At 46.4% G+C, this 236568-nt stretch overlaps 1 protein-coding gene across 1 annotated transcript; it reads left to right on the top strand.

The window, feature by feature from the left end:
• Positions 1 to 54576: 54576 nt before the first annotated feature.
• On the top strand, positions 54577 to 211600 carry LOC142572509 (uncharacterized). Its single transcript, XM_075682064.1, has 9 exons — positions 54577 to 54783; positions 140551 to 141003; positions 197868 to 197978; positions 198553 to 198759; positions 199680 to 200135; positions 200473 to 200766; positions 202846 to 203166; positions 205863 to 206162; positions 211204 to 211600. Exons 1-9 carry the CDS (start codon positions 54678 to 54680, stop codon positions 211449 to 211451), a joined length of 2496 nt encoding a protein of 831 aa, XP_075538179.1. The 5' UTR covers positions 54577 to 54677; the 3' UTR covers positions 211452 to 211600.
• Positions 211601 to 236568: the final 24968 nt, after the last annotated feature.

The following is a 236568-nucleotide window of genomic DNA, read 5'->3' as shown; positions in this document are numbered from 1 at the left end:
CTCGCGGCTAAAGCAGTGGATGAAAGTCCAGTGGTGAAAGAAACCGGTTTGACAGCTGATTGGTCAACCAGTATGAACAGGATAGCCCTATAGGGCTATCCACTTGAGGATAGCCCTATATGATGAGGGGATGAGGCGGAAGGTACGCCAGCTAATGAAAAAACCAGGAAGGCAGTGGAGCCTGAAATGTCGCGAGAAGCAGAATGCAGCAAGTTATTGAACGTAAGCCCTACCACAATGATTGCCGAGCAGGAAATGCGTTAAGCACAAAACAATGCTGAGCATTACTATGACAGGACGGCCCGCACGCGACGCTTTGAAGTTGGGCAAAAGCGAATGATCGTGAAACCCTCTTTGAATAACCAATCTGAGGAAATGCCTGTAGACTTTCCAGAGTTAACAGCCGTGACGGAGACAAAAGACATTCACGAGACCATTGATAAGTTAGTGGAACAGGCGGAGTTGAATCCCAATCAAAGAGCCGAACTGAGGGAACTCGTGTTTGAATTTAAAGACGTATTTTCAGACACACCGGGCAGGACGACTGCGATCGTTCACGATATCGAGTTAACCTCGTCGGACCCTGTTCGTTCGGAAGCTTATCGCGTTTCGCCTCGTCAACGTGAAGTCATGACCGCTGAAATAAACAAGATGTTAGAGCTAGGTGTAATCGAGCCAGGAGAGAGTGATTATACCTCGCCTCTTATCTTGGTTGAGGTCCCAGGGAAAGAGTCGCGGCCATGTGTCGACTACCGCAGGCTCCATTTAATCACGAAGGACCAGACTTATCCAATACCGCATATAGAGGAAAGGCTTGAGAAAGTGAGCAGTGCTAATTTAATTTCTATGCTCGATTTAGTCAGAGGGTATTGGCAGGTTCCGTTGACCGAGAGGGCAAGCAGGCTTGCAGCGTTTATTTCCCCGATGGGAACCTTTCGTCCGAAAGTCCTGAGTTTTGGATTGAAGAATGTGCCATATTGCTTCTCTAGCCTTATGGACCAGGTGCTACGAGGAATGGAGGACTTTGCACTTCCCTATCTCGATGACATAGCTATCTTTTCTTCATCATGGGCGGACCATATGCAACACCTGCGAACCGGGTTGTGTCGGCCACGAGAGGCCAACTTAACTGTTAAGGCTCCCAAATGCCAATTAGTGCGCGCGGAGGTAGCTTATCTAGGTCATGTAATAGGGCAAGGCCATCGTCGGCCTTCCGAGGTTAAACTGACCGCGATAGACAACTTCCCGCAACCACGCACCAAGCGGGACATGAGATCATTCCTTGGCTTGGCGGGTTATTACCAAAGATATATTCCGCGGTATTCCGAGATTGCGAGTCCTTTAACGGATGCTCTCAGAAAAACAGAACCACAAACGGTAAAGTGGGATGACGCGAAAGAAAAGGCTTTTAGTATGCTGAAGAATGCACTAACGAGTCAGCCAGTGTTGAACGCGCCCGACTACTCTAAGCCATTCATTCTTCAGTGTGATGCCAGTGACAGGGGTATGGGGGTGGTGCTCTGTCAAAATAAAGATGACGAGAACGAACAAACTGTACTGTACGCCAGTAGAAGGCTTTCAGTTCGTGAGGAAGCATACAGTGCATCAGAAAAGGAATGCGCCTGCGTAGTTTGGGCGGTACAGAAGCTAGCTTGCTATATCGCTGGCTCAAGATTCACCATAGAGACTGACCACTGTCCCCTCACAAGGCTGCAGTCCATGTCTACGAAAAACGGTCGTCTTTTGCGCTGGAGCTTGGCTCTTCAACAGTACACCTTCGATATTCGCTACAAGAAGGGTAAGCTTAACGGCAATGCCGACGGTTTAAGTCGTTGCCCCTAGACTATCGAAAGCCTCATGCTCATCCGGGTTTCCCTGGCATATTTTTCGTGCATTCATATGTTTTTCCGAAGTGAAGCCGATTGTTAGCTGATTTTAATAACCACGTCTTAACGCTTTCAAGAAATGGCTGTTTTTAGTGGTAAGGGGGGAAGGACGCGCGTAGGAAATGGGAAAGGTGTAGCGCGTTTTCTTTTTTTGTTAAAAGCCGGGTGTGTCTTGGGGGACGGTGGCCGTGTGTTCGCTGCTTTCTGGTTGTGGGTCCGGCACTGTTCTGGGGTGATTGCTTGCCCTCGCAGGAGACGAAAAGTTGCGAGACCTGCTGGCAAAACCAATTTCACCGGACCGGACCAAGGAGAAAAGTCAAGAGCGCCACGAGGACGGAAGACCACTCCACGGAATCTACCTGCTAGGAACGAAGGGTTCGTGACTCTACGGGGAATCCTGATACCGAAACGCCGATCCCTCGTACAGCGGCTGCTGGCCCCTACACGTCGGGATCTTCCTCCCCCGCCAGAGATGCTGTTAGGTTTGGCGTCTGACACCACGTGGCGAGCGGTCATTCACCCTATACCTGAGCCGGAGCCCACGAGCGCCGGAGTGGTCATTCGCCCTACCTCCTGAGCCGGAGCCCACGGGCGACCTCTTCCACTCCTCTCATGGTCGTGGCATCGTGTGTGCTTACCTCATCCCCCTCACCTTCTCTTGGCCGGACCCAACGACGCCGGAGAGGTCATTCACCCGACCTTCTCCCCGGATTCGTCGATGAGAGGATCGACCTCTGCTCCCCGTGCTTGGTATTGCAGGAGGAGGGGCCTTCTCTCCGTACCTGTCACGTGTCCTTCGACGGAAGCAAGATCCCGCCCACACTTGTAGAGAGCCTATTTAAGGGGCTCCGAAATGTACTTTTGGGGGACTTCATACTTCTTACTTGAGACTTCATGCTTTCCTTATTTTCTTTGAACTACCTTTGAATAAACCGTGCGAGTTTTGCACTAGCAAATCGTCTCGCCCCTGCTTGGTCGCCATGATCTACCGGATGCCTGCAGCCCGCCGACAACGCCACGCTACCCAATAAGTCGGTCGAGCTTCGTTAGGCTGGCGCCGCTTCTTCTCGGCAGCAGTACGGTACGCTACCCTGGAGTACGCAACACTGTGTTGTGGCCACCCCTGTGTATTCGTAGCGTACTAGCGCTTCGGTTGTCGCCAAGTTCGCGAAACGCGCCGTAGCCCGTGCATTCGTGCTATTAAAGTGCAGGAAATAAGGTCCTGGAAGAGGGGAATGCTTGGAATGAGAATGTTCTTGTGGTATGCACAGTATTGTTTCAAATGAGTCGGGTATTTTCTGCGCCGTGTTTCTAAATGCGAACAGCTTTTGTTTGTAATTCCGCCCTTTCAGCATTTCTACACGCATTATTCCTACATGTTAATACTAAAAGAACACTTGCTTCTAATTTAATTTTTTCAGCTGACGTGATCTGGTGGAGCTTCCTACGGAAACTACTGCTGCTTATCTGGTGCCACAACGTTGGATGAATGCACAAGAAGCCCACAAAGAGCATTTATAAAGAATAAAATAAACATTTCTCATTTGACAAGGCGTCTTGCGTCTTTAGGAATTTTCACGTGGCACATATTCGATGGGGGCTTGTGAAGATCGTTCGCAATCAATTTCTTATTAATAAAACGATTTCGCGCGAAGACCGCGCCTGGTTGACCTGTAGAAAAAAAAACCAAACGGAGCCGGCGTGACACGCACCAGCTAGTATTCAAAATGCGCGCGCACAAAACCGAAACCGGAAGTGTGGTTCAGGTATTAACGCCGACGGCTTGGTGCGCTGCAGCCAATTGGGCCGCTGGACTCAATGGGAGTGTCCGCTCTTGTTGCATTCCTTTCTTGATGGTTGGGCCTTCAGCGTCGCGGCGCTGCCCTGTCACCTCGGGCAATACACGGCGCGCTAACCGGGCAGCAGGTGTTCCGCTTCGCCCGCTCAGCTCTGTCGAGGCGCGCTCGTGACGGGCCGTCGTAGCCAATGGGAATTTAGGGGCCGTTGATTCCCAGCTGCAGCGATGGCGTAGAGGTAGAGCATCCGGCACGCCTGTAAAAGGACCGTGATCCAAATCCAGGTGTCGCGCAATTTTCCACCGGATTAAAAAAAAAAAAAAGGAAATCCGCGTGTTGATGAAACTGTATAAACAGGCCGGGAGTGTGGCCTCAACCCGGTGTTACGTTTCGCCTACAACGCGCGGTATAGCCGGCGCGGATGCAGCGGACGCCGGGGCTTCGTTCAAAGCGGCGGACATTTGGCCCGTTCGGCGCCGCCGCTACGCCTCCCCGCCAAGCGCGTCCAGGCATGTTCCAATGCCACGTGTCTTCGTGTGCGTGTGTGTGTGTGTGTGTGTGTGTGTGTGCATGTTGGTGCCCACGCTTGTCGAAGCGCGGCAGCCGGGGAGAGGAGCTACCCCAACTGTGAAGCGAGGAGGTCTGACCGGCGCCGGCCCGGCGGATGCGTCACCTACTCGTCTCAACGTGCCCGAGCGGCGCCGTCACGTGCGCGTCTATAGAGGCGTTCCTTCTTGCCCTCAACTGCGAGAGTATAAAAGCAGCTGCCCCCGGACGCCGAGAGAGGCTCCGATTTCTTCTGTTGAGTATTTCTTCTGCTTCCAGTTGTGCCCCAGGCCGCCAGGCCAACGCTACCCTTGGGGCTTGCGACCCATTTGCAATAACGGGCGTCAGCGCTGAGATTCCAACAACTGGTGGCAGCGGTGGGATCGCGACAACGGAGGCCAGCAGCGAAGATATGCAGTTGACTGTATGCTGAGCAGCACAACGACCATCCGAGAGCAGTGCAACGAGCCCTGTGTGATGACTGGTTGCCTGCAGCGGAACGACTGCGCTGAATTCTTGGCTGCGAGGTTTGGTGAGTGCGGGACTTTCTTCTTCTGAGTTTTGCCAGGCTTTTGTTAGTGTCAGAAACAGAGCTGGTAATTGTGGTTGTCGTTGCTGCCGGGTTAGTTTGCGGCAAGACAATAGTAGGCAGTAGAGAAAGCAGCATTCAGAGCAGCCATGGATCTGAAGTCGTTGCGCAAACCGAAATTGCTGGAGCTTGCAAGAGAGTTGGGTCTGGATGTCTCAGACAAACTCAGAAAACCAGAACTGTTAAGGGCTATTTTTGAGTTAGAGGCTGAGGATGACGAGCTGTCGGAATGCCTTGAGACTATTGAGGAGAGGGCAAAAAGACAGGAGCGCGAACTTAAAGAGCAAAAAGAGAAACAGGAGCGCGAACTTAAAGAACAGAAACAGGAGCGCGAACTTAAAGAACAGAAAGAGCGAGAGCAACAAGAGAAAGAAAAAGAGCGCGACCGTCAACACGCTTTGGAAATAAAGCGTCTCGAGTTAGAGATGGAACGCGCTCGTAATGGAAGTCAGGCACGCGGTGCAGGAGAACGAGTATTGTTCAAAATGACTGACCTGATGCGGCCGTTTAAGCTTGGAGAGGACATTGGTTTGTTCCTGGTTAACTTTGAGCGAACGTGCGAGAAGCAGGGGTTCTCTCGGGAAACGTGGCCACAGCGCTTGCCCACTTTGTTACCCGGCGAGGCGGCCGACGTAGTCCCTCGCTTGAAGAGAGAGGAGGCAGAGGATTTCGACCAAGTGAAATCGAGTCTGCTAAAAAAGTACAGGCTGTCAGCGGAGGCGTTCCGTCGGAAGTTTCGGGAAAATGAGAAAGGCAAAAGTGAGTCATATACAGAGTTTGCCTACAGGCTTATGTCAAACATGCAGGAGTGGCTCAAAGAAGAGAAAGCGTTTGGTGACCACGAGAAAGTTCTGCAGTGTTTCGGGCTGGAACAGTTTTATAGTCGGTTACCTGAGAACGTGCGGTACTGGGTCTTGGATAGGCCAGACGTTTGTACGGTGGCTAAAGCCGCCGAGCTAGCCGAGGAGTTTGTGACGCGTCGGGCTCGCGGAGCTTAGGACGGTCAAAAGGGTGAATTTAGCTCCAAGTTCACACCCATGAGAGCAAGGGGCGACACACGTAGTGCGGATGCGAGTGAAAGCAGTCCGACCGAACGTAAGGAGACGGCGGCAGCCGAAGCCGAACGCAGAAAGCGGTTCGAGACGAGGCAAGCGCGCGTTTGTTATACGTGCCAGAAGCCGGGTCACTTTTCGGCGCAGTGTCCGGAAACGAAAACAAAAGTCGTGTTTTTGTCATTATGCAGCACTGACGAGAACATGAAGCTTCTCGAGCCCTACATGCGAGACCTCCTCGTGAACGGGAAAGAGTGCCGAGTGCTTCGCGATTCCGCAGCTACGATGGATGTAGTTCACCCCTCTTACGTAGAACCCGATATGTTCACGGGCGAGTGCGTATGGATCAAGCAAGCCGTGGAAGCTCATAGCGTGTGTCTGCCCGTAGCAAAAGTGCTTATTGAAGGACCTTTCGGAGCACTTGAGACGGAGGCCGCAGTGTCATCTATGCTGCCCCCCCAGTACCCGTACCTATTTTCGAACAGGTCCGATCACCTCCTGCGCGAGAAGGGGCTTTTGTTTGGTGAGGCTAGCGTTCAGGCCTTAACCAGATCGAAGGTTCGGGAGCTCGCTGCAAAGGCGGTAGTTGCGGGGCCGACGTTGTCGAACAATGAGAAAGGGTCAGAGGCGCAGCAAGCTGATATTCAGAGCACGCCCGAACTGAATAAAATTGAGCCTGTTGCGTTAAAGGCACCAGATACTGGAGACGAAATTCCCGATGCGGGAAAGTTAGAAGAGCTATCTGCAGATTTGCTCATCACGCCTACGTCAGACGGACTTAATAGGTTGCTAAAAGTCAGCCGGTCGGCTTTGATAGCCGAGCAAAAGAAGGATGGCAGCCTAGAAAACATACGCTGCATTGTCAAGGAAGGTATCGCCAAGAAAAATGCTCGCTTTGTGGAAAGAGGTGGGGTCCTGTACCGGAAGTATATAGACCGCAGGGGAGTGGAGTTCGATCAGCTGATCGTTCCTCAGTGCTACCGTCAGGATCTGTTGCGCTTGTCGCATGGGGGTTCGTGGTCCGGACACCTAGGAGTTAAGAAAACTAAGGACCGTCTCTTGCAAGAGTACTATTGGCCAGGGTGTTTTCGGGACGCAGACCACTTCGTGAGGACATGTGACACCTGTCAGCGGGTGGGCAAACCAGGGGACAAATCGAGGGCGCCGTTGAAGTTGGTACCTATCATTACGGAGCCTTTTAGACGGCTCGTTATTGATACAGTGGGACCTCTGCCGGTAACAGCCACGGGGTACAGACACATTTTGACTGTGATCTGCCCAGCGACAAAGTTCCCTGAAGCAGTGCCGCTTAAAGAACTCAGCTCAGTTGAGATAGTCAATGCACTACTGTCCATATTTGCGCGAGTTGGTTTTCCTGCGGAAATCCAGTCAGATCAGGGCACAGTGTTTACTAGCGCTTTGACGACAACTTTTCTCGAAAGGTGTGCGGTAAAGCTGTTACACAGCTCGGTGTACCACCCACAGTCGAATTTCGTTGAGAAGCTCCACTCCGTCATGAAGCGTGTGTTGAGAGCTTTGTGGTTTGAACAACAAACTGACTGGGAGCTGTGTCTGCCTGGGGTGATGTTTGCATTGAGGACCGCGCCGCATGCGGCTACGGGGTTTTCGCCAGCTGAGCTAGTGTATGGTCGCTCGCTGCGATCTCCGCTTCGCATGCTTCGAGACGGATCACTGCCCTCTCCAATGGCTGCAGAACATCTCTTTCACAAATGGCCGCCTCCTGCGCTGGAGCCTCGCTTTGCAACAAAATTCCTTTGAGGTGCGTTACAAAAAGGGGAGTCTCAACGGTAACGCCGATGGCTTAAGTCGCAGCCCCTAACGTAAGAATCAGCCTCAAAGTTATCTGTTACTGATGTTTTTCTTCCTGAGGCAGGATTTTTAACATATTGCTTTTGTTTAGTGTTTCAAAGTGATGATGTGCTTTCCAGTGCAATTTTCCAATTTATGGACGCGTTCTGAGTGCTGCTAGACTACTGTAAGGAACTAGGCAGTGGTATAAAAGGGGAAAGAGCCTGGCAGGACTTAGTGAGGGTTGTTTCGTGCTTGCTGACTGAGCGGTTGAGTTTCGGCGTAGTTCTAACACTTGCCGAGAACGAGAACAAAAATGTCAACTCTGCCGAAGTCACTTTGCAGTGTCCTGTGTGAACCTGAACGAGAGAACGAGGCCTTCTCTGTGCGCTGCGCTCAAGAAACGCCGAAGGACGCCCGACTTCGGTTATGAGCATCATCGAGCGACATCCCTCCGGACAGCGGATGCAGTCCCCTGACCATCGGGATCTCCTTCCCCCGGCGGGGCGGTCTGTTACGTTTCGCCTACAACGTGCGGTATAGCCGGCGCGGATGCAGCGGACGCCGGGGCTTCGTTCAAAGCGGCGGACATTTTGGCCCGTTCGGCGCCGCCGCTACGCCTCCCCGCCAAGCGCGTCCAGGCATGTTCCAATGCCACGTGCCTTCGTGTGCGTGTGTGTGTGTGCATGTTGGTGCCCACGCTTGTCGAAGCGCGGCAGCCGGGGAGAGGAGCTACCCCAACTGTGAAGCGAGGAGGTCTGACCGGCGCCGGCCCGGCGGATGCGTCACCTACTCGTCTCAACGTGCCCGAGCGGCGCCGTCACGTGCGCGTCTATAGAGGCGTTCCTTCTTGCCCTCAACTGCGAGAGTATAAAAGCAGCTGCCCCCGGACGCCGAGAGAGGCTCCGATTTCTTCTGTTGAGTAACGTGCTCTCCCGTCTCTCCACTTCGGTCGACCTGACCGCCCGCTCTTATGCGATGATAGAATAAACAAGTTGTTCTGTTAGCAGTCGACTCATGCTTTGCTCGGACCTTCGGATGCTTCCAGTTGTGCCCCAGGCCGCCAGGCCAACGCTACCCTTGGGGCTTGCGACCCATTTGCAATAACGGGCGTCAGCGCTGAGATTCCAACACCGGTGAGCAGAACCGGTAACGCACCCCCTCAGCAGAGCAGGATTGGCACACTCTGGTGCCGTACCTGGCCACAACCTCCTGTATGAATACAACAATCAAACCCCGGCCTTCAGCAGTCTCCAGCAGCTGCGCAGCAACTGACCACGGCGGCGGTCAGACCTCTGATGCAGCAGAGGGTGCTAAGAATGTCTGGATCCGGAAAGGCCGCCATTGGTATCGGAACCTGGCAGCGTTTAATGCTACAACGTTATCTAGTGAGGCGAGTCTAGCAGTGCTATTGGAAGAATTAGCGGGCATTAAATGGGATATAATAGGACTCCTTGAGGTTAGGGGGATAAATCAAGCATATACAGTGGTAAAAAGCGGGCACGTCCTGTGCTACCGGGGCTTAGCGGAAAGACGAGAACTAGGAGTCGGATTCTGATTAATAAGTATATAGCTGGTAACATACAGGAACTCCATAGCATTACCGAGAGGGTGGCAGGTCTTGTCGTGAAACTTAATAGCAACTACAAATTGAAGGTCGTACACGTATACGCGCCTACATCCAGTGATGATGACCAGCAAGTCGAAAGCTTCTATGAAGACGTGGAATCGGCGATGGGTAAAATAAAAAAAAATACGCTATACTGATCGGCGACTTCAATGCCAGGATAGGCAAGAAGCAGGCTGGAGACAAGTCAATGGGGGAATACGGCATATGCTCTAGGACTAGCAGGGGAAAGTTATTAGTAGAGTTTGCTGAACGGAATAATTTGCGGATAATAAATACCTTCCGCAAGCGGGATAACCGAAAGTGGACGTGGAGGAGCCCGAATGGCGAGATTGGAAATGAAATAGACCTCATACTCTACGCCAACCCTGGCATCATACAAGATGTGGACGTGCTCTGCAAGGTGCGCTTCAGCGACCATCGGATGGTGAAATCTCGAATTAGCCTAGACTTGATGAAACAGGTCAGTGAGCATGCATTGTAATTGGTCCCCTGAGTTACTAAGCAAGGCAATATCATCAGCAAATCGCAAGTTACTAAGGTATTCTCCATTAACTCTCATTCCCAATTCTTCCCAAGCCAGGTCTCTGAATACCTCTTGTAAACACGCTGTGAATAGCATTGGAGCGATCGTATCTCCCTGCCTGAAGCCTTTCTTTATCGGAAGTTTATTGCTTCCTTTACGGTGGACTACGGTGGCTGTGGAGCCGCTATAGATATCTTTCAGTATTTTTACATATGACTCACCTACACCCTGATTCCTTAATGCCTCCATGACTGCTGAGGTTTCGACTGAATCAAACACTTTCTCGTAATCGATGAAAGCTATATATGAGGGTTGGTTATATTCCGCACATTTCTCTATCACCTGATTGATAGTGTGAATATGGTCTATTGTTTAGTAGCCTTTACGGAATCCTGCCTGGTCCTTTGTTTGATGGAACCCTAAGGTGTTCCTAATTCTATTTGCGATTACCTTAGTAAATACTTTGTAGACAACGGACAGTAAGCTGGCCGGTCTATAATTTTTCAAGTCTTTGGCGTCCGCTTTCTTGTGGATTAGGATTATGTTAGCGTTCTTCAAAGATTCGGGTACGCTCGAAGTCATGAGGCTTGGCAGCACTCCGACAATGCGGTTCACTGACGCCGGACGCCTTTTCGCATTACAGGTGCTCACAGGCTTCTGCTTCACCGTTGGCACCTGCTGTTCTCCTGGTGCCGCCACGGGGTCTGCGGGCACGCCCGGCTTACGGTGTGTTGGCTTGCGGGATACACTTACCTGGCGGAGCATCCTCTATCGTCTGCCCGGGAATGCCAATGCCGACCGACGCTCAGCGCCGCCTCACGTCTACAGTCAGCTGTATGCCTTCGTGCGTGGTGTAGGCTCGCCCTACCCTCAGCGCGCTGGTGTTACAGACGGGCCAACCTCGTCTACCCTCCAGTGCTCCGAAAACGATGCAAGCGCCGTTGACTACTGCGCCGCACCGCCCCTGAACGGAAATTCATCGCATCTATCGTCTTCATACAACTTTGCCTCAGCCGACGCATCGAAGCAGACATCAACCTTCACGCATAAAACACGTCACCCCCTCGCTCTCATCAGTGGGCTTGGCAGCACTCCGACAATGCGGTTCACTGACGCCGGACGCCTTTTCACATTACAGGTAACAACCAATTACGCTATTTATGCGCGTCGTTCCCGCTATGCCGCTTTGCTAGTGCTGCCAGGCCCAGGCTGCTGCATTACCATTGTTCGCGACTGCACGTCTGTCATCTTACAACTTCTTGCTCTCTCTGGCGACATAGAATTAAATCCCGGCCCTAACACCCGTTCCACTTCAACGCAGGCATCCTGTGACATAATGGCTGCATTGGAGGAAATAAACTCAGGTCAGGCATCTCTTCTAAGTGAAATGAAATCAATTCGAAATAAACTATCTGAGAACGACAAAATTTTTGACGACATTAAAAGGCGACTAACAAAAATTGAAGGTGATGTTTCCGCCATAACTGCACTAAAAACCGAAGTTAATTGCATCAGGACAGTGGTCGATACAAACACTAAAGCCATTTCCGACATTTCATCAAGACTAAACGATTCACAAGATAGAGCTCGTCGTTCTAACCTTGTGTTTTTTGGGGTATCTGATACTGAGCGTGAAACGTGGCAAGAATCGGAGAAGAAGATTGTGGAACTTTGTGCTTCTAACCTTAATATCAAGTTCGATCCCTTCGATATTGAGCGCGCTCATAGAATTGGCAGATACAGCTCTAATAGAAACAGACCCATAATTATCAAATTAGCTCATTTCAAAGTAAAACAACACATTCTTTCAAATGCTAAACAACTTAGAGGGTCCAGCTACAGCATATCGGAAGACTACTCAGCTAACACTCGGCATGCACGTAAACAACTAATCGAGTTCGGCAAGTCGCAACAGAAACCTTTCAAACTCCGGTACGACAAACTAATCGTGGTTAACAGAAGTTACAAGTATGATAACACTACAAACAGAGTTATATCAACTTCATAGCTACCATCACGCACTATCGCAAAACCATATAGCATCCCTGTATCATTCGTTTATACTAACATTAGAAGCTTATTGCCCAAACGCGAAGCACTCTGTAGCCTTATCGATTCTGCTGATTGTAAGCTTCTTGTACTAACAGAAACGTGGCTGAATTCTACCGTCGATAACACAGAGCTTAATTCTTTCCTTCCTGATTTTGACATATTTAGGCGGGATCGTGTAGGCAAACGCGGAGGAGGTGTTCTGATAGCTGCCCATCGCAGCCTTTGTTGCTCCATTATCAATATCACTTCACCTCTAGAAATCTTATTCGTATTGTGCAGTTCTTCATACCTACAAACAATTATCGGTGTATGCTATCGACCCCCCGATGCAGATGCTTCCTTCACTATTCACTTCCACGAGGCACTGCAAACTGTTACGAAGTCATTTAATCATGCGCAACTACTCCTCTTAGGTGACTTTAACTTCCCTGATATAACATGGTCCGAACCAGCCATAACACTGTCTAAAAATAACCTTGAATGTAATTTTCTTAACACATGCCTCACCTTTGGTTTGACGCAGCTAGTGTCTACCCCAACGCGGAAAAACGAACAGTGCTCTAACATACTCGACCTTATCTTAACATCCCATCCCGACAGTGTTTCTTCTATAACACATCTACCAGAACTAAGTGATCACTCGGTACTACATGCAGAATTATCCTGGCAGCTACCTCATTGCAAAAAATCAAAAAAGAAAATAACACTCTACGATTAAGGTGATTACATCAGCATCAACAATGCACTAACCGAGTTTTACAACTGGTTCATTATAGATTTCCCGAAGCGCACAGTAGACGCCAACTGGACGCTTTTTAAAAATAAAATGATCGAACTCACTACGACTTACATACCAACCATCATTTTAACAGAGCGACCTTCGTCCCCATGGTTCAACAACAGATTAAAACGACTAAACAATAAAAAGAAAAGATTGTTTCGTAAAGCCAAGCGTTCCAATACCGCTCCGGCCTGGGAAAAATATTACGTCACTGAAAAGGAGTTTGATTCCTTAGCCGCAACAGCTAAACGAACCTTCTAATCAACTACACTCCCTAACATGCTGCAAAACAATCCCAAACAATTCTGGAAATACATTAACCCAAATAACCGTAAACCAGTACTGTTATATGATAACGATAATAACCGTGTTCCAGACCATAAAGTATCTGAAGTACTAAACTCTGTCTTCTCTTCCGTGTTCACTTCTGAACCTAACACTGACCTCCCAGACTGTCCTTACCTCAACAACCCAACGATGCCTGACATAACAATCGATGCACATGGTATCACCAAGCTAATTGAGTCCCTCAAATTAACATCCTCAGCCGGCATCGACGGCATCAATTCCAAAATGCTTAAGAACACCCCGCACATCTCTAGTGTATTTTTGTGTCATATCTTTCAGCAATCATTATCATCTGGAGTGGTGCCGCAAGACTGGAAAATAGGTAAGATAATTCCAGTACCAAAAAAAGGATCATCATCATCGTGCCACAATTACCGTCCAATTTCCCTCATCAGTGTTTGTTCTAAACTAATGGAGCATATAATTTATTCTCATATTGTAAACTTCCTAACATCCGCTAATTTCTTTAATCCAAATCAACACGGTTTTCAGAAAGGCATGTCCTGCGAGACTCAACTAGCCCTATTCGTTAATGACATCAGCTCGCATCTTGATCAAAACATACCCATAGACGCCCTCTTCCTAGATTTCCAAAAAGCTTTCGACAAGGTTCCTCATGAACGGCTCTTTCTAAAACTATCATGTCTTAATCTTAACCCTCGTGTTCTCCAATGGATACGCAACTTTCTCACTAACCGTCAACAGTTCGTTTACGCTAACCAATGCTCGTCTACCTTATCACCCGTTATCTCTGGCGTGCCACAAGGCACAGTCCTGGGACCACTACTCTTCTTAATATACATTAACGACTTACCTATAGGCTGTTCTTCCAAAATTCGTTTATTTGCCGATGACTGTGTAATCTATCGTCCTATTACTAACGACGCTGATTCTCGCGCCCTCCAGTCCGACCTTAACGTCATTGAAACTTGGTGTAACAATTGGCTAATGTCCCTCAACGTCAAAAAAACATCACTACTTACTTTCCATCGTCGCCAATCATTTATGTCAGCTAATTACACTATCGCCGGTTCGGAAATATGTGCTGTGACTTCATATAAATACCTAGGCGTTAACTTGTCGAATAACCTCAGTTGGTCCTCACACATTTGCAACATTAGCAATGATGCCAATCGTGTACTAAGCTACCTGCGCCGTAATCTACGTCTTGTCCCGCACTCAGTAAAACTACTCGCATACTTAACAATCGTTCGACCCAAACTAGAATACGCATGCTCAGTATGGGACCCACACCAATCTAACCTGGCAACAGCACTAGAATCCATACAGAATCGTGCAGCAAGGTTCATTCATTCTGACTACTCTTACCACACTAGCGTTACTAAACTTAAATCATCTCTAAAACTTCCAACCCTCGAGCAGCGCCGCAAAACAGCAAGACTGTGCCTCTTTTACAAATTTTATCACTCACTACTTCATCAGACCGACATCACGCCTGCGCATCGCACTTCATCCCGTCATGGCCATTCAAAGGCTGTTTATCCCCCTCCAGCTCGCACCTCAGCTCATCTTAACTCTTTCTTCATTCAAACAGCGAAAGACTGGAATCATCTACCTTCTGAAGCGGTACACCGCTCCAGTCATTCATCGTTCAAGGCATTTATTGAAAATATTATGTAAATATGCCCACCCCTCATGTAAAACCCCAAATGGGGGTATTTGAGGTACCAATAAATAAATAAATAAATAAATAAATAAATAAATAAATAAATAAATAAAACCCGCCGTGGTTGCTCAGTGGCTATGGTGTTGGGCTGCTGAGCACGAGGTCGCGGGATCGAATCCCGGCCACGGCGGCCGCATTTCGATGGGGGCGAAATGCGAAAACACCCGTGTGCTTAGATTTAGGTGCACGTTAAAGAACCCCAGGTGGTCAAAATTTCCGGAGTCCTCCACTACGGCGTGCCTCATAATCAGAAAGTGGTTTTGGCACGTAAAACCCCAAATATTATTATTATTATTATTATTATTATTGCATATAAAGGGTGGCCAGTTTTTCTAGAACAATCTGCCCACCATCCTTCAACAAATCCGCTGTTACCTGATCCTCCCAGCTGCCTTCCCCCTTTGCATAGCTCCCAAGGCTTTCCTTACTTTACTCAATTCGACACGCTAACACATTTTCCCTCGTGTCCTCATCCTCCCGCCTCACACCTCTCCCCTTTAGAAGAACACCGCCTATATATATTGTGGCGAGGAAAGCATACGTCGCCTTGAAGAAGACAAGTCCACTTGTCGAAACGTTGGCTCCTGCATTCACCTTGTTCACGTTTTGCTCATCGTCACCAATTGACGTAAGTAGGGCAAGTTATCCGACTGGCTGCCCAGGGCGCGTCATCTATAATTTTTCCACCTTTATGGTGAACCAATGATGTTCGTAATAGTTGGAATGTTAGTTCATTTGTTTCTATAAAAAGAAATGTACATAAAGACAATGCACACGAACAATTCCTCACTACACTTAAGCCCTTCCGGCACGCAGCAAGCGTCGTCTGCTTGTGGTACAACCTGCTCCATTTTGACGAAAGATCCGCGGTCAGAGTCGATCTCAGTCTTTTCGCGAGCACTATGATTCGACTTTGTTGCGTTGCGGAGTCCAAACGTAGCGACTGGCAATATGTCAAGCTGCAACATCGTGTGCCTCTGCAAGGCAGCAACAAGCGGGCTGGCTGCAGCGCATCGGGCTGCCGCTATTCTATCGGCGCCAGGTTTTGCGCGTTTGCGGCCGTCACTTTACACTGGAAGATTACTGACGCAATGGCGTTTCGCGAGTTCGGTAATTAGCGTGAAGGCAAGCGCAAGTGGACATGGCCTGGCCATGTCCCCTTGCGTGTCATTTCACTGGATGAGCAGAGGCGCAAATGTGAATGGTCTGCACGGTCCAGCAACCTGGTGGCACAGAGCTCAACCACACACAGTAGCAGTAACAAAATGTATTCTTTGCTGCTGGTGTAAACTTTTCGCAGGAGTGTAATCGCTAACACGTTGTTTTTGTAAATGTTTAAACGCCAAGCTAGCCTATGGTTACCGCAATACCAGACGCGTTCGGCGCTGCGACAGAATGCTCGCAATGCACACTGCTTCGATAGCTCTCGCTTGGGGTCGACTGCCAAGCAGCTGGCGGAGAGTTTGGAGTGGCTTCGCACGCTCGCTCCTAGAGAACCGGCAGTCGACGACGCGACGTGGCATCATGACGCAAAGCCAGTGAAGGCGGAGCTTAGCCTCGATCACTCGGCGAACAAGTTGAGGAGGAAATGCATGACTATGGAGGAGGGTAACTTGCAATGATCCGTAGCTCTCTTAATATGAGACGTTTAATCATTAACTTTAGCTGTACTCGGCGCGTGTACAAAATATGTCCGAACCGTTTCAGGGACCCTTTAAGCTTGATATGTTCACAAGAGAAAACTGTAGCCAATTCTGATTCTGGACTTACTATTACCAAAGGTGCACGACCACTGGCAAAAAGCACTGGCGAATGAAAGCTTTGTAATTACCGGCCTAGTTCCATAAGATTGCCAGGCCCATATTCACAAACGACCTCTTACGCTATAACTATTCGCTAAGAAAACTACAATCCAGCCACTTCTTAGGTCGGAGATATTTAATGAGGGCCTCCTGCTAATCGCAAAGAGCGTTTTCTAACGAAAGGCTTTGTGAATTCCGCCCCAGAACGCTTCAAGAAAAGTTTTAGCCACTCGCCTTCTCGGCTGAATTCCATGGGTTGTGAAAGAATGTTTTATCGTGCGTTAGAGTAAAATAAAGAGAAAAAAACTACGCAGAAACTCCTCTGTATAGAAGTTGTCTGAGTGTGCATAAGCATTGTGATTCTTGCTCATCTCCATGGAGCCCTGTTTCAATATCAGTGTTGTGAAACTTGATCCTACCAGTACGATTGACAGCGCTGCGGCAACACTAGCTGCTGCCGACGGCGGCGCAATGTGAATTTACGATGCAAGCAGACTTCTGCAGGTGGCTGCGCAGTGCGCTCAGGACGTTCCGTTCATTAACAGCCGGGATCACTCTTTAGCGCCATTTCCATTAGCTTCGAACCATGAGGAACCGCGATCAACCGCACTCCTGCGCCGTCTGCGTCTGGAGGGGCCGCTTCAAAGTGATCCGCGACGTCGACAGAGAGCGCCGACTGCGGACAGCCTCGTGTGCTCTGGGTTCTCGCCGCTGAGTTGGAGTTAAAACGCGCGGGCGACAATCTTGAAAGCGGGCTGCGATGGGCGCTAAGTGCAGCGAGTGCTGACAGCGTCGTATACTGCCCCGTGTTATCGCTGCGTAGCTGGCGTTGAAGCGAGAGGCAGTACGAATGTGAACATCTTAGAAGCCACCTTATGGAACGGGCGGACGGTGTGCCTCGTTGGGTAAGCATAGCAACGCTTACGTATTTAAAAAGAAAACAATTATTGGCCACGTACCGCGTTGGTCTAATGCTTCTTTTTTTCTTGAATTTCGTATTTACTTCGTTCTTGCTTTCTTTCTCTTCTTGCTCGTTAATTCCCAGCAAATGAATGTATCAATAATTCATACACTCATTCATCAGTCGCTTAATGCACTCCGCGACGTCACTTGAAAACCAAACTCCCTCCATTTCCACGGCGCACAAAACTCATCATTCCTACTGAGGTGCGCCTATGACTGGCGTTGCGTTTCATTATGAGCCGAAAATAGTTTAGTAAACTTAGACAGACGGGACTTGCGAGAAATTTTGCTGCGATTAGACATGACTCCAGACAGCAAATTATACGTCGGTGAGTCTCTACTCGCCCCTCAGCAATGCGGTCCGATCTTTGCGAAATGACTTGAGTTTTGAGAATCGTACTTTTCCAATTTCCTAACCACCTTTGCATGGTGCCCTTAGAATGGTGTTCAAAAGACCTTAGGCAATGCAGTAAAGTTCCTTTCTCTACTGTTCTTTTCTTTCTATTTTCACTTCTCTTCTTTTTAGCTAACTTTAAGGAACTGCTATTATTTTGTTTTATCCTTTGCGAGGTTTCCTAATTTGTTTCTCTTTTTTGTTAAGCAAGCAAAATATGCAGTACCGAAATACAGAATGACTTTCAGTGGTTGCCGGATGCAGCCATTATATATGCGCAGAAGAAGCCCGCCTTTCAAATGGGGGCCGGCATAATGTAACAATTTCTTTTCCTCGATTCCGTTCCTTTCTTGTCACACAGCGCTCACGACCGGAAGATGCAAGTGAAAACGTAGGCGGAGCACCGCTTCGACCCCGCAAGAAGTGCGAAAAGGAAACGAACTGAAATATATTCATTACATTTGCATATATGCTTTACATTATATTCACTGGACGCCGCTCACAGTGCGCTCCGCTCAAGTTTGACGCACTCAGCAGTTCCCTGCATAGAACTGCGTTGATTTTGCATTTTTCACGAGCGCATCTTCCAGAGGCACAAATGGTGAGCAGTTGGCGCACTCAGTTTGACGTTATGACAGCAAAGCGGCTAAGAGATCAAGTGTCAAACTGTGCTCAATCGACTGCCGTCGGATGCCGTCATTGGCGTTCCCGCCGGACGTCTGTGTCCATATTTTAAGGCTAAACCAGCCTCAGCCGCGGGGAACCCAAACACCAATTTATGAAGGTCTCAAATGTAAGCGTCTTCTCTCCTCGATTGCATTCCTATCTTGGAACAGACCACACACGAAGGGCTGATACTGGTATAGTAACGTATAGGCGGGGCACTGCTCCTACCACCGACGTAGCGGGAAACAAACTAAATAAATGGAAGATAATTATTATAGTATCTTGAATCTAGTCAGTGTAACAAGGAGACTAAGAAAAAGAATGCTTTGCAGTTAACCAAGCGTGATTTCGGTATGCTACTCAGGAAACATTAGCTGAATACACTCAATACACCCCGTATTTCTGTCGCGCGCTTGTGTAATAATTTCCTCTGTTGTACCAGAACATATTGAATTATGACAGTGTGGAAGATCCGCGCTTTTGTGGACGTGAGAGGAGGAAAAGCAGTTAAGGCTGTGTGTGGTAGAAAAGAAATAAATGTTATAGAGCTTCGCGGAATCATTCAACTGTTTGATACGACATAATATGTGAATTCCCGTCGATACATTCTTTGGCGCATTTTATTATTCGATTCATATGTCCGATTCTCGATCGGTTGTATTTTAAACGATTAAGGTCGCTGTTTGCGGCAACGCATTCCTTGCAAGTTAGGAAAAAAACCGGCATCTACCCAAACGTATTTCGGGACTACAACAGAAACCAATACGGATCTCTCGCAGTGAAAGCTACCCTCTGTGGTTGCTTAGTGGATTTGGCGTTGCGCTGCTAAGCACGAGATCGCGTTATCAAATGTCGGCTGCGGCGCCCGCATTTCGATGGAAGCGAATTGCGAGAACCTCGTGTACCGTGCATTTGGTGCACGTTAAAGAACCCCAGGTGGATGAAATTAATTCGGAGTCCTCCACTAACGGCGTGCCTCATAATCATGTCATGGTTTTGGCAGGTAAAACCCCAGAATTTATAATTGTTTAGAATGAAAGCTTCAAAGTTCTAGAAATATGGATGTTGGTTCCCGAGATTGAACTGAGAAGCAATATCTAGGCGCTGCTAAACCCCTGGTTAGTTCAGATTATAGAGCTACCACCCCAGAAAATTGTTGGTCCAACGAACCTTTCTACGTTTTCGAACCTTTGGATGTACTACACTCAATTGTAGTACATCGAACCTTTTGATTCGCTGTACTGCACTTGGGCGGACGACAATTTTTTTCATGCATAGAACTGTCTACGCCTTGGGGATTACCGCAGAATAATTTCCCGCATACAATGTTTGCAGAGTGGCTTTCTCGTCATGTTTTTTATTCTTTTTATTAGATCGATTGATTTTGTTCATTTAATGTCGAAGAAAGAACGGGGATGCGCGAGTTGATGTTCTACATTAATTTTTACCGCATGCGCGTCTTGAACGGGCACCTAAATCAAATTACACGAATGTTTTTGCATTCCTTGGTCGATCGGACTTCGGATCCCACCACGCCAGTTTCAAGGAGGCACGCAGGCGGTGTATCCTACCTGCCCAAGAAAACCTTTGCCGATGTGGCGCGTCAGGGGGCAGAGCCACAACGGTCTCCGGCGGCTGTCCGACCCACACCCAGTGAGGCGGCAGTGACGCCATCCGCGCCCCCCCCCCCCAGGCGGCTGCAGCTAGCGCTGCTACGCCAACCCAGCAAACGGGACCATCGACCCCGAAGGTGGGCGCAGCCGAGGCTGCCCCAACCTCCCCGGCCCCTTCCAGCGCTGGCAACAGCTGGCGCAGCCAAATCCCTCAGGGAGCCCCATCGACCTCCGGGCTGGTGGGCGCAGGGGTCTTGCCCTCCAAGGCGGGACTCTCCCTGGTAAATTCTCGCTCACAAGAGCACGTGTCCGGTGCCTCACAAGAGGCAATGGACACTACACCTATCCCCACGGCGCGCCAAGCGCCTAAGGAGCGGCGAGGCTCCCTCGAACGCTTCAAAAAGGGCAAAACCCCGATTACAGGGCCTCGAAAGAGCTCTGTAATCTTATCTCTGAAATTCCTGTAATTAATACTTCTGTTTCTGTACACACAGCACCTATTTACTACCAACATGGATACACAGATAATTCAATGGAACGTCAGAGGTCTCCATAGAAACCTTGATGATGTGCGAGAACTCATCCACAAACACAATACAAAAGTGCTGTGTTTACAGGAAACACACTTAAAATCAAAGCACACAAACTTTCTCCCACAGTATATAACTTTTCGCAAAGATCACGATGATGCTGTGGCATCATCTGGCGGTGTCGCCATTGTTATCCATAAGAGCATTGCGTGTCAACTTTTACAGCTACAAACGCCTCTTGAAGCAGTGGCTGTTCGAGCTGTTCTCACATCTCATCAACAAACTCATCACCATTAGCTCTCTTTACATACCCCCACATTATAACTTAACGAAACATGAATTTCAATCCTTTATAGATCAATTGCAAGAACTTTATGTTGTTCTTGGCGATTTAAATGCGCACAGCTCCCTGTGGGCCGGGCGACTCTCGTATAGATGCGCGAGGTCGTCTTCTTGAACAGTTCCTTTTTTCTTCTGGTGCGTGCCTTCTGAATAAGAAGGAACCCACACAATACTGTCTTGCAAACAGAACCTTTTCCTCAATTGATCTAAGCATAGTCTCCCCGTCTATACTGCCCGAACTCGAATGGGAAATTATGAACAATCCTTACGGGAGCGACCACTTCCCCATACTGCTGAGAACATATAAAGAAAACGAATATCTACCACAGGCTCCTAGGTGGAAGATCCATACAATGTTAGGGTTGGCGTCTGACTCCACGTAGCGACAGGTCATTCACCCTACCCCTGAGCCGGAGCCCACGGGCGACCTCATCCCCTTCACCTTCTCTTGGCCGGACCCCACGGCGCCGGAGAGGTCATTCACCCTACCCCCTGAGCCGAAGCCCTCGGGCGACCTCATCCCCTTCACCTTCTCTTGGCCGGACCCCACGGCGCCGGAGAGGTCATTCACCCTACCCCCTGAGCCGGAGCCCACGAGCGACCTCTTCCCCTCCTCTCATGGTCGTGGCATCGTATGTGCTTACCTCATTCCCTTCACCTTCTCTAGGCCGGACCCCACGGCGCCGGAGAGGTCATTCACCCGACCTTCTCCCCGGATTCGTCGAAAAGAGGATAGACTTCTCCTACCCGTGCTCGGTATGGCAGGAGGAGGGGCCCTCTCTCCGTGCCTGTCACGTGTCATCGTCGGAAGCAAGATCCCGCCCACACTTGTAGAGAGCCTATTTAAGGGGCTCCGAAATGTACTTTTGAGAGACTTCATACTTCAGACTTCATACTTCATGCTTTTCTTATTTTCTTTCAATTACATGTGAATAAACAGTGCAAGTTTCGCACTAGTAAATCGTCTCGCCCCTGCTTGGTCGCCATGATCTACCGGATGCCTGCAGCCCGCCGACAACGCCACGCTACCCAATAAGTAATGTCGGTCGAGCTTCGATAGGCAGGCGCCGCTACTTCTCGGCAGCAGTACGGTACGCTACCCTGGAGTACGCAACAAACTGGTGGCAGCGGTGGGATACGGAATCCTGGAGACCCCAACTTGGACGACAACTACGAGATCGTAGCCTCTTCTTCCTGGCGACAACGTTCGGAAGGAAGGTGTCCGGATCATGACTGCATATGGTGAGTGCACGGCTTTTCTTCACTGAGATATCGCTTGGCTTTTACGTATGTTTTGGAAAGTACATTGCAGTGATTTTTCTTTAAACCGTTGACGGAAGTTTGAGTACGTCAAGGTTGTATAGAGTGAAAGTTTAGCAGCACTAAGGGCAGCCATGAACTTGAAGGCACTAAAGAAGCCGGAATCGTTGAGCTTGGCCAAAGAGTTGGGCCTCCAAATTGCCGAATCAAAGAGAAAGCCGGAGATCATTGAGGCAATCGTAGCGACTGGGGCAGGCGATGAGGAACTGACGGAATGCCTAGAGGGCATTAAAGAAAGAGAGGAAGAGCGTAAGCGCCTAGAGGAAGAAGAAGAGCGTAAGCGCCTAGAGGAAAAAGAGGAGCGCGAGCGGGCTGCACGTGAGGCAAAAGAAGAGCGCGAGCGGGCTGCACGTGAGTCAAAAGAAGAGCGCGAGCGGGCAGCACATGAGGCCAAAGAAGAGTGAGCCGCACGTGAGGCCAAAGAAGAGCGCGAACTCGAAATGAAGCGCCTAGAGATTGAGCTTCTGAAAGCTCAATATAGCGAAAGCCCTAGCACAGAGGCACGTGAAAGCGAGCGCAGAATGACAGACATGATGGCACCCTACGCAGTAGGAGGGGACATAGGTCTTTTTCTGGTGCAGTTTGAGCGCACGTGTGCGAAGGCAAAATTTGCGAGAAACACGTGGCCGCAACGCTTGCTTACGTTGCTGCCACGTGAGGTAGCTGATATTATCGCCCGCATGGGGAAAGAAGAAGCAGAGGACTTCGATGAAGTCAAAGCAAATCTGCTTAAAAAGTATAGATTATCAGCTGAAGCATTCAGGCGAAAGTTCAGGGAAGTCGAGAAGACCAAAAGTGAGTCATATTCAGATTTTGCATACACCTTGGAGGTAAATCTGAAAGGATGGCTCAGGGAAGAGGGTGCACTCGGCGATGCCGAAAAGACAATGCAGTGCGTTGCCTTAGAACAGTTCTACCGCCGGCTACCAGTAAACATGGAGTATTGGGTTCAGGATAGGCCAGGCGTAGACACTGTTTCGAGAGCGGCCGATCTCGCTGAGGAGTACGTAACTCGCCGTGCGGACGAAGGCAGCGAAGCTCCTAAGGAGGAGATGAATAAATGCAGACCCGTCAAGCCAAAACGATGGTCAAAGTCGAGTCGGTATAAAACAAAGGAAAGATCAGATTCGGGGAAAAGTAGTGACGAGGACAGCGAAGGAGAAAAGGAGCCACCTGAACAGAGGGCAGAAAGGCAAAAGAAAACGGCTTTCAAGGCGAAGAAACCAATAGTTTGCTACAACTGCCAGCAAACGGGGCATATCTCCCAAGTTAGTGTTGATGTCACTAACTAGTAACGAGGAAAACCTGAAATTGCTAGAACCATACATTCGAGACCTCGTGGTAAACGGCAAACCGTGTAGGGTCCTTCGCGACTCAGCAGCCACAATGGATGTAGTGCACCCGTCGTACGTTGAGAAAGGCCTGTTCACGGGAGAATGTGCTTGGATAAGGCAAGCCGTGGAAACCACCAGTGTTTGTCTCCCTGTGGCCAAGATTCGTATCGAAGGACCTTTTGGAGTACTAGACACTAAAGCTGCCGTATCGGCAAATCTCCCGCCTCAGTATGCCTATTTGTTTTCTAACAAATCTCAGCATTTGCTACGACGCAGGGGAATTATGTTTAGTGAAGGGATAGTGCAAGCCTTAACTCGTTCCAAGGCACGGGAGCTGGCGGCCAAGGCAGTGTATGAGGGTCCAGTAGTGGAGAAAACAGGTTTGAAGGAGGATTCGGCCACCAGTACCGAACAGGACAGCCCCATAGGGGATGATGCGGAAGGTACACCAGCTAATGAAGAGGCAAGGAAAGCAGCGAAGCCTGAAATGTCGCGAGAAGCAGAATGCAGCAAGTTATTGAACGTAAACCCTGCCACAATGGTCGCTGAGCAGGAAATGCGTAAGGCACAAAGCCATGCTGAGTATTACTATGACAGGACGGCTCGCACGCGACACTTTGAAGTTGGGGAAAAGGTAATGAACCTGAAAACCTCGTTGAATAACCAATCTGAGGAAATGCCTGTCGACTTTCCAGAGTTAACAGCAGTGACGGAGACAAAAGACATTCACGAGACCATTGATAAGTTAGTGGAACAGGCGGAGTTGAATCCCATTCAGAGGGCCGAACTGAGGGAACTCGTGTTTGAATTTAAAGACGTATTTTAAAGACGATCGCAGGACGACTGCGATCGTTCACGATATCGAGTTAATCTCGTCGGACCCAGTTCGTTCGAAAGCTTATCGCGTTTCGCCTCGTCAACGTGAAGTCATGACCGCTGAAATAAACAAGATGTTAGAGCTAGGTGTAATCGAGCCAGGAGAGAGTGATTATATGTCACCTCTTACCTTGGTTGAGGTCCCAGGGAAAGAGCCGCGGCCATGTATCGACTACCGCAGGCTCAATTTAATCACGAAGGACCAGACTTATCCAATACCGCATATAGAGGAAAGGCTTGAGAAAGTGAGCAGTGCTAATTTAATTTCTATGCTCGATTTAGTCAGAGGGTATTGGCAGGTTCCGTTGACCGAGAGGGCAAGCAGGCTTGCAGCGTTTATTTCCCCGATGGGAACCTTTCGTCCGAAAGTCCTGAGTTTTGGATTGAAGAATGTGCCATATTGCTTCTCTAGCCTTATGGACCAGGTGCTACGAGGAATGGAGGACTTTGCACTTCCCTATCTCGATGACATAGCTATCTATTCTTCATCTTGGGCGGACCATATACAACACCTGCGAACCGTGTTGTGTCAGCTACGAGAGGCCAACTTAACTGTTAAGGCTCCCAAATGCCAATTAGGGCGCGCGGAGGTAGCTTATCTAGGTCATGTAATAGGGCAAGGCCATCGTCGGCCTTCCGAGGTTAAACTGACCGCGATAGACAACTTCCCGCAACGACGCACCAAGCGGGACATCAGATCATTCCTTGGCTTGGCGGGTTATTACCAAAGATATATTCCGCGGTATTCCGAGATTGCGAGTCCTTTAACGGATGCTCTCAGAAAAACAGAACCACAAACGGTAAAGTGGGATGACGCAAAAGAAAAGGCTTTTAATACGCTGAAGAACGCACTAACGAGTCAGCCAGTGTTGAACGCGCCCGACTACTCTAAGCCATTCATTGTTCAGTGGGATTCCAGCGACAGGGTTATGGGGGTGGTGCTCTCTCAAAGGAGAGATGACCAGAACGAACACCCTCCACTGTACGCCAGTAGAAAGCTTTCAGTTCGTGAGGAAGCATACAGTGCATCAGAAAAGGAATGCGCCTGCGTAGTATGGGCGGTGCAGTAGCTAGCTTGCTATATCCCTGGTTTAAGATTCACCATAGAGACTGACCACTGTCCCCTCACATGGCTGCAGTCCATGTCTACGAAAAACGGTCGTCTTTTGCGCGGGAGCTTGGCTCTTCAACAGCACACCTTCGATATTCGCTACAAGAAGGGTAAGCTTAACGGCAATGCCGACGGTTTAAGTCGTTGCCCCTAGACTATCGAAAGCCTCATGCTCATCCGGGTTTCCGTGGCATTTTTTTCGTGCATTCATATGTTTTTCCGAAGTGAAACCGATTGTTAGCTGATTTTACTAACCACGTCTTAACGCTTTCAAGAAATGGCTGTTTTTAGTTTAAGGGGGGGGGGAGGCGCGTAGGAAATGGGAAAGGTGTAGCGGGTTTTCTTTTTTTTGTTAAAAGCCGGGTGTGTCTTGGGGGACGGTGGCCTTGTGCTCGCTGTTTTGTGATTGTCGGTCCGGCACTGTTCTGGGGTGATTGCTTGCCCACGCAGGAGACGAAAATTTGCGAGACCTGCTTGCAAAGACCAATTTCACCGGACCGGTCCAAGGAGAAAAGTAACAAGAGCGCCACGAGGACGGATGACCATTCCCCGGAATCTACCTGCTACGAACGAAGGGTTCGTGACCTCTACGTGGAATCCTGATACCGAAACGCCGATCCCTCGTACAGCGGCTGCTGGCCCCTACACGTCGGGATCTTCCTCCCCCGACGGAGATGCTGTTAGGGTTGGCGTCTGACTCCACGTGGCGACAGGTCATTCACCCTACCGCCTGAGCCGGAGCCCACGGGCGACCTCATCCCCTTCACCTTCTCTTGGCCGGACCCCACGGCGGAGAGGTCATTCACCCTACCACCTGAGCCGGGGCCCACGAGCGAACTCTTCCCCTCCTCTCATGGTCGTGGCATCGTGTGTGCTTACCTCATCCCCTTCACCTTCTCTTGGCCGGACCCCACGGCGCCGGAGAGGTCATTCACCCGACCTTATCCCCGGATTCGTCGAAAAGAGGATCGACTTCTCCTACCCGTGCTCGGTATGGCAGGAGGAGGGGCCCTCTCTCCGTGCCTGTCACGTGTCATCGTCGGAAGCAAAATCCCGCCCACACTTGTAGAGAGCCTACTTAAGGGGCTCCGAAATGTACTTTTGAGAGACTTCATACTTCAGACTTCATACTGCATGCTTTTCTTATTTTCTTTCAACTACCTGTGAATAAACAGTGCAAGTTTCGCACTAGCAAATCGTCTCGCCCCTGCTTGGTCGCCATGATCTAGCGGATGCCTGCAGCCCGCCGACAACGCCACGCTACCCAATAAGTAATATCGGTCGAGCTTCGATAGGCAGGCGCCGCTACTTCTCGGCAGCAGTACGGTACGGTACCCTGGAGTACGCAACAACAGCCGACTGGGAGAAATTCCGAACCGTCACTAGTATCTCATGGAATGACATGTCTTCTTTAGAAATTGATGCTGCCGTGGAGTATTTTACAGTGTTCATAATAGATGCCGCATCAAAATGCATATTCGAAGTAAGTGGTTTGGCATGCAAACGACGTGTACCGTGGTGGAACAAGGAATGTACGATCGCCCGTAGGAAACAGAACAAAGCGTGGGGATCGTTACGCGCCTCTCCCACTGCAGAGAATCTTATTAACTTCAAAAAAGTAAAATCTCAAGCCAGGACAACGCGCTGACAGGCGAGAAGAGAGAGTTGGCAGAAGTTTTTATCGGGTATTAACTCTTATACAGATGAGGCGAAAGTCTGGAACAGGGTTAACCGGATAAAAGGACGACAAACATATTCACTCCCCCTGGTAAACACAGAAGGCGATACCCTGCTTGAACAGGCAGACTCACTTGGGGAGCACTTTCAGGGCCTGTCAAGTTCCACCAATTATTTAAAACCCTTTCTCGAATATAAACAAATAGAACGATGCAAGCCACTCATAAGAAAGTGTCGGCAGAATGAACCGTTCAACCGTCCTTTAAGTATTGCAGAGTTGAGAGCTGCCTTGAGCGCATACAAGAGCTCTGCACCGGGATCTGATAGAATCATGCATGAAATGCTGAAAAACTTACACAATGACACGCAAGTTACACTACTTACACTTTTCAACACTATCTCGGACGCAGGGTACCTTCCGACCGCACGGAAAGAAGCCATTGTGGTCCCTGTTTTAAAACAAGGGAAAGACCCTTCTTCAGTGGCAACTTCCCGCCCGATAGCTCTCCCGCCCGATGCATTTGTAAGGTATTTCAAAAATTATAAATCGGCGACTCATCCATTTCCTTGAACAGAACAAAATGCTTGATCCCTATCAGTGTGGCTTCCGAGAAGGGTGCTCCACAACAGACCATCTTGTACGTATTGAAGGACATATCCCTGACGCATTTGTACACAAACAGTTTTTCTTATCGATATTCCTCGATATGGAGAAGGCGTTTGATACAACATGGCGCTACGGAATCTTGAGAGATTTGTCAGAAATGGGCATTCATGGTAATATGCTAAACGTAATAAAAAGCTACTTGGCCAATCGTACCTTCCGGGTAAAAGTCGGCAATGTGCTGTCACGTCCTTTTACACAAGAAACTGGTGTACCTCTGGGAGGAGTGCTCAGTTGCACACTCTTTATTGTTAAGATTGCAGCACTTCGTGCTTCCTTACCACCGGCCATTTTGTATTCCGTCTATGTGGACGACATTCAAATAGGTTTCAAATCCTGTAACCTCGCAATGTGCGAGAGACAGGTACAGCATGGTTTGAACAAGGTGTCAGGGTGGGCAGAGAAAAATGGATTTAAAATCAATCCTCATAAGAGTTCTTGTGTTTTGTTTACAAGAAAGAGAGGCCGGGTTCCGGATCCTTGTTTAGAACTGTGTGGACAACAGATACCTGTAAACAAAGAGCACAAATTTCTGTGTGTTATACTTGACAATAGACTCACTTTCGTCCCACACATTAAACCTCTTAAAGAAAAATGTCTGAAAACGATGAACCTAATGAAGCTTCTGTCCCAGACTACGTGGGGTAGTGACAGGAAGTGCCTAATTAATCTCTATAAGAGCCTGATCCGGTCACGATTATATTATGGTGCCGTGGTATATAACTCTGTCGCCCCGAGCGCGCTAAAGATGCTAGACCATGTTCACCATCTAGGTATCCGCTTAGCTACGGGCGCTTTCAGATCAAGCCCGATTGAAAGCTTATATGCCAAATCGAATGAATGGTCACTCCACCTGCAGAGATCATACATCAGCTTTACATATTTCCTTCAAGTGCGCTCTAATCTTGAACATCCATGTTTTGGTACCGTTACCGATATGACATGCGCTACACTTTCCAGAAATCGCCCCTCCATAAGACAGCCTTTCTCGCTGCGTGCGAAGGAGCTTAGCGATGAAATGCATATCCCACTCCTCAAGCATCGCTTAACGCACCTAACCAACCTCTTACCTCCTTGGGAGTGGCAGGTGATAGAATGTGACATATCCTTTATAAAAGTTACAAAGCACGCTCCAGAGGCCGAAATCCGAATGCATTTCCTAGAACTTCAGTACAAACACTCCGGCGCAGAGTTCTACACAGACGCTTCGAAGTCAAATGCCGGGGTATCCTATGCAGCCATCGGCCCATCGTTTCGGAATCCGATGTACTGCATCCGGAAACAAGCATCTTTACGGCCGAGGCCTACGCATTACTCTCTGCTGTGAAGCATATAAGAAGATCAAAACTTTCAAAAGCAGTGATCTATACAGACTCTCTAAGCGTCGTGAAGGCCTTAATGTCACTCAGCAAACATAAAAATCCCGTATTTAATGAACTATATTCGGTCTTGTGTAAAGCGTACTCATCTAACCAGAATATCATATCATAATATGCTGGGTCCCTGGCCATAGGGGAATCGAAGGTAACGTTCTGGCGGACGAGATGGCCACGTCAGTCACATCGCAAGCTGTTAACCCTACCGCTGATGTGCCTGTCACAGATCTGAGGCCTTTCTTACGAATAAACTGCGAAACCACTGGCAGTGCACGTGGGACGTGCAAACAAATAACAAACTGCACGTTATAAAGCCACAGTTAGGTTTTTGGCCCTCCCCAACAAGATCTCGGCGAACAGATGTCCTATTCTGTCGCCTCAGAATAGGACACACATTTGGCACCCATAATTATATCTGCTTAGTGGAAGTGAACCTCCAACCTGTGGTAGATGCGGCGAGAGGTTGACCGTCCTCCATGTGCACCTGGAGTGTCGGGAAGCCGAAACGGAGAGAAAAAAACATTTTCCGCTTGCATACCATTAATACATTCCTCTACACCCGGCTATGTTTCTTGGTAAGGAACCACTTTTTAGCACCAAGGCAGTCCTCAACTTTTTAAATGATGTTGTCCTACATGTAATAAGCCCATTAAACTCGTTGCGCATCCTCTTTCCAGAGGATGCCGCTGTGACAGATGTTTTGTATAGCACATGCCTCTAGGCCCTTGTGTCTCTAGGGCTCTAACGAGGCCGTGGTGCTCTGGTGAATTTTAGAATCTTATATATTTTTATAGGGTATCATTATTTCGCAATGCACCTTAATGCTCATAGTACTCGTCTTTTTTCATTGCCATAGTCTTATTAGACATAGACTTTATGCACATTAAAGCGACCATTTTTTTAAGGCCCCTTTACATCCACGTCACATCAACTTCATAGAAAACATAACTCCACTGCAAACTCATCAACACTGGCTTGGCGCTCTTTGGCCATACCTGGCCCTTGCGCCAATAGACACCATACATTCATTCATTCATTTATAATGCTCCTGAATCAGCTACACTCTCATATGTTGCATAAACTGAAATAAAATGAAGCAATTCCACTAGTGCTGAATCAAGCAGTGCAAAAAAGAAAAGAAGTGCACCGATATTGAATTAACTCTTTTTATTGCGCGATATATGACTTTTCTTAAAATGCAGGTCTTGCGCTATCATCGAAAGACGCTATTTACAGATTTGCAGAATACTTCCCCTCGGCTAGCAAGGTCGCCAGGCCGGCCTTGACCTTTGCGCCATTCCAAAGGTGCTGCAAGTGTATGCGGCAAATATGTAGATGCAACAATGTGAGACAAAAAGAAAAACAATCCTGTATTCTTTGTATATTCATTAAGCAGCTTAATATATTTGCTCAATCCACTTAAGTCAACACTCAATGCGGTTTAACTATGAATAATGGCTGCTTTTGAATACAGATCAGTACTATTATGCAATGTTTCATTTTATGGCATGATGAACAATTAAACAGTCACAGCTGCTGCTGGTGCTGCAGAAACAGGATGTTGCTTTTATCACAAGTTCATATATGACATATATTGTAATTATTTCAAACGATCTCTACATGAATTGCTGAAACAAGGTTACCTAGTTGTACTGTCTGTAAATTCTTTGACTGGTAATTAAGTATGCCTGCGCCGAGGCATATGCTCAGAAGAGTGACTAGAGTATTGGCAATATGATGCCAAAGATTGTAATTTATTTTTCATAATACACATTTAAAAATATTTGCCATACTCTTAAATGAATGGGTCATTGGCCATAACTTCAACAAAAGGCAGATAGATTGTATTGATATGGTCACTTAGTTTCTTACAGATAATGAGGCCTCTTGAGCATGCTGACACGGTTGAAAGTTACGTATACCACATGAGCAGCAAAAATACCACGCGAGCACTTTCTGTGTCATGGTACGACATACATGCATCTTCTCAGAAACAAAACTGAAGCTGAACTTCGAAGGAACGCTATCACGGGAAATTATTTAAGGTGCTCTCAAACATGAGTAATTTTTGTCGGGTTTCGAGCTTAAGGGCTTTAGTTAACGCAAAAAATTGACTAAGATGCCATGTCAGTTTGCTTCACTTTCCCTTTTTTTTCAATAAATAGTACCAATTTATCTCAACTTTTCGTAAGGTGGATTGTGTTAAAAATATATTTAAAAGAGAGGTTCTCTGGAAACCTTGTATGACATATAAGAAGACAGCATGCCTGTTTTGACATATTCAAGTTCCCCGACCTTTTTCCAAGTCTTCCCTGGCTGTTCTTATGAAAATTTTCTGGCAGCATATGACACCGGAACCATAAGTGCAATAAAAAAATATTGTGGTTTATTGCTTGCGAAGTTACTGCCAGTCCATTATTTTTAGATAAAACGAATAACAGATCAGCCACTTGACATTGTTACGTTTGACCGGCGGGGGCTGGCGATCTTCGGGGAAGCGACCGACGGAAAGGCGCCACCAGGTCTGCTGCAACGACTCGCTTTGAAAGGACAGCAATACGTCACTCTCCGGCCCATCAGTGCCACCATGGCTGCGGCGGCGAATCGTTTTGTAAGGAGGCCAATGCGCCGCGTCCCTAACATAAGGGCGCCGAGACGGCTAGATGCAGTCGGTGGAGCAAGTATTCTTAGTGCGTGCGCAGTCACCGTCAAGGTCTGTTTGGAGCAGGGGAGCTCCTGGAAGATATATTGCGGTGCCTTCTCACGCAGCTTAAAAGTCGTCAGTCAATGGACAGACGCGGCGGCCATTCTTTGCGGAGTCGACTATGGGATAAAGAGGCGCCTGCTCGGCGCAGCACCGTGTCTGCGAGAACCCACTCACCTCGGCGTGGTCAGTGAAACCTGTGCGGAAGTGTGTGCAAACCCTCCCCCTCAGAGGCGGGTGGGTTACGATGACTTTGGACGCTCCGTTTGGTCGAACAGCCGTTTCCTCTGACCTAGGGATCTAGGGAGGACAGTGTACTTAAGGAGCCGTTGGCGGCTCCGCAGTGTGCATTCTCTTTCAGTCATGCTAGACTGATGAACTGCAACGTTCGCATATAGATACTGTAAATAAATCCCATATTCCTCATTCTCGATGAGAACAAGCATCTCCTGTCAACGTCTTCAGCGTGCATAAGTTGGACGACGGCATGGGCCAGCTACCATCTATTTCATGCCCGACCCCAACCATAACAACATGCAGCTTTAGATTCAACTGAATTAAATGCCTTGTTTAATAAAACTGAGAAGAGCTTCGGCAAGTTCGTAATTTATGGGAACACGAGCACAGCATGGCAGACAAGACACAGAAGGACACACACGTAAAGCAGATGCAACAATGTGAGGGAAAACTATTCAATGACTTATTTTTACGGTTCATTAGTAGCTTTATGTATAATTTGCTCTGATCACTTATGTCTCTAGTTAGCTTGATTTACCTTTGACTAAAGAGTACATGTCAATACCGAATCAGTACCATTATAATGTTTCATCACGTTACAGTATGATCAGCAGTTAGGCAGTCATAATGGTCGCTGGTGCCAGCAACGGTACGTTTCGTTTCAAGACAGCTTTATATGCACATACTTATCAAAATAAGAAATAAATGCGATAATCCCTAACGATGCCCATAATAATTACTGAAACAAAGATACCCGGCGGATCTGTTCACATTTTTCGGGCGCTAATACAGTATGCATGTGCCGAACGAAAGTGCTCAGAAAAGTGACTGCAGTTTTCAACAGTCACGCGAAGAATTCCAATTTATTGCAGCTTAGAAATGTCTGCAATGCTTCTTTTCTCATACTCTGAGATGAATATATTTGCCCCACTTTCATTAGAATCCACAGGAATGGGGTGTATTGATAAGGTTACTTATCAGCTAAAACACTTTACGATCTCTTAAGTCTGTTGATAAGTGTAAAAGAAGTGCACTGTCCACTAAATTATTTGAATAATCTAAGCGTTATCCATTAAGAAAAGACCACCAAATGGATAATCTGGCTCTTTTTTCTTTCGTACAGCGCGTGTAGCATACAGTGTGACCAAGACGACGGCACTAAATGCAACAGTAATGAAAACCGGTACACTTATTACGCCCGACAAAGGCTTCATACCATACACGATTGGCAAAATGCGAATCTGCGCCAGCAGCTGCTTAGTGAATAACAGCACGTAAACTGCTTAACGCCGAAGCATCGAAAGGCGCTTAACGCTTTTCAAGTAACCCGGAAAATAACTCCTGCTGCTAAACCGTTCATAAAAGAGACCGAAAAAAAAAAAAAGACTCTCTTCCAGCTATCGTCCAACCCAATGCCTTCAGTTTGAAACGTGTAAAGATGCTTCCCCGAGCGACTAATTTATTCTTTTCTGATTTTTTCGGCTAAGCTGCGAAGCTGTGGGTGGTGACTAAGCTTATCGCATGTTTCGTGCTCCGAAAGCTTTTGCGTTTGCAGATATTTAGATTGGTTGCCAGGAGCCTTAAAAATACTGCTACTTTTACCCTATACGAAAACGGCAGAACACGCACTGCTGATGCGTGCCCCGCAAACACGGCCTTTCATCCGAGTACGCTAGCATTTATACAAGTATACGTCTCTGAAAATTCCTCGCGTTAACCGAATTTGGAGGTATATACGTATAGCGTGTCACGAGAATTTCATTACACATGCGACGCAGCATTCATGGCGGCCCGATCGAGCCACACGAAATGCGATCTACCCACACTGGCTGCTCAACACACAAAATTGTCTTAGTGGCTGCTTAGTATCAAGGTAAAGCGTGGCGTATTTTTTTACGCACATCAACTATGACGTTAAAATCAACAAGCGTGAGCAATCGCTTGCCGTAAAATATTCCGCACAGTAGAAGCCAGAACAAGAGCGCGTTATCAAATCATGTAAACGACAAATTGACACTAAACACGAGTCACCTACACTACATGCAGCCGGTTCGCGCTACGAAATGCGCTCACCTGATGATGAACGGCTGAGGGAAAGTATCTTTGCTAAAACTTACCGATCAGTGTAGTCGACGTGTGATACCACAAAGAAGACACGAATACACACACACCAAGGTTCAGGCAGACACCGCACACCGCGCCAAGAAGCGGTTACGTGCCTGGCGCCCTCGTTGAGAATTCAAATTGACGCGGACACATGTCGCGCCGCCGTTCCTGCCATTGCGCATGCGCAGGAGCTTAGGGGGTGGAGGGTGCGCGCGCCGAGAAGTCCGAGCGCCTTTGCCCTTTTCATTTTCGATCTCTTTCTCTCTCTCTGCGTGCCATTTTCGCGAATCGCATTTTCGCTTTTCTTTTCCATTTTTAGTTTTTTCATGGATGAAGGAAATGCGTTGACGCGTTGTACTACAAACGCTGTGGGCTACCGTATGGAACCGGAACGTGCACTTGGATTAATGCGCTGTGTGTAAAAGCCGTTACAAGGCCCATCAGGCGCTTGCATTATCGCCAACGATGATGGGTAATACAGTGCTTTGCTGGCATATCTTCGGTTTACCGCCAAATGGGATATCCGCACACATGTCAGTGCAAATTTTCTGTTACGATGACAGGTCAAATCAAGCAATACAGTAATTACGTACGCATATGCTCGGCCGCGCAGGCATACCGCTTGCGAAGGATGGGGTGAGCTCAAAGAATTTGGCACCTATTTTAAGTGAATGAGAATTCTTGATAAGTTTATAGTGCAGAAGATCAGCCAACGAAAAATCACTCGATGTTATTGATGCAGCCTAGACGTGAGGACAACGTGAAAAGTATCTGAGAATCGGAAGTCACACAATGCGCACACCATATGCGTCACATCTGTTCATCGCAGATTCACAAAGTCTGCATTGTAAGCTACAAACATTACGAGCCTCTGTGCTGTTAGCTTGATGCCTGTTTGGAATCCGCTTGTAGCTAAAGTTGGCGTTCATAACATCTATGTTCATGGTTGGATCGGCGTTTTGTTTGCTTTATTCTGCTGCCGTAAAAGTCATGCAATGGCAACTGCGAAGACTGACTACGTAAATCATATCACGTGGTCAACAAATCCGGAGGTATATACTATGTGAATACTAAAGTCTACAAATAAGCTCTAAAGCAATCTCAGCAGCATACAACTTCAGTGGCTTATATCTAACCTAGCTCCATATTATCCGCCGGTACCTGCGCTTGGTTACAGCGTACAGAGGTTGGGCCGGTATAATGACTTTTGTCTATCGTAAATCTATAGACGGCATGTAAACCTGAAGCAATAAGACTTTTACAGTATCGGCTGTTTTTTAGTTCCTCTCACGCCTTAACACAATCGGTATACGGGCAGCTCGCTCAAGTTAACATGACCTTTCGTGACGTCCTACCCTGTGGCCTTCATCGGCGGTGATATAGGAAACCATGGAGAATGATTCGACTTACAAAGGAGTATACAGCGTGTTTCAATTATATTTGGGCCAAACTTTGAAATATGAAATGCTACGCAGCTAGAAAGAACCAAGGTAATGTTGTCTGACGTCGCTTGGAGATACTTGGTGCGCAAAAGAAGCTCGCGAATACACGCAAGGTGCCTCGAGTGGCCAGTCGCGCAGCAATATATATATATATATATATATATATATATATATATATATATATATATATATATATATATATATATATATATATATATATATATATATATATATATATATATATATACATATATATATATGCGTGCGTGTAAAGAAATTGGTAGACTGGGAATTCGACAGAAAGAAATGTACAGCTTACCAACTTTTGTCTATAGACAATCTATAAACTTGGTGTAGACAAAAATAGTCAACGCCTTATTGACTCGCATTTATAGACAGTCTATAAACCCAAAATGAACAACAATATAGAGACTGTATCGACTTTTGTCTATAGGTAGCCTATAGAGCGGAAGCAGACAAAAAGAAACAGCTTATCAACTTTTGTCTATAGCCAACCTACAAACCGGGAGTAGACAAAAAGAAATAGAAACCTTATCGGCTCTCGTCTACAGACAGTCTATAGAGAAATAATGGACGAAATAAATAGAGACTGTATCCACTTTCGTCTATAGGTAGTCTATAGAGGGGAAGTAGACAAAAAGAACCAAACACCTTATCGACTTTTTTCTCTGTAGACCGTCTATAGAATGCGGAGTAGACAAACTGAATTAGAAACCTTATCGACTCTCGTCTACAGACAGTCTGTAGACTTTGTATAAACAAAATACTAAATCTATATAAAGGCAAAGTCGTCTATAAGAAGTCTATAGACATTCTGTAGAGAGCCTAAACTCATTTTTGTAAACGCAGGAGGAGAGCACACGGGCTGCCATGCAACTCTGCGACGGTGTGAATGTCTTTGTTCGGTCGGCGGTAGAAATCTGTCGTGTGTTGTGTTCTGTTACACTCCTCGCGGTACACACCGTGGCTAGCATGAGTAGCCTTGCGCTGTGTGACAATATAGCGAGTACTCACGGTTTGTACAAAGTAGCATGGCATGCAAAGCTGGAACAGTGTTTTGATATCCGCCGAGCAGATGACACCGCAGCATTGGCGGGGATGATGCCTGGGCAATGCGGAGCGCTCTAAAAGCCTAATTATTCACTTTATCATGAATCTGATAATCGATGATGGTATGCTAAAATGTTTCTCACTCGGCGTGCATGTCTACCACACTTCAGTGGAGGAGACACATGTATAGAGGGCCTACAGTATCATATATGTATCATGATAACGTAGAATGTATCGCGCAGTGCTAAAACTCTCTAATGTGAGTGGTCGATCGATATAAGCTAACAGTGACGCAGCACGGGAAGCTGATTTAGCCAAAATACGAAGTTCAAATATCCGCTTATATTTTGGGAATACTCTTCCATGGCTTCTGTCCTATATTTTTCAATGGTAGAAACCTATTGAAACAAAAAAAAAAGCATTGAACGCAGTCGAGGAAAAGTTATTTTATATGCGTCTTGTCGTCTCACAGATGCTGCGACACTGTATTCTGGCACTTTTATTTCCCACTTTTTCTTTTGGTGCCATACATAGGCAAGTTCGTACTATAGTGGTCGCAATCGCCGGACCCGTCGCAAAGCGAGAAACAAGTCTACAACAAAACAGTGCTTGCATTGGAGTGTAGAAGCCGGCAGGCAAGGTGATATTGAAAAACGTCAAAAGTGAAACATGAATCTTTTTAGACATCGCGAACAATATACTGTTCGAATTTAACTTTTCATCAACCTTTTAAAAATCCGCCGTGGTGACCAAGTGCCTGTGGCTTTGCGCTGCTAAGCACGAGGTCATGGGTTCGATTGCCGGCCGGGCCGGCCGTACTTCAGTGCGGGCGCAATGCAACAGCACTTGTGTACCATGCATTGGGTACACATTAAAGAACTTAAGGCGGTCAAAATTATTCTGGAGTCCAACCTCCCCCGCCCCCCCCCCCCCCCCCCCACGCTACAGCGTGCCTCATAACTTGGTTTGGTACGCAAGATCCCGTAATTATTTTTCGTTTGTTTTGTTTTAAACGCACGAGCAGACTTCTTGAGCTGCAGAGTTGGAGTACATATCCAGTAAGGTTGCAAACTTTACGCATTTATTTTAAATGACTATGCTTTGAGCAACCTTTTGAATAGCGCAGTTAAACCGTCGCAGCGTCTGGATGACTAGCACATACTGGTACAAATCTCGATGTCACGAGCTCAGTTATTGCATTACAGCAGCTCATTCGATTTCACTGAGAACCTTGTTTTTTTCGCCACCTCGCTGAATGAATTCGCCACGGTAAAGAACTGAAGGCACTTTCTGCGTACGGTCAGACAATCACAGACATACAGCTTTTAGCCGCGCAACATGTACGGTCATGGTATTCAGACTTACGCTGATCTTCGTCAACGTACTGATATACTACAAACGCCGCAATTGCATTTTCAGTTGCACTTGTAACTAGCCTCATTGACCGTAGTATATGAGAGGAGAAGTATGAACTGCTGTGTGGCTAAATTGTCGCGTTAATGTTTGGATCCTGTGGTAGCTAACTCAAAAACAGCTGAAGGGAGGTTTACGAAGTTCAACAGTGAGGAAATAATGTTGTGAAAATAGTGCAGAAAGCACAAAGGTGCGCTCGCTCTCTTGTGGCACTCCCACCTGCATGAAGGCCGTTGTGCGCACCGAGCTGCCAACATTGCAGTAATGTTTGGCTCTCGACAGAACGAACTGACTCTTCAGCTTTGAGGAGATGGCTTGGTGCGGGCTGCCTTCAATCCGCCATTACATTTGCATATTGTCTCAAAGAGGTCTTGCAGGTTAGTTGTCCTCTACACTTGCACCCGCTGCGCCGCGTTATCAAGGATTCCTTTAGTAATGACATCACTGCCGCATGAAGGAACATATTATAAGTTCTTTCAAGGCGCGGAGAACGTGCGCGTCGTCTACGCCTGGATTATTTCAATGCTGCATGGTGATAGAGACGTGTTCTGTCTCTACTATACTTGCTGCAATGGGACGAAAGCTTACAGTGGCCTCAACTAGACAAGGAACATGACAGTACCGACAATGAGCAATTACCACCCTTCCCTTCAGCGCTCTCCTTCGCAAGGTTCTTTGTTCGTTGACTTCCTAGGAGATAATTTACCGACTGACTTTCAGGTTAAGGACGTGTCTTATTTAAGCAGCCATTCGGTCATTTACTCACTCACTCCCTCCACTCGCCTCAGCCTACTCATTCAACTGAAAGCGCATTTCCACAAAAAGCTGGCTCTTTTGCTCGCTGACTTTCTCGCAATCTGATTAGCTCGCCCATTCTGCCGCACACAACCTGACCTACTCGCCTTATTGCTATTTCACCGTTTCGTCCGTTTACTCATCGGCGTAATAAATTATGAGTCACTGGGACCAGGTCTTATGTTCTTGTGTATTATAATGAAACTTCGGTGCCGATGGCTTTTACTTCGCGTGCGCACAATAAACTGGAATGTGGTAGTCAGTCGGATCGTTTAATGTGACAATCTCTCCCAGTATTCGTCGATTTACTTTTCATGTATGATTCATCGAGCTTAACGATGGTAATAATTTTTGTGCCGAATCGTTCTGCCACTATTATCCATATAGGTATTGATGGATGAGGTTATATTAAAGCATGCTACAGTGAAAAGAGTCTGAAAGGAAACTGAATAGCAAGTAATGAACGTCTACATGCAGTTGTTCTTCTTTTTTTTCAGCCTGTTTAGCGCTCGTCTTCTAGAGAGTGAAATCTTAGCCGTTTAAAATGCATGTTGGTGCCATTGAGATCCACGATGCAAGTACCCGCAATATCTGGCGCGAGAAAGGAAGGCTCTTTAACTAGTCGAGGTTTAGCAACTCCCTTTGAAAACCCGAACAAACCTCGCCTCGTAATTTACTCTTATCAGGGACGATGTCTGTTGCAATACCCACGGCGGTGGTTTGAAGGCAATGGGACTCACCGAACCTCCGATCGAAGCGCTTTGGCGGCAATCTCTGCTCTCGCGGACTCTGTTGCACATGATTTGCATAGCGCGGTAGCGGTGGTGGCCGCCTGTTTGCTTTGCCCGTTCATTCCAGCGATAGTCGATTTACGCTTTTCTTTTATGATGCAGCCGACCTTGAGCAGATGATAGCGCCCACCCTCTGCGTCACGTTGTGACCATAATTCACTCGGTAGAGCACAACAGCTTTTTTCACGTCGTGATCAAACGTCAGACGTCGTGGCCGAAAACGGGTGCGCGCCGTTTTGACGACGCGGCGTTCTTTCATTTTCCCGTGTGAAGAGTGTTTCCCGCAGACAAGACTAATGAGCGAAAAAAATTAAATTATAGAGTTTTACATGCCAAAACCACTTTCTGATTATGAGGCACGATGTAGCGGAGGACTTCGGAAATTTCGACCACCTGGGGTTCTTTGATGTGCACCTAAATCTAAGTACACGGGTGCTTTCGTATTTCGCCCCCATCGAAATGCGGCCGCCGTGGCCAGGATTCGATCCCGCGACCTCGTGCTCAGCAGCCCAACACCATAGCCACTGAGCAACCACGGCGGGTGACTAATAAAAGAAGCCCAGTAAACGCTCCTCTCGTTGCGTAGGTCCAGAAATCCTGCAGCCATGCCAAGAGCTTCGCTTGTCTGTGTTTGCGCCTCAATTATCGCATTTTAGCGAGTATAGCACGGTGGACGGAACCTTCAATAGATCAAAGAAGAAAGAAAGAAAGAAAAAATTGAGGGAGAACTCATTCGATGATATCATAACATTACCCGGCGCCTAGTGCAACAGCCGTAGCCACTCCCTTAAGATACGGAAATCGGCTTACAGAAATACTTTTTAAACACGAATATTTGGAGAAACAAACGAGTCCTGCTGTGTGTACATAGACCCACTCGTTTACTCCGTGACATGGGATGTGACTGCCTCACCGACATCTCTATCTATAGCTTTGCGCTGCACGCCACCGCTTTTTTTTTATTATGTGGCGCTTAGGAGATGTTGTCACCTTTAATTGGCGCCAGCTACTCCTTTTTACATTGAGATGTAAAAAAAAATTAACTTACACACAAAAAAACTAGAAATCAAATCCAAATCACAATAACACAAAGTCCAGTCACATAAGTACGCTAATGTCACACTAAAACTGAAAGTCAACTCAGAAACACAGCTACACAAAGTCCAGTCACATAGGTGCCCTAATGCAAACACAAAGTCCGGTCAAATAACAAGGCTAAAATCAAGTCAATCAAGGCTAAAATCAATAAGCTTGGATTAGATTCAAATGAAGGTGCATGAATGCAGGCACTGAATTGGCCAAAGTCTGGTAAAAAGAAAATACCATAGAATGAGCTTATGACATTTAAGCACTCTACTCAATATAGTTTCCGAGAATATTGCTCGCTTCTAGAAGTCGTTAAAGGTCATGCAGCGCCCGTCTTTGCAATTAATATGTTTGCCGAGGACCAAAGATCTTCCTGAGGCTGAATGACGTGCGGTCTAATGCCTCTAAATCACGTGCTAAGTGTTGTCTGCACGTGTCTTGTCGCGGACATTCCACCAGAAGATGCTGTACATCCTCATCCACGTGGCCACAAGTGCGTTCCGGACTAGCAGCTCTTGAAATTTTATGTAGAAACTGTTTTGCGTACGCGGTACCGAGCCGCAGCGGTGAATGAGCGTTTCAAAGGCTCTGGTTGTATTTAATGTGTAATAAATCTGAAGATTTCGAGGATAATCTCTTTATGCTCTCATTCCTATAGCTCTCAAATGTTCACATTCTCCTCCAACTGATGTGTACTCGTCAGGAATGGGCACTTGTTTCGCACACATTTTCATTGTTTATTGTATCACGGATGTGAGTTTCTCTACGTCAGCTTCACAATCCGCTCCACTGGACAAATGTTGACGAAAGAGTTGCCAGTTTGTAATATACACGTATCTTCCTTTTGTCGGTAACAAGATCATTAAATCGCAGTATTACGTCTATGAAACTGACATAGCGATGTCCCCGCATAAGTGTTACAGATCCATCATTCAATACTGATAGATTGCATCTTTCCGCGGCGCATTGAATGATGTTCCCACGGGCCCCACATTGTTACTTCCCCATATTACGCCGTGTGCGTTAAAGTCCCCACGTATAATAATGTTTGATCTTGTGGTGCTAAAGACATTTACCAAATTACCAATCGTAATAGGTCTCAATGCTTGCAGATATATGCCTGCGACTATTACGCATATTTTAGCAAGATATACTTTACAGGCTACATATTCAGAAAATTCTGAATTGCTTGGTTGAATAAGGTGAGAGGGCAAACCTTTTGAAAGGCAGATCATTCCTCTACTGTTTCCAGCTGGACGAGAGGATTTATATATTATGTAATTAGCAACAAGGGGTCACGAGTTCAAATCCCCTTTTGTCTTCCTTTTTTTGTTTTCCTTCTTTCCCCCCACCCCCTTTTAATATTTCTTTTCTTTTAGTTTATCACTGTACGGGAACCCTCAAAAAAACCTCCTCTATTATGTATGGCCACACATACAGGTCATAAATACCAGGTTTCTCCAGTTCAGTGCCACCTGTGCGGTTTAACCGACCTCAGATTGGTCCAACTTGACTGATCAAAGAAGGCACCACTGTAGGTTATATGAGGCGTACAAGTCCTGCGGTGCCGGTAGAGTATCCGCCTCACGTACAAGAGGACCGTGGTTCGAATCCCGGTGCCGCGCAATTTGAGAAAATTGCATAAACAGGCCTGGAGTGCAGCCTGACCCCGGTGACCAGAACCGGTAACGCTCTCTCTCACCAGAGCACGATTGGCCACCCTGGTGCAGTACTTGGCCACAACCTCCTAGATGAATACAACAATCAAACCCCGGCACTCAGTCCCCAGCAGCCGCGAAGCAACTGTAGCAACTTAGCAACTTAGCACCCTCTGCTGCATCCGTGATGCAGCAGAGGGTGCTAAGAATCCCTGCCTCCGGGCAGGCCGCTATTGGAATTTGAACTGGCAACGTTTAACCTTACAACGTTATCTAGTGAGGCGAGTCTAGCAGTGTTATTGGAGGAATTCATCATCATCATCATCATCAGCCTAGTTACGCCCACTGCAGGGCAAAGGCCTCTCCCATACTTCTCCAACTACCCCGGTCATGTACTAATTGTGGCCATGTTGTCCCTGCAAACGTCTTAATGTCATCCGCCCACCTAACTTTCTGCCGCCCCCTGCTACGCATCCCTTCCCTTGGAATCCAGTCCGTAACCCTTAGTGACCATCGGTTATCTTCCCTCCTCATTACATGTCCGGCCCATGCCCATTTCTTTTTCTTGATTTCAACTAAGATGTCGTTTACCCGCGTTTGTTGCCTCACCCAATCTGCTCTTTTCTTATCCCTTAATGTCACACCCATCATTCTTCTTTCCATAGCTCCTTGCGTCGTCCTCAATTTCAGCAGAACCCTTTTCGTAAGTCTCCAGGTTTCTGCCCCATATGTGAGTACTGGTAACACACAGCTGTTATACACTTTCCTTTTGAGGGATAGTGGCATCCTGCTGTTCATGATTTGAGAATGCCTGCCAAACGCACCCCAGCCCATTCTTATTCTTCTGGTTATTTCAGTCTCATGATCCGGATCCGTGGTCACTACCTGCCCTAAGTAGATGTAGTCCCTTACCCCTTCCAGTGCTTCGCTACCTATCGTAAACTGCTGTTCTCTTCCGAGCCTGTTAAACATTACTTTAGTTTTCTGCAGATTAATTTTCAGACCCACCCTTCTGCTTTGCCTCTCCAGGTCAGTGAGCATGCATTGCAATTGGTCTCCTGAGTTACTAAGCAAGGCAATATCATCAGCGAATCGCAAGTTGCTAAGGTATTCTCTATCAACTTTTATCCCCAATTCTTCCCACTCCAGGCCTCTGAATACCTCCTGTAAACATGCTGTGAATAGCATTGGAGATATCGTATCTCCCTGTCTGACGCCTTTCTTTATAGGGATTTTGTTGCTTTCTTTGTGGAGGACTACGGTGGCTGTGGAGCCGCTATAGATATCTTCCAGTATCTTTACATATGGCTCATCTACACCCTGATTCCGTAATGCCTCCATGACTGCTGAGGTTTCGACTGAATCAAACGCTTTCTCGTAATCAATGAAAGCTATATATAACGGTTGGTTATATTCTGCACATTTCTCTATCACTTGATTGATAGTGTGAATATGGTCTATTGTTGAGTAGCCTTTACGGAATCCTGCCTGGTCCTTTGGTTGACAGAAGTCTAAGGTGTTCCTGATTCTATTTGCGATTACCTTAGTAAATACTTTGTAGGCAACGGACAGTAAGCTGATCGGTCTATAATTTTTCAAGTCTTTGGCGTCCCCTTTCTTATGGATTAGGATTATGTTAGCGTTCTTCCAAGATTCCGGTACGCTCGAGGTTATGAGGCATTGCGTATACAGGGTGGCCAGTTTCTCTAGAACAATCTGACCACCATCCTTCAACAAATCTGCTGTTACCTGATCCTCCCCAGCTGCCTTCCCCCTTTGCATAGCTCCTAAGGCTTTCTTTACTTCTTCTGGCGTTACCTGTGGGATTTCGAATTCCTCTAAGCTATTCTCTCTTCCACTATCGTCGTGGGTGCCACTGGTACTGTATAAATCTCTATAGAACTCCTCAGCCACTTGAACTATCTCATCCATATTAGTAACGATATTGCCGGCTTTGTCTCTTAACGCACACATCTGATTCTTGCCTATTCCTAGTTTCTTCTTCACTGTTTTTAGGCTTCCTCCGTTCCTGAGAGCCTGTTCAATTCTATCCATATTATAGTTCCTGATGTCCGCTGTCTTACGCTTGTTGATTAACTTAGAAAGTTCTGCCAGTTCTATTCTAGCTGTAGGGTTAGAGGCTTTCATACATTGGCGTTTCTTGATCAGATCTTTCGTCTCCTGCGATAGCTTACTGGTTTCCTGTCTAACGGAGTTACCACCGACTTCTATTGCGCACTCCTTAATGGTTCCCATGAGATAGTCGTTCATTGCTTCAACACTAAGGTCCTCTTCCTGAGTTAAAGCCGAATACCTGTTCTGTAGCTTGATCCGGAATTCCTCTAGTTTCCCTCTTACCGCTAACTCATTGATTGGCTTCTTGTGTACCAGTTTCTTCCGTTCCCTCCTCAAGTCTAGGCTAATTCGAGTTCTTACCATCCTATGGTCACTGCAGCGTACCTTGCCGAGTACGTCTACATCTTGTATGATGCCAGGGTTCGCGCAGAGTATGAAGTCGATTTCATTTCTAGTCTCACCATTCGGGCTCCTCCACGTCACTTTCGACTAACCCGCTTGCGGAAAAAGGTGTTCATTATCCGCATATTATTCTGTTCTGCAAACTCTACTAATAATTCTCCTCTGCTATTCCTAGAGCCTATGCCATATTCCCCCACTGACTTGTCTCCAGCCTGCTTCTTGCCTACCCTGGCATTGAAGTCGCCCATCAGTATAGTGTATTTTGTTTTGACTTTACCCATCGCCGATTCCACGTCTTCATAAAAGCTTTCGACTTCCTGGTCATCATGACTGCATGTAGGGGCATAGACTTGTACCACCTTCAATTTGTACCTCTTATTAAGTTTCACAACAAGACCTGCCACCCTCTCGTTAATGCTATAGAATTCCTGTATGTTCCCAGCTATTTCCTTATTAATCAGGAATCCGACTCCTAGTTCTCGTCTCTCCGCTAAGCCCCTGTAACACAGTACATGCCCGCTTTTTAGCACTGTATATGCTTCTTTTGTCCTCCTAACCTCACTGAGCCCTATTATATCCCATTTACTACCCTCTAATTCCTCCAATAACACTGCTAGACTCGCCTCACTAGATAGCGTTCTAACGTTAAACGTTGCCAGGTTCAGATTCCAATGGCGGCAGAGGGTAGTAAATGGGATATAATAGGGCTGAGTGAGGTAAGGAGGACAAAAGAAGCATATACAGTGCTAAAAAGTGGGCACGTACTGTGCTACCGGGGCTTATCGGAGAGACGAGAACTAGGAGTCGGATTCCTGATTAATAAGAATATAGCTGGTAACATACAGGCATTCTATCGCATTAACGAGAGGGTGGCAGGTCTTGTTGTGAAGCTTAATAAGAGGTACAAATTGAAGGTAGTACAGGTCTGCGCCCCTACATGCAGTCATGATGACCAGGAAGTCGAAAGCTTTTATGAAGGCGTGGAATCGGCGATGGGTAAAGTCAAAACAAAATACACTATACTGATGGACGACTTCAATGCCAAGGTAGGCAAGAAGCAGGCTGGAGACAAGTCAGTGGGGGAATATGGCATAGGCTCTAGGAATAGCAGGGGAGAGTTATTAGTAGAATTTGCAGAACAGAATGATATGCGGATAATGAATACCTTCTTCCGCAAGCGGGTTAGCCGAAAGTGGACGTGGAGGAGCCCGAATGGCGAGACTAGCAGTGAAATAGACCTTATACTCTGCGCTAACCCTGGCATCTTACAAGATCTGGACGTGCTCGGCAAGGTGCGCTGCAGTGACCATAGGATGGTAAGAACTCGAATTAGCCTAGACTTGAGGAGGGAACGGAAGAAACTGGTAGATCAGAAGCCAATCAATGAGTTAGCGGTAAGAGGGAAACTAGAGGAATTCCGGATCAAGCTACAGAACAGGTATTCGGTTTTAACTCAGGAAGAGGACCTTAGTGTTGAAGCAACGAACGACAATCTTATGGGCATCATGAAGGAGTGAGGAATAGAAGCCGGTGGTAACTCCGTTAGACAGGATACCAGTAAGCTATCGCAGGAGACGAAAGATCTGATCAAGAAACGCCAATGTATGAAAGCTTCTAACCCTACAGCTAGAATAGAACTGGCAGAAATTTCTAAGTTAATCAACAAGCGTAAGACAGCTGACATAAGGAAGTATAATATGGATAGAATTGAACATGCTCTCAGGAACGGAGGAAGCTTAAAAGCAGTGAAGAAGAAACTAGGAATAGGCAAGAATCAGATGTATGCGTTAAGAGACAAAGTCGGCAATATCGTTACTAATATGAATGAGATAGTTTGAGTGGCTGAGGAGTTCTATAGAGATTTATACAGTACCAGTAGCACCCACGACAATAATGTGAGAGAGAATAGTCTAGAGGAATTTGAAATCACACAGGTAACGCTTGAAGAAGTAAAGAACACCTGGGGAGCTATGCAAAAGGGGAAGGCAGCTGGGGAGGATCAGGTAACAGCAGATTTGTTGAAGGATGGTGGGCTGATTGTTCTAGAAAAACTGGCCACCCTGTATACGCAATGCCTCATGACCTCAAGAGTACCGGAATCTTGGAAGAACGCTAACATAATCCTAATCCATAAGAAAGGGGACGCCAAAGACTTGAAAATTTTAGACCGATCAGCTTACTGTCCGTTGCCTACAAATTATTTACTAAGGTAATCCCACATAGAATCAGGAATACCTTAAACTTCTGTCAACCAGGCACGATTCCGTAAAGGCTACTGAACAATATACTATAATCACACTATCAATCAGGTGATAGGGAAATGTGCCGAATATAACCAACCCTTATATATAGTTTTCATTGATTACGATAAAGCGTTTGATTCAGTCGAAACCTCAGCAATCATGGATGCATTACGGAATCAGGGTGTAGACGAGCCGTATCTAAAAATACTGAAAGATATCTATAGCGGCTCCACAGCCACCGTAGTCCTCCATAAAGAAAGCAACAAAATCCCAATAAAGAAAGGCGTCAGTCTGGGAGATACGATCTCTCCAATGCTATTCACAGCGTGTTTACAGGAGGTATGCAGAGACTTGGAGTTGGGAATAATTGGGAATAAAAGTTAATGAAGAATACCTTAGCAACGTGAGATTCGCTGATGATATTGCCTCGCTTGGTAACTCAGGAGACCAATTGCAATGCATGCTCACTTGACCTGGAGAGGCAAAGCAGAAGGGTGGGTCTGAAAATTAATCTGCAGAAAACTAAAGTAATGTTTAACAGTCTCGGAAGAGAACAGCAATTTACAATAGGTATCGAGGCACTGGAAGTTGTAAGGGAATACATCTACTTAGGGCAGGTAGTGACCACGGATCCGTATCATGAGACTGAAATAACCAGAAGAATAAGAATGGGCTGGGGTGCGTTTGACATCATGAATCATGAACAGCAGGTTGCCACTATCCCTCAAGAGAAAAGTGTATAACAGCTGTGTCTTACCAGTACTCACATATGGGGCAGAAACCTGGAGGCTGACGAAAAGAGTTCTGCTTAAATTGAGGACGACGCAACGAGCTATGGAAAGAAGAATGATGGGTGTAACGTTAAGGGATAAGAAAAGAGCAGATTGGGTGAGGGAACAAACGCTGGTTAATGACATCTTAGTTGAAATCAAGAAAGAGAAATGGGCATGGGCAGGACATGTGATGAAGAGGGAAGATAACCGATGATCATTGATGGTTACGGACTGGATTCCAAGGGAAGGGAACCGTAGCAGGGGGCGGCAGAAAGTTAGGTGGGCGAATGACATTAAGAAGTTTGCAGGGACAACATGGCCACAATTAGTACATGACCGGGGTAGTTGGAGAAGTATGGGAGAGGCCTTTGCTCTGCAGTGGGCGTAACCAGGCTGACGATTATGATGATGATGATGATGAATTAGCAAGACGAAAGTCATCACATGCTCTAGTGCCTTGAATACATAGCACACGGAAGCGGCTTTGTGCTACTAACTTGCCAAAATCACCACATTTCGATCGAAGGCAATTAGCGGTCGCTGAAATATTGAGACATTTTCGTAACGACTATGCAGGATTGCCATCCGGTAGCGCTGATGTGGACAGCTGACTCAATAGTGACGTCATAGACAACAGTTCCTTTACCTCTGGAAGCTTGTTCGCCTGAAGTAGAGCTGCGACAATTGCTCGAACTGCAACAAAGAGCATGGGTAGAATCATCTGTGCAACACTAAGTGCCGCGGTGTTATCCTGGAATGCTGATGTTCCGGTCGCTATCTGCGGTGTGCGCTGAGGGGTGTCCTGAGAAGATCGCTGAGGTTGTCCTAGTACGTCAGGTTGCTCATACTGTTGTGATGTGTGGCCTTCAGTGGCCGTAGCAGAACGATGACTCCGCTGTCTCTGAGGCACTTGCACCGCTTGCTGATTTAATGCCGACGAATACGATGGTTCTTTTGATCTTTGTTCATTTGTTGAAAACTGGCGCTTTTTCTCTGGGCTTACTGCCTGAAGATTCTGAAGGGGCTCCTTGTACCGTGGTTGCTCCCCATGAATAATTCATGTTTGCATAAAGCATTGATGCGGCTTTGCTCTGTGGACATCCCGATAAGGAAACCGTACGATTACCCCCAAAATTTGCACTTTAAGCTGTCACGCAGACTTGTATTCAGCATGCTCATGGTTCTCGGAGCAGATTTTACATCGACGTGATACACAATAGTTTTTTGTCAGGAGTCCAAACCTCTGGCGGTTATAACACTTCAAGGTAGGACCAAGGTATTCTTCCACAGGGTGGCTGGTGATGCGCAAGTGAATTATCTGAGGCATTGGTTTGTCATTCTGAAGTGAAGGATTACACTGTGCAAAGAGCGGGATTCAACTGTACCATCCTCCAGACAGTATCTTGCTTGTTAGCGGACTGATATTGCTCCAAAATCTTTCAGAAATGCGAGCAGCTCTTCTTTAGTGGACTGAAGCGGCACGTAAGGAATCTTTCCGACATTACGAATGTACGAAGCCGGTAAGTAGGGTTTAACTCTTAGTCCTGCTACTTCATGCAGTAAAAACAGGTTTTTCTCGCGTATGTCATTGATCTAACATTCACTGAAAAATTTCCGTCTTTGTTTATTCGGAACATCTGAACATTTTCCTTTTCCGCCGAGTCAATTTCTGAGGCAGCATGATTTGGATTCATTTGCCAAAATTTCTTTCCTGCTTCTGATGGTCACAACGCCACCGGGATTCCTTCACTTCTTTTATTTTTGTAGGTCACGAATGTGAAAGGTGCTTCATCCCACTCAGCGGCTTTATAATGGCTTAGGTCATAGTTTGAAGTACTTTCGTTCTCCTGATTGGTTGTTTCATCAAGAGGAGGTGTATTGCTCTCACCTTCGCTGGGTTCCACCACGGTCACCGGAGGCGGGCAGTCAGCGCCTTAATGTTCAAGGACTAGCCGTGCCGGCTTGATGATGTCATGCCCATGGTGTGGGTTGACAGAATATTGGACGCGCTCCTGCGTTGCACTCACGTGCCTCAAAAAACGCTGAAGGTCATAGGGCTCGTATCGCCGCTCTCGGCTGCCTACCACCGTACCGGTTGGAGACACTCCGAGTAAAAAAGCAAAGAAGGCTCGTGGGTCGCTACACTTCTCACTCAATTCCTGAGCAACGAAGTACAGGAACAATGGAAAAAAATTGTTCAAACGGAAGTAAAAGGCAAGCTTCAAGGAACAGGGCCACCGCCTTGGAGAACTTAGAATACTTTTTTCATGCCAACGCCTCTTTAGCGTCATGTTCCCCCACACTGTGGTCTCGATGTGTGAGAGATTCGAAATGAGGAATATCGAATAAGTTATCTGGTCCCTTTTCTTCTCTACCGGCTGAGTGCTTGAGTTGCTGCGGTATCGAGCTCAAAGAAAAATGTCGCGTTGTACCACTGTCATGCTTTCACACTATACGGCGGGGTGCAGAACGCGACAGTGAAACTAGAAAGAAAAGGGAACTTATCTTGTTGCATTCGTGCTATTACCAGTTCCAGTTACTCTCGTGCTTCAATGCATAAAACAGCGTTTTCTTTAAAAAATAGCTGCAACGCCAACGCATTTCGTCAGAAACTTTGAAAATTAATATTTCGGAAAGGGTGCCGTCCAGAGAATTCGTTATAAGTGGATACGCCGTGAGAACTCAGCGGCTATAATTGGTAGATTTAAATATGCGGCGCAATGTCCGTAATTATAACGTTAATTAGCGTAATTACCGTAACTGTTCAATTGAACATCTTATTTTCTCGCAGAAGTAATGGCCGCATCATCGAGTAATTTAGATCAAGGTTTACAATTATGCTGTCTGCCATAGGCAACTTTTAAAAAATTTTGTGAAGCTAAAAAAAAAAGCACCCTGTATATGCACTGCAGTGGAAATGCCTAATTCTCTGTGCGTACAGCTAATTTCCTCATGTAATCAGTAAAGTACTTATGAGAGAAAATTTATTCAGTGAACAGTTTCTGAACAACACAATATGGTGTCAACACATTCTAAACGACGCATAGGGGTTCTCAAGTGCTCTTCTACATCGGACGAAACGTCGCTTTCCCTCGGCTGTCACCATTACATCTCGTTAGCTCTCAATTTTAAAAGTCTCGCAGTCTGTTGTCGCTTTTTCCTGCTTTTTCTCATCATATTTCGCAGACAATGAAACATTGTTTAGCTCAGTGCGCTCGTTAGCACTTTTTTATTGGACGGCAATCTTTCTGATTAATGAATACAAAGCTATCGTTTTAATCCCTTCTGAAGCGCACCGATTTTTTGTTCTTGTATTTTTTCTGTACACCCGAGGTCGTAAAGTGCTGAGTGTTTCCCTGTCCTCGCATAAAGGTGAGCTCTGAGAATCGAGAGAGTAAAAAATAAATTGTCAATAATAATAATAATAATAATAATAATAATAATAATAATAATAATAATAATAATAATAATAATAATAATAATAATAATAATAATAATAATGTTATCATCACCATTATTACTATATATGTAAAGCTACATACAATGAACAAAGAGGGAGGTAGGGAGGGAGCAGGTTGGCAAGTGCCACTGATAGGGGCACAACGCATGGCTACTCTTAAGGGGAAGCTTTAGCTGAGATGCTCCTATCTAAGTATTTTTTGTCTTTTGTGTTATTCGCGCAATGACCGCCTGACCGGCTCTTCTAATGCCAGAAAAACATGCCGCCAACGACACCGCTGAATGCTCCCTAACCTCTCGCCTCCCCAACGCCCTCCCATGCCCCTGTCTTTCTTTCTTCTTTCTTGTTCTTTTTCTCTTAATTTTCTTTCGCCTTGGTGTGGTCCCGGTTTTTTTTTTTGTGTGTGTGCTTATGTTTCCTTTCCTTTCTCCCCGCGTTCCCACTCTCCCGCTCTTGTCTCGTCGTCTTGGGAACGAAGCTCACAGACGTCGGACGACAGCGCTCATTACCTTTAAAACCAGCCGCCAGCAACAACACCCGCACGTGACGTCACTGCTCTAACCCTTTAAAACTAACATGACGAGGATGACGAGGCCGCCTTTGACGAAGATAGGTCCTCCTATAGAAACGTTGGCCAGCCTTTCTGAGGCACCTTATCCGTGTTTACAAACTTCATACCACTGTATAAGTAAAAGGAGAATTCATTTTTCTCGACAACAAAAGAACCAAACTTGACTGCGTGTATTGCATTTAAAAGGAAAACTTGAAATCAAGTGACTGTTGGTATTAAATTTTTTATTTTAGTCGTCAAGCTTTTATTAAAAATTGGCAAAACTCGCAAATTTTCAGAAAACGAAACTATCAAGTTTACAATACTGTAACTCAGCAACGAAAAATTATATCACAATTCTGTGAATTGCATCTGATAGTACATTTAAAGCGGACAAAATCGATATGTTCTATATGAATCTCAACATGGAAATACAGGTTTTGCAGAACGCAAGTACACACCGTAACAAATTCACGTATTATATAAATTGATATATAGAATTTGTTCGCTCTGTACGATCTAGTGGATGCTGTTTACAGAACCGCGATATCTGTTTTGATGCAGAGATATTAATTTTTAAACTGAGTGGCTCTACTTTTTTCGAACTTTCGAGCTTTTGAGTAATATTTTTACAATATTCATGCCATAAATCGAAATTCCGCTTCGAAGGGACACTATAATTTACCTTTATCTCTGAAATGCAAGAAATTTCATTTAAATCGGTTCGGGGGTTACCTCAGAAAAGCGTTTTTGCGTTTTGCATGTATTTGAATAAGTCGCGTCGGAGTTGGGCCAGAGCTAAAACTTCCTCTTAAAGAAGGAGAGGATCGAAACAAATTGAAGTGAATTAAGGAGTAAAGAATGAGAGCGGCGACGCTTCGCAAAGACTATTCTAAAGCAACTTTCTGTTCCCTTTAAAAACAACATATAGTAAATGAAGCGCACGTTTAATTGGCATATCTTTGTAGACAATTTTTTTACTCTCGTTTTTTTTTTTACCAGTACCTGCAGCTAACGCTATTAACAAGTGTTTTTTTTTTTGCCTGTCCCAGCAGATTCGGTTCCATTAAATATTGCCAGCGGCAGACTAACTCTGTTCTGCCCCTACCGTTGGATTAATGGAACGGTCTGACATTTCATGACATTAAAAAACACAACGGCGAGTTAGCTATATTCTTTCTATAGTTACCTTTTTATTCAAGGCCCTTAATAGTTATGCACGAATTGGACAAGTGAAGCAGGCTAATAAAGAGACAATGTGCGCTTAACATAAACGCTGGGATGAGCACAACTTTGCAGTTAGTTTCATATTACAGTGCACGTGGAAGGCTGTTGCGAAATTTGTCTTGAATAATCTTATCATGCCAGCATTTCCGAACTTAAAAGCCATGCCGGTCTTACTAATCTGCAATGGCGACGTCAAACTTCTAGAGTGCATTTTTGCCAAATTTTGTGACGCGCTCATTCGAATTTCAAATATACAAGGCCAGCTCATCCCGTGTCCAACCACACAAACCATAGTAAAGCCGTGTATCCTACCACGGCAGGTAAAAGTTCACTTTTTCGTGTGCGTCTGCGTCTGTCTGTGTGCCTGTCAAAGGAACGGAACGTCAAAGGAATGGAGCGATCTGCCTGCAAACGGCGTGCGCCACTCCACCCTGCATCATTTCCTAGCTGTCCTCGAGTGACTGTTTCACTAGGGTCAGCTAATACCACATATGGGACATTGGAGGCCCTTTTAGGTACAATAAGTAAATAAACGAATAAAGGAGCTCCAGTGCACTTCGTAACAAATTCGGCGGATCGAGATCGTTATCCTCGTGCTAGTCTCAGGCTTTCTGCTAAGCAGATATAACGGCGATACAACCCGAACTTGATCCCGCAGTTGCGACATGCTCTCTGCAGTGAATCATAAAGAAATTAACTGGAAAAGCTCCGCACATCGCAATTTAAGGGAGCAGTGTCTGGCTCTTTGAGTAATCCATCAGGGCCCGCGATATTTCGGTACCTGCATTTCCTTCAGACGCAGCCGTTACAAGGCAATGGAAAGGAAAGATGACAACAAAGAAAGAAAGAAAGAAAGAAAGAAAGAAAGAAAGAAAGAAAGAATAGAACACAGTTTTGTTGACTACCGGTGGGGAGCGACAAAACATCAGCCATCCACCGCTGTTTTCACAGGGTTCCTAAAGATGGCTCTAGGTTAGCATCGCGCGCGCGCGCGCGCTTTTCCCCCTCCCTAGCTCCACCGTACCGGCCCTCACTCACACCCTGTGCCTCACAGAAACGCGCCCTACTTGGCGCAGCCGTTCGCTACCACATTCGCTGTCCTGCAGCTCCGTCGGAAGCGCGAGCTAACCCCTGGACTCCTGACTCTAAGTTCGGACCTTAAGTTTCCTCGAGCATTTCGCGGGTCGTTCGTCGGCCTGTCCCCCCCGCGTTGGTTCCCCGGACACTCTCATTCGTTCTCGCTCGGTTGACTGAGGCTGCCCAAGCGGACCTACGGATGATGGTGAGCCGAGGGAGGAAGCAAGTTCTGCTTCTTCTTACGCGACTCGTCATCACGCTCTCTGCGATTCTGTTTTCGACAGCTCCGGGAAGCAGAGCTGATGGTAAGTACATTGGTGACTGACTTGAAGCTTAAGCGTTTTTGAATCTGTCGTAACATTTTTTTTCGGTGAGTTGTTGTTTTCGTGGCGTTCTGTTAGCGCATAAGAGGGTGGCTATTTGCATCTTTCAGCGCAATCTGTCACTGCATAGACTAGCCGGACTTCAGCCATTTTTTGGTCAACCTAAACAATAGGAATTATTTCGCTGCCAGATCTAAGTGATGGGTTAATCATCTGTGTTATCTCATTCTCTTATGTGGATAAATGCCGGTAGAAACAAAACTTATGGCTACATATAAACAAGTATTAAAGGTATTTAAAAAAAAAATGAACTGCCCATGCCCATACCCCAAAAGTTTCTCGAGATATGGAACTTATGCTTGCGGACATACAGCACAAAATAATTCATACTTGAACATGAGTAAATTGTTCGTATAGAGGTGTAAATACCTTGCCTTCAATGAACAGTGTGCAATGAGCTTGCAAGTCGTACGAAACCTCGAAAGTTTTGTACCGCTAGTAAACTCGCTATTCAATCGTGTACCATTCAAGTCGCGGTAAATTAGCCTTTTGCTCGGGTGACACTGAGGCTATGTCACACGTGTAGCCGAATTAGAGAGAAAAAAGTGACACCCTTCTTCTCGCTATTGTTTAGATGATTTTAGAGCGAATAGGATTATTCTCAGAGTACGTAATGAGACGCGCATTTGCTGAAAAAGTTCATAGAATTAGGCAAACATAGTTTCGGTGTTTCCACTCACATTTTTCTTCTATTCACCTCATCTTCACGCCGCTACTGCGTCCTGTCACACCCGCCGTGGTTGCTCAGTGGCTATGGTGTTGGGCTGCTGAGCACGAGGTCGCGGGATCGAATCCCGGCCACGGCGGCCGCATTTCGATGGGGGCGAAATGCGAAAACACCCGTGTGCTTAGATTTAGGTGCACGTTAAAGAACCCCAGGTGGTCAAAATTTCCGGAGTCCTCCACTACGGCGTGCCTCATAATCAGAAAGTGGTTTTGGCACGTAAAACCCCAAATATTATTATTATTATTGCGTCCTGTCACGGCGTGTTGGCACTCGATATTTTATGTGGTCTTTGCACTTCTCTTAAGGGATTATCTTTTATAAGACCGCATCCCGCACTACTTGATAGGACGTGGTTTGCGGGAAACCGCAGTGTAAAATAGAAATGAGGCGTGCAGACAGGACACAAGAGTAGAGAAGTGGACAACACGAACAGACAACAGACAACATGCGCAGGTGAGTTTTGTGTCTTCTTTCTTTTTTCGCCTCAGTGCTCCCTTCAATTGACCTCACTTCTATTTTGCATAATGAATCCTTACCAACTAGCTCAGCTTTCTGTCGTTCTAACCGCAGTGTGACTGGTCCTGACAACCAGAATCTGTGATCTTTAATGTGTGTTCTCGCTCGAAGCTACGGGGCGCGAGGTGCTCACTTGTGTGTTCAATTTTATTGCGATATCAATTATAGGAACACTTAAGACGCATTCTCGCCTTCGCTGTCACCGTCGCCGTCATGTTCCGTGTAAAGTTCAATGCGTTAGGATTTTCTCGCGCTCTGCACGCCGTATGGTGGAAGAGGGAAAGTGTGTGAGGATGTGCCGAGAGGGATGGTGGCTTGGTGCTCGCCGTCTCCAGGCGTGTCCACTGCCGGAAGCCACGTGATAAACGGCGCGCAAGAGAAGGGGGGAGACCCTTCCTGCGTGCCCAGGTGTTTCTTTCTGACACTAAATCAACGTACCACCATATCAACGTTATGACCTGAGTAAATCATATAGGATTTTAACATCGGAGGTATAAAGGCACAGCTGTATTCAGTGGCGTAGCTAGGTCTTCTGGCACCCGGGGCCCATAGGTCTTCTGTCACAACCCCCCGCCCCTACCCCGGTTGTAGTCGAGGAAGGCGAGGATATCAACAAGTTCCGGGTGTCTTCAGACGTATATGACACCTCCCCCCCCCCACTGGCCCCTTGCACCTGGGGCCCACGCCCCCCCCCCCCCCCCCCTGTTGCTACGCCACTCACTGTATTCCTTTCAGAAATTTAGTATAATGCTAGGTATTCGGAGAAAACCAGTACAATCCTATTTCTTGGCTTACTCTTGTTTCGCGTGAGAAATAACGCACGGTGTTTGGAAGAGGCCGTAATCACCTACATATAAACATGCTCTACATCCGAAAAGCAAACGAGGAACTCCTTGACAAAAATTAAAAAGAAAGAAATGAAAAATAGGACGGAGAAGTTTATTACAGCAGCAGTAAGTTCAATGATGGGTTGCAGCAGAGATATGTGAAAGGTCTTTAGATGCACGTCACAGAACCCCAAGTGCTCAGAATTAATCCTGAGTCCTCCTCTAGGGATAGCCTCATAATCAGATCATGTTTTCGGCAAGTAAAACCCCATAATTTAGGTTTTTAAAAGTTATGTGCAATGTGCACGTGATGAGAAAATTTGTGACATAAAGAATGCGAGCACCTGTGGTGTCGTGTCCTCTTTCTTGTACGTGTTTCTTTGCGCTACAATGGATTCAATGCGTATCAATCAACTCGCCCAAAAATAAGTTTTAATGCGAGCATGAACGAGGCATTTTTTGCCTATAGAAACATTCGGAACAAGGTTTATTTACATTATGTACAAAAGAAATCATTCCTCAATTCAATACCCTCCATGTGGGAAACAACGCTGACTTACGACAGTGTTGTTATTTTTTTTTTTCTAGCTCGGATGACGCATCTGAGAAACTAAACACTCATACTTGACGTCGTTGACTGCCTCCCGCGAAGCTTGTTTTTCACCACATTATTAGGCAATCGATGCGAAAACAGGGGCCCCGTATAACGTAAAACTATTCCAATCTCCTGAGGTCAAATTTGCGTAACCGCCGACGCAAGCATCGGGCGGTCACCCGCATGGTTGTCTGAACAAACCAATCAAATGCTTCCCTCGCTCTTAGGAGGTCCCCTCTTTCTTCCACCACTCTTTTCTATCCCTTGCCCCCTGTGCAGCGCGGTTGAGGTGTCCTCTCACGAGAGACGGTTACTGCGCTGCACTTCGCCCCAATTTTTTCCTCTTTTCCAAACAAGAATCTCTATCTCTCATAGGAGGTCCCTTTTGTTTGCTTGAAAAACGAATAACATTGCCTGCACTGAGCGGCTTGTCTTATCTAATTGGCTCACAAGAGGCGAGGAGCATGCTCAAGTGGAGAGGGATTCGATGGGGCCGAGCCACTGCACTGAATATCGATAACCGGATAAGAAGGGTGGTGCCGGCGTCTGCGATTGGCCCGCTTTCTCTTATATAGGTTGCGCTGGCTCGTCGACAATCACGGCGGCATGCAACAGAAGCTTAAGAATGACGCTAAAACAGATCCTCGGCAAAGAAGAGTTGGCAGAACGAGGTCGTAAACGTGCCGAAAGTTCTCGAAAACGTTACACGGCGACGCAAAAAGTTTTATTAGACGCAAATAAACTCATGATCTCCGGCAGGGGCGAGTCGCCAGAGGCGGAGCGATCGACGGCAGCCATCTTTTATTCCTTTCGGAACGGGGCAGCCTGCGGCTATTCAGAAGAAAATTCACTTTTGTTCAGCATGTTAATGCATCTTAACGCGTACGCGTCACTTTGACGCGGTAAGTTCTTGCGGTTTTGTGACGTCGCATGAGAGGCAGGTGAAGTGGGTGCAGCCCGAAAACTTTTGACAAATAGCCGAGGGCTAATGGCAAACGGCGTCGAATCAGAAATAACCATTTTTGGTTTTTTTTTGGTCAAATTATGCATAATCAGTGTGTAAACGTCATATGAGATGGGGAGCTATCGCGGTTTTCGTGACGTCGCCTGACAGACAGGTTCAGTGAGGGTGGTCCAAAAAAGTTTTTTGACCAATCGCGGTGGGCTGATTGCAGAATTGGAATAGAAAAGTTTGGAATAGTTTTACGTTATAGCGCCCGAGCTTTCCGAAGGCTTCCTCCTGGAAATAAGGGCAGTTGTGCGTCATCGACATAAATCTTGGGGATTTGCTTTCTCACTGATCTTTCCACTTGTACGAATCAGCCGAATGTGTTTCTTTTATTCACAAATGTAATGCAGGCGGTAAACAAACAGCGCAGGCAACGCCGCCTCATCATCGATTCTATTTTACATATCTGCTGACAGGAGCTCGAACTTGCGCTCCTGCTTCCGATATCTCGTCAGTTGCGTACCGGCGATCGCCTTTAATTTTTTAAAGATGTTTTCGACATTCTCGTAGGTGCGACAGATTCAAGGGCCTGTTTAGAAGTAAAGTGACTTTCAACGCTTACTTTGCCTGCTTGAGCCACCTGATACACTTGGAAACTTGCATATATGCAAGGCAGGGCGCTGAATGGTATACCGTTCAGCGCCCTGCTCCCTAAAACAAGGTTAAAGAACTGCACATTCCTCAGTGACGATATTTTCAGACATAAACAAGAGATATATCAACTATACGTATGATATGTCTGATAAAATAATTACGCGACGAGGGCATAGCAACACTGGGAAAATTGACAACACGGTCCCGTACAATCTATGGCGAGTCCATCTGCAGATGGACTGCAGATGGCTACTAGCTACTATAGGGAGTGACTGCACTCACTCTCCTGGTTACACGGGTGGCCTTAACTGTGGTAAATGTACCGCGGTTATCGCCAAACGCGATTAGCACATTTTCACAGCAGGCAAAGCGGCGGTTAGGGAGCTAACCGCGGTTGACTGCAAACCGAGCATGGCGACCTCGGTTCAGAGTAACCGACGTCTCTCAAACGGTCAAGATGGTGGACGGTACGTGAAAAGAGTGTAGTTTCTGTCTGTCGCAAGTCTTTTAAAAGTCTGTCAACTAACTTAACGCGATTACGGAGGGGATGATAATCATTTGGGAAGATGATATGGCCGCTCCGCGCTGAAATGCTTGGAATGCGCGCCTCTTTACACCTAGATGATGCAACGCTCGACAGCAATCTTCCCACGGACGAAGGACCCTACAAAACGGAAGTGCCGCTGAATCTCAACAATATGAGCGAGTGATGTCGGTAATTGCCTTCATCAATTCAATTATGTAGGTGACACTGTTTAGAAAACCTGCCAGACAAATTAAGTGCACGAAAACTTGCAGTGTATATGTGACGATGCGTCTGCTCGAGCATTCTGCGCATAGGCTGCAGCGGCGCCGATAGCTTCGATAGCAAAGACGGCGAAACACCTGAGGAGTTGTCGGACGTGCCGGGGCTGCGGGCCGTGCTATCTACATGCTGTTCACGCTGTACTGATCGGGTGTAACAACTAGAGTTGATTTGGACTTTGGTTTATTGATTTTGCGTCGCAATTTGTTGGCAGTCCAGTAGAAATGGAAACTATCAGCGTGCCGTATTCATCGCTACCGTAAATCTTGAATATGAATGCCCATGTAACACTGACGTACAGTGGTTGGAGTTAACCTTGGTTAAGTGAGATATTGCTGGTCACATTACCGTGGTTAAAATTGTCCGTGTAACAAGGGTGACCGCAATTAAGAAGAGCTCCCTGACACCACGGCGTTCTACTTATTCATTTATTTATTTATTTGCTCCTTTACTTAGTTTACCTTTCATACATTTTTGCAGTTCGCTCTGTTCTGAGGGGAGGGTAAAGAGTGTCCTTGTGCACGCGCACCTCTAGTATCGACAATCATCATCATCATGTCTTTATATTTACTGCAAGACGAAGCCCTCTCCCTGTGATTTCTAATTACCCCTGCATTGGGCTAGCTGATTGGAACTTGCGCCTGCAAATTTAGTAATTTCATCACCCCACCTAGTCTTCTGCCGTCATCGACTGCGTTTCATTTCCCTTGGCACCTATTCTGTTACTATGATGATCCACCGGTCATCTACACTACGCATTACATGGCCTGCCCAGATCCATTTTCTTTGTCTCTTAATGTCAAATAGAATATCGGCCATCCCTGTTTGCTCCCCTGATCCACATCGCTCCATATCTGCCTCTTAACGTCATGCATAACATTTTCCGTTCCGTCGCTTCTTGTGCGGTCCCCTAACTTGTTCTCTATCTTTTTCGTTAACCTCGAAGTTTCTACCCCATATGTTAGCAGAATGCAATGATTGTACAGTTTTCTTTTCAATGGCAGTGTTAAGCTCCAAATCATGATTTGGTAATGCCTGCCTTATGTACTGTAAGCCGTTTTTATTCTGCTGTAAGTTTCGTTCTCATGATCAGGATCCCCTGCGAGTAATTTACCTAGATAAATGTACTATTGTGCAGACTCTAGAGGCTGACTGGCGATCTTTCATTCTTGTTCCCTTGCCAGGCTATTGAACATTACCTTTCTCTTCTGCCTCACTCTTACACTTTCTTGGTTAGGGTCCTCAGTCATTTGTTGTAATTCGTCCCCAGTGTTGCTGAACAGGACAATGTGATCTGCAGACCGAAACTTGCTGAGATATTTGGCGTTCATTCTCAGTCCTAAGCCTATTCAGTCTAATAGCTTGAATACTTCAAGCATGCAGTCAATAGCATTGGAGAGATTGTGTCTTCTTGCGTGACCCCTTTATTAATAGGTAACTTTCTAGTTGTCTTGTGGAGAACCAAGGTAGGGGAGGAATCTTTGTAGATATTTCCCGAGACATTCATGTATGCCTCCTGTACTCCTTGATTATGCAATGCTTCTATGACTGCTGGTACCTCAACTCAATGAAACGGCATCAGCGACTTTGATACATACTTGCTAATACGAGTGGAGTCGGAACTGTGGTTCACACTTCTTGCAGTATAGGCATTGTTTCCGTGGCGAATGTTCTGCTCCTCGGTTACACGCAGTGCAAGTTGCGCAATGTTGCGACAGATGCGCACCTCCTTCTTTCAGCGACCGCACATGTTCAGCTGCACGGTCATTCACGCATCTACCCGTTTGGCCCACATAGATGTTCCCGCAGGTCAAACGTATTTCATATACCACACCGGTGTAGCACTTTACAAACTGCTTTCCATGTTTTTTTTTTGGTGCAGCTGCTCCTCGTACCCTCGCTCGCGACGCGGGCGCAGAGCTGTGCTTGTTTCCGAGGAGCCGAAAACACGACTGGGACGCTGTGTCTGTTTGCCACCTTTTTCATATTGTGGGCTATCATATGCACATACCGAACCACTTCCGGCTTCGCAGCTTGTTTTTTTTCTGTGCGCACGGTTTCTTGACAATGGCACCTTCAATTTTCTGCAAGATCGCTTCAGCCACTGCTGTGATAACCGTGCTTGGGAACCCCGCCGAAATCAACCTATCAACTTGCTTGTCAAAGCTCGCACGCATTGCATGGTGATACGATTTCACGAGAACAGTCTCTAGACAAAGTTTAGCAATGGAACGTTTTTACAGTTTTTGAATGCGCTGACGCATAAGGAAGAAGCTCCTTTTATTCTTGAGGGGCGTATTGCCAACATACATGCTCTTCACCCAAGGTAATGTTAATGTCTAAAAACTGTAATTGCCCCTGCAAGGGTAGTTCATGCGTGAATGCCAACCTCCCCCCCCCCCCCCCCTTCTCTTTAAGACTGTCTAGGACAGTGCTTACACCATCTGTGTAAGTCAAAACGTTCAGTTTGTTAAAAAGTATTAAAAAATCGTCAACATACCTGAACACTTTTTGTACACCCTTTCCTCTTAAAATTGGCTCCAAGGCGCTATCAATACAGGTTAAGAAAATATTAGTAAGCCCCGGGGCTACTCAGGATCCAATACAAATCCTTTGTCTTTGTCGATAAAACTTGTTCTCAAAAGAGAAACATCACACCAAGTCCGGGACTACGCAGGATCCAATACAAATCCCTTGTCTTTGTCGATAAAATTTGTTCTCAAAAGAGAGAAACGTCACACGATCTAGCAACATCTAGCCCAAATGAATGTTGTCCTGATGCGTGTGATTCGTTGTCAGGGAACCATTGCACGTTTCTTTCAAAACACCGAGAGACCAGGGTCAAATTAGGTAGCTGCTGTAAGTAAGCCCTCGCAAATATGTCGAACTACCCTCGTTGAGGTAATAAAAGTCGTGCTGTGTGGCAAATGATGCTAGTATCCTTCCCTTTGAATCCATCTTCAAACTCCCCCAAAGGGGATGGTTATCTCCAGTGAGAATCGTAGGGCCGGGTGTCGCTGATAAGACACCGTGCAGTCGTTTAGAGTCGAAGCGACTTGAAGGAGCAATGTAGACAGCTATGACAGTGAAGGTAAGCTCCTTCGCTTTTACAATTAAACAAACGTACTGGTTGTCGTCATGAGGCGGGACTGGGTGAAACACGTATGTCAGATCATATCTAATATATGCAATGACCTTGCTCACGTCACAGGTAGGGGACATGAATTCCTCATAGCCAGAAATGCGGATGATATTTTGAACGTTCGGTGCGCAAATTACGATGATGGGAAAACGGTTTTCGATAACAAAGTGTCTAAAAGCTGAAATTCGTAATTTGAGGCGGCGGGTATTCCACTGCAATAGAGACGCTTTCTTGACTTTTTTGTGGAAGGGTAGCGAGGGGTGTACCAAGGTGCTGTGCAAACCATTCAAGCACTGGGCTCAGTGTGTCTGGTACTTGCAGTGTGCTACGAGCAGCTTGAGTGTACATACTTGTCAGCAATAGACGCATGACATTCGTGAGTGACTTTAGCATAGCAATCACTCATCAATCCTTCTCTCGCATATGGACAGCTGCAGCGACATTGGACTTTAAGTGGCGAATCATGTCCTGTGGCTCTTTTGCGTGGCATGTTTTCGGCAGCGCTGGCCACACCTCACTTGACGAAGCATGAATAGCATGGCCGCATTCTTTGCTGACATTCGTGCTCTTATTGGAGACAGATGGAACCGGAGGCGGAGTTGAAGGGCGAGGCATCTTCCTTGAACCATAAGAGGATTTCGTAGGCTTTCGTTTGCCGGAGTGATGTCGCCTTATTGCAGCAGAAGCATCTTGTGATGATCTATCTCTGGCCATTTTCGTCAAGATTTTCTGCTCTTTCTTTAGGCGTGGGCCATCTTTTGAGGATACAGCGTGCGAGCCTTGACAATCTGGGCATTTGAGCGCCGTGGTACGGCAAGTGTCAGCGTCGGGTTGCTCGGAATATCGTGGGCACATTTTTGAATTTCAGCAGACAGCACTCACGTGCCCAATTCCTTTAGACCTTCTCCACTGAAGTGGTTTGGGTATGAAAGGCCGTATCACAGCCGAAAGTGGCCGACCTTTACGTGGGATTGTAGGCAGTCACCTTTAAAGGCGAGCCTTACACAGGTGGAACTTCCAAGGCGCTGAATTTGCGGTAAGGCAACACCATCTGTCGCAGGTTTGATTAAAACTGGCAGGTCGCTGTCACTAATTGATATGCCAATGTCATAAACACCACCAACCGTGGTTTCGTTGTCCTGCGAAATGAGGTAGTGGACATCGTTGTTGCCCAGGAGCTTTATTGCGCCAAAGCATCGATTGCGCTTCGGTTGTGGACATCAATAGCCAGGACGCTCTTTCGAATAATAATTCTGATGTCCTTGATTTCTCCTGGGACAAGAGCTTCCATAGAAGCCAAAATCCCTTCTCGATTAAGACGGTTGAGGTTGTCGGCAGGTGTGTCCGGCACAAAAAGAATTGTGTGCGCCGATGGCTTTCGCTGTGGCATGACGGTTGACCTATTTGAGCAAGCCCGTTCACAGATGTTTCGTCTCTTGGCCTTTCGGTGTACGACTACCTCGAAGCCTTCTTCATCTGAGGCATCATCGCTTGAGCAGGAGTAAAACGCGGTGGTCGCTGTCAGCTTAACTTGGAGGCAGTTTCTGTTCCTCGGGCCAGTTACTGCCGAAGCAGTCACGTCGCGTCGGCGTTCTGCCGACTACACTTCCATTGCCGTGGCAATGGAAGAGGCGGCTCTCAGTAAATCCCGGGGAAAAAAAACCAGAATACTGCAGCGCGAAGGAACAATGGTCTCTACAAACAATCACTGCAAGACATCAGGAGCTAGTTAAGAAAAAAAAAACGAATGACTCAATTCATTGCTGTAAAGATTTTTAATCTCAATGAAACCGCATGAAAATAAAATGCACTTTCGCTCTTTACGTTCGCTCAAGCTATCAAATTTTCCACATACCGACGCTACACCGAGAGTGACTATCATATCGCTGGACCTTGAGGAAGGCTGATGTACATCCAAACTTCCGTTTTGCTGAGCGCGGGTTCACGAACTGAATGTTTCATTATTTTAAGCGAATCAAGTTGCGTGGGCGTCAACTACGCGTAATGCCAGTACTGAAAAACAACAACAAACATGCGTTTCATTCCAATTACGTTCGCTGTACTTTCAGATAATAATTAAAATCCACTAAAAGCCCGCTAGAAATAATTTTAAACGAGAAAGACCATTCTGCATATCACATAGCTCCCGCATATATTGAGTGGTGCAGCCACTTCATTGTGTTGCTTTAATAATTGCAGTAAAACCTCGCCAAAGCTTCACTGCAGTGTGTTGTCCTAAATAATTGCTAAGAAAAAATGCAACCATCTCCAAGGTTATAAATAGTATGCAGGAAGTTTTGTGCAACGTTAGTGGCAAATAGTTTGCTGAGGCACTCCCAATTCCAGGAAGAAAGATCTCTGTACTTGCGGGTGTAGCCTCGATAAAACTTGCTACATGTGCTTCTTAACGTGTTCTCGGAATTTCCTCGCCCAGTCGCCGCTTCGCGCTGCATTTCCGCAGAACGCCAGCTTGCTGATTCAGCAGAGAGAGCGGCATTTCTCATTTGCCCTACAAAACCCCCCGCACTTCAAGAACTGCAGTTTAAGTATTGTTACGTTACTCCTGTTCTGCTCTTCTACATACGTTAAAGTGGGGCAAATATAAAGGAAGAAAAAGAAGAAAAAAAAATAATAATATAAAGCTGCTCTTCTACAGTGAACACGAGAGGGACGGTGCTTTTTCATATTCAGTGGACGCCAAGTTCGACTGACGATGCGGAACAGATGGGCAGAACGCGCCGCCGTTCCCCTTTGCATTCGCGTCTAAGACAAGATAATAAACATAAATATTGTGGCGGTTACGGAGTGCTGATGTGTTCCTTTAAGAATAAATGTGCACTTGCGCATATTTTATTTCAATCATTCTTGTTAATGTAGACAGCATGAAAGCCTCGAAGCAGAGCAGTCGCGATACTGCATGCAGACATCACTGTGTGTACGCAGGGGCCAGCTGACTTGCAATGATAGTTATCACCAGCTTGTAGTGATCATTGGGCATATTGCGATATATCAATCGGCCTTCTAAACTCCAGTTATATCCCCGAAGTCCAAGGTATATACGAGGGCAAATGAGAAATGCTTTGCCCCTATATTTTATTAGCCTAAGTGACGTACGTACAGGTAATTACAAATATACGTACTCTTCTACGTATCTTACGCTGTTTTCCACATAGTGCCCACACCGGTTCAGACATTTGTCCCATTGCAGCAGGAAATTTGAGATGCCCCTGTGGCAGAATTCATCCGGCTGACTGTGGAACCACTGTAGCACTGCTGTCTTGGCTTCACGGCCCTTTTGCGAATTGACAACACCACCACCTCACACTACTCAAAGCGAGACAACTTTCCCCATGCGTGGGCTACACTCCCTTGTGAATTTCTATTTGTGTTCATCCCTTTCTCCATACAAAACGAGTCACACTTCGTTGCTCGTACGCCGTGGACGTCTGAAGCGCAACCACCATCTTCAACAACTGGCAGCAGCGCCGTGCCGCGCAGCTACCGGCAGACAAGGCCGGGCACGTCCAAGAAAGGTCCACCGCTGGGAATCGATAGCTTCGCATTTACAGCCGTAATTTGGCTTTAGAATAATAGACGCAAAGACTTATAGCGAAGCTGTATATGGCAAGGGAATTTCCATCTTCCGTTGTCCGCGAACAACCCGCGAAGTGGTTCACTGGCGCCCCTCAGCACAATAGCAAGAACGGTCGTGCCACTGCTCACACGTTCGTCGTCGTCGTCTCCTCCCACAGCTGGCTCCGTCGCCTCTCATAGCTTAGGGGGGTATGAGCCATCCATTGGCAAAATGAGACTATCGTCGTAGTCGTCGTCGTCATCATCATCGTCATTATCAATTATCACCGTCAGCAGTGGCTCGAGCATCGTCGTCTTCTTCCACAGCTGGCACCGTTGCCGTTCATCATTCTGGTGATGGTGGTGGTGGTAAACTTTATTAAACGCGGGAAGGGGAAAGGGGGAGGTGGCTGAGGAATCGCGTAGAATCTCATCTCTCTTGTGTCGTCGTAATGGATAGGCAGCGTTAATTTTTTTCTATTTACTGTGGTACGAACCATTACTTAAGGGGGTATGAACCATTCATTGTCTTACGTGACGGGCGCATTTATTAACGGAGGCAATACTAGTAGAATGTGTGTGCATACAATTGTCACGATGACCACCGATCAGGACAATAAATATCTTCCTACCTTTGTTCAAAATGCTACGTCCCCTCTGTGTCGTGTGCTAAACAGCTTCGCCGGTCATCCACCTACACAGAGGGGAATAGGTCATGATTTTCTGATTCGCCCTCTATTACTGAAGTAGGTTAAAATGAACATGTGCTCATTTTATGGTTTTATTGCGATAGCAGTTAAGCCCAATCCCATGAGAGCAATTTCTTGCACGATCGACATCGATGAGCGGCAGCTTCGAGTGACTAAATGGGCAGTCGCGCAAGCAGATTGCTCGTTCCTGTCGCTCGGTCTCTTTATTCTGGAAATATGCATAGCTTGGGACGCCCGGGAGTGCTGTGAGCAACTAGCCAGACCGTGAAGCTTGAACAGCATGTACATCGGTAAAGCACTGCCGGTAGTCGCACGGAACGAGCAAACGACCAAATTTTCATAGGTTCATGGTATAAAAACCTAGTAGTGCAAGACCTTCGTAAATATTTTGTGTTGTCCTCTGCAGCAAAATCAATCAAGTTTAAATAATAAAACATGCGTCGCGCCATTCTCAGTGCGCATTCACTGCCTTCATACCGGCTACACCCTGCAAAGACTTCCTTCAAGGTCGTCGCTCGCGTGGGGTTCGACTTACAGGCGGCGAATGAACGCGACAGATATCTCCGTCACGTCGCTTCTCGCAGTCGCGCTAAAGATCGCTTACTTGCATGATGTTTATAGATTATATGGTCACTCGAGGCGAATTTTCGCCATGGCCATTAAGTTCCCTTGATAGTCGAAGCGTGATAAGACCTCGCATAGCTATAGATGCGAGGGAAAGCGTGCAATGGTGAACCGAGAAGGATGGTGGCTTGACGCGAGCTTTCCTCCCGCGTGCCCAACGTTAAAAACCACGAGAACAAACGCGCGCTCGCGCGAGCAGCAGGTGACGTGCGTCTCTTGCTGTACCCCAACTGTGACTGCGTATGGGTGTCCGTGCGGCTGAGCGCATACGCGGGCCGTGCGCCGTTTATTGGACGTTGTCTGCGGCGAGTGCATAGTCTCACGAGTCGAGATGGCCGGTCGCTTCACGCGCGTTGTGTTCCCGCACGCCTTGTGACGGGGGTCGCGTAATCTCAGGAGTCGGATACGTGTTGAAGCGAGACGCACCCCGAGGCCCTCGCTCCACGAGGCCGACGCTCTTCATCACGACAGCGTTGTGGCAGTTAGTGTTCGCTGTCATCGAGTGAGATGCTGTCCTGTGCGCGCTGACACCGAGTTTGATAATTTAATTACTAAGCGGATGTTTGCTGCAGTGTATACGGTGGATAAAGCCACAAACCTTACTTTGTGTAGTTGTCTAACACTTTGCTATCGCTATCAAGGCTTCAGCTTTAGGGCATAACTGGGACACTCTTTTTCGATATTCCTTTTACTGTAGATGGCATGAAAGCTTCGATACTCTGAGCAGTGGCGTCATGACGTGCTGAGATGACAATGTCAATGCAGGTCCTGGCCAACTCGCGATGACAGTTATCGCCAGCAAGTAGTGATCATTCTTAGTAGCGACTGACAAGCTATTTCGTGATCCAAAGTTTTTTGTGAAGAGCCTGTGTATGTCTTTATCATTCAAATTTGTATAATAATGTTTATTATTCAAGTGCGCTTGCTTCACAAAAAAATCATAATTTGGAATTCAGTTATACCTCCGAACTTCAATGTATTTATTACAGGTTACGCTGAAGGCTATCCGCACGGACTTGAAGTTCTTCAAATACGAGTACTGTAGTCCGAGCACGGGTCACCTGCCGAAATATATAATTGACTGTGCACAGCTTTGTTTGCGATGCCGATGGCTTTTGCAACGTAAGATGATCTATGGTCCACTTAACCTGCCGTTATCAGTTATGATTCCAAGTCGGCTGAATAATATACAAAATCCTCGAAATACTCTATATCCGCTGAAATCACAATTTTATGGCTTAACGAGCCTAAATTCGCGAGATTTACAAGGGGCAAATTTACTTAAACTGCAACACACTTTGCGTGTCACTATGTGCAATATTTCACTATGGTTTCATTCACATTTCATTATTCATAGTATTTATTTTCCATTTATAGAAAAGTGCGGGAGACTGAGGTTAAAAGCCGACATTTCCGGCTTGAGAGTCCCTGATTTCCTTACAGTGAGGACAGGGCACAAGCAAATGTACTGTACCTAATATACTTTAAACTGAGAGTTTACAAAATCATGAAGTGTTTTTTTTTTCTCTTAAATAAGTTGAAGATGGAAAACAGAAAATACACAGTCACATCGATGTATATCTTGAAATATCGCATAAACAATGCTAATATGGTTTAGGCAATCAGTAAAAACATTTTTCCTGTAAGAGACTACATTCTGAGGATGTGAGGTCTGTTACGTTGATACTGTGGCTGTGATAATTGTTGAGTAGTTTTACAAGTGTTGTCAATAATCGGAAGACCGTTATTCGTACGAGACCGAGGGACGTTGTACTAATTAGGAATCCATTCAGTGGGAAATGAAACATTTCTGTGCGTCGTTGCGATTTCAAACACGTCTTTAAGGGAATAAAGCGGAAGCTTGGGCGAGTTGGTGATTCAATATCGACGTGTCTGCACAGCGCAAAATACGAGGACAGAATTTAGTAAAGCAATGAATGGGGCTAGTTGGTGGACGTTCGTGATTATATTGCGCATAGTGTTACACTGGCGAGCATAAGGAACAAGACGCAGACGTACATAGCGCAAGCTACCAACTGTTTAGTACTGTTAAAGAACACGCCTATATACAAGGAGATGTGGCGAGGAGGATGGGGCAGATATAATGTACTTGCGCTACGTACGTTCGCGTATTGTTCCTTATGTTCGTCAGTGTAACACTAAGCGCAATATAATCATGAACAAGGACAGAACGAACGACACGAGACGCAGCGCTTGTCTCGTGTCCTTTATTCTGTCCTCGTCTTTCGCTCTGTGCAGACATGTCGACATCTTTAAGATTCTTAAGATCTTTAAGATTATAGTCAAGCTGTCTTTGTAACCTCGGTACATATACATTATTTTCCTTGACAGCGTTAAATTTCTTGAATAAAAGTCCTGCGCGTTCCGTGTACGACACACTCTGAATTCTACTTCGAAGCTCTGCTGCCTTACGAATATTTTGTTCAAGTTGGTTTCAGTGGTCATTCCCCATACTAAAAAAAAAAAAAACAGTAATTTAAACCCGCTGCGGTGGCTTAGCCACAGTGGTGCTGCCCTGCTAAGCATGTGGTCCTAGGATGAAATCCCGGCCGCGGCGGCTGCATTTTCACAGAGCCCAAATGTAAAAACGGCCGTATCCCGTGGGTTGGGGGAATGTTAACGAACCCCAGGTGTTCAAAGTTAATCTTAAGTCCCCCCGCTATGACGTCCCTCATAATGAAACCATGGTTTTGGCATAGTAAAACCCCAAAACTAAATTAAATTGAGACTATAACTTATATGAGAGTGGAATAAGGAGTTATACAACAATAATTTAACGGACGTCGAAAAAAATAGAACTATTATGGTTTAGTAAATCTGCCACATAAGTAAGCTTGCAAATAATAGAGCTCATAGGTTCGTCCCATGCAGTGCTGGGCAGTGTCAGAGTTATATGTATCTTAGATGGCAGCTTACATACTGTTTGGATATCGTGTATCTGTGTCAAGGTAAGTCTGGCAAGATGCGTATCAGTATCTGTATTACCGATACATGAAAGAATGTATCGTGTATGTTCAGATAGAAGATACTGGCTATCGCCACATCACCGTGCAAAACTATAAACGTTGGCTAAACTCCCCTTCTTAAGCGGATACTGCTGTCACTAAAGCACCTGAATAAAACTAAAAGCAGTGACATTCTCTTATCTTTCCACCTCAGCCCTCCAGCGAGGATAGGCGATGAGGTCTGCACATCCCTATTGGTGGAACAGAGTCACGTGGGGGCACTACACATTGGTATTTCTCTAAAACTCCTCGTGAAACTTTGCGCGAACAGACGGGGACAAAGATAGAAAAACAACGATGCGCGCGTTGCAACAACTGGTTTTAGATTTCGGAAACACCAGACTTAAATACCATAGAAATCTGTCAAACACATCTCAGGATTCCACCTACGGCGCACACATGTATCACGTGATTTGTCTGGAAATTTATAGATACGTGGAAAGTAGCAACATTTCTTTATCGTTAATTAGTCGGAATATAAAAAAATACTCGATGGAGCCCCACATGACGGCAAACCATACGCCGTCGGTTTCATTCAGCTGCGGATAACCTCTTCTTTAAATCCTTGGTTTAAAGTCATAAAACACGCTGTATATTGTGGCGACTGTGGCTCTACCGTTGCAGTGGCTAGCTGTGGCAGATGTTTCTTTGCAACTTGGGTCAGCTGCGAGTTTGGTTAGCATTTAGGGTGACACAGGTAAAAGTTATCGGTGACTTCGAAAGTGGTCGTGTTATAAAAACCGCTATCTTTTTTTCTCAATAAGTGACTATTTTTGTGTTAATTTTTGTGCAGGTAGCTCTGGTCAACGGCTCTGTGCAGTTGAATTCGGGGGTGTTACGTGCCAAAACCATGATTTTATTGCGAGGCACTCCGTAGTGGGGGACTCCGTATTATTTTTGACCATCAGAGGATCTTGAACGTGCCCCCACTGCGCGGGACTCGGGCGTTTTTGCATTTCGCCCCCATCGAAATGCGGCCGTCGCGGTCGGGATTTGATCACGGGCTCTGTGCAAGTATAAACGTTATAATAGCTTCGCAGTCAAATCTGCTGCATCTATTATCTAGAATCTTGTGTGCCCTTGAGCTAAATCTCTCGGTAAATAGAGCTGCTGATAAACGAAATTTATTTGTATGGTCCGTCAAGGTCCCGGTAATTATTGAATGAATAAATAAATAATTTATTTATTTATTAATTTCAATACCTTCAACGCCCGAAGACGTCAGAGAAGAAACTATATACATTTATCTGCAACTGCAGTTTAAATACGGAAACATTGAGAATGGTGGCATTGGAGGCGGGCAGGTGATTCCATTCGTTGGCTGTCATTGGGTTGAATGAATCAGAATACAAATTAGTGCGACGAAAAGGGATGTAAACTTTATGGGGGTGGTTAGTAAGACATAACAGGTAAGTTGGCTCACTCACAAGATCACTTTTCAAGGGTGCATTATTAAATATCATGTGAAGAACTGATAAATGCGACATTTTCCTGCCCAATAAAAGGTAGGGAAGCTTGAAAATCAGTTTATAAGCAAGAATAATTTGACGAAATGAAACGTGCGATGCGTTTTTTTTCCAATACTAGTTGATTAATAAGAAATGCTTGACTAGGATTCCAGAAGGCTCATGCATCTTCAAGCTTAGACCTTAGAAAGAGAGTCCACTGTATATTGAAAATGAATCTTTCATGGATACTAGCTTGGGGCTCAGTGGATATTATTTCTTTCTGATTTGAGGCTATGACATTAAGCTACGCAAATTAAGGTATATTTCGAAGGATTGTTAGGCAAACAGTTGCCCGAGGTACATCTGGGTTCTTGCGTTTTTCATTGCGTTCCTCACTATGTAGTTGCGTGACATCCCGAGCCCACCGAAAATCAATTCCCAATGATATCAGGAATGATTGGCAGGCTGCGCTGAGAAACATAGCCAACGTTTGTTAATTAACGTCCCTCGAACTTTCTCTACGTCGTTTGCCACACGTAAAGTTTCTTTGATCCTAATTAGCGCACATGATGCACCTCGTGGACAACCTTGTTGCTTAAATACTAGCGCCGGGTTACTTTGCGGCTCGAATAGCCCAAATTGTCGCCCCTTTTTGTGTGCTATAAGTATTTGGGGAAGCTTACCCCCGTCTTGGAACGTACGCCACGTACATCAGACGTGGCGGCCGCACGCGATTAACCTGCAGTTTGAAGAATGCGTAAGTTCCTGTTTACGTAGTCACATAATCGTCATGGTATTAACGACGATAGGAAGTAGAGACAAAGTAAGGGCGCCGTTTTCCAACTGAGATTTATTGCCAGCTTCCTCCCGCTCCGTAAGACGCGCCGACGCGTTGTCACGTGACCTTTGCCGGAAACTGCGTGCCGACGGCAGTGCATGCCCTTCCAGTAGAAGAGCATAAGGCTAATAATGTTCTACAAAACCGCGTAGCCTTGAAAAATCACTGACTTGAAGTCGCATTAGTCGCATATTTAGTAATTGCTATGTTGGTTAGTCGAATATCGTTATTGTTAGTGTGATTGTTGTGACTTGCTGTGAAATTTTTCGTCTACTTATTAATAGCAAAGCTGATAATGTGGGATACGTTCATTTACGATAGGCGTATGAAATGAAATGCCATTTCAATTAAAAATAAGAAATGAGCATCGTGCGCAAGTGCCAAAGAAAGAAAAGAAAAGACATATATTGACAGGTCTACTTATCTTTATCGGGAGACCACGTTGCGCCGCCTAACAAATGTTATCGCACAGCGCGGGACGCGCCTGCATGTATCCGAAGTTTCTGGAAAGTTATCGATGCTTCTATCCACTGTCCGTTGTCGCCGAACCTTGTGTTATCCACGTGACAATATGGATAGCAATAATGTTTGTAGCAAATTAGCGTTCTCATTTTGCCTAATATTGTATTCACAGCGAAGTTGTCTATGGCTACCCTCCGGAAAAACCCCGGAGGCACACAGAAAACGCCTTGCGGAGAAGCCAACTTTCTCGCGAATGCTCTAATCTAATGCAGGAATCTTGGAAAAGTCGTACTGAAAAGTCTTACTGGCCGCGAAAACGACTTTATCATTAGGCCGAGTTTCATTTACTTGTCCTAATTAGTTTACAAAGAAGTTGCAAACGTTACAGAATCCCGTCTGCTGTCAATAGTTTTATAACTGCGCAAACGAATGGCCACAGAGAGAGAGCACACAAGGACAGTGGCAGTCTCTGTCTCTGTGGTCGTTTGTTTGCGCAGTTATAAAACTCTTTCCTTATACGAACCAACTCGCTCATCAAGAAGTACTTCTATGCTGCCAATACATGGGCATCTACGGAGGGAGTATGGTTACAGAAAATGGCTCTAAATTTTGTTTTATCGGAACCACCACGAAACAAATTATATGAAATTTATACGACTCTAACCTTACGCGAAATTTCATTTACTTTTCGTAATTACGTATTTCACAGTGAAGTTGTAAATATTCTGGAATTCCCGTCTGCTGTCAATACATGGGCTTCTACGGGAGGGAAACTAATCGCCCCATGTTTGGCCGCTAGAATAAAACTCTAGTCCTTGCAAGTTTCATTCAGCTAATCAACTGGGAAGTGTGCTCAATCGGAAATTACAAACGAACGTGTTTTACGGCGAAGCTGCATATGGCTCAGATCCGGGGTTTCGTGGCGTCTGCGAGCGGAAATTATCATCATCAGCAAGGGCTCGAGGGTCGTCGTCTTCTGCGTTCGCGCCCCCCGGCGCCACCGCTCGAACGCGCTCGTGCCCCTCCTCCCGCGGTCGTCGTCGTCGTCTCCTTCCACAGCTGGCTCCGTCGTGCAAAAAACTGTCGTCATCACGACCAATGGCTCTTTTGAGTGCGGCCGACATCACGGCTCCATAGGCGAACGACGTAATTGATCACAGTGTCGTTGCACCGGTGCAATGCGTTGGCCGCGCGTATGAAGAGCGACGGAGGGAGCAGCGACGCGAGTCGGGTCGTCGGCGGCATGCGGACACCAATGTGGCGGTCGACGAGCGTACTCGTGAGGTGGCACGTAAACGACTAGTGAGAACCGACGAAGTATACCGTGAGTCAGAGAATGGCGCGAAGTGCCTTCGGCGTCAAGGGGTCAACGTGGATAAGTTCAAGGGTGCGAACGCGACGTTCCAAAGAGACTTCCTTGATCGTCGTTTCGGCTGTACCTGCAACGTCTCTAACAGACTGTGGTTCAATAATGACCGTCGTCGTCATTGCTTAAGAGGGTATGGGTATGTGCCCGTCACTGTCTTACGTGACGGGCACATTAAGTAACGGATGTGATACACGAGTGTGCGTGCGTCCCTATATCGTCACGATGACCACAGATCACGGGTGGCTTGCACGAACATTCAATAACGAAAATATTAACGAATTTAAGAACGAGCTCTTGTGCGGACTAGGCGTTGTCTATGGAACATTTAAGAACGCGTTCTTGAATTTTTTATTATTTTCGTTATTAAATGTCCGTGCAAGCCGCTCCAGGACAACAAATACGTTCGTACCTTTGTTCAAAATTCTGTGTTACCTCAGTGTCGTGCGCTGAACAGCTTCGCCGGTCATCCACCTTCACTGAGTGCAATGGCTCATGAATTTTTTTTTTGTGTTACATCATAGCCACACGCATTAAAACAGTGGTAGGAAAATATGATTAAATCGTAATGGACTGGTTTTAAGCTGTCGTAACCGTTAGTTAAATCGTTTTGTAGCTGAACCCGTACTAAAACAGAACGTCCAAACTGAAACATGAGTCAAACTGAAATGACTTTGGGCTTCACACACTGCTTCTGCAAGCTAAAGGTGCCATATAAATCAGTACGCTCACACCACGTCCAGAAACAAATTGTGTTGGGTGGCAGAGTGACAGGCGAGCGAAATGGCTACCCACACAGTGTTATTCCATCGCCATCCAAGTGGATGTCAGAAAAGGCGTTGAGTTCTGCTTCCTATTGCCTTTAAATGCGGATACTGAGACAAACTTAGTTTTTTCTTATTTTTATTTTATTGCTACTCCAGAAGTTCCTGGTATTCTGCCATGGAAAGTTTTTCACCTAGCCGGAAAAGCCTGCTACACTATATAAACAAGTCTTGTGGGTTAACGGTGACGGTTGTTGTTGTTGCTGCTGGTAAGCAAAGTGCTGCGCATTTGTTGTCGGAAGCGTATCCGCAGTACCACTTGTTCAATATTACAATACCGGACATGCATTGGATAATAAGCTATATGTCAAGTGACAGCGCCAGGGCCCGACGGTAATCTGCGGAACAGGGCAGCCCCCGTCAGGACTGAATTTCTAAACGCAACAACGGTTGCGAAATGTCAGATTAAAGTTATTGATTTTGCGTAAAGTGTCACCTCGGTTGCGCGTTTTGACGCTGTTCTGACGCCGGCCCGTTTTTGCTGGCACCTGTTTCCAACCTTTCCAGAAAAAAAGAAAAAAAAACGCGATACGCCCGCCAGTCGATAATTACTCGCTGATCAGCTTTGAATTCTTGCTCTCGTCATCGGCACTCACAAAGCTGAATGCGGCGTATACAGCGCACTGGCTAATATATATATATATATATATATATATATATATATATATATATATATATATATATATATATATATATATATATATATATATATATATATATATATATATATATATATATATATATTCTTGCGTAAAGGGTGTTTCCTCGTTCGTCGGGTTTGGGCGCTGTGGGCGACGTTAATGATTTGCGGGGTAGCGGGGTACCGAGATGTTCTGTATGAGACATGTTGTTAATGAGGGTGCTTGACTGCTTTTACCACGCCGTTCACATTCCTGAGTGGCATGTTCCACTGACACGTTCCACTGGCACGGATCACTGGGTAAAGGCTTTTGCTGGGGGGTGGGGGGTCTATTGTGTACAACTGTGGAACGTTGTACAGCATTAAAGGAAAATTGCTGCACAAAAATCCCTTGCCACACCCGTATTTTTTCGCTGTTTAATATTTAAAAAAAAAAGCGTAACACTGACGAAAACACACAAACGGCAGCATTAAGCACTATAAACGCAGCTGCATGCTTTAACCGCTATGGTTGCTTAGTGGCTGTGTTGTTGGGCTGCTGAACACGAAGTCGCGGGATCGAATCCCGGCCACGGCGGCCGCATTTTGATGTGCGCGAAATGCGAAAACACCCGTGGTACATAGATTTAGCTACACGTTGAACAACCGCAGTTGCGCGTTTTTGGGGGCATTTTTTTTTCACAGATTAATAAACGTCACTTATCTTGCGTCTCTTTAATTTCCTGAACGCCGCGCGCCCTGTAATTCCTGAATACGAACGTCATAGCGCGTTATCAGCGTGACATAGCATTCTTACAAGAAGGTAACGAGTGTAGCAAAGTTTTTAAGAAAGCAAGATAGATGACGATTATTTTTCTGTGACAAAAAGACGCCCCGAAGTGTGCAACAATCTTTTTTCGAGTCAGACAGTGAAGGGTGTAAGAAACCAATATTGTGCAGGTTACGCCATAAAAGGGTATAATGTATACATTATACACTTTTATGGCGTAACAACATTGCTGAAATGAGAACTGCTAGATATAGCAGTTGGCATTTCAGCAATGTTGTGACGCTGATAACGAAGTACAGAATATTTTTTGCCCAATCTATCTCTGTCTTTATATGTAAGCTCTCTGTCTCTCTCTCTGTCTCTCTCTCTCTCTCTCTCTCTCTCTCTCTCTATATATATATATATATATATATATATATAACCACCGAGAGAAAGCAGATTAACCGAGGCGCCCGATTTTTATTAGTCATATGATAAGAAGCCAACACACAGTGACCCAAGCACAACATAGGAGAAATTACTTGTGCTAAATAAATGAAATAAAGAAACGATAAATTAATGGCAATGAAAGTGGATCAAAAAAGAACTTGACGCAGGTGGGGAACGGTCCCACAACCTTCGCATTTCGCGTGCGATGCTCTACCAATTCAGCTACAGCGGCGCCGTTTCCCGATACAGGAAATTTATGTTTCCTCGCAAAACCTTGGGAGTGTTAGCCAGCGCCACCACCCTAAGCCTTGCCGGCATAGGTGGAACATCTTTTCTGCCGCAGGCGTCACGAGAACGTGATCTTTTTGGGTGAAGGCAACCGGTCAATAAACCCACACATGCTACCTGAAGGCATCAATGCTGTCGGATTAGAGACCCTCGTTATCTAATAAACGAGAACAAAGGGCGTTAACCGAGGGGGCCCTACGAAGGTTCTGGATTCGTTCCCCACTTCCGACAAGTTGTTTTATCATCCTCTTTAACGGTTCGTGTGCATTTCCATTAATTTATCGTTTCTTTATTTCATTTATTTGGCACAAGTAATTTCCCCTGTGTTGTCCTTGGTGTCAGTGCTTGTTGGCTTTTTATTATGTATATATATATATATATATATATATATATATATATATATATATATATATATATAAGGTTGCCTCGCAAGCTCTTCCTCAACAGGGTAAATCTGCTTCATCTGCCCTTGCCTCCGTGATAAGTCCTTTCCTTACTGCTGCTCAGAGTGAAGCGTTGCTACAATTGCTCACGAAGTATCAGGCCTCCTTTGATAAGAATGCTTCGTCACTCGGACAGACCTCCGTTGCCTCCCATCGTATCGACACCGATGGCCAGACTATTGTACGCCGTCGTCCCTACCGAGTCTCTTTGATCGAAAGCGAAATCGTCGAGGAGAACGTCGCCGATATGCTGAAAACAAACGTCATACGTCCCGCCGCTAGTTCTTGGTCATCACCCGTCGTTTTAGTGCAGAGGAAGGATGGATCGGTACGATTTTGTGTTGAATACCGCGCCCTAAACAAGATCACCCATAAGGATGTATATCCGATGCTCCATATCGATGACGCCCTTTATTCTTTGCAAGGCGCGCAATACTTTTCCAGCCTTGATCTTCGCTCCGGATATTGGCGAATTCCAATGCACGAAGCGGACAAAGAAAAGACCGCCTTTTCTACTCCGGACGGTCTTTACGCGTTTAACGTAATGCCTTTCGGCCTATGCAATGTTCCCGCCACATTTGAAAGAATGATGGACACTGTTCTTCACGGCTTCAAGTTGAAAACTTGTCTACGTTACCTCGACGACATCATCATGTTTTTCTTGACTCTCACTGGCCATCTGCAACACTTAGATGAAGTGCTCGCATGCCTTTCTAATGCCGGACTTAAACTAAACACGAGGAAGTGCCGTTTCGCTAGCACAACAATTAAAGTCCTGGGTCATCTCGTTAGCAAAGGCGGCATCCAGCCCGATCCGGACAAAATTTCCGCAGTGCTCAACTTTCCACGCCCACTTCGTGCAAAAGAACTGCGTAGCTTCCTTGGAATCGCCTCATAGTTTCGACGTTTTATCCGAAACTTCGCCAGCATTGCCTCGCCCCTCCACAAGCTTCTTGCTAGTGCCAGTTCGTTCGATTGGAACGATCAGTGTGAAGCCACGTTCCAGGAACTCAAGCGCGCACTAACATCCCCACCTGTTCTTTGTCATTTTGATGACAAGGCGCCCACATTACTGCATACTGACGCCAGTGGTAAAGGAATTGGTGCCGTACTGCCGCAGCGCGACCACGAATATTGCGATAAGGTTGTTGCACATGCAAGCCGCGTTCTGACTTCCGCGGAAAAAAAGTACTCGATAACCGAACAAGAGTGTTTGGCTGTTGTATGGCCCATTCAGAAATTTCGTCAAAAAATGCACGGTCGATATTTCATGGTTGTGACCAACCAACATGCCCTATGTTGGTTGTAGACAATCAAAAACTTGTCTGGACGCCTTGGCCACTGGATACTCCGATTACAAGCTTATGATTTCGATGTCATATACAAGTCCGGAAGGAAGCACCAAGATGCCGATGCTCTTTCACGATGCCCATTACCACCATCATCGGAGCACATCACATCACCTTGTCAAATTGGCCGCACGGAGGGCCCATCGTCTATTACATCGATTTCCTCGTTGACTCCATCAAACCGCCCTTCAGTGCTTTCCACTCACCAGCGCGCTGAATATTATCGTCATGGTATCATCAATCGCCTTTGTGGTGTTTCATCTACACCCAATGCCAGGCTACGGAAACAGCTCAAACTGTTCATGTTAGAAGACGACGCGCTCTAATGTTACATTTTTCACCCGGAAGGCCTTCGATGGGTCCCCGTTCTACCGCGCTCTTTTCGCGCTGCAGGCCTCACACGATGACCCTACGTCAGGCCATTTGGGCTACCACAAAACACATGAGCGCATATGCAGCCGATTCTTTTGGCCAGGTCTTTCCACGAGCATAGCTAGATATGTTGCCCCGTGCAGGCTGCCAGCACCGTAAGCGACCTACTACTGCTCCGGCCGGGACCCTACAACCACTTCCTTGCCCAACAGAACCCTTCTCTGTCGTCGGCATTGACCTTTTCGGGCCACTTCTAACTACTCCAGACGGCAACAGAGGGATCGTCAGTGCTGTTGACCTCTTGACCCGGTACGCTGAAACAGCCTAAGTACGTTCAGGAGCTGCCTCAGAAGTAGCGGCCTTCTTCTTGCAGGCTATCTACTTTTGTCACGGGGCGCCTCACGTTCTTTTGAGCGACCGAGGCAACGAATTTTTTTCAAGCACTCTTCATCAAGTTCTGCAAGCGTCCAACACCGTGCACAAGAGAATGTCTAGCTACCACCCTCAAACTAATGGCCTAACAGAGCGATTTCATCGCACGCTGTGCGGCATGCTATCCATGTATATTGAGCCTGACCGTCGTAACTGGGATGCGATTCTCCCATTTGTAATCTTTGCATACTATACGTCTGTTCAGCGTACCACTGGATGCTCTCCGTTTTTCTTTGTATACGGCCACCACCAAACCTCATCACTCGACGTTCCTTTCTTCTCTGGCCCCGTCAACGTTTCACCATTCATTTGCGACCAGTTTCTGCCTCGTCTTGCCCAATGTCGTCGGCGCGTCCGTATGAACACCGAAGCAAGCCAAGACGATCGCAAACAACGGTACGATGCCTCTCACCGCGTCGTTTCCTAACGCCCTGGTGACCATGTGCTCCTATGGACATCTGCACGAACACCCGGTTTATGTGAGAAGCTTGAGTCTCGATATATTGGCGCCTACAAAGTCACAGAGCAGACCTCGCCGGTGAACTATCGCGTTACGCCTGTTGATGGCCCAACTGACCGACGCTGCCGCGGAACAGAGATCGTATACGTTTACCGCCTGAAACCCTTTCATCTCCGTTCCACTGTGTAATGTGCGGCCAGGCTGGCCGCTTCCGTCCACGGGGGAAATTAGTGTAAGCATTTATTTGGACTTCATCTTCATCTGGTACAAAGTCATCATCAATCATCGGCTCGTGTTCGTTTCTGCGTCGGCACCATTTTGCCTTCTTGGAATAAAACGTCGTCTAGATCGTGGTCTTTCAATATATATATATATATATATATATATATATATATATATATATATATATGAGTGATGGACATTCCTCAAAAAGTTTCAGTGCCTGTCCACTCTGTGAAGAAGGATGACCAGCAAAGCTGTGTACGTGGGCCCCTTAATGGCAAACTTCGCCTGCGCCGCGGGTCGGCCTGGCATTTGACTATCGCCGGAATCGGCGCATGTATGCGGAGTGCATAACGTCAGCTTCAGCTCCACTGCGGATCGGCCCGGCATTTAAATATCTTCGGAATCAACCCACGTATGGGGACTGCTTAACGCCGGCTTCCCCTCCGTCGCGAGTCGGCCCGGTATTGCACCCTCTTCGGGATCGGCCCTCGTATGGGGATTGCTTAACGCCTGCTTCACCTCCGCCGCGGGTCCGCCCGGCATTTCACTACCTTGGGGTCTCATAGCCATAGCTGAACAGAGGAATAACGCACATTTCGGCACGTGGGTGGGCCAGTCTAGCCCTCTGTCTGCCAAGTTCTCGTATTTTCCAGTGTGGCTGGGAACCCATTGAAATACGATAACACGTCAACGCGGTGTCGCGTTGCCCAAATATTCCGCAATTAAACCACTAATTTATTACTGTGTGCTGCAGGCTGCACTCTCGTGGATGTTCCTCAAAACTCTAGCACCGAGCGAATCACACATTTCTTAAGTGCGTCAATTACGGTCACAAATTTAGTTGCTTCTAACTATATATGGACACATACTGGTGTAGTGGCTGTAGTTAAGCGAGAGTTGTCAAGCAGACACCGTTCACCTGAGGTTGAAAGGACAATGTCGCATGCTGAGCTGTAGGCGCCATCTGTATATATTTGTTGTTTTCCTACAAGCTTCTCGCGAAGTGGAAGCAATGCTAGCAGAGGGGGGGGGGGGATACCAACTTTGCATTTTGTCTTTATACCTCGGTTATAAAAATACACTGGTGGTTGCGGGAGAGAAATAGAGAAAGCTCGTTATTTAAAGATATATAATTCTGCCCGCGTAAAAGTAGACCCCTTCATGCAACTCTACAAGGGGAAGGCGAGCGGGGAAAGGAAGGCCCTATGAGGAGGAGGATGAAAAAAGGGGGAAAATATGATCATGCTATTTACAGGTGAGACAAAGGTCATGAGTGTTCTTGCAAGCATGCTAGAGCTTGTCGATTATTCCGATTTCTTCAAGAAATAATAAAAAAGAAATTTTAATGCTTGGCGTTGCTTTGTTGGGGATGGCATAGCACATATATAGTGTTCCTCCTAAATCTAGTGGTTTTTGGGAAACAGCTCATTCTAACTAAATAAATGCCTGATTTCATGGCAGCGGATGATGTTTACAACGTTTATGTCTGAGAGCACTTGTCAAGTATTTACGCAACTAAGCGTGCAAATGAGACCCACTTAAAGATAGCGTGTATGGTCGAGAGTGGTTGGCATTTAGGCTGCTTAAAACTGCAGAAGTGGCGATATGCTTATCATTTTCGTAGAAGATGGCCCTCGTATCTCTGCCACAACCAGTGTACTGCACTCCAGTCTTCCTTTACTTAAACATTTATTTTACTAGAAACCCATTGCCATTTTGACAAATGTTTGCTGGCTTAGATGCGGTGCATAATTCACCGGCGCTTCTCTCATTACGACATCATCCGCTATCATAGAGCTCTTGGCTCACGATCAATCATAAAGCAGTTTTACGTCGGTAGAAATTCGTGACCGAAAATCCGCGGGTTCTGGGCACGGCTTCTTATTAGGCTCTTCCTTTTATGTCCCTGACTCCCTGTTCCCATGGCTAGTGATTGCACAGTCTTGTACCGCGGCCGTCATGGTTATAGCAGTTTTCGCCGAGGAGCCAAGTAGTGTGTCCTTAGGCTCGTTATTTCCCAAAGGGTGCGTTCCACATCGCAGGAGCACTTCAAATGTAGGACGTGTTGCGACACCACTCATTAATTGCAGTTAAGCTACTGAGAAAACACACGTACGTTTCGCAACCCACCGCGTGAGGGAAGAGAATAAAGGGATGAAAGGGAAAAAAGACGAAAAAGCAAATCAGTGGTTACACATCACCTCCACCAGATCTGTTCCAAAAGTTAATGCAGTGAATTAGCAAAAAAGTGGTAGAGCGCGTAGTGCCACCGCACTGTCGATTTCTCCAGTCGAAAAGACACGGTCGACCTCTAGTACAAGTAGGACTGCTATATGACAATGCAGAAATTTATGATCGTACGTTCTGTGTAAATAATTTTTAGTCTTTGTCGATATAGAGATCGACGAACTGACGGAAGAAATTATCAATATCAAATTTCTTGTAAAGCCGAGCAAGAATGTCGCCGAAATGCATGAAATGTTGTAAGATGTCTATGGAAAGGATGCCGTAAGGCTAGAAACTGTGTTCAAGTGGGTTAAGGGTTTTTGGGAAGTTCGCGAAGACGCGCGACGACGATCAAGGTCAGGACGTTCATCGACCTGTTGCGAAAATGAAAACATCAATCGTGTGCGTTATCTTTTGCTCGGTCGCCATCGAATGGCTGTTATAATGGTAACAGAAATACTTTCTTTCGGAAAGTCGTCCATACATCTGACTTTTACTCAACATTTATAAATAAATAAATAAAAAAAGCTTTGCCCCATGATGACGCCAAAACTTCTGACTCCCGAGGGAAAGAGAGGCCGAAAACTATGTTGCATTGATTGGAAAACTTCAGAGAACAGCGATGAATTCTTGCGAAGGCTCGTCAGTGGCGAAAAAAACTTGTATTTAAGAATACGATATCGAACTAATGTCGCAGAGCCAAGGAGTGGAAAAAGAAAGATGACCCACAGCAACAACAACAACAACAAAACGTGCGAAAGAATCAATAGAAATTCAGTCATATTGATCGTGTTGATCATACTGATTGACTGCCATAGATTGTGCAGCAACAATTTGTGCCTGAAGGTCGCATCATTAATTCAGCGTCCTACGAGGAGGTCCTGACGCGGCTGAATGATTGTGAACAGAGCGAGGGGCGAAAATCCAGGGGCGCTGAATTATGCGCTATGATAATGCCCCTGCGCACTCCGCATTTGCAGTGTGTGACTTACTGAACCATGATTTCATCACTGTGCAGAAACACCATCCATACTTTCTAGATTCATCCTTAGATCGACATTATTTTCCTCTCCAAATTCAAACTGGTTCTCCGGCTACGGAATTTCGGGGTTGTGGCACAATTCAAAAGGAAACGGCATCGCTGTTGAAGCACTTAACAGAAGAGGACTTCCATGGGCGCTTTCAGCCATGGAAGTCGTGGAACCTGCGCATGTGTCTAGTGGGGAGTATTTCGATGATTACCACATTGATGTATCTGACAGCTTGTGAAATAAATGGTTCCAGCATACTGCACGAACGTTTCGTACAGATCACATATTCAGAGAGTCATTATGGCGAGCAGATGGTAGCGAAGAATGATGTCAGCTTAGAGGACAGCCTACACTGCAGCAGTGCATGTTAGCATCGTTGCAAAAGAGAACCAAAGTATTGCGAACGGAGTTGCCTTCAGAGCCTATCATTAGTATGTCAGCGTTCGCCACCAGTTTCCTGAGAGTGTTCACACACTCACACTCGCACGCGCACGCGCACACAAAATGCCATGAAGTACTTAAATCTGAGAAGACAGCGCAGACAAAAAAAAACATTTTATTTGCTATTCGTTCATTTGGCGCCATTGAGCAATGCGCGAAAAATTTCCGACATTTGGATGGTTATAAAGAACCTTGTGTGTTCCTCACGGAGGACTGAGATATGTACCGAAAGTTAATCTCTGAGAGTGCTCTTATACGCCCTCCCTACATCCTTCCCTCATGCCTGACCCACCACAGTTGAGGCAGCTAGATGCGCCACTGGGACAACACTTTGATTTAGGCGAGTTGGTTTATCTTGAACGTACACTGAAACAGCGCGATGGTAGGAGGCCAACAAAACAATCAAGTTGTCTGACCGCGTTAGCCCTTTGGTGGTTGTTTTCTTGTCCACGTCCCATCGCACTGCTTCAGGATACCATCACTGAAGCGTTTAGTGAATGTGCTGCCACGTTACAGACAGTCAAGGAATCAGAAAAATGAGCGCTTTTCGTCGCCTCAGTGCCGGTGCCATTTGGAGCTTGGAGTGAGCGCCCGAAGTGGTGCAGGTAAGAAACCGATCGAGAAACGGAATACGATGGCAAGACAAGAATGGAATGACGTTTCCCAAAGGATGGCGGGGGTAGGACGACAGCAGAATGACAATGGGATAACGACGACTGTATGTCTGCGATGGCGTGACGACGACAGTATGACGATAGTCGAATGACGAAGCCAGAATGACGAAGACAAAACCGCCACGACGGCATCACGACAACGGTATGTCAATGAATGCGAGAAGATGACTTTATGATGGCGATGGCATGACAACGGTGGTGGTGCCTCACTCGGCGCCCAGCTGCGCTATACTGTATGCTGAGGCAGCCGCCGAGAACTCGAGCATTGAAGAGGAGCGTAGTAGTATAAATGAGTATGCTATAAAATATCCTTTACACTGAAGTGTCATGAAGAAAGTAGGATCTTCAGACCCTCAAGCGATTCGGAGAGCGCGAGATCGCGAGAGAAAACGCTTAACTGGCACCACAGTTTTACGCATAAACATTCGCTCTACACACTCGTAACCGTTCTGCGAATTTTTTTTCTTTTATTCAATTTACTAAATGCAACTTTTATGTTGCCCCTCTCTGGACTTAAATCTCCCTGTTTTCCTTATGTTCCAACCGACTCTCTCTTTCAAGCAGAGCTTCTCAGAGGCCGCACGGCCGAAAACTCTGCGGCATAGTGCTAGTTTCCATGCAGGACTACATGCAGCTAAGTGCTGGCTGTGACGTCCATGCCGAAGGCACGCGCGATATACCTACCCATCCCTTTCCTTGCATCTCGCGTAGTCAGCGTCGTTGCGCCGAGTCGTTACGCCGAGTTGTTACGCACATGCAATAGGTGCATTTGTTGTGGACGGTGCTTGTTCTGAGACGCATCGTTTCGCATCTTTCTTTCGGCATGTAACTCTGCGCGGAGCGAACGTGCACTCTCAGCCAGCCTTGCAATGCGAACGGCGGAAATTGCTGTTGGTGCAGCAGGTGCGTTAGGGAATGGAGGTGTTCCACCTTTCGAAAATATACGCACCCCCACCCCCAACGCGCACGCACAAATATTCGCAGGGGTTGTTTCATTTGTATCTCCCGAATTCTTCCGGTGACGGGAAGAAATAGATGGATACAATGGTGGTTGCTACGGAGCTGTGTCTTCAATTTGCACTGTCTCTTTGACGCCCTGGGCCGCTGCGCGAGCTATAACGTGCTGTAAAGCTCATCTATACCCGAATCCCGCTATTGGCTGGCATGTAGCAAGAACTTGCGAGTGAGCTACACGTTGCCTGTATTTCTGCAACTATGGCCATACTTACTAAAACGCGGTCAGCCACTTCAAGAAGTATCGAGTGTTTCTCGTGTTCGCCTTGCTTTATTAATGTGCAATGCTTAAAAAATTGAATTAGCTTTACGGCCAGCATGTTAATGACAGGTTGTTAGCGCATGCTTGAAAACATCTGTTTCAACTGATTAGGAAGCGCTACACCAGCTCTTCATTCCCTTTCTTTTTCATTTTTTTTTTTTGTGAAGCTCGCGAAATGATTAGTGATCGGCAACTTATCGCTTGTACGCCATGGCTGTGATGCCATCAACACATCGTCAGCGAACTAATTCCGTCCATGTAATTCGCAAGCTCGCTCATAGGCCGTCTTCTAGGTCGCCGTTACACTGGGGCAACTATTTTGGTTGGCCTGACGCGGTAGATCGATAGCATGTGCCGAGATTCTCGATGCAGATTGCTGACCACGGACAAACTTTCCCCTTGCCATAGCTATAGACGCGAGGCTTTGCCGCGTCGTAAAATCGACCAAACCACCTGTTTACGCGCACTCAGCCCAGTTTGCTCGCATGCAGCGCGTTCGAGATCAGCAGCGCTGTGGCGCGCAAGCGAAACGACACGTGATAATTTTTGAAATTTCACAGCCTTTGTTTGAGAAACAAAAGGAAAGAAAAAAGAATGGAAATTCCAGCAGAACCATTGTGAGCATCACGGACGACGCTAATGCTATCAGCGCCAATGCCGACCGATTAGCAGGCAAATTAGCACGCAGATTTGATTTAATGGGCGTAGATTAACGAACAATGACCTGTTGCCACCAATATATATATATATATATATATATATATATATATATATATATATATATATACACACATATCATTTTATCATACCCATTTGAAACTACCCAGAGGTTGGTTCCGTAAAGCGGGCCTTTCTGAAATGTGATGTAAATAGCCTTTTTCATTGTCTCGCCCTATTGGCGGCGAGGAGTTACGGAGTCGCCATCTATCGGAAGCGGCTCGCTGGCGTAGTATGAGGGATCACGTGGCGCGCTCCTCATAGGTTTTGCTGTCAGCGCTCACTGAAAACACCACGCGCGAGCTCTTCCGGACATTTCTGTAAGTACTTTCGAAACGAGAGAAGCTTTTTACTGTCTAAATAATAATCTTGGGCAAACTGAAAGAGCACAATCGTTTACAGACGCTATCTCTTTACCGAATACGTACAGTGAACGCCACTGCGCGCGGTCGCCGCGATGGAGTCTCCTGAACCGGCTTCTTGCGTGAAAGGTAGGTAAACGCTGAGCGCAAACTACGTGAAATAAGTTCTTATAGTGTTTGTATAACTAAATGGAGCGTAATAGGATGAAGCCTCAATGCAGCGATCGCACAGGTTCGCAGCGACCGACTGCGCATCTGCATGCTTGTCCGCGCACTGTTTCGCTTTCGCCGCGTGCCCGTTTTCGCACTGTGCCATGAGCTTTAGGCCGCAGAATATGAGCGTTTGACAGTATACATGCAACCATTGTTGTGTGGGCGCTATCAGAGCTGTTCAAAAAATAATTTCATTGTAGAGACTTCGACGCCTACGGGAACTGTGATGTACGTGCCGTCGCGACGATTCAATCTTTTTTTTTTAATTCTAAATTCTTTTACCTTTCAATATTATTTCTAGAGTTGCGTCACACTGTATGTTTATCGGTGTTCTCAGCGTGTGATTTCCCGCTGCTCCTTTTTTGTAATCCGGTGCACTAATTCATAACACAAACATGACCATATGCCATGCTTTCTTTTTAATGTGCTTCTTACCGCTCCCTTTCCACTCCACTGAACTTGCCAGTATCTATAGCATCAACAAGTTCATATACCAAACCGTCGTGACATTACTCGGGCAACGGACTCGGGCGAGCGTCGACCTCAGTGCGCGTTTTCCGAACATCACAGACACGGCGCCGTAGCAGAAATCTTCCTCGCGTCTGTGCTTGCTGGATACTTGAGTTGTAGCCGATGACTTTTTGCCGGTTTTATGGTTCGCGAGCCAAGCTTCACGCGGCTTCTTGTCCTGCGCCTACGTGTGAAGAAGGCTGACATCGGCCTCCGTTACGTACGTCCGGCACTGCGCCACCGAGCAGTAGCCTACCATGTTGTGCGCTTTCGAAGGCAGCCACTACCTATTGTAGTGCTTTCAAGCGTTGTAAAGGAGACACTCGAAGCGGGGAAATCTCGCCACTAAATGAGGACCGCAGCGTACGAGGGAATTTAAACTCTCGTTTTCAGCTCGCTTCGGCGCTCCTGAAGCAGCCGACGCGGCCGCTATGTCCACGTGATCCCTCCTAGCACGTCACGCCGACGGTGGCGCCAGCTTTTCCAGTGGTGGAGCTCGAGGTCAATATAGCGCTGACAATGTTTCAGCGCTAGTTGGATTTTTATAACGCGTACTTTAAACAACTTCTAAACTTCTATAATAACACATTTGGAAGAATATAGTAATTATGAAGTTAGCGTTCCAGTATATATTGATTCTGAAGAAGAAAAGTATACTTGAGGCTCCGTAATCTCGTGGCTGCTGACAACGTATAGTTTTATCAGCGTATAGGAGGCTTCGCTTGTAACTGGTGCATGTTAGCTGAGACACTCCCTGTATAGGCTAGTTAGCATATTCCAGGATGGATATAAAAAATCGCCGCCCCTTCCAGTCCGCGAAGATGGTGGACCAGCGAAGCTGTGTTAGTTACACTGAGTGTTACACCATGCAAGTTAAGCTGCGCAAGCAGTCTGTATTGTAAATCTTTTCTTTCACTATCTTTCACCTCACTTTCACTTTTGCGTGTTTCGTGTGGTGAGCATGCTTTAGGAGCGGTTCTTTTTTTGCAGTTTTCCCAGTGTTTTTTCGTTTTTATTTCTTCTTTTTACGCATGAGGTTTGTGTCTGTGTTTTCCCGCGCTTTTCTTTCGCTTGCCAGTTGCTACGCCCCGTAGTCTTCCCATAGTTGTAATTAGAATGGAATATGCAGAACCACTAATCCAAAACTCCGTATATTAGGCGCAACGTCCACCACTGGTAATGGGGGCGCTTCAATCGTTTTTACGATTGCTTGGATTGGTTTGACGATTAACGTCTATGTGTTTCTTAATGAGGTTACACACACACGTTCGGCTGCAACTGAGAAAACGACGTCAGTGACGGTATGTCCGCAGTCTGCCGTTGTCGCTTGCGCTCGATGTCTCGAGTTTTCTCGGTGGCGTGGTTAGCAGCATCCGCCTGTCATTGCCGGTAACGATTCGTCAAAATTAAATTGCTTCAATATTAAATCTCTCCGTCACGCAAGACTATGAATGACTCGTACCCTCGTAAACGCGTCCTCCCCATTACGACCACCAAAAAGAAGTGGAATTCTACGCTGAAATGACGAGCGACAACGGAGCCAGCTGTGGAAGACGACGACGACGCTCCAGCCATTGCTGATGATGATAGGTTTAGTGAATTCTTTTTTCGTGTCGACGCGACGCGCAGTTTGACGGGCATCGACCACCGCCAGAGGGTGGCTATATACAGCTTCGCTGTAAAAGAATCACCGACGATTACAATATCTCTTGATGCGACATTTTAGTGAGGCTCTATAGGTGTTTTTCTTTCACGATATATTTGCTGGTGTGGCCGATCTGTCTCGAGCGGCACGTTGCAAAGCAAGTGATTGCGACACCACGGCCTCGCATAATCTGGAGATCGCAAGAGGCAGCGCGTGGGTGACACATTGGCGCGATTCATAGCAGCCGCTGCAGACAGACCTCCCAGACGACGTGCGCTACTCTGGCGCCATGTCGTAGCCATCGTGGCCGCACTACGCTTTTAAACCGAAGCTTACTTTGCCTCTTCCATAGACATTCCCACTGCTGCTGCTGCTGCTGCTGCTGCTGTGGTGGCTGCTGCTGTCTGGCACACCGCGTCGGGGGGGGGGGAGGGTTCTGAACGTGTGTATGCAGAAGATTAGCGAGTCATCGAGGAAAGGCGACGCGAGAAACTCGTTTGCACCCCACCGTGTCGAATTTGCACAATGGCCTCTGGAGCTCCCTGGGCGTCGTCAGATTAGCGTCTTGACAGCTGTAATTATCCGTGACCCCCTCAAAAGCATTGAAGAAACTGCAGCGCTTCCCTTTCTGATAACTTACGAGTCCAGAGGGAAGGTATATAGAACTGTACAGAGGAGAGAGGAAAAGAGCCTGTTTCCATACAAGGGGGAGGGGGGAAAGGCGACGCGAGAAGGCAAGGAAGCCGTAATAGTATACGGCAGCGGTTGCAGAGAAACTGCATCAGCTTAAGTTCAAGGTACGGTACAGTGCGTTCCTGCTATTTCTGAAACATAAACACCATGCAAATATGTCAAGCATCATATTAAGCGTACAAATTACGCAGGGCGTGTAAAAGCAGAATCGCATTAATTAAAGCGCACCGCAGGGTCCAGGCGACCCTACGGAAGCGGTAGACCATCAAATAAACACTTCTGGACCCGCCGCGGTAGCGTTGCGGCTATGTCATTGCTAGAGGTCGCGGATTTGGTCGCGACCGCCGCAGCCACATTGCAACGGGGGCAAAATAGAAAACGCACGCGCACTTAGATTTTGGGACAAGTTAAAGAATATCACGGTGTCAAAATTAATCCGGAGTGCGCCACTACGGCGTGCCTCATGTAGTTTTTGCACGTACAGACCCATAATCCAATTCAAGTTTCAATCAATCAATCAATCAATCAATCAATCAATCAATCAATCAATCAATCAATCAATCAATCAATCAATCAATCAATCAAAAAGTGAGCTTTATTTAAACAAGTCAAGTCATACTTTTAATACTTCTGCTACGATGCGATGTCTCATGTGAGGCAGTGACAATGCTCAACCCTCTCAGAGGTTATAATATGGCGCAGAACAAGGCCTCAAGGCAACACCTCTTCCTGTGTATTCTGTGCACTACACAGACAAACCGCAGCAGTGCACGCAAGGTAACGTTTAACATCAACTCACCACTCTCGTGTTAGACTAAACGTTGAAGAAATTAAGCTTTCACCGTCGACATCGCCGCTAATTATCGTCAATCGAAGCAACCAGCACAGAAAGCTTCGCTTACATCGATTCTCACAGTGCGTGGGATCTGCATAATTTTTCTTCTCACGCTTTCCTCCTCGCGTCTTTCATCCCCCGCTGCGCTCCGCATTCGGTGTTTGATGCTCCGTTGTGTTCGTTGGCTTGGTTACACCGACGCTCGCCGCAGGAACAGGCGTCTGAGAGCTGCGCTCTAAAAACTATGGGGCCATCTAAGAAATTCTTATGTCTTAGTGCGAGAGCATAACTTGTAGCTGAGTGTGTCGCTGAGTTATATCGCTGAGTTTAGTGTAGCGGCGAAATTTTGCTGAGTTTACGTTAGTGCTGCCGCGTTATCTTGCCGAGTGTAATGTTGCTGCTTGTGAGGTCGAAACAACGAGAGACGCCAAACCGGCCACATTGCGATCTCTCAGCCGAGTTTTATTTGCGGAGTTCTCGTTAAAGTAGAGTTTCAAAACCATTGCGTTGAGGATCGTTTCTCTATGGCACCACTTTTCAGCACGATATGGCTCCACTTTGCCGAGTGATGACAGTACTTTTTCGAGTGGCACCATGGTGTTTACACTACGTTTCTTCATCGGGTCCGTAGGCGAACTCCACCTCCTACTATGAGGGGATGTCGTGGTCTTCGACTGACGAGTATCTGAGGCGCGTTGCATCTTATTCGTCGTCGTCGGTCGTGGGCTCCGGGCGACGGCGTCTGCTCGACAACGACTACGCGAAAGGCAGAGCAGCCGTCTGCAGTTCACCGTGCTCGCGCCGCAGCCCCTCGCTCTGGCATCTAGTGAATCGCCTGCCAGGCAGAGCCCAACCACATGCACAGCCTCGAAGATATTCATCACTGTCGCGTGTTGCAAGGGCGGCGCAATGCAAGCATGACGGATTGGTTAGCGCGCCCGGCTAGGGAGCGGTAGCAGTGGATGTGGGGCATAGGATCCCATCCTCGCCGTGGCAATTTGAAGCTGACGAAATTTATGTGTGTTTTTCTGATGACGGCAGGGTCGCACAATGAGCGAAGTAATGCTCTAGCATTAAAGCTGCAAGAAATTGGTTAGAAAATTTGGCTGAACTGCAGTTAACATCCATGAGTAATGCGAAAGTAGTTTTCTTAATTAGATAAAAATAAACATAGAAGTATTTGTTGCCGTTTTCTGGCGGCGGCTATCAATTTTCGCTTGATCGATAAGATAGGACAGAAACTTAAGTAAGCACAAATGCTTGCGTTCGGTAGTACCTAAACAAACAATGAAAAACGTCATACACACTGAGAGTGAAAGTATTTTTCGATAAGTTCTTGTTTAAAACGAAGACAGCGGAGGCCTGGAGTGGACATATGTTAAATGTATGAACGAGACAATTACTCACGACGGAGTACAGTCAAGAATGGTCACAAATGCCGGCGTCTTCAAAGAAGCGTTGAAGTGCTTATTGCGCGAATGGTTGCAGCATGACGCAGACCTGCGTCAAGCTTGGTTCTCTCAGCCCATTTACTTTCTTCCATATTCCTCAGTCGTTCTTCACAATCAATTTTACGCTGAGCTTCCCTCGCTTCAAAACTTGTCCAGCCCATATCACCCTGCACAGCGTCATATGTAGTCTTCCGTGAGCGCCTAATGCAAGGCGTCCCACTGACCTTTAGTTGCCATCGAGTCCTGATTGTGCCACTGATTTAAAGCAAACACCCGCATTTCCAAAAGTAAGTCCTGAAACCATCGCACCTTTCCACATACCCCGGAGCACCTCGTACCTATTGTATCACCATAGCGCTCTGTGTTTCATTATGGCTGCATTTCTCTTCCCCTTTGCTGTTATTGCTACGCTCCTGTAATGTCCAAAAAGGCCACATAACGGTAGGCTTTCTACTTTTGATATCTCACTACGCTGAGCAAGAACAAATAAGTTATCATCGAAAGGCCTACCTATTCTGAAGCCACTCCGCAGTTCTCCCAAAATACCATTATTGTCTGCCCATGCTTTAATTTGATTGCCTGCATTGCTAGCCTGTATATTACCGATGTAATGCTCGACGGTCTATATGAGTGAATTATATCTTGCTCTCCCTTACCTTTATAGATTAATTTCATTCTACTTTGTCGCCAACTGTCTGGTATTCGTCTATCTTTTAAAGTTTTTTTCCACTGCTTTCACCAGACCTTCCTTATTTTTTGGTCCTAGTACATTAATCAACCTGACGCGAACCGCGTCTAGCCCTGTGGCTGTGCACTTAGGAATTTTCGGCTTTCTTCCAGCTGAAATTTGTCAGCACCAGCTCCTTTTCCACTTGCGTCTCTTTCATGCTCTTTTTTTCTTGAAGTACAACCTCGTCATTGCGTTGCGAAGATTCAGCTATTATTTTTCGGATGTAATTTAATGTCCTGTCGCCTTCCACTTTATTTCCATCTTCGTCAAGGATATATTATTGTGCTGTTCCAGACTTCCTGCCTAATAAGTTTACGTGCTTCCAAAATATTCTAGGTGCATTCTTCTTTTTCTCACGTATTTCTGACAACCAACGTTAACTTTCACGTTTTATCTTTGCTGGAAGCCGTATTTTTTTTTGACCGGTATATATCCCATTTTTTTCTCGCTACTTCATCCTGCGACAATTGTGATTTTTTTTCCTGCCTGTGCTCTTGTGATCCTTTCCATCTTTCGGCGATTCCTTCTCGTATCTCTCTGTTCCGCAAGAGTTTCGATTCCTTTTTTGCTTTCCAACGAGCATGTTACTTCTCTTTCCGTATCCCTTTCGTAATTACCTCATGAAGGTCAACATATTCCCACTCTATGGTTGGCCATTTGGCTTCTTCCACACTTGTAATAATATGTTATTTGTTAAGCGTCCAAATTTGAACTGGCCATTCTTGGCTCCTTGCTCTCTTTAGCGATTACATATCCCGTTTGCAAGATGACACATTTGTTGTCACTCTCTATGCATCTATACCCTTCCTCTCCAATGACCATTTTCTCAACTTATCGTAAATTCCTTCTGTCATCAGACAGCAACCAGTGGTTGATTGCCAGCTTCCCACTTGCCATGTGGTCTGTCCACCATAATTAGTCCCTGCACTGACGATAACAAGGTTATGCTGTTCACAAGGATCTAGCGTTGACTTCACGTTGTTGTCCGTATAGCCACCTAGATCTTCTTTGTGGGCATTCATGTCGCTTAATAGGATAATTTCGGCACCATTCCCGAAGCCCTTAATATCGTCACTTAGACATTCCACTAACTCTTAATTCTTCTCTCTGCAATTATTTCCGGTCCACAAATACGTTACGCCCAGCCTAGTTTTCTATCCACTCATTATGCATGAGAAAGAAAGATGCCCTTGACATTTTTAATTTACGCTTTCCCGTTTGGCTCCCTGCTGTATGACCTTTCCAACTCCCCCTGCCTTTCTTTCCGATTTTGTCCAGCTGCACCCTTCCCAAACGTAATTCGCAATCACTGGCGGCTCTTCCGAGTCTCTAAGGTGTGTTTCCGTAACCACATACACCCGTATCTTTTCTCTATTTAACTTCTCCTCAATTTCTACCCACTTTTAAATTAAAATAAATTAGGGGGTTTTACGTGCCAAAACCACGATGTCATAATGAGGCACGCCGTAGCGTAGGACTCCAGGATAATTGAGACCACCTGAAATTCCTTAAAATGGACCTAAATGTAAGTACACGGGCACTTTCGCATTTCGTCCCCATTGAAATTCGACCGCCGTGAACGAGATTCGATCCCGCGACCTCGTGCGTAGCAGCCCCACACCATAGCCACTACCCACTTTTCCTTTCTTCTGTCGGCGGGCATGTTTATTTAGCCTATTGCATGACGAGCTCTCTTGTTTCTTGTTTTCCTCCCTTTTCTATTATTGACGGCGATGCTAGACTGAGGTACCACCAGGGGAGCTTCTTCATTACTACCTACCCTAGCCTCCTGAGCACCCATGGGCCCCTAAAAAGAAGCAACTGCGCGACAAGCAAGTCACGAGTACAAGCCTGTGATTGAAGTGGATGGCGTCGCATTGAAAACCACCATACCGTCTCACTTCCCTGTTTACTTCCAGAGCCCCGAAACTTTTCTCTTGGCTCAATCACCATATAGCCTCATTTGCAGTCACAACATTTCTTTGTACGTTACTGCAACGTAAATGCACCTGAAGCACCGTGCACACCAAAATATGCACCAGAGGGGTCATATAGCGCAAGTCCTCTACCCCCTTCGCCAAGCGCTGAGCTAGTCCTGCCCCTTTTCTGTTGAGGACGTTATTTAGCCTACCTGCAACTACTACTAGATTGCGTTCGTGGGCACTTTCTGCGAGATTTGCTTTTCCTCGCTCCATGATAGCGCGCAATGTCTGCAATCAGAATGTCCCTACTGCTGCTCTTTCGTCGCCTTTCACCCTCTCCACAATTGTCTTTGAGCATCTAGCCAGGTTTCAGTCGACGGCGATAACCACCCTTTCACTGTCTCCTACTGCCGAGGCCTCTCCCTACTTCCCTCTTTCATCTTTTTTCGCGTGATTCGGATTTGACAAGGGGCGTTGACCGCTGAGTTCCTGTTATTCCTTTGCGATCGCTTCAAGGTAGGTGAGGTTCTTTCCAGCTGACGGACGGATGGTATGAGCGTCCCCTTTGGAACGGGGTGGTGGGTTGCGCCAACGAGCTCTTGGTATTATATTGCCTAATTTCCTACCTATGTTAAAAAAGGAAAGGAAAGAAAAACCCAGGATGAATTCCCATAACCAAATTGTGAACTTTGTTTTTTGTACGCCTCCGTTGTTTGTCGTTTCCCTACTTTTCACCTGCCTATCTTCCAATCGCCGCTTACTAGTCTCTACTGCGGACATGTTTACTTTCCCCCTGCTCTCGCTGATCCCAAGGGCTTCAAGGAGTCCAGTGGTGCCTTAATGGACCGCTGGGCAGATATCTTCACATTCTAATAAAACATGCTGCATCGTTTCCCTAGCTTTACCGCAGCAACCACACGTTTCTTCCTTCTTATATCTCGTTTTATAAGTGCGTGTTCTAAGGCATCGTGATCTCGCTTCGAAAAGTAATAAGCTTCCCTTTGAGTTATCATAAATTGTTTTTTTTCCTGATTTCGTTTTTTCCTTTTTAATAATTACTCATAGCAGGTTTCTTTTCCATTGCCACCACCCATAAGATTATGCCAGCCTCTCTGACATTCCGCTTGACGTTCTTTGTTGCTGCGTAGCTCCCCATACAGGCCGCATACTTGCTGGTTAGCGTCCTAGTTCTTTTCCTCGACTGTGAATCATTGTTTTGCCTGTACAGATATCTGAACACTTCCTAGCCCGTTTACTTACTTCGGTATTTGTCAGTCGTTCTTCAAAATCAATTTTGATGTGAGCTTCCCTGACTTCAAAACTTGTCCAGCCCATATCAGCCGGCACAGCTTCATTTGTAGTCTTTCCGTGAGCGCCTAATGCGAGGCGTCCCACTGACCTTTGGTCACCATGGAGTCCTGATTGCACCCCTGACTTCAAGCAAACAACCGAATTTCCAAATGTAAGTCCTGGAACCATTACACCTTTCCACATACCGCGGAGCACCTCGTATCTATTCCAATTTCTATTGACAAGGCTGGCGTGACGAAAGCAGTGTCGTCAAAATCACTGTCGCCTACTCGGGAACATCCCCATTAGATTCTATGGCAGTCGGGCCAGGTAAAACATGACGTCATGAATCGTAGTGAATAGGCCGTGTGCTATCTTGGTGGTGTTGGATTAGCTGTGCCAGTATTGACGTCGTTGCTCTCCGTCGCAGTCGAGCGCTCGCGCTTCACTTTCGCTCCGGCTCCGAAATGGTTAGGCCACACGTCATACGTTCTTCTGGGGAGCCGGCAGCTTTCGATCAGCAGCGCCGCGAGCAGAACCGGGAACCAGCTCCTCTACGCCATGCTGATGCCGCAGCCCAGACACAAGAACAGGCTCGTGCAGCCGAGCGCAAGCAGAAACTGCGTACCAAGGATCCGGCAGCCTATAGGAATCCGTCGTTAAATTAACCGTCGTGATTAACCCTGTGATAAACACCGGGGCGGCACGTTTTCGCTTAGCTGGTTTATTTATTCTTTACTTATTTTTATTTATTTATTACATAGTGCAGACCACAATGTGGCCGTTGCAGGATGGGCGTACACGTTTATACAGGCTGCTTCCGCGAACACTTTCAAAAATTTTTAAAGGGACCTATGACAGATAGCAGAATTCTAGTCCGTGAGCTGGTCTACTCGAAGAGGGGGACATTACTCGCAAAAAAAAAAAGGAAAGCATAAGTGCTTGGGAGGTGATTTTTTAAAGTGAATATTAGTAGTAATATCTCCCCCTCTCTCTGTCAGTACTTTTCTTCTTTATCTTTCTGTCACCCCCTGCGCTTTCTCTAGTGCAGGCAGCAAACTGGATATCTATCTTCCTGTTAACATCCCTGCCTTTCTCAGCTCATTGATCTCTATTTCTCTCTCTATTGATCCGTGGCGTCCATGGACCGTTTCGCGTGAGCGCCAGTTGAATCTTCGCGGTCGTCCTACCTGAGTCTCGCTTTTATAAATAAATTAGAGCTCTACACCGTGGCAGAACGCTGTTGGAACGAAACCTACAACGTACCCTTAAAATTCAAGTTAACTTTGGTGTCCCCTAAGGCCGAATATCCTGAAATTGTGATGCGGTATCTTGCCTTTACAGGTCGTAAAAGGTGCGGTGCGCCCAGAACCTCTGAGTTTGCGAATCAAACGCTTTAGTGTCCCACACATAGGTGCTTATCGAAAATGTTGCTCATACGCCGTGCCACACGCTCTTTCAGTTTGAGCTTTACTCAGGTCTTTCTGCACGAAATTCGTGCAGCATTTGTCGACTTTGATAAGGATTAGGCGCTTTATTCAGTCATCTCTTATTCGATATACCTTCGCGGTATGCTTTAGAGAGTGAACGCATTGTGATTTAATTTTGTTATTGCACGAAACTTTATTATTTATATTTATGTATTTAGTACCTAGTGCAGATCACAATGTGGCCCTAGCAGGAGGGGCATACACGTTTATGCAGGGTGTTTCCGCGAACACTTTCAAAACATTTTTAAAGAGACCTATGGCAGATAGAACAATTCTAGTCCATGCGCTTGTCTACGCGAAGAGGCGGACATTACTTGCAAAGAAGAATGAAAACCATAACTGTATATTTAAAACGTTTCCATAATTATTTTGACTAATTATCTTATGGCACAAATAACAACTTACAAATTCTAACGGGTCGGTCTGCAAGGCATATCCACTTGAAAGGAATTGTGTGATGACACCGTTGACGAGATATGCGCCGTCAAACTTGCGGTAATAATGTACTATCGTCCTGCCTACTTTCTTAAGAAAACGTCGTTTTATGCATTGCAGCACGAAACTAACGGCAACACCAATGCATTTATCCGCAAAGTTAGGAAATTAATATCTAGAAACTGGCGTCATCCTGAGAATTCGTTCCAAGTGTATCCGCCTTGCGAACACTCCGGATAGAATTTGTAAATTGCAATTTCTGCCATAAGGTAATTAGTTAATACCTAATTAGTAAATTTTTGTTGATTAGTTGATTCTGCATTTCAATTTTTCGTGCAACTGATGTCCTCCTCTTTAAGTATACCAGCTTACGGACTGGAAAGGTGCTATCTGCTACAGGAAATTAAAAAAAAAAAGTTTTGAAAGCGTTCGCTGAAACGCCCTGTATGCAAAAGAAGTTGATGTACAAAAGAAGCAAAAGCAAAAGAAAAGTATACATCAGAAAACTACATCTGTATACCTACACATGCACGTAATCGGAAATGCCGTCACAAGTTATGCGGTACGTGTGGTGCGGAAAGAACACACAAGCACACACGCGCGCGCGCGCAGACATGTGCACGAAAGAACTTTTCAGACAAAAAAAATTGTCTTCGAGGGCGTCTCATCCATTGCCAATCTTTTTTTCAAAGGATGGCGCACTAACTACAGCCTAGCAGCAACTTCAGTCCGAAGAATAAGCAATATAATTTTTTTTCCTGTCTTGATGTGCATGGCCTTGCTACAAATTAAAAATTACTTTGCCTTTCAGTCATTTTTATGGCGTACCTCATCTATACGTGTTTTGTACCTCATATTTATGTATGACCAAGAGCTTCTTCATGCGGAAGCGTACGTCGGAATCAGCCCTTGGCAAAATTCAAAGTTCGGCGATGCATACAGCTATAGAATTCCATCCTTTCGACCGTTTTATTTTCCATTGCGTAGCGAGTAAAGTATGCATAGTAAAACACGTTGTTGGGTTAGTACGGGCCTTGTATTTAAGAATAAAAAACAAAATAATGCGCGCACAGGAAACATACAAGTCCTTCCAGCCTCGTTCCAGCCTTTTTCATGGCTTCATGTATGTTTCCTGTGTGCGTCTTTCTTTGGCCGTTTTTTTTTTTTTGCTTAAATAATGTATGCCTCTTGCTTCAAATCGTTATGTTTGTTCTGCTTGCGGCTTGTCGCTAAACTTTCAAGACAAAGACGTGTTCCAGCGAGTAAAAGAAAGAAGAAAAAAGAAAGAGGTGCAGAGACATAAGGACGACAGAACAGGTACAGCGCTGGACTTCTTTTTTCTTAATCACTGGAACGCATCTTCTACGTCTAAATTCCAACTAGCACAACGATCTTCCTTAAAAAAAAGAAGAAAGAAAAACATTCAGGAATCCGTTAGTTTTAATCTCTAAGAACCTCCGTCGTTCCTGGTGGGGGCTTTATTTGTTATCATTTACTACAATTTATTGCACCTTATGTAATAAATAAAAGACGTATGTTACTTCCGTTTCCTCTTTTAATACCAGGCTCATTTTTGACAAGACGACCTTATAGGACTAGGACTGAAATAGGACTGCAGGCACTAAGCGAACTATTCAAAGAATAAGGCTTCTCATAAGCGACAAACGAAATTAAGCACACCAGCCACGGTGGCTGGCGACTACGCTGTTCCGTTGCTAAAAACGAGGTCGCGGGATCAAATCCCGGCGCGGTGGCCGCATTTCGATGGGGGAAAAATACAAAAACGCCCATCTCCCGTGCATTGGGGTCACTTTAAAGATCCCCTTGTGGTCAAAATTAATCCGGAGTCCCCCACTACGGCGTGTCTCATAATCAAAGCTTGGTTTTGGCACGTAAAACCCCAGTATTCAATTTAGATCAATTCAACGTAAGCACACCTCGCGGAAACAACAAAGCGCGCAGAAATTTAGGGCGCTGGTGCTTTCAGTCGCTGTATGTATCGAGCACTGTACGCAAGCGTGTACTGTCGCAGTAAACTCGCCTGATTTTGTGGGTTAATTAGGAATAAAAAAAGAACCAAATCTCTTGATCATAAAGTGTATTGAAGTGAAATGGTAATTCGTAACTGCTGCCCTAAGCACGCGTGGCAATACTTGAAGCGCGCACTCTTGAATGCTGTGAGTAATGTGCGCTTTATTGCCACTGATGATCAGGCTACTTACCAACACAATCCAGCTTATTGGCGTAGACACTTACAGTAACCTCCCTGATAAAGATTGCCTCTGAAAATGAAGGAGCAAACGTTTGGTTGCATTTAGCTTCAACAGATCTCGTGATGCAGCAGAGTCAAGCCTTAAGGTGCGATATCCCTGTACCCAAATCCACTTTCACACATCAGTTTACCTCCAGCTTACGCAGGCTTGTTTTCCTTAAACATTGTGAAACTATAACCCAAGGACCAGAAAAAGAGCGCTCTTGAGAACCACAACGCCGCTGCAATTAAAAGGAGATAATAATGAGTAGTTCCAATGAGAAAACTTGCTCACTTTAGCTGCATTTGTTTCAGTACGAAATATATAGAATTTGGTGGAGAACGACGGAGAGTGTATACACCTCGTGCACCGCCTATAGAGGCGCCACTGAAAGCCACCTAGCGGACGCTTCCAACAGTACACGCGGGAGCAGTAGCAGACGACAACCCTTTGCAGCAAGGATGGCTGAAGTTCGCGGCTGCGATTTCTCTTTTGTTCGGGTGCCAGGCTGCTTCTTCTGCGGTGACAGCTGTAGGGAAGATGCGGACCTCTGTGCGAGCGGGTATGAACACGATGTTACCAGTGTTTGGGACAACATGGTCCACATACGTGCAAGGTGTGTCTCGCAGACAAACGCCATGAACCTCATTTATATGACGTAGAGCTCATATTCACTAGCCGATAAATTTTGTTGAGTGATGCGATCTCTCGATGGTTTTTTTTTATTCTACCCGTGCCGCAATGCTGCTTCTGTACCTGAATAATAAGCACCCGTGGTTAGTGCAGACTTATATCAAACAAATCCGCACGGTGCAATCTCTGCCTATGCCGTTGTGATTTTTCTGCCGATGAATACATGTGACATCGCCGAATAAGTGCAGTGGAAGTCGCCTCAAGAAGAGTAATTGCCAATTTATTGATGGAAATGCGTATACTAGCCAACGAAGTCACCAAACAGACGGGTTAATAAAAGCGCGTCTTATTGCTGTACCGCCGATGCAATTCTGCTGCATACGCCGATGAACTACCGTTCCCGCTGCAGTTTGTGCAATGTTAAATTCCCCAAGGGAGCTGCTTGGAAACGTACAAAGCTAAAGACTGACTAACTTTTCAGTACTTTTTTGTATTACTAGAGAGAGGTGCCACATGATATATTTAAAGGCAGAGCAGCGCCAGTCAAAGTAGATGAGCGCTGGCGGCAAGGCCCGGTTTAGTCGTCTGCAGCGTAAGTATAAGAAAGAATTCAGTTGAGTACAAAACTCACATGCAAGAAGGGACTACGTTGTGAAACAAACAAATCACTCGGCGTGTTAAGTTTGCTCAGGCAGCATCGAGGTGTGATGACTTCCCAAATGGGACGCGAACTTTTCAGAGGGAAATGGAACAAAAATACCATATGCAGCAGCTATTAGCAATTCTCGCCCCGAACTACCTATTTTCTAAACACATTTCCAAAAACGCAAACAATATCTAAGATGCCCTCGGGCGAAAAGAATAAAGCTGTTAAAGAAGCACTTCCTTGGTATCATTCCGATAAGACACAGCGTGATTTATACCCTTTACAAACAAGGCAGTGTGAAAACTTCGCAGCTCAAAAGAATCCACAAGAGTTATGCATGGAGCAACTAGCAACAGTTAAACATGTGCAAAGCCACGCATATAATAGATGTAAAAACATGAAGTGCGCGACAGCTGGTGCGAGGCTTTACCGCGCCACATGAAACCAACAATTTCAGTTCTTGCAAACTTCAGTAGCTTTAACATACCACGCAATGCGCTCATGCAGTCGTGCTGCCTAGCTAGCGCAACGTGGTAAAGAAGCGGAAAACAATATAAGCGGCAAACAGTATTCCGAACTTTAGCGAAATGCCTTTAAACCTCATGCTGCACTGCAGACGAACTTCGTTGCTCACGCGTCTAACTATGATCGAGTGGAAAAAAACACCGACGAGACAAAGGAAAGGATGAGAACAAGAAATTTCCTTTCGAAGCGACGATCCATTCTTGCTCACGTTGCTCCCGCTGATGAGGCTTTGTCGGGAATGATTAGAACCGCATCGCCGGCACCTTTTCACCGGTATTTGAGCCCCCCACCTACAACAATTCTTCTTCGACATTCCCTGAAGCTTTCGCCACCCCACACGTGCAAATGGTGTTGCCTATCTTGCTCTGAAAATGTGAATAGAGAGTTTTAGAATAGGGGCCCCAAACCTTTTGGGGCCCCAAAGAAATAGCGTCGAAGCCACTGCGCATGCGCAAGACGCAAACTGCGTTTGGGTTTTGCGTTGGGAACGCTATTTCACCGATTTAGCGGGAGCCCAAATAGCGGCCCCAAAAGTTTTGCGTCGGCAAACATGGAGGCACCCATCGAAGCGACGGCTCACCCTAGCACAATAGTAGGTTCGATTCGCGGTAACGCGTGAAGTTCGCAAGCTAGGAGAAGTGACTGCGGTTATCGCTTTCTCTCAACTAGCGTGTGTTATGAAGATTGACTCATTAGACGCCGCTGATATTGAATTCGATTGTGGATTTTATGGCTCGTAGGCCTAACACGGCTAAGCTTGGCTGGTGAAGGCTAGTAAATTTCGTTTGCTCAAAACTAAGCGCAACTAACTGTTTGCTGCTTACAGAATAACCTCTAAATTGTAATTAAACGCGAATACACGCAAGTCAAAATTATTATTCCTATCATAAAATGGTATATTTTATTTAATTATTTCTAATAGCTTTTCTTTGACGCCGTAGTGGCGCTGTCAGCGCAAGACGCTATCCGCAAACGTAAAACCCTATTCTAAAACTCTTCACTCCTACGTGTCCCAACGCTAACACCCGCAAAGCTCTTTGGGGCCCCAAACTATTGGGGCCCCTATTCTAAAACTCCCTAATAACACAGAGAAGCACGATCAACGACACAACAAACTACGGCGCGCGCCAGGCTCCTCCCCCGCGTGTTCTGCGCAAGGCCGCCACCAGTGGCGCGTCCGTCGGCGAGCACGCCGCGTATAGCGGCACAAGGACAAGACGAGAACAGCGCTAGACATTTATATTGTTTTGTTTCTTTTCAGGCAGCGTAATATGATTAAAAAATTCAAGCTAAACTCCAGAGTAGAAGCTCGAAATATTTTGTTCAGTTTACCCGTGTTCAATTGAGAGACAGATTGTAGGCGGCACGGCCAGCCACACATACGCACATTGTGCACGGAATAGGCCAACGCTTATGTGTGTGGGTTTGCATAGGTTCGTGAAGTGAGTGAGTGAGAGAGGTTTAAGGCAGGGATGTTAAGCAGTCAAGAGACCGGTTGGCTACCCTACGCTGTGGCTAAGAAAAATGGGAGTACAAAGAATGGGGAGAGAGATAGGGAGGGGAAGGAATGCGGCCAATGTGAGAGCGTGAACGAACAGGCACTACGCCGTCGAGGGCGCTCGCACAAGCCAGTCACTATCGGAAAGCAAGGCTGTACCGTGTCTCACGTGAGCTTTCGGGATGCGCAATTAATGGCGAAAATGTTACTAGCGATAGCAAGTTATACACAATGTTTCGACTCGTTATTGTTATAAAGCTCGTTGTGTGACATATGTCTGATCATCGATAAAGATTAGAACGAATGCAGGAGCGATGTAAAGTTGTGTACAGTGTAGGAGTTGGCGGTCGTAGTTGTAGGGAGGACCTTGACTCTTCGTCGAGACTTAGGCGTGCAGGGTTTATTTACAGTATTTACATTTTAAACAAGAGATACATCGACAGTCTAGCATGGCTCCCAAATGGAGCACGCAAGACGAGCATACAGCACGCAGCTTACGAGCACACAGCTCACGAGCACGCTGACGAGCACGAGAACAATAACGAGCACACTCCAGCAGCCGACAACAGCTGCTTATAAACACTCCATTGGTCCCTAGTTCCCTAGGTGAGGGAAAAACGTCAGTTCACCGCCGATTCGCAGCGTCAAACGTCAACGCAGTCGACCCGCCGGTTGTCCATTATCTTGAGTCTTGAAAGGCGCGTCGGTTCCCCGAGCTGACCCCCGCAGCGGGGCCGCCGATTGCCCATTGTCTTGCGCATCTAAATTCCAGAGCTGCCTTTCTCCTGTAGTAGCCACGAGTGTCAGCAGACTGTGACAAATCCTGGAGCCCACGTACCGCAAAACACCCTTTTAGTAGGGAAGCTCTTCTTGCTGCCGAGAGAGACCATGAAGACCCACCAAATCAACCAACAATAAGTTGGGCGCCAAACCTGGCCCACCCTGCTGCCGTCACCGATTCTCCGGACGAGGCGCATGGTGGATTAATGCTGCCGTAGTCCGCGGTTCTCTGAAGGAAGTTCATGGTCGGTTAGCGCTGTCGTGCTCGCTGGTTCTCTGAAGGGCGCCACCACCGCGGGTCGATCGAAGCACGCGCAGTGGGCTGAAATAGCTTTGCAGAGCAGTACCCCTGCAGGCCGATCCTAACAACAGCGAGCTCAGGGGCAACAACCGTCATTCGCCTCGTGCATGCTAGATGACTCCTCTGTGCCGCAACGCGGCAAACACAGAGGTGTGTAGCATCTGCGCATTACTAAAGCCCGATATCACGAAGGTGCACCCGATGCGTCGAGTGTACACGCAAGTGTGCCCACTGCTTGTGGATTAATGGATGGACTAAGGAGACGTTGAATTTCGGTGTAGTGCGTGACCGTAGCAAGCAAAGGCGCACGACACCCCGTTGTTCGGCTCTACTGGTACCGGTCACTATTTCTAAGACCAGCCTGCGTGCTCGGGCTACGAATATATCGGATCCCGTGATCCGCAAACATTCGACACCGACTGTGCGTCAACGGCACCATGTGCAGGATAGATCTCACTCTGTCTGAATATTGCTTATTGAGTCAGTGTTTGTAGGCGAGTTAGGAAAGGGTGTTTATTTCTTCCTAAATACTTTAATTTATCACGGAATTGAAATAAGATAATCTTTTATTTCTAGCGCGCTGTCTCTAGCGCTTCCACTTGGTCGCTGATTTCACACATGAGTGTTCCCGTGGTTACCCTGGTATGCTTCATCAGCTAACATCGATTCGCTGGTATCAGAAAAAAGAAAAAAATTTATACTACATGAAGTGAATGGGTTTCTCCTATTTTTTTTTTTACAGAAAGCTTTTTGCCGTCGGTACCTTCGACACAGTCTGCCTGCCTCATTGCAAGATATCTGCATGCGGTAAACGTGCACGGAGGCGTGTTATCTCCCCGAATACAAAACCTTGATAGGGGGGACAAGATTTTCCGTGTATTGCAGCGCAAACGTCGCTCGACATTTCTTTCTTTTTCTCGAGCAGTGATTACGTTTAGATATTACACGTACAACCAACCCAATGCAACTAGCGATCTTGAAGTTAGCTCTCTGTCTGCTAACCCTCAACACTTCCGGAACATGCTACCTGGAACGAACTGTGTTCGAGGAATCTAGCTGTTTTACGTCTTTTTTTGTTCTTCTAGATCATTCAGGCTTATTTTAATCTACCTTTACTTCTCTAGCAGCTAAAGGAAAAAGGCCATCGAATGTATGCTGTTTTCTTTTCTTTGCATTATCATAGTTCGGAGCTTCTTCGGGCGTTTCTCAAGCGTCAGGAAGACCTTCAATCTTAGAAATGCCTCGGGACTTAGACAACAAGACCAGCGTACTTCTTAACTTGTCTTTCTGTCTTTATTTAAGGCAGCCGCCTATGGCCGGCCCATCTCACTTTGCACGGCGTGTTTGCGTAAAGGGAGAGTGAAAGAGTGAATGTACTTTCTTGCTAGCTTCACTTCGAAACCTGTTGTGGGCATTTGGTTCGTTCTTATGCTTTTATTTAAAAGTCTGCCGAGCCTTTCTCATGGACTTTTTTTTTGTCAGTTTTCTCTAGAAGTTTTCAGTCCTGTGTATTTGCGCCAGTCGTTTTTTTTTTTACTTTTACTTCCAGCCATTTATTCTATCGCACGACGTACCAGTTATGCCGAAATGACCAACGTATTTACGGATGTCCGCCTTTTCGTAGCTACCCTCATTTTGCTGGCTGTTTGCTTAGCTCTGTATCGAAGCTAGAGTCCGGAAGAGTCAATTCGGGTTGATCGGAGAAGGCGAATTCCTTTGAGAACGTTAGTTGGCTTCTTTGTGGATGAGAAAGGGCTAGAAAGTACTTCAGAGTGTGGGTGGATTAGAGCTGTCTGAAAGGTAAGCCTTAATCAGCGCCGCAAAAGCAGGTAAACAAGCGTGTTTCCGAGGAATGTCTTTTTGCACCAGCACAACTGACTGGCCCACATTATCGGCACTTGGATGCATAGAGGGCAATAATTAGAAACATTATATCAGATTAAACTGATATAGTATCTCTCATCACATTTTTCTAGACAATGTAGCGGCGGTAAGAGGTTGATTACAAGAAGACAAATGAAAGTCCCTTTTTTTTCAATTTCACGCTGAAGTATACGAGTCTTGGTACATCAATTCAAGGCCACTTATTTCAAAGTACTTTTTTTGCGTATTTGGTTCACTGCGGCCAAGTATGACTTGGTGAATACTGCTAAGTTCAGCCTCTGCCTTTTTTAGAATACGATGTATAATCCTGTTTCACAGATTTAAAAGAAGAATAAACTAAGCCGAAGCAGACGCCGTCAAAATCCATGATGTCGCGGCGAGGTGATGCGGCAACTTGAAGGTGGCGCCCCCACCAGTGTGTTTCAATCTTTAGCGTCTTTTCTGATATGCCAGGCCTCTACACACTGTTCAAGAGTGGCATTTCCGGTATTGCGTAGGGATGTTTTACCAATACAGCTCAAATTGTTTCTCTCTTTAGCGTCCATTTAGGAAAAAAAAACACAAACGGAAGAAAACCTGCAGCCTGCATTTCCTAGTAGTTAACTGCACGTCGCGAAGCCCTTATTCACTGCCGTAAACACCACCGCTTGTGAAAATGAGGATGCTAAGAAAGAGAGGCAGAGAGAGAAAGGAGAAAAAGAGTGGGCCTTCCGGCATGTGGTTCAGTTGGTAGAGCGGCCATGACCACGGACCTAGGCGATATCTCTGTCAAATTTAATTCAACCTTTGCGAATGCCCCAAAGCACCATTGCAGAAACTAAATTTTCAGAAAAGCCTGAGCTGGACGATGAACAACGAGTTTTCCTGCCACGTTTTTCCGGGAGTCTGAGAGGGGCAGTTTGGAGAAAGCAGCCCGATCTGGGGAGCACCAGGAGCAGGAAGCTGCGCAACGACAATGTACCATGACAGACATTGTTCCGGACACGGAAGTTTCTCACGCAAACAACATGGTTTCTGCCCTACTTGTCATATATGGCTCCCGCTCAAAAGTGTCCATTCTGGCATGATTGCCTTAATCCTCTTGTCTCCGCTAAGCCCCGGTAGCACAGGACGTGCCCGCTTTTTAGCAGTGTATAGGCTTCTTTCGGCCCCCTTAACTTCACTGAGCCCTATTATATCCCATTTACTGCCCTCTAATTCCTCCAATAGCCACTGCTAGACTCGCCTCACTAGATAACGTTCTAGCGTTAAACGTTGCCAGGTTCATATTCCAATGGCGGCCTGTCCGGAGCCAGTGATTCTTAGCACCCTCTGCGGCGTCGCAGGTCTGACCGCCGCCTTGGTCAGTTGCTTCGCAGCTGCTGGGGACTGAGGGCCGGGGTTTGATTTTTGTCTTCATATAGGAGGTTTGTGGCCAAGTACTGCACCAGGGTGGCCAATCCTGCTCTGGTGAGGGAGTGCGTTACCGGTTCTGGTCACCGGGATCAGGCCACACTCCAGGCCTGTTTGTGCAATTTTATCAACACGCGGATTTTTTTTTTAATCCGGTGGAAAATTGCCGGCACCGGGATTCGAACCACGGATCTCTTGCACGCGAGGCGGGTGTTCTACCTCTACGCCACCGCTGCACGGAGAGAAGCGGAGAGAAGAGAACTAGGAGTCGGATGCCTGATTAATAAGAATATAGCTGGTAACATACAGGAATTCTATAGCATTAACGAGAGGGTGGCAGGTCTTGTTGTGAAACTTAATAAGAGGTACAAAATGAAGATTGTACAGGTCTACGCCCCTACATCCAGTCATGATGACCAGGAAGTTGAAAGCTTCTATGAAGACGTGGAATCGGCGATGGGTAGAGTGAAAACTAAATACACTATACTAATGGGCGACTTTAACGCCAAGGTAGGCAAGAAGCAGGCTGGAGACAAGGCAGTGGGGGAATATGGCATAGGCACTAGGAATAGCAGGGGAGAGTTATTAGTAGAGTTTGCGGAACAGAATAATATGAGGATAACGAATACCTTCTTCCGCAAGCGGGACAGCCAAAAGTGGGCCTGGAGGAGCCCGAACGGCGAGACTAGAAATGAAATAGACTTCATACTCTGCGCTAACCCTGGCATCATACAAGATCTGGACGTGCTCGGCAAGGTGCGCTGCAGTGACCACAGGATGGTAAGAACTCGAATTAGCCTAGACCTGAGGAGGGAACGGAAGAAACTGGTACATAAGAAACCGATTAATGAGTTAGCGGCAAGAGGGAAAATAGAGGAATTCGAGATCAAGCTACAGAACAGGTATTCGGCTTTAACTCCAGAAGCGGACCTTAGTGTTGAAGCAATGAACGACAATCTTGTGGGCATCATTAAGGAGTGTGCAATGGAAGTCGGTGGTAACTCCGTTAGGCAGGATACCAGCAAACTATCGCAGGAGACGAAAGATCTGATCAAGAAACGCCAATGTATGAAAGCATCTAACCCTACAGCTAGAATAGAATTGGCAGAACTTTCGAAGTTAATCAACAAGCGTAAGACAGCTGACATAAGGAAGTATAATATGGATAGAATTGAACATGCTCTCAGGAACGGAGGAAGCCTAAAAATAGTGAAGAAGAAACAAGGAATTGGCAAGAATCAGATGTATGCGTTAAGAGACAAAGCCGGCAATATCATTACTAATATGGATGAGATAGTTCAAGTGGCTGAGGATTTCTATAGAGATTTATACAGTACCAGTGGCACCCTCGACGATAATGGAAGAGAAATTAGTCCAGAGGAATTCGAAATCCCAAAGGTAACGCCGGAAGAAGTAAAGAAAGCCTTGGGAGATATGCAAAGGGGGAAGGCAGCTGGGGAGGATCAGGTAACAACAGATTTGTTGAGGGATGGTGGACAGATTGTTCTAGAGAAACTGGCCACCCTGTATACGCAATGCCTCATGACCTCGAGCGTACCGGAATCTTGGAAGAACGCTAACATAATCCTAATCCATAAGAAAGGGGACGCCAAAGACTTGAAAAATTATAGACCGATCAACTTACTGTCCAATGCCTACAAACTATTTACTAAGGTAATCGCAAATAGAATCAGGAACACCTTAGACTTCTGTCAAGCAAAGGACCAGGCAGGATTCCGTTAAGGCTACTCAACAATAGATCATATTCACACTATCAATCAGGTGATAGAGAAATGTGCGGAATATAACCAACCCTTATATATAGCTTTCATTGATTACGAGAAAGCGTTTGATTCTGTCGAAACCTCAGCAGTCATAGAGGCATTACGGAATCAGGGTGTAGACGAGCCGTAAGCAAAAATACTGAAACATATCTATAGCGGCACCACAGCCACCGTAGTCCTCCATAAAGCAAGCAACAAAATCCCAATAAAGAAATGCGTCAGGCAGGGAGATACGATCTCTCCAATGCTATTCACAGCGTGTTTACAGGAGGTATTCAGAGACCTGGATTGGGAAGAATTGGGGATAAAAGTTTATGGAGAATACCTTAGTAACTTGCGATTCGCTGATGATATTGCCTTGCTTAGTAACTCAGGTGGCCAATTGCAATGCATGCTCACTGACCTGGAGAGGCAAAGCAGAAGAGAGGGTCTAAAAATTAATCTGCAGAAAACTAAGGTAATGCTTAACCGTCTCGGAAGAGAACAGCAATTTACAATAGGCAGCGAGGTACTGGAAGTCGTAAGGGAATACATCTACTTAGGGCAGGTAGTGACGGCGGATCCGGATCATGAGACGGAAATAATCACAAGAATAAGAATGGGCTGGGGTGCATTTGGCAGGCATTCTCAGATCATGAACAGCAGGTTGCCTTTATCCCTCAAGAGGAAAGTGTGTAATAGCTGTGTCTTACGAGTACTCACCTACGGGGCAGAAACCTGGAGGCTTACGAAAAAGGTTCTACTCAAATTGAGGACGATGCAACGAGCTATGGAAAGAAGAATGATAGGTGTAACGTTAAGGGATAAGAAAAGAGCAGATTGGGTGAGGGAACAAACGCGAGTTAATGACATCTTAGTTGAAATCAAGAAAAAGAAATGGGCATGGGCAGGACATGTAATGAGGAGGGAAGATAACCGATGGTCATTAAGGGTTACGGACTGGATCCCAAGGGAAGGGAAGCGTAGCAGGGGGCGGCAGAAAGTTAGGTGGGCGGATGAGATTAAGAAGTTTGCAGGCATGGCATGGCCACAATTAGTACATGACCGGGGTTGTTGGAGAAGTATGGGAGAGGCCTTTGCCCTGCAGTGGGCGTAACCAGGCTGATGATGATGATGATGATGATGATGCCTTAATCCAGCTCAACCTATTACAGGACAGTGGGACATAGATGTCTCACGTGATGTGCGCGAACGTTTAGCTAATTTGTTTGGTGCTGACTTCTATGTAAAAGTTTAGGGCACTTCATGTGGGGAGTGGACGTTTAGGGGTGGCAAGCGTGCAAGAGCTAGAAAATTTGTTTTCATTGTTGGACTGGTTCCTAAATTTGGCGCACATTACCTGACGAGAAGAAAGTTGACAAGATGCCCGGTAAGTTATTCCTCTTTCCTGCGTGAAGATTCACACGTTTAGCTCACAATAGGCACCCACTTTTGTATCTTGAAGCAATAGCTAGCCGGCAAAGCTCGTCCTTGCGAATCCATATGCAGAAAATTGCTGATGCTATTCGTGCTCAACGGATGGCCAAGAAGTTCGCACACACATTTTGTGTACGGTCTTCCCTGTGTCACTTTGCCCTTCGTGGTTCGGTTTTTATTATGAGGGAAGTTGTTACATATAGTTTTTCAGTGAGAGACTAGAAGTAGAGTGTAACGCCCCCGCCCCCAAATAGACCCGACTTTTCAAAAAACGCCATTTAGTATAAGCAACACATGTCCGTTGCGCTTTTTAAAAATAAATCGCTTGTTGTATAGAAGTGAAATTAGTTTCAAACTACTCCTAAGCACCTCATTTACGCATACCACATAAAACATTTCAAGTGGTTTCTTTCATGAAGGAAATAGTCTGAAACTATTTTATATCGAGACACAAGAGGGTCATTGGGACAAATGCGTCCCTCTTTTTTTTTTAATGAACGTCTGCGGGTAGAGTGAAATTAGTTATAAAATATTTTGAAGGACCCCATTTATACCATGCAGAAAATTTAAAGAGTTTTGCTAAAGTAAACGCCATCCTACAAAAGGTTAAATCGCCGAAAAGGGTTCGACTACTTCCAGAAAGAACACTTCCAGGACATATTTGTAAAGTGGCAGGAACGCTGGAGACGTTGTCTTACTGTGGAGGATACAAATTTCAAAGGAAACAGGGTTTGAATGCATATAAATAAATTACTTTCTTCAAAAGAGAGGCAGTCTCGAAGCTTGTTGATGCCACCATGACCGCACAAATTCCGTTGATGGACGTATAATTCCTGAAGGCAGCCGGCCAATGGCAAAAAGTACTTACGAACGAAAAGCATTGTAAATGCGGCACTACTTATTTTTTTTACTGTTGCTGCAGTTTGACGACTAACGTTTTCATTTTGTAGCCCAAGTTCTCGCGTCCGTATTATTTGGTGCATAGAGAGCACCTAATTGTAGAGGCTACGGGAACAGATGAAAAAAGAAAGGAAGACGCACGTGCACAACAGACACTTTCATGACCTGAATGTAGCCGTACCTCATATTCACACTCTCTCTCCGTAGACTCACTACGCTTCCGCGACGCACTTGGCAGCAGCGGGGTCAAAAGACTAGAAGACACGATATTTCTTCTTATTTATTTATTTATTATTGCGACAGCAATTGTATGATGTTCCCTATAAAGCAACCATGATGTTCCCTATAAAGTCCAAGCTCAATAACATCGTCGCCGCGCGCCGTTAGTGTATGTGCGAGTGAAAATTGTGTCTCCCAACGACCGCGGCACAATCTTGCACGCCCAAGGCAGGAAAGCGGGGACGAAGCATGCCGTCTTTCGCCGCGCGCGAAGCACCGGGGGAAGGTGGAAGGGGCGTTCTACTCCGGCGGCTGCCGCGTACGGTGCGCGCGGCCATGCGGGCGCCCATATCTTGACAGCCATCTGCAATGCGGACTAAGTGTGGGGTCGCGCGGGCCTTATCTTTAATGCGATCGGTGATGCGTACAAAGTGCGCCGAGTGCTGTAGCTTCGCGTGCGCCGTGCTTTCGACGCTCAGTTCGCGCTGAAGCGAGAAGGTCAATTCGCTCGCTTCTGCTGCCGCGTTTCCTCACTTCAGCGTTTTCAGAGCCAGTTTCCGCGGTCATCCAGTGAGATGTGCTCATGTTTACCTGTGCGCTCGTGACATCGTGCTCCTTAAATCAGTTAGTAAGCGAATGTTTAAAAGTTTGCACGGCCCATAAAACTACTATTCTTGCTTCGTATAGCTATCTACTAATTTGCTATCGATGCTCCGCCTTACGGCGAAGACAACGAAATTTTTCGTTACTTATCTTTACATACTGCAGCCCATCTAGGGCTATAGCAGGAGTGGCAATAACGTCTCATGTCAATTAGAGAAAAAAAATTGGTTATGTGCAAAGAACAAATGTTTCCGGGCATTTCAACGTCCAATTGTTGAGTGAGTGAGTGAGTGAGTGAGTGAGTGAGTGAGTGAGTGAGTGAGTGAGTGAGTGAGTGAAGCAACTTTATTTGGTCCACAATAGACGCGAGCAAACTCAACGTCACCTGGCTAGGCCCACTCGGGGACCATCAGGTGAAACCTGACGGCCCTCTCGTGAGCCCTCTGGACTGCCAGGATTTGAGAGGTCTGGTCCTGGGCCCTAATGAGCTTCATCATTTCCTCTTGGGTAAAAAAAAAAATTGTACAGGTCATTTCTGGGCTGCCATTGTAAAAGAGTCAGGCTGTGGGAGCTGCGAGTACGGGAAGGTTAAACATACTTGACGTATTTATCTAAGCCGGTACAACGTGAAGAGTTACTTAAGGTGTGCCGGAACTTGAGGCTTTCATTGTGGCGACGTCTTGCCAGAGTTGTTATGTTCAGACTAGAGAGGTTAGAAGTTGAAAAAATCACCGCCCAAACACTCCGTACAGATGGTTAACGAGCAAAGTTTAAACGCGCGGCCCCGGTGTTTATCACTGGATTAATCCCGACGGTTCGTTCAACAACTTGCTATAGGCTGCCGCATCCTCGGTACGCCGCTGCTCCTAGCGCTCGGCTGCGCGAACCTGTTCGTGTCCCCGGGCCAAGACGAGCTCGTTACCGGTTGCCTGCTTTTTAGGAGTACGTATGACGTGTGGCCTACCCATTTCGGAACCGGATAGAAACTGCTGCGCGCGCGCTCGGCTGCGACGGAGAGCAACGACGTCACTACTGAGACAGCTAATCGCGCGCTTCTCTTTCTTTTTTTCTTTTTTTTTTGTGCATGCGCATGCGGTTGCGCCGGAGGATTTTTCGGCGTAGAGGCGACGGACGGACGGGCGATTCGGCTAGCCATATATGGCTTCGCTATAAAATACCTATCTTAGCTACGGTAGATAAAACGAACAGCATTTTTTGTCCAGACTCAAGCTTGCTAATATCTTTTTATGAAAAGGGTTCCAAACTATGGACACATATTCAAGGATTGGGTGGATAAATATTTTGTATGTTAGCAGCCTAGTTTCTTGAGGAGCAACGCGAAGGGTGCGTTGGAGATAACCGGGTTGTTTAGCAATGTATTACATATTAGATCAATATGCTTGCTCCACGATAAATTGTGAGCGAATAGAAGTCCGTGGCACTGATATTTGGGCGCTGTTAAAAGCAAGGAGGTATCGAAAGGGTACGACAAAAGAGAAGGAGCTAAACAGCTATTGAATGTCATGGAAACGGTTTTGGCGAAGTTTATACTCATCCGCCTGGTGTCACACCATGAGCAGAAGTGTTAGAATGCGTCATGAAGATTATGTGATATTCAGGAGAGTGAATATTGTGGTAGAAGTCCCCGTGATCAGCATATATGAAGCAGTATGTTAGTAATTATATCATGTGGCAAGTCATTCATGTAAAGCAGACAGAGAGGCGGGTCGAGGACTGTGCCCTGCGGCCTGCCGGAGGAAACATTGGCAATAGGGGAGTCAGACGAAGAACCATAATGCGCATATTGCGAACGGTTGGAGGGAAAACTAGCAATCCAGTATATGAATTTAGGATTAATTAGAATGAGGCTGAATATAAATAGTAGTTAATGGTGAACCACCGTGCGTAACGCTCTGTACAAATGTATGAAAACCGCGTCAACCTGTGTACACAGGCCTAGTGCATTATCAATGTCATGAGTGAATTTCCCCAGCTGAGTTAAGGTGCTAACAGCATGACGAAAACGTTGCTGACTGACTTAGTATATTATTCGATTCCAGGTAGCCCATGAAATGTTTGTAAATTATTTGTTCGAGCAATTTGCAAGAATTTTTTTTTAATTATGGGGTTTTATGTGCCAAAACCACTTTCTGATTATGAGGCACGCCGTAGTGGAGGGCTCCGGAAATTTCGACCACCTGGGGTTCTTTAACGTGCACCTAAATCTAAGTACACGGGTGTTTTCGCATTTCGCAACCATCGAAATGCGGCCGCCATGGCCGGGATTCGATCCCGCGACCTCGTGCTCAGCAGCTCAACACCATAGCCATGGAGCAACCACGGCGGGTAATTTGCAAGAATGAGAGGCCAGAGAAATCACCCGGCAGTTGGTGAACATCTGCTCATTACCAGATTTGTGCAAATGTAGAGTTTTAGTACGTCACCACGAAGACGGAACAAATGCGGTTGCTAATGATTTGTTAACTATAACTGTCAGATAACGACTAGTCCAAAGGGAATAACGAACGAACAAGGAAAGCATTGCAAATGCCATCATGACCACAACATTTCTGACTATCGCGCTTCAACACTAAGTTGAGAACGCCATCAAGTGATACAGAGAAGTCACTAATAGCGGACGGTATACCGTATCGGAAAGGAGCGAAAGGTTATCTTGAGCAAAAACGGATGTAAAATATGAGTTAATTATTTGCAAAACCGGTATCAGTCACACAAGGTAAGATGGATTGCCAACATTCTTTTCGACTGCTTTTCAGAAGCTGAGGTAACGTTACTTTAACATAGAGGTCTTTCGCTAATTTCAATTTAGCTTGAAATTCCTCCTTCACTTGACTAAACACAGTGGTTTTAGTGGGAGCAACGCTCCCCTTTGAGCGCCATAGTCTATTTACACGTCATGACAAGTGTAAAATATATCTCGGGATCCATGGCTTAGCTAATGTTTTGTTTTGGCTTTAACATGGACATTTACAAACGGTGAATGCATGTGATAAAAAGGATTTCGCAAAGAGAAACAAAATTACTAACATGATTACCAGCATTCATTTGCACAAAGGTATGTAATATTTTCACTCAAGGTATCATGGAAGCATCATTCGCACGATGAAAGTTTGGAAATGAGGTGTACGAAATTCGTGGCATCTTTGCCGGAAGAAAAGTGCATACTGAAATTTCTCTATGATGCGAAATACCTTCAGTAACTTCACATTCGACACCGCCATCCACGAGGCGTTGGCTGAGAAATATATCTAGAAGTGCTTCGCCTCTGGTAGGCTGCTCTACTATCTGTTTAACACCAGTAGACTGTGACAGCCCAAGAAGCTCCCTCGATGAGCAAACCTTGTGACAAGACGGGGTTAATGACGGCCACGATATACTCGGAGCATTAAAACTGCCCATGAGTACTGCGTCTGAAGAGAGGATATTGCGCTCGTGCAAAAAAGAAAACAGAAAAAAGAAACTTGTTTAGACTAGATAAGAGGTCAGGAGATGAACCTGGAGACCGATATAAGATGCAGAATATTACAGATTTCTTTTCAATGCGTACCTTACACCAAGTACATTCTAGTTCTGTCGGAGCTAGGATTACAGAAAATTGTAGGTCGCATCTCACGAAAAGGGCTGCACAGCCTCCACGGCCGTGTTTCCTGTCACAGCGTTAAAATCAACTCAAGAGATAGTGGCGCGAGCAAACATGGACGAGATAGAAAACACGGGCGAGCGCAGACTAGCAACAATGGTTTATTTTGAAAAAAAAAAAGAAACACGCAGAATATAGATATTCTAGCATAAACACGTCTAGCGAGACCATCGGTGAGTCTGCACGAATTAGAAATTGATTATTTAACCCCTAAACTTTAAGCTGCTACACGTGTTTATGTATAGGTATATATTTTGCGTGTTTATTTTTTTTCAAAATAAACCTTTGTTGCTCGCCTACGCTCGGCCATGTTTTCTATCTTGTCCCCTTTCGTTTGTGCCATCATTGCTTGAGTATTGGTTACCAACACTCTCAACAGTCAGTACTGTTAAAACCCAGTGTTGCTATTTCTTCATCGTTAAGGTCAGCGTAATAACCAAGTCTCTGTGACGCCTATAATATGAGGAGAGTGACAAGTAACGTGTGCTAAGAAGTCAGTAAGTTTATTAAGCAAGCCTCTGTCTTCGACATTAAGAACTTGTAGATTGCCGTGTGAAGCAACAAAATTTCATCGAGCTTTATGGGTGGAACTATGTATGGCAGCGCCTGTTGTGGGCTGGAATGCTTCAACAGGTTTGTTAGTATATTCATCCCAGTTTCCAATGTGCGTTATCAATAAACGCATGATCAAATCATATCCGTACAGAAGACCAGTGTCACGAAGGGATGTGGTAGCGTCCTATAGTTTCTTACGGATTATGCGCACAGGGTTCGAAAAACCTTCCCTAAACCTTCCTCCATTACAGCTGACCTTTTGCAGAATAAAAATATAACCGGATTCGCGGCTAAAAACAATTTCTTGTTACCCATGGTTCACACCAATTACGGCAAAAAGAAAAAAACATCTTGCTTCGCTGCAATTTCTCTTTGGAATGAATTACCATCAACCATAAAATCCTGTACTTCTCTTGAAATCTTTAAAAATAACCTTAAGCATCACTTCCTGCGATAACTTAACTACGATCTGGCGGTGTACCTTTGACTTTTCTCTCACATGTCATTTCTTGTATTTCATCCCTGCTTTTTTCCGACTTTCTTTTATAACGTGCTTTTTCTTGTTTGATTGTAAATGACATGTCTAATCATGTATTTGATCTGTAGGTGTTTATAATAACGCTAATTTGCTGACTATTGATATCACCGTCAATGTTGTCATTATTAACCGAGGGTCCCACTACAGTTCTTCTACTTTGGGACCCTCGTTTGTATATTTGTCACGTTGTAATTACTTCTTTTTTGGAACCAATAAATCTGAATCTGAATCTGAAAAAGGTGTAGCAATGTCTTTGAGCGTGGGTGAACTCCTGAGAAGCTGTATTTTCTCATTCAAATCTACAAACTTGATGACCACAGGACCCAGCTGCGTTAGTTCCGCGAGTGATATCAATTCTGCGCTACCTTTCAATGCGTGGGCACTGCATTTTTAGCACATTCGGGAACCGCAAAGAGACGCTTGAAAGCAGGGCGTCATTGTTTCTTCTTGTACTTCATTTAATCTGTGCAAGCTGGCATTATTTATGCGCAACCGATTTTCCGAATCATCCTGGCTCAAAACAAGCTTATTAATTGCAACAGTAAAGTTACTCCGAAGCTGCTTATCTTTGTCATGCATTTATACTTGAGACGGCAGTTAAGACTTTCTCAGCCAAATAACGCATTTTATTTCGTGCTTGCGCAGAGTTATCGGTGGACAGAACTCATTGAAGAACATTCACACGAGATTCCAGCGCCTCGAAAGGTGAATCAACAAACTGACGGAGTAACCTAATATCAGATTACATTTATTCCCTGACCATGAACAAGGGCAGCGCCTCTTAACCTCGGATGTAGGGAGAGAAGCAAAGGCTTGGTATCATATATCAGCATTTCGATTTGTAAAAAAAAAATATAAAGCAAAACCGTACGTATTAATCACTAACAAAATTGCTTGCAGCTACAGGCATTCAGTTACTCGTATTTTGTATTCCATTTCCGTGAGAACTTACTGCTGGCAGTCGAACCCGCGACCTCATGCATAGCAGCAAGTCATCCCAGCGGCTCAGTCACCGCTGCGAATCAGCTCCTTCTATAAGCAAACATCGAAGGATCTGATACCTCGGGCAGCATTTGACAAATACTTCCCTTCCGTGTAGTTTTATTTCACGTTATTGGGCTCTGTCCTATAGCCAGAAGTCATCACGGCCGCAAGGAAGTGAGTTGGCTCCACCAGCGACACCGAGGACACCGAGCTGTACTCTATGTCGGAAGACGACTCATCCGACGACGGCTTCATACCCGTCCGGAGTAAGACGGCGAAGAGAAAGATCGCCAACACAGCGCCGTCAACTCCTGCGAGCACTAGGACTATGAAGTCAAGGCCTGCGCGCTGGCCACACGTCATCATCTTTATGCCGGAAGAACCGTCAAGCAACCTACGGTTGCTGAACAGGCAAGCCCTATCCATTTTTCTGGAACGTGCGGTGCCGGATCAAATTAAAGACATCAGAATAAACCCACGCAAGAATTTACTCGCCATAGACGTGTACAACGCGAGTGCCCTTGGAACACTTCAAGAAATCACGGAGCTAGGCGGAATCAAAATGCGCCCCTTCATCCCGATCGACGACACATCGATAGCTGGTGTAATTTACGACATTGACATTGCCATTCCCACTGATAATTTACCTAGCCTCATCAAGCCGGCAAACGAGGGCACGATCATCACGCAAATGCGCCGTCTTGGAAATACGTGCTGCGTAAAAGTAATTTTCAAGGGGGATTGCATACTATCCCACGTTAAAGTCGGACATTTTCTATATACGGTTAGACCATTCATCCCGAAGCCGCTTCAATGCCATCAGTGTTTCAGGCTAGGGCACGTCAAGGGCGTGTGTCCCAACTCGCTACTGTGTCCCCGTTGCGCTGAACCTCATGCAGAAGAGACCTGTGGTGCCACAGTTCTGAAGTGCGCCAACTGTAGCGGCCCTCACGTAGCCTCGTCGAAAGACTGTCCCCGTATCAAGAGGGAGCGCGCGGTTCTGAAGCAAATGGCCAGAGACAATTCGGCCCACAGGGAGGCAGCCGAAGTAGTCCGGCGTCGGCGTCGACGTCGACACCGTCGTACGTCTTCAAAGAAGGCGCATGCGCGAAGCGATAGTACCCGCTCCACTACGGTACCACTTACTCGCGCCGCGAAAGGGCCCACCACTTCCACGAGGGAATCAGATAAGACTTTTCTTTAGAGGAATGGCCTACGCTACCGAGCCGCTCCTTTGCTAAGGAACTTCAGCAGGTCACGGCCCCACCGGAGCCTTCTCCGGCCATTGATGATTCGCCTAAACCAGATGGTCAAGTCATCTCGGTGCTACGTTCCCTCATAGAGGCCATCCGAACGATTTTAGTTGAGATGGGGACACCGTCTGCTAGAAGCGCACTTAAAGTGCTGGACGCCTTAAGCCCAGTGCTTGAATCCCTCAACTAGAAAGATGGCTACCCATACCCCACCCTTCCGAAAAGAAGTCAAGGCAGCGTCCGTCATGCAGTGGAACGCCAGAGGGCTAAAGTCACGAATTTCAGATTTGCGTCAGTATGTGTACACCAATGTGTTTCCACTCATCATCATTTGTGAGCCCAATTTGTCGAAACCAATCAGACTGTCAGGGTACGAATGTTTCATGTCATCAACAAATAGTGCATGCAGCAAAATCATCGTTCTTGGTCGTCGTGAACTCACCTATGTTTTGCAACCAATTGCGCCCCACGACGACAATCAGTATATTTGCATCACAGTTAAAAAGAATAAACTCTTGTTTACTCTCATAGGCGTGTATATATCGCCTTCCAGCAATTTCGACACTAAAAGATTAGCGGATATTTTGAGTGTTTGCCCCGCCCAATGGGTCATCATAGGAGATTTCAATGCACACCAACCAGCATGGAGAAGTACAAAGACAAATGCAAGAGGACGAAGATTACCAAGCATCGCCTACAACTATGGCCTTACTCTCTTGAACGATGGTAGCCCCACCTTTCTTCGAGGCGTGACATACGGCAGCTGCCTCGACCTTGCTTTCGTCTCCAACTCTCTCGCCAGATGTGTGAAGTGGTTTCCAGATATTGAGACACGTGGGAGTGATCACATTCCCACCTATCTGAACATCAAAGGCTTGTCGTCTAGATCTGACCCACGGAATACCATTCGGACGATTCAATGGGCCAACTTCAAATCTGATATGGAAGATGCCTGCACCGAGGGCCTACCCTCTGGGTTAGAACAAACAATTAAAAATACGATGCGAAACGCCACCTGCATGCTGACGATCTCTTGCACGCGAAACGACTTCGACATAGAATTAGAGCGACTTCGTGCACTTCGTCGCCGGCGGAACGTCGATATCGGCGTACGAAATCAATCCATGACCTTAGGACAGCCAGGAGCATACAAAAGAAGATTCAGCGTCGAATGGATAGATTAGCGTCTGAACGTTGGGCAACGTTTTGCCAGACACTCGACCCCCGCAAGCCGCTGTCTCACATTTGGAAACGGTGCAAGGTCTGCGTTGCCTTCCGGGACAGCGTTTTCCATTCAAGGCGCTCGCGCTTTTCCAAGGGCGGCAAGACATCGATGTCGCAGAAGACCTTTGTGCGCGGATGGCAGACCAAGCGACACGTCCAGACCCTCCAGCCAAAGATGACGTCCCCCATTCCCGTGATTGCCGCATGGACCTTCCTTTTTCAATTCAGGAGCTCGAGGCGGCACTAGCTCTCTGCAGGCGCTCATCATCTCCGGGCCCAGATGGTATATCATACCGAGCCTTGTGCTATCTCGGAGAATCCGCACGGATAGCACTATTGAGTCTCTACAACACCTCATGGCAGGAGGGAAATGTTCCTGACGAATGGAAAGTGAGCCGCCTGGTGTCAATCTTGAAGCAGGGCAAATCCCCGCTAGAGCTCACCTCTTACCGCCCAATAGCGTTGGCCAGCTGTGTAGGAAAGATAATGGAACGGATGATCCTTGGCCGCCTGGAATGGTACCTTGAATATTACAAGATTTATCCGAATTCAATGGCTGGTTTCCGACGTGACCGCTCTTCCATCGACAATATAGTTGATCTCGTTTCATATGTCCAGCACGAAAGGTCCCGTAAACGTTTATCTGCAGCTTTATTCTTGGATGTGAAAGGGGCATACGATAACGTATTACATGAGGCGATTCTCGACGCTCTTGTGACGGTTGGCCTAGGTGGTCGAGTATTTTTGTGGATTGCAAGTTACCTTTCTGCGAGATCATTCTATGTGTTAACTGACGATGGCCCAACTTCGCGACGCTATACCAGCAGGGGCGTTCCTCAAGGCGGTGCCCTCAGCCCGACGCTATTCAACCTCGCTCTTATTGGGCTTGCTGAACACTTGCCAACTACCACCAAAATTTCAGTATACGCAGATGACATCTGTGTCTGGACTTCGGCAGTCACACGTCCTCGGATACGTGCACGGCTTCAAAGAGCGGCTACTTTGACAGCGAGCTACTTGTGTGAACAAGGTCTGAGCATATCGCCAGAAAAATGCGCCCTAGTGGCATTTACTCGCAAACCAATGACGCCTTATGTCATCTCAATCAATGGGCGGACCATTTCCTATGTCAGAACCCACAGATTTCTAGGCGTAATTATCGACCGAGACCTCAGTTGGAGCCCGCACGTGGCCTACATGAGACGGCGCCTGACAGCAACCTCCCAGTTGTTTAAATACTTGACAGGAAAGACGTGAGGGATGTCAGTAGACGCAATGCTGAGGCTCTATAGAGCTCTCTTTGTCGGTTTCTTAAGATACAGTCTACCTGTACTGAACCACACCTGCAAGACAAATATTCGTGTTCTGCAGGCAGCACAAGCTCAAGCACTCAGAGTTTGTCTTGGTTTGCCCAGATGCACGTCAACTGAGGCAACTATTGCGATTGCTCAGGACCATCCAATGCAAACTCACATCACGGTGGAAGCCCTGAGAACGCATATCAGACATTTTGCACGTGCCCCCTATCACCACCTTGCAACACTACCTTCAGACAGGCAACAAGCATCATTCTCTAAAACTATCGTCAAGTACAACGACAAACTTCCCTCGGGCTTCACTGCTGCATCTAAACCATCGATACCCCCTTGGTGCCTTGCCAGCCCCACAGTCCATCTCAGCGTACCAGGAATCGGGAAAAAGTCTGATTTATCGTCGCCTGTGCTGAAACAACTGTCTCTGCTTCTTCTGCACGAGATGTACGCGGACAGCGCACATATGTATGCAGATGGTTCCACAAACATCCAGTGTTCGTCCGGTGCTGTGGTCGTCCCAGCAAGAGGTATTACCATCAGCTTTAGGACTGACCACCCAACGACATCTACATCTGCGGAACTAGCTGCTCTTCGCGCTGCACTTTGTTTCGTCAATCGGGAACCACCGCGACAATGGTCAATTTTCAGTGACTCAAAGGCAGCCCTACAATCTGTGCTATCAGCTCTGCGTCGCGGGCCATTCGAACAGCTCGTGCTCGATATTAGATGCCTACTTCATACATCACATGAGAAAGGACATCACGTGACGTTTCAGTGGCTGCCAAGTCACTGCGGCGTCATAAGAAATGAAGACGCCGATAAAGCCGCTAGGACAGCTCTTGATGACACACAGGAAGAGGCCATACCACTTTCACGGTCCGACGCAGCCAGAAGCCTTCAAGTGCTTGCACGGGAGATCACGCTCTCTCTATGGTGCACACCAAGCAGCCAGACCAACCGCAGCAATCATCAACACGACCTGCCCTCACTGATGCATCTGTGTATGCCAACTGGACTCCGCCGAAGTGGGGCCACCCTGCTTTATCGCTTGTGGCTAGGGGTGGCCTTCACGAAATCCTACTCGTTTCGCATTGGAATGGCCGACAACGCTCTCTGCAATGCCTGACTTTGAGAGGAGACGCTGGAACACATTCTGTGCGACTGTCCTGAATATAATGTTCCGAGACAGTCCATGGCGTCCGTTCTAGCGCACCTGGACAATAGACCATTGTCGTTGCAACCATTTTCACATATCGCCGACAGAAGACATCGCAGCTGAAGGCGACGAAGGGACTACTTCGGTTGATGAAGGACACGGGCTTGGACAAGCGGCTGTGACAGTGATGTCGCATACCGCGCAAGAGTGACGGACTGTAACTCACGATGTGTTTGCTTTGTTATGTGCTCTCTCTCTCTCTCTCTCCTCCCATCTTTCATCCCCCCCATCCCGCTCCCATATGTAGGTGTACCCGCCGTGGTTGCTCAGTGGCTATGGTGTTGGGCTGCTGAGCACGAGGTCGCGGGATCGAATCCTGGCCACGGCGGCCGCATTTCGATGGGGGCTAAATGCGAAAACACCCATGTGCTTAGATTTAGGTGCACGTTAAAGAACCCCAGGAGGTCAAAATTTCCGGAGTCCTCCACTACGGCGTGCCTCATAATCAGAAAGGGGTTTTGGCACGTAAAACCCCAAATATTATTATTATTATTATTATGTGTAGGTGTAGCAAACCGGTTAGGCTACACTGGTTAACCTCCCTGCCTTCCTTCCCTACTTTTTGCTTCCTTTTCCTCAAGTACCAATTCGGTACTGTTTGAAGACCACAACGAACGGGGTGCAGTTGCTTGTCAGCTTGATGCGTTCCCACGAATCAGCCAATCACATCATATTACGATAATTACCAGCAGCAGCATATTCATGTACTAGTGTTTATTAGTATTATGCAGGACGCTTGCAGTTGAAAATATTGTCGCCTAGTGGTGATGGTAAGAAAGCAGCAAAACTGTGACAGACGAAACTAGCGCTTTATTGGGGAAACCTACGGCCTTAAGAACAGGCTACATTCAAGGAACAACGACAGCGGCGAACACACTCGGCGATCGACGAAAATCTGATCTGCCGGTCAATCGCGCCGGCATTTATACATGAGTCATCGAAGGTCCCAGAATAATCGCTGGTGCCCGCTTGTCTTCCAGAAAGTTCTACATAATTCGCGTCGCACATGCAATCAGATTATTCAAGCTTCGGTGACAACAGACAGCAGATAGAACCCTCGATAACATTCGAGAAACTTCCGATACATACGGGCGCGTCCCGCGCTAAGGGATAGGATTAGTTAGACGGTGAAAAGCGGTCACCCGAAAAACATAAACAAGTTCACGTGTCAATATGCTCCACATCCGGCGCCATGGCCATGATGAGCGCTGGCTAGCACTCCTAGTTAACAGGGAGAGGCGGGCTAGTTGGAGGCCGATATTGGAATGCATTATGCAACCGCGCAAAAAACAACGGACGAAGCCCTGCGTCCTGTGTGTTTCCTTCGTCGTCCATTGTCATTTGCACGGTTACATCATGCATTCCAATAGCGCTCCTAGGGCTAATCGTTTTATGCACATATACGAATATGTGCTCACAATATATGTGCTCACTGACCTGGAGAGGGAAAGCAGAAGAGTTGGTCTAAAAATTAATCTGCAGAAAACTAAAGTAATGTTTAACAGTCTCGGAAGAGAACAGCAAATTACAATAGCTAGCGAGGAACTGGAAGTGGTAAGGGAATACATCTACTTGGGGCAGGTAGTGACGGCGGATCCGGAACATGAGACTGAAATAATCAGAAGAATACGAATGGGCTGGGGTGCGTTTGGCAGGCATTCTCAGATCATGAGCAGCAGGTTGCCATTATCCCTCAAGAGAAAAGTGCATAATAGCTGTGTCTTACCAGTACGCACCTACGGTACAGAAACCTGGAGGCTTACGAAAAGGGTTCTACTCAAATTGAGGACGACGCAACGAGCTATGGAAAGAAAAATGATGGGTGTAACGTTAAGGGATAAGAAGAGAGCAGATTGGGTGAGGGAACAAACGCGAGTTAATGACATCTTAGTTGAAATCAAGAAAAAGAAATGGGCATGGGCAGGACATGTAATGAGGAGGGAAGATAACCGATGGTCATAAGAGTTACGGACTGGATTCCAAGGGAGGGGAAGCGTAGCAGGGGGAGGCAGAAAGTTAGGTGGGCGGATGAGATTAAGAAGTTTGCAGGGACGACATGGCCACAATTAGTACGTGACCGGGGTTGTTGGAGAAGTATGGGAGAGGCCTTTGCCCTGCAGTGGGCGTAACCAGGCTGATGATGATGATGACTAATAACCAGCAATGTTGGCGGAAGGGTGGCTGACGCAATCGCGTAAGATAGTATTTACACGACGTTTCCGACTTTTCACATTTCTTTATTTCATTATATTCAGGTCCCGACCTTAGAAGCCCCCTCCTTCCCTTAAAAAATAAAAAAACAATGAAAAAATAAAGATACATACTGGAAGCCGTGCGAGGACGAAATAATTTACTCTAAATTTTTTTTTTTTTTTTTACAAAACGGTCTTTAGTTTTATGTCACAGGCGGTACATATTTCGCGACAACATGACGGAGAAGGTGGTTACGTGGGCAAAGGGCATCCCAAAGTTTTGGCACTCGCTGCAGCTCGACTTTGCTATGCAAAATATGTTATTTTTCATATAACGCAACTAGGATTGCATGCCTTTAAACACCAAGCAACCAGGCAATGAGTCACTCGTATTTATTGGCAAAAATAGTGACCATTGCGCTTGTGGAAGTGCGCTGCGCGCATGTGTTTGACGATATACTACTAAAGCTCATTGTCAAATAAGGGTTTGTCACCCGGAAAGATAAAAAAAAAATATCAGCGGCGATTTAGCGGTAAATGCGAGAGAAAGCTGTTAGGTGGTGCGTCCCACTTCTCTGAGGTCCCGGATCCATGTTTTAAACCGCGCACACCACATTGTAAAGTGTTGTTCAGGAGCTCGCCCGAAAGAAAGGCGTCCTGCTGGTTCGAGGAGCGAAGTGCAGCTAACGGTGGGCCGGAGCACACAACCGTCAGTTGCACTACATGTATATACATATATATATATATACATATATATATATATATATATATATATATATATATATATATATATATATATATATATATATATATATATATATATATATATATATAGTCATATCATAACAAGCCAGAAAACATTGACACTGTCCTCCTCGGGGTCATTGTTTGTTGGCGTCTTATGATACGACTAATAAAACATATTAAAGGGAAGGAAGGAAACCGAGGGGCCCCATTTTTCTTAGTCGTATCATAAGACGCCAACAAACAATGACTCCAAGCACAACATAAGGGAAATTACGTGTAATTATTAAGCGTATTAAATAAATGATATCTTAATGGAAATGAAAGCTTATGTAAAAACAACTGGCCGCAGGTGGTACATGCACCCACGTATTTGCTATGCGCGTGCTACTGGTGCGGTGAAGAGCATTGCACGAGTAATGCTTTATGTGTGCGTGTGCGTGTGCGTGTGCGTGTGTGTGTGTGTGTGTGTGTGTGTGTGCGTGCGTGCGTGCGTGCGTGCGTGCGTGCGTGCGTGCGTGCGCGCGCCACTGTCTCTATCGCTAATTACGCATGGACACCGACGTGTTGTCAGTGATAGAAGGTGCGAGGTTTTAACGCCGTGTCCACTGTACGTGTACTTAATATGGACAAGATATGTGCGCCGCAGGGGTAGTGGTTTCGCGAAATTCGCTCGAGCCTGTCCAGCTAATCCTCGTGCGTGAATATCTAATGTCATATACTGCGTCGTATTCAGTGCTCTGCGCAACTCGTGTGCGCGTTGTTGTCGAAGAAATATAAATTTATTGACGAGGTTTGCAAGAGATGTGCTACCATGCATTTATGCGTCTAAATGAGTCATATAGCTTTTTGCTGTGCGCCGATTTACAAACGGCTAAGTCACTCTCTTGCCGCAAAATATAGCTGCGTTATTATAATTACGCTTCTGGGGCTATAGATGTTCAGCTGCAGTTACCGGCTCATTGGCCTCAGTTCACTCGAGAAATAATTGGGCCTCGCATAAGGAAGCAAGGTACTCACTCGCGATCTGTGGGACTCGTCCTAATGAGATTTCGTGAGATGAACAGAGAATTATGCGAAGGCATTTCAGTAAATATTTGGCCCAACCCACACTCTGATGTCCTAGCCGCGGGCGTCTCCTCGCACTCAGTACGTTTAACATTTTGCGAAAAATAATATTATATTAAATAAACAATATATTAAATAATAATAATCCACCCTTAATGCGCCAACTTCATTTTCTTAACTTTGTTATGACCACTTTCTATCTTGAGGGAATGAGCGTTTCCTGCTAACAATATTGTTTATTCCAGAACTAAATAGTGAGGCAAACATGTTATAGCTGCTCAAAGAGAAAACGCGGTGTGATACAAAGGGATGTTTACCGATTAATTCAGGTGGCTGGTTCGTGATCGAGCGTAGCAGTATTTTGAAGTTCACAGCGAAGTGCACATAATGCAGAGCAGCATTTTGCACGTGTGCTTTTTTTTTTGCCATAGTGGGGCCTGTTACACTTCCCCGCCCACCTCAGAGCTAATACGAAAGCAATCAGAAGGACAGGGTGAACTTGTGCATGCGTAACGCCACGCTTAGCGGTCGCCTTTAAGCAATGCTGCCACTCACGATCATTTTGTTAGTAGTTCGACGCAACGCGTTCTTTTTGAATTCCGAGTGCCATGCTGTTCAGCCTTATATAAGGTGTCCCACGTAGCTTGAATCAAACATTAAAAATATGAAAATGCCACCTAGGTGGACAGAATCAAGGTAATGATGTTTGCTGTCGCTTGAAGATACTCAGGTTGTTTTTTGCATTCCGCATAATTACGTGAATAGTCCCAATTAATTAATCAGCTTCTCATATACCATAATTAGATGAAAAGTGTCACTGAGAAAATTGTAGAGCGGCATGACCAGCTCCCGATAGAGCTTTCTGTCGCGCAATATTTATTTATTTATTTATTTATTTATTACAGAACCCACAGCGCCAGTGTGGCATTACAGTGGGGGGGGGGGGGGGGGGGGGGAGGGGGGTCAAATAGTATATACAACAAACAGTACAAGTCATTTCATAATAAATGCAAAATAATTTACGGCACAACATATACATCCTGAGAAACACAACTTCAGGCAATAACAGAATATGTTATCTTAATGAAGAAAAAGAAAGATACATCGTCAGACAGCATTGGTCCTTAGAGCACAACTTCATTCATCAAAAGAACATGTTATAACAAGGAAGAAAATAACATACATACATGCTGCATAAAAGTTTTTTCCAAGCTTGAGAGAAGCCCGCGAACCCACGCAAAGTGCCTCGAGTCGCGCGGCAATTTCTCGTGTATTCGCTGGCTGCTTTCATGCTTGGAAAGACACTTTGATGTAGCACGTATTCAGCAGCAGATAGCTGCATCTGGAATTCTTCGCATCAGCCATGAGACGTCCGTAGGAAACGGGGTTATAAAAAATAACAAAAATAAAAGGAAGGACCAATTCGCAATATTCCACTTAGCATGTTCAGCAAGAACCAAAGATTAAAAAAGAACGTACAAAATAAATTAACGCAGAGAAAAATGCCCACTGCGATGACAAGGCCAGCGCCCCGTCATATTAAATCTACCAACGTCCAGGGGCATAAAGACAAACAATCATTCAGGCTCTGCGGAAGTTTATCGCACGGAAACGTGGGCTCAAAAAGATCGCTGAACCTGAGAAACGGACAGCAAGAATGAACAGTCACAGAGCACTAAGCTAAGTACAAAACAAAGAACGCATTGTGAGTATACGTCGCTGAGGTACTAAAATAAGTGATTACACAAGTACAGATACGAGAAAAGAAACAAATAGGAAGCAGAAAGCGCATGCAATATATCCCCCCCCCCTCCAAAAAGAAAGAGATAGGGAAAGCCAAGTCTTCGATTATGCGGTATTTCTAGCGCACCGCGTTCAGATTTTACTTCAGGATGACTCGGCATGATAATCGAGGCCAACGGCGTCAACGGCGAAACGATTGCTAAATTAATTAGCACAAGACGGCTAACGCCATGAGAATCCTCAAGAGGGTCACCAGCAGAAGAAACGGAATGCGGGAGGCGAGTCTCAAACGACTCATACAGTCTTTCTTCATGTGCCATATTGCGTACGTCGCGGCATTCCGCAACTGGTACTAGGGAGAAGCAGCCAAGATTAACGTCCTCATCCGCAGGGTGTACAAAACAGCACTGGGCCTACCCGAGTCCACCAGCACGCACCGCTTGCTCCAGCTCGGGCTCAAGCTTTAGCTCAAGTGCTCCTATCTAAATACATGTAAAAGGAGAATTCGTTTTTCTCGGCAACCACTGCACCAAATTTGACGAGGTTTGTTGCATTTAAAAGACAAACTTAAAATCTAGTGACTGTTGGTTTCGAATTTTTGAGTTAGATTGTCAATTTTTTATTAAAAATTGGCAAAAATCGAAAATTTTCGAAAAACGAAACTATCAAGTTTACAACTCTGTAACTCAACAACAAAAATGATAATACAATTCTGTGAATTGCATCTAATAGTACATCTAAAGCGGACAAAATTGATATGTTACACATGAATATAAAAAAAATTTAATAATAGAGAAATACAACTTTTGCAAAACCGTTGTAACCAACGTAACAAATTCTCGTAAGATGTAAAATGACATATTGAATTCGTCCGCTTTGAATGATCTAATGGATGCCGTTTGCAGAACCGCGATATCGGTTCTTGATGCAGAGCTATGAATTTATAAACTTCGTGCTTCTATTTTTTTCAAACGGTCAAATACTTGAAAATCGTTTTAAGAAAATTCAAGCCCTAAATCGAAATTCCGCTTCCAACAGTCACTAGAATTTAACTTTCTCTTTCAAATGCGACAAATTTCATCAAAATCGGTCCAGGGGTTATCTCATAAAAACGTTTTTGCGTTTTACATGTATTTGAATAGGCCGCGTCGGAGTGGGGCCCGAGCTAAAGCTTCCTCTTAACAACACGCTTAGCGAAATCGCCGTGGCGCAGCGCACTTCCCAACTAGAAAGATTAGCGGGAATGAGAGCGGGACGTCAGATCATGGGAAGTCTCGGCATCCGTTACCACGCACAACAAGGCCAGAAAGTCGCCGTTCCCGACGCGATCGGACAAACGCTAAGAGTCGACCCGATTACACGGAACGTCCACCCGGAACACAACCGGGGAAGAAGAATGGCCAGGGCCAGAGCCCTCCTACACATCCACGGAGACGAAATGGGGACCCGGTTTGTTGACGCCGCGGAATACGCAGAACGCTCGCGATTCGCGGTTGCGGTCGTCGATTCGAGTGGCAAAACGCGCATAACGCAAGTGTAGCGCGCGAGCGCGCAGAAGAAGCGGAGGAAGCGGCGGTGGAACTCGCCCTCATGGATCCTACGTGCACCACGGTTCTCTGCGACTCGCGACAAGCGGTCAGAAACTTCGCGAAAGGATGGATCTCACGGAGAGCGGCCTGAGTGCTGAGCAATCGACAAGTCCAGCGGGAGGCAGATTTTCAAACCAGAATTCTGTGGTTCCCGGCGCACATGGGAGAAGTGTCGAAGACATATCGGAACCGAAACGAGATGGCATACGCCAAGGCGTGCGAGCTCGCGAAGCGCCGGCGACCGTCGTCCGTGGGACAGCACCAAAGACTGCTTGACCAGCTACAACGAAATTGACTCTGCCTGGCTCGCCGAACCTTCCCTCCGCCCAGCGACGAGCTGGACAGGGCGCAGGCGGTGGCCCTCAGACAACTGCAGACGCTCACGTATCCTAACCCGGCACAATACCACAGGCACATACCCGACAAATATATGCAAGGTCTGCCACACTGCTATAGCCACTTTAACTCACATGCTCTGGGTCTGTAACAAAAACCCGCTCGGTGCTAACTCCGGAACCCTTCCGCAGCGGTGGGCCACTGCCTTGCGCAGCCCCAGCCTCGGTGACCAACTCTGGGCCGTCCAGCAGGCCCGCGAGGCGGCGGCGAGGCAACACCTCGACGTCCCCACGTGGGAGACCTAAGGCCCCGTCGGCGAAAGCTCTGCAGGACTCTAAACAAAGTTCTCACCAACCAAAATGACCTTCGTGCAAGGGTTTCGCGTCAGGACATTAACAGCAGACGAGACTAGCTCATAGCGATTCATCCGCGTCAGTTTTCTTGACAATTTTAACACACTTATTAGAAGCGAAACCATGTCATTCTATGGTCTCAAGATAGGCACACAGAAAAGTGCATGAACAGCTAGTTATTCGGTTGGAAAACGTTGTTTTTGCCGTGACCGCGGAGTGCGCTCAGTAATTCCCGGTCGTTCGGTGAGCGCGACGCTGAATGAATACGGATGAACGGGTTTTCGACTGTTATTTGTTTCGGTTAGAGGGAAAGGAACTGCCTAGCTATTGTGCGACACAATTTTAGGACTCGCCGCACATTTTTTTAACCGTCCATAATATTTGTTTACTATGCGTGGCCAGCTTTTCTATAATCTTACCCTTCACCATCAATGCAGAGAATTTGTGATCCGTATATCGCATACACAAAACTTTTGTTAATCTGCATCCGTAATTAAATAAAAAACAGATTGTACGCTATAAAGGTGCGTACATAAGCAGAAACGATGGCCGATCGTAGTAAGCGTATTTTCAGCGAAGGTAACAAGCAAAGAGCGAATAGTTAACTTATTTAAAAATAAACGAATATTCGTAAATTTGACTTTCAAATTTACTTCGCGAAGTTTTTTAGTATTTATCACATGCCACAAGTCTTCGCGTAGGCTTGATATTGCGATCGACCGACGCCTGCTCTTAAAAACCGGCTTAGCGGCTGAACTGCTCGGGGAATACTGACCTAGTATTCGATTTCTAAAACGAAGCTTTCTATGCCTACTTGCCCGGGATTTGGCAGTGCTGTTCTATTTCTCACCGAGTAAACTGGACCAATCTCGGAGACAATATAATGGGAAACTTGGCTGATACCCGAGATACTGTAATCAAAAGATGAATTACACTCTCGATAATCATTGTACTGCTATCGCATTACGCTATCTCAGGTGCAACCCCTGCAGGAATTCGGGGCATGAGGCACGCAGGGTTCGAGCTATGTGATGATAAAGCTCTAGGTCCCTCGCAGTTTGTTTCACTGGGACGTTATTGAACTAATACAACTGCTCCGGAAACACGAGCTTTATTACGGCAGTGCTCAAACTGCCAGCAGACGTTTCCAAAAGGGTATCTTTACATGTAAGTCAAATCCTAATTGATAAAAGCGTTTTTTATTTCAAGAGATAGAATTTTCTAACCTGCGGTGTCCATTCACTGAGGCAACGATGAGCGAACGAAAACCGAGAGAGAGGGCACTATAAGCGTGTCGTGCGCTTCATATTCACTATCTGACCGGGCAGAATGTGGACCTTGCTTCCTTGCCTCTGTCTACGGGTTTGGCGTTGCTGCATCGCCAAATAGACGTTGCGAGGGGTCTTTCACGCAGCTGTCACGCTAGCAAACAATTACTGATGTAAATAAAACACATTGCGTGACATAGTGTGCCTATTTGCATAGCGTTTAACTGAAACGGTTCAAGAAACCTTCGCGTAGGACGTCGATTCAAACAAGAGTGTAGAAATCTGCCGTTATTTGCTTATACGTCGCGGTAATGCGCTTCTTCCCCTGAGGCAGCCATGAGACGACGAAGCGGCCGGTGCGATGTGAGCGAGTGGGACGCCATGTCATCGCCCGAGTTCTCCTCACTTTGCCGTTTCTCTGCGATCGCCGCGGGCGCTTTAATAAAACCGCCAGCGCTGACTCGGCAGGATGACCTCCATGGTCTCCGTAACCCAGACGGTCACGAAAGTGCGAAAAAGTTGACGTTACAGTGAGTAGCCAAAAAGAGAAAATCAAACAAACAAACATAATTGGCGGCGGCGTCGTCTGGAAGGCCGTTTAAATTGCTTGATACAGCGCTTAAGCTTCCATTAATAGTAGAACAGTGGAGGTGAGCATTCAGAGCGCAAATTTCATTTGTACGAGAAAAGGTCGTGTACAGGATCATAGGCATGGTATTAAATACGTTTCACTTAGAAGTGGCGCTCGATTCGCAGTCGCGCTGTCAGAAAGCACGTTGTACACCATGTGCGTCTCTTGAATTCTTGAATCGATATTGGGTAAAAATATATGCGCCTAGGGCGATGCATTGAACTGCAGCCACGTGGACGACCGACTTACGGGCGCGGTATATTTTTGGCAGACAATCATTTTTCTCCGCGCTGTAATCCAGTTATGCTTAAGCCTTTTTCCAAACGCGCATATGAGATTAATGATGTCAGGTGTTCGCTTATTTAGTGGGCGTTCAGTGGTTGCTGCTGTACGGTGTTTGTTTGAGCGTTTGCAGTTTTGCCGTAAAGTTCACGGACCAGCAACGATATCGATTATCGGCTTGACATAGCTTGCATGGACGTGGTCATTGCCCGCAATGTATGTTATACCAGGGTCCTTGAATACTTTTCATCTGGTCACGAAACTTCCCCGAGAGCTTCAGATAGGGACAGAATGTGGCACCAGAGGCGGTGACGTAAGTAGAAGGTGAGCAGCCTGCCGCACGAGAGGACCGAGTTGCACGATCATGCAAATCTTTCACGAGCAAAGGCGCCCCTCCCACATTTATTTCAGCTTGTGTGTAGAGTGAATATACAATGGGAACTTTTGGCAAAATATACTTAATACGCGATGCGTTTGTGTTTAAATTATTGACGGCACCATTTTTTTATTGACGGCGCCCACCTCCCCCCTAGTATCCTTCCTTGCACCAGCTGTTTCGTTGGGCTGTCTCTATTAGCCCTTTGTCTAGTTAGTTGGATAAGTCAGCTATATTTGGTTAGCTAGTTCAGTGTCTTATTTAGTTATTAGTTTATTAGTTAGTAACTTAACTATATTTCCTTTGTTATTATAATTAGGTAGGTTATTAGTGAACAATTTTGTTATTTCAGTTAGATAACTTAGTTAATGAGTCAGTTAGCTTTGTTCATTTGAAACGCAGGTTCTTTACGTGCAATTACATCAAAGTGCGACGGGAGCTTCCTCTTCAGTCGGTTTCTAAAGATGGCGTAGTCCAAGCATACACTTTGAATTTTGAATTAAGCTACTGTCTCGAACGCAGTTGAGGCGCGTTGTAGTTGTTTCGAAATTGTCGCGTTTAAGTTTCTGAACAGAAGCAAGGCGGCGATTTGCACGATGTGTCCATAATATTCACACGCCAATACAGGCAGTCGGCCCTTGCCAACAGGGAGCGTACGCAAAAAAAAAAGAAAAAAAAACACCCGTGGCGTCCATTCGGCGTCTGTTCCTGTCCACCTTCTGCATGCAGCAGCGCCGTGGTGCGTCCACTGCAGGCGCTAAATGAAGCTCCCACCCCCCACCCCACTGCCTTACGCAGAAGTTTCACGACCAGATGAAAAGTATTGAATGACCCTCGTTATAGCTTCGTGCGCTGCACACAGAGGAAAATAAACTCGTACAACCACAACAAAATTGAAACAAATTTCATAGTCTAGTGATAGGAGTGGGGGTATAGAAAGTGTATCGAGCACAATTGCAATATCATTTGGTCTCTGAGAGATGGTACCGTTCAGTACATAAGTAATGAGCGATTGAACATGTCTCGTTCAGAAAGTCTATTGATATTTTAATTGATTCCTAGCGATAGGAGGAGGCCAACTAATTTCGCTTTTAACGCTTCATTCGAGTCTTTCAAAATGATGCAATGGTGGGCTAAAGTCATGTACAATGCCGTTTCGGTATATTGGCTGGATTTTAGTTTGCTTATATAATTCTTATGTACGTAATGATTTAAGCAAACGCTGTTATAATTGTGCGCAATTAGTAGCCGATACCATTTTGTAGTCTTACGTTACTATACACTTGAATTAGCTGCGTATGTGGTAATAACAAAGCGACACTTGCTGTATGTATACTTCACATTGCATATGCGCGTGCGAAGCGTCCCGTTTGAATTGAACACTCGAATAAAGAATACATTTTTACGGACTGTTTTAGTGAAAGTAGCGTTGCTATTACAGGAGATGTCCCGAAGTTGAAGTACGGTGTGAAAGCAGTGCTTCATGAGCTTTTGAGAGAAATTACCCCGGGCAGCCGAGAGAATATTCGTTTGTAAGATTATGATAAGCGAACCCGACAATATAAATTGTTGGGGTGTTAAGTCCGATAGCCAATAATTGGCTACGGCGCATTCCGTATCAGCGTGCTCCCTACTCAGATTCACGATATTCCTATTCCTGAATTGTCATTTCTGAATTACTCTGGCGTTCTTTTATCCCGTCCACGCTAAAAGGCGGTCTTTTTTTGCCGGGAATCGGACCCGGAACCTGATGCTAAGTAAAAGAAGACAGAACTTGACCTATTGCCCCTGCGAAGAGTCAATACGAGCATGAAAGTTTAAAAGTGGTATTCTTTGACATAACTCCTGATGTCAAGAACTGGCATCAGTATTTACTTTCTGAAAAGTTACCTCGATAATAACGTGCTTGAAAAATAGATGAATATATTTAAGCTCTATGCAATGGTTGAACGAGAAATGAAATCGTGGGGTTTCACGTCCCTAAACAACGATCTGATGAGGAGGCACGTCATAGCGGGGCACTCCGGATTACTCTTAATCGCCCGGAGGCGGTTCTTTGAGGGGCACCTAAATGTAAGTGTAGTAGCATTCTTCAATAAAACTTGGCGCTGGGCTAGTTGGTGATGCATTCTTTGAATCTGATGGTAGCGCTAAAATGGACGAACACACGGTGAAAAGACGACACGACGACGAGGGAACGCTACGGACAACTGGTTTATTTTGAAAAGGGTTCAATATTTAAGACAATCGCAACACATGCGCACAACCGAACTGCGCCAGCCTTCTTTTAAAAATAATGATATCGCAATATCGCAAGCAGTCACGGAAGTGAAATGATAAAACACCCAAGCAGCAAGAAGTGAAACCAATGACCAATTGACGAAAAGCCATATGTTACGGTTTTTCAAATCTATCCAGAAGTGTGCGCTCAGCCGAGTACAATTTTATCGAAACATCGCTGATGCACAGACCCGCCTTTTTTGTATGTGGAATGCTTCCAGCGAAACTCTAGCTTTAGCGCTCGCACTTCTGCTCAGAACCTTTGCTTCTTTGAACCGTGGCACGCACTCGCAAACCATCACATGCGAAACTAAGTTCGCACGCTTGTCTTGTTTTGTGAAGTTTTTTAGAATATTCCCTTGAGCGGTCATTGAGGCAACACCCCGTCTGCCCGATATAGCACGTGCCGCAGGACAAGGGAATAAAGTATGCCATTCCTAGGGCACACCTGACGAAGACATCTTCATGCTGCTTTTTTCAACTGCGCTGACCTTCACCACAGATGCGGGGGCACAGTTTCGCGAACTTGTTTGGCGCAGAAAAAACAAGTGGCACGTTGTACCTGCTGGCCACTTTTTTGAGGTTTTGTGAAACCTTGCCAATGTAAGGCGTCACCTCAGGTTCGGTCTTCACGCGTTCAGGTGCAGCTTTCATTCGTCGGGGACCAAATTTCTTGAGGAGGGTTTCAGCGACTGCTACAAGGACCGAGCAAGGGAAGCCTGCGGCCAAAAGCCTGCGAACCTGATTGTCAAAACTAAAAAGCATTTCGTGCGGGCACGATTTTTGAAGCGCCATTCCATGCAGAGCGATGCAATTGCTCTTTTCACGGTCTTTATATGAGACGATTCATAGGGCAAAAGCTCTTTCTTTGCACATGGGAAATACGCCCAACAGGTGTGTCCCTTAGTTATCCTCAGCCTGAGGTCTAAAAAACGTATCTCGCCATTTTGCGTATCTGGCGCAGTTCACTTGTGCGCATGTGTTGTGACTGTCTTACATATTGAACCCTTTTCAAAAATAAACCAGTTGTCAGTAGCGTTACCTCGTCGTCGTGTCTTTTCGCGGTGTTCTCGTCCCTTTTAGCAATTCTTTCATTCGCCCCCATCAAAATGCCACTGCTGCGATCGAACCTGAGACCTTGAGCTCGGCAACGCAACGCAAGAGCCACTGGGCGGTAGTTAAAAGAGAAGTGCGCAAAGAAGTAAAATTGATACCGAATGCACTGCAGTCATGGACGATGTCAAAAGACAAATAGTTGATTTCGCAGTGCGGCTTACCGAGGCTTAGCGCTGACCTAACGCGCCTGATCACGCCTACACGATACAGCGGAAATCGCTGCGCCGCCATGGTTAGACAGTGCAGTGAGTGTAATATCCTGGGAAGCACAAAAAATGGCGATAAGTGGTAATTTTGGACATTTTCAGCCATAGATATTTCATTTATATGTGATATAGTAGGGCGGGAGGGGGAGGGGAAGCGAGGGCACCGATTATGTGAACACAATCTGTTGTACACGAAGCAAGGCATTGTATTGTCTTAAAACAAAGAAAAATTGAAGATGAAAGCATACCAAAAACGTATATTTCCCCATTTTAAGGAGGGAGGAGTGTGTGCAAAATTAGGCAAGATAGTGCATTCGCACAGGAAATGAACTAGGGTTGGTTAACAATTACTATTAGATTTGTAGCAATAAATGAAGACACACAAATCCATATCAGGGGAAAAAGTCAAAATTAAAGAAAATTGTCAGCTCCAGTGGTATGTATTGTGAAGCATTGCTTTTTGGTAGTAGAGGGGCATTTACGCACAATGGCAATTTTCTGAAGAGATACCTACACATGAGATTCTGAGCATGAAAGGTTTATAACGCATTGCACTGCTGGAAATGATGATTGTGTATCATTTCACAATTTTACTTCATAATCAATAACATAATTACTGAATGTCCATAGGTTCGCTGATCGTGGCTTCCACAGTGACTTGTCCAGTCAGGTCACTTGTTCTTTCACTGGTTCGAGCGGAGCAAGCCCGTGGCCTGCGAGATCGTAACGACACATTTCTCGGACGCATTGGCAAGCCTAATGTGCCGTTCATGACGTAGATATACATTTGTGGAAGTACCTAGACGTACTATGCTTTGAATTTGAGAGCGAATCTTTCTAGCGATTAGTGATTGCACATTGTTTCATCGGCGCTCTGCTGGGTCTGGAGGTCAAATTGAGCGCGGTCTAGGCTTTTGATAACAGCTGCGGGCTTGAAATCTAACGGCACATGTTGGTACTAGGCACTAGGCTACTCCTTGATAAGCTGTGTTAGACGGCACTGCCTTCGGGATCAACCAACGAAAGTGAACAGCTACGCGCTGAGAAAAACCGCTGTACAATCGACAAGAATGCTTCGCATTAAAATCTCTGTTTGTGTATGACTGTCTATCTTCTATAGTCCTGCCATCAGTCTAGTTGAATTGCCTTGGTTTGTTTCCATCCAGGAGCAGTGTCTCGGCAGATGGGCTCTCCTTGTAGGGGTGTCCTTTTACGTTGGCCCCAGAGATTGGCAATATGTGGATCAAGTGGTTTGGCCTTGAGTGGTTAATAATCAGTTCGGCCACCACTTCACACAACTGAAAACGGGCAATCCGTGTATTATCTGTTTAAGTTCAGGTTGTGGTTACGCCGTGTGCAATACCTACCTCATTTTCAGTGACAAGAACATTGACGCACGCGACACTGTATGCCGTATTCGAGTGTAGTTTGACCCCCAAATTCACAGCGGATTCTTTGATGAATTAACGAACCTTTCGTCGGTTTCGGTTGCAGACGAGTCCTGGTCATCGCTGCGAAGCGTGAACGTTCTGGAAGGAGAGCAGACGTCACTTCCCTGCCCCATCGACCTGGCGACGCGGGAACCGGTCTCCGCCATGTGGTATCTTGTGACAGCTGGCGCCCCACACGTGCGCGCAGGTGTTACTTCATCACTGCTCGACAACAGGCACGAATGGACGAAAGTTTACGCATTGGTGGCACCGGAACCACCCTCAAATGCTGTGCTTGGCGGAACTAGGGGCCTGGTTGACGGCACACACTGGAAGCAGCCCTCGTGGTCAGGCAGAGCGTTCCTCTCGCTCCTCAGTGATCCGCCGGCACTGCTTCTCAATCGGCTGGAAAGAAGCGACAGTGGAAATTACGTCTGCAACGTGACGTACCGAAGCGAGAACTTTACTTCCGGTGGCGTGACCGTTACCGTGGCTCGCGTCCAACTCTTCGTCGCCGGTGAGTGTGCTCATTCCTTCGATACCAAGTCTAACCAGGGGCCGTATTCCGTCGGCATTATTTTCACTATCCGTTTTCTTTTGCCTTACGTCATAGGCTCGCACGAAGCCATGGCCTTCGCTGTTGCCGGCATTGACCATTTTGTTGTGCAGTTGTCAAGTAATGAGTAAAATAGAATGAAATATGCGCTTACAGTAGATGGCTCTGGATGCCAAGGTTCCTGTCGGAAAGGACCTATATATTCCAACATTCTTTTAAAAGCATGAAATGCTTTTAGCTCCCGTTGTCGGCGACATTGAGCCAAAAGCCAGAGCCGTTATCCGGGCACTCAAGACTAGATCATTGCTGGAACAAAAAAGAGGTCATCCTGGAAACCAGCCAAAACGTACGAAAATGTGGTCTCTGGCCCCATCTGTTTGTATAGGACCGCATTACATACGCTAGTTACTGCCCAAAGAAGTTATAAAAATATTGCTTCCGAGCTTTTCCTAATGTTTGTTCACAATACCACTCAAGCTGCAACTTCTAGTACGCTGAAATTCTACTTCTGATTTCCAATAGCGACGTTCAAAAGGCAGGCACAAAGCACCATACACTACATTGTCAACTTTTGGCGCTGAGACACGGTTTCCAGTGCTCTTTTCAATGCCAGCGGTCCGAGAGTTCCGTGGCGCGGGTTTTGCTTCGCGTCGAGAGATGGCGCCACACTGCGTGACTAAGCCAATAGCTTGCGGCGCGCCGCGGATAAAGCCGTACATTTCCTGCCGACCACTTCGACGTGACAAGAAGAAAAAGTAGCGACACACGCTGAGCGCGCTGCACTGTCGAAAGAAGAAAAGCGGGTGAAGGCGGCAGCACCACAGGGCAGCAAAAGACGCCATATGAACGTAATTGTTCCCTGTCACTGTGACGGGAATCAACTACGTCCATGTGGACCACTGCACAGTATGGCATGGCGGTGTGTGGTGCGCCGTTGCGAACGTGCGCTACACGCATTTTAAGATTGTGGCCAGTATTCTTCCCTAACCAATCCGCTTTGCCGGTAGCGACTTCATGCTTACATCTACTCTCGGTTGCAAGAGAGCCAGTAATTTTTTTTCCTTTTCGGTTCTTCTTTGTTGTCCTGCATCGTGCCGGGTGGCCAGTCGAAGCGATAGCTGTGGTGCGGTGATGTCCAAGTGATTAATGACGAAAATAACGGAAAATGATAAATGTTATTACAAAATGAGTGCTCCTTGTCAACTTGCATAGTGTTTACGCATGTGGACATTAAAATATGAGGAACCAAAAGAGGGCAAGATTTGACGCCCAAAAGTTTCCATTTGCCTGTGGATTTGATATCTACTTTCTGTCGCACCTATCGAGATCTGCAGAACTCGTTTTGGCTGATAGCAGGCTTTACAAAAAATGTATCTTTAGCTAAGCTTAGAATCTGGCAGGACTAAGGAGTTTTCGTCTCATCGATACAGTGAATCGTGGTTGAAATATGCCAAGGTATTCATATTAAATATCTCAATTATGTGCTGGGATAAGAGAAGACGGAAGGTATTAACAAAATGGAACGGGAGCCACCAAAACGCCTTTCACAAAAGTAAAAATAATTTTATTATACATATTTTATGCAGGAGAATAATTGTTTAGCCTAAATTCTGAGACACTCCATTGCTTTGACCGCTTCGTAACCTTACGTGAGGAGCCCTTCATGTCTCCTTGACGCGAAATGTCGATGTAGGAAGAAAGCGATTCTAAAAGCTCGCCTGACCCGTCCTCACAGAAGGAGGTCTGTCGTTAGTTTACCATCGGATGTCGCTAGTCTGAATTGGATGGCAGTTACCAAACGTTTTACGAGAAAAACTTATCAATCAGTTAAACAACACACATCGGATGTTTGTTTTTCATTGAACTATTATTATACAAACGCGAGGATTCATTCATCAGATTTCGTAACTTAACTTTAAAAACTATCTAAGACGGTCATAAAATGTGACATGGTCTGGTAGCAACTGCACGCAATCTCTACGACAAAAATTGATTTATTACTACAACTTTCGTTTCAGTGCGCATATAGGACAATGCTATAGATTGTTCTGAATGTATCATCAACGTCATGCAAAATTCAGTGCTCTATTTCCTCAATCAAAGGACTCCATATGCTTGCTTAAAGCAGAATGACCACGGAGAATCTCCAATGTACACAGTTGCCTCCTGTTAAAAGGCCCCTGAAACGGTTCGGACAAATTTCGTAGACGCGTAGGGCACAGCTAAAGTTAATCATTCGCACCACAATTTGTGGGAAACGTCTCATATTAAGAGAGCTACGGACGATTACAAGTTACCCTCCTCCACGGTCATGCATTTTCTCCTCAACTCGTTCGCCGAGTCATCGCGGCTAAGCTCCACCTTCGCTGGCTCTGAGTCATGATGGCACGTCGTGTCGTCGACTTCCGGTTCTCTAGGAGCGAGCGCCGCGAGCGCGCGAAGCCTCTCAAACTCTCCGCCAGCTGCTTGGAAGTCGACCCCAAGCGAGAGCTATCAAAGCAGTGTGCGTTGCGAGCAGTCTGTCGAAGCGCCGAACGTGTCTGGTATTCTTGTAACTGCAGGCAAGCTGGGCATTTCGGCAGATCGCTGGAGGCGTACACTCAAGCTGATGAAGGGACTTTAGCGTAGACGTAGGTGAGCTGCCAGATCGGTCTCCACGGTCCAGCCAATTGTTGGCGCAGCACTTAACCAGCCAAACAAAGCGCTAATATTGCTCTAACCAAGTGCAAAACATTTCAAACATTAACAAAAAACAACGCGTTGATGATTACACTCCTGAGAAAAATTTGCACCAGCAGCAAAGAAGAATACATTTCGTTACTGCTACAGTGTATGGTTGAGCTTTATGCCACCAAGTGGCTGCACCGTGCAGACCATTCACATTAGCGCTTCTGCTCATCCCGTTAAACGGCACAGTCAAGCGGACAGATCCTCTCCCCTTGCGCTTGTGTTTGCCCTAATACCGGACTCGCGAAACGCTAATGCGTTAGTAATCTTCCGGTGTAATTTGACGGCCGCAAACACGCAAATCCTGGCGCCGATCAGATAGCAGCAATACCATACGCAGCAGCCAGTTCGCTCGTGTGCTGTCTTGCAGAGGGACACGATCTCGCAGCTTGACATATTGCCAGTGGCTACGTTTGCAGTCCACAACGCAACAAAGTCGAATCATAGTGCTCGCGAAAAGACTGAGACCGACTCTGACCGCGGAGCTCTCGTCAAAATGGAGTACGTCGTAACACAAGCAGACGACGCTTGCTGTGTGTCGGAAGTGCTTAAGTGTAGTGAGAAATTGTTCTTGCGCATTCTCTTTCTGTTACTTTCTTTAATGAAACAAATTAACTAACATTCCAACTATTACGAACATCATTTGTTCGCCATAAAGGTGGAAAAATTATCGATGACACACCCAGGGCAGCCAATCCGATAACATGCCCTAATGATGTCATACGGGTGATTTACGTCATATGGTAGGGGCGGCTGACAATTCCGCCGAGCAGTGTGCTGCGATCGACAGCGATGTACATCTTTAAAACCTTATAATAAATTACACGCTTTACGCGGAGCGCTTAGATGCGCCAATTAATGATCAGAAGGACCTACTTTAACGACTCAGTACGTTTGTACAAAATCGTCAAAATCGTTTCAGGGTACCTTTAAGACGAACGCTGTTAATACAAATTTACTAATACGGCGAACATTGGGCTGGTGCTTTCTTGGTTTCTTATGCCTCAGACAAAACGAAAACGATTTGACACGTACCCTCTATTCCATTAAACCGAATTTCTGCGGCCTTCAACAATGCTTGCTTCGAGCCTCAATCAGGAAACCGGAATCACCTCTCGGTCCCGCAAAAGAGAAAAGTTCTAATAATAATAAAGAAAGAGTTCAATTTGGTGGATATATATATATATATAAGCAATGATATTTAGCTTTACCAGACTATATCTACAGTTGGTTACTCTGTACCGGAGAAGGGGAAAGGAGGAAAAGGTGGAGAGAGAAAAAGATGGAAGAATTAACAATGTGAAGCTGTCTGTGTGGGCGCTGAGAAATACAGCGTCAGACAATGCACACTGTCACAGAGTCACAATTTATCGCACATTCCGCTTTCCTTTAGGGAGCGCAGGAATGCCTTTATGGCGACTCGCGCTGACGTCCGTGCAGTACTAATGGCCAACAATCTCGCTTTGTGCGAGTGGGTGTTTGTCCAATTCGTCTAGTGTGAATGAGAGCGTTGTTTTGCTTTTGGTTGAAACGAGGAGGTATCGAGGTGCCTTTACAGACTGAAACAATGCTATTGAGACTACCAAGGAACCGCAAGAACAAATGCGCACAAATTATCACGCTAATAATGCCCTGAGTATTTTGGCACGTTGTTTCAACATGAGGACACTGAAGAATTTCTAAAAAAGTTAGATGTCATGTCAGTTTCAAGATAGCACACTGATTTGTGAAAAGCCAGAAAGAAGAGGAAAAGTGGGCGAAATAAAATTACATAAACTGATGCTTTGAATCATGAAAGTGCAACAACTATTGGACACTCGAAGAAGAAGACAACAGTTTTGAACGAGTACCTCCGATTCTGAGAGCAATGATACACGTAGCACCCATGCCAAGAAGCAAGCACCCAGAATAGAACAGCGAGGAAAGACAAACGAGAGCCACCATGTTGGGAAAAAAAAGATAAACAAAGAAAACAATAAGGCTGAAATAAGGTACACAGACGCCGCAAGATACAAGGCAGAGAGACGTGTTACCTGCGTAACCAACAAACAGAACGAAGAGATAGCAGCGGCGTCAATAGTTGCTAGGGGCATTGAGGTAGCCTTAACGGGTCGCCATTAATTGTCTGGACCCCGGGACACGAATGCTTGGTGGGGAACCAAGCGGCTCGCGCCGCCACCCTAGAACATGTATACCGGGCAACCCCACCAGAACATCGCCTACCACCAGACCAAGGCGAAAGCATACAAAGCAAGTACTACAACATTCTACAAGATTATAGAAAGAACGGGAGGCAGTACCAGAAATCACACTGCAAGCTCAGCAGAGAAGGAACCGTCATACTACGCCGACTACAGAAGGGCAATCACCTACACACGGCACTCTACTACACGCGATGTACCCCTCAACATATATAAGAGACTGCCAACCCTGCAATACGCCAAACACCCTTTCCACATGGTCTCCATGGGAATGGAAAGGGAACCCATGCACAACGCCCATCCAAGAACCAACAGAAGACCATTGGGAGACCTATACTGAGAAGCCCGAGTCTTGAGGACCAGCTGCGGCTGGTGAACAGCGCTAGGCTTCCAGCACAGGGCCACGGCTACCTTAAATAGGGTGGGCGGGCCCGCCTTCGGGCATTAGTAGCTTGGCCTCCGAAATAAAGTTTATTCACTCACCCCTGTGCCTGCGGTACCGGGCGTTTCCTTTTTTAGACTGTAACGATTTGTTTAGGAAAAAAGGTTATAAGTGCACTAAACGTGGTGTTTTTACAGATATTATTTTTCTTTTTTTTTGTTGGCGAGGCGACCCGCCGTGGTTGCTGAGTGGCTATGGTGTTGGGCTGCTGAGCACGAGGTCGCGGGATCGAATCACGGCCACGGCGGCCGCATTTCGATGGGGGCGAAATGCGAAAACACCCGTGTGCCTAGATTTAGGTGCACGTTAAAGAACCCCAGGTGGTCGAAATTTCCGGAGTCCTCCACTACGGCGTGCCTCATAATCAGAAAGTGGTTTTGGCACGTAAAACCCCTTAATTTAATTTTAAATTTGGCGAGGCGGACATACTTTGCAGATGAGTATGAACATGAGTACAAGAAGACTAACTAGCAAAACATCGTTCTTTTTCTTCTTTATTAGTTAAATAAGGAGGCAGTTGCATATATGTCGCAAATTTTGAGGCAGTCCCATTTTATTTCCCTTCTCTCTTTCTTTTCTCATCCTGGAAATCACACCTAAATCGAGCTAATCGTCATCGAATTTGAACGCTCAATCCAAGAAATATAGAAACCAAGCGCGCGCCGGAGCCATGTCAGACGGAAGCGCCCTGCGACAATGTGTCTAACAATGTCTAAATGATATAGCATGTCGCTGAAAATACTGATTCAGCACGTCGCGGCACAGACTTGCTGGACAAAACGTACCATATCACCATCTGCTGGGACTGGCTGCGACGTTCAGAGTGAAACACCGTCGCGCTTTTCGTCACGGCGCATAACCGTCAGAGACGATAGCGGGGACGTCTTCTCCGAGCTCACTGCGTGGGCAATTTCAATATTGCCTGGATTGAGCATTGAAATTCGATGATAAATTTCTTACCTAGGTGCGATTTTCAAAATTAAAAGAAAACTGAGTGCATCAAAATGTAACTGAGTGCAAATTTACCATTTAAACCACGCTCAAGGTTCAAATAAAAAAGTTATTTAACGATGTTTTGTTAATTATTCTTCCGATCATGACGATAGAGGCGAAGTATGTCCTAATCGCCGAAGAGCCTATATGCAAAAAGGCATGTTCACTACAGTCAAGCATTCTTTTTAATAAAAAAATTGTGTGGTCTGAAGAAAACACTCTATATCAACGATGGCTCAAGGACAATATATTTCACAAGTCGCTTTTGCTGTGTCTGCATGAAATGCTCCTGTATGCTTATATTTATTTAATTCCCACATTATGCCGCGTGGCCACCGAGGCGAAAGAAAAAAAAATGTCTGCTGACTTTAATATTTTAGTGCAGCTGTAATCGTTAATTTATTTTCTTTCGTGGTTTCTGGTACGACAAAGTTGAGGAAGAGGGCGCGTATGCTCAAAAAATACCTTACGATAGAATTGTTCATCAGAGAAAATTCCAGTCAATGATCCTGCTGGACGTCTCACTAGTGTACATGTACGTAGGCGACCGGCCAATGGCAAAGAACACTTAAGAACCGAAATCTTTGCTAACTCAGCTCAACATTTTATTAGTTCGTCTTAACGGGCTCCTACTCGTTCCCTTATAGACGGTGTAGCTAAAGTGCTGAAGTCGACACGTAGCTCCACCCTAGATAACGCCAAGTTTCGCACGAAGAACTGCCCAGACGGTACTCAATCAGGTGATTACGCCTGGCCACTTATTTCAATGCAGAGTTTTTTTTATTCGAGCACGCGCGGACGTGCAGTTATTATGGCGCTTGCCTGATGCTCGTCTGTTGAGTACGAAGATAAAAATTCAAAAGCCTCCGCCTTTGACTGGTATTACTGGGCTGCTTACGTAACAAAAAAACAAACAAACAAATGTTTATGAAGTCAGCGCGATAGTGAACGTATGTACATACATGACGGGATGGATGTATATTATCGTGCATTAAAATGAAATATACTGTAATTCCATAAGGAATGTTGTACACTGACCCCTATTTTTGCACAGCCGTTTGTTACTTTTGCAACTGACCCTTAGGAGGAGATATGGACATGTGTCGGAGTGTCCACGAGCGACGTTTGGCTATCATATCATCGTAGGCAACTGCTAAAGTTTACTTGCAGTTTTGAGAACTTACACAAACACCTCAACAAATTTTACTGCTTAATATTGACACGTGTACCTATCTTTATCGGGCGACCATGTTTCGCCGCCTAACAAATGTTATCGCACAGCGCGGTACGCGCCTGCATGTATCCGAAGTTTCTGGAAAGTTATCGATGCTTCTATTCACTGTCTGTTGTCGCCGAACCTTATGTTATCTGATTTTATCGCGTGACGCGAACGGTGTAGAACTTTGTGGAAGGAACGCGGGTCCCAACGATTGGTATGGAACATTCGACGCTTGGATGTATAAAAGGTGACGCGCTTGACCCGTTGATCAGATTTTCGACGATCGCCGACCGTGTTCGCCGCTATCGTTGTGCTATAAGTGTAGCCTGTTTTTGTGAGCAAAGGTTCGCCCAATAAAAGTTAGTTTTGTCGTTCACAGTATTGCTACTGTGTTCTTCAACGTCACCACCACGTGACATTATTCAGCATGAAAGACACCAGTTGGCTGTTGACATCACGAAATGGGACGGCTGTGCCGTCCGTAGAGTTTTGTCGATCATTCACCGATACACTGCCAAATAAAGATGCCTGAAAAGTCGACGTGGGCCGAGTTTGGGAATCTGCTTACACCTTCAAAATATAGCTAATAACTAACGTATTCTATAGATGAGGGTATGTTTATGTATTTTATCGATCGCATTATAGACGCAGTCGTGCACGTAGCTCTGCGTATGCAGGTAGGTTTTACTACAGCAGCAGTTAATGCGAATTGGCGCCAGATGCTTAGAGGTCGCCTTCGTGCGCACCAGCAGATAACCTGCGAAACAAAGGTGTGTGTTTTTTTTAATTTTAGAGGCAATAGGTTATTTCAAAAACGCCTTTGGCATGTAGCACAATTCTACTCCTTGAGCTGATTTACCCGTAAGAGATGAACATGATCATCGCGAAAAATCGAAATGCATATTCGACTGATTACTGAAGTTTCTCTAATTGACTTTTAAACTAAATGAATGTCCTAAGATATTTTGTTGCACCTTAAGAAATTTTATTCGGTGAATCAGAAAGAAATGTCCGCTCGCATCGAATTTTGAGAAATGACGACACCAGTTTCGAGATATGCGTTTCCAAAACGTGCCACGAAATACCGTGGTGTTCAATTTATTGTGATGCTTCTACGCTTAGAAACTTAAATTGGAACAACAGTGCATTTTACCCCAAGTTCGACAGCGCCTCTTTCAAAAGTGGTGCCAGTTTCAGAATTTGCTCCAAGTGGATGTGTCTTCAGAACTCTCTGGTTTTATTTCAATAAGTGCAAAATATGTCCTACAATACTTAGTCAAAGAGTGAATTGCTGAAATTTGTTAAATTGTAGGTTATGCGTTTCGATTTCTAGCGTAAGTAATGTCCACCTCTTTTAGTAATCGAGGTCAATTAACTGTTTTTTAAAATTGTATTAATAACACCTGTGTACAGGCGCTGCCACTGTTAGAGGTAACACGGCGCGCGTGGCCGCGCTCCTCGGACCACCAAGCGGTAGCCGCGAGAAGCATTGCGGCGCAAGCGCAATCAGCGCTAGAGGTGGAGTTAGCTGCGCGTCGTCTTCCACGGTCCCTCCCACTTCGCCACACGCGCTCTGGTACAAAAGACTGTACCCATGATGTTCGAAAGGAAGGAGACCTTCTTACAAGCTTCATCTGCAGCAGTGGTCTGGGCTTCTTCGCATTTACCATATAATAAATCCGAAGCATTGATATATAAATATGCCTTGTTTGTCGTGTGATTTTTTTACCTCCTTAGCAAGAGAATTCTGAAATTGACCCTCTGTGACAAAAGGGGCCTTTTAGAAGTAAGAGGTGCAGTTAAAATTTTAGGTGTACAGTGTGCTGCGTGCTTTCATAACTGATTTAGAATACTACCTGTTGACGCACCATTGCTACAGGGTTTGGGTATACTCCAAAGCGCGCGCGCAACCTAGGTATCGCCGCTCGCGGCAAAGTGGGAGGAAAAACAAATATTTGGGGTTTTACGTGCCAAAACAACTTTCTGATTATGAGGCACGCCATAGTGGAGGACTCCGGAAATTTTGACCACGTGGGGTTCTTTAACGTGCACCTAAATCTAAGTAAAGTGGGAGGAATCGTCGCAGACGACGCGCAGCTAACTCTGCCTCTGGCACTGATTGCGCTTGCACCGCAATACTTCGCGCGGCACCCGTCGTGGCACTCTGCGGAGCGCGGCCACCCGCTCCGTGTTACCTCTAACAGTGGCCCCGCCTGTACATGTTCAACCATTTGTAAGCAACCGCAGGGAGAGAGAAAGACCGGGAGAGAAAATGGGGGCAAATGCATACGACGGATGTGGCCGCGCGTTTCGAGGATCTTTGCCAGCAAAAAACGTTTCAAGTCAACGGGATCTAACACGAGGCATAGTAGATGACGAGGATCGTCGCAGCGGTGCCAGGTGCAGACCGGTCCGAGACCCCTCACATCCGCAACTTTTGCATGAAGGTGGGCTTCCCACCCCAATGAACAACTAATAGACAGTTGCGAGCACGACACCCACTCACAAGTGATACAATAGCGTTGCATTGCAGCAGACGGGCCCAGCGGTCGACAATTCGCAGGGAACAGTTCGCGAGGCGGGGGAGTCCCGGTTATCCAGGCTACATTGTTGCGAGCCAATGAACTCATTTCTCTTGCAGCGTCCACTCCAGAAAGAGCTGTTCAAACTGTCTGAGTAACGGGGCGCGTGGACCGAGCGGCACCGTCAGCTAATTCTTACCAACAATGCTGCAATGACCCGACAGCCAGTGAAAAACGATGTTGTGGCTCCAGTCGAGAGCATGTTGGTAAGCCTCCCGAAAGTTTTGTACTCATCACAAACGACGGCCGCTTTTGTTGGTAGCTCGTGCGGGACGTAATTACTCGTGGTCAGGAGTGCACGAAACTCGCTCGCCGACGAGTTTCTGGGTGCTGGACGCTGCATAAGTTATCGTGACTAATTTCAGAGCAATGATAATGACATCCGAGCAGCTTTTAGGGTGCAGCACTTCGCCTGTTCGTCAGTGTAAATATGCACGCAGTCGCCGTACCCTTCTTGCAGCGTAGGCATACACATTCGCCTTAGAACCAAGGCAGACATCTCGGCCGTTTATTTAATGCCTGGAATGGTGAGGCGTACAACATGCTCCGTACAACGGCTTTCATCAATAATGCCAAGTGGAAAGAAGTATATCAATACCAGGCAACTCAGCCGAAAGTGAAGAAGCCTCACAAAGCAATGCTAACAAAAAAGACTAATTAATTGAGGGCTTTCGCCACAAACATTTTACACGTCCATGTGAACTGATTTTAATGCTGTAAGAAAATCAGAACCTGTGTTTGAATTACTGCGTTCTGAAACGCACTCGAAAGTTGGGCGAAGTCATTCTTTTTTTTCTTGCCATTGCATTTTTCACAATGCCATCATTCTAATATTAGCCCAGGCTATAAGGTGCGTAGGAGGTTTTGGTTGTTTACACCTCAGGGGTAATACGAGCCAAGCGGCAAACAGCAACTATGTGTCAGTTTATATGTGCAGATGAAACTCGTGGCCTGGGGCCGTATAACGTAAAACTATTCCAATATGTTTCTATTCCAATCTCCTGACGTCAAATTTGCGTAGCCACGGACGCAAGCACGGGCGGTCACCCGCAGTGTTGTCTGAACGAACCAATCAAATGCTCCCGTCGTTCACAGGAGGTCACATTTGTTTGCTTGAAAAACGAATAACATTGCCTATACTGAGCGGCTTGTCGTATCTAATTGGCTGACAAGAGGTGAGGAGATGGAGAGGGATTCGATGGGGCAGAGCCAGTGCACTGAAAATCGAGAACCGGATGAAGAGAGTGGTGCCGGCGTCTGAGATTGGTCGGCTTTCCCTTACTTAGCTTGCAGTGGCTGGTCGAAAATCGCGGCGGCATGTAACGGAAGCTTAAGAATGACGCTAAAACGAACCCTCCGCAAAGAATAGTTGGCAGAATGAGATGGTAAACATGCCGAAAGTGCTCGAAAACGTTACACGGCCACGCAAGAAGTTTGATTATGCGCAAATACACCCGTGCTCTCCGGCAGGTGCGAGTAGCCAGCGCCTGAGCGATCGGCGGCAGCCATCTTTTACTCCTTTAGGAACGGGGCAGCCTGCTGTTATTCAGAAGAAAATTCAGTTTTATTCGGCATATTAATGCATCTTTAATGCGTACACGTCACTTTGACGCGGTGAGTTTTCGTGGTTTTGTGACGTCGTGTGACAGGCAGATGAAGTGGGTGCTGCCCGAAAACTTTTGACCATAGCCGGGGGCTAATGGCGAAATGTCGTCGAATACGAAATAACTGTTTTTATTTTTTCTGACAAATCATGCATAATCAGTGTGTACACTTCATATCAGATGGGCAGCTATCACTGTTTTCGTGACGTCGCGTGACAGGCAGGTGAAGGGGGGCGTCCAAAAAAGTTTCTGACCAATCGCGGAGCGCTGATTGCAGAATTGAAATAGAAAAGTTTGGAATAGTTTTACGTTATAGCGTCCCTGTTTTCTGTTCACGAGTCACCCATCCCTTGGTGTATCACTGAAGCTGATGACACAGACAAGGCTTCTCAGGTGTCACATGAAGAAGCCCAGTGCCTCTCGATTACCCTCTAGGACAGACGCTGCCAGAGAGCGTCGCCTCCTGGCACGCACTCACTGTTTAGCTAATTGAAATATCGCACATATAAGGCCAAACCAGACTGCAAAGACTAAACCATTCACTACAACTCATGCCTCCACCCAGACTGCACCGACGCGAGGTATCTTTTCTGTGTCGGTTGTGGTGGGGAGTTGCTTTCAAGAACTCATCTTATTCATCAATAATTGAGATGGGTGAAAGACCTGCATGTGACGTCTGGTACTGCGATGAGAACATTGACCATCTGTTGTGCCACTGTTCTTAGTTATACATACAAAGACAATCATGTAATAGATGTGACTAGATGATCGTCCACTGAGCGTCCAGATACTGCTGCAAGACCGTGCCTACTGACCATCGGCCCAGAAGGCAGTAAAGACACTGTGCTTTTTGAAAATGACTACCTTGTACAAGTGCCCTTGACTACGTACTGCTGTTTGCACACGTGCACACAATGACTACCTTCCTCTCTCTATCTCTCTCCCTTCTATTTTTCTATTCCACTTCACCAGCGTAGCGTAGCAAACCAGAAAATTTTATAGCTAACATCCCTGCCTTGTTTCTTTCTTTTATCTCTCTTTCTCTCCATCCAGACGAAGCTGAGTGAAGATAAAAAGAAGAGGCATGAGAGAAGACCTTCTTTTAATGCTTCCTGCTTCATTCGGACAAACTAATCGTCGCTCCAGGATCTAAACGTGAAAAAAAAATTAATAATGCAGGCTGGAATGACATATCGCTTCCTTTCCTCACGTGCACTCAAGTCTGTCGTCTCTTTTTCCAATTTTTTCTATACCCCCACTTTTCATGGCCCGCGTAGGAGAAGGTTCTAGCCTTCTAAAAGGTTTATCACGGACTCCATGTAACGATTTGCGATTCCGACTGACTAAAGATATGAACGAGCCTTTTTCGGGTGAAAACGACCTACATGGGGAAATTCCGTTCGAGACAGCGAAGACCGTTTACTGAACCGGATGAGGCGAGTGGGCGCTATGTGGAGTTCTTTTTCGTTTATTTTGTTATTGTTTGATCTTGCGCTGCATCCTATACCTCTTGTTCTTGCGACTTCACAACTGCATTTCTTTTTCTCCCGTTACTGTCTGCTTCGGTGAGGCATGTGCCTCGATGGAATTCTTTGAAAGTGACACCGAGGTCCACTAAATCCCCTTGATGAGCCCCTTTTGCTTGTTTGTTCTCGTAATAGACATTCACAGTACTGTTTCACAGTCACAGAACTCTGAATAGTCTTCACAAGTAAGCATTATGGGGAAGTTTGCTCAATATTTATAGCATTTTATTTTTTCAGTAGTCTTCGTTAGGAGGCTGAGCTGTCTTTTTGAAACAATATTGTACAATACTACGTAACGCTATGTCATCATGACATTTTAAAAAGATACGTGGTTACAGTGCCTACCCTGCTGTTTCTTATGCCTGCTTTCGCCAGCAGTGGTGGCTCATTGAGTATGTCGTTCTGCTGCTGACAACACTAACGTGGATCGGACTCCTGGACGGTCGGAATCTGAGAGGGGCGGAGCGCAATAAGCTCCCAGCTCTTGGCGCACGTTAAGGAAAGCCCGGTAGTCAAAAATTAATTAGACCTCTACTGTGGCGTCACTCATAAAGCCCGTGTTGCTTAGCTAGGGCATTACAGTAAACGGACGAATCAATCAACCTTGTTTTAATAAACTAATAAATTTAAGTAAAGCTTTTCAGTGATTCTCTGGTTATTTCTGTTTCAACGTAGCCCCAATTTTTGGGGTGCAGTCGAACCACAATATGGCAAACCTCGATGGAACGAAATTCGCGATGTGACAAACTATTTTCATTTCGCCATCTTAGTTGCATTGAGAACCGCATACTTTCTTTTGCGATTTAATGAACTAATTTTGTTACACGGTTTCGATTTAACAAAGCTTTCGGCCATCTCAAGCATGGACTTGGAGCCCGTATGGCTAGTTCACCTAGCAAAAAACTATAAAAACTGTCGGCCTAAGCAAAAGTTATTTCAAATGTCCTTCTGCATGGAGAGCCTGAGCGGCAAAACCACCGTCAAAGCGCGCGTGCTGGTACGCGGCAGGCAGGAAACATTCTGAGCCATTTTTCGCATTGGTAAACAGTTTGCAGAGGCAGCAGGGCGCGCAGCCCGGAGCACTCGGAGAAACGTGAAACCTGACGATGCCTTCAACGCAAGAGGGACGGGGAGGAACTGAACGCACGGTAATGTGATCAACCACTCAAGCACGCGATGAGGGGGAGGGGAGGGGGGCGGGTCAGGAATGCGGGCGTCTCATCCTCTCACGCGTAGACGCTATATCTTGGAGGTAATCCCTCCGCGGCAAGTGTCGAGCCGAAATGGTTGGTGCCTCCTTCACGCGAATTTTATTGTTCCTACGCGTCTAGTGATGACGGTCGCATATGATCTTAAGTTTCAAAGACACGGTGTGAAGCGCTCGCTCGCGTTCTGACTGCGAAGTTCGTAGTGACCGAGTGAGATCTGTTAATGTTTTCGTGAGCACGCGTGACACCGATAAAACTACGAAACTAACCTTTGTCTCTCGGCTATCATCATCAATCACTCCGCTTTTCTGTCGAAACTGTGACTTTTTTATGTTGTTTTTGCTCAGGACGAATACCCGCCTCTTTTTCCACTTTTGTTTTTAATTTGAGGACGCGGACTGCGCGCGCTACGCGCGGTAAGCCACGGCGTCCACGATTTACGGCAGCGCGAGACACAACGGACGCAAATCTGGGACGCCGTGAGCCCCGTCGATGCATCGTTCCCGGCGCGATCTGCATTATCGCGCGACCTTCTTGCAATTTGTTTATAAGCGTTTGCTGACAAGATGCTACCCACTAGGAATGTTGTGGGAATTTGTGATGTTGTTTTTAATGCTCAAACTTTCAAACCTCGAATTAACGAAATTCGAGATTTAACGAAGATTTTTGTCGCAATTGCAACTTTGTTATATCGAGGTTCGACTGTATTCCTAACACGGTGCAGTGAATTTTTCTACAAGGAAAACACCTTGGCGTGTAGGCATTATCGATGTATTATCGACAACGAACATATCCTTTTAGAATAGCAATTTTTAAGATTTATTTAAAGTTGTACGTTTGGGAACATTAGTTCCGATCACTTATTTGCAGACTTAACTTATTCACAAAGAGCTTTGTCAAAGGGACTTGTTTCCAATAGTCCTTCTGATAACATATCCAATTTAACCGTTTAGAAAATGTATATCATATCGAGAATAGTGAGCGCGTTCGTGTGTTCGTGCCGGAGGACTATGTCATTCCAAAATCCTTCATTCAAGATAACAATACGATAAATAAATTAAGTTATTTATGCCTGACCATATAGTAAACATAAAATTAGCCTCGTGATTGTTGCGTTCCGAAGACTCCATCCGTATCTAAAGCGGACACAGGCCTTATGAAAAAAAAAATGCCGTTCTTTTTTTTTTTAAGCACCGCGGCGAAGCGAGGGACGTTAAAAAGCGTTATGCTTGTGGCTACGAGTTCTCTCCTTTTGTTCACCTAAATTATTGATAAAGTGCAGAGCACGAGCGAAAAGTAACAGCCTCTGAAGAAGTTGCAATAGAGGTGAATCTATGGAAGCGGGTAGAAAACAAAGATATACAAAAAAAAAACGCATGCATAAGTGATTGATCGGACTTTGTTCTTTCTGCGCGCCACCTAATTAGTGTTCTCGGAGTCCCTTATGAGCTCTTGCACCTTTGAAACCCGGGGTCTTGTTTAAGGTGAACTTTCCTTCTTTTAGGTTCTTTGAGAACTCACTACACTCAATTAGGGCACTCGGAAGTCGGCCGTGCTCCTGTACGAATCCTTTCTTCTAGTGACTCTATAACAAGGAACAAGTATCACTGAAACGCCATTGCATGTTTTAAGCCTTTGGGGAGGCTAGAAATTATTTAGAAATGCAGCTGGGTCGTACCAATTTAACCCGAAATTTGCATTTTGCTGACGGGCTTTTTAGAAAGCCGCTATTTCTACAACGAGGCCGCATGCGTTTCTCTAACAACGCCTCCAGCGGCGTACATCTGCATATGCATAAAACGTGCCATAACAATAGCAATTAAAACCGCTCTTTATGAGCAACTCCGACATTTCTAAACATTTGGCTGCATGGACAACTTGCAGGATCGCGCATTATCAGTCTATGTAATACGCTTCTATCGTTGAAAATCGGAATTTGTTTATTTATATTTATTTATTCATACTGTAACGCTCTGCTTCCGTGGCTCACAATAGGACGTTTGCGTGTGAGTGGTACATACTTGGCTCTTTTGACTATCCACATAATAGCACAGCAGGCTATCCTTGACCTATGGGATATTTCGTTCCAAATACATTTGTGTGCCTGCAATTTCTTTTAATGAGGCGGCATTCTGTAAGCGGGCCAGTGCCGCTACGCGAATGGGAGATGTCGTCAAGGGAGCCCCTCCTTCCCCGCGCGTAGGTCGTCGCTCTCAGCCTAGCTCGCTTCTGCGCAGTGAATGCATAGAGGGCACTAAGCGAAGAAGAAGAATTGAGAAGCAGGCCTTCGAGTCTACGAAGGCCGCGTAAAAAGCGCTTCAAGAAGAGAGAGAGAGATAAATTTATTGAGAATAGGTTTATTTGCGGCTCCTTATGCAAGAGCACAGCGACCGGGGACGTCTAGACAGCCCGAAGCACTGTCCAAAAAGACGCCAGCAATCAATAGCACGAGCCGAGACGATCCGCGCGTTGGCGATGCGGCTGTGCCGCGAGACGCGTCTTCTTCTTCACAATCTCCCCCCCCGGACAAAAAGAGCCATCCTGGCGCCTTAAGAATCGGGAGGCAGAGGGTCGTGGTAGGGCTTGAGACGCGAGACGTGGACAATGTCACGTCCACGCCGGCGCAAGTCATCAGGTGGTGACACTGGCTGAATGAGAAAATTGACCGGTGATGTTCACTCCAAGACTCGGTAAGGCCCTTCAAATTTTGGGAAAAGTTTCGAGGAAAGCCCCAGCGTTTGGAAAGGGACAGACAACCATACAAGAACATCTGGTGCGTAAGTGGTGTTGGGAATTGAATCGGTGCGGTTTTCTTTCTGGCGCTGCTGTTGCTCTGCCATAAAGCAGCGCGCTAGCTAGCGGCATTCTTCGGCTTGTCGGGCGACGTCGGACACAGGTAGATGGACACTCGGAGGCGTCAGGACGGTATGGAAGGGGCGTGTCGATGGTATGCGCAGGCTCGTGGTCATACAGGATGAAGAGAGGTGAAAATCCCGTAGTAGCCTGGAGTACGGTATTGTACGCGAACGTAATGAATGGAAGGATGCGGTCCCAGTTACCATGATCAGATGCCTCGTACATCGAGAGCCTATCAATAAGCGTGGGGTTAAATCGCTCTGTGAGCCCGTTAGTCTGGGGATGGTATGCCTTGCTTGTCCGATGAATAATGTGGCATTCCGAAAGCAAAGCTTCGACGACTTCGGAGAGGAAGGCGCGACCTCGATTACTGAGGAGTTCTTGAGGTGCACCGTGTCGAAGGATGAAGCGATGTAGTACGAAAGAGGCTACATCCAGCGCTGTAGCACTTGGTAAAGCAGCAGTTTCGGCGTAGCACGTCAGATGGTCAACAGCAACTACGATCCACCGATTGCCGCGTGGTGTCATAGGAAGGGGGCCGTATAGGTCGATGCCGACGCAATCGAAGGGTGTGCCACGGTATGGGAGCTGCTGCAAGGCACCAGACCGTCGTAAAAGCGGCGATTTGCCGCGTTGACAGTTAAGACAGCACCGAAAAAACTTTTGTACAAAACTGTACATGCAGCGCCAGTAGTAGCGGTGGCGAATTCGTTCGTACGTCTTGAAAACTCCGGCGTGGCCACACTGCGGATCGTTGTGGATAGAGGCACAGATTTGTAACTTTAAGCTGCGGAGAATCACCAGAAGCCACCGACGGCCTTCAGGAGCATAAATGCGTCGGTGGAGGAATGGCGGTCAGGAATGGCGAAATGAACTGCCTGGCGTCGGAGGGTTTGGGATACAGGGATGGTCGATGATCCAGATAGTCGAAAAGAGAAGCGATCCATGGGTCACGACGTTGTGCGGTGGCAAAGGAGTCCATGTCGAGAGATGACACGGAATGTGCGGAAGTTGTTCCGCAGGCAGAGTCCGTATGTAAAGGTGAATGAGACAGGGTGTCTGCGTCTGAGTGTGTGCGCCCGCTGCAGTATACGACGCAAATATTGTGCTCCTGGATGCGTAGTGCCCAACGGGCTAGGCGGCCAGTGGGATCTTTCAAGTTGGCGAGCCAACATAGCGCGTGGTGCACGATCTGTGACCAAGTTGAATGAGCGCCCGTACAGGTAGGTCGGAACTTGCGAAGTGCCCATACTAAAGCCAAGCACTCTTTTTCGGTCACGCTGTAATTGGCATCAGGCTTCGTCAGCGTGCGACTCGCATAGGCGACTACGTATCCGGGGTAGCCAGGCTTTCGTTGGGCGAGGACGGCACCGAGACCGACGCCGCTGGCGTCTGTATGTACCTCACTTGCAGCTGACGGGTCGAAATGGCGAAGAATAGGTGGGGAGGTGAGAAGACGACGCAGCGTATCAAAGGCGGAGTCACATGCAGGGGACCAGGAGGAGAGGGTGGCGTCACCGCGTAGAAGCTCAGTCAATGGCGCCATGGTCGATGCGAAATTCCGAACCAAGCGCCGGAAATATGAGCAGAGGCCCACAAAGCTTCAAAGTTCTTTCATGGTCTTAGGCTTCGGAAACTCCGACTGCCCGAAGTTTTGCAGGATCGGGTAGAACGCCGTGCTTGGACACGTGGTCGTGCGTGGTCTAATATGGTGAGCTCTCGCGCGGCGAATTGGCACTTTTTGAGGTTGAGTTGGAGGCCAGCGTTCGTTAGGTCAAAACATGTCTGAGGCGGAGCAGGTAAGTCGGAAAATCTGGTGAGAAAACCACGACATCGTCGAGGTAACACAAACATATAGAAACACAAACTTGAGGCCACGCAGTATGTTGTCCATGAGTCGTTCAAACGTGGCAGGGGCGTTACAAAGCCCGAAAGGCATCACGTTAAATTTATATAAGCCGTTAGGCGTAATGAATGCGGTTTTTTGGAGATCGGCCGCAGTCATCCGGACCTGCCAGTACCCTGAACGCAAGTCGAGGGACAATAAGAATTCTGCTCCCTGAAGACTGTCGAGGGCGTCGTCGATGCGCGGCAAAGGATAGACGTCTTTGCGCGTTACCTTATTTAACCGACGGTATTCGACGCAAAAGCGAATAGACCCGTCCTTCTTGCGAACGAGAACGACAGGAGTTGCCCAGGGACTGTGCGAAGGTTGAATAACGTGACGGCGCAGCATATCTTCGACTTGGGTGGTAATGACACGACGCTCTTCGGCAGAGACGCGGTACAGTCGTTGACGTAACGGCTGATGTGAAGCGGTGTCACTGTAGTGCTGGACTTCCGACATGCGGCCCAGTTGAGTTTGTGAAACGTCGAATGAACTTCTGAAGCGCCGCAGGACATCAAAAAGGTCGACGCGTTCGGCAGGTGTGATGATATCGGTGATGACACTCGAGAACGCATCCCTGGACGTCTCCTCAAGCACGGAAATCGACGATGGTTGGCCGGAGTCGATATCAAAAGAGTCTCCGGGGACGTCAACCAAACACGAAGAGTCGAGGAGTTCTACGACGCCACGGCATTCACCAACGAGCAACGTAATAGGCGCACATAGGGGACTGTAGAAATATATATTGCTGCAGCTGTCGTCGACGTCAAGCGTTGCGAAGGGTAGTGGGTGAGATTTACGGCTCATGAAGATTTCTGACGGTGTGAAGAGGGCCTTTGGATCAGTAATGGCATCGCAAGAGACGGGTACGAGGGCGGAGGAGTCAGGCGGAATATCTGCGTCTTCGCGCACGCTGAGTTTAGAAGGGTGATCACGGTCTTCGTGCAATGGTGCGTCACACAGAGGGGTAAATTCAACTTCGGCGCGTGCGCAGTCGATCACGGCTTTATGACGGGATAAGAAGTCCCATCCGAGGATGACGTCATGCGAGCAGGCGGGAAGAACAATACACTCGAGGATATAAACAATGCCGTGAATAAGCACACGTACAGTACAGCCTGCGTGCGGAGTGACGTGCTAAGCGCTTGCCGTACGAAGCGACAGTCCAGAAAGCGACGTGGTCACCTTGCGCAGTGAACGGCATATTTTGGCTGCTATCACAGAAACGGCTGCGCCGGTATCCACAAGAGCGAATGCAGGAACACATTCTACACAAATTTCGGCCACGTTAGCAGGACAGGCGCGAGAACTCAGACAGTTCAAATGGGGCGCAATTCTTGCCTCTTGAACTGCAACGTTCAGATTTCCTGGTCAGGTGGTGCGGGTCGCCGACGCATCGGGGAGAGCGAGCGTCGGCGAGGGGATAGCGAGCGACGCGACGGAAATTCTGGGAGGTCAGCATGAGGATACGGTTGGGGGAAAGACGCGGCGTAATGGCGAAAGGGCTGGCTATCATACTGGAAGGGCCGAGAGGCGTCGCCCAGTCATTGAAGGCGACAGCGGCAATATCGGGCGACGTGTCCGCGAGTACAGAAAGAATAACAGATGGGACGATTGTCAGGCGTCCTCCAAGGATTAGCTCTCGGTGCGGGCCAAGATGCAGCGTCGGCTTCCGGTGGTACCGGTTGGGACTGGGTCGAGAAACACGCCGGCGGAGGCCTGCGTACTGCTTGCGCGTACGTAAGAGGCGCGGCCACAGGCTGGACTGACTGCGCATAGGTGAGAGGCGTGGCGACGGGCTGTACTGCCAGCGCAGACTTGAGATTCGCGACTGAAGGCGGCTGATGGTCAGCGGAAGGGACAACTTGAGCGACCTCTTCGGAAATGAGGGTGCGGAGCGTGTTTGGGAGACGGGAGGTGGGCTCCTAAGTGAAGGGGACTAAAGAAAGTTGGCGGGCAACTTCCTCACGCACGAAGTCTTTGACCTGCTGAAAGAATGAGGATGGGTCGCACACGCTGTTAAGGCTCGCCAACGAGTCGTCGCTTCCGGGAGCACGCCGAGTCGAAGCGCGTTGCTTCTTTAACTCATCGTAACTTTGGCATAGGCTGACGACTTCGGAGATCGTCCGCGGATTTCTGGCTCGGAGAATCTGGAATGCGCCGTCATCGATACCTTTCAGTATATGGTGAATTCGCTCATCTTCGGGCATGGCGGCGTTGACTCGTTTACAAAGGTCCACGTAGTCTTCAATGTAGCCCGTGAACGTTCCTGCCGTCTGCTGTGCTCGAGCGCGCAAGTGTTGTTCAGCGCGCACCTTGCGAACAGCGGGTCGGCCAAACACTTCCGTAAAGGTTGTCTTGAAGACTGACCATGTGGGCACGTCACTTTCGTGGTTGTGAAACCAGAGTTGGGCAACACCAGCCAGATTAAAGATAACGTGGGCTAACTTCGCTGGATCATCCCACTTGTTGTGCACGCTCACCCGTTCATATGACGCAAAACAGTCTTCTACGTCTTCGTCGTCTGCACCGCTGAAGATCTTTGGGTCCCGTTGCCGTGGAACGCCGGTGCAGGTGACGGACTGTGGCGTCGGCGCCGTTTGGGATGAGCTGTCGGTCATGGCGGGCGGTAGCATTCCTGATCGCAGCTCCAGGGTTTCAAGCGACGGGCTTTGAGTCTCAGCACCTCCACCAATTGAGAAGAGGTTTATTTGCGGCTCCTTATGCAAGGGCACAGCGAACGGGAACGGCGAGACAGCCCGAAGCACTGTCCAAAAAGACGCCAGCAAACAGCAGCGCGAGCCGAGACGAGCTGAGCGTTGGCGATGCGCTGTGCCGCCATACGCGTCGTCTTCACATCATAATAAAATAAGAACTGTGAGGTTTGACTACCAGGACAGGTGGATACCTGCAAGCCTGCCTCATTCAGCTGCTGGAGGCGTTGCTGCGGGACGCTGACTGCAGGAAGGACGTAACCCATGCACATGCTTTCGTCCCTTTGGATGCTGCAATTCCCACCAGATTTAAGTGTTCAAAGCTGCGTAGCCTGTTATAGCTTGTTTCATTAAAAATGAAACTCGTTACACGTAATTGGTTACTGAAAAGAGTAACTGAATTACACTATGTAATACCGAGAAGAAAAACGCTATCTTTAGATTACGAACTTACCAAAGAACTCTAATTGATCACGAGTAATTAATTGCACGTAATTTGTTACGCACATGACTGGCCACCACCGACAGCGGCATCTATACTTCCGACGCCTCATAGTTGATGTGCTACAACACGAAAGTCTAATGCAAATAGCCCGCGCGCTACGAGACGTGTCGCGGTCGCCAGTCGTCTCAACGAGCTAACTTAACCTTGAGGCGAAGGAATTATGCTTGCGGTGGCGGCTTGATGGTTGAGCATCGGGCTGTTGTGCTGGCAGAGCGAGGTTTTACTGCACCACAGGACACCTAATTACTTTGTTTTCTGCGTAAGCCACCCGACAAAACAACATTTGCAGCCAAGAACAGCAAAGTCCGAATCAGTTCGCTAAGAAAGCTGCGCTTATATATATATATATATATATATATATAGGGGTTTTCTTCAAAGTTCAGCACGCAGGACCCGACGTAAAATACGCAGGAAAGAGACGACGAACTTTTTGGGAGACTTCTTTTTCTTAACGTTTTCGGCTGGTGGACCAGCCTTCGTCAGAGTACAGGGACTGTACTCTGACGAAGGCTGGTCCACCAGCCGAAAACGTTAAGTAAGAAAAAGAAGTCTCCCAAAAAGTTCGTCGTCTCTTTCCTGCGTATATATATATATATATATATATATATATATATATATATATATATATATATATATATATATATATATATATATATATATATATATATATAGTCAGAAGTTAACGCAATCACGTTTTCGCACCAGACCGCAACTAAACGCATAGTTCGGTCGTCCCAACGTCAAGGAGGTCTCTCAGACGATAGCCGCGTGCGTCATGTCGTCATCACCGTGCACCTGGGTGAACGTTTGCGCAAAAGCACATGCCCGCGTGGCAGTTTCACTTTAGAAATAGGCACAGGAATAAAAGGGTCGAATAATAGTAAACCTTGCCACTGTCTTTCACGTTCGTACACCTGTCGTCGCCGTTCTTCCTTCGACAAATATCGCCTTCGTTCTCCTGACGTCGCTGCCGCGTCGACATCTCACAGGGCTCATTCGCGCGTTACTGCTGCCAGCATTTCAGCGAAGCTTGTGAATGGTGTCGTAACTGTGGTGAAGGCATTTATGGGGGCCTGCAGCTTCGTCAAGCTTTCAATCTCGGCACCTTTTTTCCGCTGGTCTCCAGTATTATGTGTGCTGCTTTGAACCAGAACAATATGCAATATGATTATTACTACAAATGAGAAGTGCAGGGAGCACAGCAAGAGATGGCCTTCACGTATGGTGCGCGTTCAAGCGCTTTGTTGTATTCGCGCTTTCTTTTGATACAGTGTTGAGACATTTTGTGGAATGCGGATATTATCAATAAAAATTATTATTGCGATATCAATTACAGGGGTACCCCAGGCAAATTTTCGCCGTCACCGCGAGGTTCCGTGTAAAGTCAAAGTGTGATAAAATCCTATCGGGTCCTGTGGCGCCGTTTACTGTAGTTTGAGGGAAAGCGGGAAAAGGTGCGCCGAGAAGAATGGTGGCTTCCCGCTCACCCGTCTTCCGTCTGCCGTCTTCCCGCTCACCCAGTGTTGTATGCAAAAGGGGAGGGGGAGGGGGAAACGTGCACTAAGCGGGAAGGAGGGAGGCAGACGAGCGGGCTAGCCCTGCTAAATGTATGAATGGATGCTATGAGCGTCACTTTTGGAACGGGTTGGTGGGTTGCGCCACCAAGCTCTTGTTACTATACTGCCTAATGCCGTATACCTATGTTAAAAAAGAGAAGAAAAAGGAAAGAAAAAAAGAAAACAGAGAAAGGAAAAGAAGAAAAGAAAAAAGAAACACGAAGCATTCACAAAAGCTAATTTTCTGAACCCCTATTGTGAACTTTGTTTTTGAACGCCTCCGTTTTTGTCGTTTCCCGACTTTTCTTCCACCTGTCTTCCAATCACCTCTTACTAATCTCGAATGCGGACATGTTTACTTTCCTCTTGCTCTCGCTGTACCCAAGAGCTTCAAGGAGGCCGGTGGCGCCTAAATCGATCACTGGGCAGATATCTTCACATTCTAATAAAACATGCTCCATCGTTTCCCTAGCTTTACGGCATGAGCTCCCATTTGAGCTATCATAAATAGTTTTTTTTCCATGATTTGCTTTTTTCTCTTTAGTTAGTCATGGCAGGTTTCCTTTCCATTGCCGCCACCCATGAGATTATCTCAGCCTCTCTGATTTTCCGCTTGACGTTCTTTGCTGCCATGTTGTTCACCATACAGGTCGTATACTTGCTGGTAAGTTTCCTAGTTCTTTTCCTCCACGGTCACTCAATGTTTTTCTATATACCTTAACACTCTCCCAGCCCATTTAATTTCTCCCATATTGCTCAGTCGTTCTTGATACTTAATTTTATTGTGAGCTTCCCTCACTTCAAAACTTGTCCAGCCCATATCAGCCTGCACAGCTTCATTTTTAGTCTTCCCGTGAGCGCCTAAGGCGAGCATCCCACCGGCCTTTGGTTGCCAACAAGTCCTGATTGTACCTCTGATTTCAAAGAACCAAGCGCACTGCCAAATGTGATTTCTAGAACCATTACACCTTTCCACATACCCCAGAGCGCCTCGTACCTTTTGTATCCCCATAGCGCTCTGTGAGTCACTATGGTTGTATTTCTCTTCTCCTTTACTGTTATTGTTCTTTCCGGTGTTTCCATATATCTATTGCCTCCGTTTGTCCATATACCAAGGTATTTATATTCTCCTAGGCGAGGTATTTCCTGGCCCTGTATTGACACTGTCTGTTCACTGTTCTCATTGAATATCATGACACCTGATTTTTCAACGCTAAATCTCAGACCTAAATTCTGGCCTTCCTGTCCACAGGTATTAGCCAGATGTTGCATATCACTTTGCTTTTTAGCTAGCAACCAGGCACGTACGCATGATTTTTTTTAGGAGGGGGGGCAACCAAAGGTAACTTTCCTATGCAAACGGGGGGGGGGAGTACTTTTACTAGAATTAACGTGAATAATCCCCACCATTCGAAATAAGGACGCGTTAACCCGCAAAATATATTTGAAATAACGTGTATCTCACACATACGCCATTGAGATACATCCCTTCTTGGCAAAGAAAGGACCACATCAAATGGACTCTGCATGAAAGGTGCGCAGGAAGAACCTTGCCAAGAACAAGTTAACAAGCGAAAGTGCGAAATCAAGATTTCTTGTAGCGTTCTTTGAATTACCTCTGGAATAATTATAGAGAAATGTATATTTTCGTAACAATCACAGTTTTTTTTGGATCCCTTGTTTACTGCTCTACCAAGTGCCAAAACCGACTCGTGTTGTTATTTGGGAAGTTCCGTAACGATGTGTGGTCACCAGGTCCGTACAACCGCGTAGAGCGCAGGACGCTGCTGTTCTTGACGTACTGCCCCCACCGCGGAAAGTTAGAAACCCTCACCCCCCCCCCCCCGCCCCCCGTATTAGCACCGCAGGGAAGGAGCTACGTCAGGCGGCTCGATTGATAACTGTAGACGCGTCATTCAAAACACACGGAATTGTTCTCCACTTCCAGTGGCGTTTTCTCTACTTCCTTTTTAAATAAAAAGATGTTGATCTATAATGATTTTCACAAACAAGTTTCGCTTTTCCTCCCTGTTTGGCTGTTGCCTTGACTGTCTCTCTTAGTAGATCGCTAATTTCTCATCTTGCGACACTTGTTTCCAGTTGCCAATTTTACAGGAAATGTGCTGTACAATTAGGGAAAAACCAGACGAGCTAACGGGTGACAGTCATATTGCTTGTGGGTTGAACGGTTATATCAGGGTCTGATGATGGACGCTGTTTCGCAATATTTTATTTTCCACCTTATCTAACCCATATCGCGGATATATGGTTCCCAATATCTGCCAGCGTTGCGGCGAGCCGTCACTCGAAGAAATCATGAAGCAAAAGGAAAATTTAAACGCAACTGGCGTTTTCTCCGGCCACAACACGTTCCACGAGCATACAGGCCAGCTGACTATGAACCTAACCTCTTTCGTTGTCCCTGGATCAGTCTAAACAAAGAATGTTGAACTAACGAAGCAACAGCTTTGCGCGTGATCGTTGAATACATCGCGACATAAAAATTGTGTTGGACATTACAAAGAAAATGAAATATCATAATTAAAACAATAAAGTAAGCCCTGCCTGCTGCAATAGATGATGACAACTGAATTAATCTTGAGTTAATCGCGCGGGCGCCGAATTGATGAGAAAACCGGCCTCCACACTCTAGCAGATGCAGGTAAATACCGATCGAGAAGGAGTGAAAATATTGACAAGCGTTCCACTCTGCGAAGATGGAATGGCAGCGAAAGCTGACGACAGTCAATTGACAGCTCTCAAACGAAAAGCAGTGTTTTACCTCCGCTGCGGGTCAGCCTGAAGATAGTGCAATATCGGGCCGACCCACGGAGGACGGGAAGCACGCGGTAAGAACACCCCATACGTGGGCCGATACCGAAGATATTGCAATACCGGGCCCACCCGCTGCGGAGGTGAAGCAGGCATTACGAACGCCCCATACGTGGGCCGATACCGAAGATATTACAATGCCGGGCCGACCCGCGGTAGAGGTGAACCAGGCATTAGTAGAACTCTCCATACGTGTGCAGGTCCCCAAGACATTGCAATACCGGGCCCACTCGCTCTGGAGGTGAAGCAGGCATTAAGAACTCCCCATACGTGGGTCGCTACCGAAGATAATGCAACACCGGGCCGACCCTCGATGGAGGTGAAGCCGGCATTAAGAACTCTCCATACGTTTGCCGAGCTCGAAGTATAGCAATACCGGGCCCACCCGCGGCGGAGGTGAAGCATGCGTTAAGCATCCCGGATATGTGGGCCAATCCCGAAAGTGATGCAATGTCAGGCCGACCGGCGGCAAAGGTGAAGCAGGCGTTAACCACTCCCCATACGTCGGTTGATCCCGAAGATATTGCGATACCGGGCCCACCCGCGGCGGTGGTGAAGCAGGCATGAAGCGCTCCCCATACGTGGGTCCAGCCCGAAAGTAGTGCAATGCCGGGCCGACCCGCGGTGGACGTGAACCAGGCGTTAAGCACTCCCCATATGTGTGCCCATCCCGAAGATTCCGAAGGGCGCGTTATAGGTTCCCGAGTCCACAGGGGTATGTGCCATTGATGTTGGAGACTTTTAGACTATCACCAAGATCGGCTCACATGATGATTTTTTCTGTTAGCGGACGCCGAAAAAAAACTATGGAAGTTAGTCACGCACTTATTTCGCTGTAAAAGCCAACAAAATGTTGACCGCCGAGTAGATTGATTTGTTTGAGCTTTAGGAATGTGTGAGGAGAGGTGGCGTGGGCGGATATGGGGGGGGGGGGTGGAGGGTATGCCGCTTAATTTCGGGCGGGTGGGGGCCCGGGCCCCCCCCCCCCTTCCCTGGGTACGTGCCTGCTAGCCACACAATGTCATCCGCATAAAATAGACCTGAAAGCTGCTGCCCTACTACTCTAACCGCCTGTTTCTATGAGAGATTAAAACCGATATTGCTTCCCTCTAGCGTCCTTTCCATCGTCACTGTGTACACCATAAAGGGCAGTGCGGATAAAGGGCACCTCTGCCTCAGTCCCTTCTTGATATCTACTTTTTCCTCGCTCCTCATCCCTTCCCATTCAATGCAAACGGTATTTTCTAGCGAAATTGCTGTTAAAAACTGTATAGAATCGTCATCCAAGCCAGCCTTCCCCTTCCAGAATATCCCACAAAATATTGCGGTCTACGTTGTCATACGCTCCTGTAACGTCTAAGAAGGCCACATATAGCAGTCTCCTTTGTACTCTAGAAATTTCAATACACTGAGTAAGGACAAGTAAGTTATCATCCAAACGCCTACCTATTCTGAAGCCACTCTGAAGTTCTCCCAAATTGCCATTATTGTTTGCCCTGCCAATCACGGCTGCTCGCGCCTGATGTAGGAGGTAACCTGCGGTGGTTAGAAAGGCACAAGAGCCGAGAGGGCTTGTGGCTTCGTGTGCATTGTGTTCTCGCACACTTAGTTTTGGAGGCAGTGTAACGTCAAGTTTCGAAAACCCGTGCACGCTAAAGGCAGCTCGCCGCTTCTTGGGCTATTGATCACGCCATGGGCGTTCTGACAGCGAGGATCCACGACTGTTGATTGAGATTTATTTATTTTATTTTATTTTTTTTACATACAGTGTCCATAGATGTTACAGAAGGGAGTGGAGGAATACAATGACATATTGTTATGATTTTTAGCCACTAGTGCACACAATAACAATAATCGACAGCGAATTTAAACGAAGAAGCATCTGCAATGGTAACTACGGAGGTGGGCAGGTGGTTCTATTCCTTCGATATCTTTGGCAATAATGAATCAGAAAATAAGGTAGCATCGCAAAAAAGGGACTTCAACTTTATCACGGTGATCAGTACGACAAAGCAAATGAGGTGACTCATTACGAAGTTCATTTTTCAGATGTGGAATACAAAAAATCTTGTGAAATAAAGACCAACGAAATACTCTTCTGTGCAGAGAAAGATTAGGAAATGTGAAAGCGTGTTTCATCGATGATAGACTTCAAAACAGCGAATAATATGACACAGTGAAACGCGCACTACGGCTTTGTACTGATTCTAATTGGTTAATAAGAAATTCTTTACAGGGATTCCACAAAGCACATTCATATTCAAGCTTAGACCTTACAAGTGTTTGCATAACGTTAATTTAAGAGAGGATGGTGCTTTTTAAAAGTTGGTGCGTAAGTTACCTAACGGGTGATTAGCATTCTTAACGACGTAGTTACCATTCATGGGTTTGACAAAAAAGGTTATCAGTTAAGTAAACACCTAGATACTCATACATAGTAACCTCTTATAGTACAGAGCCATTAATGGGATAAAGTCGAGGGTTACAAGTAGAAGATTTCCGGGAGATACTCATCACTTTACATTTTTGACGTTCAAATGCATTTGCCATGTGTGGCGCCAATCAGCTATAGCGTTGAGGTCAGATTGCAGTGCTGTAGGATCCGTGTAAGATGATATGCGATAAATTACACAATCATCAGCCTATTGAATTACATTAGCCAAGTCGTTAATGTAGCCTAAAAATAAAAATTGGCGGAAGACAGAGTATAGAACACAGCGGCACACCGGAAGTAACTGGAGAGGAAGAAGAGTCAAAATTGTTAGCTGTCACAAATTGCATTCTATTAGAAAGAACATGTTCAATCCAGGCAAAAATGTTAGGATTGATGCTTAATTTGCTTAAGTTTAAACGAGGTAGAGGGTGAGAGATAAGGTCAAACGCTTTCCAAAAATCCAAAAATATACAGTCGACGAAACACCCGTTGTCAAGAGTAGGAAAAAGTTCATTAGTTAAGAAAATTAGTTGCGTCTGACACGAAAATGATGTACGAAACACACGTTCTTTCATCGTAATGAATATATTAGACTCGAAGAAATTAAGTAAACATGAGTAAATAGTATATTCTAATAGTTTGCAATGAATGCTAATAAATGATATCGGTCTGTAATTATATGATGAATGAACGTCAGTAGACTTTAAGCGGTACCAGTTTTCCCAACTTCGAATCACCAGGTGCTTGGCTAGAAACGATGGACTGAGAAAAAGTCCTGTTAATATAATACAGGTGTACGTTGTAGTGTTGTCCAAAAATTTTGTATATTTTCCGTCCGTTCCGCATGACGAAGGCATTGTGAAGTTTTTCATTAAGTGTAACAAACCAAAATAATCTATGAGCACAGATTGCTCGTGTTTTCCTGTGCGCGCGTGACACCATCCTCGTAGTTTAGTTTGTAAGCGAATGTTTACTGCAATTTATACAGCCGGTAAAACTATACTAACCTTACGTCGTAGAACTGTCTAATGATTTCCTATCGCAATTCATGCTTTGCCTTTTGGACGAAGCTGTGGCTTGGGCAGGAAAAGTGAAAGCGGAGGAAGTGCAGGTCTGGTGTGTGTTGCGCTATGTTCTATTCGCGTGTTTATGTGATGCAATTTCAAGGCATATTGTGAAATGCAGATTATTGTTAGTGAATTTGTTTATTGTTTTAGCAGATAGTGAAATGAGATATACGCAACACATGTTCGCAACCCATGCGAGAATAGATATGGTGAAAAATTAATATATCGAATGATGGAATTCGAAATCAAAATCCATTTTATTCCTAGCACACAAGTTTGGGGTTCCCCAGACAAAATACTGTAGCAGACAGCTTAACTGAACCTGGGGGCCTACAGCGAGCAACAGGCAGCGGATTTCACGAAGTTCAAACAATTACAGTCATAATTTTTCCTAATAATATGCTCAACGCGTCTGAATTATACCACCATAATCTCTCTCTCTAATATATATATATATATATATTAATACATATATTATAATTAATTATAATAATAAGTAATATATATTAATATATATATGAGAGAGAGAGAGTTATGGTGGTATAATTCAGACGCGTTAAGCATATTATGTTTCGTGAATAGGGGATCAGTAGGCAGTAGTAGTTTGTGGTTGTTGTAGTACACAAGACTAAAGTACTGTATGAAAGACGCGAATAAAACTTTGCATAATATATCGTCCCCTTGAGCCTAACTGCAATTACTTTTTTTTCAATTTGTAGAGGCAACCAAGAGCTCTGCCTAATTCAGTCGTGAGCCTATTAACGTTTGCGTTCGAAGACATTGTTTCTTCGAACCAAGCCGCTAAAAGTTTGTCTGATGCAACACGCTACAGAGCATTTCCTTGAAAATTCAGGGTAGCTTCAGAGTCGCATCGCTTGTTACGCGGTTTAAAATAATGTACTTTGTTTTCTTAACGTTTAAAGTTTGTTGGTGTTCAGCCACTGTTCAAGTTTCATTAGGTGATTGATTCTCGTTGTCGTTAAATGAGTTAAACTTTGTGCGGAGAAGAAACATATTGGTGTCATCAGCATATACGAGATCGGTTTCTGTGAATTAGGCCCAATCGTACGTCATAAGTCATTAGGCTAGGCTTCAGTCGAAAATAATTTATTCGGATCAACGCTAAGGAGTACGTGGCACGTGCTAGCTGCACGTGCGACGTGTTTCACAGCATGCGCTGCCGTGTTATAAGTAGCGTGCGAAGTGGGTGATTCCTGGAGAAGTGCAGCAGGAGTAGAACAATGCTCGCTGGCACCGGCACGCTCGTCATGTGTGTTTGCTGGTGCAGCCGCTCGCGCTATAGCGCAGAGCGCTGCTCAATGGCCTCTTCTGAGGTGCAGTGGAGTTCGTTATCGATGAACAAATTGGACTTCAGGGAGACCTAAATTATTTCGTGGTCAGGGCAAATTAGTCGTGGTGGTCTTCATTGTAGATCCGTTGACAATAGATAACAAAGGTACGAATTTGGCCGGTACATAACCAATTCTTCGTTATACCCCACTGGAAAAACACAACAGGAAATTTTAGTCTGTCGTATTTTGGGACGTTGTTTCTGTCGTTCGTTCTGTTGTCTGACGTTCTGTTGCCTGTAGTGTGACGTCCTGCAGTCGAATGTAACTTTGTTAGTACAAAAAGAAAAATATAAAAGTAAAAAAAGAAAACTTCCCCGCTGGGGATTCGAACTTGGGACCTGAGGATACCGACCTTAGCATCTTACTACTGCACTACGCCGAACTTTTTTCTTATTTATTGCATGGAATTATGAGTAGTGTCAAAGCAATACAGTTATATTACATATGGACATACATGAAAAACAAATTCACACATAGTATGCAGTCCAATAACAGTTCAAAATTCTGGCAAACAAACACAAGCGTCCAGACGCGAAATCCATTCAGGTACGGGATAAAATGTAGCCAACACACTACGCACTTAAGCAGTCTCTTCTAGGAAAATAGACCTTGTCGAGCGAGGTGGCTCGGCATGTCTGTCGATCATTCGACTTCTCCATAATGAATAAAGTTCTAATAACATAAAAGAATCTTATGGTGTATTACTGGCTGTCTTTTTGAAGGGAAGGAACCGGATACCGAAATATGTGAGAGGAAAGTCTTTTTTGATAGTTCTTTGTAAAATGTCCCAAAAATGAAATGCTTCACGACAAAGCATAAAACAATGTTCTATTGTTTCGGGTTGATTGAAGAGTCTACAATTTGTATTCCAGGGTACATGCAGTCCTTTTTCCTGAATCCACGTTCTAACTGGCAGTGTGGAGGTGTGCAGCTTAAAGAAAATGATTTCGCTGCTGGCGCAATGCACATTCTACGGAAACGGCAAAGAACATCTTGACCAAATAGAGACATATACGGCTTTCGGTACAGAGGTTCAGGGAAGAGGGTATCTATAAGTGCAACATTTAGCGACGTGCCATTAACGGTAAACAAATATTCAAGGGTGAATCTGGCTTTTAAGAATGAAATAGTGTCGACAAGTTCTTTTAGGAAGCCCCATAACGGTAGTTCTTGAGCAAAGTTTCTCGTGACGAAAAGAAAAGGGAGGTGTGACGCAAGACGTGCTCGATTAACTGCGCGAAGGAATGGATGACGGACATTTTTTAAGGTAAAATGTGCGCATGACCAATTGTCGCACAAACAAATGTACAAGACCCAGGCCTCCCTTTTCAACCGGAAGGAAAAGGTTGTCCCTTCTCATGGCTTCCCACGATGAATGCCAAATAAAACATGCAAATATTCTATGGAATGCTTGGACATGGATACGTGTGCAGTGCAAGACCTGCAGAACATAAAGAAACTTAGAAGCGAGAAATGTATTGCATACTTTAACTCTCGCAAGAATGGAGAGATCACGTCCCTGCCGGGTTGTCACCTTTCGACGGCTAGTGGTTATCGTGGACGCCCAATGAGGTCCACTATTACGGAAGTTATCGAGGGGCACACCAAGATATCGCAACGGAGAGTGATTCCAATGAATATTCGCGAATACAGAGGGAGTGAGCGCCCACATGCCTAGCCAAAAGCCTCTACATTTGTCAAAATTTACACTAGCTCCTGCAGTCTCACAGAAACGCAGGGTAGCCTTTACTGCCTTGGTAATGCTTGGCTTATCGACGCAAAAGAAGGCAATGTCATCTGCATTAGCTAGCACTTGATTTTCTTCATCGGCATACCTGTATCATTTAATGCTCGAGTCCCAAAGCCCGCTTAAGCAAAGTGGTTCTAAGTATATGGCGAAGAGTAAAGGTGAGAGCGGACAACCCTGACGAACGGATGACTGCACCTGTGCTATATCTGAGAGGGTACGGTTCACAATTAACTTTGTAGTGCAATGTTTATAAGAAAGGGTTATACCATTGTATAATATACCCCCTAACTGAAGATGTCGCAGTAGTTGGAACAAAAATCGTGTTGAACCTTATAAAAGGCTTTGGCGAAGTCAATCTGGAGAAGAGCTATTTGATCCCTACTACCCTCTATGCACTCAAGAACTGAACGTGCGATATGAACATTCGTCTCTATAGAGCGACCTCCAATTCCGCATGTTTGATGGTCACGTACTAATTTAGTAATGACTGTCTGCAACCTGTTTGTCTGTACTTTTGCAAATATTTTGTAATCGATCTTACATAACGTTATCGGCCTATATCCGTTTACCCTCTTTATTACTTCATTATCAGTGCTCTTTGGTATTAAGGTTGCGTAGCCCTGATAGAAAGATGGAGGAAGCTTACCATATTGATAGGCTTCCTCGAAAAGCTGCTGAAAAAAAGGACACAGGAATTCCTGAAATTTTACATAAAATTCAGCACTAAGGCCATCAGGGCCAGGCGTCTTGTTTTTCTGCAGCGTTTCGATGGCAAAATAAATTTCTTGTCGAGTTATTGGCCTATCAACGCTGAGTCTATCATCTTCTAAGTGTGGCATAAGCGAAATAAGCTGATCAGCTTTTTCTTCGTATCCATTCTGAGGTTTAGCTGCAGTGAAAAGATCTTTATAATGAGCTTCGAATAGGGTTATTATTTGGGACGTTTCTGTGTATATAGACCCACGAGACCCAATTTCCAATATTTGCTTAGAAAGCGCGTATGGCTTTTCATCACCGAGAGCCCTTTTTGTGGGCTGCTCCTCTGTGAAGCGCGTTGTGCGTGAACGCACCATTGCTCCTTTGTGCACTTCCGTCTCATATTTATGTATTTGTGCCCGAACTGTATTTATTTCATCACGATACAACCCTGGTTCCTGGCTTTCGAAAACGTGCGGCTTGTGAAGTAGATCATGAAGGTAAGGCTTTTCAGCTTTTTTTCCTTGAGACAGCTCCCATGAAATGGCAGTCGCCTCATTTTTTACTCTATTTTTGTACATTTCCCATCGAGCAAACTATGGAAGCTGTTGACATTGTGTTATTTCTAGCAATAATTCTTTCACTTTGTTTACAAAACTTTCCTCTCGTAAAAGTTGTTGATTAAGTTTCCACAGTTCCGAGTTTGGAGTAAACTCGCGAAACTTTCGGGGACCCCATCACACTGAACAGTGGTCTGTGAAAAATACAGGCTTCACCACGTAGTTGTGAATATGAGGCCAGAGATTCGTCGAAACATACACACGATCAAGTCGAGCGTGGGAGACGCCTTGAAAGTGCGTGAACCTCACCCAAGAAGGTTAACTGATGCAGGAAAGTAGCCTTGCATCATAACGATTAGTTAGGTATGAGTGATTTCTGTAATGACAAGCACAGTTGAAGTCTCCCAACAGTACCAAATCTCTGTCAGTATCTAGGAGCGGAGCAAGTGAGAAGGAGAAAGTCTTCCTGTCACTTACTTTTGAGGGAGCATAAACGCAAATAAAGTGCCAATTACCCGAACGAAAAGAGAGGTCACAGCATATAAGGCGGCCTTCCCCATCAACACGTAGCGACAATGAAGAATGATTAAAGTGCTTTCTGACTAACAAAAAGCATCCAGCGGAAGCACCACATGCTTGGCTAAAACACACCTCATAATCTGGTTGAAAAGTTTGCAGCGCAAGGTTGACATCACCAGCAGACGATATCTTTGTCTCTTGTACTGCACCAACATCAACTTCATGCTGCCTAAGCACGTGTAGTACGTGCTGCCTAAGCACTGCTGCTGACGCCTTATATTCCTCAGCCCACGTACGTTGAGCGTCGCTACACATAAGGGGAGGGTGAAGGCGGTAGCCATTTTGTTCCTGTTTGTGTTTCATCGTTCTTGGCCACAGGTAAATATGTGGTCTTGCTCTCTTTGGACTTCTTTGTGGCACTCTCCTGACTACACTGATAAAACCGGCGCGGCACATTATCACCAGGAGAGGGAGTTCGTTGAGCACTAGGAGACACTTTCTCGGGCGCCTGTACTGCACTTTCTGTTGCTTCGTCATTGCATGGCGCCGGACGTTTCCTTGCCTGACTTATGTCCATCACCTCTCCTTGTTCTTCCTTGTCATCACCTCTTGTCTTCTTTCTTCTCCCGCGTCTACCAACTGGTAGACGCGGGAGGACAACTTTGTAACTTGTATCTTCATTCAAAAACGGCGTCGACGATCCTTGGCCTGGGGCTGATACGCTGTTTCCAGCAGAGAGCATTTTCGAGCACAGCCGTTCCACACGGCTTGTTCTTCTTCCTTTTTCCACGCCGAACATGTGTCTAAGGCTACATTTTGGCTATGTCAACAGTAAGCATCTCTGTCTGTGTTGGTGTTTACATCTGCATATTAAGAGCCAAGATGCGCTTTCAATCCGCCGCGTCAACTCCCGCATTTCTAGAAGAGCAAAAGTGTTGTTACTATCGACAGGTACATCGTGGAGTGCTAGAACATCGATTTTGCAACACAATACGCATATTAAATAAAAAATTCAGAAATAGACAACGGTGACCGGGGACACTGTTAGGTTGTTACTGCTAATTTCGACAGTTGTCTCTCGCTCTTTACACTTTTGAGCGGGAATATAATTCGTGTGTTCAATGCAAAATAGCTACATAAACATTGCTGGATGAGTGTTCATTCTGACAGCATACCGGCTTCTCACGGCAGCGCCGTATCAGATTGATGAGACCCGAGCAAGACCGCTTTTCACGCAACTTTGTGGAAAAACCCAGAACCTCTTTTTCGCTTCGCAAAAGCTTATGCAATATTTGTGGGAAATTAACTAATGTGTCAGTGTAACGGGCACATGTAAATCCGCAGGCCTGTGTGCCACATCTTAACAAATAAAACAAAGCGGATACGCAGCCATTCCCGCAGATTGTATGATTTTGATGAGTGGCCGATTTTGAAGAGGCCGGTAGGGCGTTGCTGGTGCCTCGTGGCACCAGCAACGTCGTCACGGCAGAATTATAATAATTGGCCACGTCGAATTTAATACCGGTGTCGGTGCTATCAGCATTGCCGGCTTCAGAGAAGCACGATTGAATACCGCGCAAGAGAACAGTACAGTGTGCACCACCGATGTGAAACTGACATACAATTTTAAAGTGTCACGACGGAAAGCGCTTCTTTCGCGGCGTCAGAACTTATGTCGCTGCGAGAGAAATTGGCACATTTCTAACGCCACGACCGAAAATGTGTAGTCTCGACAGAGAGTTCCTGTTGCGACGTCAGAATCGCTGTTGCGATAGAAAGTTGTTGTTGCGACTTCATAAACACTTGTTGTCGCCACAGAACGTTTCTGTTGCGACTTCAGAACTCCTGGCCGTCGCGACCGAATGTTGCTGTTGCGATGTCAGAATTGCTGTCGTAACGTCAGAGTCGCTGTCACGATAGAAAGCTGTTGTCGCGACTTCAGAAATCTTGTTGTCCCGACAGAACGTTTGTGTTGCGACTTCAGAACTCTTCGTCGTCGCGACAGAATCTTTCTGTTGCGACGACAGAATTTCTGTCGGAACGTCAGAATCGCTGTCACGATAGAAAACTGCTGTCACGACTTGAGAACTCTTGTTGTCGCGACAGAACGACATACGCGAAATTGAGAAATGTCTGTCGCAACTACAGAAATGTCAGAAACTTCTGTCTTACAAAAGAAATTTCTGTAGTCGCGACGGAACTTTCTGTAGTTGCGACAGGAATTCTTGTTGTCCTTTTTCAACTGGGGCGTGCCATATTATTGTAAAAACTTTCGTTATGGGTAGAGGCATTCGACTTCAGTTTGTTAATTATGCACGAGAGAGGTGCATCTGCCCGTCATACTTTGCTTGGCAGCATACGCGGGCAAAAGTGACGTAAAAATTCCATGTATCATTCGTTTCTACAGTCACGTTCTACATTTAACAGAATTGAAAATTTTTCGAAACCATATAAATTCTGAGCTTAGGCGTGCAAAATGGGCTTATTATTAGCACCTTTTCTTAACTGCCACATGGCAACACTTTATTAAGGCGTGCACAATAATCAGTGATGTGCTTGACCATTGGACGAAAGCGAGCGTTCCACAAAGTATACTTCATGACGATAGTGAATTGAGGGGTAAGGCCCTTGCAAAGTATCTTAATGAACACCTCATTAACGCTGCCATTTCTTCTGCTGCCATTTCTTCTGTGTTCGTGTAACAACTTTGAGAACAGCAAATACTAGCATTATTACCACTAGCATTTACTTCCAGCCTACGGAAGAATTTAAAGTGTGTACCACATTTAATTCCTTAAATAACAAAAAGGCCTTAGACATCAATAACCTACAATTAGGGCCCATTAAGCGCTGCATAACTTTCATTTCCCCTACTCTTGCTCGTACATTCAATTTAACGCTTCCATCGGGCGTCTTTACCCAAGCAATGAAGTATGCTAAAGTTTCGGCAGTTTTGAGAGGCACTAGTCCTAATGACCCAAACAACTATATGCCAATTTCGGTGTTGCCTGTGTTTGCGAGGGTTCTCGAGAAAATTGTACGCTGTCGTATGGTCAATCTCTTTGTTAAATTTGGTGTTATAACTAACGCGCAACATGAATTTATAAACCGCAGATAAACAGAAACAGCCTTACTGTCGATAAAGGAAAACATAATAAAAACATAGAAAGGAATATCTACACGGTTGCGCTATTTATAGATTTTAGTCAAGCATTTGTCTGCCTGGCCATGACATCGGATTAGATAAACTAGAGTGTTGCGGAATACGTGCTGTTTATCTCTGCTTAAATATTATGTAAGTGACAGATTCTAGAGCGTATACGTGAACGGCAACATGTAGTCCTTCCTAATGAAGAGATCTGGCGTACCACAATGAAGCGTACTAGGATCGCTTTTATTTGAAGTCTACATGAATGATATTGCAAAAATTCACACTAAAGCTGAATTCATTATATATGCCGATGTCGGGAGTATCATGTTATCTGGACATGATGTGCGCAACTTGACAGTAGGATGTAATGAATTGCATGAACGATTATCAGTGGGGTCCCAGCTAAATCAAATTAAAATTAGTATGGCTAAAAATAACATAATTATTTTTCGCTCCAGGAATAAGTTACTCCAGCTAAACAATGCCATAACATTTTAAGGTCGAAATACAGAAATGTTTGTGTCATAAAATTCTTGGCGTTTGTTTCTCTTCACACCTATCTAAGGACATGCACGTAAATTATCTCTGTCAAAAGCTTTCTCCTGTGACAGGGGTTGTATCACGATGTCGTAATATACTTCCTATAAGAGGTAAAGTGCAGATTTATAATGCATTATTGAACGCACCACTTTTATAATTGCTCTTTAGTACGATGTACAACCAACAAAAGCAACATACATACAGTTCTTATGTTACAGAAGAAGATAATTCGCTATGTTGTGAACATTGGTTACTATTCAAGCACCAGAGAGGCGTTCCCTAAGTATAACGTTATTCAAATTGATCAACTATACGCTTTTCGTTTATTACATATCACACGATAGTCTTCAGAATTTCCTAGGAACTACGTAAAACAATTAGGCTCCTTAGAGCGTCATCGCGTTAATGCGATCACGAGAAATCCCGATATATGGTCAATTCCATACTTCAGAACACTCCATAAACATAAGTGGTTATTTCACACTCTACAATTAACTTTGACGAAATAGAAACATATTGAGAATTTCAGTAGGAAAGAACTCCTGTAATACTTTGTTCCCTTGTAACGTGCCCGATGTGATTATTATTCTGCTTTTGTGTATACTTATGAGTTTATACTGTACAACCTGTTTCGTTTTCTCAGCAAATGTTAAACATCTAAAAATCAATCTCATGCTGCGCTGTATAGTCGCTGTTAGATTGTTTTTTATATCTAGTATTGCTATGGTAGTGCTGTATGAAATTCATTGCGCTAAAACGTTTTCAAATGCTGGTAACTCGTCGTGATGGAAATTATGTTTCAGTATTTCCGTCCATCCGGAATTCCAAGTGTTCCTGCAATTATATGTGAATTATTGTGCACGTTCACATACTGTTTGCCGTACTGCTGACTTGTCTTTTCGGTCACGTCAAGCTGCATTTGTGGCTTTTAGTCCAAAATGATCATCCAGCACGTAAACTAGAGAATAAAATTGATTTAATCAGTTCGATTTGATACTGGCTCGTTTGCTTCCACCACTATTCACTGAAAAAATAAACTGCCCCTAAATATATATATTGACACACACACAGGGTGTTCAAAGTTAGACTTTCCGGGTTTTTAAAAAAAATGCGAAGAGGACTACACAGAAGCCATTTTTATACTTCGGTTATGCGGCCAGTCGTTCGCAAACTGTGAGGATAATTGTCGTCGTAATGTTAGTATTTAATTGAATTAGTTCATTAACTTTTTATTTACTGCACTTAGCATGTATGTTTATATTGAATACTCAGAGGCGGTGCCATTTGGTGAAGATGTCATTTTGTTCAATTTTAGTAACGCGCCTGTGTCCCGAGATATGCACGTCTGAAATTGCAGCCCAAGCGGTCTAACTACGGTATGCGAGATGGCGGCACCCGCTATGAGGCCCGTCCCTAGTGTGACGAGCGGTTGCGTATTACGCTCCGTCTGACAAGAATGCGGGCTTACAGGCGACGGTGAGTCCTTTTCGTTCTTGGCGACCGTTTTCGTTCGTGGCCCGCGAAACCCAAGGGTGACTTTTCGTGGCGGCTTGGCCGAGCTCTTTTTTCAAGCAATGACTTGCAGAGTTGGCGACAAAGCGCGGTGCCGCCGTACACGTACTGTCGAAGCAATCAAATGCAGGATTACGATACTGGATTTGGTTATTTTTTATTTTATTTTTTTTGCATTTCGGAGGCTCAAAGTCATGCAAGCGCTAAGCATGAAACAAAGGTGACAGCTGCCGGGCAGCACCTTAGTTGCCGGTGGTATTCCAGGGACGCTGTACCTGTCCGAAGTGTGTGATTTGAGGGCCCTGCAATGCCTACGCGTGAACAACTAGAAGAATAGGAGGACGACTGGGGAACTGGCGTGAGTAGTGTACAGCCGCCCTGATTTTTAATAATATAGCGCGAGCGTCGACTGAACTGCTGGTGAGCGCCTTATAACGGCGATAAGCGTGCAACAAGAGCGTGCAACAAGGCGAGTGCAACAAGGCAACAAGGCTCGTGCGCGAACTCTCGCCTTGTTGCACGCTTATCGCCGTTATAAGGCGCTCACCAGCAGTTCAGTCGACGATCGCGCTATATTATTAAAAATCAGGGCGGCTGTACTTCATTGGTGTATGCCTGACGATTTTTTTATTCGCGGTTTTGCGAAAGTGCCGCACAGGTCAGGCATCGCCTTGCAAGCGCATCGAGTGAACCCCTGAGCTTCCATTATGATTGCCTTTGCCTTTGCCACTGATTGCCTCTACTAAGCTGGGCTGTTGGAAGGAGCAAGACCTGCGTTGGGAGCTTCAGTGTTGAAAAATGGCTGCTTCGTCTGGGTCGAGGTATTATTCTACGGCAGAAAAAAACTGGTGTAGTGCTATCAATGGGGTAGATGAACAGCAATGCCTCATTAGCAATGAGTCTGTACGCGTCTCGCCATCCAAATCGGCGAGTTCCAACCAAAGCAACATTTCTTAGCATTTTCAGACGTTTTCGCTCAATAGATTCAGTTCACCAAAAAAGACAGCCGAAGAAGAGCATCATTGGTAAGGACTATGAAGTTGACGTCCTCCCCTGCGTGCATGCAATGCGAAATGTAAGCATCAGAGAGATTTCTAAACAATGCGGGAAAAGCCTGGGATAATGCGCAGAGTTCTAAAAGAGCGCGAATTTCATCTATACCATGTGAGTCCTCATCAAGACCTAAGTGAGGAAGACTTTGAAAAACGGGCATACTTTTGTAATTGGGCCCTAGTAAAAACTGACCAAGATAAGTATTTCGTACAAAGAGTTATTTGGACTGCTGAGCCTCGATTTTGCAGGAACGGCGCAGTGAACATTCACAATGCTGACTACTGGTCGCAAGAGAATCCTCACTGGCTGCGGCAAGACAACCACCAAATTCGCTGGGGGCTAAATGTATGGTGTGGCATACTTGAGGACAGAATCATTGGCCCTCACTTCTTCGAAGGGAACGTCGATGGAAAGAATTATGCGCCCGAAATTCTTGCTGGTGCCGTCGATAAATCTGCCTCGAGTCTCCCTGGCAACGAGCCGCATCAAGTTTGGTTCCAGTATGACGGGGCGCCGCCACATTTCTCCTCCCCTGCAAAGAACTTGTTAAACTGTAACTTTCCACGGCAGTGGACAGGGCGCGAAAGAAAGACGTTTTGGCTGCCGAGATCCCTTGATCTCTCTCCACTGGACTTCTTTTTGTGGGGTTACGTGAAAGATCGCGTTTACGCGGTTGATCCCACCAATGTCAACGACATGAAGATGAGAATAGTTACCGCCTTTGGAAGCATCGACCCGGAAATGCTGTGCAGAGTTGTCGACTTAACGCGAGAGTGGTTCATGGGGAGTGTTGCAGCGGAATGCAAGCATATCGAACATTTCTAAACCGTTGCTTTCTTGGCGATTGTCATACTTCTAAGTTGAGTAAGATTTCACATCACTCGAAACTATTATTGTGTAAGCAATGGTATATTTGAGGCAAATTTCTAAAATGTTTCTATATTTTGTTTGTATGTAGGCCATGGATTTACAATGTACTTGTTTATTTTTTGTTCTTTTATTCCCACTTCTTCCGGAGTAATGCCGGAATCGGAACTGTGTGTAATTAAAAAAATATGAATTTCACTACGTTGGCACAATTTCATGCTCTGTCATGAGGACTGGTAGATGCGTTATAACATTAAAAAGGTGACATGGAGAATACGGGCCATTAACCCGCATTTCCTAGGCGCTAACAATGCAGGGTCGTAAATTCTGTTTACGCACGTGCAAGGCGCCCTCGAAACTTTAGTGGTTAATAATGTGCTGCATGGCAGCTGATGCTGTCGCTTTATGTTGTGAGATGGCATTAATTTCAATCATTCCGCAAACAAAGCTTCCGTAATTATAAAACAAAAGCAGATAAGTATCGCTGCACCTGAGTGCATAAGAAGTCGTAAGCGGCACGCCGTCGTGTCGCCCACTCTACTAGCAATTGCTCAAACAAACAGGGCTCGTCTCACGTCACACGCACAGTCATTCTTCGGTTTCGCTGGCCAAGAACGGAAACGCTGGCCGAGAACGAAAAGTAATCACCGTCGCCTGTCACCCCACATTATTGTCAGACGGAGCGCCATATGCAACAGCTGTGTCACACTAGGGTGGGACGTCGCGTGCGTAATTATACGGCTTGGGCTGAAATTTCAGACGTGCATATCTCAGGACACAGGCGCGTTACTAAAATTGTAGGAAATGGAATAGTCACCAAATCGCACCGCCTCTGAGTTTTCAATATCAACATACATGCTAACTGCGGTAAATAAAAAGTTAATCATTGAATATAATTAAATAATGACATTAGACGACGATTATCCTCACTGTTCGCGACCTCCTGGCCGCATAACCTAGGTAGACAAATGGCTTCTGTGTACTCCTTTCACATTTTTTTTATAAAACCCGGAAAGTCCAACTCTAACACCCTGTATATTCACAAATGTATCCTTGAGATACCGACCGATCCAGCAGCAGCCAGCAGGCACTGCACTCTCGGGAAAACCGAGAGTGCAGACAGACGCCTTTGCTTTAAAATATGGGGGTCTATATGGTTTAAATGTTGCGTTTTGTGTAAAAATTTTGCTCTTGTCAGTTCATTTGCGAAGTGTGATAGCTGTGGTGCAGGAATTAACACGCACCTACGCACTCTGAATTTAGATCGGCAGCAGACATAAGTAGTCTCTGCGTCACTTCGCGTATGCAAAGCAGTTATTGAACAGAAGCAAATACGCACATGAACAAGGCAGCCGTACTACCCATCGTAAAAATCAGTGTGAGCCTGTTGATTCAGCTGCATGCCGCGGCACAAATGAAGTCGTTCTTCACGTCTACCTTTAAATGAAACATTTTTCTTTTCTTCTTTGTGTCGCTATTCGGACAGTGTGGCTGCAGCATTGCGTTCAAACCATACTACGCGATGAACGCCACCGCATGAAGTGCTGACACCTCCTTCGCGCTTGGAGGCGGAGCAATTTCCGGCCACGATTTTCAGGCTGACCCCTACTGTAGCAACATCAGCACCACCACCCTAGAGCTCACGTAAAACCTCGTATGTTATACTTTCAAGTGGCGCGATTCAAGTATATATTCCACTAGGGAAACATTCGAATTAGGGAAAAAAAATCCTACAGGACCTGTCTCACGATGAATGTCGACGTTCATGCGATTAGAATTGAAACAAGGCAGTGAAACACTGTATTGCCACCGCCAAAACGCGTCATGTATGGTGCATGTATGCAACTCTTTAAAACGGACATTTGGTCGAGTTGGTAAGCCACATTTGAAACAGAACAGCGCGGTTTTGACGGCGACAGCCGGGAGAACGACACGGACGAGCGCTGTCCGACGAAAGCGCTCTTCCTTGTCGTTCTCCCTGCTGTCCCCGCCAAAACGGCGCTGTTCTGTTTCAAGCATGTATGCAGCCGGGCTCCACTATCGTGCTTCCCTCTGAACATGTTTCGCCATGCAGCTCCGCTGCCTCGAGGGCCACGCGTAACGCGTATGTCAATATATATTCAGACAAGATTGTCTGAGTGTATGTGACGGGTGTTCGACTCCGCCCAGCACTGGAAAAATCTAATTAATGTTTTTTTTTTGTCAATGAAGCGCGTCACATGCTCTGTGGCTCACACCCACGGAACCAAGTTGTCTTGAAGGAGGCACATTCAAGATTGGTAGATGCCCAGTGGCATATAACCAGTGATCACATGAAAGAGGTTATGCCTATAGTTTCACAAACGCAGTGATCCAAGTTGGGTTAAACAGGGTTCTCTGAAGAGCGGCGCATAAGCAGTGTCACATGCCCATGACCCAAGTTGTCCAGGCCATCGGTTTCGAACTCGGTTCTCTCATTAAGGCAGCTCGACACGCCACACCGTGGGCAATCCAGTGACCCAAGTTGATGGGAAAACGGTCAGAAGCACTGACATACTGATAGAAAGACAGGCAACCACCGAAAAGTGCGTAAGTACCCTAGAAATGCTAATCCCAATAAAAGTATACATGCGTCGGTATCGCCGACATTTGAAGCGCTCTCACACAGTAAACCTTGAAAAGACCGATTTCTGGGGTTTAACGTCCCGAACTAAAGCTTGGGTCAATAGCTACACCACACCAGGCTTTTAATTGGCGCTATTAACGAGCACACGCAAACAGCAGACAGGCGTGTTTACATTTCGGCCTTCATCAAAATGAGGCTGCTGTACCACGGAAAAAAAGACTAAGGAAGTAAGCCCTGAGCAGTCGATTAACACCCTACCTATTGCACAACCACATTGTAGCAATAAATATGCTTACACGCCAACATAGATTTATACCATTTGACCCAAGTACAAAAAATTGCCTCGCTACTAATCAGGCGGCAATCTTCTTTTTGTGTGTGGATGTGGTTTGGAGGCTTTCTGCAGAATTTGAAATAAAAAAAAAACGTTATGTAGCACGTATTGAGCAGCAGAGAACAGTATTGGTAGTTTTCCAGGGGGGTCTGTAATTTTCTCGTCGGCACTTTTTCTATGATTATATGTGAGAAGTTATTAATAACAATAAGTATTTATGTCCATAACACGAAATAAGAAAAATAGTTTGACTTCCATGCGACGGCAAACAGCATTACCATGGTTCTATGCAGCTACGTTGCACTTGCAAATTTTAAAAATTTGCCACATGTTACGTGTGGCACCCAATCCATACAGTGCGCGCAACTGTTGTCGATCGGACATACACGGAGGTGCAAAGCCACAATGGAGGAAAAAAGTGTCCAGTTCATATAAGCACTTTCATCCACTGCAAGTTCAATGGACTATTTCTGGTTACATAAACCAGCTAACGATGTGCGTGAAATACGGAAACGCCCGTGTACCCGTGCATTAGGTGCACGTTAAGTAGCCCCAGGTGGTAAAAATTAATTTGCAGTCCCCCACTACGGCGTGCCTCATAATCATATCGCGGCTTTCTGACCTAAGAACACAACAATTCAATTTAACCAACTAAAACGATCGTCTCAAATGTACGCGTTTGTGGTGTAGTTATTAGAGTACTCGTCTTCCACGCGGCGGTCCTCGGTTCGAATGCTGCTGTGGTTGTGCCAATTTTCTCCGAAATACCACGGTGCACGGGTTTACGAAATCCTGTGTACTCTCCATGGCGTGACTGCACAGCGTAAAAAAAAATTAAGCAGCATTGTAGCACACAGTTTTTCTTAAAAAGAACTCCTTACACCACGGGCCGCATGTATTTGGGCTTCATTGTAAGCGTCGTTATCCTAAATTTTTCTCCTCGATAGACGGCGCTATTATTAGCGGGATTTGACTGACAGTGTAGGTGATGTGAGAGAATATGGACCGAGTTCCTCGACACACTCCCCGTCTACGAGATCGATGCAGCGAAAGCAACGCCTATTTTCTCCAAATGGTCTTTCGCGCATACACACTATCAAGCGCAAGAATCTCAATAGTCATGTAGAAGTAATTTTAGATGAAAGCCGAGAGCAGCTGATCAACTCGAAGTCACATCGTTGGGACTGCATTGTTGACGATATCTCACGGCACTGACCACTTGAATAATTTTTTTTGCATTTTTGCACCGTCTTGTGCATATTTAAAAATGATATTCCTCCTTAATCTGATAATATCGCAGTAGTTTGGTCAATCCAAGAGGCGGCATTTTCTTCCGCATCATAATCCCATTGTGCGATTTCAACAGTTGTTGGTCCCGTCAAGGCCATAGACACATAATGCCATTAATCGCTCCCTTCTGGCATGGGTGCGGCAGCCTCCTTTCGGGCTCCAGTTGTTCCTTTTTTTTTACGCTTGCTGCCAGTGCAGAATCTGTAACTCAAAGGGTCTGCTGCCTCTAGTTGGTTTAGACGGTTGTGAGCTCAACTAGCACGACTATAACAGGATTTCGTGTTGTCGGACAGCTGAACCGTACCACTCAAAGATGTCGCAGCTCGCCCTTTGTAACAGGGTTTCTCTCATAAAGTGTGCTTCTTCCTTCAGGGATCCCATAGCATTTCCACCCGGTTGATCCACTTTAGGTGCAAAGGCCTACAATCGCGTTCTGACTGCTTCCGCAGCCGAGCCGCCGAGTGGCCCGGATATCAAGCGGTGCGAGGCCATCGACTCTCGACAGCTAACAACTTTTCCGAGTTTCTAGACGCGCCTGATTTAACCTGCCACTGTACAGAAAAACAAGCTAAGAGCAATGAGGGTAATAAAATGGGGGCTTGTTGGTTTTTGTCGAAATGAATTTTTCCTACCACATCAAGCTGCAACCCTATAGAGTGAAAGACGTAAACGACAAACGATAGATATTTTAACAGCAGTGGGCGTTACCCGCAGTGCCTCTGTGACGTCCACATTCTACTATAATGGCCTACTGTGTATACTCTCCCTTTTTGCTACTCGTCCATTTCATACGCTGTTATGCAATGAATAGAGTAGCCATGCATTTAACATAAAACAATCTCACTGCGCGAGATATAGGCCTAGAATTGTGCGATAGTTCGAAACAAAAGACGGAAATGCAAATGCTCAGGAAATAGAGAACAAGTTATCGAAAAGGAAAAGTTTATCATCCGCCCGACTTTACCACAAGGCTCTAAAAGAAACGCACGGGGATTTCTGTGAAAGAAAGCCTTGCAGGTGAAGAAAAATTCGTCCTGCTCCGGGAAGGGGACAAATTTGTCTCAACTAAGAAGATTGCTTTCTAACAAACCCGCATGAGTTTTCTTTGTAGCTTTGTGGTACAGTCGAGTCGATAAGCTTTTCTTTCATGAACATTTATCCACCTTGCGGGCTTCCGCAGAACTCATTTGCCTGAACAAGTAATTGTAAAGATTGTGTACGGGAGTAATCAGCGTGGATTCTTTCATTTTATTTATCTACTTTTATGTGTGAAGGGGAAGGACTGGTTAAAAATTCTGTTACATGAGAAACTGATATCTTCTACACTTGGTTAATACTGCCACAAAACAAAAGAAACATATAATGGAAAGAAAGACACGGTGATATATCGATCGACGTCGGATTACTGGTGGATCGCTTTTGTGAGATAGTTTCGCTTTTGCGTAGCGCGGCGTCCTGTTGGTGGGATTGTCGATAGGTCTGCTGGCATCTAGTGAATGCAACGCGTACTGAAAAGAATGCCCACGAAATAGACAAACCGAGAAGAATACGGTCTATAGTTGCAGCATGCCGTCAGCTGTTCTTAATTTGTTCTAAATATTTTTTTCAAATGTTGTTGTCGAAGGCGGGGCGAACTGGAAGTCTCCCTGTTCCATAGGATACCACAAGCCGAGTTCCGTTTTCAAAGACTCCGCTTTAGGATTGCATTTGTAGATCATGTAATAAAAAATGTACAGTAGTACTTCACTTAGATATATGTATGAGAACACGCATTCACTCGGTCTTGGTGGAGTGATTCCGATGACCACTGACCGAGCTCATATAATTCATGTGCGCTGAGGTCTTGGGTTCCAGAATGAGGTACATGATTGATCTTGCGCGCTGTGATCCTACTCTATGCAATCACGCGCACGTGCGCATGCCCGTACACACACACACACACACACACACACACACACACACACACACACACACACACACACACACACACACACACACATATATATATATATATATATATATATATATATATATATATATATATATATATATATTTAGAGAGAGAGAGAGAGAAAGAGAGAGAGAGATGAATATCACCGGCCGACGGTTCCACTATGGTTTGTTCGCCATCATGATCGAAACAACCGTTTCCTCCAAAAGCTGAAGATTACCAGGTATCGTCATGCTACTTTCTGAAAAGTGGCCTGACGTCTTTTATGTATTGCATAGTTTTTTCTGGGGATAGCTGTTTCATCGCCCACTTATAGTGAGCGCGCAACATCATAAGGGTCCTTTCGACTTGCTGCATATTTTCTGCATGCCAAGTCTGCTGGATGCAACTGTAGAGTTGGAAAAGCAAGTGTGATAAATTTTTTGCTGGTTACGAGTTACGGTCTCACAGGTAGGATTTATTTTTTTCCTGCGGGGGCCGGATTGAGAAGATAAATTGAGCACTTTCATAGACTAAGGACATTGCCTCCTTAAGTGAAATTCTCCTGAATTTAAGAACCTCAAGTTCATAGTCACATCAGATGGCTGCACATGATACAGCTAGAAATTTGCTCAACGCTTTCGCGGGGACTCTTCATGGTTTCACGGATAGGTAGCATTCATAATTTTATCTTGATATTTCGATGCCTGCCCTAGATATACGTTCCTTTTCTTACCCCTAGAGGAGCACGTGGCAAGAGAGAGAGTCCAAATGATAAATAAAATGTAGGGAGGTTAACCAGGACTGAGCACGGTTGGCTACCCTACACTGGGGAAAGGGAAAGGGGGACGGAAAGATTAAAAGAAGAAGAGAAAGTCCGTTGGGGATATCATTCGGTCACTCAGTCCGGATCACAGACGCTATCTCTATCCGGTAGCTTTCAAATATCGCAGCAGCGCTTTTGTGGCCTTTTGTAGCTGCGATATGCCAGGCCATGTTCTGAAGATCTTGTTGAAGGTTAACGGCTTTCTATCTAGCTGATTAAGAGCTGTGCAGAGGTCACGTCTTTCATTTTCAAAAGATGGGCAGTAGCACAGTAGATTATCTATAGTTTTTTCGACACCTTGGCATTGCACTCAGCGCTATCAGCCATCATAATCAAAAAGTTATATGAATTCCTGAATGCGACGACCAAGCTTAAGCGGCACAGCATTGTTTCCTCATTACGCGGAAGCCCTGCTAGCAGCCGCAGTTGCATAGATGGATCGAGGGAATGCAATCGATTTTGAGTGAATTCAGGTGTGTGCCACTTGTCCAGGTTCATACAGTGCGCTAGCTTGTTTAAGTGTTGGGTTGCGTGAGTCCGCGATAAAGGTACAGAAACAAGGGTTGCTCCTTCGTGTGCTTTCTTAGCAGCTTCGTCAGCGAGGTCGTTGCCGGAAATACCGCAATGGCGAGGCAGCCACTGAAACACGACGTCGTGTCCTTTCGCGGTCATAGGATGGTGCATTTCTCGTATCTCTAACACGAGTTGTTCACAGGACCCGCGACGAAGAGATGACAGAAGACATTGTAAGACCGCCTTCGAATCGCAGAATATCGCCCAGCGATTAGCCGGTTGGTTGTTAACATATTCAACGGCACCTCGGAGGGCAACAAGCTCCGAACAGGTCGATGTTGTCAAGTGAGAAATCTTGTATCGGATGCTTAGTGATCGTGATGGTATAACCACTGCGCCGGTGGAGCTGGTCTGAGTGGAAGAGCCTTCCGTATATATGTGGATTCGGTCAAAGTAGAAAGTGTGCAAACATTCCAGAGCTGCTTGCTTCAAGGCCAAGGTAGGCAGGTCCGTCTTCTTTCTTATCCCTGGAACCGTAAGACGCACTTCAGGTTATTTTAGACACCAAAAAGCTGAGGTTGAACGTGCTAAGGGTGTGAAGCCCGATAGTAAGGAGGCACGATGGATACTGACCTTGTTGGAGAAGGTCGCCTGTGGTCGTCGTTCAGGCTTGGCAGGCAAGAAAGCTTGACTCCATCCGTGAAACACGACGAACATGGGCCCTAAGCGTGTCGATGCTAATGTATCTCGTGATTGGATTGTCTTGAACTATTATAATGGTTCCTGCAGTTGAGGCGCTCCGCGGAAGACCTAGGCAAACACGCAGTGTCTGTTCTTGCACGCTCTGAAATTCTCGAAGATTTGACTTGCATATTTTAGCAAGCACCGAAGAGCTGTAGCGTAGGAATCCGATGAAAAGTGCTCGGTATAACTGTAGAATGCAGCTCGCTGACGATACCCATTTTTTGCCGGCGATGAACTTGAAGACGTGAGCAATAGATGTGAGCTTCTTCAAGTGGGCAACCTGAGGGCTCCAAGAGAGGTCCCAGTCAACAATGACGCCCAAAAACCGATGATTTCTCTTATAGGAGATAGGCTGGACAATGATGCATACTGGATAACGAGTCATCGCTTTTCGCGTAAAAGTGACTAACGCACATTTTTCGGCTTAGATGGTAAGGCCTTGTGTGTGAAGATAGTCAGATACCTGTGTAGCTGCTTTCTGTAGTCTTGCGCGAACCTGCGGGCGAGTGACCACTGATGTCCAGATGCGGATGTCGTCGGCATAGATTGAGAGACTGACTGTTTCCGGTAGGGATTCGGTCAGTCAAAGAAGCGTGAGGTTAAAAGAATAGGGAGTCGGGCCATCTTCCGTGCGTACGAACAAGGACGTTTGTGGGAAATAGTTTCTAATGCATCGATGTACTCGCCCTCCTAGTTCAATTGTCAAAAGTGCGTCTAGAATGGTTTGATGGGAAACGTTGTCGTGAGCGCCTTTCACGTCAAGAAAGAGGGCTACTGATAATCGCTTCCGAGATTTTTGCTGTTCTAGATATGATACTGGATTGATGATACTGTCAATCGATGAACGTCTTCTTCGAAATCCCGCCATAGAGTCAGGGTAAATTTTGTGGGGTTCAAGGTACCATTCGAGACGCATGAGGATCATACGTTGCATGAGCTTCCCGACGCAGCTGGCAAGAGCTATAGGCCGATACGATGCCAGTTCGAGCGGTGACTTTCCTGCTTTTATAAGCGGTACCAGGCGGCTGCGTTTCCATTCCTGTGCGACGACACCATCTTGCCATGAACTATTAAAAAGGCTGCGGAGTTCTCTTGGTGGTTCTCGACTTAGGTGGCGCAAAGCAGTATACGTTATGCCATCGGGCCCTGGTGAACACGAAGGCCTACAGAGCGCCATAGCAGCTTCTAACTCTTCCATAGAGAATGGAGCGTCCACACTTGTATCTCGTGGACCGGGGATATTGCCTAAAGCCATGTCAGGGACTAAAACTACGCTGCCGGCGACTTTCGCACAAAATTCCTATGCAACGTCTATCTCACAGTGGTTTTGATAGACAGCAAGGGTGTTAAAATTAAAAGGGCGTCATTGCTAGGAGACTTGTGCAAAGACCCCGTAGGGTACGCCACACACGGGACAATGGCTTGCTGGGGTCTAGTGACTCGCAAAAGCATTTCCATCTTTGATCCGCTAGCTTATCTATTCGGCTTTTTATCTTCTTTTGCATGCGCCGAGCTTCTCTGACGTCAAGAATTGACTTCGTACGCCTGTAACTCCTTTCAGCTCGGCGACGTAGTGCACGAAGCCTTTGCTATTCAATCTCATTATCTGTACGCTTCGATGAACGTGTGAAGTAGCGTATACAACCTTGCATTGCATCTGCAATTATGTCTTCTAATCTGCGTGCGATATGTTTCTTGCATGTGTCTTTTAAACGATCTCGAAAGACCGACCAGTCGATTTGGCGAGATACAACCGGTAATGCGGCGTCTAATCCGTCGATTCTCACATAGGTCGGAATACGATCACTTCCATGGGTTTCAATATAAGTAAACCACTGCAAGCTCAAAGTGGGGCAACGTGACAGCAAATTCAAGTCAAGGCAGCTGCTGTACGTTGTTCCTCGCAGAAATGTCGTGCGTCCGTCATTTAGAAGATGCAGGTTGTAGCCTCATGCAAGCGATATTAGTGACTTGCCCCTCGAATTTATCCTGGATCTTCCCCATATATGGGGGTGAGCGTTGAAGTCTCCTGCTGTTATCCAAGGACCTGGTGTAGCAGCCATATTATCTTCTAGTCTTTTGCTATCAAACTGACTTGTTGGGGGAAGGTAGATGCAAATAAGAGTAAAAGACAGCCTGTTCTTTTTCACAGTAACACAGACGTATTGGTTACCGTCGTGTGGCGCTACGTGTTGGGAAAAATACGTAAGGTCTTTGCGAACCTAAACCAAAACCTTAGTACTACGGACACATGTGTTTGAAACAAAAGGTTCATATCCTGATAGTCTTATGGAGGCTGATAAGTTAGGTTCACAGGTGACCGGTATAGGAAAGTGGTTTTCAAACACAAACTGTCGAAAATCCGATATAGGTGACCTCAGGCCCCTCGCGTTCCATTGGAATATGGAGGCACTTCTGACGTCTTCCTGGAACGATCGCTGTTGTTGTCCATGAGCCATGGTTCTGCTGTAGAAGTTCCCAGGCACTGGACTTCTGAAGGCTCGCTAGAACCGGATTGATGGCATCCAGCACTTGCAACACACTGCGAGCTTTTGTTGTCTGTAGCTTGTCCAGAAGAACACGAATAGCACTCACCAAAGAGCTGATCATGACAACAATTTTTTTTATCTTGGTCCGTCAATTCATCAGGAATAGACGAAATGTCCCTTGCTGTAGAAGTCTCATTTCACTCAGTAGGGACATGTAGCTTCGGGAGTGCGGGCCAAGCGTCAGCAGCCGTGCTGTTCGATGCACCTTTGTCCTTTGAGCTGACTGCGTTTGGCCTGGGCGGAAGAGTGGGTGGTAATGAATGTGGGTGGCGTTCTGCAGAGGCTTTGGAGGCTCTTGATCGACGGCGGCGACGTGATCGTCGTCGCTTCATAGATGTTGCTGCTTCTCGGTGAGACGAGCGATGTCTAACCATTTCCTTCAATACTGCCATTTCCTTTCGAATCAAAGGCAATTCCTTCGAGGATGCATCGTGGGGGCCGCTGCAGTTTGTGCACTTCAGCACACTGTCGTCGCACGTGTTAGTGGTGTTGGGCCCAGTACAGCGAGGACAGACGGTAGTGTTATTGCACACACTACTCACATGGCCAAGCTTCATGCACTTCCAGCACAGCAACGGTGTGGTGTAAATGGGCGAACTACGTGTCGGAAGTGGCCCACTTTTACATGCGATGGGAGGGATTTGCCCTTAAATATGATCTTAACACACCGTGACGTGCTGAAACAAAACGCGTTTGTGATGATGGTGTTTTCTGTAGCTGGCTTGATTAAGATCTACAGATTGGAGTGAACAATGGTCTCGTCAACATTGGGTTGATTGGGTTGATTGAATGAGCAATTGGGTTGATTGCAATAATACGTGTCGTATTTTTTTACCCTAGAAGCCACATTTTTGTAGTACTCCATTTCTTGCAATTGATTATGTACCCTTACTGTCACAGCCTGCACGCAGTAGTCAATCCCGGCGATACCGACGGCGCGCTAGCCAACCTCTCGAGAAGAGAGAATAACGCAGAAGGAAGGGAATCACTGCAATATGCTGTTCCAGACAGTGCTGGCTTTCTTTATTTGCTAGTTGTGCCTACATCCCCTGTTACACTAGTGTAGATTGCGGTTGTGGTGGCTGTGGCCAGTTCCGAACGGTGTTTGCTATGTCTTGGAGGAAAGCTGGCATTGCCAGACGGGCGGCCGCTGGCACATTTCGCAGGTCGGCAACCGGAGTACTGCAGTAGGCGAGAGGGAGTTAGCGAAGGTAAGGCACGCCTTACTTTCTTCCTCACTAAGCCCTGTCCATACACTAAGGCCTCTCTTAAACGGAGCAGAAAGCTCATTTCTTGGTCTTAGACTGCCCACATGGGAGCGCAGACCTAAAAAGCAAAAATTAATGATATTCACGATTCCGAACAGGTACAATAAAGTAAGCGACCAAAACCCACATTGTGCTGCTGCACTGCTTTGCTCTGGACGGATTTCAAGTTCTTCCTCAGCATGAACCAGCAAGCAGAGAAACTTTCACAGTAGGAGCAGAGAAAACGCTACGTATTGAGAGAGAAAGCTCAAAACTGAATAACTCCACTTTGATGTGAATGCCCGCTTCTTAATGCATTAGGAGGAGAAGGTAGTTGGACGTCCCGCACTTGGACAGATCTTTCGACTCCCGATTAACCTGCTGCGGCCTGCAGACTTTTTTCCTCGTAAATGTGCAGCGTGCACTCAGTGTGTGCGTGGATGGAATCCCTAGCGTGTGCAGGATGCTTCCAACTTCATCGGAGCATCGCTTCTATCGCACTGTGAAAGAAAAGCTGGGAAAGAAAACACGGCGAGACGGTTATAAATTGAGCGTTGGGCCACGCGTGCTCGCTGCCAGCACCAGCCTTGCGTTTGATTAAGCATTTGCGGTGGCTGCGAGGCCGCGATAGTGACGCTTGAAAAATGCTTTTTTTTTTAGCGTCGCTGTTATAGCGGCAAAACGATGGATGTCCGCTTGCAAAAGTTTTGCTTAAAGCTCTTGAATATCAGTCTCCGGAGTGGGTTGTCCTTTCTCTTTCGCTTATTTTATCAATTAAGCTACTCCATTTCTTCAGTTTCGTTTTCTTTAGGGCGCACTATCTCCCGTATGCTAACACAAGCCCGGACTCGAAGCAATTTCCCTAGGCTACCGAGTAGAGCACATTGCCGCACCTCGCATGAAGACGTTGCGCTCCATAAACATTCCTCGTGATTTTTGCTACGAGGAGTTGGTTGACCTTCGATCAGGTGAATTTGTGCAGTCGCCTCGAGTGTCTGGCTATAAAGGTTCGCTCAAGAATCGCCGCGGAGTGCCGTTGAACTGCGCCGACCACTCCGTTCCAGTGGCGACGCTGCCATCCATTTTCTTGAGTCTAGTGTTGTGGTCGCACCGCTGGTACGAGTTGTTGGGAACTCGGCGCTGACGCCCGTTGTTGCACCTGGGTCGCAAGCCCCAAGGGTAGCGTTGGCCTGGCGGCCTGGGGTACAACTGGAAGCATCCGAAGGTCCCGGCAAAGCATGAGTCGACTGGTAACAACAAAACAACTTGTTTATTCTAACATCGCAAAGAGTTGGCGGTCAGGTTGACCGAAGTAGAGAGACGGGAGTGCACTTTACTCAACAGAAGAAATCGGAGCCTTCCTTTGGCGTCCGGGGGCAGCTGCTTTTATACTCTCGCATTTGAGGGCAAGAAGGAACCCCTCTATAGACGAGCACGTGACGGTGCCGCTCGGGCACAATGGGATAAGGTGGCGCAGCGTCGTGTCGGCGCCACTCGGACCCCCCTTGCTTCACAGTTGTTGGGAGCTCCTCTCCCCGGCTGCCGCGCTTCGACAAGCGTGGGCACAATGGGAAGAGAAGGAGGAGCAGCCGTCGTGTCGGCGCCGCTCGGACCCCCTTGCTTCACAGTTGTTGGGAGCTCCTCTCCCCGGCTGCTGCGCTTCGACAAGCGTGGGCACAATGGGAAGAGAAGGAGGAGCAGCCGTCGTGTCGGCGCCGCTCGGACCCCCTTGCTTCACAGTTGTTGGGAGCTCCTCTCCCCGGCTGCCGCGCTTCGACAAGCGTGGGCACCAATATGCACATACACTCACACACGCACATGAAGACACGTGGCATCGGAACATGCCTGGACGCGCTTGGCAGGGAGGCGTAGCGGCGGCGCCGAACGGGCCAAAGTGTCTGCCGCTTTGTTGCAGCCGCGCCGGCTAAACCGCGCGTCGTAGGCGAAACGTAACACTAGGTGGACTATCGGGTAAAGGAACGCACCAGATACGGAGCTGTGTACAATACTTTTGTTTATCGTACTATCGCTTTCGTGTAGTCCTTGGAAACGAGCAAAATGATGTGGGATGTGACCATCATGGGCCTGCGAAGAGCGAAAAGTGCTAGCTAGTCCAATCAGGTGTAGTTATTCTAGACTTTCTAAAGCACAGCCTTCTTCGCCAGTCTTCCGCTGTTTGGCGTTGATCGTATGTTTCCGGCTTGTTAGGCACGCGAGCCGGGCTTCGATCGTCAATATTGTACCAGTGAGAGCACAACTCTTCCGCATAATGAAACAATGCATGACGACACAAAACCTAGGCATATGGTACATATTTTGATGCGCATATGCGAAATTTTCATAATATACGTAGCGAACACGATAACATTGCAATATTGAAATTTGTAGTTTTGTCATTATCAAACTTGCTCTTAATATTTTTTTTTTCTGCAGTTCCACTACAGCCCCCAGTAATCACGGATCATCAGGGAACCGTATTAAATTCAACGGCTGGCCCATACGCTGAAGGTGACGTTGTACGGCTCACTTGCCGAATTCCACCAGGTATGAGAAACCGTTCGGTGATTTCAAATGTCATCAGTTTTGCGTCTATTTGGAGCATTACTTTTTGCCAGCACCCGTCGTGGTAATTACCAACCGGCTCTTTTTCTTACTTTCATTCGGGTGGGATTAATTCTGCGCGAAGGCTTCTTGCGAGACTTCTCGGCTATACCAAAAAAACGGGGTTGCAACTACCTCTGCATTTCGCGATAAAGAATGACTGCTTCGTAGAGGCGCTAAGCCGTGACAAAAAGGGGGAGGGGAAGAAAACACTACCCAAGGCGCCGATTCTAAATATTTGCCTTATTCTGTAGAAGTGAGAATTGCCTTGTGACTGAATGAACCCAAGACTTAATCAAGCCGTAGCAACATCCAGCTCTGTGGAATACGGAGAAACTCTTTCAGAGAATTCCTTTGCGTTCCTTTCTGCTAGGTTTACCAAGCAACTTCACTGACATTTTGCAGACGTTTGTGTTGAATGGAGTTAGGCTGTGCATTCTGAAACACCTGACTATGCACGTGCACTTTAATAGAGAGTGATTAAGTCGTTAAGGGAAATCGCTGTTCGTATGTGCAGTGGACCACGAGTTGACACTCTCGTGGTGGCGAAATGAAGAACCGCTGAGGTCAACGTTTGGTACAGTGCCGACACCCGACGGCGGCTGGGAGAACACTCTCGAGTTGGGCCCGCTTTATCGAGAGCATTTGTTCACGAACGTAACCTGTTCGTCGACCAGTGACATCTCCGTGCCCGTTGCGAGCTCGGTGCTTCTAGACCTTTTCCGTAAGTACGCGTAACCACCTTTAGTAATAGCACTAAACACGACGCCATCTGCTATCTTCGCTCCTGGTGACAATTATGATCACTGCATATTGCAGTGATCATATTGCAGTGAATGATTTATAAGGTTTGTTATGATCTTATCACATAGGAAGACTATGCATTCGCCAGCAAGCGTTATTCCAGCGTTAATATGTCATCGCAATCGAGCCTGTAAAAGCTAGCGAAACCACACGCAAGGAGCTCGATGGCTGCCAATTGCATATTATACTCGCGAGTATGGGCTCCTGACCAAAATTGCGCTACTTGCAGTCCCACAAGCTTTTTGCCGTTAACATCATTATCCCTCACACGCGGTGATCTAGACTTTACAGGCACCACCACCTGCTTAGGTTGGCTTTCGTTTCGTTTGAAAATTTGTCTTCCTAATTGGCCTTGCCTCTTCTATTGCACCTTTTTTACTGCAGCCGAAAAGGACATATTCCCATTCCTGGTTCTGATTTACATCTCATCATTTCAATGTAGCTTAGATTGCTTCGTTCTTATTTTCCTTTCTTGCTCTTGTGCTTTGTTAGTAGAAGACTGCAGGCCGTGTTGCTTATTTGCCATGTGTTGTATATAATAGTGATTATCGTCCATGACAAAATCAGGATTTTTTTCTTGCTTTCCTTTCTTTATATTTTTGTTTTGTTTCCCATCATTCATTATTCTGCTCCTCTGCAATGGCTTTCAGCCTGTGCTGGTGACATTTGCTATAGCCTATTTGTCTCAAAGTTTTTTTTTGTCGTTGTGAAAATTTGATGTTTGTAAGATCAAATGACAATAATGTTAATGTTCTCCAGGATCTTGCTAATGTTAACTTTGGGTTAAGGATCTATGAGAAAGTTGTGCAGGAACACGAATGCTATTTACTTGCATTTCAGTGCCGCCAACGGAAGTGTCCGTCTGGAGCTGGCCTTACGACAAGCAGGAATCTTCCGGTTGGCTGATGCTCGCTGCACCCACGCGCTCCACTGGCACGGTTGCAGCTGGGCTTTCGACCCAGGAAGCGAAGGACAAGTCGCGTGACTCCCACGCAGCTGCTTGGTCCCCTGCGGAAGAATCCCAACCGGCCATGAGCACCGGTTTCTACACCCCAAGAAGCTTCGAGTGTGAGGTGACCGGAAGCCGCCCGCAGCCCAATGTCACGTGGTTCCTGGACGGACGGCCGCTGGACGATCGCCTAAGCTACACCCACGTCGAGGGCAACGCCACAACGAGCGTGCTGCTCCTGCCGTTCTTGGAGCATGCGGGAAAGCTTCTCGAGTGCCGCGCTACCAACGTCAACATGCCGGACAGTCGGGGCGTTCTCAGTGGAGTCTTATGGGTGAACATTTCGAGTAAGAGAACTTCCAGTTTATGTAAGGTTTTTTTGCTGGTGCCCTCCTTCTCATACATAATATGTTTTCAACTAAGGACACGACTGTCTAGTCGACCGCTCTGAATGACATGCAATGCAGCCCTGCAAATGTGTTACCACGTTTCGCCCGGAATTACTGGGAATTTCTGCCCTAGTCTGAGCGTTTCCACGCTGTATTTCTCTAGTCTGAGCGTTTTCACGCTCAGACTAGAGACATACAGTCGCCTACCACGCATCTGCTTTACGTATCGCTAACTTTACACGCGAGCAACCAGTTAATTACTTCCCACATTTCAAAATTTCGCTTCGTCGCGCAGATAAGCCCGAGGTGAATGTCAGACTAGGCGCTGGCCTCAACGCCAGCTACATCACCGAAGGAGCCGACGTGTACATGGAGTGCTCAGTGCTGGCGGCTTCGAGTGTCGCCGACGTCACCTGGAGTCACGATGGCCGCGAGCTGGCGGCACAACCGGAAGAAGGAGTGGTGCTGACGTCACGCTACCTGGTGATTCGTCGCGTTGGCCCCGGTCATACGGGCAGCTACACCTGCCGAGTGACCAGCACCGAGGGCGAGTTTGTCGAGAGCACGCCGCTCTTCCTCAGCGTCAGGTGTGAGTAGTGGCTTCGCGGTTCGAGCTTGTATCCGATTTGTGTCGCCGCAAACGCAGATCCGGCAAGCATCCTGCTTGAATGCCTTCGACACAACGTGTTCAGTCGGCTGCGCGCTGAGTGCCGGCACTTTTCAAGCGCTTCTGAGTGCATCGAAATGTTTTAGACTCGCTCCTAGCACGTGCTGAAGAGACGGGTATCCTGAATCGCCTGTAACCTCCCACCTCAATAAGCTTTGGGTCATCATTATCTCTAGATACTTACTCAGTCAGTCAAATTCTCCTGCGAGTGGAGCTCATTTTTTGCAAGTGACATTGTTTTGCGCGTGCTAGCTAGATTTCTTGTCTTTCAAGAAACTGAGCCTATGCTGCTCACGGCTTCTAATATGCGTGACCAGCAAAATGTTCGCAGTAAAGTGTTATATAGGGTGTCCCAGCTAACTTTAGCCAGAGCTTAAATATATAGGAATGCCGTGTATATACAAAACCAAGGTAATGTTGTTTGCCGTCGCTTGGAGATACTCAAATTACTTTTTTTCAGTCCGCCTATTAAATAATTAGTCTCAATTAATTAATCAATCAACTCCTAAAATATTATAACTTGATGAAAAGTGTCAATGTGAAAGTTGTAGAACGACATGAAAAAGGCTCAATAGAGCTTTCTGTTGCTCAATACGTGCTAGATAACGGTGTTTATCCGAGCATGAAAGCAACCCGCGAATACAAGCAAAGTGCCTCGAGCTGCCAGTCGTGCGGCAATTTTCAGTGCATTTGCGGGCTTCTTTCACGCTCGCAAAAACACTTTTATGTAGCACGTATTGAGCAATAGAAAGCTGTATAGGGAGGTTTTCATGTCGCTCTACAATTTTATCGTCGACACTTTTCATCTAATTGTATTATTTGAGATGTTGATTAATGAATCAACGGTAACTACGTAATTAGCGGAATTAAAAATAATTTGAGTATCTCGAAGCGACGGCAAACAACATTACCTTGATTCTGTCTAGCTACGTGGCATTCGCATATATTAAAGCTCTGGCTAATGTTAGCTGGGACACCCAGTATGTTGAATGTGGTATCAACACTTCATTCACATATTTAGAATGCAGCTAGGCTAAAATGCGCAGGAATGCACATGTTTGAAAAAGCTTGCAACCTGCGCACTCTAGTGCCAATAGTACTGTGAATTACAAGGATTACAAGGATCGCCGAAACGGCACTCAGGACCGAAGGCTATAAGTGCCCAAATGGCAGCCCGGTACTTGATGCTGCAACGCGATAACAGCTTACCAGATATGCAAAAGCAACAATCGCTCTCTAATTTGGAAAAATAATCGCTGCTATAATGTTAATGATGATTATGTTATATCGGATCGCACTGCGCAGTAACAAGCACTGCCTCTGGTGAAGTAATACAAGAACAGGAGCGATACGGCCACCACTTGTCATGCCACTCTAAGGTGAGCATGATATAGCAGGTTGAATATTTGTGGTGCCATTTCTGCATGCGTGAAGGCACGTTTAATTGAGAAACGTAATTTTTCTTATTCGCGGCCTCATTTGCAGACGCCAAAACAATTAAAATAGCCATGTGCAGCATTCCTTTCAATTTTAACGAACTTGCCATACCTCTTAGCGAGCCTAAAATGCGGTAAAATGAAAATGTGTTCCTGTGGCGGCACGCGTAATTGATGCAGTCACCAATGAAGCCTCATCGCCGGCTTGCCAGTTTGTGTAACTGCTTCCATCCTTCAGTGGACTAAAACTATATATATATGATAAGGCACGGTCAGGTAATCTTAACAAGCCTCAGGCAAAGGCCGCAGACACATTTTCGAGAATTGACGGCGTCTTTAGTTCATTTTGGGTGACATTATTATAGCCCACTTTTTCCATGTATTTTAAGCTGAATAATTGAAGCCACAGTCACGTTTTAACCTATAGAGTGTCAGACAGCACCGTGGCCTATATATGGCACACACTATTCTTCCGTATTGTGCGCAGTACATCAGATAGCTCTGGAGACGGAACATACCTTCAGCTTTTTATATGCCAAAACCTGTTTATTCTACCTCGATGCAGATTCCCCGAGATGCGAGTCCGACGGTGACCAAACATTGCACGTAGAAAAAGACGAGACTGTCAATGTCACCTGCGACGTCCAAGCCGATCCAAGCGAACCACTGCGCTATTTCTGGCTGCTGGAGGACGACACGGAGGCCGCGCGAGAGGCGAACAAGGGAAGAGGGAAACCGTCTCTCCAAAAGAGCCCACAGATTACCGATTCTAAACGCCTAGCTATTGTCGCCAATGCATCTATTTTCAACGTTGTCCTGGCCTGCTGGGCAGAGAATGCTGTGGGGACACAGAGAAAGCGCTGTCGCTTCAAGTTCTCACCTAAGCGTAGGTATCCTACACCCACATAAGTTTCTTAATTAGCTTGTATAACTGCGGTGCTGTCATCAAACGCAACGCTTTGAAGGTTTTTCCTAAGCTACAGCGGTTCCGAAACGCAAGATAATTGCATCGTAGCGCATATCAATGGGTGCAGCGGTGGCGTAGAGGTAGAATATCCGCCTCGCGTGCAGGATGTCCGTGGTTCGAATCCCGGTGCCGCGCAATTTTCTACCGGATTATAAAAAATCCGCGTGGTGATAAAATTGCATAAACAGGCCTGGAGTGTGGCCTGATCCTGGGGACCAGAACCGGTAAAGCACTCCCTCACCAGAGCAGGATTGGCCACCCTGGTGCAGTACTTGGCCACAACCTCCTATAAAAATTAAATTGAGGACAACGCAACGAGCTATGGAAAGAAGAATGATGGGTGTAACGTCGGCCTCCAAAGAAAGTGTGTTCTGCGCAGGGGTGCGATTTCGACAACCGTATAGGCTAGCTTTTCTTGCATCGCTTTGCGCGCTGAAAGCTTGAAACGCCCATGAAGTCGAATGACGGGGCATTTGAATATATAGCTCCAAAAGCAGGCCAACAAAACGAATTTTGCGCCTTCGAAAACAAGATGACGTCACTTGTGCTTTTAACGGACATGACGTCACATTATTTTTTCTTCCACCGGAAGTGTTCCCACCACATACAGATGGCGCTAAGCCCCATGAACCGCCATGTTTTGAACGTATGGGCTCCTATGGAAGCTTCAAGGTAAATATACCTGGTAGCGAAGCTTCCATAGGAGCCCATACGTTCAAAACATGGCGGTCCATCTGCGGTTCATGGGGCTTAGCGCCATCTGTATGTGGTGGGAACACTTCCGGCGGAAGAAAAAATAATGTGACGCCATGTCCGTTAAAAGCAGAAGTGACGTCATCTTGTTTTCGAAGGCGCGAAATGTGTTTTGTTGTCCTTCCTTTGGAGCTATATATTCAAATTCAAATGCCCCGCCATTCGACTTGATGGGCGTTCCGAGCTTTCAGCGTGGAAAGCGATGCAGGAAAAGGCCAGCCATACGGTTGTCGAAATCGCATCCCTGCACAGAACATACTTTATTTGGAGGCCGACGAAAGCTTTAGGTGTAGAGTGCTGATCCTATTGTCGGATGCCAAGCCCGTCGGCCAGCGCAGTCACACGAAAACAACTACACAATTATCTGGCGGTTGTAACTCACTAGTTTTGACTGAACATATTAAGAAGCGATGAAGCTACCCGCGTCACCAAATTCAGACAAACTTCGACAAGCAAGAAAGCGCAAACTGTGAGGGGGGTGTATTTCAACAGGTCAACTTTACGAGTGCGCCTTTCTGCCCATTACGAGGCGTGCATTGCATTGCGAGTGATAATGGCGTCAACGCCCCCTCTAACGATGGGCGCTGAAAATAAATGCATTTACTAATAATAATAAAATGGAATAAACTTGTATTTTCTTAACTCATCACGAATATATAAAACTGACCAGGAATATTATTTTCGTTGCATGAATCTAACTGCGTCTCGCTTGAATTAAAAAAAAAAACACTTTTTTCTTTCGCAATGTTTGTTCCCTCCAAACATAGTCACGCTTCAATCGCTTCTCCCATAACCCCCCATGCTGATGTCGGTGACAATCTGTACTGAACCGCTTTTCGCCCGAAGCTTCGCGACCTATTTGAATCGACCTTGTTGTGCCCCTCTCGGTGGGAGCTGCCAGCCTGCTCCCTGCCTATTTCCCTCTCTGTCCATTTTATATGTGTGTTTTCATTTCGCATAATATTATTTGTGGAGTCTTCGGGTCTCACAGGAGTGCTGATCACCGCGGGTTCGAGCTTAGCACGCCACAGGGCCGCGTCAGCCGTCAGCCTCTAGCGCGCCACTGCGCGTGATCTCAGGCCGCAAGGGGCTACCGAGCAACGCGCGCAAGAACACAGTACTGCCCTGAGTTAATGGAAGTCGTTTATTGTCACAGGCTCAAGCTGGGAGACTCCGCTAGGAGAATTCCCGGCGGCTATGCTGCTTGCTGTCGCTATAACCAATGGGCGAACTCTCGAGAGCTCAGGCAATTTTCTTCGGCTTGTGCCTCCGATAAGTGCGGCTCGGTGTGGTACCACCTCGTGATAACATTAGGCACCCGTTCTTCGGCTTAGCGTCCCGAAAGGATCAACACAAGGTACGCGCTACCCGCACGGGCAAAGGCACCGTGCGTGAGCTCAATGCTAACCAGAAAGGTGTCGGGGTACGAGAGGAAGCATGTACGTACCCGGCCCAGTCCAAGGGGAGACGCGGATACGATCCCAAGGGATTTTAGCCGCCTCGAGACGTCAGCGCCCCCACAGTGGCGTGCCACTGCTGACAACCGGTTCGGAGCGAGAAGTGGGTGAGGCGTGGGGATAGCGTAGAGGTGCGTCCGCGCAATAGCGCCGGCGAATTCCGAAATCCCCACAAAAAATAGTTGAATGTTTCCTGTCTTGTGTTCCGCGCCTCCTTTTTTTTTATTGAAGGGAAGATAAGTGAAATATTTAGCCACCTTGTAATGCTAACGGTTTCTCCTTTTCACACGAATATTCTTGCGCGACATTTCTTTTTTTTTTTTCATTTTCCATCGCTCAATGAACAACAGCAAAAAATCAAGTGGGCTAACCAAGGAGTGGCAACCACATGTGCGCTCTTTGCAGGCCAGGATTCCGGCCTAGTGTGCAGCGTCGGTAACTACACCGACACCTCGTTCTCGCTGACTTGCTCGGCGGTGGTTGTCAGCGATACAACTTCACGGCGACTCCGGGTCGACGTCTTCGGCGCAGGGCAGGGCAACCGCTCCGAGCGCAGCTTCTGGAGCCAACTTATGGGCCCTATATTTGTTACTCGGCTGCACCCTGCCACCGACTACCTGGTCACGGTTCGGATGCATTCGCAGGCAACCTTCCGCACCTACGTCCGCACACTCAGCCCAGCCCAGACCCTGGTTGGTCAAGGAGGTGAGAATGTGTTTACTAACAGTGTTGTTAGCGCTAAAATTATAGCAACAGCGCGCACTCGTTTGCACCGTGACAGAAGTCTCGCACACGCCATGATCGTGCGCACGTCTTGTCTGAGTTGATCCGCTTTAATGAAGTGGCTGCATACTCCACGGGAAGTGCTCTAACAGACGCCCGCTGTGCCAAAGGAGGCACTTAAGCTGTAACTGCGGTTGCCCTTTTCACTCTTTGCATCCAAGACAGGTTGTGGAGCTCCAGCCTCTACAGGAAAACAAAACAAGCACTATTGTAACTTGTTCGTTCCTTTTTTGTGCGTACTTTGCTCGGGATGGGGTGTATAACACTCACCACCGTCGATGGCAGACGCAAATGAAATGTCCATGGCAATGAACATGATTTTCAAATGGATCTAGGAAAACAGCCGTGATAGCTCTTTTAGTCCTGATAAGCCATGTGACAAAATCCCTGTATTTTTAGACATAAGGATATCACTCGACATATGCCACACTGTGCTGCAAAACAAGCGTCTAAGCTATGGCTCTCACGGCTCGTTAAACTAGTTATTTTCTAGTCAGATGCCATCTGAACATATTACGACGTCATTGCTTATGATTTTATTCAGAATATGGAGAAGAAAGTTGTGACGAAACACAGAGGTACGTTCTGGGATCCATGTTTTCTTTCACTGTATATTAATCAATTGTCTGCTACATTTAATAGGCGATAATAACAGAAGGAACCGAGGGGCTCGATTTCTCTCAGTCAAAATCATACGAATTGACAGAAAATGAAGCCAGAGAAATCAAAGTTGAAGTTAACTGTAATGTTTATTGAAACGTAGAAATAATAGTGTAAAATAAAATGGAAGTGGACGAAAAGATAACTTGCCGCCGGCGGGGACCAAACCCACATCTCTGCATTATAATAATACGGAACCACCGCATATAAATACTGCTTCACTGTGTCTGCAGTGAAGAGTAGAAGGACAAAGTGATGCCGATCTTTATCGATCTCCAATGACACCGTAATTATATCTTGTAAATAGCTTTCTGCTTGCGCTTCACCTAATATTTTGCTGCAGGCAGACGCTCAGCGTACCTCGCCACGGAGTACCGCAACATCCAGCTTTCGGTTTTGACTCCCGGTGAAGACACCTAGTCGTCATTTGCAAGTCATGTCCCAGCTACCACGTATGTCGTGCTTCCTCAACTCCGCGATCGTGGCACATTCTCCGGCCAGATTGGTCTCGATGTTGATTGGATCAGTATGTACGAGCGCATTTGTCAGAACAAGCATTAGGACCCTGCTATAATGCTGGCTAATGCCACCTACTTGACTTGAACACCGCGTATCTTGTTCCAGACAGACGAAGAACTCGCCAGCTGGGAAATTTTCAAGTAGGAGCTCCGTAGCCTCTTTGTAAACTTGGTAGGTCGCCAGCTAGTTGCAAGAAAAGAACTCGTCAGAGGTGTGCAGCCTTCTAGTGAGTCATGTGTAACCAACATATAATATCCCTCGATCTTTGCCGAAAAGTAGGCGAGAAAATTTCCCAACGTGACAAAATCGGCCAGACCTTGAAAGGTATCTCGGAGGATGCTCTCAGCTTATTCATTTACACCAACGTCTCTACCATCGAGGCCATCATCAAGGAATGCCGGTGCTTCATGCAAGAGTCGCTTTGTAACTGTTCACTTTTCTCGTCTCTCTAATATGGCTCCGACGTCATCTTGCGCCAATTTTGTCAGTACACCACCTTTACATGAGATTGTGACACGCAGCGTTCGACGTGAGCTTGAGACTGCGTATCGTGCACCACTTCCTCCTCAACCACACTGCCATGCCACTGACCACTCTGTCCCTGCTATATATATTATTCAAGCAGTTGTGCGGCAGGTATTTGCCAACCTGGATTTGCCTCGGCCTGTTCTCTCTCCCGACCTGACACCGGACAGGAGCGAAATAATGTGGCCCGCAGCAACCCGTACTGTCCGTGCCGCTTCCGCAATCAAGCTGATTCAAGAACCAAGATTACACACCGACCTGCTTCAGTTGCCGCCGAATTAGATATATATCCCACCACTGCCACTCCCGCAGGAGGGAGCTGCATTGACGACCTAGCAACAATTCCTCGCTTGGCCCACTAGGCACAACCTCTTGGACGTTCATTTTTTACATGGTATTTAGGAGGTGTTGTCGCGCTTAACTGGCGCCGGCTACTCCTTGGACGCTCATTTTGACAGCATTCCTGTAAGAACGTTGATGGACACTGACGCGTACGCGTCTATTATGAGTGCCACTCTTCGTTTTCGGCTCAAGAAAGTCATTGCGCCTGCACTGGACCAATTTGTAAGAGTCGCCGATGGCGGTACAGTCGCTATAATTGGTATGTGCCCTGCCCGAGTGACCGTCACCAATGGACACACCGTCGTCCTATTTACTGTCGCAGTCCACTGCTCTCACGAACTCATACTTGGCATAGATTTTCTTTCCATCAAGTCTGCTCTCATCTACTGTTCACCCGGCTGCCTTCACCCTGCTTTGCCCCTTGTGTCCGATTGTAGTGACCCGCCTCAGAGCCAGCTCAATTGCCTTGACTTAACTCGCCTGCCCCTTGGAGCTGTGAAACATGTCGATTTGTGCTCCGCGCCAGCTGTGCCTCACGCTGACTATGTGGTTACACTTATCACGGACGTTATGCTTACTCACGATTTCACCGTTCTGCACACAGTCCTCGTGTTCACAGGCAATTAACCGCACCTGTCTTGCTCTGATTTCCTCAATGAATATCACTGACCCGTATTTGTGCTCTCAAAGTGCACCCAGTGGATGCCTTTTTTGTGCAGGACTCGTGCCGCTCACAAAATGCGTCGATGTCACCGCGTTGTGGTGGCACCGACATTCGGAACATGGTTGCGACTGACCTCCCGCGTGCGGAAGTTCAAGCCCTCTGCCACATTCTTAAATGTTAGCGCGACATTTTCGATCTTGACTATCAGCCCTTGGGCCGAACTTCTGTCTTGACCCATTGAATAAATATCGGCGATGCGAACACCATTCACCGACGCCCCTCTCGTGTTTTCGCGTCGGAGTGCTTCGCTATACAACAGGAAATAGAAGATGCCAGCAAACAACATTATCGCGAATATTCCTCTAATCCCTTGCCTTCTCCTGTCGTACTCGTGAAAAAGAATAGAACGTGGCGCTTCTGTTTATATTATCGCCACTTCAAGAAAATTAAAAAAAGAACGTTTACCGTTCGCCACGCATTGATGACGCTCTAGATTTGCCGTACAGCGCAACCTATCTTTCCTCTATAGACCGACGATCCAAGTACTGGCAGATTACACTCGACGACATGGACCGGGAGAATACCGCATTTGTCAGCTAACGACATTTATATGTTGAAGGTGAAGCCCTTCGTTCTCGCTAATGCACCAGCAAGCGTCGAACGAATTATAGACTCTCTGATTCACGGGTTAAAATGGTCGACCTGCTTGTGCTACCTGGACGAAGAGATTGTTTTCTATTCTAAGTTACACGCATCTAGGTAGTCTATCAGCAATTCCTGATGTGTTTAGCAGGGCCGGTCTCATTTGAACTTCACCAAAGGTCACCTTGGTCGCCGCCAAGTCACCGTCCTTGGCTACCTCGCGGACGCCAGCGGAGTAATTCCCCATCCGGACCAAATTCCTGCAGTCACCAAGTTTCCAGTCCCGAAATCCATCAAAGACATTCCTAGTTTTTCGGGGCTGTGCTCTTATTTTCGCGGTTTTGCGAAAGACTTTGCGGTCATTGCACGCCCCCTTACCGACCTTTTAAATAAAGGCGCTCTGTTTTCGTGGGGTCCTGATCATGCCACAGCTTTTTCGCAGCTTACCAATCTCCTTATCACACCGTTAATCTTAGTACACTTCCGCGCTAGAGCCTACGCCAGCCGGCTCCTGTCAGCCGCGGAGCGCAATTTTTATATCACTGAGAGTGAGTGCCTCATCCTTGGGGGGGGGGGGGGGCAGTCGCTAAGTTCCGCCCATATTTATACGGACGTCCCTTCTATGTGATCACAGATAGCCACATGCCCTGCTGACTTTCCTCACTCAAGGACAACGCAAGCCGACTAGCTCGCTCGGTTTTAAGCCTGCAAGATTGTACGTACTCAGTTGCATACAAGTCGTGCCGCTAGCACTAGGATGCAGACTGTTCGTCCCTCTAGCCTGTAGAAGAGGCTGCCAATACCGACGTACTCATCTGCGTTGTCTCCGTGTCACAGTTGCTTCTTATCAGCCACGAGCAACGCTGATACCCATCGTTACGAGATCTAATCGGCAGGCTCACGTCTCCGCCTCGTGGTTTCTCCCTCCGAATGTCCCTCATGAAGGATGGGACCTCATACCACTGTAGCTTTCACCCTGATGACCCTGACCTTCTCCTTCTTATTGTGGCTGCAGTTAAAAGGAAAAAGACGAAGTGGTGCTGATCTGTCAGTCGTCATTTGGAGCCCGCTTGCAGCGACAGTGTAAATATACCTTGTAAATAGATTTCTGGCTGTACTTCACGTTGCAATATACACACACAACAGGTGTAATGGGGACATATTGGTTCGGTCCCCACATACGTCTAGGTATTTTTCGTCCACTTTCAGTTTCTTTTGCATTATTATTTCTACATTTAAATTAAACATAATAAATAATTTCCATCCGCGCTTTCTCTAGCTTCATTATCTGTCACTTGGTATAGTTGTGACTACTACTGTTAGACATTCTAATGTCTCTGGTGTATGCAAATGACACTGGTGAAATATTAATAATAGCTGAGTATCTTCACTGAAAGATAACTTGCCGAACAACCTACGCAAGATGCACTCTTGGTTTCGCACGGATCAACTGCCAATAAACGGAGATCAAGAACAATAGGCTTTATTCCACTTTCCACTTTATTCCAACACCGGTCACTTAGGCCACAGGTCGAATTATTTATGTAGTGGCATTCCGCGGCATACTCGATGAATTTGTCACAGAAAGAAAATTTCTAAACTTGTTCGCAGACTTTCAGAAGTCGACTCAACGGAGACGTTGGACACTGACCCTGAGCATCGTCGTGCTGACGAGTGGCTTCGCCTTCACTCTGGTGGCATTGCTAACCGGTTACCTGGTGTGTGTCCTCAAGAGAAGGCGGAGGAAGCGACGGCGCCCACCAGACAACGCTCAAAGCGCCACTTCCGAAAGCGCAAATCTAGAAAGGGTTCATATTTGTGACCACAAGAAATACTTAGCAGCAGCCGACAGTTGCTGAGGTTTGATGGCGTGGTAGAAGAATGAATTCTGGGGTTTTGCGTACCAAAACTACGATTTGATTGTGAGGCATGCCGTAGTGGTGCACTCCGGATTAATTTTCACCATGAGGGGTTCTTTAGCATGCCCCCAATGCACTGGACATGGACGTTTTTTGCATTTCGCCCCCATGGAAATGCGGCCGCCGAGGCCGCGATTTAATCCCATGACCTCGTGCATAGCAGCCCAATACCATTGCCCCTAAGCCACCGCGACGGGGGGGCGTGGTGCAAGAGCGGATGAGATTAGATGTGTGGTAAAACTAAAATAAAGCGCTCGTTTTTGTCCTCTCTTATCTTACTAAAAAAAAAAGACGCGGTCAGCACTGTCAGCACAACACACCAAATCAAAAATAAGCTTTAAAAGTTGTTATTTGTGGGAGTTGGTGTTCTTCTGCAGATTGGAGGGTTAGGAATGCAAATCGTGGCCATGCACACTCCTTTATCATGCACAAAAATTCCAGCACACTGGCGTTTCAGCACTCTGTCGATTGCTCTAATGAGGCGTCGACATCAAGAACTCCTCTTCATGCGATTTAGGTTCTTCCTATGGTTCCCGGTTCTTCCAGTTTTCAGTAATGCTGACTGTTTATGCGTCGATTCCCTCAGTACGCAGAAGATATTTCAGAACGTTCTTGGCAGTACGAATGCGCAAACCTGGAAACGCATGTGCATGGCACAGGCGTAGCTGACAAATATTATAGAAAAAAGCCAAGTGTGTATGTAATATAACGTGCCCCAGTTAATGCGGACCAAGCTTTATAAAAAACAAGAAAAAAGAAAGCTGCGAGATACGACGATTGAACAACGGTATTTTGTTAGCAGTTGGCTCTCGCACGCAAGTGGATTTTTCGGTTATCATTGATGAAGTTGCAAGCCGAAATTAATTTCCTAATTGCATAATTACTTCGATAACTGCGTAAGTTCAAATGCGAAATTGCGCATCGCATTCAAAGATCTTATATCCAGCAGTTTCCAACAGTCTACATTTTGACCCAGTTATTCTTCCGCGTTTACAATTGTGGTGCAAAATGCGAAAACGTTTCAAGGCGATTCAACGAGCTCATCTTTTTAAGGTTGAGCGGCTTTACATGCAAAAACGACGATTAACCATTGACAGCGACAGCAAAGTTCAGCGCTGTGCATGGACTGCTCGGACGACGTTCAAGGTATAGCATGCAGGGGCCACATCTTGGCGCGACGCAGCCCTTAAGGCGACTCCTGCTGCATAGACGCAACAGCACCCTGTCACTTAAGGAACGTGTGACAACGCTGGCATGATGAATAGCGCCGCTAGTGGTATTGCACGCGTCATCGCATATCGAGAGTGCAGGAGGTGAAACCAACGGGAAACCTTCGGCTTTCGGAAAAGGCGGCAAGCGCCTCCTGGCCCTGGCTTTTATGCGGGAAATTCTTATGGATGCTCTGCCTTTCTGAGGCATGCCTCTGTGGCATAATGGTTAGCGCCTGCTTCTGTGCTCGAATCCCGCCGGTGAACATATATATATATATATATATATATATATATATATATATATATATATATATATATATATATAGCCGATGCGTCACAGTGACCAATGGTGCCAGTAGCGCCACATGCGGCCCCAGATTTTTTGGTGTGCACTATTTCGGGGATCTATCCAAGATAGAGGCCCGAAACATACCTGATATGGAAAAGTGGCGGTAATTCGCTGAGAAAGACTTCGTCTTTCAAAGCATGCGAAGTCAAGGCGGGCTGGCGGCGCTTCACGCACGCGACAGCAGCGCTCCCAAAAAATATTGCAAGGAATCATCGCTACTCAATGGCTGACTTGATGACCGCGAAAAAGGGACAACATGGCGGCGTAGCTATTGGCTGCTGCTACCAGAAAGCAGAGAATAGGGCAGTGATAAAGAACGCGACGGAAGCGAATAAAATGAAGCAAGCCATAGCTGCGTGCTAGTAGCAGCAGCCCATAGCTAGCTGCCGCCTTGCACCTTTTTCCCGCCTTCAATTCGCTTCGTTTTGTCGTTCCGCGCCACATGTTTAACACGAGGAAAGAAATAGCTTGGGAAATGTCGTGAGTTGGAAGCTTGAGTAGATTGTTCCTGGCAATTAAATGTCCCTAATTAGCTAGTCAATGATAACAGAAATATTCACTAACCTGTGCAAGGCGACTGCTAACAAAACACCCTTGGTCCACTCGTCGTATCTCGTAGCATCCCCCCCCCCTCACCCCTATATTTTTAAACAGCTTGGCCCACGTTAGCTGGCACACATAGTTCACCGCGCTCTCCCCCCGGGGGCCCCCTGAGGCGTAGGAATTGGGACCACGGGATCAAAGAAAAACACTACATTTTGTCGCGGTGTATGGGCTCGGCACAAATTAAATGGCAAGTTCGATACTTCTATGAACAATTGTCGCACTGCTCCACTAAATTTCAGACATTGTATAGACAAGGGAAGAGACAGGAAAATTATACTTTCCAGCTACTTCCGTGCTCCGAAAGTTTTCGTGGTCGGCGCATACAAACAATTCCGTCTGCACAAGTTCCATGCACAGTCATATTGGGCGATCACAGTGCTCAGGAGATTTATCAGAAACATTCATATACACAGTAATGATTAAATAAGTTTTCTTGCTAGCTACAGAAGTTTGGTTTGCACGTGTTACCTATTTTGTGTTTTTGATATGGAAAGCGTCCAAAACCTTACGTTAAGAACATGAAGTTCCTGAACTTGGAACTTCGCTGTTGAATCGTTCTTTCAGCCCCACTTCCATTGCGCTATGCTTTGGCTTTTTGTGAGAAGTGCTGGAAGGAAGAAGTGAAAATATCGCGTAACGGTAATATTTATTGTAATAGGTATGCGACAGTTCAAATTACGTATATATAGACGATCAACAGCTAAAATGATACACCTATACATAAAAATGCCGAAACAAGCCAAACAGGCAGGAGATAGCACACGGAAAAATGAAAAAATAAAAACGAGAGCACCTAAGGATTTATGAGTTGATTTGAAAATAATGACAGCGCTAACACATGCAACCACAAAAGAACAAGGACGAGACATAAGCGCTGAATTTATGAGTTGCGAATGCGAAAGCACTAATGCCGAATAGAACGCCGCTGACTGTATCTTCCAGTTTTATGCTGCGAGTAATGTACCATAGCGGTGCCTGCTTACCGGGCCAGCAAGCAGCAGCAGCCTGCATTGCCCACGCCGCCAGCCACCGACGTCCTGCGAGACCGAGGAAGCAGCTGGGGCCACCAAGGCACGCAGGCGCGCCCAGCCGCCAGCCCAGTGGCGGTGAGAGAAAGAGAGATAGGGACCGCGCGCCAGCTTCTGGGAGCGAGACAGCAGCACCCGCACGCACGCGTCACGCGACGGCCACGCCAGCGACTAGCCGTCTCGCCCCGCCACGTCGCGTCGCTTTATCTGCTCCGTCCAGGCGCGCTGGTGACGTGGCGTCGCGGCGATTCCCTCTGCTCTCATGCAACACCATTACGCCCGCTCTGCCGCGTCGAGGCGCGCTCGTAACGTGGCATCGCAGTTAATGGGAATGTAAGTGCCGTTTCGCTGCTACAGACGCCGGCTTTTTCGTTCAATGGGACCCTACCCCCTCCCCATTTGATGCTTTCTCCTTTAAAAAAGCACGGGAAAATTATATTACTTTTTCTCTCAAGGGGCTTGGTGCCGATCTGCGAGCAGCGTCACCTTGTTGGAATGATGCCGTTGGTAGTTCGCACTGCAAACGGATTTACACTCATAAGATTGTTTGTGGTCTAGCTCACGCCCCCACAGCTTTACGGGTGTGAGGGTGTGAGTTACAGATCGATTTACACTATTAAGGATTGTGAGGGTGCACATCGGTTTCGTGTACGAATGCATCCTGTACTCCGTTATTTCGAGAAAGCTAAAAAAACACAGCTGCATTGAAAGCAACGGTACAGTATTTTTTTTTTCACGTTGACGAGAAGGTGGCAACTAAAAAGCACTCGATGGGCCAGACACAATTTTATTCCAGATTAAGATTGGATGTTAGCTATAACCATACGTGCGCGTGCGACGCCCCTTCCTATCTCTATACCCACCGCAGTAGCTTGCACCGCAGGCGTTGCGTTGTTAAGCTCGAGTTCGCAAATTCGGTCGCAGCCGCAGCCATGTCGATGGGGGCGAAATGCAAACACGCTCGTATGCTTAGGCCTAGATGCACACTAAAATAATCAAGAAACACGGGTGCTGAAAATAATCCGGAGTACTTCACTACGGCATGCCTCATAATTACATAGCTCCAAACAGTCCTAAAACTCCGATTTGATACTCACCATGAGGCTTCGTCACTACAAAACCCTAGAATGTCTTCTTTTTTTTTTTTTGCAGATCTCTAGAGGCATTCTACGATGGTGGCATGTAACGCAGGGATGGGTGGGGTAACGGTGGGGCCTCTACAGGGATTTACGAGCACGGGCTTACTAACCTCCCGTGCACAAGCAATACCGTCATTTTTTAAGACCTAGTAATCCTCCGTCTACATTCAACTGGAAGGTCAAATAGAATTGGTGAGCGTTGTGCAGCTCCTGTCCAGTATAAAATTAGGGACGAAGGAAACCCGGGCAATACAAATTACTGCCATTTGTCATTCTCGCCAGGTGTAGCATGACCACCACTCACCGGTCATATCCGTCCATATAAACTTTTTGCCTTCCAGGGACCAACTGACAGCATAATTCTTAGTGTTAACGCTGCGGCTCTCTCGTAGAATACGATATTTTTGGCGGGTGTTGTCAGCAAAAGAATAACCGCATGTTACACTATGTAACGTTCCTCATTATAAGCGCATATTCTTGTTCCGCATCTAAAACAAATGATTCACATGTTCCTTCCAATATAAAACGTATCTCTGTAATATGACGGCCTACACGTAATCGTGTCCGATGCTCACTATACACTTACAACAGCTCAGACAATTATTTGCAGCACGCAAGTTGTCCTTTATTTGCTCAAGAGAATATTTTGTGATTTCAGCACTTGTCCCAATTGTTGATATTATGTGTGAAACCTTTATCACTGACACCAAAAATTATCTCAACATTAATAGTCAATCGCCTTGCACACACGTAAGTATATTATGCTGTTTTTATCAATAAAGGAACTGTTGTTGTTATATCCTTGAAAAAAGGGGCGTTCGGCAGTTTCTGATACGTACGCGACAGTGCTTGCGTTTGGCGCATGGTGACTGAATTTAGCCGAAGTAGCACTTTATTGAGTCTTAGGACTGTGCTACGGGAGCATCTCAATTCATGTAAATGACTAGTGGAGGGCGTATTTCCTTTGTCATTTGGTGAAAACAGTAACCTTATGGAGGTGTAATACAGCCCATGAAGATATTTCGGAATGTCGAGGTCAAGTTTTGACGGTGGCACAAGCAATAAGTACAAGAAAACACGGAGCTGCAAGTCACGTCGACACAGGTAACACAAGCTTTCTCACTCTCTCCTATCAAGCAAAGAAAAAAACGTCCAGGACGAAAAGCTTGATCTTTGACGTTTTTATTTCTATAAATGCTGTTTCCTAGCAATAGAAATACCATCATGGCTCAGACGTTCAAAAGCCGGAGGCCATAAAATAGCTAGTGACCACAACAATTGTGCCACTCGAGAAAGTCTTTGATGTTATCTCATAGCTTGTACTAGGCAGAAAAATAGCTTCCAAGCATGGTCTCCTGCTTAGCAATGATAAATTTGTTTGGAGGCTCAAAACGCACTTCGTAATGAACTCAAACCAGCACGTGTGTGTGTGTGTGTGTGTGTGTGTGTGTGTGTGTGTGTGTGTGTGTGTGTGTGTGTGTGTGTGTGTGTGTGTGTGTGTGTGTGTGTGTGTGTGTGTGTGTGTGTGTGTGTGTGCGTGTGTGTGTGTGTGTGTGTGTGTGTGTGTGTGTGTGTGTGTGTGTGTGTACAGGTGGCGGCCGTGACATTGCAGGGCGACAGGGTTAGCCCCATGTCAAGAAAGTTAAAAACCAAGTACACGGTAATTGAAAATGCAAATAGACAACACAGAGTCATCAAAAAGAGCGTGACAGAAACAAAGGATAGGAACATAAAATTCATAAAGATGAAAGATACGGCAAAAAATAAATTTTGAGACAAAATCTGTACGATACCAAAAAAGGCAGCGCCTTGCTATTTGAGGCCCGAGTTGATTGCGTAGGAACAAAATCTACCGAGGCAAATACTCGTACCAGGATGACGCATGTGCGTCTGCTGTAGTCAGCCCTCAGCCCATTTACTCAAACCCATTTACTCAGCCCATGGTAATGGGGTGACAAAATATTTACCCAACAGGGACTGTAGGAAACGTCCGCCTTCTAGAAGTGCTCGCATTCAAAGTGGAGTGTAGCAATAAGTGTTCAGCGGTGGAGAGGAGCACCGTTCAGATATTGGTGAAAAGAAAAAAAGCAGGGAACAAATTGATAGACAGGCGATCATTACAGGCAGATGCAGCTAACTGCCCAATATAGAAATAGAGCTTTTAATAAATGAAGGGGAGGACATCGATAAACAGGCAAATGCTAGGCAATAAGAGATGCACTCAAACCTCATTTGCTCAAGCAGGCTAGACGAATATTTCTCACAGCCCTGCTTGAAAAGGGATGCCAGCAGAAATCATCATGATCACCACAGGAGTAAGGTCCCTGAATATACTCGCGCGCTTTGAAAAAATAGGGACATCTTCTTCCTCCCCGCATCCTTTCCTCCTCGCAGCCAGTCTCGTCCGCCATGTTATTCCTAACTCGCTAATGCAGAGCGGCACTGTACACAACTTCGGGCCATCTGCGGCTGTTTCTGCATCACAATAGATGACCTGGAGCAAGAAAAAGAACGCTTAAAAATTTTGGCAGGAACCACCTCACCATTCTGAAGCAGGGTTTGGGTACAGGTAGTTGGTATTCCCTTGCAAACATCACTTACAGCGCGTACACTGACAGAGGGACCTTCTCAGGGGGCTTGTCTTCGTCGTTCTTTCGGCCCCTCTTTCTGTGTTCGCGCTGTAAGTGATGTTTGCACCTCACGATGACTGTCAACGTTAATGCGATTGGCATTCAAGCAATGCAGTGACACACGGTGTTGACATCACCGAAATGCGTAATGTATGAGGTGTGCACTGCAACCTAGCTCCTCTCTTACTTTGATGATGATGATGATTTTTAGCATCACTTTTGAAACGGGGCGGTGACAAATAGTCACCTAGCCTGCTTGAGTTAATCAGGTAGGCTGAAATTTTCAGGCAAGATTGTCTGAATATAGTATGTAACACGGGTTCGCTGGCACGAACATTGGACAAGCTATAAAAGACTTTCTTTCGTTGCTGAAGAGTAGCAAATACCCAGTAGCACATACGCTGTGAGCGAAGATGGCGTGAAAGAGGCTCATTGAAGAACGGCCGATATGCAGTGACCCATGTTGGCGTGAGAAAGGTTACTTAGATACAAGATGACAAACCGGAAAATGGGTAGAGTTGCCAAATAACTAAACATAAATTATAGGATATTACGTGACCAAACCAGGATACGATTATAAGACACACTGTAATGGGGGACTTCCGGTTAATTTTGGCCACCTAGGGTTCACTAATGTGTAACAATGCAAAAACGTGTGTGCACTGGCACTGGCGTTCTTGCATTTTGCCCCCATTGAAATGCTGCCGTCGCGGCCGGGATTTGATGCCGCGCCCTTCGGCTTAGCAGCGCAACGCCAAAGCCACTGCGCCACAACAGCCGGTCTCCAATGAACGCTAACTATATCAAAAGATAGACTGGAAGAAGCGCAACATTCTGATGCTAAGAAGGAAGCCTCATTTTTGTGCTAGAGGTGGTCAGTCAAGTGCTCTGTTCACGTCTGATCTTGTGGCAGCATTTTCGCTAATCCCTTTCGAGTTGTATTGTTGCATTTTTGTATGCATGTAGAAGACAGTGTCTACAGAGAGTTCGAGAAGTCAAAGAAACCACGTGGAAAAAGTATCCTGATGTATATTCATATCTGCATAACTTCCTTGATAATAAAGTGTAATAGTTTCCTTGTTTTTTTCCTGGACCAGGGATTTCGCAATTAAATGAAGCACTAAGTATAGAGTGAAGGCTAAGGTTGTACATGTGAGTAAGTGAAGAAAATTTGTCAGGATAAGATCAAACATTTTAGGTGAATTGAGGCTGTGACTTGCTAGGCTGTTAACAGGTTACCTGTGCTGTCACAAAAACTATAAGGTCAAAACCTGTAGCGCAAGCCGGTACAATGATAATGAATAGTGATGCGCCCCACCAACACACACAAACATGCATGATTTATGGAAAGCACACCTTAACCAGAAAGGACTATTCTTCGCTTAACCTCAAAACATCAATATAGCTGTGTCGATGACACATACACTACTTCTTTTCCTAATATAGTATGATTCTAAAACTTCCCGGGTGCATGCCTTATTGCTCCTTTTAATATTTTGATCAAATGAATCCGTGGTTCAGACACGCAATGTAGGCAGAGCATTGACTGCCCAAATTAACCATTTAATTATTTTTGATAGTCGACTAATGGTCCCGTGCATGGTAGTTCGTGCCGCATCATGCGTGACCTGCATAAACGTTGCCAGATGTCAGCGGGATCTCATACACCACTCCTATACCTTCAACACACAAACGGCCTTGTATGCTTCTTGCCGGGACCACTAGCATGCTGATCATAGCGTGAAATACGCGTACACAACCTCGCGAGTTTTCATGGTGCAGAGAACGCCATGACGATCCGTATACGTTGACAACCTTCAAGTTACCCGACACTGCGCACGTACGGTACCATTTGTGGTAAAATCCCAAGCAAGTGTTGACGAATTCGCTTGACAACATACTTGCAACCTGACAACGTACGTACAGAAGAGAAGCAAGGTCTACCGCCATAGACATAAACGTTAATCACGATCGTAAAGCAGCAATAAGTGAAGAAGAGAAAGACAGAATGCGGCACTCTTGTTGTGAAAAAGAGAGAGAGAGAGACAAACAGAATGGGAAAGGCAGGAAGTTTAACCGGAAGAGCTTCTGGTCTGGTACCCTGTAGTGGGGGGGGGGGGGGGATCGTCGAGAACGTGACGCTGCTAACCCGCGTATTAAGGAATGCGCCCTAACTTGAAGCCCATGTTTGACTTGAACTATATGACGCCTGGCATGAACGTGCCAAAGACACCCATTGTGCTGCCTTCACTGCGTTCACGACAGGCGTAATCTAGATCAAGTCTAGCATAGGATTCATGTTAGGGCGTATTTCTGAATATGAGGGTAGGACTGTGCACCACAAAGCAAAAAAAAAGTATCAGCCATCGCCGCGAACGACGCCGCGACCTTACTCCTGAGCGGGCTTCTACCGCGAATGCGGATCGTTGCTTCAGCAAACGTGCTGTTCTATCACCCACCCTTTTCAACATTGCTATCATGAAATTACCCGACAAACTCAACGCAATACCAGGAATCAGGCATGCAATATACGCCGATGACATCGATATCTGTACCACCACTGGTTCCGAAGGAGAGAAACAAGACGCCCTTCAAGAAGCGACCGACGTCGTCCAGCAATATGCAAAAATAAGCGGTCTCCGGTGCTCCCCCGAGAAGTCAGAACTATTAGTCGTTCGACAGAAATCACAAAGAAAGTTCAATGAAATACCCCACATCACACTCACCCTCGACGACGAAGAAATACCTACCGTAAACCGCGTCCGCATTCTCGGCCTCCACATACAACAGGACGGCGGAGGCGCATACACCATCCAACGCCTCAAGCAGACCACCTTCCAAATCATGCGAATGGTTAGCCGCATCACCACCAAACAATACGGACTGAAAGAAGACGACATTACACAGCTCGTCCAGACCCTGATAATCAGCCGCATTGCCTACGCTGCCCCGTACTTACCCCTCACTCCCAAAGAGATAGATCAGTTAGACGTACTTCTTCGGAAAGCCTACAAGCAAGTGCTCGGCCTACCTCCGGGAACAGCGACGCTCATGCTTGAAGCCCTAGGAGTCCATAATACAATAAGAGAAATGATAGACGCCCACCTCACAAGCCAACGAGAACGCCTAGCCCTCACAAGAACGGGAAGAACAGTCTTAGCGTGCCTAGGCTACCCCACACACGGCAAAGGCCCCGAACAAGCAATCCGTCTGGCCTCCAACTTCCTGGAGCACATCAAGTTCGCCCCTATCCCCAGAAGCATGCACCGAAACGCCATATCGATCGTTGCCAAGCTCGCGCAGACTCTTCAGACAAAATAGGGCAGTCGCCCCACCACAATATACACAGATGCTGCGCGGTACCCCCAAAAAGCAGCCATGACGGCCAGCTTTGTCGACCATAACCTTCGAGAGGTGGTTTTGATGACGGTCCGCACTGCCAGCGCCCTCGTAGCGGAGGAGACAGGCATCGCCTTGGCCATCACCTCTAGTCTGACCAACAAGTACGTCACAATTATTACTGACTCCCAGGCAGCTTGCCGTAGCTACGCGAGAGGCATAATATCTTCAATCGCACACGACTCCTCAAACCAGCCTCCCAATTCCCGGACGTTGAAATAGTATGGACTCCAGGACACGAGTCCCTCCGTGGAAATCAGCGTGCGCACGCTGTAGCCCCAGCTCATGCCTCCCGGGCGCCACATGAGAGGGATACGGCCGCATCCATGGAGCCCGTACCTTTAAAATGCAACGCCATACCACAACACCACAGATTGAACAGACGACAATACCCGCCTCCACACAAGACCCTCTTACGTGAAGACACCGTAACGTGGCTACAATTGCAAACCAATACATACCCCCATTTAAGCAGACTACACGCAATACACCCTTCACTATATTCATATAAATGTCCCCTTTGTAACGATTACGCCTCCCTATGTATGGGAAACTGGGCTAGTTGGTTGTGATTAGCATTATGAAACATCGTGCCAGCGCACAATTGAACACGGACGAGAAGAGAAAGACAACACGAACGCCATTGCGCTGGAACGGTGTTTCATAACGCCTCCCTATATCACACCACATGGCGTGCCCCAACGTGAAGGCAGCTTCGCAAATACCCAACCCCACACCCGAGCAGTGGGAGGCCGGGCTGACTAGTTCGGACCCTCGTAACCAGGAGCAACTGGTGCGGCGGGCCCGGGAAACAGCAAGAGCCGCAGGAGCCCTGGACTAAGGGTGCCTCCCGCACAAGCAGAAATACACCTGCTTTTCCATTCCTTTTTTAAATAAATGTTTCTCCTCCTCCTCCTCCTCCTCAACGCCCGTACGACTTGCGTGCAGCGCTTGTGACCATCTGCCGTTCACGTCATACGTAACTAAACTTCCCGAGAAATTTGTGGTTACGTTGGCAAAGGAATTCCCGTCTGAACATGTAAGTTAGTTCTCAGTGTGCAGTATTTGCAGGTATAACAAGAACGGATCGAGAGTCTGTCTTCTTTTTCACAGTAACGGTTCCTAGCATCTGGGTTTCTTTAACGTTGACATACATCTAAGTAAGCGAAAGCTTTTGCTAGCCACCCCATTGAAGTGCGGCCACCGTGCACAGGAAATAAACTGATGACCTCGTGGTCAGCAGCAAAAAGCCATAGTCACTGAACCATCGCAACGTGTCCGATGAATTAAGGAAGAGTTTCGCTATGCTGTAAAATATCGGCGGGCACATTAAGCATGATGCTCTTTTAAAGCACTTTCTTTGCGAACCATCTCGGACTTTCCTGACCGTTCCTGCCATCTACTTCTGTTGCAGCTCGATCGTGCGTTCTAGCCGAATAGCTCACACTCGGCTGTGGGATGGTGGCGCCATTTGGTTTCGCTGGCTACCACCGCCGCGGGAACGCTGGGACTAGCTGCTACTCGCTGCCTAGCTTTTCGCTGTTCGGTGCCGTTACTTTGTTTCTTTCTTTCTTTCTTTATTTATTTATTTATTTATTTAAGACAATGCACAGATTGTCTTAGGGGACACGGCTAAAGGCAAGCATTTGCCTGACTAGGCCAGGCCACCCGTACATTGGCAGCAAAATGGCAGTGGCAGGCTTTCAGGAGAGCACACGTGAAATTAAAGTAGCACACATTTTCCAACACTTCAGTAAACAATTCAAAGAAAGAAAAAAGGTTAAATCTTACCCAGTTTTCTAAGCACTTGATGCAGAAAAACAAAAACATGTACGAATTTTTTTTATACTTGTAGTTGAACATTTATATTAGTCTTCAGATAGTAACAATTCTTTTACCGTCTTCTTAAAGCTTTGCTTTGAAATTCCATAATTTAGCCGGTCCAATACCAAGGGGTAGTCGTTTAGAAGGTTAGGAAGTTGAACTACTAGTTATTGATCTCCTTATTTTGTTCTGCAGGGTGGTTTTCCTATCAGAGTTTTTCTGAGATTATAGCCCGTCATTCTGCCATGGTATTTGCTTTGGAAGGAACATTTGTCGTCCCAGAATTGCCGTGAAATTTCTAGGAATAATTTGTAAGTGTGAAGTTTTCATACTGTTAATATTTTATATTTATTATAGTATGGTTTAGTGGTATCAGTACGTTCCATTTTACCTATCGCGCGCAGTGCGTGGTTGTGGAGTGTTTTAATTGATCTTAAGTTTGTTTGTGTATAGTGGTTGACCAAACCAGGAAACAATAAGTTAATCGAGAATGTATAAGCGCGTTGTAAATGTTGCGCTTCACATTTATTGGTAGCAAATATCGCAACCTGGTTCAGCACACCGACAGCACCAGCAACGTTTTTTCGAAGAACATCTACGTGCGGTGACCAGCACATATTTTCATGGAAGATAATTCCTACCAATCTGGCTATTGGTGCCTGTTAAATGTTGACCTTCTGAAATTGGAGTGTTAGCTGACGGCGGATTATTCTTCCTTTCGATTTAAACACTAGATACTTAGTGTTAGTTATGTTTACCTGGAGTTTATTTGCATTTAGCCACAAGCTTAGTTGTTGTAACCAGATGTTAGCTTGCTCAAAAAGATTTCCTATTTCTCTTCCTGAGAAGAACACATTAGTATCATTCGCGTATAATACAATATTGGAACAGCCTTGAATATTGACAATGTCATTAATTTTCTGACACGCTGACGAAGAAGATGTTTTAATCATCGTCGGAAGAAGACGATGTTCTGGGTTTCGCGCGCTGGCTACCATCTTGTCAGCTGATATAATTATTGTAAATATTCTGTAAATACACGTCTGACTGTTTTTAACCCCGCAACATTTTTGGTGGAGGTTGCGGGATCATTATCAAGTGTTCACAAAGTTCCCACTGATCTAATACAATATGTGAAGTAGATAGCTGACTACGTGCCATGTGCTGTTTCGATAACGTAAACGCGAACGTGACCCCATTTTTTCCCGTGTGTCAAGGATTGATGGTGGGGTAATTCGCACTCTCCGAACAGGAGGGGATGGGGCGACAACAAACCCACCCCGCGTGCGTTATTGAAGGTTCGACTGCTGACCGGCGATAAGGTCCACGCCTGATCGACCGTGAACCAGAGGCATGAGACGGGAGGCGACGTCGTACAACACCCACACTCAATTTAATAAAATAAAATCATGCCCGAGACATAATGGAAAACAAACATGCAAACTTCCAGTAGTGGGTCCTAGCTCGCGGAAGGCGTGCGGGTCACACAGCACACGCCCTGACGCCACTCGCGCGACACTAAGCCCACCACGTGGGAATCATTAACACTCTCGAAATACAATAAAATAAGCGACACAAATACAAAATACGCGCGACAATAAATAGGGCAAACACTAAACTACCAGGACATATAAGAAACAACACGCGATGGATAAAAAAGGGAAAGATTACACGCGATTAGAAAGAGAGTCCGGCGGAAAGTTCTGAGAGCGGCCCGGAACACGAGGCTTATCTGGGGCGTGCTTGCCGAGGTCCCGATCTGAAGAGCGTCGGGCTGCTGCAACCTCGCTGCCGAAGATCCTGACGAACTTGCACCGTCTGTCGCTCGACCGGCGAAGACTTCGGCCTGGAGATCTCAGCCTGCCGACCACATCTTCAGCTGTTCCCCGGTGCACGACCCCACTCCTTCGTCCTCCAAGCTGCTCTGCCGGCTCGCCGAGCCGCCTCGTCCCTCCGCCGCGCTCCGGCGACCCACGTGATCAACCCGTCGGGCGCGTTCGGGGACAATGGGAAGCGCTCTCCCTCATCGCCGTGCAAGCAGCGTTGCGGCTGCGGTGGCAATGTCGGCCCACTCGAGAGGGGCGCGGGCATGCACTCTGTGACACCGTGGTTGCCTCCTGTCTTTGCGCTCTGAATTAACATCATCCGGCATGAAAGCAGCAGCACACTGCTAAATAATGCAGCAGCCGCTTTGTTCACGTCTTCGAGAGAAGTGCAAGTTCACTACGCGCACTCTGTCGGCGTTGACGGCTGCATTTTTGTCGTGGCGCATTTCCTGCCATTACGTTTGTTGCTGCTCCTCGGCTCTTGCGAAACGAAGAAAGCTGATCCCTCTGCCTTTTTATGAGCGATATATGCATCCAACCGCGCAACAATTCACTTGCGTGATGAAACAACTCGGCGGGTGCGAACAAAACGCGCGCACACACACACATACGAAAACGAAGAAAACCAGCGTACAACAAGCTGTCAGCGCGCGTGAACGCGCGTGGGGCCGTTTCATCTGCCCACCAAACGCTTCTGCGTGTACCGGAAGATCACGTGACCAATGTGTTTTTCAGCCATCGCTTGTTTGGTGTAAAAATGCTGACGTTTAGCCACCACGGAGGATTGGAGAAGAAGCAGGCGGTTTCGCATGCAAATGCAACTTCATGTTCGAGGATTGGGTTTCATCACGGAGGTGTCAAAATCTCTTTGGATTTCATCATCCCTTTTGTTTGTCTGCTGTATATAAGCGCATATGTATGTTTATGAAGTAACTTGTTTAGACAGCATTGCGTATCCCGTGTTTCAAAGCACGCGCTAACAAGTAGACTGGTTCAAATTCAGTCGGCGAGCGTTTCCTTAGCGCGAGCTGACGCCACCATGCGGTAAGTCGTGTCCAGCCACACTGGTCACTGGAGCACACCATCAGACGTCGTGTCTGCGGTGGGAGCCAAAGCAGAGAGCAAATGCGGCGACAGACAAGACTCAGCATCATCATCCAACAGCAGCATCATCACCAACAACAACCAACAGCAGCCAACAACCAACCAACATCAACCAACAACCAACATCAACCAACAGCAGCAGCAGCATCCACCGCTGCAGGCTGACGGCTGCCTGCGTAGCCGTCTGACAGGGCTGCAAGCAGCCTGAGGCGAACCTACTGAACGAAAATCACAGATGAAAGCCCGCACAAAGCGAGCAAGTCTATATCATTGCGCAGTGAAATGTGACGGTCAGCATCGTCAAAGCTCCGACAAGCGTCCGTATTCTTCGAAGGCATTATAGCACTGTGCTATAAATGCTCGCGCAATAAACTAAGCCTACGTAACGCTCAAGGCTCATTACCAAAGTAGGGTTCAATGGGACACCATTCGTCTGTGATTGCAATCATGATTTCTAATGGTATCTTCTTTGTATTGGAATGCCGACAAATAGTCACCGAGCCTGTGTGAGCTACTTCCATGTTAAGCAGACACAATGCAGCATCCTGCCTACCTTTAGTTTAGCGTGGGGCTGGGATATTTGCCCACGAAACATTCCTGCGTGTGCCGGAAGATTGCGTGACCAACGTGTTTTTCAGCCATCGCTGACTGCAGCGTCGTCATCCTTTCCTTGCTTGAAAAGCGTAGCTCTCTTGGATTTTACGGCGACTTTGACGGTACTGGCTGTTAGCTGCTATCTTGCACAATTGGCCGGTACCGGACATAGTGGAAACCTTCACCAGATATAGTATGAACAGAAGCAGCCCACGAGAGAAGGTGGTGTTCACAACTGTGGACATGAGCTCCAACATAAACGTGCGTTCGTATTCATGCGGTCATCTTCATTCTGTAGGCATCACTCCATCGCTTTTATTCCATCATGATCATTGCTTCGTATTTGTGCCCTGATCATTATTCCACTTTTCAGTCCGTCATCGTCATTGCTTTGTCACTTCTTCGTTATCATGCCAGCATTGCCACACCGTCATCATCATTCGGTCGTCGTCGTGACTCTAGGGTCATCACGCAGCCTAAGTCAAGCCACCGTAATCATGTGGTCGCCGTACAGTCATCGTCATTCCATCGTTATCAAGCTGTCGTCGTTATTTCTTCGTCGCCATGGCAACCTTGCCATCGCCTAGTCGTGATGCCGTCGTGGTCGTTCCATCATCGTGATTCTATGGTCGTCATTCCATTGTTGCCAATCTGTTGTCATGTCATCGTCATCACGCCATCAGGGTTGTACCGTGGTCGTGAATTCGTTGTGGTTATCACTTCGTTATCATTGCTCCGTGATCATTTCTTCGTCATCATGCATGGGATCCGAAAGTTCGAGTGTCACAAATTTATGTTCAGTATGGCACTTCTGAGCGAAAAATGTGTCCAACTTGGTCGAGTGTTCTATAATTGGTCATTATAATCATTATCACAATTATCATCATTAGCTTATTTTTATGTCCCCTGCCAGGACGAAGGCCTCTCTCTGCAATATTCAATCACCCCTGTGTTGCGCTAGCCCATACCGACTTGCGCCTGCAAATTTCCTCATTTCGATTACCATAATTGGTAATGGTCACTAAACAAGCACGACTTTCTTCGCAAACACTAACGACAGCTTCAAAAGGAATTCCCACACTGCGTGGGATCCGCACATTTTTTTCTCGTAACACTTCGTTGAAAAGATTTTCTTTAAAAAAAAGAAAAAGTAAAGCCAGGTTCCATTTATATTGTTCCCAGAAGAGTGTGAAAATTATAGAGGTAATAGAGTCTTGTGGGAAAACAAGAACCAACTCTTGAAACATGGAAACTTTGCAACATTCTGATTTCACCTGCACCTATGATACACACCCCTATGTTTGCTGCACAACGATAGCGGCGAGCACAGTCGGCGATCGTTCATATCGGATCTCCATGTCAGACGCGTTGACATTGAACACCTGACTTATAGAAAGTTCCAGCGTAATCTCTAGTGTGCGCACACGTTATAGAATGTACAACATTATTCGCGTCGCGCATGCAATCTGATTACATAAGTTTCTGCGACAGCACAGACAACAGGTATAATCGGCTACAAGAATTCAGAATATTCTGATACAAGCAGCGGCGCCCTGCACCGAGCGATGACATTTAACATTTGTTTGCTGGCGAGAAGTGGTCACCGGAAAAAATATTTTAAAAAATACATGTAGCAATATTTATTTATTTATCTATTTTCCTTTAAACATCTCACTAAGGTAATAGCGCAATAATCGCCTCGTGTGGCTCCGTGCAGTGTATGATAGCTCCTAGCTCTTTTCTTTTTTATATTGCGGTCTTTCTTAACAACTCGAACTATATAATGGCTTAATGGGAACAAATAAATAATGTTAAGATGGACTTTTCTTGGAACTTCGTCGTTGAAATTTTTTCTCTAAATTATATTTTTATAGAAATATGCAAAAGTGTGACTTGCTCAACACAGTAGCCGAGGATGCGATTCTATACTCCGCTTCTTGCATGGTGCAGAGGCACTTACACGTTTATAGTTTCCCTAACTATAGTTGGGATGCCCCGTATGGCTTTACGGTCATTCTCTACAGCATTAGGTTATATGGATTCGTTTAACTCTGGCATCTCCATGGGCTAACAGTTGGGTCTATAGTCGGATACAACTTTAGAAAAAAGGGGGCGTTTACTCCTCCAAGGCGGATGCACACGAACATCCACCAATGGGCGCGCACTCTGGACCGACGTCATGCGCCGGACGGCCGGTGACCCCGCCGTCGGAGAAGATGGCCGCCCGCGCTTCGAACTGGGCCAGGTCGCGTCAGCTGTGCGCGTCAACTCCTCGTCACAGTGAATTCCCAAACTGTTTGTGATTGTCTATCATGCCTGAAATATTAGTGCGAGCTTACGATGCGGCATTTATGCCGCGTGCGTTTATTCTAAGCCGTGATCCGGCGAAGAAACATTGCAGCGAGCATCGCTGACGCTGCACTACGCTTTGCCAGAAAACAGGATCCCACGGCGACCGCTGCAAACACACATCCTGCCTGTTTGTTCCATGTCTTTTTTATTTCGCTCCCGAGTGAAGTTACGACGAGAAAAGTTTGCCAAAGTCTGGTGCCTACTGTCAGCGGTGGGTGTGTTCGTGTACTGTGTCGCTGCGTTTCTCGTTGGACGGGGTGAAGTGATGGAGCAAAACCATTCTCAGGAGAAATGAGAAAAGCGTGCCCGCATGAAATAAACCCGCGAGCATCTCAACAGAAAATATTTGCAAAAGAAGCCTCCAACGCAAAGATTTGACGCCGTCAACCTAGCGTGAACGATCGTTGTCATCAGTGAGATGGCCGAGCGTCTAACGGCGGTGCTCGAGCGTTGTGTAGCACCGTCCATTGATTGCTTTCCACCAGTGCTCACCGCGCGCGCAAGATGTAGAATGCGTGCTGTGGCACAGTCACGCATAATTTGTGTTGCCAGCGCTCGATAGAGTTTCCCACAACATAGCTTCGCGCTGGTTTTCGATTCTCGTGATATGTTGCAATTAAAAATTCCCAAGACAGTGTTAAGACAACGGTTAAAAAAAACATACGAGAAGGTTGGCACAGCAGCTTGTGAACCCGCTCCTATAATACCTCTACCCAGGTCTGTTTGTAAATGTGTGTATGTTTTCTTGTCTTTGTCAATTTTTTTTATTTCCCACATTTCTTTATATTTGAGTTTTCTTAGTTTTCGCGTTTGTGTGCCTGCTTCCATGCGTGTTTGCGCTTACCCTCATTTCTGTCGTTTTATTTTACATTAGCATTTGTTTTTGCTAGTTTTCTTTCAGAAAAGTCTTTACACATTTTCATTAACGAATCTCATTCAAAGCAATAACTCCTGTACACTGATGGGCTGGCCTCTTCCATCTCATTCAAACCTTTCTCACTGGTCTACCTCGTCTTCTTAATCTGCCTACTCGCTGTGTTTTCTGTTCTTGCTTTTTGTGTTGTTGCTGCAATGTGATTAGCCAACTTGCTCAAGACAAATTTTGATCGCCTATGAAACAGAAAGGTTTAGAGATACATTTTCTTAAAAGCGTCATGTGGGTTGCACAGCAACTTTGCCTCTTACCTCTGTTCATGCTTATGCATCAGTACATATGGCAGCTCGCCAGAAGTGCACATGAAAGTCTGCATATTGCAAAACAACACCTTGCTATGCTGTTGCATTTTTCATGCATTCAGTCTTAGTAAACAGACGGTTTCGCTGCCCATCACATATGATGGTAAAAATGTTCAACACGAATAACATGCTGCAGTGGGGTGTGATTTCCTGTCTGACGCTTTCGTCGTTGCAAAGACATTTTTCAGTGAATGGAGCCCAGCAAAGCAGTGCACTGAGAGCTTTTGCAACTTTCACCATTTATTACTTCACAAATGTCATTGTCTGAACCTGTCCATCGCTATGCCGATGGCTTGTGAATTAAATAATTGCCTCAATAAAACACATTCAGCTTCACTCAGCATTTTATAGCACAAACAATGCTAGCAGAGCTATTCAGGGTGAATAATTGTGCTTACATTGGTGTTACTTGCCCGGTCAGATAAACAAATACAACAATGGCTGCTGCATGACTGTGATTTGACGTGCAGGCTGCTAATGGTGCCTTTCAAGCGTGCCCTCGACTACTGCTATTAATAGTTACCCGAATGAGTGTTTTGGGCCTCACTAAGCTAATGATGTTTGATAATTATCCTCTTATTCACAATACTTGCCTGGGCCAGGTATCCAAAATGAATGCAAGCACATGAATGTGCTTTTGCATGCGAACTGCTGAAAGTGGCGGTCAATTTCGCATTCACTACTGTTGTTTCACCTACAATGGCTACGACATGGCTGCGCTTTGAAGTTCAGATGCTGAAGATGCCTTTGAAGCGTTCGCCGACGACTGTTATTTCATCACAGGGCCTGTCATGCTCGTAGGTGGCTGCCCAATAGAGTATTATTGGCCTTCTGACATTGGCATTATTCATCTCAACGGGCTGGAAAAAAACAATAGGGGCAGCACAACTGCACGCAAAGCACAATGTGCTTTGGGGTGCAGGCTGCTAAGAGTGGCTGTCACTTTCACGTTGACTACTGCTTTTTCGGGTGAAGCGGGACATTGGCTGCCCGAATGAGCATTTTGGGCCCCATATAGTTATTCAGGGTTAATAACTGCATTTGCATTCAGATTTTCCAGCATTTCAGCACGTTTCCATGCCAATTCTTATATTGAGCACGATCTGTGCAGCACGTTGCTTTTTCAGAATTGGGCTTCCATTAAAAGAAATATGTCACCAAATGAACTGCTTAATTAATTGAGAGGTCACAGGAGAATGCTTGGCTGCTGCGAACCCACCCTCAAAATTTTGGTAGCCCTAATAAGGGTTGTTCTTTCGCTAATAAGAAGCTGTTATGCTTCGTCGAGTGGCTCAATGCCGGACAGCTCGCAGTCGGAGTCACTTTCTTCACTGCCATTGTCACCCACTTGGATGATGATGGGTTGGATGCGGTCACTTCCAGACGTATCAAGCCTGAACTTTGCCTCCAGGTCCATCACGTGGCGAATGTTCTTCCTCCACTTTTCTGCCGTTACGTGTTTGATTTTTTCCCTCAAGACGTCTTCGACCGTGGACAGCTTGAAGTCTGTGTTGTCTGCAGCGATTCCATTTTTCACCTTTGCCCACACGAGCTCGATAGGATTAAATTTGCAGGGGTACGGTGGCAGCCTGAGTAAAATGCAACCAGCCCTTTCAGCTGCATTGTCTACGATGTAGCTCAGAAAACGTGGCTTTAGATATGCTACCAACCCAAGCAGCTGCTTTTTAACCATCCTTTCCCTGTAGGTGATATTTTTGCTTTTGAGCCACTCCTGTATTTTTTTCCTTCTTCCAAGCTGTCGTTGGCAATTTCTCTTCTCTCCGGGAATGGTAAGGTTCATTGTTGGAAACAATGACGCTACCAGCAGGCAACTTCTGCAGAACGTCATTAAACCATCCCTCGAAGCGATTTCCATCAATTTCTTCGTGGTAGTTGCCTGTTTTTTGGCCACGGAATCTATCTAAGCAGCGGTCGACGAATCCATCCTTGCTGCCAATGTGCGTCACAATCATGCGCTGGCCTTTTCCAGAAGGTTGTTTCAGACCCGTCGACAGGCTATTAGCTCGAGCGTATAGGCGTCCGCGCTTCTGCACCACGATGTCTGTCCACACGATCGACCCAGTGTGTCCCACCGTCACCCATGTCTCGTCCAGGAAAAATATCTTTCGGCCTTCTGCCTGTAGCGTTCCACGTCAAGAAGGTAGCGATTCCACCATTCAGCGATGTCATCCCGGTCGATAAGCAGCGAATTGCGGCTCCTCTTCTCGTGCTTGAATCAGATCTTGACAAGCAAGGGACGCACAGTCCACCGCTTCAGTGATGGGGGATTGATTGTTGCGTGTGCCGAGGTATGTATGGCCGGCAGGAGGTCTGGACCCCACTTCACGCAGAGTCAGAGACGAGGAGAGCTTTCTCGGCGAAGAATTCTTTATACAATGTTTACATGTTGTCGTTCCCCAGATTCCCCAGACAGCCCCTAAGGACGAAACAAGGTCGAGAGAGAGAGTGGCCGGGCAGCCTCCGTGGTCCTATATAACGCCGCTCTCGGTGGCCGGTGCTTTCTCGAACCGCGCTGCGGCGTCGGGCCGATCTGGCGGTCGGTCAGAATGGTGCGCCGGGGAAGTTATATGGCCGGCGTAGGACAAAGGGAACTAACTGCAAGGCATGGGGTCGAAACACAGCCCTCCTTTGGAAACCGTCCCATACACAGCGGGAGTCGTTCGTGGTGCGGGCGCCGCCGGACAAAGGAGGGGGGGGGGGTTGCATTGCTGCCGGCACGGGGAGGGGCCGAATAGCAGTCCGTGATCCGGTGGCCGCTTCAGTCGTGGACGCCGCGCAGCCGCGAGGAAACCCGAGCCGTGCACGTAGTTGTGTGCCCGAAGCAGGCACCATGCGGGGATGAATGCTGCCTCCACGGCCGACACACCATAGCACTGGCCTTCCGTCAGGCAAATCCCAGGGCACAAACATAACACCATATACGCTTCGCGAACTCGTTAGTGATCTTCACGACCGGCAGTATCTCGTTGCGGCGAAAGAAATCGCGCACACGACCTCGGCGCGCGCAACGTGTAATAGTTCGTGCTGCGTCTTCTTTTCTCCCCATTTCATGGGCGCTTTCGCGAGGGCGTTGACAGTTTGCCACCCGAAATATGCGAAGCTTTGACCGCCCTCCTCACCTTGAACAGTGTGCTTTTGCTGAAACCAAGCATCTTGAGTTTGTTTGTGATAAATGCATTGCTTTATATAAGTACTTGTTCAATATCAACTGATTCATTTGAAGCTCAGAACAGGAGTAGTAAATGTGCCGTGTACATATAAAGAAGCGCAAATGCCATGCAGAGCTGCGCTTTCTACTTTCGTCACTTGCAATGAAGCTAAAGAGCAGACGACTGGCAGCGTTGTGGAAGGCACGGGGTTATTTTTCTGTCGCGATCCGGCATGTGCTGCAGCACATGAGAGCTCTACTAAACCAGTCATCAGAATACAAGAGTCTTTGTTTATACAGAGAATTGCGCGTTTCAAGAGCACGATTTTTTCAGAGGGATTATTTCAGTCGCGGAGGCAATTGGACGTCGCTCTGCGGTCATCTGGGCGGGGCCTCCCATTTTTTTCTAAAGTTGTATCCGACTATAGTCACGGAACTAGCTACCTTACACAACCTCTCTGTCGTTGCTTCCCGCATGTGGGTTGAGGTTGTCCGAAAGTTTCTTCGATATTTGTAAGCATTGTGGAACTCTAACGGCTAGCCATAAATAATGCGGCCACGAATACATTAGAGACTTATAGCTCAGTGGGTTTACGAACCCAGGGGGCGAGCGGAGACGCTACTGCGCATGTGCGGTACGCCGGGCGGGCAGCGTGTTTACGGAGCGAGTCGCTCGCTCGCTCGTATCCTCTTCCGAGCGAAACGTGAGCAGCGGAGCAGCGCTTTTGCGAAACAAACATGGCGACCACCCGCACGAACATCGGCATGTGGGCGGCGTCGTCTTGAACAGGGCGCTGGCCCACCTGCATGCGAACCACCCTCGAGCCGTTCCACCACAGAAGAGGACCTCTGTATAGCCTGCGAAAGGTTTCAGCAACGAGGCCGTTTCGCCACCGTTTGAGGTGGGTGATCGCGATCGGAAAGCTGAAGCGAGCGTACTGATATTTTCGCAGTCACTCCAACCTTGTTCCGCAGGTGACGCAGCAGAGCGCTGTGCACTAAAGTTACTGGCTCTGCTCGCTCTCCTCGACCGAGCGAGGGATCACAGGGCTAAAACGACACCTTTCGTGCGGCGCCCCGCTGCTGTCTCGGCTCGACCGCTGGCCCGTAAACCTGCGGAGCTGTAACTCCCTATTCTCTCGAACCTATCATCGCCTTGGCGGCAAATCTATGCCTGTGTTCCGCATTGCGCGGAGTGATAATTTTTAAGCTTGATGGAATTTTTAAATATAGCCTGTTGCTTAACATAATTCGAGTCCTCGAGCTGGATTGCTAAAAGAGACGGATTGAAGCATAAAAGTAACTTAAAGACCCGTCTGTTTCGTCCCACACTTTGGGAAATAATATCTAGAAATTGGTGTCATCCTCGACATTCATTTCAAGTGGACGCGTCTTCTAAACTCACAGGCTACTGTTCGGAACTTGCAATGTGTGCCGATAGATAATTATTGTTTAGTCAAGTTATTTAGTCATTTTTTGTTAATTTGCTGAATATGTGCTTAAATGTATCGTTCAAGTAATGTCCGCTTCTCCGAACTATCCAATTCAAAGACTGGAAATATGTTTTCAACTGGTGATTTCTGAAAATTCCATAAGTACATAAAAATGATCGCCTTGTAGTTGCTATATACTGTCCTAACAAATGGTATCGTAGAATGGCACCAATTGATAATCGAAGTCCCTAGAACTCAAATTCAACATCGGTCGAAAGGGACACCTGCGCCGCTCTTTGAACAGTGCTAATAACTGCAGAGAACTAGAAGAGAACATTACGATATAGCAAACAGGTAATCTTTAAAGCCAGTTAAAAAAAATGAGAAACATAAAACCCCGGAAGCAAGATTTGGTGAAGCTGTTAACAGCGGAAGCTGTATTCCCATTTATGACTAGACTTCCGCAGTGGTTGTCGCGTCTATGAGTTAGAGGAAGGGGGCGAAAAAAAAAATAATAAAGGGCCTTTCAGAAGACCAGCGAGAGAACAGCTTCCGCTGTTAAAAGGTTATTTTGAGGCTTTGCTTTTGCGGCTCTTTGTAGTTTTCATGGCACTGCATGTCCGTTGAATATTAAAAAGAAACTGTACGTGGGTCATCTCCAAGCTGGAAGGAAAACATTCACAACTCTTCTTTCTATTTACTTTGCTCTCGTTATTCTTTTATTGCGTTCTCGTTCAGTATAGCGGTGCTTGCTATCGTAATTTCTTATAATAAAGATGCTGCCATTCTCACATCCTGTGTTATGTGTGTCACAACCTTAAATATATACACCTAAATAAAAAAAAATAATTAGAAATCTGTCAAAATGTGGAATATCAGCTCTCAGGTAATTCGCCACCTATAGCGGAACGTTCATTTTGTCCATTGGCGTAGTCTAAAATTAAGAAATTGCGGAGAATATAATACAGTCCCTCGAACGTAATCGAAGTGTTTTTGACGGTGTTCGGGCATCTGCACTCGTGGACACTGGAGCCGCCGTATGTGTTCTGAACGCTAAGCTTTGCCGCTTACTTCGGAAAATCACCACGCCCCTTTCTGGACTCTCCCTCCGCACATATATTGTTAGAACAAATAAAATTCTATTCAAAGCTAGCGGC

This window comes from Dermacentor variabilis, chromosome 1 (genome assembly GCF_050947875.1).
Source record: "Dermacentor variabilis isolate Ectoservices chromosome 1, ASM5094787v1, whole genome shotgun sequence".
Taxonomy (NCBI): Eukaryota; Metazoa; Arthropoda; class Arachnida; order Ixodida; family Ixodidae; genus Dermacentor; species Dermacentor variabilis.
Note: the sequence above shows the minus strand (reverse complement) of the source record. Positions and strands in the feature narration are given on the sequence as shown.

Bases quoted from the DNA above. Each gene is read 5' to 3' on its own strand.
- LOC142572509 (XM_075682064.1), top strand. From the start codon at position 54,678: ATGATGGTGAGCCGAGGGAGGAAGCAAGTTCTGCTTCTTCTTACGCGA. The intron at 198,760-199,679 runs GTAAGTACGCGT...CTTGCATTTCAG, and splicing joins GGTGCTTCTAGACCTTTTCC to TGCCGCCAACGGAAGTGTCC. The intron at 206,163-211,203 runs GTGAGAATGTGT...ACTTGTTCGCAG, and splicing joins GACCCTGGTTGGTCAAGGAG to ACTTTCAGAAGTCGACTCAA.